The sequence below is a fragment of the Leucoraja erinacea genome, chromosome 4 (assembly GCF_028641065.1).
Source record: "Leucoraja erinacea ecotype New England chromosome 4, Leri_hhj_1, whole genome shotgun sequence".
NCBI classification, from domain to species: domain Eukaryota; kingdom Metazoa; phylum Chordata; class Chondrichthyes; order Rajiformes; family Rajidae; genus Leucoraja; species Leucoraja erinaceus.
Window position 1 is genome coordinate 64626237 of NC_073380.1, and position 288358 is coordinate 64914594.

At 43.3% G+C, this 288358-nt stretch overlaps 3 protein-coding genes across 4 annotated transcripts in view; 2 read left to right on the plus strand and 1 right to left on the minus strand.

The window, feature by feature from the left end:
- The first annotated feature begins 49222 nt into the window (after positions 1 to 49222).
- LOC129696056 (potassium voltage-gated channel subfamily B member 2-like) lies at positions 49223 to 198185 on the plus strand. The gene is made up of 2 exons (XM_055633463.1): positions 49223 to 49348; positions 192834 to 198185. Exons 1-2 carry the CDS (start codon positions 49223 to 49225, stop codon positions 194892 to 194894), a joined length of 2187 nt encoding a protein of 728 aa, XP_055489438.1. The 3' UTR covers positions 194895 to 198185.
- Positions 198186 to 228428: 30243 nt separating this feature from the next.
- terf1 (telomeric repeat binding factor (NIMA-interacting) 1) lies at positions 228429 to 259621 on the plus strand. 2 transcript variants are annotated; one of them, XM_055634479.1, is made up of 10 exons: positions 228429 to 228663; positions 232382 to 232477; positions 236194 to 236324; positions 236859 to 236954; positions 240345 to 240494; positions 242826 to 242920; positions 246349 to 246408; positions 246778 to 246884; positions 251029 to 251114; positions 258227 to 258414. In XM_055634479.1, the coding sequence occupies exons 1-10, from the start codon at positions 228477 to 228479 to the stop codon at positions 258272 to 258274; spliced, it is 1056 nt and encodes a 351-aa protein (XP_055490454.1). In that variant the 5' UTR covers positions 228429 to 228476; the 3' UTR covers positions 258275 to 258414. The 2 variants fall into 2 exon arrangements, with proteins under 2 accessions (XP_055490454.1, XP_055490453.1); XM_055634478.1 differs by having other exon boundaries at positions 228430 to 228663; positions 258244 to 259621.
- Positions 259622 to 272721: 13100 nt separating this feature from the next.
- Positions 272722 to 288358, minus strand: part of LOC129696505 (somatomedin-B and thrombospondin type-1 domain-containing protein) — a 20719-nt gene continuing 5082 nt past the window's right edge. The window contains exons 2-5 of the mRNA XM_055634480.1: positions 284262 to 284456; positions 282655 to 282733; positions 274907 to 275083; positions 272722 to 273041 (exon numbers count right to left, since the gene is read on the minus strand). Coding sequence (XP_055490455.1) covers positions 272924 to 273041; positions 274907 to 275083; positions 282655 to 282733; positions 284262 to 284456 — 569 coding nt within the window. The 3' untranslated portion in view covers positions 272722 to 272923. The remainder of the gene's footprint in view (positions 273042 to 274906; positions 275084 to 282654; positions 282734 to 284261; positions 284457 to 288358) is intronic.

A 288358-nucleotide genomic window follows, 5' to 3' on the forward strand; every position in this document is an offset into this window, starting at 1 on the left:
CGTTGCCGCAGCCGGAGATGTACAACCAACGCTGTTGGTGTTATTACCATCTCCGTAATGGTGTGGAAGCCCGAAGATGTCGAAGCCCCTGTTCATTTCAGGGAAATGCCTCTGCGATCGCCCATAGAGGCGAATGCGATCGGCCTGAACGAACGCCTCTACGTCCGTGATCGCCGCACCGGCCATCATTTCCTGGTCGACTCCGGTGCCATAGGCAGCATCCTGCCACCGACCACTCGAGATACCCACGTCAGTAAGGTAGGACCTGTCCACTCGGCTGTTAATGGGAGCGACATTCGCACTTACGGTGCGCGGACCCTGGACTTAAATTTCGACTCCCACCCATATGTGGAAGTTCACCATTGCTGACGTCGTCCAGCCGATATTGAGGGCCGATTTCTTGCGCGTGTTCTCCCTGGTAGTCAATGTGCGGAGCGGGCGAATGGTCCCGCTGTCGGACCGGTGCCCTGCCGAGCCGCATAAACTGTTAACATTCCCACAGCAACCCGACGAGGTCGCTGAGATCCAGCAACCTTTTGCAGCCCTCCTAGCCTAATTCCCAGGGTTGCTCACGCCCCGGTTCGACGGGGCTGCACCTTGTCATGGCGTGTTCCACACATTCCCACCGAGGGACCACCTGTTCATGCCCGTGCGCGCCGCCTCCCGCCCGATAAACTGCGCATCGCACAGACGAATTACAGCTTATGGAAGACATGGAGAATGTCCGGCTGTGGGTTTAAAGGCAGTAACCACAGCAGATCGACACCCAGTAACCACAGCACATCGATACCCAGTCCCGAACATCCAAGATTTCTTGGCTCATTTGGAGGGCGCCTCCTTCTTTTCAAAGGTCGACCTGGTCCGAGGGTATAATCAGATCCTGGTCCACCCCGATGACGTCCCTTAGACGACCACCATCGCCCCTTTCAGCCTTTTCGAGTGGCTAAGGATGCCTTTTGGCCTGAAGAACGCCGCTCAAGCGTTCCAAAGGTTAATGGATCAGGTCGGGCGGGGTTTGCCGTTCATATTCATCTACCAAGCACGGATTGGTGATCAACCCCGCGAAGTGCCAGTTCGGATTGCGCTCCATCTCCTTTTTAAGTCGCAGGGTTACCAACCAAGGCGCACAACGCCCGAGAAGGTCAACGCAATTCGTTGTTTCCCGAGGCCGCTATCCGTCAACGGCCTTCAGGAATTCATCGGTATGGTTAATTTCTACCACCGATTCATCCCGTCAGTGGCCGCCATCATGCGGCCGTTGTTTCAATGTCTGGCAGGCAAGCCCAAGGACTTGGTATGGTCCAAGGAGGCTGGTATAGCTTTCGAGGGGGCTGGCCAACGCCACCATGCCAATATACCCGAGGGCATCAGCCCCCACGGCTTTCACCGTGGACGCGTCGGACGTCGCGGTGGGTGCTGTCCTCAAGCAGTGGGTAGGTAACCGCTGGCAGCCACTGGCATTTTTCAGCAGGCAGCTACGAGCCCCGGAGATTAAGTACAGCGCTTTCAATCGGGAGCTCCTCGCGCTTTACCTAGCGATCAGGCATTTCCGTTATTTCCTCGAGGGCCGCGTGTTCACTGCATTCACGGACCACAAGCCGCTCTCGTTCGCATTGATTAAAGTAACAGACCCCTGGTCTTCCAGGCAACAGCGGCACCTCGCCTACATATCCAAATTCACGTCTGACATTCGGCATGTGGTGGGGAAGCTGAACATTGTGGCTGATGCGCTATCCTGTCCGGCGGTCCCTGAGGTTTCTGTTTTAAACGTAGGTGTGGATTATGCGGAGCTGGCAGCGGCTCAAAGGGCCAACGCTGGCATCGGGGATTACCGCAATGCTGAATCGGGACTTAAGCTGTCTGAAGTGCCTTGCGGCGCTGCGGGCGTGCGGGTCATTTGCCATGTTTCAACCGGTAAAGCCCGCCCAATTGTGCCAATTGCCTGGAGGTGTTGAATTTTTGACACCATCCACAGCCTAGCTCACCCGTCCATCCGCGCCACCTCCGCCCGGGTTGCTTCCAAGTTCATCTGGCACGGGTTACGAAAGCAGGTCGCAGCGTGGGCCCATGTATGCCCTGTCAGACTTCCAAGGTGCAGAGGCATGTGCGCCCGCTCGTGCAAGATTTCCCTGTTCCCGATGGCAGGTTCCTGCACATCCAAGTTGACCTGGTGAGTCCCTAACCCTGTTCGCGTGGGGCCACGCACTTGCTCACTATGTGGATAGGTTCACCGAGTGGGAAGAAGCAATACCGTTATCCGATACGTCCGCTGAGGCTAGTGCCCGTGCTACTGTAGCAATGTTACAAAATTTTGGGATATTAAATATCATCTGCAATTTATCCCATCAGATAAAGCATAAAAAGACATTTCATTTGACACCTAGTTCACTTTCATATCTTCAGTATTAAAAATGATATGGCCATTTTCATACTCAGAAATTAGCATCTTGTTTCCTATTGTTTTTCCATTGACTTAACACAAAAGCTGTGATTGAGGACAGTCAAAAGCCCATAACATTCTTAAAAATTAAGAGAACTGAATGAAATTTTAGTTATTATTGTCTCCAATTGGATCGCTCATTTCGGGGTCCCTTAAGATATCACTACCGATGGTGGGGCCCAGTTCACTTCCTCTCTGTGGTGTGGTATGGCGCAGCTGTACGGCGCGAAGCTGCGCCAGACCACTGCATTTTTGCAGTTGTATACAGCTCTGGTGAGACCACATTTGGAGTATTGTGTACAGTTTTGGTCTCCTAATTTGAGGAAGGACAACCTTGTGATTGAGACAGTGCAGCGTAGGTTCACGAGATTGATCCCTGGGATGGCGGGACTGTCATATGAGGAAAGATTGAAAAGACTAGGCTTGTATTCATTGGAGTTTAGAAGGATAAGGGGGATCTTATAGAAACATAAAATTATAAAAGGACTGGACAAGCTAGATGCAGGAAAATTGTTCCCAATGTTGGGCGTCCAGAACCAGGGGCCACAGTCTTAGAATAAAGGGGAGGTCATTTAAGACTGAGGTGAGAAAAAACTTTTTCACCCAGAGAGTTGTGAATTTATGGAGTTCCCTGCCACAGATGGCAGTGGCGGCCAAGTCACTGGATGGATTTAAGAGAGAGTTAGATAGAGCTCTAGGGGCTAGTGGAGTCAAGGGATATGGGGAGAAGGCAGGCACGGGATAGTGATAGGAGACGATCAGCCATGATCACAATGAATGGCAGTGCTGGGTTGAAGGGCCGAATGGCCTCCTCCTACACTTATTTTCTATGTTTCTATGTTTATCATCCCGAGGCAAACAGTTTGGTCGGCAGTTCCACAGACACCTTAAGTCAGCGTTGAAGGCCCGGCTCACCGGCCCCGATTGGGTTGACCAGTTGCCCTGGGTTCTACTAGGCATCAGAACTACACCTAAGGAGGACCTCAACGCCTCCTCAGCTGAGCTGGTCTATGGCTCGGTTTTGCGGGTTCCTGGGGATTTTTTACCCACCACCCATCAGGAGGTCCCAGCTTCGGCGGTGCTAGCTGACCTTCAGCGGGCGCGCGTGTTGGTCCCGGTTCCCACCTCCCTCCTAGTGTCGCCCGCGATGCATGTGCCTACTATGTTACGGGATTGTGCTTATGTTTTACTTCGTAGGGACGCTCACCGCTCGCCGTTATAGCGGGTGTACGAAGGACCGTACAGGGTGTTAGCGACTGGTACCTCGACGTTCACGTTTGGACATGGGTGGCAGGGAGGAGTTCATCTCTGTCAGCCGGCTTAAGCCAGCCTATGTCGATGAGGATAGCCCGGTGGCTGTGGGCACTCCGCGGCGTAGAGGGCGTCCGCCGGCCGTTTTGCCACCCTCTGCACCTGTTACCCCTGGTTTTGTTTCACCGGTACCCTTTGTTACGCCCTCGTTCGCGTTTGTTGCGCCCCTCCGGTTCTGCTTTGCAGGCCCCGAATGTTATGCTCGCCCCGCGACCTCGGACTAGGTGTTCCGGTCAAACCGTCCAGTTGCTCATGCGTTTCCGTATCGCGGATTCTGGGGGGGCCATGAAGCGGCGCCTGCTGACGCAGGCAGGTATCGAACCCGCCGTTCGGAAGCCACGGTCACATGACTTGGGAGGGGCTGCCATTTTCGCGCATTTTTGCTTTCACACGGCAGTTGTTTTGCTGACCACCGTTGTGATCAAACATGTGTACATAGACCTGTTGACTAAGGAGCAAGTGGTTAATAAAGATCGTTCAGAAAATGTAGTCGTCCTCTCTGCATCTAACATTATATAATGTTAGAATATGCCAGTGAAAGTCTGATTTACGTTTTGGAATTCTCCAATATAATGCGCCAATTTTTACTATAGCATATTTAAGCATTCATACGCTTTATGTGGAATGCTGGTAATGTGCAGGCTGGTCAGTGCATTGGGAAACAGGACAAGTCATCAAAGCAATACTACAGTGCATTCAGAAAGTATTCAGAACCCTTCACTTTTTCCACATTTTGTTACGTTACAGCCTTATTCTAAAATGGATTACATTTTTTTTTAATCATCAATCTACACACAATACCTCATAACAAAAAAGTGAAAACAGGTGTTTAGAAATTTTTTCAAAGTAATTAAAAAGAAATAACAGAAATATCACATTTACATAAGTATTCAGACCCTTTGTTGAGGCACCTTTGGCAGCGACTTGGCACAAAGCCATTCCTGCGTTGTCTTGGCTGTGTGCTTAGGGTCGTTGTCCTGTTGGAAGGTGAACCTCCGCCCCAGTCTGAGGTCCTGAACGCTCTGGAGCAAGTTTTCATCAAGGATCTCTCTGTACTTAGCTCCATTCATCTTTCCATCGATCCTGACTAGTCTCCCCAGTTCCTGCCACTGTAATACATCCCCACAGCATGATGCTGCCACCACCATGCTTCATCGTCGGTATGGTATTGGCCAGGTAATGAGCGGTGCCTGGTTTCCTCTAAACCTATTCTATTCATGTACCTGTCCAAATGTTTTGTAAAACGGTGTGATACCTGCCTCAACTACCTCCTTCGACAGATGATTCCAGATACCCACCATCAGTTGTGTAAAAAAAAAAGTTGCCATCAAGTTCGTATTATATCTTGTTCTAGAATAATGAATGAATGCATGAATGAATGAATTAATACGTTTATTGTCATTGCACAATACTGTGCAACGAAATTCCATTGCATCTCCTCCGGTTAAAAAATACAAACACGACAACCATTGACACATATGTACACTTATTAGTAAAAATAATAAATAAGTATCTGGGGGAAGAGCCATCTTGGGGGACGGCTGCTAACCAGCAGCCGTCCGTTTAATTCACTTTTTTTTGCAGTTTTAGTTAGTCCTGTGCCCTGTTTGTGGGAGAGATAGTCTTTTTAATGTGGGGGGGTAGGGGGTAATTATATTTCTAGGTCCCTACCTGGTTGGTGAGGCAGCTTTTTCTCCGGGCTGCCCCGTCGACTTGTCCTTGTGGCCTACCAGCGGGCTTGGAGCGCCGTTTCCTGGTGGGGACCGCCCAGCACCTTGGCTTCGGTGGCGGCACAGCGCTGGAGCGTTATCATGGAGCGGAGCGGGCGATGCCTTGCCTGGGTCGCCGCACTGGATCGACGCGCTGGAGCTCCGGTGAGCTGTGACCGCCGAGATCAACACCTCCGGGCTGCGGGTCTACGGAGCGGAGCGGGCGGCGCCGACTCTAACATCGGGAGCCTGGGAGCTCCAAACCGGCGCGGCCTTGTCGGCTTCGGAAGCCGCGGTCCCCAGTTAGGAAGCGGCCATTCCAGGTGGCCCAGCCGCTGAAAGGACTCTCCCGACGCCGGGGCAACACCACCCGGACAGAACGGCCAGGAACATCGGGCCTCCGTAGAGGCAATAGCGGGGGCCTCAATAGGCCTGACTTTGGGAGAACTGGGGATGGGGACATTGTGCCTTCCCCCACAGTGGTATCCATTGTGGGGGGATGATTTTTTGTGTGTAATGTGAATATGTTAGTCTGTGTCCAAGATGGCTGTCGGAAGGGAGAGTGGACGCTGGCGCGCTTTAGCTGCCGCTGCTCCCTCTTCACATTGTGTTTCTGATTTTTTGTCTTTGGAGCGAATTCTGTCTTTAATTTGTGTATTGGTGATGTCCTTATTATTTCTTTTATTTTACTCCGACTATATGTTTTTTCTCTCTTGTTAATTTTCTGTAAGGTGTCCTTGAGACTTTGAAAGGCGCCCGCAAATAACATTTATTATTATTATATTATTAAAAATAATTTTAAAAGAATGTTGCATTTCTTGGAATTACATTTTGCTTCCCCAGTGTTCTCTGTTGGAATTAAGCTCTTTGATCGCACATGGGTAGAAACTATTTTTTAGTCCACCAGTGCGAGCCTTCAGAGACCTGAATCGCCTCCCAGAGGGTAGCAGAGTGAAAAGGTGGTTGGCTGGGTGGGATGTGTCCTGCTTGATGTTTGTGGCCCGGCGCAAGCATCGGGCCCTATATATATCATCTAAGGAGGGCAGTTGAGTGTTTGTAATGCTCTGTGCAGTTTTTATAACTCTCTGCAGCGCCCTCCTCTCAGCCACAGTGCAGCTAGCAAACCACACCAGGATGCCATAGGAAAGGATACTTTCCACGGTGCATCGGTAGAAGGACAGCAGCAGCGGCTGTGAAACGTTTGCTCTCCACAGAGACCTCAGGAAATACAGCCGCTGCTGTGACTTCTTCACAAGAGTGACGGTGTTCATTTGCCATGTGAGGTCCTGGGAGATGTTTATTCCCAGGAACTTAAAGCCAGTGACTCTCCACCATGTCTCCTTTGATGGATAAAGGAGCAGGTTCCTCTCTCCTCTTCCTCCTGAAGTCAACGACCAGTTCTTTTGTCTTTGATGGGTTGAGTACCAGGTTGTTTTTGGTACACCAGACAGTCAGTTTTTGGACTTCATCTCTGTAGACAGACTCGTCATTGTTGTTTATCAGTCCCACCACAGTTGTGTCGTCCGCAAACTTGATGATCCTGTTTGTACTGTGTGTTGGTGTGCAGTCATAAGTGTATATTGTATACAAGATGGGACTCAGCACACAACCTTGTGGCGCTCCTGTGCTGAGCGTCAGGATTGGGGAGTAATTGGACCCCATCCTGACAGTCTGTGGGCGGTCTGTTAGGCAGTCCTTAATCCATCTGCATGTGTTTGCATTAACACCCAGATCAGACAGAATAAGAGGTAAGCCATTTAGAACGGAGATGAGGAAACACTTTTTCACACAGAGAGTTGTGAGTCTTGAATTCTCTGCCTCAGAGGGCAGTGGAGACCGGGTCTCTGGATACTTTCAAGAGAGAGCTAGATAGGGCTCTTAAAGATAGGGGAGTCAGGGGATATGGGGAGAAGGCAGGAACAGGGTACTGATTGGAGATGATCAGCCATGATCACATTGAACGGCGGTGCTGGCTCGAAGGACCGAATGGCCTACTCCTGCACCTATTGTCTATTGTCTATTATGTAGGAGAGAACTGCAGTTGCTGGTTTACATCAAAGGTAGATACAAAACACTGGAGTAACTCAGCGGGACACGCAGCATCTCTGGAGATAAGGAATGGGTGACATGTCAGGTGAGTGGGTGGGACAGAGATAGAATGCAGTCAGAGACAGTAAGACTGGTGGGAGAATTGGGAAGGGGGAGGAGATGGGGAGAGGGGGAAAACAACGGGTATTTGAAGTTATATTTTTCCCATCTTCACCTTAAACGCATGTCCTCTGGTTCTCGATTTCCCTACTCTGGGAAAAATCTGCATTTATCTGATCTATTCCTCTCATGATTTAGTACACCTCTATAAGATTGGCCTTCATTCTCCTGCACTACAAGGAACAAAGTCCTAACCTGCTCTACCTCTCCCAAAAGCTCAGGTCCTTGAGTCTTGGCCACATCCTCGTATATCTTCTCTGCATCCTTTCGAGGTTAACAACATCTTTACTATAGCAGGGCCACCAAAACTAAACACAATACTCCAAATGTGGCCTCACCAATGTCTTGTACAACTGTAACATAACCTCCCAACTTATATACTCAATACTCAAAAGCCGAAAGTCTTCTTGAACATCCTATCTACCTGTGACGCCACTCTCAAGGAATTATGTACCTGTACTCCTAGATCCCTCTGCTCTACAACATTCCCCAGAGCCCTGCCATTCACTGTGTAGGTACTGCCCTGGTTAGACTTCCCAAAATGCAAAACCTCGCACTTCTCTGTATTAAAATCCATTAACCATTCCTCAGCCCACCTGCCCAACCGATTAAGATCCTGCTGCGATTTTTGATAACCATCTTCACTATCAGCAACATCACCTACTTTAGTGTAATCTGCAAACTTAGTAATCTTTCTTGTACGTTCCTATCCAAATCATTGATATAGATGACTAACAGCAATGGGCCCAACAACGAACCCTGAGGCACACGACTAGTCACTGGCCTCTGGCCGGAAAAACATCACCCTCTGCTTCTTTCCATAAAGCCAATTTTGTATCCAGTTGGCTGGCTCTCCTTGGATCCTGTGCAATCTAATCTTCTAGAGCAGCCTACCAAGCAGTACCTTGTCAAATGCCTTGCTGAAATCCATAAATAGAATGTCTACACTTCTGCCATCATCAACCTTTTTGGTTACATCATTAGATTTATGAGACACAATCTCTCAAGCACAAAACATGCTGACTAACCCTAATCAGCCCTTGTCTATCTAAATGTATGTATATCTTAGCCCTCAGCATACTCTCTAGTCACTGTCCGATCACTGATGTTAGACTCCCTGGTCTATAGTTCCCAGGCTTTTCCTTGCAGTCCTTTTTAAATAGAGATACAATATTTGATACCCTCCAGGCTTTCGGCACCTCACCCATATGTAAATCATAAATCTTAGCTGGTGCACCTTGAAATTCCTTCTCTAGCTTCCCGCTGTCCTCAGATATATCTGATCAACCCCGGGAGATTTGTCCACCATGATATGCATTAGAACTTTCAGCACCTTCTCGACCATAATACTGACTACCCTCCATTGACTGCCCCCATGTTCCCCAGTCCTCAGACCTTTCTCCATGGTAAAAACAGATGAGAAATACTCATTGAGGACTTTGCCCATCTCCTGTGGCTCCACAAGATGACTGTTTTGATTTCCGAGGGGCCCTATCCTCTCCCTGGTTACCCTTTTTGCCTTAATATGCTTATAAAATACGTTTGGATTATCTATAATATTATTTCCCTAAGCTATCCCCTGCCCCCTTTTTACGCTCGTGATTATCTTCTTTAGCATGCTCCTCAGTTTCTGAAACTCCTCCAGGGATACACTTAATCCCAGCTGCCAACATCTGCCCCCTGCCTCCTTTTTATTCTTGACCAGAGCCTCAATTTCATATGCCCACCTGCCTTGCCCTTCACTCTAACAGAAACATGCATGCCCTGAATTATTGTCAGCACACTTAGAAACAACCAACTTTCCGGACTTGTCCTTTTCCTGCAAACATCCTGCTTCAACCAACTTGAGCGTGTTGCTGGCTAATACCTTCAAAGTTGGCCTTGCCCCCATTGAGAATTTTCACTCGTGGGCTCGTCCTGTCTGTATCCATAACTGTAATAGAACAGTGGTCGCTGGGCCCAAAAAGCTCATCCACAAACACGTCAGCTACTTGTCCCTCCAAATTTCTTAAGACTAGATCAAGCGTTGCCCTCTCCCATGTAAGGACCTCTACATACTGCCTGAGTAACAGCAACTTTCCTGAACACATTTCACAAATTCTGCAAACGTTTTGCACTATGACAGTCCTAGTCAATATTGGGAAAGTTAAAATCCCCTCCTATGGCAATCTTATTAGTTCTGCAGCTGCCTGCAATCTAGTAGCATATTTGCACTTAGAATTCCCGTTAACTATATTGGGGCCTATAGTACACTCCCAACAAGGTGATCATCCCTAAGATAGACGCAAAATGCTGGTGTAACTCAGTGGGTCTGGCAGCATATCTGAAGAAAATGGAAAGGTGACGTTTCGGGTCAGGACCCTTCTTCAGACTGATTGTCATATGGGGGGAGAGGGGGAGCAGCCCGAACTACTATCTACCTCATTGGTGACCCTCGAACTATCCTTGATTGAACTTTGCTGGCTTTATCTTGCACTAAACTTTATTCCCTTATCATGTATCTATACACTGTAAATGACTCAATAATAATCATGTATTGGCTTTCCGCTGACTAGATAGCACCCAACTGAAAGCTTTTCACTGTTCCTCAATACACGTGACAATAAACTAAACTGAACTGAACTGGAAACGAGAAAAAAATCAGGACAAATCGGGGCCGGCAAAACATAACCTCAGGCAAGGTTTATAAGTTCATAAATCAAAGGGGCAGAATTAGGCCATTGACAATTGAGTCTCCTCCACCATTCAATCCTTGCTGATTTATCTTTCTCATTCTCTCAAACCCATTTTCCTGCCTTCTCTCCATAAACCTTGACACCCTTACTAATCAAGAATCTGTCCATCTCTGCCTTAAAAATACCTAATAATGACTTCCAAAGTCTGTGGCAATGACTCCCACAAATTCACCACCCTCTGACTAAAGAAACTCCTCCTCATCTCCTTTCTAAAGGTGCATCCTTTTATCATGAGGCTGTGCCCTCTAGTCCTAGACTCTCCCACTAATGGAAACATCCTCTCCACATCCACTCAGGCCTTTCACTATTTGGTAAGTTTCAATGAAGTCTCCCCCCATGCTTCTAAACTCCAGCAAGTATAGGCCCAGTGCCGTCAAAAACTCATCACATGTTAATCTAATCAAATCCGGGATCATTCGCGTAAACCTCCTCTGACCCTCTCCAATGTCAACAGATCCTTCCTCAGATAAGGGGCCCATAACTGCTCACAGTTCTCCAAATTCAATCTGAGCAGTGCCTTATAAAAACTCAGCATTATATCCCTGTTTTTATATACTCCTCTCAAAATAAATGCTAACATTGTATTTGCCTTCCTTACTAGCAATTCAACTTGCAAGTTAATCTTTTGGGAATCCTGCACCAGCACTCCCAACTTTCTTTGCACCTCCAATTACTGAATCCTCTTCCCATTTAGAAAATAGTCTACACCTTTACTCCTACTACCGAAATGCATGAATCCACACTTTGCTATGCTGAATACCATCTGCCACTTCTTTGCCCACCCTTCCAACCTGTCTAAGTCCTTCTGCTTTCTCTACATGACTTGCTCCTAAATCTATCACCAATTCCCTCATCCAAATCATTGATATACAATGTGAAAAGTAGCGACCCTAGAACCGACCCGTACGGAACACCACTAGTCACTAGCAGCCAACCAGAAACACCCCCCTTTATTCACACTCTTTGCCGTCTACCATTCAGCTAAGCTCTATCCATTCTACTATCTTCCCTCTAATACCATGGGCTGCCATCCTCTTTAGCAGCCTCACATGTGGCACCATCTCAAAGGCCTTCTGAAAATCCAGGTAAACAACATCCACTGACTCTCCTTTGTCTATTCTCCTATTTACTTCCTGAAAGAATTCTTAGAGATACGTCAGGCAAGATCTCCCCTTCACAAAACCATACTGACTTTGGCCTATTTTATCATGTACTTCCCAGTATTCAAACACCTCATCCTTTATAATGGTCTCTAAAATCTTACCAACCACTGGTCAGGTCAACCAGCCAATAGTTTTCCCCTCTTTTGCTTCACTCCCTTCTTGAGCAACGGTGTAACATTTACAATTATTCAGTCCTCTGGATCACTCCTGATTCTCATGATTCTTGAAAGATCTTCATTAATGACTGCACAATCTCTAAAGCTCCCTCGTTCAGAACCTTGGGGTGTACTCCAGATGACTTATCCATCTTCAGACTTTCAGCTTCCCAAGCACTTTCTCCTTAGTAATAGCAACTTCTGCCCCCTGACTCTCTAATTTCAGGCATGTGTTTTCCTCTGTGAAGACTGATGCAAAAACACGTATTCAATTCATCTGCCACTTCTTTATTCCCCATTATTACTTCTCTAGCATAATTGTCCAGTGGTCCAATGTTCACTCTTGCATTTCTCTTAATCTTTATGTATCTGAAGAAGCTTTTGCTATCCTCTTTTATATTATTGGCTATCTTACCTTAACATTTCATCTTTATTGCCTTTTTAGTTACCTTCGTTTGGGTTTTAAAGGCTTCCCGATCCTCCATTTCCCCAAATATCTTTGCAATATTATATACCTTCTCTTTTAGTTTTATGCCGCCTTTGACTTCTTTTGTTATTGTCCCCTTAGAATCTTTCTTCCTCTTTGGCATGAAAAGAACCGTCCAAATTATTCCCAGAAACTCCTGCCATTACTGCTCCACCATCATTCTTGCAAGAATTCAATCAACTTTCAATCAACTTTCGCCAACTCCTCCCTCATGTCTCTGTAGTTACCTATACACAACAGTAATACTGACACATTTGATTTCACCTTCTCCCTCTCAGACTGCAGGTTGAATTTTTGCATTATGTAGATTTGACTAGGGAGCTTAAAGTAAAAGAATCCCCTAGGAGGTAGTGACCATTTTAGCACATTATGGTCACTTCCTTCCAGGAGTTCCTTTACTTTACGCTCCCTAGTCAAATCTGGCTCATTACACAATACAACATACAGAATTGGCATTTCTCTAGTAGGCTCAACGACAAGCTCAGAAGTCAACTCGTGACACTACAAATTATTTCTCTTGGGATCCAGTACAAACCTGATTTTCTCAGTCTCCCTGCATATTGAAATCCCCCATGATCACTGTAACATTGCCTTACTTCCATGCTAATTGTATCTCCAGATGTAATTTGTACGCTACATCCTGGTTACTGTTCAGAGGCCTGTATTCAACTCCTATCAGTGTCATTTTACCCTTGCAGTTTATTTGTTCTATCCACAAGGATTCTACATCTTTTGATCCCAAGTTATCGCTCGCTAAGGGCTGAATTTCATTGCCTACCAGCAGCTACCCCACCCTCTCTGCCCACCTGTCTTTTTGATAGAATACATAACCTGGTTATATTAAGCTCCCAGCCCCGATCCTCTTTCAGCCATGTCTCCATGATGCCCACAATGTCATACCTACCAATTTCTAACTGTGCTATAAGCTCATCCACTTTGTTCCATATACTGCGTGCATTCAAATATAATACATTTAGTTTGGTATTCATCACCACTCTTCTCACATTGTTCCCCTTTTTGTCTGACCTCATATTCTTATCTATATACAAGTTCAATTTATTGACAACAACCCACCTCCCACTCCCCAACTATTTATTTTAAACCCCATATCTAGGGTCCTAGTAATGCAGCTTGATTCAAGTGGATCCATCCCATTAGAACGGCCCCCTACTTCCCAAATACTCATGCCAATGTCCCACGAATTCAAACTCACTTTTCCCACCAATCTTTGAGCCACGTGTTCAACTCTTTAATTTCTGGACCATATGCCGAGGTGATCATCCCTTTCTCATTTCGCAGCTCCACCCATATAACCTCACTGAACTATTCCCCACATGACTTTATACACCTCTATAAAACAACCCCTCAGCCTCCTGCCCACCAAGGAATAGAGTCTGTCCAAAATCTCCTTATAGTCTCGGGTCCTGACAACATCCTCGTAAATCTCCTCTGTAATCTTCCCAGCTGAATGGCATTTTGCCTATAGCAGAGTGAACAAAACTGATTTCAATACTCCAATTACGGCCTCACCAATGTCTTGTACATCTACTAATGTCTTATCTCATAAAGCTTTCTCATTCAGTTATAGTCACCAATGATTTTCCCATTGAAGTAAAAAAATAAATGAAGCCATATATTTTGATTATACAGGTGCACAACCTTTTATCCGAAAGCCTTGGGACCAGACACTTGTCGGATTTCGGACATTTTCGGATTTCAGAATGGAAGATTTTTAGCGTAGATTAGGTAGGTAGCGCGGGCGGCTTGAAAAGTCTGGAGCAGCTGCCTCCTCCCCGGAGACCGGGAGAATCATTGCATAAATGTTAGTCAGTTAGTTTGGAGGGATTTTATGTGGTGGTGGTGGTGTAGGGGTGAAGGGGGAAACTTTAATTCTTAGTCCCCTACCTGGTCAGCGACTCCCAACCTCGCGGAGCTGGGGGCTCCGTCCGGCCGCGGGCGGCGCCTGTTGTAGCTCCGACCCCGGCAACTCTACCCCTGGCTGCGAGGCGCTCCAAATCCAGCGCGGCCCGCGGCCGGACGCCCCAGCTCCGCACCAGCGGGGTGCGGGCAATGCCTTACCGGGTCGCCGTGCGGCAAGCTCCGGAGCGCTGTGGCCGCCTTCTTCCAACATTCGCGGAGCGTCGCTGGATTTGGAGCCGCGGAGCTGGGGGCTCCGTCCGGCCGCGGGTGGCGCCGGTTGGAGCTCCGACCCCGGCAACTCTACCCCTGGCTGCGCGGCTCCAAATCCAGCGACGCTCCGCGATGTTGTGTGTCGGCGGCCACAGCGCTCCGGAGCTTGCCGCACGGTGACCCGGTAAGGCATTGCCCGCACCCCGCTGGTGCGGAGCTGGGGCGTCCGGCCGCGGGCCGCGTTGGTTTTGGAGCGCCTCGCAGCCAGGGGTAGAGTTGCCGGGGTCGGAGCTACAACTGGCGCCGCCCGCGGCCCCACCGGCCACAGCGCTGCGGAGCTTACTGCACGGCGACCCGGTAAGGCATTGACCGCTCCCCGCCTCTCCGACCAGGTAGGGGACTAAGAATTAAAGTTTACCCCTTCACCCCCCTTCACATAAAAGCCCTCCAAACTAACTGACTAACATTTAAGCAATGATTTACAGATGTTTAAGCGTCTCCCGGTCTCCGGGGAGGAGGCAGCCGCTACAGTAGTACAGACCTGGGTTGACCGTGGGTCGTTTTGGGTCAAGTTTGGCGCCAAACGCGAGCTTTGGTGCGCAGACGACATCTGGAAAAAATGGCCGGTTTTCGGAGCTTTTCGGTTTCTGGAACACCGGATAAAAGGTTGTGCACCTGTAAAACAATTATTATTTTTCTGCTTCATGGCATCCTTCTGTTCAGTCACACTTGGATTCACATTCTGAATAATTTCATTTGTCAAGGGGCTATACTGTGTTGTGTCAGAAATTGGTTGCAGTACTAAGAAATAAAGGTTTATTGAATGTTATTTAACTAGAATTCCTAACCTGCTTGCACTGTGCATGGTTAATAAGATAGAAAGGAAATTAAAACACTGAAGAAACACAATTTTCATGAATTAGGTTTAGTTTACCACTAATTACTCCACATAACAATTATAATATGTTACAGCCATTGAGTATGAAATATGGTATTAGCTCGGATATTGCCCATGTTGAAAGTGTGGCTCAGAGAGAACGGGTTTAATAAATTCTCACACCTTTAAACTCTTCACTGTGATATTTAAACAATAATATTGCCTGTAAATTGGAATACTAAGAATTTGTGGACCGATTTGCTGTACAGTTCGTATATGTTGAACTTATTAAGGATAATCATGTTCAATTGTTTATTTCATAAATTCCTTCAGTTCGTGAGAGTTGTTTTCAGTGCCAACAACATATTTGTGGTTCATTAGCACAGATCCATTAACTGTCTGAAGTTCCCACTGTAAAAACAGAGGTGAAATATTCATGGAGGATTTTCCATCTCCTGCATCTGCACACATAGATGACTTTGCTTAGCGAGTGATCCTGATGGATTCCTTTAATCCTAGCTGCAACAGCTATCTACAGCCCCATTTAGCCCTTTTGTTTTACTTCTTAAGTATGCCCCTTAGTCCCCTAAACTCTTCCAGGGATACACTTGACCAAAGCATGAACAAAAAGACTATGTGCTTCAGGTTGTTGTTCATCGGACTACAGCTCACCATTCAACACCATTATAAGGTCATAACTTATAAGGCCAGAATTAGGTAATTCGGCCAATCAAGTCTACTCGGTCATCCTTTCTGAACATCATCAAACTCATAGAACTGGGTCTCTGCTCACCCGTATGCAATTGGATCCTTGACTTCTTCATTGGCGAACCTGACCAAGTTGGGCATACTGCCTGCATTTGTCCCATTGTAAGTTATTGGGACAATTCCTCCAATATTATGGAAGAACTCGGATAAGGACATGGACATTTTTAAACCAGATTTGCTGGCTGCAACGGAAAACCCCCCAATACACAAAGGAATAACACGTTTCGAACCTGTCTGTGGGCCTGGGCATTACACGATTATGCGAATGCAGTGGGCAGGAAAGGCTGAGATGGAGATAACGAGATTATCTTGGACACACAAAGGAAGGAACCGAGCCTCAGCAGATGGGAATAAACAGCCCAACAGCAAAACATATCACCATTGTGGATGACCCATCCATCGGGACAATGGGAACCCATCTAGGCGATGGGATAACGATCAGGCTGAGGGATCATGACATCAGCAAACCCCTTATCATCGGAAGCCTATTGTTCATGCCAGATCGAAACTGGGAATCATCAAAAGACCCTTTTGTCCAGAGGACCACCTGGGGGGTTTCAAGGGAGAAACTCAGGTATAAAAAGCAGGAGTCAAGCCAGAACTCGCTCTCTTTCTGCTCTGCTGGACGGCTCGTGACCCTGCATCAATCTAACTGTAAGTACCCCAGTGACCTGGTGAAGTTCCCGAAATAGGATAGAGGTTGAGAGAAGAAGGAGTGCCCGATAGTTTTCCTTCCATAGTCTTAATTTAAAGCATAAGTTTAGCCACGTATTATGTAGTGTTGGTGAGATTCGATTTCTCATTGTTTAATAAAGCCTGTAAATTTTAGACATGCTTTGAGTCCGTCTTGGTTTCTGTTTTCTCTCATCAGCACACTCTGGTCAAGTCAACCTTTTATCATATCCCACCATAATTCCGAGGTCTAGAACCCAGGGGAATCCCTTTTGTTGTATTCTCTCTCTTGGGAACCGCTCGAGTGGAGTGGTGGCCGTTAGACCCTCCGACAAGGGAGAGAATAACTCGGGCAGTTGGGCCCGAAGTGGAGTAAAGGGAAACGAAACCCCTACAGAATGGCGACCATGGCAGGACCTCGGTGGTTTGGGATATGTGATTTGCCAGAGGGGGTGAGAGAACATAGCAAGATGGAGGAAAGAATCTCCTCGTATCTGTTTAAAAAGATCAATCTCACCAAACAATGGGTGATAGCACTTTTGAGAGCACAGCAGACCGCAGCAGCTGCGGCTCAATGGACGGAAAGCAAAGCTTATAATAAAGGGCAGGAAAAGGCAGTTTGGCTAGCGTGCCTAGCACAGCAGGTAGCCAAAATGGAGAGACAGGTAGATAGTTTGGAAGAGCAACTGAGAGAAACTAGGGCCAGCGCTGACGAAAGCGCTAGAGAAGGGGAAGGGCTATATGAGGAACTCAGTGGAGCCAGGCAGTGTATCTTGCAGGTGAGGGAGTCCCACAGAAATGCCCAGGAATTCCTCCAATGCCAGGTGGTAGAGGCAAAGGAGAGGGAACGGAACGCCCAGGAACTCCTGGCTCAGAGTACACAGAGGTACACGGAGCTGGAGGGAAAGTTCCAAGATATCCAAGCAGCATACAGGGTGGCCCATAGTGAGCTAGTGGATTGTGATCACGGGCCTTGCCAGGCAAGGATAGTGCAGTTGGAGGAGACCCTGTCCAAGACTAGGGGACGGGTTCACCTGGTAGGACAAGGGGGGTCCCCCGAGGCAGAGGGCTTCCCTCAGCAGATGATTCCCCAGGGGCAAAGGGGAATAGACCGCCTCCTGAGGCTCCAGGGATAGGTCCGGGTCGGCAGGTGGGGTTCGGGTTGTCCGGGGAGGGACAGGCCCAAGGAGGGGCGGGAGAGCACCCTCAGTTAGCGGCGTCTGCGCCATGTGTAGCACAGCACGAGATGGTGGGGTTACCGATCATGGTGGGAGAGCCGCGGGTAAAGGGGCAACAGCCCCGGGTAGGGCAGATGTGCCCGGTATGGCAAAGGAAACATGGTCCCCCAAAAGGGCAGGCAGATAGAGGGCCCATAGAGAGTGATATCATCATTCCCCATGGGGCACGCGTGCTCAGGGGGATGGTGGCTCACGTTCCCAGGTTAACCAGGGCGGGAGACCCGTCATTGCATTTTATGGAGATGCAGCAGATTGCGATGAGGTAGAACGGGTAAAGCTATTACTGATGACCCTGGATTCATACCTATGCAAGGCGGTGACCTCCAGGGAAGGGGAAGACCTGAAACATGGGTAGCAGCACAGACGGCGGTTCTGGAGGTCATGGGGTTTGAATCAGGGTAGTCCTTTCACCAGGGTGGGGGGAGACGAAGCAGCAGGTAGCTGAGTCCCCGGACATGTTCGCAGACAGGCTGTGGGCAGTGTATGCGGGAGCGTGCTGGAGCGTGTTAGATAGGCAGAATTTAAATGAGAGAACAGCTCACTGACTGAAGACTCTGGTGGCGAATTGCCTCCCGCGAGTAAGGGCAAAGGCCGAGCACTGGTTCGACCCTGCAGACCCAAACCTTAACGAGGCGGAGGTGATAAGGAAGCTCACCCTTGCGTATCGCAATAGGGAGAGAAGTGAGGAGAAGCCCTTTAAGGGCAAGGTGCACAAAATAGTACCGGCACCCCCCAAAAGGAGGCAGTGGAAACAGGAAGGCAGCTGGACCTCTTCCGAGATGAGGCCGGTGTGCTACGGGTGTGGGAAGCCCGGGCACTACAAGAGGGAGTGCAGAAACCCAAGTAGAGCAATGGGGGATAGGACCCCGATAACAGTCGACCCAGCCCCGAAGGAGGGAGCGGCAGTGCCGGTAACAATAACTGTAAGAGATCTAATTACCTTTTTGCAGTCAAAGGCGGGAGGGTCCGGACAGGTAGCCATGGCAACAGGCAAGGGCGCGCCCGTATCCGCACCCCAGGCACCTTTATGACTGCCAGCGAAACAGCCCACATTCCTATGCCCGTTAGAGTATGGCCCATGTGGGAGACCCTGGGTCAAGATGGAGGTCCAGGATGTGGTCGGGAGTTACCTGCTGGACACAGGTGCTTCCAGTACCATTGTCCACATGGACAATCCCCGTACATCCCCTCTATCTAGTGGGGTACCCTATAGTCTTGTCGGTTTTATGGGAAACGAGAAGACGTGGTTTTTCTCTGTTCCCTTGTCCATTCAATTAGAAGCACTCCAGGCGCAGTGGAAATGCATCCTGATGAGTTGGGAGCAGGAGGGAAAGGGGATACTAGGCGCCGACTTTATAGTGGCCCACCAGGTCCTGGTGGACCTGAGGAACCACTGTTTGTGGGAAATAGCAGGAGAAGGGGCTGAGAGAGAGAAGGAGGTAATGGTCATCGAGAGGGCACCAGAGAGAGGGGCTCTGTGTGTCATGAAGCCCAGAGAGGGGTACGATATAGAGGCCATAGTGAGGCAGACCCCGACAGAGTATCGAAGCCATGTTAAGCGTAATTTGGCCGCATTCGCTACTCATAAGCACGACTGTGGAAGGGTCACAGTAACAGAGGTCAGGATAGACGGGGATCCCGTGTCCCGACTGCAGAAACAGTATATGTTTCCCCGAGAAGTGGTGGCTGACTTAGAAAGCGTTTTGAGGCCCATAGCCACCCACGTGAACTCACCGCTCTGGCCCGTACGGAAGACAGACAATTCCTGGAGGGTCACAGTAGATTATAGGGTCCTGAATAAGAATATTCCGGCTTGCGCAACAACTGTGGCAGCTGCAGCAGACCTATTAGGGGAAATTCCGGCGTCTGCATCTGTATTTACGGTGCTAGATATCTCGAACGGTTTCTGGTCTATCCCGGTCAGGAAGGAAGACCAGTACAAATTTGCTTTCACATTTAAGGGGCAGCAGTACACGTGGAACTGTCTTCCCCAAGGGTTCCACAATAGCCCCAGTATTTTCCACCAATGTATGGCGGAATGTTTAAAGGAATTTAGTGAGCCCCACAAGATCGTCCAGTATGTGGACGATATTTTGCTATTCACGGACACCAGTGAGGAACATGGGCCCCTAGTAAACGAACTGCTGGAGCTGCTCTGCAAGAGCGGTTTAAAAGTAAATCCCAAGAAGGTACAGATAGGGTTACAAGAGGTAAAGTTCTTGGGACTGACCCTTAGATCCGGAGAAAGGGGTATCGATACAGCAAGAACTCCCAATCCCAACGGACGTGGGGGGGGGGTGGGGGGGTAAGGTCATTTCTGGTAGTCACGGGCTACTGCCAAGACTTTATAGAGGACTATGCCGCGACCGCAGCACCTCTGCTCCGGCTGTCTACGCAAAGGGGTAGAGTGGGAGTGGGATGAGCAGTGCGAGTCGGCATTCGTCCATTTGAAGCGGGACCTGCAAAAGGCCCCAGCTCTGGGAGCCATTGACTACAGGGAGGAATTTTTCCTGGATGTAGCCGCAAGCAGCGACGGCCTGAACGCAGTGCTCCTCCAGGAACGGCACGGCAAGTTAAGGCCAGTGGTGTATTCACAGTGTCCTCACAGAGGTAGAAAGGTCCTATTCAAACTGTGAGCGACACCTGCTAGCCACATACTGGGCAGTGAAGGAGGTACAGGTCTTCATAAGAATGTCCCCCATCACCCTCCTGACCCACCATACCCCAACCCAGATGCTACTGGATGGTCGGATTAAGGATGGGACTGTTAGCAGTGCGAGGATCACTCGCTGGACCCTTCTCCTTTCCCAAATGGCCTTACGGGTTGAGAGGTTATGTGAGCCCAAGCTCGCAGCCAATTTAGTGTATCCAGGGGAGCCACACTGTTGCTCGGTGGAAGGGGTATGGGAGGTGGACTTTGGGCTTAGAGCAGGGTTACATCCCACGGGTAGGGAAATATACGTGGACGGGTCCAGTTTCGTGTCCGAGGGCATAAGGCTCACGGGCTGTGGGATCTGGGACCCCGAGGTGGAGATAGCCCTAGCCCTTAAACTCCCGCATACGTTAAGCGCCCAGCAGGCTGAGCTGGCGGCGGTAATGTACGTGGTGACCCATCCTGAGCGTTTCCCCACTCCGTACACCATATGTTCGGACAGCATGTTCACATGCAATTCCTGCACGGAATATCTGGCCATCTGGTCCCGCCGAGAATACACCTCATTGGACGGGAAGCCCCTGGCCACTAAACCTCTATTAGAGAGGATTGTAGCAGCCGTAGGGAAGGACGGGGATAGATATATCCATAAGGTGAAGGCTCATTCCAAAACGGAGCCACGGGACGAGGGAAATCAGAAGGCGGATCGCTTGGCCAGGGAAGGAGCCAGGAGTGGGAAAGCATGGGACCCCTATGAGGAAGGACAGGTAGCTGCAGCCAGGGAGCAGCCTCGAGAAAAGGAGAGTGCGGGAGTGGTTTTGGCCCCGGACCTGAACACGGTCCAGGCACAAGACCCCATTTTAAAGGCTGCCTCAGCAACCATTTGCAGGCAGGAGAAGATAGAGGGACCGTATGGGGGTAAAGACATGTCAGTGAAGGAAGGCATGTTATTCAAGGGAGATAAGTGGGTAGTGCCTTCCCTGTACAGAAGGGAGTTTTTAAAACTAGCCCATGAGGGTCCAGGGGCAGGTCACCCCGGGCCAGAGACCACATGGCAGCGAGTAGAGATGGCAGGATGGTGGCCAGGGCTTAGGGAAGACGTTCGCGACTTTTGCGCAAGCTGTTTGGTTTACGCAGCAAACAACCCAGACTCCCAGAAAAGGAAGGTTTCTATGGGACACATCAGGAGGGTGGAGGGGCCATGGCAGTCGATTCAAATCGACTACATCGGACCCCTTCCAACCGCTCAAGTGGGTTACAAGTACTGCTTAGTCCTTGTGGATGTGTTCTCAAAATGGGTAGAGGCCTTCCCTTGCAGAGCAGCCACCGCTATGGGTATGGCAAAAATCCTGGTTAGGAAGGTGTTCACCAGGTGGGGACTCCCACAGTTCGTGGAATCAGATCAGGGGAGCCATTTCATGGGACAGGTCATGCAGTCCACCCTTAGAATACTGGGCATCAAGGCCAAGTGGCATGTGGCCTACCACCCCCAGTCCTCGGGTCCGGTAGAGCGGTTGAACCGGACAATAAAGGAAAGGGTAAGGAAGGAAACAGGGGACTCACCCAACCAGTGGGTGGAGGTTTTACCCCTGGTCCTTTTGGGGATTCTGGCCAGCCAGTCCAGGAGTACGGGGTACTCTCCCGATGAGCTTATGACGGGCCGGGTCATGAGAACGCCCATGCAAGTTATGGTCCCAGGCCTAACAGAGGGGCAGCTCAGGGAAGTGAACCGGGACAAGTTTGCCATGAGGCTATTTGAACAACTTAGGCAGGTTCACTAGCAGGCAGCCAGAAACATGGGGGCCCAGCACCAAAGAAACAAGCTACTGCTGGAGCCTCGCAGGCATTGCGAGTGGGCAGTGGGAGACCAGGTAATGGTCAGGAGATATGCTAGGGTAGGGGTATTTGAACCCTTGTATGCCGGCCCATACAACATAGTGAACAAAGCCAGTCCCATGGTGTATGCCATTCAGCTTCCCCCGTAGAGTCAAATGGTTCCACATCAACCAGTGTAAATTGTTCGACCACACAAGGGCAGGGAAAAGTAAGAACGGGGTACATGTCAGGGAACAGGATCAGGAACAGACCCGGGTTGATGTGGAAACCGTAGGGGAGCCAGGCGAGCCCACAGGTAGTCAGCCTGAAGTAGCCGGCTGTGTCCCAGGGCGAGGACTGGAAGCAGCGGGGAAGGATGCTGACCCCAGCCCTCCGCAGGCAGAGAGGCAGAACTAGCAGAAGCAGAGGAGATGGAGGTATCACCTCTGGTGTGGGAACCCCCGGTCAGACGTAGGAGTAACAGGGTCACTAAACGCCCAGTAAGGTGGTCCCCATCCCTAATTAAACCTAGGGCTAGGGCCGGCCACAGGAGGGCCGGGAAGGAGAGTGGCCGAAACAGAGCACTACGGGGTGTGGCTGGAGGGAGCCCAGTCTCTGCAGGGAATGTAGGGGTATCTCGAAACTCCGTAGTGCAAAGAGAGGTGAGGGGCAGTCAGGCCCCTCGACAGGAGGAGTTCTGGCCTGCACGGGTGGGCCCACCAGAGGGGTGGCCCCAGCGTGACGGGGACCAGTTATGAGTTGGCCACCCGGAGACGGGTGGCGTTGTATATAGCATTGGTTTGTGTGTGAGTAGATGTAGTTAGCGTTTGGTAACATATGTTGTGATCCCTGCATTTTCAGGGAATGGTCGTGATGGTACTGTATGGTTTGTGGGATTGATTTAAAGTAAAAGGTGTATAGTGTAAGTTAATGTGCTTCGAGGGCCTAGTTTAGCAATTAAGGGGTCTTTCGGTGTACATAATTTCACCATCTCGCCAGGAGTGTTTACAGTTCTTGAGGCTGGAGGAGTTGCCCACAAACTTTGTCAATCGATACGGTCTGTGCAAGCCTGGACGTATCGTAGGGGCATGTAAGTTATTGGGGCAATTCCTCCAAAATTATGGAAGAACTCGGATAAGGACATGGACATTTTTAAACCAGATTTGCTGGCAGCAACTGAAAAACCCCCAATCCACAAAGGGAGAACACGTTTCGAACCTGTCTGTGGGCCTGGGCATTACACGGCTATGCGAATGCAGTGGGCAGGAAAGGCTGAGACGGAGATAACGAGATTATCTTGAATACACGAAGGAAGGAACCGAGCCTCAGCAGACGGGAATAAACAGCCCAACAGCAAAACATATCACCATCGTGGATGACTCATCCATCGGGACAATGGGAGCCCATCTAGGCGATGGGTTAACGATCCGGCTGAGGGATCATGACATCAGCAAACCCCTTATCATCGGGAGCCTGATGTTCATGCCAGATCGAAACTGGGAATCATCAAAAGACCCTTTTGTCCAGAGGACCACCTGGGGGGTTTCAAGGGAGAAACTCAGGTATAAAAAGCAGGAGTCAAGCCAGAACTCGCTCTCTTTCTGCTCTGCTGGACGGCTCGTGACCCTGCATCAATCTAGCTGTAAGTACCCCAGTGACCTGGTGAAGTTCCCGAAATAGGATAGAGGTTGAGAGAAGAAGGGGAAAGGGGGTGAACTTGCAAGTAAAATTGTGTAAAGTAAGTTTTACGACGTGCCCGATAGTTTTCCTTCCATAGTCTTAATTTAAAGCATACGTTTAGCCAAGTATTATGTAGTGTTGGTGAGATTCGATTTCTCATTGTTTAATAAAGCCTGTAAATTCTACTTGCTTTGAGTCCGTCTTGGTTTCTGTTTTCTCTCATCAGCACACTCTGGTCAAGTCAACCTTTTATCATATCCCACCATAATTCCGAGGTCTAGAACCCAGGGGAATCCCTTTTGTTGTATTCTCTCTCTTGGGAACCACTCGAGTGGAGTGGTGGCCGTTTGACCCTCCGACAAGGGAGAGAATAACTCGGGCAGTTGGGCCCGAAGTGGAGTAAAGGGAAACGAAACCCCTACACCATATACCTCCAAATCGTTCCTATCCCTAGATTGGTCCAAATGTCTTAAAAGTCATAATTGTATCTACTTCTGGTTTCCTCTGGCAGTTCATTCCAGATATGAACTACCTTAGAGTAAAACAATTGTACTTGAGGGTTCTCTTAAATCTCTCCCCTCTTACCGTAAATCCTCCACCCTGGAAAAAAGATGGTGAGCGCTCACTTTGGGCATGCCCCTCACGATCTAGTACACCTCAATAAGATCACACCTCCACCTCCTGCCTTCTAAGAGAAAGGTACCAGTCAATTCAACATCTCCCTATAACACAAACATGCAAGCCCATTCCTGCTGAATCTCTTCTGCACCCTTTCCAACTTAATGATATCTTTCCTATATCTGGTTGACCAGACCTGCAAACAATACTCCAAGTACGGTCTCACCTATGACTTGTACAGCTGCATCATGATGTTCCAACTTTAGTTCTCAATACCCATCCCAATGAAGCCAAGTGTGTTAAAGGCCTTCTTCACCACACTGTACTTCAGTACTTTCAAGAAACCGTGCACCGGTACTCCCGGATCTCTATGTTCTACAACACTATCCATTTACTATGCAAGTCCTGGTGTAACATACTCATGTGCAACACCTCACACTTCGATAAGTTGCTATTCCTGCAGATTGATATCTGCATTGTTAACAACTCCTCTGTTGCGCTATACCTACATTGAGCTCAGTCACTCACTGCAAAGGGCACATGTAAATTTGTGCCCTTTCCAGTGAGGACTTGCTGCATAAATTCATAAAGCTGTTTTGCTGGGAAGTGGCTGAGGTATTTAGGCACATGTCCTGGTCAACAGTTAATAAAATTATGCCGGTATTCATGCCCATGTTTACAACACTTCCTCAGTTATTAGGGTGCTCCTATTATCCTCATCAGAAGTGTGATGGATAATATTCAGCATTGCCAATTCCACTCATATTATCCAATTTTAGCATTTGTGTAGTACCCCACAAGGAGTGTTTCATACCCTTACCTTATAACCTTGCATCTGAGACAAATGGATTACCAACTCTTCTGCCAGTAATATTGTTGTGCAATTTACGCTACCTCTGTCAACATGCCACTTTATAATGTCCTTAATTAGCAAAAGGACTCCCATAATTTCCAGGATAAACCTTCTAGCATTTTGCATACATGTGACTTGCAGCTTTCCAATCTTTGCATGTATGTGACCTGGTGGTTTCTTGCATAATCCACTTGTAGCATTGATATCATTCAGCCACAAAGAAGATCAAGCTATTCATATGAGCTTATATGCTACAGGAGGAATGTCATTAAGCTTGGACATGTATATGGATATGAAAGATTTAGAGGAATATAGGCCAATTACATGCAAATGGGCCTAGCTTAGACTGGGCTCCTTGGTCGGCATGGATGAGTTGGATTGAAGGGTCTAATTCTGGGGTGTACGTCAATAACCTTATGACCACAACTCTAAACATTGCTTGAACTTCAAACTAGTGCCCCAAATGAAAACTCTAACATTTGTAGGCACTATCTTGAATATCCCAAATAGTTTATCTTGTATTCTCTCATTCACCAGTCCACACAGTAACCAATCCCACAATGCGTAAACTAAGAGCTGGAAATTACGCTTCTTGCCATTATCTTCACCTTGACCATTTAGCTCCGCTAGCCTCTGGTTAAAAGTTAAAAAGTCTGTAGGAAGAAAGATATATTGCTACCTTGCTGAGCTACATTATCTGAATGAGTTATCCCACCGATTTTCCAGGTTACATAATCCATTTTCATCATAGTGCAATTTCCTTCAAGAGCAGTGCTTCCAATTTCCTGCACAAATCATGACAATGCATTTTTAGTGCAACTTTTAAGGCAAGCAGCAAATTTAGCCATGCGATTAGAGGTGCATTATGGGCCTGTCCCACTTAGGTGACTTATTAGGCGAGTGCAGGAGACTATGCAGACGCCACATGGTCGCCACATGTTCGCGGGTGGATGCCGGGGAGTAGCCTTCATGGTCATGAGGAGTTCCTGCATTCTTGAAACTAGTCGCGGCTTCATTATGGTCACCGTAAATTTTTCAACATGTTGAAAAATTAGCAGCGACCAGAATGAAGCAGCCATGGATAGTAGCGAGAATTCTTGTGCCGTAGGTGTGTCACCATGTGGTCCCAGTGGGTTGCCAGGAGGTCGAAGGTTCTCGTAGGTTCTCGTAGGTTGTAGCCGGTGCTGACCGGTGAATTTCATTGGCTCATTGGGAAAAAATACCTAAGCAGTAATTTTCAGAACCAAGGATGACTGACTGGTAATGTTAAATGTCCGCCGAGCTTCACAGCCGTGTATCTCTGGCTTCTTAAAAGTTGTCTCCACTCCTTCTCCCTCCTCCTTCTCCTCCGTCTCCCTCCTCCTTCTTCTCCCTCCTCCCTTCTCCCTCTTCTCCCTCCTCCTTCTTCTCCTTCTCCCTCCCACCATTTTTTTAAAGGACTTACCGTACACTGTGTTTTCACCGTCTTAATTACAGCGCCAACCTTCCTGTTCATCGCGGTGTGTGTCTGTATCACCTTGGCTTTACACCATGTGAATATCACTCAGACAGCGCTCCCCCCGCTTGTTCTGTCCCCCGCCTGCATAATGGGTTGGTGATGGAAGCGATGTGTGTGTGTCCCACTCTGACAGTCGCCGTTCCAGTTGCCGGATTTTCAGGCGACTGCCGGCAACTTGACAGTCACCGGCAGTCGGCTGAAAAATTGCCTAAGTGGGACAGGCTTTAATTGTATAGACAAGACACAAGCTTTAATTGTATAGACTTATACTGGGATGTAGGCAATTGTTTACATTCATCTTCATACATTATTGATACACTGGTTTAAGCAAATTTAACAAAGTTGAGCAGCAGGGAATCCTTCCCTGGCCTCTTCCCAAGGTCTCATCAATTACTTGCAAGTTTGTTAGGGATCGAATAAGGTTAATCTTTTGGACAGAAGCATTAATCTTGGTTGGTGAAATGTCAATAGTTTTAATTTGAGCCTTGAGCCATACCACATAGCAAGCATACAGTACGTGAGAGAGTTCTTCGAGCAGAACACTTGGTGGGAGGAGGAGGAAATGGAATGAAGCTGTTTGCAAAAAACTTCTACCAACTGGGATTTCTGGAAGACAATTTCCTTCGTGTACCTATATAGGGAGCAATGTTTGAGGAAATGTACCATGGAGAATGTGTTACATGCTACAGGTATAAGTGCAAGACCAGAATTGCTGAATTGGTGGCAATTACTTTGTTGTCTCAGAGTGAATCTAAACTACAGATGTGAATGTGTACAACATATTCACATTTGCTCTGCATTTTAACTTAAATGAAACATTTTGTTTAAATAAAGTATAACGCGCAGCCAATTCTACATGCATATCTGCAAGTAGCAGCATGACCCCTGAACAGTTGTAACACAAATAATAACCATTCCTGAAATGGATTGCACATTTTCTCTCTCAGTTCTGATGAAGTGTCTTTGATTTGGAATAGGAGCTCTTTTTGCACGAGAGCTGCCTGACTGGATGATGTCTTTCAGCATTTATTACAGATTCCAACATCACCAGTTTCATTTGTTTTCCATTTTTAATTCCCGTTGCTGATGCATTATGACTTTCTTTCATTAATGTGAAGAAAATGCACCATTTTACAGAAATGAGGGAAGCGCAGAGCTGGCCAGCATGATGGATTGAAAATATAATGCTGGTACAATTCACCAGAAATTTAGTGCCTCTGGTTCGATTTTTGATGTGTACAGGGCAATAACTCCTGTTCAGAGACCTACAGTACAGCACATCTATAAAATTAAGTGGTGTACAGGACTGAAGGTGGAGTTGTATGGGTCATAAACGAGGTTCAGGATTGAAAGGGGTGCTATTAAGTACATTTTTGTGCCTGATCTATATCTTGCTATGTATTTCAATAGCCCCCCACACTCTTGGCCAACACAGAGTTCTTGGTCTTCCAGACATTCTGAGTCATGGACCACCAACAGTACACACCTCAGAGCATTGGAGTAATGGTGTTTCTCTGAAAAATCTGACAGGATAAGCAAAACAACATCCCTCTTGGCAAATATTCCCAACAATGACATCCAAATCACTCAGTCAATTCATGCCACATGCCACAGAAGGCTGTGGAGGCCAAGTCAATGGATATTTTTAAGGCAGAGATAGATAGATTCTTGATTAGTACGGTTGTCAGGGATTATGGGGTGAAGGCAGAAAATGGGGTTGGAGGAAGAGATAGATCAGCCATGATTGAATGGTGGGGTAGAGGTCTAGAGAACTACCAATCTGCCTTGTTATGCACTTCCTATCCACCCTTGAAGGTATTGGCATGTTGAATATTGGCCCCATTACCTACCTTAGAATCCAGAGAACTGTAGTAGATGCAAATCATCATCAAACATGAGGAACTACAGGTGCACAACCTTTTATCCGGTGTTCCGGAAACCGAAAAACTCCGAAAACCGGCCATTTTTTCCAGATGTCGTCTGCGCACCAAAGCTCGCGTTTGGCGCCAAACTTGACCCGAAACGACCCACGGTCAACCCAGGTCTGTACTACTGTAGCGGCTGCCTCCTCCCCGGAGACCGGGGAGACACTTAAACATCTGTAAATCATTGCCTAAATGTTAGTCAGTTAGTTTGGAGGGCTTTTATGTGAAGGGGGGGTGAAGGGGTAAACTTTAATTCTTAGTCCCCTACCTGGTCGGAGAGGCGGGGAGCGGTCAATGCCTTACCGGGTCGCCGTGCAGTAAGCTCCGCAGCGCTGTGGCCGGTGGGGCTGCGGGCGGCGCCGGTTGTAGCTCCGACCCCGGCAACTCTACCCCTGGCTGCGAGGCGCTCCAAATCCAGCGCGGCCCGCGGCCGGACGCCCCAGCTCCGCGAATGTCGGGAGTCGGCGGCGTCGCAGCGCTGGGATAGCAATGCCTTACCGGGTCGCCGTCGGGCAAGCTCCGGAGCGCTGTGGCCGTCGCCTCCCAACGTTCGCGGAGCGTCGCTGGATTTGGAGCCGCGCAGCCAGGGGTAGAGTTGCCGGGGTCGGAGCTCCAACCGGCGCCGCCCGCGGCCGGACGGAGCCCCCAGCTCCGCGAGGTTGGGAGTCGCCGACCAGGTAGGGGACTAAGAATTAAAGTTTCCCCCTTCACCCCTACTCCACCACCACCACATAAAATCCCTCCAAACTAACTGACTAACATTTATGCAATGATTTACAATGATTCTCCCGGTCTCCGGGGAGGTGGCAGCTGCTCCAGACTTTTCAAGCCGCCCGCGCTACCTACCTAATCTACGCTAAAAATGTTCCATTCGGAAATCCGAAAATGTCCGAAATCCGACAAGTGTCTGGTCCCAAGGCTTTCGGATAAAAGGTTGTGCACCTGTATCTGAGTAGTCAACCAAAAGAAAAGTGAGTAAGTACTTAAAGTACCTACAGGCTTCCAACAGTGAGCTGGAGCAAGTTGTGCATGTCTTATGAGCATCTGTTTCTGCATGTTTTATTGCATGAAATGGGTTTAACTGGACTGACGTTAAGAAAGTAAGATTTCTTTTCCAGGATCTCTGTCTGATTTCCATCCATAGAGATGTGATGACACTCTCTCTAAAAAAGTACATAGACCTGAACTTTACACTGATCAGCTCAGAATATGTTGCTTAGATGGGAATACATTTTAAAAAAAGAACACATTTTTATGTAAAATCAATTGGATAAAAGCTTGAATAAATAGATTCAGTAATTTCAAATATTCTCATCCCCCCAAGATTTAAAAAAAAATCATTATCAGAATAGACATTGTAAACTATATTGCTATTACATTTTTTACATTGTAAAGAATTACAGATTGAGACATCAAAAGCCTTGCAGAAACCAGAAGTGCCTGCTCCATTTCTAAAAATGTGATATTGTTTCAAGAACACATTACCTTAATTAGAAATATAAAAGAGCAGCTCCATTTATTTATTGGTAGCAGAAAGAGCCCTTATAAATTCTTAACAGCAGATGGGTTATCATGCAGTGCATTAGCTGGAAATAATACATCACAGAATTATACTAAATTTAATATATTTGGTACTTCAATCCATGGGAAGAATGTATTATAATAATATCAATCATCAAGGTCTTTAGTTTTGTCAGTATTTAAAATTCACTATCAGATCAAAAATCATGCAATAATTGAATGTGCAATCTGGATGAAAAATATTTTACAAATATTTATATTCTTTATTACGGCAAGGAAAAAAATCAAAAGGTGCCTTTTATTACAGGAGGCTGATCATCTAAGCCACTGGACATCACTGTAGGACTTCCTAAGGGTAGTGTCCTGGGTTCAGCTATCTTCAAATATTTCATCAGTGACCGAAAGTGAAACGAATTGCTGATGTTTGTATGTTTAACTATTCAACAACAGAAGCTGTCTAAATCTGCATGCAGCAAGAACCAGATACAATGTCATTTAGCGGGGCAGACAGCTTTTTATGTCTATCTTCGGTTTAAACCAGCATCTGCAGTTCCCTCCTATACAATGTGGCTTTTCCCCTTTCGTAAACCAGCATCTGCAGTTCCTTGTTTCTATATTATAATGCAGCTTGATATGTGGCATTTAACATTCACACCTCCAAAAATGCCAGAAAATGACAAATTCCACCAAGAGCGAGTCTAACTATCAATCCCACCATGGTTATTCTTGGGGTTTGCCATTGAGGTAGTTTCAAAGTATAGTCACAGCATCTGATAACTTGTGTAGGAAAGAACTGCAAATGCTGGTATAATCCAAAGGTAGACACAAAATGCTGAAGTAACTCAGCAGGACAGGCAGCATCTCTGGAGAGAAGAAATGAGTGAAGTTTCGGGTCGAGACCATTCTTCAGACGTGACAACTTGTCTGATAACGTGCACTGCAAGATAAATGTGAGCGACATCAACGATAATTCAGTTTTCTTTAAAATAGTGTCCATCTGAGAGAGCAGATGTGGCTTCAACCATGAGGTTTCATCCAAAGATCAGTGTCTTCAACATTTATAGTGATCATGCTTTATTAAAATGTCAGCTAGATTTATGTGCTTAAGTCTCTGGAATCAAACTTAAAACAATTTCTGAAGTAGAATGTTTTATGGTACTCTCACTAAAGACTAATCTAAAATGTCTGCATTGTATTATTAAATATTGAGAGTAATCTATTTAAATAGCTATTTTGCATAAAATTCAAACTCTGTTAATTGTTTGTACATTTTGTTTCATAATGCTTCAAGTACTTTCATAGGCTTTGAATTGGGCAAAAACGGGTTTCAGAAGTTAGATGACAGATCAGCAATAATTTAATGGAATGCTGAGGAAGGTTTGAGAGCCTAAATGGACAATTCTTAAAGCTATGTTTAAAACTCAGGCAATATTCACCATGGAGATTAATTTCAATTTAGGAATTTTTCAGATCCAAAATGTAAGCTTGCAGGTACATTAGGCAGTGAAGAAAGATAATGGCATGTTGGCCTTCATAACAGGAGGAGTTGAGTAAAGGAGCAGAAGTACATGCTCCTGGTGAGACCACACCTGGAGTATTGTGTGCAGTTTTGTTCCCCAAATTTGAGGAAGGAAATTCTTGCTATTGGGGGAGTGCAGCATAGGTTCACGAGGTTCATTCCCAGGATGGCAGGACTGTCATATGTTGAAAGAATGGAGCAGCAGGACTTGTATACATTGGAACTTAGAAGGATGAGAGGGGATCTTATTGAAACATATAAGATTATTAAGGGATTGGACACGCTAGAGCAGGGATTGGCAACCTACAGCCCCCGTAACTCAAAATCATCCGGACTGCAGGCGTATGTTTTTTTCCATAGTCATCCGGCCCGCAGACTTCCTTCATCTCCGGTACCTCCCGGGCCCGAGGCGCCCAGGCGCGGTGATGCAAGGAGGCGAGGCCTGTGCTTGCCGTTGCAATTGCGGAGCCGCCAAGCGCCCGAGTGCCGAGCGCCGAGTTCTGGCTGTACCGCATCCTGCGCAAAGCTGCCGGCACAGCTGCGCACCTTATGTGTCTGGGCTTCCCTGTTGGGATCGGGGTTGTCAATATGCCGGGGACAAGTGAGTATGAGTGTTTGTGCCACGGCCTTCAGAACAGAGCCAAGGCAATGGTACGTAGGTGCGCCATGTTCGTGAGGGCCTGTAACTAGGGGCCTGTGCTCTGGGTGGTGTCCTCGAAGGGGCAGAATCCATGTGTACATGTGGTAGATGTGGCCTGCCATTCTCTCACAGACATGCATCCTGGCTAATATGCAGAACAAGGTTGCCGACCCTTGTGCTAAAGGCAGGAAACATGTTCCCGATGTTGGGGAAGTCAAGAACCAGGGGCCATAGTTTAAGAATAAGGGGTAGGCCATTTCGAGAGGCGATGAGGAAAAGCTTTTTCACCCAGAGAATTGGGAATCAATGGAATTATCTGCCTCAGAAGGCAGTGGCGGCCGATTCTCTGGATGCTTTCAAGAGGAGAGTTAGATGTAGCTCTTTAAGATATCAAGGGATATGGGGAAAAGGCAGGAACGGGGTGCTAATTGTGTATGATCAGCCATGATTATAGTGAATGGCGGTGCTGGCTTGAAGGGCCGAATGGCCTACTCCTGCACCCATTGTCTATTGTCTATAAAATGTGTAAGATAATATTGTTAAACTAAATTCAGTTGTTATCACTTTCACAGTAAAAAAGAAAAAATATATATCACAAAATCACAAAGAGGTAAAATAAACAGTAAGGAAAAAAAGTAATAGAAGAATTAACATTTATATTATATTAACTTTATAATTTCTGTGATTGTATGTCAGGTTATATTATGAAAAATACAAAATGTTGCACATTTGTCGATATGCCTAGAATTAAGTGTAACCATTGTTTCCATCCTTCTAAGAATGTGTTATTGGGATGGTGGGGTGGGGTGGGGGTGGGGGTTGGGAATCTGAGCATTAACTACTTTTTGCTTCATGTTGGGAAATTGCCCAATTTTACCAACACAATTACACAGATCTAGTTCAATTACTCATGGTAAGCATTTGGTCAAGGTTGAAAACTAACATGACATTTCCTAGAAATGTTTAAAGCATTGCTCATAAAGAAATATTGTAAACAGAGGGGAAAACCCTTACATGTGAAGAATAAGCATACTGAAGAGTATAAAGCTATTAGTCTCGTAATTAAAAACAAACAGTGCCATGACAATTAAAATAACAGATCTTAATAATATTCAAATTTGGGAAGTTTATCTGCTCAATCTAGAGGTTGATTTTAGAAACGGATCTTTGGATGATAAGTTATCAGAAAAGATGGTTGAGGTTAACACCGGTTTGCATTGTGTATTTTAACTTTCATAGAATATCTGGAAAAGTCACATACATTAAACATCGGCAGCGCGGATTAATGCATATTTTTTCAGACGTGAGAGACACAGACTACTCCTTGAGGTTCAGCACTGACACAAGATTTTTTTGATGTACAATAATGACAAGCTTAAAATTTAAGGACACAATGTTCGAAAAATATGAAAGTGTGGTAAGCATTGTGGGAGATAATAATAGTCTTTAATAAAGTGCAGGCAAACAGCTGGAATAGGCAGATGAAATTCATCAGGATCGTGGGATTTACCTATTATTACCTATTAGATGCTAATAAATAGGTAGCAATCGATGCTAAGCCTTAATACTTTCTCGATTATGATTATCGTAAACATTTGCTGACTCCACTGTCTCCATCTTTCCTGAATAACAGGTTTTAGGGTGATAGTGGTGCAGCTTGTAAAGCTGCTGCCTTACAGCACTAGAGACTAAGATTCAATCCTGGACTTTGGGAACTGTCTGTGTGGAGTTTGCATATTTTCCCTGTGACCGCTTGGATTTTGCACAGTGTAAAACATATTATAACATATTAAGAAGATGAGTTTATGTTGAGCTTTATTGGAATACATTGACAGAGAAAGACAGAGAACAGAGTGATAGTAGGATGGGAAATTAAAGAGCGGTACTCGTTCAGTATTGAATTGAAAATTTCTGCAAAACAATCACCTCATATTTTTCTGGTTAGCCCAAATGTGGAAGAGACCACATAGTGAGTATGGTATGCAGTGTGCTAAATTGAAAGATGTACAAGTATATTACTGCTCACCTGCGAAGAGTGATTGAGGTCCTGGCTGGTGGAAAGAGAAGAGGTATCAGAGCAGGTTCTACATCTCCTGTAGTTGCAAAGGAAGGTTATGTGAGAAGAGGAAATAATTTTCTGCTTGGCTATTCCCTGAAGTAGATCCAGCATCTGTTCTCACTGTTGCCTCAGACCTTTGTACAAATTTTCCTAACAAAATTTTCCTTATGCACCTATGTGTTTTTCAGTCATTTTCCACATGATACCACTAATGCAGCAATATTCTGGGGGCGAACATCACAGCTACACAGCCAAGTGTTGACGGTAGCGCAATATTCCTTGGATTTTTTAATTTAGTTTCAATTTAGTTTAGAGATACAGCATAGAAACAGGACCTTTGGCCCACCGAGCCCGCGCTGAGCAGCGATTCCCACACACTAACGTTATCCTACACACACTGGAGAGAATTAACAATTTTACCAAAGCCAATTAACCTACAAACCTGTACTTCTTTGGACTGTGGGAGGAAACCAAAGTACCAGGAGAAAACCCACGCAGGTCATGGGGAGAACATACAAACTCCATACAACCAGCACCCGTAGTCAGGATCGAACCCAGGTCTCTGGTGCTATAAGGCAGCAACTCTATCGCTGCGCCACTGTGCCTTCCTGACAGATACTAGTTGACATATAAGATATATTTTTTAAAGAAAAAATAGACTTGCACTATTGCATTGTGATCCTCTTGCAACGTTGATAACAAGGGAAATCAGGGATAGTATCAAAACAAAAGATGAAGCATACAAATTAGCCAGAAAAAGCAGCCTACCAGAGGACTGGGAGTCCGGCAAATGGGCCTAGTTAGGAAAGGGAAAATAGATTATGAAAGAAAACTGGCAGGTAATATAAAAACTGACTGCAAAAGGTTTTATAGATATGTGAAGAGAAAAAGATTAGTTAAAACACATGTAGGTCCCTTGCAGTCAGAAACAAGTGAATTGATCATGCGGAAGAAGGACATGCAAGATACAAGATACAAGATACATTTAATTGTCATTTGGACCCCTTGAGGTCCAAACGAAATGTCGTTTCTGCAGCCATACATTACAAACAAATACACCCAATACACCCAAGACACAACAACACAACATAATTTACATAAACATCCATCACATCATTGTGATGGAAGGCCAAAAACACTTATCTCTCCACTGCACTCTCCCCCCCCACGATGTCAGAGTCAAAGTCAAAGCCCCCGGCTGGCGATGGCGATTGTCCCGCGGCCATTAAAGCCATGCCGGGTGGTGCGAGGTCGCACACCGGGTCTTGCTGTTAGAGCCCCCGGTGTGCGCTCGCAGAGTCCCGAGGCCATTCCAAGCCTCGCGGGGTGGTGCTGTAAAGGCCCCGCTCCAGGAGCTCTTCAACCCCGCAACTCGAGCGGGGGAAGTCACCGTTGCGAGAGCCCTGAAAAGCGGTCTCCCTCCAGGGAGCCGCGGGCTCCCGGTGCCACCGTCCACAGACCTGCCGTTGGAGCCTCCGACTCTCCGGTAGCAGCAGCAGCAGCAGCAGCATCAGCGCTCCTCCACCGCTCCACCCGCTCCGGACTCGGCCAGCCCCGCGACGGCGACGGTGAGTCGTAGCACCCGAGTCCCCGGCTTCTTCCTGTTGGAGGCCGCTCCTCGTTGCGGCCCAAACGACAACTGAGACCCGACGACAAAAGGTCGGGTCTCCAGTGCAGGGAGAGATTTAAAAAGTTTCCCCCCCCCCCCTCCCACCCCACCCCCACCCCCCCACACACACACCCCAACAAAAAATAACAAAAACTACAATAAAACACAGCCGCAGACCAATTGAATAACTACTTTGGTTCTGTCTTCACTAAGGAAGACATAAATAATCTGCCGGAAATAGCAGGGGACCGGGGGTCAAATGAGATGGAGGAACTGAGTGAAATCTAGGTTAGCCGGGAAGTGGTATTAGGTAAATTGAATGGATTAAAGGCCGATAAATCCCTAGGGCCAGTTTGGCTGCATCCCAGAGTATTTAAGGAAGTAGCCCCAGAAATAGTGGATGCATTAGTGATAATTTTTCAAAACTCTTTAGATTCTGGAGTAGTTCCTGAGGATTGGAGGGTAGCTAATGTAACCCCACTTAAAAAGGGAGGGAGAGAGAAAACAGGGAATTACAGACCAGTTAGTCTAACATCAGTAGTGGGGAAACTGCTAGAGTCAGTTATTAAAGATGGGATAACAGCACATTTGGAAAGTGGTGAAATCATGGATTTATGAAAGGTAAATCATGTCTGACGAATCTTATAGAATTTTTCGAGGATGTAACTAGTAGAGTGGATAAGGGAGAACCAGTGGATGTGTTATATCTGGACTTTCAGAAGGCTTTCGACAAGGTCCCACATAAGAGATTAGTATGCAAACTTAAAGCACACGGCATTGGGGGTTCAGTATTGATGTGGATAGAGAACTGGCTGGCAGACAGGAAGCTAAGAGTAGGAGTAAATGGGTCCTTTTCAGAATGGCAGGCAGTGACTAGTGGGCAAGACTACTGGGACCCCAGCTATTTACAATATATATTAATGATTTTGATGAGGGAATTGAATGCAACATCTCCAAGTTTGCGGATGACACGAAGCTGGGGGACAGTGTTAGATGGGGAGGAGGATGCTAGGAGGCTGCAAGTTGACTAGGATAGGCTGGGTGAGTGGGCAAATGCATGGCAGATGCAGTATAATGTGGATAAATGTGAGGTTATCCACTTTGATGGCAAAAACAGGAAAGTAGACTATTATCTGAATGGTGGATGATTAGGAAAAGGGGAGATGCAACGAGACCCGGGTGTCATGGTACACCAGTCATTGAAAGTAGGCATGCAGGTGCAGCAGGCAGTGAGGAAAGCGAATGGTATGTTAGCATTCATAGCAAAAGGATTTGAGTAGATATAGATAGATATGCCATTTATTGTCACTATACATGTACAGTGAAACTGAAAGCTGCTCGTACTCAGTGCATACATACAATTTAGCACAAAAAACAAGAAACAGAAAAAAAACAAAAAACAGAAGGGAGATGGGGGGGGGGGGGGGGGGAATAGGTGCACAAATTCTGCGGCGCTACATTCATATATACATATATACAGATGGAAGTCCGTGTTGGGCGGTGTAGTCAGTGCATGTGTGAATTTGAATTTATAGTAGATATAATTCTCGGAAAGCAACTATTCCTGAGTCTGTTTGTCCTGGATTTGATGCACCTATAGCGCCTTCCAGAGGGCAGCAGGTCGAACAGTCCAAACACAGGATGGGAGCTGTCTTTGATGATCTTCTTTGCCCTGCTAAGGCAGCGGGAGGTGTAGATGTCCATCAGGGAGGGGTGAGGGCAGCCAATGATCCTCTGTGCTGTCCTGGTTACCCTCTGAAGCCTCTCCCTGTCTGCCATGGTGCAGCTGCCATACCATGCTGTAATGCAGTATGTCAGCAGGCTCTCGATGGACGAGCGGTAGAAGGTCAGCAGCAGGTTAGAGTCCAGGTTGTGCTTCCTGAGGACCCTCAGGAAGTGCAGCCGCTGCTGAGCCTTCTTGATGACCACTGTCATGTTGTCCGTCCAGGAGATGTCAGCAGCGATATGGACACCGAGAAACCGGAAGGTGTTGACCCTCTCCACACACTCGCCGTTGATGTGTAGGGGGGCTAAGTCGGTGCTGTGCCTCCTGAAGTCGACAATGAGCTCTTTTGTTTTCCTGGTGTTCAGAGCCAGATTGTTTTCTGAGCACCAGGTTGTCAACTTCAGGACTTCCTCTCTGTAGGCTGCCTCGTCTCCCTTCGAAATAAGTCCGACCACAGTAGTGTCGTCAGCAAATTTGACGATGCGGTTGTTGTTGTGGGCCGGACTACAGTCGTAGGTGTAGAGACAGTATAAGAGGGGGCTTAGCACACAGCCCTGTGGGGAACCGGTACTCAACCTGCGAGTGGAGGAGAGGTGGGGGCCGAGTCTCACAGTCTGGGGCCGGTTGGTGAGGAAATCCTTTATCCAGGCACATGTGACAGTGGGGAGGCCGAGAGTGACCAGTTTACCTATGAGAATGTCCGGAATGATTGTATTAAAGGCTGAACTAAAATCCACAAAGAGCATCCGGACGTAGCTCTGCCCCTGCTCCAGATGGCTCAGCACAGAGTGGAGAGCTACGGTGATGGCGTCTTCTGTGGATCTGTTTTGGCGATAGGCGAATTGGTGGGGGTCGAGGTCTGGTGGTAGATAGTCCTTGATGTGCTGGAGGACCAACCTCTCGAAGCACTTCGTGATTACCGGAGTGAGGGCCACAGGACGGTAGTCATTAAGGCTGGTGATGGTAGACTTCTTCGGCACAGGGACGATTGTGGCTGATTTTAGGCAGGACGGAATAACTGCCTGGGCCAGGGAGAGGTTGAAAATTCTGGTGAAGATGGCAGTGAGCTGGTGGGCGCACGCTTTGAGCACCTTACCAGGTACTCCATCTGGGCCGGTAGCCTTCTTGGGGTTCACTGCCAGGAGCACCCGTCTGACATCGTGCTCCGTTACAGTGAGTGGAGTAGTACAGGAGCTAGGTGAGGGTGGAAACAGGGCTGTAGCAGGTGAGTGCTGCTGTTGTGATGTTTCAAAGCGGGAGAAGAAGCAATTTAGCTTTTCTGCCAGCGGCGCACTCAGGTCTTCTGACTTTGTGGCACAGCCTCTGTAGTTGGTAATGTCTTGTATGCCCCGCCATACCTCCCGTGTATTATTGCTGGACAAGTGGGACTCTATGCTCCTCTTATGGTCCGCCTTGGCTTTTTTAATACCACTTTTCAGATCGGCTCGAGCAGCCCTGTACAGAGCTCTGTCACCTGACCTGAAGGCAGCATCGCGGGCTCTGAGGAGTGTGCGGACCTGGCTGGACATCCAGGGTTTCTGGTTTGGGAAAACCCGTATGTTTTTGTCTACAGTCACATTTCCGATGCAGAACTTGATATAGTCCAGCACCGATTCTGTGAGAGTTTCCAGATCCTGGTGTTCGAATATGTCCCAGTTTGTCTGTGTAAAGCAGTCCTGTAGATTGGAGAGTGCATTTTCAGGCCAGGTTGTAACAGATCTTATGGTGGGCCTGGCACTGCATCTGAGGGGGGTGTAGGCTGGTGAGAGCAGGAGGGAGAGATGATCTGACTGGCCGAGTTGGGGGAGGGGGATGGCTCTATACGCGTGCTTGATATTGGTGTAGACATGATCCAGCGTGTTCACCCCTCTAGTAGAACACTTGACATGTTGGTAGAATTTCGGCAGTACAGTCTTCAAGTTGGCCTTATTAAAGTCCCCTGCAATTATGTGAACACCTTCGGGGTGATCCCGCTGCTGTTCGTTAATGGTGTTCAGCAGGAGAGAGAGCGCCTTGTTTACATTGGCGTCAGGTGGAATATACACAGCCGTGCTAGGAGCAGGGAGGTTCTACTGCAGATGTACAGGGTCTTGATGAGACCACACCTGGAGTATTGCGTACATTTTTGGTCTCCTAATCTGAGGAAAGACACTCTTGCCATAGAGAGAGTACAGAGAAGGTTCACCAGACTTATTCCTGGGATGTCAGGACTTTCATATGAAGAAAGACTGGATAGACTCGGCTTGTACTCGCTAGAATTTAGAAGATCGAGGGGTAATTCTTATAGAAACTTACAAAATTCTTAAGGGGTTGGACAGGCTAGATGAAGGAAGATTGTTCCCGATGTTGGGGAAGTCCAGAACAAGGGGTCACAGTTTAAGGATAAGGGGGAAGTCTTTTAGGACCGAGATGAGAAAACATTTTTCACACAGAATCTCTGGAATTCTCTGCCACAGAAGGTCGTTGAGGCCAGTTCATTGGCTATATTTAAGAGGGAGTTAGATGTGGCCCTTGTGGCTAAGGGGATCAGGGGGTATGGAGAGAAGGCAGGTATGGGATACTGAGTTGGATGATCAGCCATGATCATATTGAATGGCGGTGCAGGCTTGAAGGGCCGAATGGCCTACTCCTGCACCCATTTTCTATGTTTCTATTGAAACAGTATTAGTACATGGTTGCACATGATAAATTATCACATGTGAAGGCTTTGGGCAATCCTTTTGCTCAGGTTTTAATGAACACCCTTTTTAATTCTGACCCAATAATGATGGGCCACCATTGGATCATCCAATTTAGGAAGGGGGACTGTGCAGCTGTTCTTAATATTAGGTGGTATTCTACTGCATTTAACCCATCTGGATTAAAATATTGATGTCTGCCTTAACAACCTCTCCTAATGACACACTGGCTAGCCATCCATTTTAAAAGCGTCAAGAGCATTTAAAGTTTCAGTTGCGCAAATCTTTTTTGAAATAATTCGCTTATTAGCCTGAGAGTGGTTCTTGAACTAAATTTAGAACTATCAGATTTATTATTAAAGGCACAACAGCAGGTCTCTCCATTAGCTGCCCAGTGAACACTTTGCGCTATGCAGTTTAGCAGTGTTTCCACCGTGATGGCTGATCTTATTCCCATATCACAATGGTCCATTATTCCATTAGCCCAACCCTTTCCCATGAAATATGTATTTGTGTTGAGCATTGGCATGGAAAATTTGGATAAGAAACTGTCTGTTGTAACTCATGGGGATTAGGTCAACTTTTGCATTAGGCAGCTAAGATCTGCTATTTTGACAGTAGAGACAGGTTGTCCATCCCCGTTTTGGAGGAGAGATTGCCCTTTGTATTGGGGAACAGTCTTTCATCAGAGCTTGGAGGAGACATCAGCAATTATGAAGGAGCAAAGGGAAAGAGATTTGCCACTGCAACAGGATGGGGAGATCAGCCATCATGGTAGAGAGACACCATTGGACTGGACAGCAAGAGAGAGAATTTAGCCTTTTAGCAGCAGGTATACAAAAGCTTCCATGACTGGAGGACATGATCAGGCTCCATGACAGTGCAATGGAGATTGTCCATCATGGCTTTGGGACAGCTTCATAGCAGAAGCGCATCTATGCTGCCAATCACAATGGCTGATCTCACCCTCTCTCACAATGGATGATCCTTTCTCCTGAGGTAATACTTCATCTCACCCCAATGCCGCAGTAGTCAGTCTTTCCACAAGCATCTATCTTCATAGCAAAGGATTGAGAAATTGATTACCATCATTGTAGAGAAAAAATTATCATCTTTGGTATTACCATCGAATAATTAATTGAGTATTGACCAAATATTAAGAAGGGACACCAATAATGTCAAACCTCATTTAATGCTAGTGCTGAAAATTAAATTTCTAGAGTTAGTAAGAATATTGATAGGTAATTTACCTCGGATTCTATTTGAACAGGCCATTTGACCATACTTAAAAGCACCTAGGATTATTTATTTTTATTTCAGATTTAACAGGAGGAAAGATTAACTATTTTAGCTGTTTGCATAATCCCTACATGTGTATCCAGCTAATCTTTTCTTTGCAGAAATTTACCATCTTTTTATTCTGTCAGAATTGCTTTGTTTACTCTTTGTGGTTTTTGAGCTATGTGTGTATAAGTCTTTCACCTAACTACAAATCTATTGTGCTAAACTCTCCTACTTTAGCTCAAATTTTCTAGGACCACAAAACTATTCTTCATTTCTTCTATATTCTTAACTTTCAAAGGCCACATTGGATATTTAAAAAATACTGGTTCCTAATCAATTAGGTCTTCACCTTTAATTTATGGCAGCATTTTTCGTGATAGTTTCACTTGAGTAGCTCAATCTTTTTAAACAATGTGTATTTTGCTAGTAATCTTCATAATCATTACAACTTGAAAGCACTGCACTGATGTGGTTTATGATTTGGTATGGAAGAACTGCAGATGCTGGTTTAAATCAAAGGGAGACACAAAATGCTGGAGTAACTCAGCGGGACAGACAGCATCTCTGGAGAGGAGGAATGGGTGACGATTCAGGTCGAGAACCTTCTTCAGGACTGAAGAGAACCCACATGCTAAATTAATGAAAAAGTGTCCATTTGCTGATGTAAGGATTGGACCATAATTATGGACATGATAGACCTTTAACTCATCCAGTTGCGTACTTTGGCATTTCAATTGTTTAGCAAATGATTCATGGCTTTCACTTTTGCTCATTAATCTGGAATTATAAAGAATTACTTCCATTTATATAGCACCATTCATAACCTTAGAAATCCCAAAGATCAATACAGCACATCGGATACTTTAGAAGCATGGTTATAGTATGGTAATCAACTTGCCGAAGAGCAGTCCAAAAAATAGCAACGTTACAGTGGTATCACATTCTGCTTTTAGCTAATAGTTGAGAGATAAATATTGGTCAGTAGTTGAGGATGGGTTTCCCTGTTCTTCATCAAAGTAACAGCATGCAATTTTTTATTTATTTCTGCAATGGGTCACTGAACTTCCATTTAACTTGTCATAAAAATTGCACATACCTCCAATGGCACAGTGCTTTTTTTAGTAATGCATTGGTAGTGTCACTGTGGATTTAGCACAGTAGCTAGAATTGATCTTACCGCATCTTTGTGACTCCAAATATTCAGGAGCTACCATTGAATGTTAATCTATATATTGATTTATTACTTTGCAATTAACTATTACAACTTTAAATTTGGACTCATATGCCCAGGTTTTTAGGATCTGATTAATAAGATTGGTGGTCCTGTGTGAGTTTACAGATAGTCTTGGTGAGTTAAAGATTAAGACCCGGTTTTGTCATTATTTTAGGTGATAATTAACATCCATATTAAAACATCCATAATTTGTGTATTAATTTTCATTGAACATTTTTCATTTATTAGTTAAATATTACAATGGGATCTTCCATCGCCTCCGCATCCAAGCTTTTTTTCCATGGGAAGGAATCCTCACCCCCTAGTGATGACCACTTCTTACGTCTCCAACGTATCCCTTCCTCTTGGACTCCACCTCATGGCCATCTACCTTCTTTAGACCTTTTCATTTTAAACTGCCGGCAGGACGTCAACCGCCTCAACCTTTCCACTCCCCTTACTCACTCTAACCTCTTCCCCTCTGAACGTATAGCCCTCCGCTCACTCTGCAACAACCACGACTGGGTGATCAAACCTGCTGACAAGGGAGATGCCATGGTAGCCAGGCGCCAACTCTCATACACCTCCTCCTACTTATCCTTGGACCATGACCCCACAGACGAGCACCAGGCCATTATCTCAGGCACCATCACTGGCTTCATCACTTCCGGCTCCCTGCCCTCCAAAGCCTCCAACCTCATCGTTTCCCAGCCCTGCACGGTCCGATTTTACCTTCTCAATAAAATCCACAAACCTAACTTTATTTGCAGACCCATTGTTTCTGCTTGTTCATGTCCCAGAGAACTTATTTCCACATACCTTGACTCCATCCTATCCCCCTGGTTAAATCCCTCCCCACCTATGTCCAACACGTCTCACACGCTCTTCGTCTCCTTCATGACTTCTGTTTTCCAGGCCCCCACTCCCTCATCTTCACCATGGATGTCCAGTCACTCTACACCTCCATCCCCCACCAGGAGGGTCTTAAAGCCCTCAGTTTCTTCCTCGACTGCAAAACCAACCAATCTCCATCTACTAATACTCTTCTCCGCCTAGCGGAGCTGGTCCTTACCCTCAACAACTTTTCCTTTTACTCCTCCCATTTCCTCCAAATCCAAGGCGTGGCTATGGGGACATGCATGGGCCCCAGCTACGCCTGTCTCTTTGTAGGGTATGTCGAACAATCCACGTTCGAGGCGTACCGTGGCCCTATCCCCAAACTCTACATCCGCTACATTGACGACTGCATTGATGCTAGCTCCTGCACCCATGCAGAACTAACTGACTTCGTCCATTTCACCACTAATTTCCATCCGGCACTCAAATTCACCTGGACCATTTCTGGCATCTCCCTACCGTTTCTAGATCGCACTATCTCCATCGCAGGTAACAGACTATTGACCGACATCTACAACAAACCCACTGACTCCCATAGCTATCTGGACTACACTTCTTCCCACCCTGCTTCCTGTAAGGACTCTATCCCCTACTCCCAATTCCTCCATCTACGCCGCATCTGCACCCAGGTTGAGGTGTTCCAGACCAGGGCATCGGAGATGTCCTCATTCTTTAGGGAACAGGGGTTCCCCTCTTCTATTATAGATGAGACACTCACCAGGGTCTCCTCTATATCCTGCAGCTCCGCTCTCACTCCCCATCCCCTCACGTAACAAGGACAGAGTCCCCCTTGACCTCACCTTCCACCCCATCAGCCGTCACATACAGCAGATAATCCTCCGACATTTACGCCACCTCCAATGGGGTCCTACCACTGGCCACATCTTCTCATCTCCTCCCCTTTCTGCTTTCCACAGAGACCGTTCCCTCCGTAACTCCCTGGTCAATTTGTCCCTTCCCATCCAAACTACTCCCTCCTCGGGTACTTTCCCTTGCAACCACAGCAAATGCGACACTTGTCGCTTTACCTCCCCCCCTTGACTCCATCCAAGGACCCGAGCCATCTTTCCAGGTGAGGCAGAGGTTCACCTGCATCTCCTCCAACCTCATCTACTGCATCCGTGGTTCCAGGTGACAACTTCTCTACATCAGCGAGACCAAGCGTAGGCTTGGCGATCGCTTCGTCCAATACCTCCACTCAGTTCGCACTAACAAACCTGATCTCCCAGTGGCTCAGCACTTCAACGCCCCCTCCCATTCCGAATCTGACCTTTCTGTTCTGCCAGAGTGAGGCCCAGCGCAAATTGGAGGAACAGCACATATTTTACTTAGGTAGTTTACACTCCAGCGGTATGAACATTGACTTCTCTAATTTCAGGTAGTCCATGCTTTCTCCCTCCTTCCCTCCCCCTTCCCAGCTCTTCCACAAGCCTACTGTCTCTGCCTCCTCCTTTCTTTTTACCGCACCTCCCACCCCCCGATATCAGTCTGAAGAAAGGTCTCGACCCGAAACGTCACCTATTCCTTCTCTCCATAGATGTTGCCTCCCCCTCTGAGTTTCTCTAGCATTTTTGTCTACCTTCGATTTTTCCAGCATCTGCAGTTCTTTCTTAAACATTATGTTATTCAATTTATTTTTTGTTATTATATTCATAGGCACAGCACCCTTAAATTCCTTATCAGTGTGTTGATGATTTCATGTTCTCTGGGAGTCTATATAATGCCATACATAGCAGTAGTTGGTGATAGTGATTATTTTGTTAGGAAAATGGTGTCAGGTTATAAAGTTGTGAGAAGTGTTCACAGTCTGTTCAACTGCAATGCAGGATGTCTGTTTTTTTCTTGTTTCTCTTCTTTAAGATCAAGAAGGAGGTGGTGTTAGGGGTTCTTGAAGAACATTGAAGTTGATAATTTGCATGGACCTGATGGGATTTATCCCAGGTTATTGAGAGAGGCAGGGGCCTTGACAGAGATTTTTGTATGCTCTTTAGCCATTGGTGAAGTCTAGGAGGACTATTTTGTTATTTTATTTAAAAAAGGGAAGTAGAGATAATCCAGGAAATTGTAGGCTGGTGAACCTCATATCAATGGTAGGGAAGCTACTGGAGAGGTTTCATTGGAATTTTCCACAACAGGCCATGCCTTACAAATTAGATTGAGATTTTTGAGGAGGTAGTGAAGGTGATCAAAGAGGGTAGGGCAGTAGATGCTCTCTGTATGGATTTGAGTAAGGCATTTGATAAAGTCCCTCATGGAAGGCAGATCCAGAAGAATAAGATGCATGGTGACTTGGTCATTTAGAGGCTGCACTGGCTACCAATGGTTGTGGTGGATGGTTGTTATTCTGGCAGGAGGTGGGTGAGCAGTCGAGTTCACAGGAAACTGTTGTGTTTATAAATGACTAGGACATAAATGTAGATGGGTTGGTTAGTATGTTTGCAAATAACACCAAAATGAGTCCTGTTGCGGACAGCGATGAAGGCTGTCAAAGTATTCAGTGGGATAAAGATAAGCAACAGAAATGGGTGGAGAAATGGCAATAGGGTTTAATCCGAGCAAGTATGACGTGTTGCATCTTGGGAGGTTGAATCCAATCCAATCCAATCCAACTTTATTTGTTAAGCACTTTAAGACAACCAATGTTGAACAAAGTGCTGTACAGTGGAATAAACAAGACATCATAAACAGACAACATAACAGAACATAACATAACAGCTCACATAAAGCGTAAAAATACAACAATAAATTAAAAGACATAAAACATGAGTAAAAATAATAACCACGCAATAAAGCAATCAAAAAAGAAATTAAATCAAGTAAATAAAGTCGACCTCTTACTGTGTATCAAAGGCCACGGAGAAGAGATGGGTTTTTAGAAGTGACTTAAAAACAGACAGTGAATAGGCCTGTTTAATATGGAGAGGCAGATCGTTCCATAATTTTGGTGCCGACACAGCAAAGGCACGGTCCCCTCTGAGCTTCCGCTTAGTTTTAGGCCCACTCAGGAGCAGCTGATTATCTGACCTGAGAGAGCGGGCGGGTGTATAAGGATGTAGAAGCTCAGATAGGTAGGGCGGGGCAAGACCATTTAGGGATTTAAAAGCAAATAAAATAATTTAAAAATGGATCCTAAACCGAATAGGCAACCAGTGAAATGAGGCTAAAATATGCGAAATGTGATCATATTTACATGTGCCAGTTAAAAGATGTACAGCTGCATTCTGTACCATCTGGAGACGGGCGATGGAGGACCCACTAACCCCCACATACAGTGCATTGCAGTAATCCAGCCGAGTGGTAACAAAGGCGTGGATTACCGTCTCAAAGTGCTGCCTTGACAGAATTGGCTTTATTTTGGCCAGCTGCCTCAAATGGAAAAAACTTGATTTAACAACAGCCTTGATCTGACTGTCAAATTTTAGCTCAGGGTCCACTTTAACCCCTAGGTTTGTGATGCTTGGTTTAATATACTGGGCCAGGGAGCCCAGATCTACAGGGGGGGCCCCAGTGGTGCCACCAAAAACCATTACTTCCGTCTTTTTATCATTAAATTTTAAAAAGTTCAGAGCCATCCAGGCCTTTATGTCGTTGAGACACTCAAGTAACAGTCCGACAGAGTGTTCATCCTTCTTTTTAAGAGGCACATAAATCTGACTGTCGTCTGCATAAAAGTGGAATGAAATTCCATGTTTCCTAAGTATGGAACCAAGTGGGAGCAAATAGAGAGAAAAGAGGAGAGGGCCAAGAACTGAGCCCTGTGGGACCCCACACGAGAGAGGAGCAGAGGAGGATACAGAGTCCCCAAGGCTGACACAGAAAGTTCGATCAGCCAGGTACGACCTGAACCACTCCAGTGCTATGCCCCTGATACCCACCCACTGCTTCAAACGTGAGATCAATATTTCATGATCCACTGTGTCAAAAGCAGCAGTCAAATCTAAAAGCACAAGGGTAACACAGTCACCATGGCAGTAGCTAAAAAAATATTAAACACTCTTAAAAGGGCTGATTCGGTGCTGTGCAGGGATTTAAAACCGGATTGGAAAACTTCTAAAATATTATGTTCTTCCAGAAAGGCCATTAATTGACTGTGCACGATCTTCTCCAGGATTTTTGATAGAAAGGGCAGTTTGGAGATAGGCCTGAAATTACCAAGAACTGCAGGGTCAAGAGCAGGTTTTTTAATCAGGGGTTGTACTACAGCATGTTTAAAATTTTCAGGGACAACACCTGAGGACAGACTGCTATTAATGACTGCAATAACAGATGGTCCTACAGTGGGGAAAACCTCTTTAAATAGTCGAGGAGGGACAGCATCGTTTGGAGAACCTGAGGGCTTCAAATGACCAACAATCTCCTGTAAAAAGGAAAGAGTCACAGGCTTAAACTGGTCAAATACAGCCGAGCAGGGGACAGAGATTGAGGGGTCATAAGCAGATGGTGGAATTAGAGCTCTAATAGAAGTGACCTTATCAATAAAAAAGTGAAGGAAGTTTTCACACACAGCAGAGGACGCCTCCATACAGATAGTCTGTGGGGCATTAAGAACAGTGTCAATGGTGTTAAACAAAACACGAGGCTTGTGACAGTTTGACAGGATAATATCCGAGAAATGTTTTCTTTTAGCATCTTTCACAGTTTTCTGATAATGACTCCAACACTCCCTTAACATTTGAAGAGACACGTGCAGTTCGTCCTTCTTCCACTTGCGCTCAGCTCTACGGCACTCACGTCTGACAGCATTGGTCGTGTCATTCAGCCAGGGCTCAAATTTAGTTTTAGGCTGCCTGGATTTTAATGGAGCCACAGTGTCCAAAACAGTTTGGCAGGTGGAGTGAAACCATGAGCTAAGCTCCTCTGTATTGCACACAGACTCAGGAATGATGGAGTTCCGATTGAAAGCAGCCGAGAACTGAACAGCAGTGGAAGGGTTAATAACGCGACAGCGCCGAACAGCAGCGCGAGGTTTAACTGTATTACAGGCAAGAACAGCCTCAAATAACACAGGCATATGGTCTGAAAACACTGTGTCACATATCTCTAGATTAGAAATGGGCAAACCATATGATAGGACAAGATCGAGTGTGTGACCGTGCTCTTGTGTGGGTCCAGACACAGATTGCACAAGATTAAAAGAATCAATGAGGTTTAATGTAAGAGGACAGTACACAGATGGTGGCAAGTCCCTGAAGAGCATTGATGTGCAGATGGATCTTGGAATCCAAATCCATAGCTCCAAGATTGTGCCAACACAAGTAGATAAGGTGGTAAATAAGGTGTATGGTATACTTGCCTTCATCGGTCAGGGCATTGAGTATAAGAGTCACAAAGTTATGTGGCAGCTTTATAGGATTTTAGTTAGGCCACATTTGGGAGTATGATTGCACCATAACAAGAAGGAAGTGGAGGCTTTGGAGACAGTGCTGACGAGGTTTACCAGAAGGCTACCTAGATTAGAGGGGATTAGCTATGGGGAGAGGTTGGACAGTTTCGGATTGTTTTCTCTGGAACATCAGAGGTTGAGGACAGTTATAAAGTGAAAGGGAGAAAGTTTAAAGGAGATTTGCTGGGCAATTTGTTTTACACAGTGTGGTGGGTGCCTGGAACATGCTGCCAGGGATGGTAGTAGAGGCAGATACAATAGGGGCATTTAAAAGGCTTTCAGATAGGTGCATGTACATGCAGGGAATGGGGGGGGGGATATAGATCACATGCAGGCAAAGGTGATTAGTGGCATCATGTTCAGTCTAAAGAAGGATCTCGACCCGAAACGTTGCCTATTCCTTCCCTCCATAGATGCTGCCTCACCCGCTGAGTTTCTCCAGCATTTTTTTGTCTACCTTCTTCCTTTTATCCTTTGCCATATATATTTTTTCACTGCCACATTGTTGCTGTTCCAGAATTAAAAAGTGCACACTCATTATTGTCACCATCAATCAAACCAAATGTGATTAAAAATATATATTATTGGTTTATCATTCATCACTTGAATCAGTCCCATGTTTTACATTAGATTGAACATACATCTAACCTTATTTAATCTTTTGAAAAGGGTAGAAGTATTGTTTTTATGTGTTAAGTGCATCAGTATATATCCTGTTTAAGAAGGAACTGCAGATGCTGGAAAATCAAAGGTACACAAAAATGCTGGAGAAACTCAGCGGGTGCAGCAGCTCCATAGATGCTGCTGCTGCACCCGCTGAGTTTCTCCAGCATTTTTGTGTACCTTCAGTATATATCCTCATGGTCTATGTTTAAATATTTGTTCCTGGTGATTTCATTTTGTAGGAAAAATGCTGTTTGGTTTATTTACTTGTTTTATTGATTGGGCTTTTTAAATTTTTTCGAAATCTTTTGGTATTTGGGAAATATTTCTCCAGCATAGTGCCATTAAATCAATGTGCAATTTCAAATTTATTGTAAATATTGACAGTTTATGCAACATTTTATGAATATGAATGAAGTTCTCATAGTTTATAGCAAAGAATGGAGATATTTTGCCTCTACAAAGCAAAGTAAGGAAGTTCCACACATCAAAATAATGGATTTCATGTGCAATTCCTTCAGAAACGGGTTAGTGCGATAAGGTCCAATCCATTCAGTCCAGTTTTGTTGCCAAGAACTTGTTTAAGATATTGAAGGCTGATTATTACTCACTTCTTAGTTCCATTTAAAAGCTTCTTCTTTGATAAATTGTTATATTACCAATTCTTTATCAGATGTGGCATTCATAATTTCAATCTCGGCCATCCGTAACAACATGACAGGGTTGGATAATCCGTTCATTTTACACTGTGCTCAGTTTTATTTTTCATTGATGTTAATGGAAAATGATATTCAGGTGGTATTGAACAGATGGCTGATTTGTTTTCCATCAGCTTCATCGGAACAGGTTATGTTGAATTATTCTTGACCATGCAAAAATCTGTTTAGCAAATACACTTTTTAAAATGTGAAATTAGATGAAATGAAATTAATATTAAATATAACAAGCAATGATTAAAGAAACAGTCATCACATTGCATGAAATGCAGATTGAAAATTGGACTATTCACACTGCTGCAACTACTTATAAGAAAGGATCGCTAAATTTACCCCAAAAATTGGAAACATTGCAGTCAGCATTCATTACAATGGATGCTGAACATTCAATTGATAGAGACATTGTGGATAGTTAGTTAGTTTGTTTAGTTTATTGTCACGTGTACCAAGGCACAGTGAAAGTATTTTGTTGTGTGCTAATCAGTCAGCAGAAAGACAATACATGATTACACTCGAGCCATTCACAGTGTACAGATACATTAGCTCTGATCACAACTGTCGATATGTAGGCCTCAGAACTTCAATCAGTCTCAGACGTTTGTAAATGCATTGCCAAACACACGTCTGAGTTTTACTCACAGATTTGGAAGGCTGGATCTGTCAGTTTGCACACTGCTAGTTTACAGATCAGACCGGGACTCCATTGAGTTTAATCAGGGCTGCCAACTCTCACGCTTTTGGCGTGAGACTCACGCCCTGGAGCAATGTCTCACGCCCTCACGCTCACGACCGAGTTCTCACGCTGAGTTCAGTCCCTGCGCAATTTGTCCCTTAGCGCCGCGTGCCAGGGATCTTTGCGGTCCGGGGAAACGCGTCAGTTGGTGGCTGTGAGTGACGTCGCGCCTCTTCTCTTTCTTGATTGGATGTGCAGCCGCCAACAACATGAAGCAGCCAGAGTTGGAACTAACCAGGTGAATCAGTTGTAAAACCTGGGGGGAGGTGTTTCGGAATGGCCATGGATTATTAATTAAGTATAAATACGAGGAGTCCTCAGTAGTGTGTTTAGATCTTTTGCAAACTGTTCCCAATATGCAATATACGGGTTTTCGGCCCATAACCCGAAAAACCGCGTTTTTATTTAAATTCGTTTTTGCGGGGTTTGGGCAGGCGAGCCGACCTGAGAACGGCGGCCAGTCCCTGGCACGCGAACTGATCTGGGAACGGCAGCCAGTCCCTGGGCACGCAGAATGCCAACTTAATCATCATGGACAAATTGTGCCAGCCATGTACATGTTGCATAACTGACTCTATACAGATCTGAATGGGCTTAAAATTACCATTTAAGCCAAATTACTCCCACTTTCCACATCTTGAATCTTGGATTTGCGCAGCTGGCGAGTCGCTCGCTGCAGCTTCTCCGGACAGTGTGAGTGTCCCGGGCCGTGTGAGGCGTAGGAAGCGCCGCTGCTGTGAGAGTCTCTGTGCCGAAGGGGAGACAGGGAGACATTGGGGAGAGAGAGGGGAGAGAGAGAGAGGGGGTGTGGAGAGAGGGGGGGGGGGGGGGGGGGGGGGGGGGGGGTTTGAATGGAGCGAGGGGAAAGAGGTAGGGGAGAGGGGGGGGGGAGAGAGAGAGGAGAGGGGTGAGAGGGACGGAAGAGAGACAGGGGGTGGAGAGGGTAGGAGAGAATGGGAGAGTGAAAATGTTCCCGATGTTTGGGGCGTTCAGAACCATGGGTCACAGTTTAAGAATAAAGGGGGGGGGGCAGTTAGGACTGAGATGAGAACAAACTTTCTTCACGCAGAGAGTTGTGAATGTGGAATTCTCTGCCACAGAAGGCAGTGCAGGCCAATTCACTGGATGTTTTCAAGAGAGAGTTACATTTAATTCTTGGGGCTAACAACATCAAGGGATATGGGGAAAAAACAGGAAAGAGGTACTGATTTTAGATGAATAGCCATGATCATATTGAATGGCAGTGCTGGCTCGAAGGGCCGATGGCCTATTCCTGCACCTATTTTCTATGTTTCTATGCTTGAGTATATGGCAATAAAACTCGATCACTTGATTTTGAATCATTCATGCATGGTGGAGGTATAATGTAGTCATAGAGTGATACAGTGTGAAAACAGGCCTTTCGGCGCAACTTGCCCACACCCGCCAACATGTCCCAGTTATGCTACCTGCTTTTGGTCTATACCTCCAAACCTGTCCTATCCATGTAGCAGTCTAACTTTTTCTTAAATGTTGGGATGGTCCCTGCCTCAACTACCTCCTCTGGCAGCTTGTTCCATACACCCATCACCCTTTGTGTGGATAAAGTTACCCCTTAAAAAGTTACCTCTTAAAAATACTTCATACAAAAAACATTGAAATCATACTTCTGCAGTGCACTAAAACTTGATTTTAATACATCAAATTTCAAAAAGTACCCTTGGAGGGGGGACATCCTTCTTCCACACCCTCTCCCCACTTGGTTGCTCCACACCCTCACCGGGTACCCTCAAGGCCAGTGATCAGTGATTGCACAGCCTCCCCCCTTTCAAAAACGCTCCAATCCAATTGAAAGCATATATATTGCATTCAAGTGTAAGTTAAAAGACTCGCTGCAGTATGCACCATATTGCACAATTCCAATGGGAAGGGGACACCCTCCTCTTCCTCCTCCCCCCCCCCCCCCCCCCCCCCCCCCCCCCCGGTCGCTATGGTCCCTCGGGCTTGGTCCCTCGCAATTTCTCTCACCCAACTCTCACCCAATGTTGGCAGCCCTGGTTTAATGCTGATTGTAGTTCAGCGAATTGGGAGGAAAAAGGAGTGTTACTTTATTTTTGTTTAATTTTAATAACTTGTTTTGCTTGAAAGGGTTCAGAAAATATTCACAGGAATGTTGCCTGCCCTGGAGGACATAAGTTGTAATGAGAGATTGGATAGAGTACTGCCCTTCTGCCAAATTTGTCCATGCTGACCAAATTGCCTAACTGAGCCAGTCTCACTTGCCTGTGCTTGTCCCATATTCTCCCAACCTTTATTGGACATACAACCTTTGTATTTGTCTGAGTGTCATAATTGTACCTGCCTCAGTCCCTCGGGCAGCTTGTTCCATATATGCACCACCTCTATGTGGGGAAAAACATGTTCCTCGGGTTCCCTCTTAAATCTTTCCCCTCACCTTAAACCTGTACATGTTTAAGAAGGAACTGCAGATGCTGGAAAAAATCAAAGGTAGATAAAACTGCTGGAGAAACTCATGGGTGAAGCAGTATCTATGGAGTGAAGGAATAGGTGATGTTTCGGGTCGAGACCTTTCTTCAGACTGATGTGGGGGTGGTGGGGGCGGGAAGAAGAAAGGAAGAGGCTGAGACAGTGGGCTGTGGGAGAGCTGGGAAGGGGAGGGGAAAGAGGGAGAAAGCATGGACTACCTGAAATTGGAAGTCAATGTTCATACCTATTTCTTCGCTCTATAGATGCTGCCTCACCCGCTGAGTTTCTCCAGCATTTTTATCTACGTTAAACCTGTACATGATAGTTTTAGATACCCCTGCAATGGAAACGACTATGCCAGTTGATCTTATCCATGCCTCTTATGATTTGATATAGTTCCATAAGGACACCCTCAGCCTCCTATGTTCCAGTGGAAAAATATACCCAGTCTATACAGTTTCTCCATATAACTCAAATGTTCCCAATCCGGTAATATCCTAATGAATTCTTTTTGGACCTTTTCCAATTTAATAACATCCCTCCTTTGGGCAACCAAAAATGTCCACAGTCCTCCTAATACCAATATCATGTACAGCTGTGACATGATGTCCCAACTCCAGTACTCAATACACAGATTAAAAAGACAAGAGTGCCAAACGCCTTCTTCACCACCCCACCAGAGGTGGTGGTAAAGACAGGTACAATTATAATGTTAAAAATACATTTTTACAGATACGTAGATAGTAAAGATTCAGAGAGTTCTGGGCCAAATGAAGTCAAATGGAATTAGTGTAGACATGCATCTTTCTTAGCATTGCTGAGTTGGACCGAAAGATCTCTTTCCATTGTAAAACTTTATGAATCTATGAGTTTTTTAAAATTTTAGACAGGATAGCCAAGTTTATCTTTTTTTTCCTTTTTTTTAACCACAATTTGTTTTTTATATCTCTTGTTATCTGCAGGTTTACATTGTACCTCTATTTGCGCAAAAGCGGTACACGATAGCACTACGATTTTTAGCCCACCTTACCATTGTCCTGTGCTGTAAATGAAACTACTTTTGTTCAGATTGATGCTGTATTTTAAAAGTTATTAAAGTTTAAAAAAAAGACTTAAAACAAAGCCTCCACCCGTGCATGAGCAGTTGGGGGAGAGTTCCTGTGCGCGCCTTTACAGGCATCACAAAGGTCAGCCAACGCCTGCGCAGTTGGGGTCTTTCCAGTATTTTTATTGCCATCTTTTTTCCACAAGGACGCTCGCCCCCCGACAGTACCCACCTCAAGCCCTCACCCAGCCCCAGGACACTCGCCCCCCTCCCCCCGACCGCTCAAGTCAAACACCACCTCAAGCCCGCAACCAGCCCCAGGACGCTCGCCCCCCTCCCCGACAGCCCCCGCCTCAAGCCCCAGGTCGCTCACCTCCACCAGCACCCAATAGCCACCACCTCAAGCCCTCCTCCGGCCCCAGGACGCTTGCACCCCCCCTCCCCCAACTGCCCCTGCCTCAAGCCCTTCCCAGCCGCAGGGCACTCGCCCCCCCCCCCCCTCCACCTGACAGCCCCTGCCTCAAGTACAACCACATCGCCGTCCTGGGGAGATGAGGTGGGAGATTGGGGGGATTGAGGGAGAGGAAGGGGTAGGGAGGGAGAGGGGGAGAAGTGGGGGAGGTGAGGAGGGAGAGTGGGGGAGGATGAGGAGGGATAATGGGGGAGGAATGGGGGAGGTGAGGAGTGGGGTGGGGGATAGAGGGATAGGAGGGTGGTAGGGAGGGGAGAGGAGTTATGGAGGGAGGGAGGGGAGGGAGGGGAGGGAGGGAGGGAGGGAGGGAGGGAGGGAGGGAGGGAGGGAGGGAGTGACTGAGGGTAATGGAAAGGAGAGGGAGGGAGAGGTGAGGGAGGGAGTAGGGGAGGGGATTTTGCTTGATTTAAACATGCACCTTTTATCCCAATTCAGTTTAATAGTTTCCATCAATTTTTATCCATATTATTTAATTGCCTCTAATTAGTGGATATTTTTGTGCAAAACCTTGTCAAATTCACCTGGCAATTCATGAATATGATACATTGTATAATTCTTGTCTTTGCTTTGAAGTACAGATGATTGCTAAACAGCCCATGATACCAGCATCAATGCTGTGCTGTGCTATTGACTTGAAACTAGTTTTCCTATCCATATAACTTTATATTCTAAGGTGGATCTTTCACAGGTCATAAATCTAGAGAGACCAATTTGAACTATTTATCAGAAACATTTCAGGCAAATTGCAGGTGTAAGGTACACAAAATTGCTGGAGAAACTCAGCGGATGCAGCAGCATCTATGGAGCGAAGGAAATAGGTGACGTTTCGGGCCGAAACTCTTCTTCAGACTGCAGACTTTTCAAATATGCATTCACTTTCATTATTATCTATATTAATAAAAGTCTGATCTTGACCACTTCCTGTTGTTCTGTAATTGATTTTAGAAAAAACTCTGCCCCACGGCTGTGATTTTTGGCCATCTTACTCAGTCCCCCTCCGTTGCGCAGGACGAGGATTTTTCCCATCGATGAAAAATAAAAGAGTTATCAGTGTTTAAAAATGGGTTGAGATTCTCTCTCCTGAAGGCCATGCCCCTTCCAGAGGGACTATAAAACCTGGACGTGTGGAGGTGCCTCATTTCTCTGCAAGATGAAGCAGCGAGAGGTCGCACTTCTCAGTCTGAGCTTTGAATAACACTGAACACACGTCTCCTAAACTGTGAGTGGTTTTACTGACCTGTCAGTGCCCTTAATGTGGTTTGAAAATGTAGTTTGAAAATGCAAAAGTGTGTTTTGGTTTGGAAGTGCTAAAGCTGTGTTGCCTTGGGTTTTGAAAGTGCTAAAGCTGTGTTGCCTTGGGTTTTGAAAGTGCTCAAGCTAGCTGCCTTGCCTTTGGTTTTGAAAATGCTAAAGCAAGCTGCCTTGCCTTTGCCTAATTAAAGAGCTGCCTTGCCTAATTAGAGCTGCCTTGCCATATAATTAAAAGTCTAATCTTGACCACTTCCTGTTTCCGCTTTATATTGATTTTTTTTTAAAACGCCAACTCGTACGGCTTTGGTTTTTGACCATGTTACTCAGAGTCCCCCTCCGCTCATCAGGTGCCGAGGATTTTCCCCATCAATGAAAAATAAAAGAGTTATTAGTGTTTAAAAATGTTGACAATCTCTTTCCTGTCAATCACGCCATCAAGGCCACGTCCCTTCTGGTGGAAGGTGGGGAGGGACTATAAAACCCGGAAGTGTAGGATTGGCTCAGTCTCTGGAAGATGGGGGAGGGAGAGGTCATGACACGCTGTCTTTAGTGGCCTTGTACCCTGCTTGAAATGGTATGAAACTGCACTTGAATTTGGTGCCCTTGCACCTTGCTTGAAATGGAATTTCAAGGAATAGCCGTGTCAACTGCGAGCCCACCAGCCATGTGAGTGAGCTGCCAGCACAACAGGCTTGAGTGACTGAGCCGCCTGCCCAAGAATCCATTCGGCCCACAATGTCCATACTAGCCCTCTGGAAACCAGTCCCTTCAGAGCACAACACCCATACTAGCACTCCAGAAAGCCCCCCCCACTGGCCACCAATATTGGAATTGGTGGAGGTTGAATATTGTGTTGGGGGACCAGCCCTCCCGTGTGATGCTGGGACCCAACGGGTCCCACTTAGTCTCGTGTATATTATAATATTTGTCCCAGTAGCTATTTCCGATACAACATCCCGTGAATAAAGTTTCTCTGCATGCATACTTACTCCATTGTTCTCATGATAGATATGTCAATGGCACCGTAGCAAATCTAAATCATGACTAACCAACCTTGTTTGATAGAAATATTGAGATAATCGTGAAGGACATTTAGGAGCTGAGAAACAAAGTCAAGCCAGGAAATACATCTGGAAACAAGGAATTGCAGATGCTGGTTTATGAAAAAAGACCCAAAATGCTGTTGTAGCTCTGTGGTTCAGGCAGCTTCTCTGTAGGACATGGGTAGGTGATGTTTTGGATCTGTGGAAGGGTCTCACCCCAAAACATCACCTATCCATGTTCTCACCAGATGCTGCCTGACTGGCTGAGCTACTCTAGCACTTTGTGTCAAGAAGTACATCTGCTGAGATTGATGCAGAATCTAATTCTATATTTAAATAATAATAATAATAATAATAATAAACTTTATTACGGACTCAAGGTCCAGACAAGGGGCAACATTACATTAAAAATGCATTGCATATCAAATATCATAAATATATATAAAATCATGGTATATCACATAAAAACATCATAATTTATATTTAACAAAAAACCCACAATACTTAAGTTAAAAAGTTAAATGTCTTATTAAATTAAATGTCTTATATTGCAATCATATTAAGATGGATTCTCCATTTGATTGACTGAGTCAAAGGGTTTTATGAAAGCCACGTATATTGGTTGATGCGGCTTCCTGTTTTATTCTTGGACTCACATAGTGATAGTCATGTATGTATTGTATGTCTCTGGCGATATGGAGACCACATTGCAATTCAGAGAACATCTCTTTGGCTACAAGGCGGGGACACTGGAGGAGGACCCTTGCAGTAATTATTACTGCAAACCACTTCATCTGTTTTCCTAATTTAACAAGTATGCCATCTCATAGCTCCCATGGCATGTTCTTTCCTTCCCAGATATGTGAGAAAAGATTATAAAGAGATTTTGATTGAGTTTACTCTCAGTTTAGTTTCTGAGTTAACTTTTAGTAATTAACTCAGTGGTTTTTTCCTGTTGATGGATGATTTTTAGCCTCTGGTTGACTCGTTGGTGGGAACACTGAACCAACAGGGAGATGGTGTCAAGGACATTGGCAGCAAGGTCAGAATTATGTTCAAGAAATTCTTTGAAGTGTTCCTCACAGAATGAACACTTCTGAGAACTGTTCTCAGAATGCCTCACTGTCTACAACAGTGTCTTTTCAATTCTTGTCTTTCAACAGAGTGGGCCCATGGGTGTTTCATGCGTGCATGTCATGGTTATGAGTAAGTTTCCAGTTCATCTGCATTTTTGGCAATACAAAGCCTTCCACAAAGGGGGGCTGTGGAATATCGTCAGAAACGTATCTCCATACTGCAAGGTCACATGCAAATGGTGATGTCCCTATCTTATCATATTGCAGACTGTGGCTATTCAAGGCTGAATACAGTTTCCAGCAACTGTATTTCAATCTTTCTCATCACATTATTGCGCCTCGGCTCTGACACGTCTTGTTGGAGTAGAGCAAATTCACAGGAATTGCAAACTGTTCAACCTTCATTCCAGCACCACGATCACACCATGGATCACTCCATTATTCATTAAGCTGCAATATGCTGATGATGTTAAGGAATGTACAAATTCAAGCATCAATTTTTGGTCACCCTGTTATAAGAACGAGGTTGTTAAGCTGGAATGAGAAGAGAGAACAGAGAAGATCCTCTTGTGTGAAGGTCAACATTACTTTGGCCTTCCTAATTACTTGCTGTACTTGCTTGCCAACTTTGCTTTTCAAGTATGAAGAGGCCCAGATCCCTCTGTAGCACAGTACCCCCTTAAGGGCATGTCCCACTTAGGCGATTTTTTTCGGCGACTGCCGATGACAGTCACAGTCGTAGCAGGTCGCCAAAAAAACTGCGACTGGAGCTCCCCCTACATCAATGTCTACAAATACCTACCACCTAGTCAACGTCAAGCTACGGCAAGCTATCGACAACCAGCGACTAATTAGGACTCCACCTACGACCACACCGACGAAAACCTACAACCACACAGGCGACAACCTATGACAACCGAAGTCAACCTACGTCCACCCGTGACAAGCTACGACCCTGTCGGTGACAACTGAAGACAACTGAAGATAATTCAGTCGCCGGTTCTCTCCAATTACAAAACATTTTACTTTTCTACTATTCCTGGTGAAGTGGATAACGTCACATTTCTCCATTATGTACTCCATCAAAGATGGGTTATCTTGGTCAAAATGGACGTTTGGACCTGTTTCCGTGCTGTATGACACTATGACTCTTTCTGGCAAAAGAGAAAATTATTGTATAAATGCAAGTTATTGTTGTTGATAAATGCACATTTTATTTTTGGAGTTGTGCTTTGTGTAATTTGGATTATTCAATGTTTAAATGTAATCATTCAGTATTTGCTGCAAATAATTGCTTGATGTAATCATTTACCAATTGCTGCAAATGATTGCTTTAATCAAGATAAAAGGAATGCAGCTAAGCACTGATTAATACTGCCAGTTGATGTCTAATATGTAACTTCGAGTAGGACTAGAAGCTGAATAATTAAAAATCATTAGAAATTAAATAAAATTAAATTCTTATATCTTTTTGTGTCAATATTTTGAAATTGAAGATAGATTGCTCCTATCATACTATACTTGAAATAATGAGTATTCCTGCGGCCCAAATACAGCTGGTTGTTTGCTTTTGATTAACAGTCTGTTCATTTCTCAGAAAAATCTGTTGGTTCTCCTTCATAAAAATGCAGAACCACCATTGCAACAATATTGTGATAGGAAGTAATTAAACTATATTACTCCATTTACATAAACCTTTACATTGGGAGGATATTTAAATATCCCATCACCAAAGTTTTAAATTAATTCAAATGTCTAAAATGTGATGGTACTTTATTAAAAACATTAATGTAATAGGAAAATAGCATATGCTTTTTTAAAGTTTCAGCAATTTCATGGAAAAAGAGGGAATTAGTAATGCGAAGACACAAAAGACTGGTGTAACTTAGCAGCTCAATCGATATCCCTGGAGAATATGGATAGGTAACATTTTGGGTTGGAACCCTACCGGCCTGGTTGCAGGGATTGGTGGGAGAGAAAGGCTGGAGAGGTTTGACAGACAGATGGTTGGACAAAGGTCAGAGATGAACACACACAACATGTGAGACAAAAGGATTATAGAGTTGCGAATTATGAGGTTAGAGGATTGATAAGGTGCAAATTGTATAGCTAGGGAAAGGAATGTTGGGGAAGGGGAGGGGAGAACAGCAATGGCAGGAATTTCTGGGCATAATCCGGGAGACGCAGGTAGGAAGAAAAGGAAGAAAGATTCTAAGGGGAGTAGGAGGCAACCGTGGCTGACAAGAGAAGTTAGGGATAGAATAAAACTAAAAGAAAAGATCTATGAAACAGTAAAGAGTAGCCGGAAGCCAGAGGATTGGGAAACTTTCATAGGACAACAGAAGGAAACAAAACGGGCAATACGGGCTGAAAAGATGAAGTACGAGGGGAAGCTTGCCAGGAATATAAAGAAGGACAGTAAAAGCTTCTTTAGACATGTTAAGGGAAAAAGAGTAGCAGTCAAATGTGGGTCCCTTGAAGGCAGACACGGGTGAAATTATTATGGGCAACAAGGAAATGGCAGAAGAGTTGAATAGCTACTTCGGATCTGTCTTCACTAAGGAAGACACAAACAATCTCCCAGATGTACTGGAGGACAGAGGATCTAAGGGGGTAGAGAAACTGAAAGAAATTTTCATTAGGCGAGAAATAGTATTGGGTAGGCTAATGGGACTGAAGGATGATAAATCCCCTGGGCCTGATGGCCTGCATCCCAGGGTCCTCAGGGAGGTGGCTCTAGAAATAGTGGACGCATTGGTGATTATTTTCCAATGTTCAATAGATTCAGGATCAGTTCCTGTGGATTGGAGGATAGCTAATGTGTTCCCACTTTTCAAGAAAGGAGCGAGAGAGAAAACTGGGAATTACAGACCAGTTAGCCTGACTTCGGTGGTGGGAAAGATTCTGGAGTCAATTATTAAAGAGGTGATAATGGGGCATTTGGATAGCAGTAAAAGGATTAGTCCAAGTCAACATGGATTTATGAAAGGGAAATCATGCTTGACTAATCTTCTGGAATTTTTTGAGGATGTGACAAGTAAAATGGATGAAGGGGTGCCAGTGGATGTAGTGTATCTAGACTTTCAGAAAGCCTTTGATAAGGTCCCGCATGGGAGACTGGTGACTAAAATTAGAGCACATGGTATTGGGGGTAGGGTGTTGACATGGATAGAAAATTGGTTGGCAGACCGGAAGCAAAGAGTAGGAGTGAACGGGTCCTTTTCAGAATGGCAGGCAGTGACGAGTGGAATGCCGCAAGGCTCGGTATTGGAGCCGCAACTGTTTACCATATACATTAATGATTTGGAAGAGGGAATTAGGAGCAACACTAGCAAGTTTGCAGATGACACAAAGCTGGGTGGCAGTGTGAACTGTGAAGAGGATGTTAGGAGGTTGCAGGGTGACCTGGACAGGTTGAGTGAGTGGGCAGATGCGTGGCAGATGCAGTATAATATAGATAAATGTGAGGTTATCCACTTTGGCGGCAAAAACAAGGTGGCAGATTATTATCTCAATGGGGTTAGGTTAGGTAAGGGGGAGGTACAGCAAGACCTGGGTGTCCTTGTACACCGGTCACTGAAAGTTGGAGTCAAGGGATATGGGGAGAAGGCAGGCACGGGTTATTGATAGGGGACAATCAGCCATGATCGCAATGAATGGTGGTGCTGGGTCAAAAGGCCGAATGGCCTCCTCCTGCACCTATTTTCTAGGCCCATGAGAAATGGGTTCAAGGTCAGCCAGACCTCAGGGTGGGAGGGGTGGTGGGGGGGGGGGGGGGGAGAAAAAAAGAGCAAGAGTTTTTGTGGGAGAGGGGAGAAAGGGAAGGAGGGTGTTTTGTAGAGGTTACCTAAAGTTGAAGAATTCATTGTTCACACCGTTGGTTCGTAAACTACTCAAGTGAAATATGAAGTGCTGTTCATACAGTTTGCATGTGACTTGACTCTCGAAATGGAGGAGGCCTAGCACAGAAAAATCAGTAATAGAATGGGAGGAGAGTTAAAATGGTTAGCAAATGGGAGTTCCCGCAGGACTAGGCAGACCGAGCATAAATGTTCAACGAAATCATCGATGAGTCTACGTTTGACCTCGCTGATATACAATAGGCCACATCGGGAACACCTGATGCAATAGATGACGTTAGAGGAAGTGCATATGAATCTTTGTCTCACCTGAAAGGATAGTTGGGGTCTCTGGATGTAGTTTTGTTGAGGGCAAAATTTGTTTTGTTTGCTCTAATTTTAGCAATGTTACAAAATTTTGAGATTTAAAAAATCAAGCCTGTAATTTCTCCCATCAGATAAAGCATAAAAAGAAGTTTAATTTGACACCTAATTCACTTTCATATCTCAAGTATTTAAAACGTTATGGCCATTTTCATACTCGGAAATCTTGTTCCCTATTGATTTTCTATGGACATGACAAAAAAGCTGTGATCGTGTGCTGTCAAAAGGCCATAAACTTCTTAAAAATTAAGAGAACTGAATTAAATTTTCAGTTACTGTAGATTGAACCATTCTGAAACAAATATAAAATAATCTTACTTGGATGACCTGAAATTAAAACATATAATTAGTTAGTTACCCAAGTGTAGCTAATTTCAAACTTCAATTACTAGATCTAAACATCTATCCATTTCTTAATAAATGATTAACATTTTTAAATAGCCCAAGTGTCCAAATAATATTCACAAATAATTCACTATAAAACATGATTTTGAAATCTCATTTACATTAATTTATAGGCCAAATGGAAGGAATTTAGTGTTCAATTGCTGTAAATTAAAGTCCATTTTAAATCAGCTTTCTAGTGGGTTCCTGTGGAACGCGCTGGTTTAGAACGTTCACATTGCGGTAGATTTGTGCCCTCAAATGCCCAGAAAAATACTGCGGGATATAATGGGGCCAAAATGAGCTACTCGCAATAGTTAACTTTATATACAGGGTTCTTAAGAAGCCCTTTTTAATGTAAAAATAGCCTACATACCTACTGTGGTTTACTTTATGCGAACCTGGAGCTGCGAGAGGTCGCGGGTTTAGAGAGTGATTTTTAAACTACTATAATTATTATTTAAAGCCTATAAAACTAATATTACCTTTTGCGACGGGGTCTTTCAGCAATTATTCGTTAATGATTTACTAGGCTGAACATCTTCGATTGGAACAGCCTAGTAAAAATCGCGTTTTAAACCCACCCCCCTCTAAATGGCGCCAAAATCGCGCACACCCGCAGCCCAGATTTTCAGCGACGCTTCAGGTAGGCTTTGCAACATACCTACTAATTTTGTAACATTCATTACTCTTGACTTCAGTGGGACTAAATATTCGGGCAAGTAGTCTAGCAGCCAAATAATGGGTGAGGATGAATTTCTGTCCCAAATCTAAAAGATGAAAACAGAACCTATTAGAATAGGAGGAAAAGTCATAAGGCAGCATTGCTTGTAAAGCTCCTCATGCTTTAAGGACTTTAGGTTTTTGATGATGGTTATTTTCATTAACACTAAAACTTGAAATATGTTGTGGGAACAAAAGCTATCAGTATTGATAAGTATATGGTGTGAAGTGAAAGCAGTTGGAACATTTTTTCAGGACTATGTTTCTGAAACAGTTGGGTTGTAAAATTAGACACAATAGTGTGTTTTTTCTCCCCTGTGCTTTGGTTGCAGATTTGCTTAGTCATGGAGTCATGGAGTCACAGAGTGATACATTGCGGATACAGTCCCTTCAGCCCAACTTGCCCACACCGACCAACATGTCCCAGCTACACTAATCCCACCCTGGTCCATATCCCTCCAAATCTGTCCTATCCATGTAACTGTTTCTTAAATGTTTGGATAGTCCCTGCCTCAACTACCTCCTCTGGCAGCTTGTTCCATACACCCAGCACTCTTTGTGTGAAAAAGTTACCCCTCAGATTCCTATTAAATCTTTTCCCCTTCACCATAAACCTATGTCCTTTGGTCCTCGATTCACCTATTCCTAAGAGACTCTGTGTGTCTACCTGATCTATTCCTCTCATGATTTTATACACCTCTAGTTTGCTGCATGAATCACGTGCCAGATTTTTAATGCATTTCATAACATCTGGCAGATTATGTAGCAGGATAAACTGGAGATCATTTGTGCTCATCAGTAATATACAGTGACAGCTCTGTCATAGCTGATAACAAGACTGCACCACTAATTTGGACCACAGTGATCCAGCTAGTGGCTTGTGTTAATCATCTACGGGAACCCTTATGTTCGGCTGGAGAAAAAAACACCCAGCCAACCATTGAAAATATTTAAATAAATCTTCAATGGCTTGCAGATTCATTGGTATTTAATTGACAGAAGAATTACCTGGTGTGGAGTACAGTGATTGTTCAGGCAGAAGAGACTAAGTCAATAGAGAGTGGTGAGGCTGGATTATATATTCAACTGATATCTTTAACCTTACTCTCTTTGTGCCAAAATGCATGGATGAATTACCATGATTCTGTACGCTGGCCATTATCAGGCGAGGTAGCTGATGTCCCACAGAGCCAGCAGAGGGAGCAGTTAGCGTGAATAGTCTCAGCTGAAGTGTCTATCATCTTCTTCTTGCGTATGGCATGCACAGCCTAATGTTATCTATCTGAAATATAACTTCAAAGACAGTTCTCTCATTAAGTGCAATGCATCAGCAAAGTGCTGGGAAAGGAAATATCCATATTCTGCAGCTATACCTTTGCCATAGGTATTTTCCAAACTAGGTTCAGAGGATGTCAGTGTTGCCTGTGAGATGAGCTGAGATGATCCAAATTCATCTGCTTCTCTTTAGGTAGAGAGTAGCAAACCATATATGGATTCACTGGCATTGCAGGCTTTCCGGAGGTACATAGTGGCATTGGGTGCTTCGACATCGTCTTGAGTACCTCCCCTCAAATTACAGAAATATAAGCAAATGCAGACCATTTAATTCCCTCAATTTATAGGTGGTCTAAGGTCACATGAACTAGTTCACACTTGCAGCAGCTCTTCTTGTTCGCTGTCTTTCAACCACCATGCCAGGCTAACTTTTGTTGTTTACGTCCCGGGGATTGTCCAAAACACTGTACTTCCAATTCAATGGTCAACTTTATGAACAAAGGTGCCCTTACACTGAGAGATATGATGCTCTGCAACATAATTGGACAGACTAAAGACTATGTTCAGTGGTACACTGAAGTATATTCCAGAGAGGTCTTGCAGTTTGTGATTGGCATGCTCTACCTTCTGTTATCTTGGTGGTGATTAAGTAGTCTCAACCTTTGCTAACAAGCGCAGAGGAAAAGAGGAGGGTATGACTGGAGGATGGTAATTTTGCCCAAAGCCCCTTTCTGGCTACATCATGATTTATTTATTTATTTATTTATTTTTATTAGAAGCAATTGTACAAAGATAAAACATTCGGCATCCAAAATTATACAATTATTGTACAGCTTCATTTTAACCTTATAACCTAAACTATGAAAATTAAAAAATTTAAGTATTCATTTTTTCGCCATTATCAGGTCATAGTTAAGGAAGCGTCTTTGAAATGTCGTTAGCTCAGAACAGGCCTCTGACATACCTAGTGTGATCAATTTTATGTTGGGATCCAAGTTTGTTTTAAGTATTTTAGAAAAGATATCAAAGATTCCCCTGCAGAAGTTTTGTAATTTTGTACAGCAAACAAAGGAATGGGATATGGTTGCTTCTTGGAGTAGACATTTCTCACAGATAGGAAAGACATTTGGGACGATCTTATTAAATTTAGACTTTGAATAATAGAGTCTATGCAGTATTTTAAATTGTATTAGTGAGTGCCTAACATTAAGAGAACAGTAGTGTATATATAGAAGACTTTCCTCCCAACTATCCTTTGAAATTGTTAAACCCAATTCGTCTTCCCAAGCTCGCCTAATTATTTCCGACGATGGGATATGTAAAGTATTATAGAAGTACGATATTAACTTATTTGAATCTGCCTTTCTATTCATGCATTCATCTAGTATATCTGCACCCATGGAGTGACAGTCTTGTGCGTGTATTTTCACATAATCTTGTATTTGAAGGTATCCGAAGTAATGACTACCTTTCAGATGATATTTCGACTGTAATTCTTGAAACGAGAGGAAGGTCCCCATCTTGTAAAGGTCTCCCAGCGTTTTAATTCCTAAGCTTTCCCATTGTACAAACGCTTTGCCTGAAGTGGACGGTTTAAACAAGGGATTCTTGGTGATTGGTAAGAGGAGAGATAGATTTCTCAATTTAAGGGTATATTTCAACTGTTTCCAGATTCGTAAGGGGCTATGGATTATCGGATTTTTCTCATATACGTTGATTTCTTCAGATGTATTGGAGAGAGAAGAATTGCACCTATATTGAAAGGCAAACAATCTTCCCTCTCCATTTTTAACCAGTTTACTTGTTGGCATGTATCGCCCATCCAATAGATTACATTTTTAATCTTAGTTGCCCAGTAATAAGAAGAAAATTAGGGAGAGCCAGTCCACCAATTTCTTTAGGTTTGCATGTGAGTTTTATAATCCCAGATAAAGTTGTAATCACAGTCGAGTTTTTTTTTAAAAAGTTTTTAGGGAGGAAAATCGGTATTGATTGAAATAGGTACAGGAATTGTGGAAGGAAAATCATCTTTATGGCATTTACTCTACCTATAAGGGAAATCGGAAGTGTTTTCCAAAATTGAATAAGGGCATTTAATTTTGTGATTAATGGTGGAAATTTGCTTGACATAAGGAAGGATATTTTCTAGTCACGTAGACTCCAAGATATTTAATTTTTTCCGTAGCAATTCTAAAGGGAAATTTTAGGAGGTGTGACGGATCTTGAGGTTTTATCGGTATAATTTCACTTTTATTCCAATTTATTCTATACCCTGGAAAGGAGCCGAATTGTTCTATAAGATTTAGTATATTTGGGATACTGGCTTGGGAATTGGTAATATATAATAGTACATCGTCTGCATATAACAAAATCTTCTTATTAGTATATTTAGTGTTATAGCCATGAATGCTCGGATGTACTCTTATACTTTCAGCTAAGGGTTCTATGGCAAGGGCAAATAACATTGGTGATAATGCACACCCTTGTATATTGCCCCTGGATAATTGAAATCTAGGTGAGTTTGATTAGTCAGTATTCTGGCAGTCGGATTATTATATAACAACTTTATCCATGAAATAAAATGTTCTCCTAGTTGGAATTTTTGCAATATTGTGAAGAGATATTTCCATTCTACTTGGTCAAATGCTTTTTCTGCATCTAATAATTGATAAGTCTGTTTATCATTCTGTGTGAGTACATTATTTAAACAAGCGTCTCAAGTTATTGGACGAATGTCTCTTGGGTATAAACCCAGTTTGATCAGAGTGTATTAATTTACTAACGTACTTACTTAGTCTTCTTGCCAAGGTTTTAGCTAATATTTTCTGATCTGTATTTAAAAGAGCTATTACTCTATATGCTCCTGGCTCTTCAAGATCTTTTTTGGGTATCTGTGTAATAGTTGATTCGGCTAAAGTTTGTGGTAACGTCTGTTCTTTAAATGCATGTATATAAAGGGCTTGTAAACGAGGAGAAATTAATTCATGAAATTGTTTATAAAATTTGTTACTGAACCCATCTGGGCCTGGCATTTTACCATTATTCAGTGATTTAATAGTCTCTTCAATATCTTTTACTATAATCTGCGCTCCTAGTTCTTCATGTTCTGCCACATTAAGTGACAGAAGGTTGCAATTGTCAAGGAAGTTTTTAATCTTTATCGTTTCTACTGAAGTTTTAGACGTGTATACATTTTGATAGAATTGTAAAAATCTTTCATTTATATCTTTAGGGAGTGTAAGCAGTTCACCTTTTTCTGATCTAATTTTTTGAATGGTAAGGTCTTTTTCCATTTTTCTCAGCTGACGTGCCAGAGGTTTGGCGGTTTGTCACCGAATTCAAAGTTTTTTTGCTTAGTATATTGGAATAACTTAATAACTCTTGCAGAAAGAATTTAATTGAACTTAAATTTTAATACTGCTATTTTATTGTGTTTGGCAATAGAGGGATCGGTAGCATTTTCTAAATCAAGCTGTCTAATCTGTTCTTCTAATTCCAATTGTTCCTACCTGTTTTTTTTATTTTGTTATGCTTGATATGAGATAATAGAACCTCTGATAAAGGCCTTAAAAGATTCCCATAATAAAGAGGCCAAAATACCAGGTGTGTCATTTGTCTCATAAAATAGTTCCATCTTTTGCTTCAAATATTCACAGCAACCTGGATCAGTTAATATTTGAGGATTAAATCTCCAGAACATTTTTTTTATTATGCATTCCTTCTAATTTTAAGGAGAATGTTAATGGACAATAATCGGAAATAATATTGTTATGATATTTGGGATTTATTGTAAAAGGGATTAATTTTGTGTCCACCAAAAAGTAATCAATATGTGTATATGTTTTGTGCATGGCTGAATAAAAAGAATATTCTCTTCCAGATGGATTCGCAATCCTCCATACATCGGCTATATTTGTATTTTTTTTATATAAGTGTTTAGAAGTTCGCTGGATTTTGAATTATATTTCCTTTGCTGTGAGGATTTATCCAGATATTGGTCCAGTACACAATTGAAGTCTCCTCCAATTATCAGATTTTGCTGGGTGAAGTCTGAGATAATATTAATTATTTTATTAATAGATTGTGGGATGTCAAAATTGGGGGCGTAGATATTCACCATAGTAAGTGGGGTTCAATATAACTCCCCAGATACTATAATGCACCTACCCTCCTTATCGGCTATGGTGGCTTTGTGTTTAAATGGTATGCCTTTACGAATTATGATTGCAGTACCTCTAGCTTTGCAATTAAAGTAGAATGATATAATTGACCAATCCAGTTAGCCTTCGCCTGTTATGAGCTTCATCCTTGAGATGCGTCTCCTGTAAAAATATCATATCAGTATTAATTGATTTTAGATGGGCTAAGACCTTACCCCTTTTAATTAGCTCATTAAGGCCCCTAACGTTCCAACTACAAAAGGTAATTCCTCCAGTTTTCCTAGAGGGATCGTCTTGCATTAAAGCTCACATGGTTTCCCTTGTTTCAGATGGAGTAACACAATATTTAAAATAAGACTTTTGGTTGCTGGGTGGGTGAGCCCAATTCGAAACCCCTGCAGGTATCTCCCAAGAAAAAGTGCCTTAGAAAGGATAGATAAAGAGTATAACAGACAGGATAAAAAAAAATAAAGAATTGTCAAACATCACAGCATATGGACATGCTGTGGTGTGACCCACCCCCTATATCATGATTTCAACAAGAAAGAATGTCAGCCTGTTCACAACTATTCATGTTGAAGTAGAAAACGTCATGCAGCAAGATCTGAATAATATTTGGGATTAGGTTTATGTGAGAAATAACATTTGCAGCACATAAGTGCAGGGCAGTGACCTACACCAACAAGAGAGTCCGAATACCTGCACTCAACACTGATGTCATTAACTTTGCTAAATCCCCCATATTCAACATGTTAGACTTATTATTAAGCAGAAAATTAACTGAACCAGCTGCATTATTACTGTGACCATAACCACATATCGAGGCTGTGTATTCTCCTGGGAGTGACCCAGTTCCTGACACCTATGGGCCACAAGTTGAGTGGGATAGAGTTCTCATTGATTGCCTGGAGGGGTCCACCTCCAAAAACATTCAAGAAAGTTGATCTCATCCAAGCCACCAGCGTGAATATCTATATATTACTAAAACTCTCATCTTGTTTGTTTTTATATTTGTTTGTATTTGTACCTATATTTGCGCAAAAAACGGTACACCATAGCGCTAGACTCTTTGCACCACCTTACTCACCATTGTCCTGTGATGTACGAAAAATAAGTTTCCTCCAGATTATGTCATATTTTACAAGTTATTCACGTTTAAAACTTAAAAAAAAAAACTTAAAAAATAATTCACTTGCCTTGCCTGTCACCAGCATTCCACCTCACAATGACGTCACAATCGGATCCCGAATTTAATTTACAAAAATAAAAACAGGGTCCCCACTTTCCCCGCCCCACCTGCCGTCTTTACTTGACTGGCGTCACAAAGGACACCCCACGGTAGAGGCGCAGGAACTGGGGCAAGCCTGCGGGGAGGGAGAAGTGCCACCCGGGGCTGCTGCTCTGGGCCCACGTGGAGGGAGAGGAGTGGCAACCAGGGCAAGGTAGGCCGCAGCCTCTCCCTCCCCCTCCCCCGGCTCTGCGCCGCTTGGCTAGTGCCCCCCCCGACAGCCCCCGCCCCGAGGAGTGGCACCGGCCTGCGGGAAGGAAGAGCGCAGAGAGGGAGAGAAGCAGGACCCTGGGCACATTTTCATTGTGGGGTGTGGGATAGGGGGGAGGTGAGGAGTGGGGGAGCAGGGTGGGAGAGGGGTTATGGAGGGAGGGAGTGACTGAGGGTAGTGGAAAGGAGAGGGAGGGAGAGGTAAAGAAGGGAGCGGGGGGGGGGAGGAGGAGAGAGAAAAGAAGAGGGAGGGTGAAGAGGAGCGAGTGAGAGTGCTGGGGATGAGGGGGAATGGAGGAGGATAGGGGTAGGAAGATGGATGGGGAGGTAATGGAGGAGGGTAGGGGAAGAGAAAGGAGGGGAGGGAGGGAGTGAGGGGAGGAAGCTGAGGAGGGTTGGTGGGGAGGGGGAGGATAATAGAGGAGGTGAATAGGGGACTGAAGAGGGAGAGTGAGATGTATTCACATTAATCATATTTTTTACAAGTTATTGCCACGTCAGCACAGTTGGGGGCTATGGGTGAGTGGTGGAATATTGCGTTGGGAGAACGGGGCCCAACGGGTCCCACTTGATCTAGTTTCAGATTAGATTATGGATGTATATCAGCGAAAGTCTTCAACAGTAACTGCTAAACCTGTAGAACCAGCCACCTAGAAGCAGTAGGTACACAAAAATGCTGGAGAAACTCAGCGGGTGCAGCAGCATCTATGGAGCGAAGGAAATAGGTAATGTTTCGGGCTGAAACCCTTCTTCAGTCTGAAGAAGGGTTTCGGCCCGAAACGTTACCTATTTCCTTCGCTCCATAGATGCTGCTGCACCGCTGAGTTTCTTCAGCATTTTTGTGTACCTTCGATATTTCTGTATCCATTGACAAAATCTAATAATCATTACGGGTGCTCCTTATACCTGGTTTTCCACCTCCCCCACCAGTCACAAAAGGGACAGAATCCACCTAATCCTCACTTTCACCTCATCAGCTGTCACATTTTTGCTACCTCCAACGGGATCCCACCACTAGCCACATCTTCCCATCTCCACCCCTTTCTGTTTTCCGTAGAGACCATTTTCTCCGCAGCTCCCTGGGTTAACATCCCTTCCCACCCAAACACCCCCTCTCCAGGTTCTTTCCTCTGCAACCACAGGAGAAGCAACACCTGTCCCTCTACCTCCTCCCTCAACCCCGTCCAAGGACCCCAGCAGTCCTTTCAGGTGAAGCAGAAGTTCACTTGCACCTCCTCCAACCTGATCTACCGTATCCGATGTTCTGGGTTGGACTCCTATATATCGGCAAGACCAAGTGTAGAATAGGCGATCATTTCTCTGAACACCTTCGCTCAGACCGCCTGGAACTACGCAATATACCAGTTGCTAAACACTCCCCTCCCATTCCTACACTGACCATTCTGTCATGGGCCTCTTCCACTGTCAGAGTGAGGTCAAACGCAAATTGGAGAAACGGCACCTCATATTTCGCTTGGGCAGCTTACAACCCAGCGGTATGATATTGATTTCTCTAACTTCAGGTACCCCTTGTTTCTCTCTCTCCCTCTATCCCTCCCCCACCCTAGTTCTCCTACTAGTTTTATCCTCCTCCTGATTCAAATGAACCATTGTACATTTCCTTGAGCATCATCTGCTTTGATCTTTTTTTCTCACACCTTAGATGTTGTTTGTACCCTTCTCTATCTCGTTTCCCTCTACCCTGACTATCAGTCCGAAGAATGATCTTGACCTGAAACATCACCCATTCCTTCCCTCCAGAGATGCTGCCTGAGTTACTCCAGCATTTTGTGTCTATCTTCGGTGTAAACCAGCTTCAGAAGTTCCTTCCTACAAATTCCATGTGCCTTTGTCTGTTTTAATGCCCTTCTGCAGTGCTTTCCACAGCCTTAGTATTGCTGGTGGAATGCTATATTTTTGATGTAGAGGAGATGGTAGATAGCCGCCCAAGATAACTTTAAGGTTGTTTAGGTGACATAAAATCTATGCTCCAATGGAATCACATATATCAATGATCTGATGCTATAGTGATGGTATTTTAAAAAATATCTTGTTTGACAGATTTACAGGAGCTCTACGAGGATGTATCAAGCAGGATGGATAAACAGGAACCAATAAATGCAGCAAATTTGCATTTTCAAACTGCGTTTGAAAAGCTGCCATTTAAAGGTTATTGCACAAGATACGAGCTTATTATAATTTTCAAGTTTTCCAAATCCATCGTATTTTCTGTAACCAATATATCCAGTGTCTTAATTAACAGTCGGCTTCATGTTAAGATGGAGAAGTCAGGAACCGAAGATGGGTTGCCTTGTCTTTTGGATTGTCTTGCTAGACTCTATCATCATTGAACAGGGTTGATCCTGGAAATGCCTCCTCCTCTTGGTTGCTTAATTGCATAATTATCTCTATCATCACTGTCAAAAAGGCAACATGGTAGTTGGGTTCTTCAGCTCTCAGTGAAGTGACCACTGTCAAACCCATCAGTGCTGTTGACTGCTGTCACCCTAATCTGGAGAACATCTCCAATTAAAGATAGCGGAGTCACGGGATATGGGGAGAAGGCAGGAACGGGGTACTGATTGTGGATGATCAGCCATGATCCCATTGAATGGCGGTGCTGGCTCGAAGGGCTGAATGGCCTACTCCTGCACCTATTGTCTATTGTCTTCCCTTTTCATTCCCTTCCTCAACTTCTCCATTTTTAGGAAGAAGCTAGGAAACAATATCTAAGCACATTGTCTCCAACAACTAATTTGATAACTTCCTCAGCTTCCCATAATGACTTTATTCCATTTTGTAATTTTAATTATCTCCATGGCATCTGTTTTGATATTACCACCTTCTAAATGAGCTCCTAGTCACTTGCCATTTCAATTCTTTATTCCACAAACCTTCTAAAACAGTGTAAGAAGTTGAGAACTGGTTTCAATATTTGAAACAAGGTTTCAGTCCGAAGAAGGGTTTTGGCCCAAAACGTTGCCCATTTCCTTCGCTCCATAGATGCTGCATCACCCGCTGAGTTTCTCCAGCATTTTTGTCTACCTTCAATATTTGAAACCAGTTCTCAACTTCTTACACTGTTCTAGAAGGATTCAACATAAGATTAGGAAATAGCACTTTACATTTAAGTTAGGTATTTAGTAGCTTTCTGATTTAAACTCTGAATTCAACAATTTCTAATCATAGTTAATGTTACCATTTACCTGATCATAGTTTGTTTTTCCATGTTACAAAGACGCTTGCATATCTTGGAGATCTCAAAAACAGCAGATGCATAAGCCGCCAGATTTAGAGAAAGTATCTTAGGCTGTTGGATTGACAAAGGTGGAATTGATATTGGGTAATTGGTTTGTCGTTGTCACGCGTACAGTGATACAATGAAAACCTTTTGTTCTTGTGCTATCCAGTCAAATCAAAAGTACAATCAATCCATTCACGAGTACAACAGATAGGGCAAAGAAAAAAATACCTGAGTTCAGAAAATAGTGTTACAGCATTGGAGAATATTGGTAGTATAGTTTGAAATTCTGATAGATTTACAATTGGAATGGAGACTTAAAAAGGGGGAACAATTGTAGTGGATGATAGTGGAACCTCATCTGGGACCAGAATACAAAGACTTGCCACGCTCCAAAGCCAGCTTTATACGTGCGATTTATATTCTTAGGATATAAGATGGGAGTGAAGATTTGGTTGGTGAGTGAACCGTAAATGGGTGGGTGGGTGGGTGGCGAAAATGTGGCACAGGGTGGCGAAAATGTGGCAATGAGTGCAAGGAGGGGGTGAAAATAAATAAAATTTTGAATTTTAACACAATACCAGATAACATATTAATCAGAACTTCAATCAGGTATTAGGATTTTAGTGCAAGGGTAAGTCTGCTGGGTAAGTACGGGAATCTGAGGAATAGATGTTATGCACTGAATGGTTGATATTTGGAACAGCATGCCAGAGAATGATGGGCCAGAGGTGTTTGTGGAGGCAGGAAAAACCTTTAAGGAGCATCTTCATTCTAGATATCTCTGTGTACCCTTCAGATCCCTTAAAACCTTGTTCCTCTCACCTATTTCCAGCATCACCTTGGGCATGCTGTTCCAAATATCAACCACTCAGTGCATCAAAGCTATTCCTCAGATTCCCACTTACTCAGCAGATCCCCTTTGCACTAAAATCTACATCCTATTCCTTGTTTATTCAAGTATCTGTCAAGGAATAGAAGGATATAGAATTAATACATGCAAGTGGGATTAGTACAGATGGACATGTCGGTTGACACAGAGGCAGTTGTCTGAAGGGCCTGTTTCGATGCTGCTCATTTCCATGGCTCGATGAGATTTAGTAACTATGGCCAAAAAGCTTAGGGTGGACATAGTGGGCCAAAATGTCAGATTTTGAACTGTACACCTCTATGATTCTTAAATTGTCCACCATTTGTAAGTCAGCACCTAGGATTTTTTTGTCATAATTTTTTACTTTTGGTCCACACTGCATAAAATCTGCATCCAAACCCAAACTCTCCAGTAGAATTATTTCCCAAGCTATATTAATAACTAGACTAAGTGGGATGGGTGGTCCCCCATTGCAATATTCCACCTCTCCACCAATTCCAATATTGGTTGCCAGTGTGGGGGGGGGGGGGGGCTTTCTGGAGCACTAGTATGGGTGTTGTGCGTTGAGGGGACTGGTTTCCAGAGGGCTAGTATGGGCATTGTGGGCCAAATGGATTCTTGGGCTGGTGGCTCAGTCACTCAAGCCTGTTGTGCTGGCAGCCCACTCACACGGCTGGTGGGCTGGCAGTTGACTCACGGCTATTCCTTGAAATTCCATTTCAAGCAGGGTGCAAGGCCACCAAATTCAAGTGCAGTTTCTTACCACTTCAAGCAGGGTGCAAGGCCACTAAAGACAGAGAGTCGTGACCCCTCCATCTTGCAGAGACTGAGCCACGCCCACACTTTTGGGTTTTATAGTCCCTCCAACCAGAAGGGGTGTGGCCTTCATGGTGTGATTGACAGGAGAGAGAATCTCAACATTTTTTAACACTAATAAATCTTTTATTTTGCATCGATGGGAAAACTCCTCTTGTCCTGCGCAGCGGAGGGGGACTCTGAGTAAGATGGCCAAATATCACAGCCATAAGTGGCAGCGTTATTTCTAAAACCAATATACAGTACAACAGGAAGTGGTCAAGATCACACTTTTAGTAATATAGATTGCACTATGGCAATGGACAGTGTTAAATTGAAAACTCACCAGGTAAATCTTTTATGAACTCCAAATCTTACCCTGAATCAGAAAAAAAAAGAATAATATGAAACTTATTAAGTTTCTTACTAAATACTTCGTTGTTTGATTTTTTTTTCTTGTTTAATGAAGATCTCAAGATTTAAATTTTTATGGGCCTGTCCACTTAGGCAATTTTTTGGGCAACTACAGGCGACTAGTTTGTCGTCACATGTTCGCCTGTGTTCGCCCGGTGTGGTCTCCTCAGTCGCGCGAAAAGTCGTAGAGTCTTTCTGGTCGCCGCTAAATTTTCGACATGTTGAACATTTTTCGGCGACAGTGGGTTTGACGCCAATGAGTGTAGCTTGACTTCTCCTGATGTAGGTGCTGTAGTAGGTTGTCGTCGAGATGACGTAGGTTGTCGGCGATTTTTCGGCGACCCGCTACGACTATGACAGTCGCCGGCAGTTGCCTAAAAAAAAAAAAAATCGGCTTGGGACATGCCCATAACTTTGACTCATTGATATCTGCATTTAAATTCATGAGCAAATCTTCAAATAAAAAATATATAATTACTGCTGTGCAGAGTTGTCCTTACGATTGTAATGATTTGTTATATGTAATCCAACAAATGGTTTGTTATAGAACATTATAAAAATAGCTGAAGGAGAATCTGGTAGCTGCGACCTGTTTCCCTGGTTACAGTTATCCTTGCAAAGATATTCCACAAATGCCTTGATTTTTTTTTTAACTTTCATCTGTAAAGGTCCATTTATTATGGTTTCAAAACTATTGTCCAAAATCCGCCCACTATCTTAAGCCAATTTGTTTAAGTGTTCAATAACGTTCTAGATATTTTTACCAACAATTTATAAATGGCTGTGCATTATTGAGAAATAACAAAATTTTGCTGCAGAATTAATTTTTCATCCTAATGTATGATTTGAACATAAATTATAATTTAAGGGGAGAGTAATAACCAGTCTTCTTCCTTGTTAATTATACTAAAGATCCTGATAACTCACACCCTGTCTCATCAGTTCCCACATATTATTGACCTCATCAACCAAAAGCCTTACTAAAAAAACATAGTAAATGCACAAAATTCTATCAAGATAGAGCACAATGTTCAATTGACATAAATCTTACAAGCGGGCTGAATTTCTTTCTTAGTTTAGTTTATTATTGTCATGTGTACCGTGGTACAGTGAAAGGCTTTTGTTTGTGTGCTATCCAGTCAAAGAAAAGGCTATACAGTGCATTCATAAAGTATTCAGCCGCCTTCACTTTTTACATATTTGTTACGTTACAGCCTTATTCGAAAATGGATTAAACTCACTTTTTTTTTTATCATCAATCTATACACAATACCCCATAATAAAAAAAGCAAAAACAGGTGTTTAGAAATTTTTGCAAAGTAATTAAAAATAAATGACTGAAATTTCACATTTAAATAAATACTCAGTACTTTGTTGAGGCACCTTCGGCAGTAATTACAGCCTCAAGTCTTCTTGGGTATGACGCGACAAGCTTGGCACACCTGTATTTGGTAATGTCTCCCATTCTTCTCTGTAGATCCTCTCAAGCTCTTTCAGGTGGATGGGGAGAGTCAATGCACAGCTATTTTCATGTTCTTCCAGGGACATTCGATCGGGGGAAGAGTGGATATAATTGGGAGAGAGAATCATCCGGTTTTGAGATTAGAGGAAAGTGAAGCAGTCAAAACTCACACAGAACTGACAGCTGATAAGCTTATTGTTTTCATTGCATATGTAATCAACTGTACTGATCAGGTTAAACACAAAACAGAAAAAATAAAAATCATTGTTAAGGGAGCAGAGAAGTTTTTGGGTTTAAAAGAAGTATCATGGGAGAGTATCAATAAAAAGCTTGAAGCAGATGGAAGGCAGGAAGGTTCTGGTGATGGGTCAAATTGATTATATTACAATGGAACGCAAGGAGCATAATAGCAAATGGACAAGAGTTTAAAGGATTCATTAAAGAGTTAAAGAAGAAACCAGAAGTCATATGTATTCAAGAAACCTGGCTTAAGCCTTCATTAGACTTTGTCATCAAAGGTTATGATAGTATCCGTAGAGATAGGGGGGAGGGGAGTGGAGTGGGGTGTGTAATATTTATAAGGCAAGGAATACATTATAGATTGTTGGTGAAAGGAACAGAATTAGAATATTTAGTGGTTGAAATTTGGACAAGAGAAGGTAAGGTTAAAATTGTTAATTTTTATAATCCGTGTAAAAGGCTTTCAATGGAGTTGATGGACGAACTTGCTGGGTATTTAGGGGGGAAAGTTATATGTTGTGGAGATTTTAATGCTCATAGCACGTTGTGGGATGATTCTAATGATGAAAATGGGATGGTGATTGAGGAGTTAATGGAGAATAAAAACCTTGTATGTCTTAATGATGGAAGTGGGAAACGAATCAACATCAGAACAGGGTCAGAATCAGCCATAGACCTCACACTAGTGTCAGACTCATTGGCGGGTGTTTGTTCATAGGAAGTAATTCGAAGAACAACGGTAGGAAGTGACCACTACCCGATAGAAATAGTAGTAGGAGTGAGTTTAGAGGAGTATAATACAGAGAGAATACAGAAGTGGTCTTTTAGTGGTGCTGATTGGGAGAAGTTTAAGATTATTAGTGATCAAGAAATGGAGAAAATTGATATTTATGAAGATGTGGATAATTTAAATATTTCTGTTTGTGAAGCCATTTTAGAGGCAGCAACGAAGTCCATTAAAAAGAAAGGAGGTAAGCACAACAAGAAGAGTGTACCATGGTGGATATAGGAGTGTGACAAAGCAATTAAGTGTCGAAATAAAGCTTTTAAAATTTTGAAAAGAAATCACAATTTTCAGAATCTTATTGAATACCAAAGGTTGCAAGCAAGTGTAAGAAGAGTAATAAAAAATGCAAAGAGGGAATTTTGGAGGACATTTTGTAACTCAGTGGGAAGGGAGACAAAAGTAGGTCAAGTTTGGGGAATGATAAGGAGAATGAAAGGAATTAAAAGAGAATACAAATATCCAATCCTAACTGACGGTGAAATTACAGCAGTGAAAGATGAAGAGAAAGCAGAGATGTTGGCAAAATCTTTTGCTAAAATTCACAGTTCAGACAATGTTAGTGAAGAAGGAAGAAAAGGAAAAGAAAATACTATAGCAGAGAATATACAGTTAATACGATATGAGGAAGACACTAACGATGTTCTTAACAAACCATTCACAAAGACAGAATTCAATCGAGCTCTTAGAAAAACCAAGATGTCAGCACCAGGTAAAGATAAGATTTGTTACACCATGTTAAACCATCTCAGTAAAACATCCAAGGATTTTTTGTTAGAATTTTATAATAAAGTGTGGGAGGGTGGTTCCTCCCACACTAGAATGGTTGGGGCGAGGGACTCAAATAGCGATAGGTAGTAGACAGAATGGGAGGCAGGAAGCAGTAATGGGAAGCACTCGGACACAAGAGGAGAAAGAAAAAAAAGGAAATAAACAGCGAATAAGAGACGGGGGTTTTCTTAAATGTGCATATTTTAATGCTAGGAGCATTGTAAGAAAGGTGGATGAGCTTAGAGTCTGGATAGACACCTGGAAGTATGATGTTGTGGCGATCAGTGAAACGTGGTTGCAGGAGGGCTGTGATTGGAAACTAAACATTCCAGGATTTCGTTGCTTCAGGTGTGATAGAATTGGAGGGGCAAGAGGTGGAGGTGTTGCATTGCTAGTCAGGGAAGATATTACAGCAGTGCTTTGGCAGGATAGATTGGAGGGCTCATCTAGGGAGGCTATTTGGGTGGAATTGAGAAGTGGGAAAGGTGTAGCAACACTTATAGGGGTGTATTATAGACCGCCAAATGGGGAACGAGAATTGGAAGAGCAAATATGTAAGGAGATAGCAGATATTAGTAGTAAGCACAAGGTAGTGATTGTGGGAGATTTCAACTTTCCACACATAGACTGGGAAACACATTCTGTAAATGGGCTGGATGGGTTGGAGTTTGTAAAATGTGTGCAGGATAGTTTTTTGCAGCAATACATAGAGGTACCTACTAGAGGAGGGGCAGTGCTGGACCTCCTGTTAGGAAATGAGACGGGACAGGTGGCAGAGGTATGCGTTGGGGAGCAGTTCGGGTCCAGTGATCACAATACCATTAGTTTCAATATAATTATGGAGAGGGTCAGAACTGGACCTAGGGTTGAGATTTTTGATTGGAGAAAGGCTAACTTTGATGCGATGCGAGATGATTTAAAAGGAGTGAACTGGGACATTTTGTTTTATGGGAAAGATGTAGAAGAGAAATGGAGGACATTTAAAGGGGAAATTTTAAGAGTACAGAATCTTTATGTTCCTGTTCGGTTGAAAGGAAACAGTAAAAATTGGAAAGAGCCCTGGTTTTCAAGGGAAATTGAACATCTTGTTCGGAAAAAGAGGGAGATCTACAATAATTATTATAGGCAGCATGAAGTAAATGAGGTGCTTGAGGAGTATAAGGAATGTAAAAAGAATCTTAAGAAAGAAATTAGAAAAGCTAAAAGAAGATATGAGGTTGCTTTGGCAAGTAAGGTGAAAGTAAATCCAAAGGGTTTCTACAGCTATATTAATAGCAAAAGGATAACGAGGGATAAAATTGGTCCATTGGAGAGACAGAGTGGACAGCTATCTGCAGAGCCAAAAGAGATGGGGGAGATATTGAACAATTTTTTTTCTTCGGTATTCACCAAGGAGAAGGATATTGAATTATGTGAGGTAAGGGAAACTAGTAGAGTAGCTATGGATACTATGAGGTTCAAAGTAAAAGAAGTACTGACACTTTTGAAAAATATAAAAGTGGATAAGTCTCCAGGTCCTGACAGGATATTCCCTAGGACATTGAGGGAAGTTAGTGTAGAAATAGCCGGGGCTATGACAGAAATATTTCAAATGTCATTAGAAACGGGAATAGTCCCCGAGGATTGGCGTACTGCGCATGTTGTTCCATTGTTTAAAAAGGGTTCTAAGAGTAAACCTAGCAATTATAGACCTGTTAGTTTGACTTCAGTGGTGGGCAAATTAATGGAAAAGATACTTAGAGACAATATATATAAGCATCTAGATAAACAGGGTCTGATTAGGAACAGTCAACATGGATTTGTGCCTGGAAGGTCATGTTTGACTAATCTTCTTGAATTTTTTGAAGAGGTTACTAGGGAAATTGACGAGGGTAAAGCAGTGGATGTTGTCTATATGGACTTTAGTAAGGCCTTTGACAAGGTTCCTCATGGAAGGTTGGTTAAGAAGGTTCAACTGTTGGGTATAAATGCAGGAATAGCAAGATGGATTCAACAGTGGCTGAATGGGAGAAGCCAGAGGGTAATGGTGGATGGCTGTTTATCGGGTTGGAGGCAGGTGACTAGTGGGGTGCCTCAGGGATCTGTGTTGGGTCCTTTGTTGTTTGTCATGTACATCAATGATCTGGATGAAGGTGTGGTAAATTGGATTAGTAAGTATGCAGATGATACCAAGATAGGGGGTGTTGTGGATAATGAAGAGGATTTCCAAAGTCTACAGAGTGATTTAGGCCATTTGGAAAAATGGGCTGAAAGATGGCAGATGGAGTTTAATGCTGATAAATGTGAGGTGCTACACCTTGGCAGGACAAATCAAAATAGGACGTACATGGTAAATGGTAGGGAATTGAAGAATACAGTTGAACAGAGGGATCTGGGTATAACCGTGCATAGTTCCTTGAAGGTGGAATCTCATATAGATAGGGTGGTAAAGAAAGCTTTTGGTATGCTAGCCTTTATAAATCAGAGCATTGAGTATAGAAGCTGGGATGTAATGTTAAAATTGTACAAGGCATTGGTGAGACCAAATCTGGAGTATGGTGTACAATTTTGGTCGCCCAATTATAGGAAGGATGTCAACAAAATAGAGAGAGTACAGAGGAGATTTACTAGAATGTTGCCTGGGTTTCAACAACTAAGTTACAGAGATAGGTTGAATAAGTTAGGTCTTTATTCTCTGGAGCGCAGAAGGTTAAGGGGGGACCTGATAGAGGTCTTTCAAAATGATGAGAGGGATAGACAGAGTTGATGTGGACAAGCTTTTCCCTTTGAGAATAGGGAAGATTCAAACAAGAGGACATGACTTCAGAATTAAGGGACAGAAGTTTAGGGGTAATATGAGGGGGAACTTCTTTACTCAGAGAGTGGTAGCGGTGTGGAATGTACTTCCAGTGGAAGTGGTGGAGGCAGGTTCATTGGTACCATTTAAAAATAAATTGGATAGGCATATGGATGAGAAGGGAATGGAGGGTTATGGTATGAGTGCAGGCAGGTGGGACTAAGGGGGAAAAAAAAAATTTGTTCGGCACGGACTTGTAGGGCCGAGATGGCCTGTTTCCGTGCTGTAATTGTTATATGTTATATGGTTATATGGTGGGAAATTACCGCAAAGCTGGAAGGAGGCAGTAGTAATCCCAATAGGAAAACCAGGTAAAGATCTGACAAACCCAGGGAATTATAGGCCTATTGCGTTAACATCCAACATATGTAAAGTAATGGAAAAAATGGTAAATGAAAGGTTAACATATTATGTAGAAAATAAAGGATATTTATCCAATTACCAGAGTGGTTTCAGGAAGGGGAGAAACACCATGGATCCAGCTATATGTTTAGAACATGAAATTAGGAGAGCACAAATTAACAGAGAAAGTGTAGTAGCTGTATTTTTTGATATTGAGAAAGCATATGATATGATGTGGGGAGAAGGGTTATTAGTGAAACTAGGTAAATTGGGGATTAAAGGTCGTATATTTAAATGGATTAAGGATTTTTTATTTGGGAGGTCAATACAAGTACGAGTTGGAAATCAATACTCAGGAATATTACATATTGAAAATGGAACACCTCAAGGGAGCATAATAAGTCCTTTACTATTTTTAGTAATGATAAATGATGTATATGAAGAAATTGTAAATGAAATGGGAGTTTCACTGTTTGCGGATGATGGGGCAATCTGGAAAAGGGGGAGAAATGTGAAGTTTATTGTGCAGAAACTACAGAGGGCTATAATAAAGGTACAAGAGTGGTCATATAAATGGGGATTCAAATTTTCTGTGGAAAAGACAAAGATAATGTTTTTTACTAGGAAGAAAATTGATAGTGAGGTAAAACTAAAATTATATAACCAGGAATTGGAGAGAGTAAAATACTATAAATGTTTAGGTTTATGGTTTGATGAGAGGATTACATGGATGGTTCATATTCAGAAAGTAGTGGACAAATGTAAGAAGATACTTAATGTAATGAGATGTTTAGTTGGATGTGATTGGGGGGCAGATAGAACAGCTTTGAAGGCTATATACACTGGGTTAATTAGATCTGTGTTAGATTATGGTTGTGTGGTGTATGGGTCCGCATCAAGTACTTCTCTTAAGAAAATAGACAACATTCAATACCAGGCATTGAGAATACGTACAGGTGCAATAAAAACAACTCCAACAGCAGTATTACAGGTTGAAATGGGGGAGATGCCTCTAGAGATGAGAAGGATACAGCTTTCATTGAATTACTGGATTAACCTACAGGGCCACAGTCAAGAACACCCAGTACAAGTTATTGTCAAACCATGCTGGGAAAAGGAGAGAAGGGAAACAAAAAGTTTTGGATGGACAGTGACCCAGAGAGCAATACAAATTAGCATAGCCCAATTAAATGTGGTTCCAACGGTTCCATTACCTTCAATTCCACCTTGGATACTTCCAGATGCAACAGTAGACTTTACAATATTAGAACAGAAAAACAAGGATAAACAGCATATGTATAATTCAGTCATCATACAGGAATACATTGACAGATACTACAGTTTTGTCCAAATTTATAGAGATGCATCAAAAGATTCAGTAGATAAAGTAGGAGTAGCATTTACTGTACCAGAATTTCACATCGAAGTAGGGAAGAGGATCAATAATGAGGTCTCAGTATACACAGGTGAAATGATTGCAATATTGTTAGCAGTACAGTGGGTCGAGGATACTAGGCCTTTAAGGACAGTTATTTATTCAGATTCAAGTTTAGCAATAAAGAGTTTACAGCACAGTCATTCAGACAATAGACCAGACATTTTGATAGAAATACAACAAACACTATTCAGAATTCAAATGATGGGGCTTACAGTCATATTTTTATGGGTACCAGCACACATTGGCATTAGAGGAAACAAAATGGCAGATAAGGTAGCAAAAGAGGTAACAAAAAGAAGTAAGATTGATTTAAGTATTAACATAGGTAAAACTGAAATCAAAGACATTATTAAGCAAAGACTGAAGGAAAGATGGCAAAAGCAATGGGAGGAAGAGCGGAAAGGACGGTGGTTCTACAGAGTCCAGAGGAAAGTGGGAGAGATGAGATGTGCAGGAAAGAACAGAGAAGAGGAGACAGTGATTTCAAGAATTAGATTTGGACACACTGGTCTGAACAGTACACTTTTTGTAATGGGCAAGCATAATACAGGCAGATGTGAATACTGTGGGCAAGAGGAAACGATAGAGCATGTCATTGTACATTGTGAGAGGTATGAGGAGGAGAGAGAACGGATGAGTGAGCAGTTCAGAAAAGAAGGAGTACACTTTGATTTGGTAGATATTTTGCAAGGGAGTTCAAATAAGTGCTATCAAATCCTGATGCTTTTTCTTAGGGTAACCAATTTGTTCGGAAGGATATAGGTTATTAGAATATGTAATGGTGTTGTTTGATCCACACTCCATGCCAGTTGGTGGCGGTAATGCACCAAAAAAGTTGTTTGCCAACCGCCAAAAAACACTATATAGAAGAAGAAGAAGACATTCGATCGGGTTCAAGTCCGGGTTCTGGCTGGGCCACTCAAGGACATTCATAGACTTGTCATGAAGCCACTCCTGCATTGTCTTTTGTTTGTGCTTAAGGTCGTTGTTCTGTTGGAAGGTGAACCTCTGCCCCAGTCTGAGGTCCAGAACACTCTGGAGCAGGTTTTCATCAAGGACCTCTCTGTACTTTGCTCCGTTCATCTTTTCCCTCCATCCTTCCCCAGATCTGTGTCTCGACACAATCCTGTCCCAGAGGTCTACGGACAATTCCTTCATCTCCTTGGCTTGGTTTTTGCTCTGACATGCACTGTCAACTGTGGGACCTTATATAGACAGGTATATGCCTTTCCAAATCATGTACAATTAATTTAATTTACCACTTGTGAACTCCAATCAAGCTGTAAAACAAACATCTCAAGGATAATCAATGGAAACAGGATGCACCCAAGCTCAATTCTGAGTGTCATAGCAAAGGGTCTCAATACTTATGTAAATGTGATCTTTCAGTTATTTTGTTTTAATTACTTTGCAAAAATTTCTAAACACCTGTTTTCACTATTATGAGGCATAGTGTGTAGATTGATGAAAAAAATAAGATTTGAATCCATTTTAGAATGCTGTAACGTAACAAAATGTGAAAAAAGTGAAGGGGTCTGAATACTTCCTGAATGCACTGTAAGTAGCTAATGAGAAGGTAGTTGTGAACAAAGCAATTTATGAGTCTGGAGTCACATATACGCCAAACCAGGGGAGAATGTCCAATTTCCTCCTGTGAAGGGCATTATGATCCAGGTGATACGTTCTAATGACAGTCTGGTAATTTCATGGTTATTGTACCTGAGCCTAGCTGTCTGTTTAGTTCAAGCTTTGGCTAATTACTTGAATTCCCAAGCTGCCAGAGGGGGGATTTGAACTTGTGTTGGTTGGTCATTGGTCCTGCTACTTGACCCACCATCTTGTTAAAACATAAACACATGGCAGTGGACAAATTGGAGAAAAATTATTACAATTTCATATCTCTGTCTTTACAGTGTTCCAGTTTTTCATCTGGAACCCGCTTACTTGCAGAGGCCTGCATGTCGTAGGATCCCCTTTTGTGAGAATTCACACACTTCTGAGATGATTTGATGTACTTACGTTGGAGCAGGAGGAAGATAATCCATTGCTTTGATTTGAGTCCAACTGTTGTCCTGTATTCATTGGGTGGGGATGTTCAGGGCAACTCTAAATGCTTTTTTCAGGTTAAGTGAGGGTAAAATGAGGAAATAAATTTGTATGTCTGGGCATTAATAATTGAGTTCTCAGTAATAAACATTAGATGGCCCATTAATTGATCATGGACGATAATTTAACACATTTAAGTAACATGTAAGTGAAGAAATAAAATACAACCAACAAATTTAATGTATAAAAATGATTAGTGAAGGAAGGTTATTGAATTGAATTTTAGATTTTGTTTACAAGTAATGCCATTGTTGTAAAATTCCTAACAATTTCACGATCGACTTAAATAGATAGCCTCCTCATTAAAAACAACATCTGTTTGTCAGTTCAGAGGCAGTTAGATTATAACCTCGAGGTCTGTCAGTTAAAACAAAATAAGTCTGTCCCTGATCTAGTTTACTGAAGGAGAAAATTCTGACACTTACCCAAAGTTTGAACAAATAAATAAGTTAAAATGAACAAAAATGGATGTTAGAGCAATAGAATTGCAACAAAATATGAAAAATATTTTTTTTAATTCATATGATGAGAAAGAAGCTATTTCTGCATAGTTAGGAAGTGCCATGCTTGCTATTATTATCCACATTACCAATTAGCTTATGAATCTTACCAATAAGGAGGGAGAAGTAACTTTGCAACATTCTCGTTGACATGGGACTCGTGTCCTGGTGAGTCGGAAAGGAATGCAGAACCATGGACTTTGGTGAGGTGGATTTTTGGAACTAAGGTGGAAAGGAGTACAGAAACAAAGGCCTGGCTGAGTGGAAGGAAGCGTTGGAATCAGAATCAGGGCCAGCCAAGTCAGAGGAAACATGGGAACCGAAGCCCACCCCTCCTTTCTGCAGAAAGTGGGGCTTGTCAGTTGAATGGAACCATATGAACTGAGGCCCAGAAAGTAGAAAGCGAGCAGGGGAATGGATGCCCCAGTGAATTGGATGACAGCATGCCCAAGATTACCTGGTGAGTCAGATGCTGAGCCATTATAATTTTCAAATGGTTAGATAGTGAATCATTGAGTCGTACTGCTTGGAAATTACGTGAGAGGATTGCAAATCTATGTTACCAAGGCAAATTAGGAGTTCGTGGATGTCTCGTAGCGGCTCGTACGAGTAAAAAGCAATCATTTTTTTCATCACGAGTATTTCTTTACTCGTGGACATTTTTCAGTGTTGAAAAAACGTCACGGGTTTACCAGATTTTCCGAGTACAAACTCCTACGGACCCGCTACAGACATTCTCTGAGTTAGTTCGAATCAGGGTAAAACTCGGGAGAACCTTTGATTTACCTCATACAGTGGGACAGGCCCTTTACTCAGCGGGACAGGCAGCATTTCTGGAGAGAAGGAATGGGTGACGTTTCGGGTCAAGACGTTGCTGGACTTTAGGAATAGCAATGTTCAGAGTACATCCATTTCAAAAACTCCTTCTGCATTGGATTGTTTTATAAATGCATTCAGTGCCAAGATTGAATATCAGTGCAGAGATTGAACATTATGTGGATTGAATATTGCCTATTATGTTTACAGCTGGCAGGAACTCACACAAATACTTTAAAGTAAACTAACAGTAAACATTAGCTAAATGCAATAATGGTACTTTGCATTGCATGATTATCCATCAAAAAGGTGCCAAATTGGAGAGTTTGAAGAGGGGTCTCGACCTGAATAGTCATCCATTCCTTCTCTCCAGAGATGCTGCCTGACTCACTGAGTTACTCCAGCATTTTGTGTCTACCATGAGAACAAGTTATTTGATGCATTTGATAGAATGCTGGAGGATTCATAATGGCAACAGTTTAATTCTGTAAACCAATGTTCTTTCATTGCAGAGTAGTACTAATGGACACTGTTATGTGGCTTTATTTTGTCTTTTCTAGATGAAGCACTTGTCATGTGGAGTTCTTGAGGGGCAAAGTGCTAACTGTGACAATTACCTTGGAACATTAGAAGTTTCTTATTGGAGGTTAGGGACATGGACTGCTTCACTGCCCGTCCTGCTGAGTTTCTTCAGCACTTTGTGTTTAACTTCGATGTAAAACAGCATCTGTAGTTCCTTCCTACATATAAGGAAAATGAATGCATGTGTGAAGAGCTGCAGGCAGGATAGCCACAGCTACGTGGACCATTATGATCTCTTCTGGGGCACTTAAATTATTCTGGTGAGAGGTGGGTCCAAATGAAGTAGATAATATTAAGGTTGAAGCAAGCAAGTCCAGTTGGCTGTCCAGATATATTTGAGTGTTCAGTGAGACTTAAAGTTCTCGGTAGCAATGCTTCCAGCGCGACAGAGACAGAGGTAAGAGAGGAAGGGACGTTTACTATTGATTAGTGAGAACTTCACGGCAGTATTGAGAAGATGGTGGTGAAGGTGGAGGAGTATCCAGCAAATCCATCCGGGGATAAATAAAAAGGAGTGATATTTTTGAAGGGTTTATACTAAATGTGTAGAGGATAGTTTCCTGAAGCAATGTGCGGATGGTGCTCCGAGAGAAGGGGCTACATTTAATCTGATTTTAGGAATGTGGTACGACAAGTATTTGATGTGTTGGTGTGGGATCATTTGAGGCCAAAATTGACCCATTGACCAAAATTCTATTAGTTTCAAGACAATTACAGAAAAAGATAGAATTGATGCTCAAGTTGAAGTCCCAAATTGAGGTCATGTGGCAAGGACAAATGGATGCAAAACTCCACCCTTAGTTACTATCTCCACCCTTTGGTACTCTCTCCACCCTTCTTATCCCTACCTGACTTATCTGACAATTCACCCTCCTTATCTAGATCCACCTGTCACTTGCCAACTCTTGTCCCACCCTTTTCCATCGCCTCTTTATCCCCCCTCTACTCCCATCAGACTGAAGAAAGGTCCAGAGCCAAAAGGTAATCTATTATTGTTCCTCCATGGATTCTGCCTGACCTGTTGAGTTCCTCCAGCCTTTTGATTTTTGGTTTCCAGAGTAATGCCTGGACCGAAGACAGTCTGCAAATGGTGGAAGATGTGAAAGATTCTGAATCTGATGAATATAAAATGCTATGAAGATGCAAAGGAGTTTTGGATCTTTATGTGGGGGTTACACCATTCCTACTGGAAAAGAGGGCATTGCGAGTTCAGAGGCAGCAATAATGGTTCGAGTTGAGTGTGGAATTAAAATCAACCTCCCTGATTGTAACAGACATGTGGGATTGAATATTCTTCAAGGTAAATTTACCGTGTGTATCTACACTTCAATTATTTCATTATTGTATTATGCCACGTGCCACGTATTAAAGGTAACAAATTTTGGCTTTCAGATAATCTTCAAAAAAACATGGCAGGTCTCAAGATCAATGCTTCTCTCTCCTTTCCTTATGTTGTGGTCAGATAATCAACAGCAATTCTCTTGAAATATTCATTAAAAAAGTACAAATAACGCCAAGAGAAATTGGTAATTTATTATTCTTTCCTAATAAGAATGTGCATTTATTAATTCATTTATATCCTAGAAAAATACCAGAAATATTACAAATATACCATTGAGGTTATTTTTAAATATTTCAAAAGCCCAAATCTAAAGCTGTTGGGCTAATAGATATTGTCACAGTTCAATTTTGTTTTCTAGTTTAAATCCATGATATACTCTTCTTCAATCAACATTTGATAATTCCCTGAATGTGTTAATTCCACTGCTCCTTTAGGCTATTTTAACTTCAAATTATTTCCAGCTTGTGTCATTTGATATCTGTAGATAAACTATCATAATTCTCAGATCTGAAGCTTTTCCCAAGACTTTTAAAATTACAAAATATTATTGGCTCTTACTTTTAGATAGACTGGTTGTATAGTAGCTCCACTTAAGATCCCAAGGATAGTATCCATTCTTTGTAAATTCTAAACACTCTCCCACCAAATAACACACCATTTTTTTCTCTGAAAAGAAAGCTTATTCCACTCAACAAAATCACATTTGTTGTATCAAAATACCATGGCAAATTATTCAATGGTTGTCTTTTATAATATGTGGGAGCATCGCCAGAATTAGAGATTTTTGTATAATTCTCGGCATTAACTAAAATGAAGCATGATTATGATGAACTTCACCTTTTTAGTTCTTCAACCAATCAACCCCCCTCAACTTTATCCACCTGTCACTTGTCTTGTATTGTCCCAACCCAACATCTTTTCCCGCTTTTCCCCCCCACTACAATCAATGTAAAGAAGGTTCTTGGTCCAACATCAAACAAAACTCGTAAACTGAATAGGTGGATATAAGTGTGGGGAAGTTTTTGATAGGCAGATGATTGAACAAAGGACAGTGATAGAAAGACAAAAGGTGTGAAATAAGATAGGAATAAAAGAGGCGTGAAATGTGAAGCTAGAGGAAGGAATATAGGAGGAAGGAGTCAGGAGGGAGGGGGAAAAATAAGACGGTGATAAAGAGGTAGTGTTTGTAGGTTAATTTTCTATAAATTGAGAATTTAATGTTCATACCACCAAGCTACCCAAATTGCAACTGTGAAACCAAATCAACTTTTTTTTAAATGAACGCTACAATAAAAGTTATGATTCAACGACATATCTTTTGTCTAAATCCCCTGAACTCTTCACAGGCACAATCCTTTTTTAAAAGAAACATTTGAATGTCACCAATTAATGTTTTAATCTTTAATCTGTCTCTTCAGTCAAAATTTCTTCCAAACTGAAAATGTTAACAAATTAATAAGACACATAATATCCTCGCACACAATGCAGAAAAGATAATCCTTATATTTATATGTCTGGAACCCAGAGATTTGCCAATTTTAAAAGAACAGTTTGAGGTCACAAGTCCATGAATCATTCATATAATTTAAAACATTTGCAAACCAAAACATAATTCATTAATCACAAAAGAGTACACACACAGAACTAAGTAGTTCTCAGAGCCAAGACAAGATTATAAATATTTAACAACTTTCAACTCTGACCAGATCAATCTGATGCACAAGACAAATAGCTGACATTTTTTATAAAGACATATCTTCACAGAAGGAATGCCCATGCAAACATGCTGAGACACTTTCACACCAGTCAAATCTAGATTGTTACTTCCATTGAGTGCTGCTTGAGTGACGTGAGTCAACCTATCAATAGACAATAGGTGCAGGAGTAGGCCATTTGGCCCTTTGAGACATTCAATGTGATCATGGCTGATCATCCCCAATCAGTACCCCGTTCCTGCCTTCTCCCCATATCCCCTGACTCTGCTATTTTTAAGAGCCCTATCTAGCTCTCTCTTGAAAGCATCTGGAGAACCTGCCTCCACCGCCTTCTGAGGTAGAGAATTCCACAGACTCATCGCTCTGTGAGAAAAAGTGTTTCCTTGTCTCCATTCTAAATGGCTTATCCTTATTCTTAAACTGTGGCCCCTGGTTCTGGACTCCCCCAACATCGGGGACATGTTTCCTGCCTCTAGCATCCAAACCCTTAACAATCTTATATGTTTCAATAAGATCTCCTCTCATCCTTCTAAACTCCAGAGTGTACAAGCCCAGCTGCTCCATTCTCTCAGCATATGACATCCTATATCCTGGGAATTAACCTTGTAAACCTACGCTGCACTCCCTCAATAGCAAGAACTTCCTTCCTCAAATTAGGGGACCAAAACTGCACACAATACTCCAGATGTGGTCTCACTAGGGCTCTGTACAACTGCAGAAGGACCTCTTTGCTCCTATATTCGATTCCTCTTGTTATAAAGGCCAACATGCCATTCGCTTTCTTCACTGCCTGCTGCACCTGCATGCTTACTTTCATAGGCTGATGTAAAAGGACCCGCAGATCTCGTTATACTTCCCCTTTTCTCAACTTGACGCCATTTAGATAGTAATCCTCTTTTTGCTACCAAAGTGGATAACCTCACATTTATCTGCATTAAACTTCATCTGCCATGCATCTGCCCACTCCCCCAACCTGTCCAAGTCACCCTGCATTCTCATAGCATCCTCCTCACAGTTCACACTGCCACCCAGCTTTGTGTCATCTGAAAATTTGCTAATGTTACTTTGAATCCTTTCATCCAAATCATTGACGTATATTGTAAATAGCTGCAGTCCCAGCACCGAGCCTTGCGGTATCCCACTAGTCACTGCCTGCCATTCTGAAAGGGACCCGTTAATCCCTACTCTCCGTTTCCTGTCTGCCAACCACTTCTCTATCCATGTCAGCACTCTACCCCCAATACCATGTGCCCTAATTTTGCCCACTAATCTCCTATGTGGGACCTTATCAAATGATTTCTGAAAGCCCAGGCACACTACATCCACTGACTCTTCCTTGTCCATTTTCCTTGTTACATTGTCAAAAAATTCCAGAAGATTAGTCAAGCATGATTTCCCCTTTATAAATCCATGCTGACTTGGACCGATCCTTCTGATAAGGTACACACCTCTTAGGTCATACACTTTCAAATCTTATTAAAGTTAATTCAGTCAACGTTTTCCAGTCATTGTGCCTTGTACAAAATGGTCACAACTACCATGCCTTCAGTCAGAATTCTCCTGAGCCATCTACTCCCAATGTAATTGGTGTTATAACCTGTCTGCTTGCTAATGCCTTTTTACACAATTTTTCAGTGCTTCAGTGCAACTTTGGCTTTGGGCCTACGGTGCAAAGCATGCACAAATGTTTCAAGTCTTCACTTATCTTGTCTTTTATTCGATTTAAATATATGCCTATGAACAACCCTGGCAAGTTTACAATGCATGCACAAAAAACTATCGTTACGTCTGTTAAGTATGCCTATTATTTTTGTTTTACCAATGTATCCTCCAAACTGTTGACCAGCTTTTCCTTGTGACATGCCAATGCCTTTGTCACTGGTTCACTTTAAAATTATGCACTGCCACTCTTCTCAGGACAAATTTTAAACTAAACAGTTCCATCCCTGGAGTTCCACTTAACTAATATGTGTCCTCCTACCTTCTCGAAAGCCATTTTCCATCCCAAAGTAGCAAAACCCACACATGCTCTTCTTCTTCTTCTTCTTCTTTTCCATCTTGTTACAAATGTTGGCCTCTCTGTCATCGTCCATCCTGAAAAGGACGCAAGCTTCCGGCGACAATCAGAGGAAGCCATCACTTGTCGCAATAGATGCTCTTTTTTATAAGGGTTACAGTGATGTCGTGTGGTCTCGACAAAAAAGGTCACAAATAGTTTTCTTGGTTTTCATCTTCTGCTTGTCCTTTAAAGTATCTTCTTCTTGCCTATGGCGTGCACAGCCTAAAGTTTTAAGACAACTTGTTCTGTTTGATCTTCTGTTTGTGCACGCCAGATTGATTGCATTTGTCGAAACAGGGAGGACCACGTGAAGGTTGCAATCTCCACCCCTTTTTAAGTTTCAACGTAGTTAACATGATAGACCCAGGCAAGACAAGCATAGCATTATTAGTTCCACCTCAAATAGTTATTCTTAAGATTTTTGTTGTGCCAGACATCCACCATGATCCTATTAAAATAGCAGAATAGACATGAGGGCCCAAAATGTCTATTCCAGCTTCTATTTCTTATATTCTTATCCGCTGCCTAATTATTTTGCTCTTTATTCAGAATTTGAACGCTGCAAATCTTCCCCATCACTATTCCAATAACCAGTTCTTCAGTCAAGAATTTAAAGAATGTCGTCTGAATATCCTTTTGTTCTTATTTACATAATTTCCTACTTCACCAAAATATTTTGACCATTGCTACATTATGTAGTTGATACTTCCATGCGATAAGTACAACTACACGGTTTACTATTCTCCTAACAAACAGTTGAAAACCTTTCCTCCTACATCAAACAAGGTTTTCAACTTATTAATGATATTACACCCAAGGCTCTGCATTAGGTATTATGATAGAATATTGCATCAATTTAAAACATTTGGTCATTATGCATCAAGCTTCACCATCTGTCACCTCTTCCAATATGCTGAAATGTTATTTTAATTAGTTTTTTTAAGTATTTGCTGTTAGCTCTCCAAACTGTTGACATAAGTAGTTACTGTATCTATGGAAACAAAATTTAAGTGAGACTTGCCTTCTCCATGAATATGTAATCTCATGATACCTATTCATAGAATTCTGTTTGAAATATGGCTAGAATTTTCCCTTCAATTAACATCACAACAGACAGATTGTCCAGCGATTATCTCATTATGTTCAAATTAGCTGCTATGTTTCCCCCATTCCTACGGAGATTACACATCAAATATCCATCATTAGCTATGAAATACTTTGCAATGTCCTGAGCTTTTGAAAGACACTGTATAATGTAAGCCTTTCTTTTCTCTTTTTGTATATGGAGAAATATTTTTTTCAAATTAGGCATTCAGCCTATTACATGAATATCCGTAAGCATGAATATTTCTGCAGCACTTTTGCTCTGGTCCATTTGCCTCACTCAGTCATGCTGCCAAAAGCAATTTGGCAACTCTTAAGATGCCCAGAAATTTGAAAGCTACACCCCTACACCTGGACACTAATATTCACTCAAGATCATGCAGAGAACAGATGAGAGCAGTTTCAAATAGGACACCAAGATGTGCAAATGACTCCTACATCAAGCCGAAATTTAACATACATCTTTTAATTTTTTTTCATGTCAGCTAATTAGTCCAAATGGTAGGTTAATTGCATGTAAGGTGATAAGCAGCTGTGGCATAGGCAGCAGCTAAGCAGAGGTTGATGTGGGAGGAACATGACGTTGCAGGTCCATAAATAGGCAACAAGAATTAGATGAACAAATATGTCGGGAGATTACAGACAGCTGCAAGGCTAATAGGGTTGTGATAGTAGGGGATTTCAACTTTCTGAATATAGACTGGGATTATCATAATGAATAGGCCTTGAATAGGATGTAATTTGTCAAGTGTGTTCAGGAAAAGTTTCTTCAAGCAATATATAGGTGGCCCTGCAAGGGAGAGGGCAAAGCTTGACCTAGTCTGAGGGAATTGGGTGGGACAAGTGATATAAGTGTCAGTAGGCAAGGTTTTTGGGACCAGAGACCACTGTTCTATTAGCTTTAAAATAGTTAAGGATAGGGTCAGGGGTGGTTGGCGAATTAAAATTGTAAATTACAGATGGCATTAAAATAGGTGGTTTTGTAGATGGTGAAGATTGGTATCAAGAGTTACAGCAGGATCTTGATCAGCTGGGGAATCGGGCCGAGCAATGGCAAATGGAGTTTAATTTAGATAAGTGTAGGGTGTTTTTGGGAAGTCAAGTCAGGGCAGGACCTCCACGGTGTAGGTCCCTGGGGAGTGTGGTAGAACACAGAGATCAAGGATACGAGAACATAGTTCCCTGAAGCTAGCATCACAGGTAGATAGGCAGGGCCGGATTTATGTATAAGCTTGACAAGCTTTAGCTTAGGGCCCCGAGATCTTGGGGGGGCCTCGAAGAGCCGGATTTACCACTAGGCTTCATAGGCATAAGCCTAGGGCCTCGAAATCTAGGCAGGCTCCGGCCAAGGCAGGACACCTGCCGTTCAACTCTGGGCGGGCCCCCCTCTCTATCTCTCTCTCTCTGTCTGTCCCTCTCCATCTACACCCGCCATCTGTATCCATGTCTGTGCCGCTGGTCTCCGCTCTCCGCCCAATCCTCATCTGCCAGCACGGCAGGCCGCCTTGCACATGCGCACAACCACGGCCAGCACATAATCGGCCGCCCTGCGCATGCGCACTGCCACGGCAAATGGTCGGCGCTGGGCACTTTCTCCCTCGCTTTGAATTGTGGGAGATCTGGCCGCCATTGCTGTCCCGTTGCCGCCTCGCCGCGACCGCTGAAAACCAACGCAGAATCACTCCCTGACCCTGGATCTGGAGTAACTCCCTGGAGTAACTCTTGCTTCTGGTTTCCTGGTCCTCCATAAATATTCTAAATGGAATTTAAACTGGAGGTAGTGGAGGGCTGAACAATAACAGCCTATTGCATTTTATCTGTTTATTTATTGTGTATATATATGGTCTATGGTATATAAACACACTGATCGTTTATCTCCTGTTCTGTATTATGTTTACATATTCTGTTGTGCTGCAGCAAGCAAGAATTTCATTGTCTTATCTGGGACATGACAATAAAACTCTCCTGACTCTTGACTTGGACTTAAGCAAAAAAGGGCTCTTGTGGAAAAAAGAGGTGCCTTAAATTTAGTTGCGTCTGGCTTTGGATCTGGATTTCTGGATCATTGGGACTTCTTTTGGGGAAGGTGGGACCTGTACAGAAAGGATGGGTTGCACTTGAACCCGAGGGGGACCAATATCCTGGCGGGGAAATTTGCAAAGGCTACTGGGAGACTGTAAACTAGAATGGTTGGGGCGAGGGACTCAAATAGAGAAAGCTAGTAGACAGAATGGGAGGCAGGAAGCAGAAAAGGGAAGCACTCAGGGCACAAGAGGAGAAAGAAAAAAAAGGAAATAAACAGAGAATAAGAGACGGGGGTGTCTTAAATGTGCATATTTTAATGCTAGGAGCATTGTAAGAAAGGTGGATGAGTCTGGATAGACACCTGGAAGTATGATGTTGTGGCGATCAGTGAAACATGGTTGCAGGAGGGCTGTGATTGGAAACTAAATATTCCAGGATTTTGTTGCTTCAGGTGTGATAGAATTGGAGGGGCAAGAGGTGGAGGTGTTGCATTACTAGTCAGGGAAGATATTACAGCAGTGCTTTGGCAGGATAGATTGGAAGGCTCATCTAGGGAGACTATTTGGGTGGAACTGAGAAGTGGGAAAGGGGTAGCAATACTTATAGGGGTGTATTATAGACCGCCAATTGGGGATCGAGAATTGGAAGAGCAAATATGTAAGGAGATTGCAGATATTAGTAGTAAGCACAAAGTAGTGATTGTGGGAGATTTCAACTTTCCACACATAGACTGGGAAACACATTCGGTAAATGGGCTGGATGGTTTGGAGTTTGTAAAATGTGTGCAGGATATTTTTTTGCAGCAATACATAGAGGTACCTACTAGAGGAGGGGCAGTGTTGGACCTCCTGTTAGGAAATGAGACGGGACAGGTGGCGAAGGTATGCGTTGGGGAGCATTTCGGGTCCAGTGATCACAATGCCATTAGTTTCAATATAATTATGGAGAGGGTCAGAACTGGACCTAGGGTTGAGATTTTTGATTGGAGAAAGGCTAACTTTGATGCGATGCGAGATGATTTAAAAGGAGTGAACTGGGACATTTTGTTTTATGGGAAAGATGTAGAAGAGAAATGGAGGACATTTAAAGGGGAAATTTTAAGAGTACAGAATCTTTATGTTCCTATTAGGTTGAAAGGAAACAGTAAAAAGTGGAAAGAGCCCTGGTTTTCAAGGGAAATTGGACATCTTGTTCGGAAAAAAGAGGGAGATCTACAATAATTATAGGCAGCATGAAGTAAATGAGGTGCTTGAGGAGTATAAGGAATGTAAAAAGAATCTTAAGAAAGAAATTAGAAAAGCTAAAAGAAGACATGAGGTTGCTTTGGCAAAGTAAGGTGAAAGTAAATCCAAAGGGTTTCTACATCTATATTAATAGCAAAAGGATAACGAGGGATAAAATTGGTCCATTGGAGAGACAGAGTGGACAGCTATCTGCAGAGCCAAAAGAGATAGGGGAGATATTGAACAATTTCTTTTCGTCGGTATTCACCAAGGAGAAGGATATTGAATTATGTGAGGTAATGGAAACTAGTAGAGTAGCTATGGATACTATGAGTTTCAAAGTAAAAGAAGTACTGACACTTTTGAAAAATATAAAAGTGGATAAGTCTCCAGGTCCTGACAGGATATTCCCTAGGACATTGAGGGAAGTTAGTGTAGAAATAGCCGGGGCTATGACAGAAATATTTCAAATGTCATTAGAAACGGGAATAGTCCCCGAGGATTGGCGTACTGCGCACGTTGTTCCATTGTTTAAAAAGGGTTCTAAGAGTAAATCTAGCAATTATAGGCCTGTTAGTTTGACTTCAGTGGTGGGCAAATTAATGGAAAAGATATTTAGAGATAATATATATAAGCATCTGGATAAACAGGGTCTGATTAGGAACAGTCAGCATGGATTTGTGCCTGGAAGGTCATGTTTGACTAATCTTCTTGAATTTTTTGAAGAGGTTACTGGGGAAATTGACAAGGGTAAAGCAGTGGATGTTATCTATATGGACTTTAGTAAGGCCTTTGACAAGGTTCATCATGGAAGGTTGGTTAAGAAGGTTCAACTGTTGGGTATAAATGCAGGAGTAGCAAAATGGATTCAACAGTGGCTGAATGGGAGAAACCAGAGGGTAATGGTGGATGGTTGTTTGTCGGGTTGGAGGCAGGTGACTAGTGGGGTGCCTCAGGGATCTGTGTTGGGTCCTTTGTTGTTTGTCATGTACATCAATGATCTGGATGAAGGGGTGGTAAATTGGATTAGTAAGTATGCAGATGATACCAAGATAGGGGGTGTTGTGGATAATGAAGAGGATTTCCAAAGTCTACAGAGTGTTGTAGGCCATTTGGAAAAATGGGTTGAAAGATGGCAGATGGAGTTTAATGCTGATAAATGTGAGGTGCTACACCTTGGCAGGACAAATCAAAATAGGACGTACATGGTAAATGGTAGGGAATTGAAGAATAGAGTTGAACCGAGGGATCTGGGAATAACCATGCATAGTTCCTTGAAGGTGGAATCTCATATGGATAGGGTGGTAAAGAAAGCTTTTTTGGTATGCTAGCCTTTATAAATCAGAGCATTGAGTATAGAAGCTGGGATGTAATGTTAAAATTGTACAAGGCATTGGTGAGACCAAATCTGGAGTATGGTGTACAATTTTGGTCGCCCAATTATAGGAAGGATGTCAACAAAATAGAGAGAGTACAGAGGAGATTTACTAGAATGTTGCCTGGGTTTCAACAACTAAGTTACAGAGATAGGTTGAATAAGTTAGGTCTTTATTCTCTGGAGCGCAGAAGGTTAAGGGGGGACTTGATAGAGGTCTTTAAAATGATGAGAGGGATAGACAGAGTTGATGTGGATTAGCTTTTCCCTTTGAGAATAGGGAAGATTCAAACAAGAGGACATGACTTCAGAATGAAGGGACAGAAGTTTAGGGGTAACATGAGGGGGAACTTCTTTACTCAGAGAGTGGTAGCGGTGTGGAATGAGCTTCCAGTGGAAGTGGTGGAAGCTGCTTCGTTGGTATCATTTAAAAATAAATTGGATAGGCATATGGATGAGAAGGGAATGGAGGGTTATGGTATGAATGCAGGCAGGTGGGACCAAGGGAAAAAAGTTGTTTGGCACAGACTTGTAGGGCCGAGATGGCCTGTTTCCATGCTGTAATTGTTATATGGTTATATGGCTGGGAATTCTATCTAAAAATTCTATCTAATTCTATCTAAAATTCTATCTAACTGTGGTAGGGTGAAGACTATTCCATGCTTTAATTGTGTGGGGGAACTCCATGGAGCAGCCAGCAACTCTGGATATAAGAAATTGGGTGATGTTTCGGGTAGAGACCCTTCTTTAGACCCCTCTGGTTTTAGTATTTTTAGTTTAAACATACTTCGGCCCACCGACTCCACGCCGACCACCGATCACCCTTACACTAGTCCTATCCCACACATTAGCGGAGTAAGTCAAGAGTCAAGAGTGTTTTATTCTCTCACGTCCCAGTTAGAACAATGAAATCCTTGCTTGCAGCAGCACAACAGAATATGTAAACATAGTACAGGGTCACAACCTTTTATCCGAAAGCCTTGGGACCAGACACTTTTCGTAATTCGGAAATTTTCGGCTTTCGGAATGGTAGATTTTTAGCGTAGATTTTAACGGCTGGCTCAGTGGTAGATTGCTCGGCTCATATCCGCAAGGTCGCGAGTTTGCGCCTCGATCCCGGCAGTTACTCGATCGCGAGTTTGAGTCTTCAATGTCGTTTTTTCTTGCAGAATAGGAGAGAATAGGGAGGGTTAGGTTGGGATCATTCTCTGCGACCAAGGATGGGAGCTGAACATCCAGGGATATTCAATATTCAGGAGGGATAGATGGAAAGGAAAAGGAGGTGGGGTAGCGTTACTGATTAGAAAGGGGATTAATGCAATGGAAAGGAAGGACATTAGTTTGGAGGATGTGGAATCGGTATGGGTTGAGCTGCGAAACACTAAGGGGCAGAAAACGCTGGTGGGTGTTGTGTACAGGCCACCTAACAGTAGTAGTGAAGTTGGAGATGGTATCAAACAGGAAATTAGAAATGCGTGCGACAAAGGCAAAACAGTTATAATGGGTGACTTCAATCTACATATAGATTGGGTGAATCAAATTGGCAGGGGTGCTGATGGAGAGGATTTCTTGGAATGTATGCGGGATAGTTATCTAAATCAACATGTAGAGGAACCATCGAGAGAGCAGGCTATTTTAGACTGGGTATTGAGTAATGAGGAAGGGTTAGTTAGCAATCTTGTTGTACGTGCCCCCTTGGGCAAGAGTGACCATAATATGGTTGAGTTCTTCATTAGGATGGAGAGTGACATTGTTAATTCAGAAACAATGGTTCTGAACTTAAAGAAAGGTAACTTTGAGGGTATGAGACGTCAATTGGCCAAGATTGGCTGGCAATTAATTCTAAAAGGGTTGACGGTGGATATGCAATGGAAGACATTTAAAGACTGCATGGATGAACTACAAAAATTGTTCATCCCAGTTTGGCAAAAGAATAAATCAGGGAAGGTAGTACATCCATGGATAACAAGGGAAATCAGGGATAGTATCAAAGCAAAGGATGATGCGTACAAATTAGCCAGAAAAAGCAGCATACCGGAGGACTGGGAGAAATTCAAAGACCAGCAGAGGAGGACAAAGGGCTTAATTAGGAAAGGGAAAATAGATTATGAAAGAAAACTGGCAGGGAACATAAAAACTGACTGCAAAAGTTTTTATAGATATGTGAAATGAAAGAGATTAGTTAAAACAAATGTAGGTCCCTTGCAGTCAGAAACAGGTGAGTTGATCATGGGGGACAAGGATATGGCGGACCAATTGAATAACTACTTTGGTTCCGTCTTCACTAAGGAAGACATAAATAATTTGCCGGAAATAGCAGGGGACCGCGGGTCAAAGGAGTTGGAGGAATTGAGTGAAATCCAGGTTAGCCGAGAAGTGGTGTTGGGTAAATTGAATGGATTAAAGGCCGATAAATCCCCAGGGCCAGATAGGCTGCATCCCAGAGTACTTAAGGAAGTAGCTCCAGAAATAGTGGATGCATTAGTAATAATCTTTCAAAACTCTTTAGATTCTGGAGTAGTTCCTGAAGATTGGCAGGTAGCAAACGTAACCCCACTTTTTAAGAAGGGAGGGAGAGAGAAAATGGGGAATTACAGACCAGTTAGTCTAACATCAGTAGTGGGAAAACTGCTAGAGTCAGTTATTAAAGATGGGATAGCAGCACATTTGGAAAGTGGTGAAATCATTGGAATTTTTCGAGGATGTAACTAGTAGCGTGGATAGGGGAGAACCAGTGGATGTGGTGTATCTGGACTTCCAGAAGGCTTTCGACAAGGTCCCACATAAGAGATTAGTATACAAACTTAAAGCACACGGCATTGGGGGTTCAGTATTGATGTGGATAGAGAACTGGCTGGCAAACAGGAAGCAAAGAGTAGGAGTAAACGGGTCCTTTTCACAATGGCAGGCAGTGACTAGTGGGATACCGCAAGGCTCAGTGCTGGGACCCCAGCTATTTACAATATATATTATATATTAATGATCTGGATGAGGGAATTGAAGGCAATATCTCCAAGTTTGCGGATGACACTAAGCTGGGGGGCAGTGTTAGCTGTGAGGAGGATGCTAGGAGACTGCAAGGTGACTTGGATAGGCTGGGTGAGTGGGCAAATGTTTGGCAGATGCAGTATAATGTGGATAAATGTGAGGTTATCCATTTTGGTGGCAAAAACGGGAAAGCAGACTATTATCTAAATGGTGGCCGATTGGGAAAGGAGGAGATGCAGCGAGACCTGGGTGTCATGGTACACCAGTCATTGAAGGTAGGCATGCAGGTGCAGCAGGCAGTAAAGAAAGCAAATGGTATGTTGGCTTTCATTGCAAAAGGATTTGAGTATAGGAGCAGGGAGGTTCTACTGCAGTTGTACAGGGTCTTGGTGAGACCACACCTGGAGTATTGCGTACAGTTTTGGTCTCCAAATCTGAGGAAGGACATTATTGCCATAGAGGGAGTGCAGAGAAGGTTCACCAGACTGATTCCTGGGATGTCAGGACTGTCTTATGAAGAAAGACTGGACAGACTTGGTTTATACTCTCTAGAATTTAGGAGATTGAGAGGGGATCTTATAGAAACTTACAAAATTCTTAAGGGGTTGGACAGGCTAGATGCAGAAAGATTGTTCCTGATGTTAGGAAAGTCCAGGACAAGAGGTCACAGCTTAAGGATAAGGGGGAAATCCTTTAAAACCGAGATGAGAGGAACTTTATTCACACAGAGAGTGGTGAATCTCTGGAACTCTCTGCCACAGAGGGTAGTTGAGGCCAGTTCATTGGCTATATTTAAGAGGGAGTTAGATGTGGCCCTTGTGGCTAAGGGGATCAGGGGGTATGGAGAGAAGGCAGGTACGGGATACTGAGTTGGATGATTAGCCATGATCATATTGAATGGCGGTACAGGGTCGAAGGGCCGAATGGCCTACTCCTGCACTTAATTTCTATGTTTCTATGCTGGTTACCAAACTCACAGAACTGGGTCTCCGTGCTTTCCTCTGTAATTGGATTCTCGACTTCTTCATTCACAGACCACAGTCTGTTTGTATTGGTGGAAATGCGTCAGCCTCATTAACAATCAGCATGGGAGCACCTCAAAGCTGCGTGCTCAGCCCCCTGCTGTACTCACTCTATACTCATGTCTGTATTCTTTTTTTGTGTGCTGCAAAATGGCAAAAAGCATTTCACTTCACTACACCTGGGTGTATGTGAATGTGACTAATAAAATACCTTTGATCCTTGACCTCCCACATACTGCAAGCATCACACTGAATCAGCTTGCCTGACATCTCGTTCTTTGGTCTCTACCTCTCAAGCGTATTGCGTGGTCTCCTCTCCTCAGCCTCCTCGCCGAAGACTCTCGAGCCAAAGACACACACTTTTCTCACAGGGCACTTCCCTCACTAGGCCGCTCACTCACTGCCGCTCGCAAAGAGCTGTCCTGCTTAAATTGACTGATAAATTGCCTGATTTACCAATTTACAAAGCAAATTCCTCAGTTTTCAACTGTTTTCACCCCTCTCCTCCAACTTGGGCTAGAGCCAATCAGTCGTATCTCTTGCTAATCTGTTGCTGCTGTTGTTCCTCCCAAATCTACAGCAGTTCTGATAAGCAGGGAGGGAAGGGGGTCACACACATGGCCGGGAAGCAGAGGGGTGTAGGTGGGGGTGAAACTGAAGGGAGCGACAATCTGCTGCTGCCTGCCCGCTGAGTTAAAAAGTTCCCACGCAAGACTCACGAAACACTGTGTATTGTGTGTCTAACGTGGGAACTTTTGAACTCAGCGGGCAGGCAGCAGCAGATTGTCAATTATTAACCCTCCCGTGCAATATAACCTCACCTTCTCTTTTATGAATGGGGATTTAGTTCTCCTTTCTTCGAGGACCGACCGGAGGTTCCGCTGTCACCTCTGCGGGCCGTCCTCGGTGAACATCTTCAAGGACCTTTCTTCAAGGACCGAAAAAATGTCCGCTATTCGGAGCTTTTCGTTATTTGGAATTTCGGATAAAAGGTTGTGCACCTGTACTCTGTCTACAATGTTATAAATGAGAAAACAAAATGGTGTATATTTATATATGAATATATAACTATATAAGTGTGTGTGTGTGTATGTATATAATATATATACCCACACACGCACACACACAATTTCCCTCCTGGGATTAATAAAGTTCAATCATATAGTATCGTGCGTTTAGGAAGGAACTGCAGTTGCTGGTTTAAACTGAAGATAAACACAAAACGCTGGAGTAACTCAACAGGTCAGACAGAATCTCTCAACAAAAGGAAAATATTAAGTTTTGGGTTATGTAGCAATGTTACAAAATTTTGAGATTAAAAAAATCAAGTCTGTAATTTATCCCATCAGATAAAGCATAAAAAGAAGTTTAATTTGACACCTAATTCACTTTCATATCTCAAATATTTAAAAAGTTATGGACATTTTCATACTCGGAAATTAGCATCTTGTTCCCTATTGATTTTCTATGGACATTACAAAAAAGCTGTGATCGTGGGCAGTCAAAAACCCATAACCTTCTTAAAAATTAAGAGAACTGAATGAAATTTTCAGTTATCGTAGATTGAAGCATTCTGAAACAAATATAAAATAATCTTACTTGGATGACCTGAAATTAAAACATATAATTAGTTAGTTACCCAAGTGTAGCAAATTTCAAACTTCAATTACTAGATCTAAACATCTATCCATTTCTTAATAAATGATTAACATTTTTAAATAGCCCAAGTGTCCAAATAATATTCATAAATAATTCACAATAAAACATGATTTTGAAATCTCATTTACATTAATTTATAGGCCAAATGGAAGGAATTTTGTGTTCAATTGCTGCAAATTAAAGTCCATTTTAAATCAGCTTTCTAGTGGGTTCCTGTGAACGCGCTGGTTTAGAACATTCACATTGCGGTAGATTTGTGCCCTCAAATGCCCAGAAAAATACTGCGGGATATAAAGAGCCCAAAATGAGCTACTCGCTATAGTAAACTTTGTATATAGGGTTCTTAAGAAGCCCTTTTTAATGTAAAAATAAGCTACATACCTTTAATTGTTTGCTTTATAAAACCCTGGGGCTGCGAGAGGTCGCGGGTTTAGAGAGTGATTTTTAAACTACTATAACTATTATACAAGGCCATAAAAACTAATATTACCTTTTGCGACGGGGTCTTTCAGCGATTTTTCATTAATGATTTACTAGGCTGAACATTTTCGATTGCAACAGCCTAGTAAAAATCCCGTTTTAAACCAGCCCCCTCAAAACAGCGCCAAAATCACACACACGGGCTGGGGCAGATTTTCAATGACGCTTCAGGTAGGCTTTGCAACATACCTAGGTTATGCCTGAAAAAGGTTCCTGCACACCTTTGGAATGTGGAATGAAACAAGAGCACCCGGAGAAAACCCATGCGATCAAAGGGAAAAGGAGCAGACTCTATACAGACAGCACTCATATTCAGGATCCATTCCAGGTCTCTGGCACTTTTACGCAGCAACTTTATGGCCAATGTACTGCCCCATAGTCTTGAACTTAATTAAAACATACAGTAGCTGTAAATGGGGACATAGCGTCACTTGGAGATTTAAAACTGAAAATTGATATTTTAATTTTTTAGTAACCAAAGTTATCAACGTATTATTTTTGGTGTGTTGGGAAACAAAATATAGTGGCACAGCTGGTGGACTTGCTGCCTCACACGCCAGAGATATGTGTTCGATCCTATCCTCGAGCATTGTCTGTGTTGAATTTGCACATTCTCCCTGCAAGCGTGTGGGTTTCCTCGCACATCCCAAAGAAGCAATGGCTTTGTAGGTTAACTTGTCTCTGTAAAATTGCCCCTAATGTGAGGAAAACGGGATTACAGAACGTGTGAATGTGTAGACGAAAATGCTGAAGAAACTCAGCGGGTGAGGGAGCATCTATGGAGTGAAGGAAATAAGCGACGTTTCGGGTCGAGACCCTTCTTCAGACTGATGTTAAGGTGCGGGGGACGGGAAGAAGAAAGGAAGAGGCAGAGATAGTGGGCTGAGGGAGAGCTGGGAAGGGGAGGAGAAAGCAGGGATTACCTGAAATTGGAGAAGCCAATGTTCATACCGCTGGGGTGGAAACTACCCAAGCAAATATGAGGTGCTGCTCCTACAATATGCGGTGGTCCTCACTCTGGCCATGGAGGAGGCCCGGGACAGAAAGGTCGGATTCGGAATGGGAGGGGGAGTTGAAGTGTTGAGCCACCGGGAGATCAGGTTGGTTATTGCGAACTGAGTGGAGGTGTTGTGCAAAGCGATCGCCAAGCCTGCGCTTGGTCTCACGCTGAATAATCCAACCACATTTTGTTTGGAAGTGGAAAGAAATAATAGAAATTGCATTCATTGCAATATGTAAGAGTTGAGATACTGTATTATAATTTTGCTGCATGTCATTGTGGTATATATCATGTCTTGATTGGTGAATACGTTTAGTTTGTGACTTTATTTGAAGCAGAAATAATATGTGAATGCTTCATTGAGCATAATTCCGACTATAACTACGCACTTCATCCGAGCACATTATCGCACGCATCACGCAAGCCGTCTTAAATGACCACCTAAACTGTCATTGGCAACTTAAAAAGCTGCCAAGGTTGCCCGGCTGACAACAGAGAAAGAAAATTGACACTGTCATAGGCCTTTCTTACATATGCTGGCACAACGCACTGTAGTCTCTAAACAACCCTTCAGTAATTTTCCATGCCCTCCATTTCAGAATAATAGTGCTTTAAGCCAATAACTCGATACGAGCACTGGCAATAAATAAATAAATAAACTCAGCTTTCCAGCCCCTTATCTCATTGGCCACGCTCGGCTGCAAATCGGTGTCAGTCTGGTGGACCATCTTCCTCTAGTCGTGGGGGTGGGGGATTGGGAGGGGCCTCGCAAGTGGAACAGCTTCATCTAAATCCGGCCCTGTACATAGGATGGTGAAGAAGAATTTTAACATGCTGGCTTCCATCAATCAGTGAATTGAGAATAGGTTAGGTCATTACGTTACAGTTTGTACAAAGCATTGGTGAGGCAGCACTTGGAGTATTGTGTTCAATTTTGATCAACCTGTTATATGAAATATGCCATTGAGCTGGAAAGAGTGCAAAGATTTCCGATGATGTTGACAGGATTCAATGGCCTGAGTAATGGGGAGAAGTTGGGCAGTCTAGGATTCTATTCCTTGGAGCACAGAAAGCTGAGGGGTGATCTTATACAGGTATATACAATCATATATACCTCTATAATAATCAGAATGCATCTAATATTAAGGACTATAGGGCATAGGTTTATGGTTAGAGGGGAATGATTTAATAAGAACCTGAGAGGCAATTTTTTCAAAAAGTTGACAATGAGCTGCCGGGGAAAGTAGTTGAGGAGGGTATATTAACAAGATATAAAGTACATTTCAATAGGTCCATGGACAGGAAAGTTTTAGACGGATATGGGCCAAATGCAGGCAAATGTGACTAGTTTAGATGGGTCATCTTAGTCAACATGGATGAGTTTGGTTGGAAGGCCTACTTCCATGCTGTGACTATTTATGCAAGGAATGTTTCCTGGAACATTAGACGAATTCTCCACTTCATGCATCCACTGGAAAGCAGGATATAATGCAATCTAAATTGATATTAAAAGTATTAAGATTGATTTGAAATCATTAAAATAATACACTATTACGTAAAAAAATAAGAATCGTAGTGTCTGCATTAATTTTACCTCAGGGCTTCAATTTAACTCTTCTTGACATTGGCAAGGAAAACTCGTTTTGTAATATGTAACAAAGCAAAAGCAGCATGTTGGCTGTGTTAGGATCACTGAACTTTTCATGCACCACAGAAATGTTACAGATTTAATGTGAACATGTTTTATTCACCACTATTCATAGTTCCAGAGATTTGTGGCAATTGTTCTTTTTTTTCAATTTGAAATAAAGTTGGCTACCTGTGGTGCAGTGATGCAGTGATGCAGTCAGTAGAGACACTACCTAAGAGCACCAAAGACTCAGATATAACCAAACCTCAGTTAAACCTCAAATAGGTTTTCGGTGGGGGAAAATATTTTATAGGAATCTTAGAGGTAGCTTAATCACACAAAGGTTGGTGGTTGTATGGAACCTGGAGGAGGTAGGTGAGGCAGGGACTATCGCAACATTTAAGAAGCGATTAGACAGGTGCATGGATAAGACAGATTTGGAGGGATATGGGCCGAATGCAGGCAAGTGGGACTCATGTAGATGGGACATGTTGGTTGGTGTTGGCAAATTGGGCCAAAGGGCCTGTTTCCACACTCTATGACTATGACATTTGCTGTGTGGAGTTTTACGCCTTCTTCCTGTGACCACCTAGCTCTCTCTGGTCCTTTGATTTCCTCCCACATCTCAGAGGTGCAGATTAGTAAATTAATTTCCCACAGTAAATTACCCCTGTGTGCTGGAGAATGGTGGAATCCGGGAGGAGTTACCAAGAATGCGGGAAGAATACAAAATAAGATTAGTATCAAGGGCTGGTTGATGGTTGCTGTGAACTTGATGGGTTGAAGGTCCTGTGTTGTGCTGCATCTCTTCATGACTGACTTTATTTGCTAACAAATTCTGTTTTGTAATGTTTACAATAGTTAGACCATATAGTTTTCTGATTGAGATATTAATTATGTTTCTGTATTATTAATGAAACTATTTGCTTGTAAAAAAAATATCTATTTATCCTACCTTGTCAACTCTCCTTATCAATTCGCATCCGCCCATAGCACTCACTTATTTTGTTACTTACTCCACGACCTTTCCCATCAGATTCCATCATCTGCAGCTCCTGATTACCTCCACCTAGCATTTTGCAGCCTCTTTTGTTCTCTCCAACCCTCTGTCCCCCACCTAGCACCCACCAATCTACCTCTCCTCACTTGGAGCTTGTGTTTGTTTCTAAGGTAGTCTTTGAAGAAACTATTCAGAAAAATATTTCAGGGATATGAAGAAAGTGTAGAGAAGGAAGATTAATTTAATTCCTATTTAAAATAACCTGTGCATATGTGTACTGTTATTTAAAGAGGAATTAAATATTAAAAGGAACAATTTGGAAGACCTTGAAGACCATGGGACTAATTGGCTGCTCTTTGTAAAAGTCAGGCAAGTTTGAATGTTCCTGTCTAACGTGCAAAGTGTCACCATGAATGATTGCTATGATCACCATAGTCCACGGTTAAAGTCATGACTCACATCTGGCGAGTCTGGTATACAGTGGTTTTCAGAATGCACAGCGTATTTGTACATTACATTCTGACTTTATACCAAGTGTTCATTTCACCAGCTTTACTTGACATGATACTGTGTTGTCTTGGGATTACTGAGAATAAAGGTGTAAATCCAGTCCAAAGCTGGACATAAAAAGCTGGAGTAACTCAGTGGGACAGGCAGCATCTCTGGAGAGAAGGAATGGGTGACATTTTGGGTCGAGACCCTTCTTCAGACCTTAACACCGTTTTTCATGTTTTGGTGTTGCGATGTTTTTGTTACATTTAATATATTTTTTAAGTTGTTAAATGTATTTGTTTTAATTACTCAAATCTATTTGAGTTGGTTCAAAAATCTCTGATTTCTAGAGACATTAAAACAAAGGCCTTTCACAGTGAGTGGTCAAAAGGGCTTCAGAGGTCCACGTCCAGATCTGAGGTGATTAAATTATAGAGCCGGCTCTGCCTTGTGAGTGCCTTTCCGATCATGAAGGTCAGTTTGGCAGACTCTATATTCAGAACAGGTTAATGCGGGCAGGCAAGTGATAGTGAAATTAAGTAGCGCAGTAGATTCAAAACATTCTGGCCTACTGAGGCACATAATCCTCCAGGCACTTTCTTTGGCCTAGCTATTTTCAATGAGCTGTCAAAAACAGAAGCGGGGATGATTTGTTTTGATTGTATGATGTTAAATCAATTCCCACCTTCTTGGATAGTGAAGTAGATTCCTGCTGTATGCAACAAGATTCAGACAAAGTTCAAGCATGTGTTAATAACTGTGACATACATTTGCAGGATACATGTGCCAGCACTGATCATCTCCAACTGGAGAGTGTCAACCATCTGCCTTTGACATTCAACAGAATTACATGACATGTTAAACTAAAATGGTATTGCCTTATATTTATAACTAACTAGACTAAGTGGGACCCATTGCTGGCCGTGGGGGGGGGGGGCTTTCTGGAGCGCTAGTATGCATGTTATTGGCTGAAGGGACTGGTTTTCAGAGGGCTAGTATGGACATTGTGGGCCAAATGGATTCTTGGGCTGGTGGCTCAGTCACTCAAGCCTGTTGTGCTGGCAGCTCACTCACTCATGGCTGGTGGGCTGGCAGTTGACATGGCTATTCTTTGAAATCCCATTTCAAGCAGGGTGCAGGGCCACCAAATTCAAGTGCAGTTTCATACCATTTCAAGCAGGATGCAAGGCCACTAAATACAGCGAGTCATGACCTCTTCCTCCTCCATCTTGCAGAGACTGAGCCACACCTACATTTCTAGGTTTTATAGTCCCTCTCCCCCTCCCACCAGAAGGGGCATGGCCTTCATGGCATGATTGACAGGAGAGAGAATCTTAATAATTTTTAAACACTAATAACTCTCTTATTTTTCATCGATGGGAAAAATCCTCAGCACCTGATGAGCGGAGGGGGCTCTGAGTAAGATGGCCAAAAATCACAGCCGTACATGGTAGTGTTTTTTCTAAAATCAATATAAAGCGCAAACAGGAAGTGGTCAAGATTAGACTTTTAATTATATAGAAGGCAAGGCAACTTTAATTACGTAAGGCAACTTTAAATAGGCAACGCAACTTTAAATAGGCACAGCAACTTCAATTAGGCAACACAGCTTTAGCATTTCCAAACCAAAGGCAACACAGCTTTAGCATTTCCAAACCAAAGGCAACACAGCTTTAGCATTTCCAAACCAAAGCATTTCCAAACCAAAGTCAACACAGCATTAGCATTTCCAAACCAAAGGCAATACAGCGTTAGCATTTCCAAACCAAAGGCAATACAACTTTAGCATTTCCAAACCAAAGACAACACAGCTTTAGCATTTCCAAACTTTATTTTCAAACCACATTAAGGGCAATGACAGGTCAGTAAAACCACTCACAGTTTAGTAGACATATTTTTAGTGTTATTCTCAGCTCAGACTGAGAGATGTGACCCTCTCACTCCCCCATCTTGCTGAGACTGACTGAGGCACTCAACAATTCTGGGTTTTATAGTCCCTCCGGAAGGGGCATGGCCTTCAGGTGAGAGAATATCAACATTTTTTAAACACTAATAACTTTTATTTTTCATCGATGGGAAAAATCCTCTTGTCCTGTGCAGCGGAGGGGGACTCTGAGTAAGATGGTCAAAAATCACAGCCGTAAGTGGCAGCGTTTTTTCTAAAATCAATATAGAGAACAACAGGAAGTGGTCAAGATCAGACTTTTAGTAATATAGATTAACTACGGGTACTATCTGTACAGAGTTTGTACATTCACCCTGTGACCACGAGATTTCTTCATGTGCTCCGGTTTCCTCCCACTCTCCAAAGTCACAGTTTTGTAGGTTAACTGGCTTTTATAAATTGCCCCTAGTGTGTGTAGGACAGTGTTGGTGTAAGGGGTGATCTTCGGTCGGCGCAGAATCGGTGGGCCGAAGGGCCTGCTTCCATGCTGTATCTCTAAAGTCTAAAATAAAGGTCGCAGAAATAAGTTGAATTAAATGCATCACCGTCAACATTTGGGAATGGAGTGGAGTGAAGGATGTCAATCATTAATTAGAAATCTAACTAGACTAGCCATAAAGTACCAGCAAATCATGACGTCGGTGTACACCACTGCAATTTGCAACAGCTTCTTCAACGACCCCTGTCAATCCCGCAACCTCTGCTGCCTGGAAGGGCAAGACCCGAACATGCATGTGGTCACCACAACTGAAAAATTACACTGGAAGTCACTCACAACCTGATGTGGAAATTTATCAATGCATCTTCATTGTTGGATGAAATTATTGAAACTTGCTACAAAGTTGAATTGTGAGAGAATCTACATGGCAGGGACTGTAACAAATCACATAACTGTTATCACTTCTCTCTTAAGGGAAATTAGGAAAAGTAATACATGTTGGGCATTCTGGCGATGTTCACACCTGTTAATGTTAATATACTGTATATGGAATCACAAGTGACAGTTAAATTGTATAATTGGGACTACACTTCTCTGCATTGGTCAGCAGAATCGCCTTTATTTTCCTTCAAATTCTGACCATTCTCTTTAAAAAGGCTGAAATTATTTGAAACCCGTTTCAGTCTTTCTAAAAAATTAAAAATGTTGACCTCAGGTTGAAAACAGGAATGAGAAATGGTTCAGAACAACATTCTAAACCACAAACAGTTTTCTATACAATCAGTCCGAATATAGCTGAATAATAGAAAAATATGAAGACCTAATAAAACTAAATAACGGAGACACATTATGAAGTTCTTGCATATTTGAAATTTTCATTTAGCATACAACATCTGAGATAATAATCATCTAACTAAATTCACATGAATCACAGGATGGTTGCTTGCTGTTATTATTTTTGGTGCATTAGGGGTGCTTGGCAAAGAGTGTCGAGGACAGTAATTGAAGTCTCTTCGCACGTATTCTCATGTATGGTAGTTGTTTGACCTATTCCAGTAAGGCTAAACCCTGATTTTATTTGAATGTATGAACTTTTCCTTGCAAGCTCAAGCTGCATCCTGCTGAGTTAATTGGCATTTGACTTACTTAAGTAACCCTCCTGAGACTTGCACTTTGTGCAGTTATATAAGAACAAGACACAAGTACGCCTGAAGCAAAGACGACCATTCATTTAATTAAGCACACTCCATCTGGAGGCATGGTATCATTATTCCATCTCTAATTAATTCATCCAAAACCACCTGTTACCTTCTGCTATAAGAAACAGTAACTGCTTTTACTTGTCTCCTGGTGGGGAAAATAGCAATGCTCCATGTCCAGAAACTTTGATCTTCTTTCTCAACTAATATTGATCTGGCTCCTTAGAGTAGCAATGTTACAAAATTTTGAGATTAAAAAAATCAAGTCTGTAATTTATCCCATCAGATAAAGCATAAAAAGAAGTTTAATTTGACACCTAATTCACTTTTATATCTCAAGTATTTAAAAAGGTATGGCCATTTTCATACTCGGAAATTAGCATCTTGTTCCCTATTGATTTTCTATGGACATAACAAAAAAGCTGTGATCGCGTGCTGTCAAAAGGCCATAACCTTCTTAAAAATTAAGAGAACTGAATGAAATTTTCAGTTATCGTAGATTGAACCATTCTGAAACAAACATAAAATAATCTAACTTGGATGACCTGAAATTAAAGCATATAATTAGTTAGTTACCCAAGTGTAGCTAATTTCAAACTTCAATTACTAGATCTAAACATCTATCCATTTCTTAATAAATGATTAATGTTTTTAAAAAGCCCAAGTGTTCCAAATAATATTCATAAATAATTCACCATAAAACATGATTTTAAAATCTCATTTACATTAATTTATAGGCCTAATGGAAGGCATTTAGTGTTCAATTGCTGTAAATTAAAGTCCATTTTAAATCGGCTTTCTAGTGGGATCCTGTGAACGCGCTGGTTTAGAACGTTCACATTGCAGTGGATTTGTGCCCTCAAATGCCCAGAAAAACACTGCGGGATATAAAGAGCCCAAAATAAGCTACTCGCTATAGAAAACTTTATATAAAAATAAGGTACATACCTTTAATTGTTTGCTTTATAAAACCCTGGGGCTGCGAGAGGTCGCGGGTTTAGAGAGTGATTTTTATATAAGGCCATAAAAGACTATTATACAAGGCCATAAAAACTAATAATACCTTTTGCGACGGGGTCTTTCAGCGATTTTTCGTTAATGATTTACTAGGCTGAACATTTTCGATTGCAACAGCATAGTGAAAATCGCATTTTAAACCCGCCCCTTCTAAACAGCGCCAAAATCACACACACGGGCTGGGACAGATTCTCAACGACGCTTCAGGTAAGCATTGCAACATACCTACTTAGAGTCATACAGCACGGAAACAGGCTCTTCGGCCTAACTTGTCCATGCTGAACAAGATCCCCTGTCTACACTAGTCCTACCTACCTTTCCTATCCATGTACCTGTCCAAGAGGCTTTTAAATATTGTTATAGTACCTGCCTCAACTATCTCTTCTGGTAGCTTGTTCCATATACCCACCACCCTCTGTGTGGAAAAAGTTGTCCCTCAGGTTCCTATTAAATCTTTCCCCTCTCACCTTAAACCTATGTCCCCTGGTCTTTGATTCTCAGACTCTTGGTAAAATATACTATGCATTTACCTTCTGTTCCCCCCATGATCTTATTTACCCCTATGAGATCTACTCTCAACATCCAGTGCTCCAAAAAATAAATTCCTAGCCTGCCCAACCTCTTCCTTTAGCTCATGCCTCAAGAGCTGGCGACATCCACATAAATCTTCGCTGCACTATTTCCAACATAGCAACATGCTTCCTATAGTAGACACAAAATGCTGGAGTAACCAGGCAGAATCTGGCTGGCGAGCGGCCATTAAAGCCACGCCGGGTGGTGCGAACCGGGTCTTGGGTGACGTCCGCGGCCATTCAGGTCGAGACCCTTCTTCAGACTGCGGGAGTGCCGTTGCAGAGGATGAAAACTCCCTCCAAATATGGATCCCGGCGGGTAAGACCTGTCGTTGCCTGACTCTCCAGTAAACACAGATCAGCAACCCGCTCCGGACTCGGATGGCAATGGATCAAGTCCCGGCTTCTTCCCGTTGGAGGCCGCTCCTCGTTGCGGTACCCGACAATGGTCCAGTGCAGGGAGAGATTGTTAGCTGAAGAAAATAATAAAAAGAAGGTGCAGAGGCCGCTGCTGGCCAGCCGCGCCGCCTGCCACCTCAAAGCATCCACATAAATCTGTACTATTTTAATCTATAGGAGGACAATGCTTAACCAAACTAGGAATGGGTGGAGAACTACTGGATGGGGAGAGGATGACAAAGGATGGGTAAGGAGATCAAAGGGGATGGCGATCAAGGATGTACACAATGGTACATTGTTAGCTGAAGAGAAGGTGACAACAAAGCATACAATCAGTAATATTTAATCAGGAGGACAATTAAACTAGTTGGAGAACTAGGATGGGGAGGGATGGAGGGAGACGGAATGCAACGGTTATTCGCTAGGTTGTAATCTGCCCAAGCGAAATATGAGGTGTTGTTCCTCCAATTTGCGTTGGGCCTCACTCTGACAGTGGAGGAGGCCCAGGACAGAAAGGTCAGTATGGTAGTGAGAGGGGGAGTTTAAGTATTTTGCAACTGGGAGATCGCTTAGGCCTAAGCGGACTGAGCAGAGGTGTTCAGCCAAGCCTGCGTTTAATCTCGTCGATATATAGTCATCCCCACCTGGAACAGCGGATACAGTAGATGAGGTTGGAGGACATGTGCATGTGAACCTCTGCCTCACCTGAAAAGACTGTCAGGATCCTTGGATGAAGTCGAGGGAGGAGGTATAGGGACAGATGTTGCATCTCCTGTGGTTGCAGGGGAAAGTACATGGCGAGGGGCTGGTTTGGGTGGGAAGGGATGAGTTAACCAGGGAGTTAGTGAGGGAACAATCTCTGCAGATAGCGGAAAGGGGTGGAGATGGGAAGATGTAGCTACTGGTGGGATCCCGTTAGAGGTGGCGAAAACGCCAGAGTATTATGTGCTGTATGCAATGGCTGATGGGGTTAAAGGTGAGGACCAGCGTGACTCTGTCCCTGTTGCAACTGGGGGGAGGGGGAGAAACAGCGGAGCTGCGGGATACCGGGGAGACCCGTGTGAGGGCTTCATCTATGATGGAAGAGGAGATTTGCAACAGGTCATTGCAGGAGGCAGGGTGAGAAGAAGCTGTGGGAGTCAGTAGGTTTATAATAGATGTCAGTTGATACCATCCTGTGATGGAGATGGTAAGATGAAGAAACGGAAGGGAGGTGTCGGAGATAGTCCATGGGCTTATTTCTGTTTGTGGTTTATATCAATGATTTGGATGAGAATGTATAAGGCATGATTAGTACGTTTGCAGATGACAGTAAAGTAGGTGGTATCGTTGACAGGGGAGATGGTTTAAAGCAGATACGTGTGAGGTGTTGAATTTTGGAATGTCAAACTAAGGCAGGACCTTCAAAGTAAATGTTAGGGCCCTGGAGAGTATAGAAGTTGAGACGTTATGTTACAGTTGTACAAGATGTTGGTGAGGTCACATTTGGAGTGTTGTGTTCAGATTTGGTCATGCTGCTATAGGAAAGATGTCACTAAGTTGAAAAGAGTGCAGAGAAGATTTACTAGGAGGTTGCCTAGACTCGAGGGCCTGAGCTACGGGGAAAGTTTGGACAGGTTAGGAATTTATTCCTCGGTGTGCAGGAATCTGAGAAGTGATCTTATAGCGGTGTATAAAATCATGAGGGGAATAGATAGGGTAAATGCATAGTGCTTTACCCAGGGTAGGGGAATCAAGAACCAGAGGACATAGATTTAAGGTGAGAAAGGAAAAAAAAATTATAGAAACCTGAGCGAAAACCTCTTTGTGTCAGCTGGTGGGTATGGAATGAGGTAGTTGAGGCAAGTACTATAACAGAATTTAAATGACAGGTTCATGGATAGGAAAGGTTGAGATGGATATGAGCCAAATGCAGGCAAATGGGACTAGCTTAGATGGGGCTTCATTGTTGGCAAGGACGAATCATGCTACATGACTCTATTACACGAACACATTCAATTAAAATCCGGGAATAGAAAATAAAATCTGGGTTCCATCTATTCCAAATAGAACAATAGGGCTTTTCACAAAGATCTGTAAATAGAAGGGGCTCCAAACTAGATTAATAGAGAGATCTCAGAATAATTTACAAAACATCAAGATGCAGAAATGGGATGCACTATTGTCTCTGCGTATCGATGGAATAAAATGGGTCAAATCGCCTTCCCCACTCATGATTATCTTGTGCTCATTCTTGTGCATTTGAATTACTTAATTACACACTTAACACTGTCAGTCATCTTTTGTAAATATGAACATCGAAAATCAGACTTGAAAAGACTTCAAAGAAACCCTGCCATAGGTCTGAAATTAAAATAAGAATTGCTGGCCAAGTGCTGTGGCTTCCAGTTCCAAAAAGGGAAAAAATATAGCCAACACCATTTTAGTTTAATGAATGCCATTAGTGTCTGTAAGAGATTGGTTGTTTAACTGCTTCTGGTGATGTTACATGTTTTAAAAAGGCAGGATGTGTTGTACAGTGATATTCGGTAGATTGAAAGGTATGAGTGCTTGTATTATTAGAAACACAGAGATGGAAATTGGGTTCTGACATCCCTGTATTTTGGATAGTACACAGCTTCCTAATGTTGAAAAATGGTGTCCAAGATCCATTTGTATATCTGATAGGTCACTCCGCAGACAGAATATTTCTCTATGCAGCAAGTATAGCACTCAACAACCATAATTGAGCATCTTACTGTAGATAAATATCTTGTCTGGAGAGGGCTGCACAGTCAAATAAATAATTGTGGTATTTTACAAACAAAAATATTCTGGATTTTCAGAATTTGAAATAAAACAAAACTGATACCGAAAGCAGAATGGATTATCTTTGAAGGTAGCCCTGAACTAAACGTGTTCCAAAAGAATTTATTTAATTACGGGCTAATAACGGGGAAAAAAGCTTATACTCAAATTCTGGAAAAACACTCCTATACCAACAATAAATATGTGGATTTCAAATATGTTCGAAACATTACACCTGGAAGATATGAGACTCCTCCTTGCAGGCAAAGCAGGCCACATCCAAAAGACGTGGTCTGCATTTATTGACTTACTACAAGTATAAGGTGCAACAGTAATTTAAAAAATAAATGGTGCCAGGATCTGGTAACGGGGGATGAAAAATATGGTTGGTATATCCCTTTTCGCGTGGTTTTTTATAATAGAGCAATTGTTTCTCTTTCTTTCTCTCTTTTCTAGGGTCTATTTCTTAACTTTCTTCTCTAACTCTTTTTCTAATGGGCTTTTTTTTTCAATACTTTCTCGCACTATCACGACTCTTTCTCACTTTCCTTACTTCCTTTATTTCTATCTTTCTTAAAGCTCAAAAAATGAAGGGGTACAACAAATGTAATAAGATATATGTGGTGTGTACTACTGTAACTTATTGTACTTCTAATAAATACATTTAAAAAGTATATATATATATATATATATATATATATTACCTGGTTCTCTCTCCACTGAAGCTGTCTGATCGAGTGAGTCTTCCTTGTATTTCATCTTTTTATTGCAAATATGGTGACCTAAGTAAACTGCAGTCTTTTAAAAACTCACCCTGGGTTCTATCATCTTTAAACTGTTAATTCCATTTCATCCCAATGTATATTTTGAGTGTAAGGATATTTTGATTCATTTTGGACAAGGGGAGAAACCAGATTTTAAAAGATAACAGAACAGAGATTAGTATACTCCAAAATAATTTATTTTGTAAGGTGTTTTGAATTATCTTGCAATAAAACGGTGTGGTTAGTTTGCCAGAATTTTGTAAGATGCTTTGAACCTCTGCTGTTGAAGAGTGGAAGACGTAAAAGATAATCATAGCTGCAACAGTTAATAAGAAAATAAATATTCCCCAGGATTTGTTGTTTTCTTCTGCAAATTATCCAGGACATTCACTCCTAACCACTGTCTGATGGACTTTTGGTCAAAGGTGTTTTCTATAAAGAAATAATGCTTTAGCTAGGTCCAGCTGAATGGAAAATTGCCTCACAATGATGCCAAGATCACATTTTGTTCAACGGGGATAAGTAAAACCTCAATACGCAGTGTCTCTTGTTGTTACATGAAACTTTGATCTGCTAAGCTTGACTCCACTGTTGCAGTTTTCCAGGTCAAAATCTTTGTAGATAAATTCCTTTATTATTTATCTTTAGCTTTCGTGATACAGTGTGGAAACAGGTCCTTCAGCCCATCGATTCCGCGCCGACCATCACCCGTACACTAGTTCTATCCTACACACTCGGAGCAATTTACAGAAGTCAATTAAGCTACAGATCTGTATGTCTCTGGTATTTGGGAGAAAACCAGAGCACCTGGAGGAAACCCACTTGGTCACAGGGAGAATGTACTAACTAAGTTCGGAGAGTACCTGTAGTTAGGATCAAACCCGAGTCCCTGGCACGTAAGGCAACAGCTCTACCGCTGTGCCACCCAATTATATGATATTTAAACCATACCCACGTTTCAAAAACATTAACCAATCAATACTTTCTAAGTTTTTGACATGAAGCTGCAGATGGGTAAATATTTATAATATTTTTAAAGTTGGTGGTTTTTAACTCCTGTGCTGGAAATGATTAAAGTCAGTTCTCATTAAATTAACATGTGGAATGTTATAACCAATCATACAAAATTGATCACATATAAAAAAACGTATTTTTCTCCATTCCCCATTCTACCTGTATAAATTTGTATATGTGGGATATTTCTGAAGATATATGTTTCTGATTATGAATTCAGTAACCCATAAGCTGTTTAAATGAAGAACAATCCAAAGCTTTCAATTAATCTTCTTACTGTGCAGTATAGCCAGATGTTGAGGTCTGCAAGGAAATGCAGGTCATGGCTCTTCAAATTGATATATAGATACTTATGAAGCTCCATAAAGCTGATACCAAATCCTTGTTTAAAAAAAGTTGATGTCAATTGAAAAATAATCCTGAATAAAGATCATTATGAAGGTTACTGCTTCAATACAATTCAATGAAGTTACATTTATTGTTTTGTATGAATGATTTATGTACTATAAGCAAGTCCTTACTTCAATAGATGAAGAAGTATATGAAAATAATTTCCATTATTGGCAATCTTTGATTACCAGTTAAATCTCCAGCACATATTAATTCCTTGAAACAATAAGGTAACAGTATCACAGGTGGCTTTAATGAGAGTATTTTGAGGGTGAAAAATAAAATTGAATGTCAACTAGGTGATGTGTGTTAATGCAGGACGATCCTCCTTTTGGATACAAACACTGGTACGTCCCCCTTGCACCAAACCAGGGAGAGAATGCTAAGAATTCAGAACATCGGAAGAGCAAAGAGGAGGATTAACCATGAAAAATGAGCTTTTACGCATGTTATCTGACAGTAATGCTGGAATGCATTTTGGGAGCAGATGTCAGATAAAGTTCAACACTATGTTGAACCAATGAGAGGAATCGGACTTGGCAGAAATTAAAAGGGTCAAGGAAGTTTGAACATCAGGGTGAGAATGGGCTAGTCGATCACAGTCTAAACAGATTGCGATAAGATTGATGACTGTGGGTAAAGCAATAGTATTTGAAGTCTCTTTATCAGAAATAGAAACTGGATGAGAAAGTCATTTTATAGGACTGAACAAACCAGATGGACTTTTATGCATTTACAAAATGCAAAGATTTATATCACATTTTGAGACTGTTTTATTTATTGTACACGTTATTCGTAGGAGCTGGGTAAAACCTTTAATCCTGCTTTAAAGTTTCAGCATGAGTAATCCCCCAATGAGCCACTCTCGTTACAAATCCAAACCATTTTCTCTAAATAGGCACTGGAATACAACCACATAAGCACCAAGGATGTAAAGAGCACATGTCATGTCACCAGACTGTCCTGTAAATAAATGGCACATTAGAAAGTACTATTTGATGTAATACTGAATCTAAATTTACATTCTCTTCGCATTGGAATGCTATTGAAAAAAATGGCCAAAAGCAGAACGTTAAAATACAAGTATAGTTTAGAAGCCTTCTTTGGAGCAAAGGAATCCAGTATAAAAGTGACTCAAATTTAGTAACATCAGAAAAAATATTATGCCAGAGTACTATTGTATTTTCTATATCTGAGAAGGGGCATAAATAATATCCAGGGAATTATGGATCTGTCACTTTAACATTGGTGTTAGGTAAATAATTGAATAATTACTATCAGAAAAAAAGAAGTGTCATCCAGGAAAGTATATTAAAGAAGGGGCATATGTTTCAATAAGGAAAATCTTGCTTGATGATTTTAGTGACATTTTGAAGAGCAAAAAGTAGACAAAGCTGTAATTTATCTGGATATCGAAAAGACTTTTGATAGTTACTGATAACAGACCAATGAGCTAGATCAGGTGACAAGCAGCATGATGAATTGCTATTTGACTTTAGCATAGAAACCAAACAAAATTGTTATGGGTAACTATTCATAGTGTGGTATTCCACAACGACCCATGCAGGGACCCACTGCTCTTCACAATGCACAATAACAATTCAGAGTTAAGAACTATAAATACAATTTCTAAATTTATAAGTGATACCAAATTGGGGTGGGTAGTTAGCACTGAGGCAGACTGTGACAAACTATTGGAGGACATTAATAAACTTCCAGAATTACCAAAGCGAAATTCAAATTTAAATGTTGATAAGAAACATAAGGAAGTCATTGTTTCAATTGTGCAAGTTTAGGTAGGTAGAGAAAAAAGCGGATTTCAAACAAATGTATTCTAGTTAGGTAGTTTATAAAAAGCAAATCAAAACATTATGTTTTATTTCTGCCAGAATAGAATTTGAAGCTGTAGAATTTATGCTCTACCTTTATCAAATAAAATTCAAGAGTATTGCATGGAGAGTGATCACCAGTTAATGAACTTATGATCACCATGGACGTAAAGGAACGGCATGGGATGACTGACTGACCTTTGAGTGCAAAAGGATAGCTTAATTTATAAATTGATTGTGGAATGCTAATATTATGGTGGCTGTATTTTTGCATAGTGACAATGTGCATGCTGTAATAGTCATTAAATTGGGAGCTTATAACACAAAATTATGAATATTAAACTCTTCAATTTTAGGTAACTGCTAACAACACCATGCTCCTCCCTTCTTTTTTTCTCTTTCCTATTCCCCCACCTGGATGAGCACCTCATTTCCCTACTAAGAGTCCACCCCCCCCATTTTTCCTTATCAGAAAGAAGGAGGGTGCCATATTGCTTTGTCGCTATTTTTAATTATGCCATATGCAGAAGCTGAAAGAGATTTCACTCCAACATCTGCCTGGTATGTAACTAGAGGCTGAGTACAATGAAGTTCAATGATCAACCTCCTGGAAACAGTCACGATGCCTTCACTCCATGACAGGTTACTGACAGCAACATGCAGCTCTTTTGCACATCAGTTATTTGGGAACAAAGATTATTCACAAAGATTTGGTTCATGACTCAAGTTCGCATACATTGGGAGCAATACTGCAACAATAAATAAGATCAAACAGTTTCCCACTCTCCCACTAGTGAAAACATCCTCTCTGTATCCACACTATCCAAGCCTTTCACTATACGGTAACAAGCATCAAGATTGATGGTACCCAATATAAATGTACTTCCCTTGCGACTACTTATCTGGCAAACAACTGGAGAGTGTGACATTGAGAGAGAAAGCAGTTCACTGGCAAAAAAGTTGAAGCTCCAACTTCAACATCACCTTTCTCCTCCTCGTATAAACTCAGGTGCTCATCCAGTGACAACATTGTTTCCTCATTCATTGGAAGTCGCAGAGCTTACCTTTCCTCTTTCATAGAACTTAGAAAGTTCTCGTACAGGACAGTTCTAGGTGGGATCTAGTGCAGGATGGAGGCACGTGAGAGGCTTGAAGTTGGTATGGAAACTTTTTGAATCTCTTCCTGCACTGGAGACCCGACCTTTTCTCGTCGGGTCTCAGGTGTCGTTGAGGCCGCAACGAGGAGCGGCCTCCAACAGGAAGAAGCCGGGGACTCAGGTGTCGACTCACCGTTGCCGTCGCGGAGCTGGCCGAGTCCGGAGCGGGTGGAGCGGTGGAGGAGCGCTGCTGCTGCTGCTGCTGCTGCTGCTGCTGCTGCTGCTACCGGAGAGTCGGAGGCTCCAACGACGGGTCTGTGGACGACGGCACCGGGAGCCCGCGGCTCCCTGGAGGGAGACCGCTTTTCGGGGCTACTGCAACGGCGACTTCTCCCGCCCGAGTTGCGGGGTTGAAGAGCTCCTGGAGCGGGGCCCGACATCACCGCCCCGCGCGGCTGGAATGGCCGCGGACTCTGCGAGCGCACACCGGGGGCTCCAACACCAAGACCAGGTGTGCGACCTCGCACCACCCGGCGTGGTTTTAATGGCCGCGGGACAATCGCCATCGCCAGCCGGGGGCTATGACTTTGACTCTGACATCGGGGGGGGGGAGAGTGCAGTGGAGAGATAAGTTTATTTGGCCTTCCATCACAGCTATGTGATGGATGTTTATGTTAAATGTAATTATGTTGTGTCTGGGGTCTATTTGTGTGTAATGTATGGCTGCAGAAACGGCATTTCGTTTGGACCTCCAGGGGTCCAAATGACAATTAAATTGACTCTGACTCTGACTCTGACAAGCAACTGGGACGTTGTAGCCATGACTGAAACCTGGTTAAGGGAGGACTGGAAGCTCAATGTTCTGGGGTACAGGAGCTTCAGGAGAGACAGGGGTGAGGAAAAAGAGGAGGGGTGGTTGCACTGTTGGTTAAGTAGGATGTCACGGCAGTGTTCAGAGGTGACATTACGGACAGTTCGTCTAGTGAGACTGTATGGGTGGAGCTGAGGAACAAGAAAGGGATGACCACCTTGTTGGGGGTGTACTACAGACCCCCGAGTAGTCAACGGGAATTAGAAGAACAAATGTGCCGGGAGATTGCAGACAGCTGCAGGTCAAATAAGGTTGTTTTAGTATGGGATTTTAACTTTCCCAATATAGACTGGGAAAATCATAGTGTGAAGGGTTTAGATGAATGAATGAATGAATGAATGAATGTTTATTGGCCAAGTATGTACACATACAAGGAATTTGCCTTGGTGCTCCGCTTGCAAGTAACAACATGACATACAGTAACAATTAAGCAGTATGTGGAGGCCCTAACAATGCAAGGGCAATGCTGGATCTAGCATTGGGATATTGGGAAGGGCAAGTTAATGATGTGTGTGTGGAGGAGACTTTTGAGACCAATGGCCACAGTTTGATTAGGTTTAAGATAGTTATGGATAGAGACGGAGAGGATCCATGTGTTAAACTGCTCAACTAGGGGAAGGCCAACTTTGAGGGTATGCGAGAAGGTCTCTGCCACAGTTCCCTGCCCTGAATTCCCTGCTACAGAGGGCAGTGGAGGCCAAATCACTGGATGGATTTAAGAGAGAGTTAGATAGAGCTCTAGGGGCTAGTGGAATCAAGGGATATGGCGAGAAGGCAGGCACGGGTTATTGATTGGGGATGATCAGCCATGATCGCAATGAATGGCGGCGCTGGCTCGAAGGGCTGAATGGCCTCCTCGAGGGCTGAATGGCCTCATCCTGCACCAATTTTCTATGTTTCTATGTCTCGCTCAAGTTGACTGGAGCAAGTTATTTGATGGGAAAGGAACGTCGGCCAAGTGGGATGTTTTTAAAAGTACACTGAAGAAATCTCAGATGTGTACATGCCCATTAGAGTGAAGGACAAAGCAAGCAAACGAAAGGAAGCTGGGCTGACGAACATACTTCTTGTTTTTTTAGTCAAAAACAAGAAGAATGCATAGGACTGGTATAGGCAGCTGGGATCAAGTGCATGCCTGGAGGAGTTTTGGGAACTAAGGACTAAGCTAAAAAATGAAATCAGATGGGCAGAGTGTTGCAGAGCAGAGGGATCTAGGAGTACAGGTGCATGGTTCCTTGAAGGGTGAGTCACGGGTAGATAAGGTGGTCAAAAAGGCTTTTAGCACATTGGTCTTCATCAGTCAGAGTATTGAGTATAAAAGTTGGGAGGTCATGTTGCAGTTGTATAAGACGTTGGTGAGACCGCATTTAGAATGTTGTGTTCAGTTCTGGGAACCATGTTATAGGAAAGATATTGTCAAGCTTGAAAGGGATCAGAAAATATTTATGAAGATGTTACCAGTACTAGAGGGTGTGGGCTGTAGGCAGAGGTTGAGTAGGCTGGGTCTCTATTCCATGGAGCGCAGGAAGATGAGGGGAGATCTTATAGAGATATATAAAATTAAGAGAGGAATAGATCAAGTAGATGCGCAGTGTCTTTTGCCCAGAGTAAGGGAATCAAGGACCAGAGGACACCGTCAAGACGAAGGGGAAAAGATTTAATAGGAATCTGAGGGGTAACTTTCACACAGAGGGTGGTGGGTGTATGGAACAAGCTGCCAGAGGAGGTAGTTGAAGCTGGGACCATCCCATCATTGAAGAAACAGTTAGACAGGTACATGGATAGGACAGGTTTGGAGGGATAAGGACCAAGCACAGGCAAGTGGTACTAGTGTAGCTGGGACATGTTGACCAGTGTGGGTGAGTTGGGTTGAAGGGCCTGTTTTCACACTGTATCACTCTATGACTTTATGACTCTGGAACTGTATAGCACAGGTTCATGTCCTTCTGTCAATGTTGTCTGTGTCGATCACGATGCCCAAATTATCTGCCTATACGTTATTCTCATCCCTCTATTCCCTGCATGCTCATGTGCCTATCTATATGCCTCTTAAACACCATGATCATATCCGCTTACACTTTCCTTATCACCGTGTATTTTTAATTGCAATGGGGAAAAAATGTAACAATGTAGACATCCCAACTAATTTTGTGAATTGAATCTTATGTACAAAAATCCTTCCACTCTCTGTCCTTTGTGACCTTTACTTTAACCCCTGTATTGTTTTGTTTGACTTGGTGCTCCTACAGAGTGTGAAATCACTGACTATACCAGGACTGGGGAGTACTTCTGAACTTCAATGGAGGAGAGTTAGTGGTCATTTAGGTCACACTTGGGAAGTTCAAGAAGTCCTAAATGACTCAACTGCACTGGCACCATTTTGGCACAGGCAACAGGGAGACTTGCTAAACAGCAAAAGCAAAGAAAGTGACAAAATGGCAGGAGTAACATCAAAATGCTGCCACACTGAGAAAGTATAACAGGTTTCTGTTCCATTGTGCCAGTGCCATTCCCCTTTCTCAGTGCCTCGGTACTCCAATGCTATTGGACAATAGTTGGTGAAAGCTTCTTGTGTTGCATTGAAAGGTGGATACTTACAGGCAGTGAGAAACTGTTTCATGATTGCATCCCCATGAATTTTAACAGAGATATCCATCAGTTTGTTGCTGTTAACAATTGCTTTCTCTCCGATGCTCTCCACAAAACCCATGCCATGTTGATACCAGTAGTTTGGTGCTCCTTTAAACTGAGTGCAGCCATTTGATTAGCTCTAGGTAATTTGGATTGTATTACCACTTATGTTTTCCTGCAGTCTAACACATCTCCAAGAGATGTCAACTGCATTCTCTTACTTGTAGTTCACTTTTACCCCATCTTTCTCCATGATAAGGTTAAAAGAAATGGACATTATCTGAAGCAGTGATTGCAAACATGAAATTAAATGATAGTACGTTCTCATCATCAATTTCTTCCTGGGTATCTGCTATTGAACCTGCTATTTTAAGAATAGAGGTAAGACATTTAGAACAGAGAGTTGTAAGTCTGTGAAATTCTCTGTCTCAGGTGGAGGCAGGTGGAGGCAGGTTCTCTGGATGCTTTTAAGAGAGAGCTAGATAGAGCTCTTAAAAATAGCGGAGTCAGGAGATATGGGGAGAAGGCAGGAACGGGGTACTGATTGGGGATGATCAGCCATGATCACATTGAATGGCTGTGCTGGCTCGAAGGGCCGAATGGCCTACTCCTGCACCTATTGTCTATTGTCTATTGTCTATTACTGGGCATACAGAGTAAGAAGAAAATATGGGTAAGAAGAAGAGAGTAAGAATTATGTCCAGAATACACTAGCTTGCTGATAGACAATTTGTAAGTTCAAAGAGCACATTTGATTGATACAAAAAAAATTGTATATCAAAATAGTTAGGGTAGATTATGTGTTTTGTTTAATATTGCTTTATTGTACATGAAGTAAAATTTTCTGCTAAGATTGTGGAATGGACATTTCAGGCAACATATTAGTAGAATTCTAAACACATGATAGAGCTTTATACTTTAACAAATGAAGAAATATATGCAATGTATTTATTCACTCTTTAAATGATGAACACGGCCAAAGGGAAAACATGCATTGGGATGAGAGATGGGGAAATGGTGTATAGAAGTCAGAAAATGAGTCATCTAGGTCAGTCTTCCAATGTGTAGTAACGATAGTTAAAAGCAATGTTCAGTGTCGTGGGAACAGGTTAAATGCCTTGAAAACCCACCTAGGTAACAATCAAAGAATTGAAGTGTGCAAATTGGGATATTTTTTACTCTTCATCCCTGACAAAATCCAATTACGTGCTTAAGTATTATCTTTCGTATACAAAATGATTTTTATCATATAAAAGTAAAATTCCATGTTTTAGCAATTACAACACTGTTTTCTTCTCATTGGTACAGTCAGTGCTATGATGTCACTGGAATGATTAGTCATCTAGTTAGAACAACAAATATGTTTTTGACACTAATTATTACCTTAGAGGAAACCACACAGCAAGACAAATGAGAGGTTGCCATTTGTTATCATCATAACCTCACATAATTTGAGCTACAGGCACAAACTAACAATTCCCTGCATCTGGAGCATTAAGTGAAAAAGACAATCTTAGCTCAGCTGCTCTTTACAGGTGATGGCTGATGTGTCATAATGTGACTGTGACCGAGATTAAAACAACTAGATATAGCTTCATGCAGTAAATCAGTAGAATTATAGACAGAAATACCCATGGTGTAATTCAATTGTACAAATATCCAATATTTCTTATTTAAACATATTGTACAACATCAGTATTTTCATTGATTCTTTTTGCTTGTTTCTAATTTAAGTTTATTGTGACAGATACATTCTTCTACAATGCTAATATCGTTCATCATTTACTTTACTTTAGTCCTTGGTTGCAAATTATATCATAATTTTTAGAATCTGAAACTGCAAGCATCGAATGAAAAATATTGGTACGTAAGGATTACATTTCATTTGAAATATATACTGTTTCTGAGCATTAAATGGATGATGGCTCCAAAAAAAGAAATTTGTAGAATCTTCATTTACTGTGCGAACAGCTAAATTTTTATATTCCTTTTTTTTGTTGCCCGAGTAAAAAAGCAAGGCTAAATTGAACTTGCTTTTTAAAATTCGTCATAGATATTTAAACTTCGAAAATGTGTCTGCATGCACTCAAAAGCTTGCATAGAATCCCATCTCAGTAAATAGTTTTGCATATATAATTGACCCTGCTTTCTCTTACATTTCCTCTCTATCCAGAGTATATTATCTTTTTTATAGAAGGAAAATATTGAATTTTACCAAAATATCTCCTTAATGCTATGGAACTCCAACAGATTGAGATGAAACAATTTTCATAAAAGAGTTTTGATAAAGCTTTCCTTCTTAGTCTCTAAATTTTGGAAATATCCATAATTTAACCAATCAAGTGATATTTATTTATGAATGGTTATTACAATGCTTGATGACCACTGTGCTTCCAGTAGCGACTAGGCTCCCATGGAGCACATCATTGTAACCATGACATAACCCAATCTGTAACACTGGGCTCTCTCTAAAAAAGAAATTGATTCTATAGAATATCAACATTAAGACAATTGCGGACACCCTGAAGATAAAGATGTGCTCCGAGGTTTGGTTATTGCGGACCGAGCGGAGGTGTTCGGCGAAACTCGCCCACCTCCGCTTGGTCTCACCGATATATTGTGTAAAAGCAAAATCAATAACAAATAAGCAAATTGACCTCTTGGCCAGTGCAAGTGTTTGCATCTCTTGCGGTTGCAAGGGAAAGTTGAAGAATTGACAAGGGAGTGGGATTCCTTGCGGAACACCATGAATATTCCCAGTGATGTAACTCATGTTGAATAAGCTGTCACAAGGATTGTTTAATTGTTTTCTGCACGGGTTATTTTCTATCTGCTCTTAGCTATATATTTCACTGAGCTAATTTCCTTGCCTCTCTTGCTGAAGTTGTTGGCTACTTGTACCAAACTTCTCCAAAGTCAATATTTATAGAGCCTTAACAATGAATAACACATAATATTAAGGAAGTTAAAGAATGCAGATTCATGTTCAGCACATTCACAGGGCTCAAAATTAACGGTTGCCCGGGTGCCAATGGCAAATTACAGTCCCACCGGGCAACCTAAAAGCCATGCCATTTTGCCCGGCTTGGTAAAAGCAACCGGGACAGCCAGCCGCCCGCCTTTCTGGGTCCCACCATGTCCTGATGACTCATGTTGCTAGCTGTCTCGGGTTTCTCCGCTCGGCTATATATTTCTAGCTCTCGGCTCTGGGTCTCTTGGCTCGGCGCTAGCTCTCATAATATTAAGGAAGCTCGGGTCTCGGCTCGGCGCTAGCTCTCGGCTCGGGTCTCGGCTCGGCGCCATCTGTGTCCAGGTCTCTCGCCGCTCGCTCTCGGCTATCCGCTCGGGTCTCCGCTCGGCGCTAGCTCTCGCGTTTCCGCTCGGCTCTAGCTCTTGGGTCTCCGCTCGGCTCTATCTCTCGGGTCTCCGCTCGGCGCTAGCTCTCAGCTCGGGTCTCGGCACGGCCGGCCGCTGAGCACATCATCGGCCGTGGTTGTGCGCATGTGCGGCCCTGCACATGCGCACTGCCACGGCAACTGGTCGGCGTCGGCCACTTTCTCCCTCCCTTTGCATTGCGGGAGCTCTGGCTGCCATTGCTGTCCGGTCGCTACCTCACCTGAAAAACAACGCAGATTCACTCCCTGGAGCTGCAGTAACTCCCTGGAGTAACTCGTACTTCTTGGTTTCCTGATCTTCCAAAAAATTTGAAATGGAATTTAAATTGGTGCACCAAACACTGAAAAATAACAGCATATTGCATTTTATCTGTTTATTTATTGTGTATATATATGGTCTATAGTATATAGACACACTGAAAAATAACAGCCTATTGCATTTTATCTGTTTATTTATTGTGTATATATATGGTCTATAGTATATAGTATATAGACACACTGAACCTTTATCTCCTGTTCTGTATTATGTTTACATATTCTGTGGTGCTGCAGCAAGCAAGAATTTCATTGCCCTATCTGGGACACATGACAATAAATGGACGAGCAAAAAAGGGTTCTTGGGGAAAAAAAGCTAACTTAAATTTAGTTCCGTCTGGTTGGTACCTATGGTAGGGTGAAGACTATTCCATGCTTTAATTGTGCGGGGGAACTCCATGGAGCAGCCAGCATCTCTGGATAGAAAAAATTGGGTGACGTTTCGGGTAGAAACCCTTCTTTACATTTCCTCTGGTTTTAGTGTTTTTAGTTTAATTTAAAGATACAGTTAGAACAATGAAATCCTTACTTGCAGCAGCACAACAGAATATGTAAACATAGTACTCTGTAAATAATGTTATAATCGAGAAAACAAAACTCCATACAGACTGCACCCATATTCAGGATCAATTCCAGGTCTCTGGCAATTTTAGACAGCAACTTTATGGCCAATGTACTGCCCCCATAGCCTTGAACTGAATTAAAACATACAGTAGCTGTAAAGGAGGACATAAAGTCACTTAGAGATTTAAGACTGAAAATGGATAGTTTCTTTTTTTATAGTAACCAAAGTTATCAACGCATAATTTTTTGTGTGTTGGAAAATAAAATATAGCTGGTGGACGTTGCCTCACACGCCAGAGATCTGTGTTCGATCCTGTTCTCAGGCACTGTCTGCGTTGAATTTGCACATTCTCCCTGCAAGCTTGTGGGTTTCCTCCCACATCCCAAAGATGCATTGGCTTTGCAGGTTAACTTGTCTCTGTAAAATTGCCCCTAATATGCAGGGAGTGGGTGAGGAAAGTGGGATAACAGAACCTGTGTGAATGGGTAGGCGAAAATGTTGGAGAAACTCAGCAGGTGAGGCAGCATCTATGGAGCGAAGGAAATAGGCGACGTTTCGGGTCGAGACCCTTCTTCAGACTGATGTCGGGAGGGGTGGGGGGGCGGGAAAAAGAAAGGAAGAGGCGGAGACAGTAGGCTGTGGGAGAGCTGGGAATGGGAGGGGGAGGAGGGAGAAAGCAAGGACTACCTGAAATTGGAGAAGCCAATGTTCATACCATTGGGGTGTAAACTACCCAAGCACAATATGAGGTGCTGTTCCTCCAATTTGCGGTGGGCCTCACTCTGGCCATGGAGGAGGCCCAGGACAGAAAGGTCAGATTCGGAATGGGAAGGGGAGTTGAAGTGCTGAGCCACCGGGAGATCAGGTTGGTTATTGCGAACTGAGTGGAGGTGTTGTGTGAAGCGATTGCCAAGCCTGCGCTTGGTCTCACCGAGGTTGATCATACGCTGAATAACCATATTTTGTTTGGAAGTGGAAAGAGATAATAGAAATTGCATTCATTGCAATGTGTAAAAAGAGATGAGTATTGTCATTTTGCTGCATGTCATTGTGGTATATATCATGTCTTGATTGGTGAATATGTTTAGTTTGTGACTTTATTTGAAGCAGAAATAATATGTGAATGCTTCATTGACCACAATTCCGACTGGTAACTACGCACTTCGTCCGAGCACATTATCGCACGCGTCATGCAAGCCGTCTTAAATGAACACCTAAACTGTCATTTGGCAACCTAAAAAGCAGCCGAGGTTGCTCAGCTGGCAACAGGGAAAAAAAGTTAAGCGAGAGCCCTGATTCAGCATAAGTTTGCACATTGGGTGAATGAGCAAGGATATGCAGTGTGATGTTGAAAAATGTGAATGTATCTATATTGGTAGGTAAAATAGAAATGTGCAGCATTTGAAAGTTATTAATATTCACAGGGAACCCGAGTGTCCTTATATACAAATCACTGCATGTGAACATCCAGGTCCAGCAGGCAATCATAAAGGCAAATGAGATGTTGGCTATTTGCAAGACATTTAGTTTAGTTTGGTTTAGTTTTGAGATACAATGTGGAAACTGGCCCTTCAGCCCACCGTCCGCGCTGACCAGCGATCCCCACACACTAACACTATCCTACACACACTTGGGACTATTTATTATTTTTACCAAGCCAATTAACCTATAAACTGTATGTCTTTGGAGTGTGGGAGGAAACCGGAACTCCCGGAGAAAACCCAAACAGGTCACAAGGAGAACTTACTAACTCCGTACAGACAGCACCCGTAGTCAGGATGAAACCCGGGTCTCTGGCACTGTAAAGCAGCAACTCTACCGCTGAGCCGCCATGCCTTTAGTACCAAGAGTTGAGACCTGGTATATTATGTATAGATCTGGTAAACTTATCAATGGAAAGATTTACTGAAGATTATGGATGCAGCAAAAGGTTAAGACTGATTCCTGCAATAGCGAGTTTAGTATTTATGTGAACGTTGAGAAGACTGGTCCTATACACTCTTGAGTTTAGAAGAATTACATAAAAGTTGTCAGTATTGTGAACTGTGAAGAGGATAGTGATACATTGCGTCAGGATATAAGCAGGCAGGAAGAGAGGGTATTCATGCAGCAGATGGAGATGAATGCAGAGAATTGAATTGAATTGAATTGAATACTTTGTTGTCACATGTGACAACATGTACTTGCAGACCCCTCCCTCACGGCGGTCCACCTACGCCGTGTTATCCATTGCTCTTCCCCCTCCCTCACGGAGGTCCCCCCATGCTGGGTCCTCCATTGCTCTTCCCCCTCCCTCACGGCAGTCCCCCCCCATGCCGGGTCCTGTTTGGTTCCTTCTCCCGGCAGTGATGTCCTCACTTCCACATGTTTGTCCTCGTACGTCAGTCGGAGCCATCATCGATCGTCACACCGATCTCTTCACTTTCGCCGCCGGGTCCTCTCCGGATGCATCCGGACGCGCTAACCCAGACCCCAGCCATGGGCTCCGCAGACCCAGGGGCTGTTGGCAACGGAGTTCATTGACTCGCAAGGCTCCACCTCGGACCTGCGAGGCTCTGGCCCACAAGGCACCGGCCTCGGCTTCTCAGCGGCACCTCCAGAAGACATCTGTGATGTGACGTGACGCATTTTGGTAGGAAGAATGAAGGCAATGTAGAATAAAGAAGAAAGGGATGAAAGAGCAAAGGGATGTTGGATATGGGTGCAGAAAGTATGGAAAGTGAAAGGACTGGTTGAGAAAACTTGAAAAATCCTGCAGAAGAGGCTGCAGTTGGGTGGAACTAATTAATTGCTCCAGTGGAGGACCATTTGGTACAATGGGATCCATGCTCTAGCCTTTCTATGATAATGATGAGCGATGATCTTATTAGAACATAGAACCGTACAGCACAGGACCGTTCCTTCAGCCCTATGTGCTGATCGTGATACCAGTCTAACTAATCCCGTCTGTCTACCTCTACTATTCCCTGCCTGTTCATAGTATGTTTAAATGCCTCCTGCCTGTTCATGGAGTGCATTCAGACACCTACGAGACTTAAAATTTCTGTCAACCCTTTCCCCCTCTTAAACATGCCCCTATGCTATTGTATCTATGCATCTCATAATTTGATGCAATTCTATCAAATCACCATTCACCCTCCAATATTCCATAGAAAACAATCCATGTTTGTCCAAACGTTCCTTATAGCTAATAGACTCCAGTCCAGGTACCATCTGCAGAATGTTCTCTGCACCCTCTCCAGAGCCTCCACATACTTCCTATAAGAGCCTCCACATACTTCCTATAAGTTTTATTCAGCTGCTGCTCGGTTCCCTACTTTTATACTCAATGCCTCAGCTGATGAAAGCAAGAGTTCCATATGCCTTCTTTACCACTTGTGTTACCATTCGTTAAACATTACATAGTTGATGCAGGCACGTTTTCCTTGGTGTATGTCTAGAAACAGAGATCACAATTTCAAAATAAGGGGTTGACATGCAGGGCAGAGATGAGAAGAAATGTCTTCACCCAGTTGACAGTCATCATTGGAATTTACTACCCAAAAGGATTCAATAAGATCAGTTGCTGAATGAACAATTGATTTTTAGACAATAAGGGAATCAAGGGATAAGTAGTTATTGTAGGAAAAGAGTAAGATCAGTCCAGGTCATATTGAACGGCAGAGTAGGCTCAAGGAGCTGAATGTTCCATTCTGCTTTTGTTGGTTTTATTCTTCTGTTCTTATTTCCTTCAGAGGTTAATTGATAATAATTGAGATTAAGAACCCTTGGCAATTATTTATTTTCCATCTTGCCATGCTGAAATCATACCAGCATGCGGAGTGAAGTTGTTAGGTAGATATCTCTGGGATTTTGTACCCTTGTGAGCTATGATTCTCAATCAATCTTTCAAAGCAATGATTAATATGTTATCCATACTAAGGTCATTAAGAGAAATGGAGATAAGAAAAATGAGTTGAACAGAAGATTAGGCACAGTTTTATTGAATGGTGGGGCAAGAAAAAAAGGCCAAAGTCCAAGCACCTGCTTGGAAGGATACTATTCTTAAGAATTAGTCTCAGCACATATCTAAGCTGCCATGAACGTAGTCCTATTTCAGAAATTCTGCGCCTGAGAACGTGCCACTTTGGAATAATACTTTAAATGTATTTCCTGTCTGCCTTGTCAGGTAATCATAAAGGATTCCCTAACATTACTTGAAGAGAAGGGGAGCTCACCAGTGTGGTGGCTGATATTTATCCCTCAACTATCAGCATGAAAAAAAAACAATTCCTTGCTCATTGTTTTTTGTTAGCATGCAAATCAACCTCTAGATTCACAAAGCTCTTATTGGAGTTTTAATTATTAAAGATATTAAACAGAATCCAAATGATGAATAGATTTGGACATCATTGCTCTTCAATAAAATTAAGCTGGAGCTGGAGAACACCGCGGAGCTGGAGACCGCCACCCGACCCGCTGGGCTGGAGAACGCCAGGTAAGCCCCGGGGCTGGAGACCATCAGCAGAGCCGCGGGGCTGAAGACCGCCTGCGGAGTAACGCAGACGCGGAGCAACGGAGCGGCAGAACACTAGCGCGCACCAAGCCAGCTCGGCCCACCAGAAGCACCAACAGACAGCGACGCGTACGAAAACACCGCCGGGGACGCAGAGGTGGGTTAAAGGCCAGGTTAGAGCTAGCCCCACACAGGGTAGCGATTCCTAGCCTTTTTCTCGCCAACGTGCGCTCACTGGCAAACAAAATGGATGAACTCCGGCTAAGGATCACCTCCCACAACTGGATCAAGGACTGCAACATCCTGATCTTCACGGAAACTTGGCTCAACACTGACGTTCCTGACAGCGCCATCCAGCTATCGGGGCGTCATTTACTCTGAGCGGACAGGACATCAGACTCCAGTAAGACCAGAGGTGGGGGCCTGTGTATTTATGTAAATAAAGCATGGTGCACGGACTCCACCATCATCGAGAGTCACTGCTCAGCTAACCTTGAGTTCCTCTTGGTTAGATGCAGACCGTTCTATCTGCCCAGAGAGTTCACCTCCACTGTTGTGACTGCAGCCTATATCCCTCCTGATGCTAATGCCAAGCTTGCAATGAAAGAGCTGCATACTGCCATTAGCAATCAACAGACGCACAACCCCGAGGCAGCCTTCATTGTTGCAGGTGACTTCAATCACTCTAACCTGAAGACTGTACTCCCCAAATTCCACCAACATGTCTCCTTCCCCACTATAGTAGACAAGACACTGGACAAAGTCTACACCAACATGGCTGAAGCTTACAAAGCCATCCCCCTCCCCCACCTTGGTCAGTCTGATCATGTCTCATTGTTCCTGCTCCCTAAGTACTCCCCACTCATCAGATGGGTTAAACCAACTGTGAGGATAGTTAAAGTCTGGTCAGAGGAAGCGGACTTCACACTTCAGCAGTGTTTTGGAAACACTGACTGGAAGGCGTTTGCAGCCCAGGCCACCCTTGACTCCCACACGGACATTGATTCCTACACATCCTCTGTTCTGGACTTTATAAACTCCACCATCAATAGTGTCACCTCCCTCAAACAGGTGACCATATTCCCGAATCAGAAGCCATGGATGAACAGCGAGGTCAGGCTACTGCTGAAAGCACGGGACACCGCTTTCAGGGCAGGCGATGCTCGAGCCTACAGTTCATCCAGGGCTAACCTGAAGAGGGGCATCAGGAAGGCCAAGCACTGCCATAAGCTCAGGATTGAGGAGCACTTCAACAACAACTCTGACCCCCGATGCATGTGGCAAGGCATCCAGGCCATCACGGACTACAGACCCTCCAACACCACCCCCACATCCAGCGACGCCTCCTTCCTTGAGGAGCTTAATCACTTCTATGGCCGCTTCGACAAGGACAATCTAGAGACAGCCATCAAGGCTGTGCTACCTGCCGATCACCAACCCCTCACACTCACCCCCTACGACGTATACGTGGCACTGAGTAGGACTAATGCACGTAAAGCTGCTGGCCCTGATGGCATCCCCGGGCGCGTGCTCAGGGCCTGTGCTGCGCAGCTGACAGACGTCTGGACTGACATCTTCAACCTGTCACTTGCCCAAGCAGTTGTCCCCACTTGCCTTAAAACCACCTCCATCGTGCCAGTGCCAAAACACTCCACTGCGGCAAGCCTCAACGACTTCCACCCAGTTGCACTTACCCCCATCATCACCAAGTGCTTCGAGAGGCTGGTCCTGGCACACCTCAAAAGCTGCCTACCCCCCACACTGGATCCCTATCAGTTTGCCTACCGCAAGAACAGGAGTACGGAGGATACCATCTCAACGGCACTTCACTCCGCCCTCTCCCACCTCGACAACAGAGACACTTACGTAAAAATGCTGTTCATCGATTACAGCTCAGCATTCAACACCATTATACCATCAAAACTGATCACCAAACTCGGTAACCTGGGCATCGACCCCTCCCTCTGCAACTGGATACTGGACTTTCTAACCAACAGACCCCAGTCTGTTAGGTTAGACAAGCACACCTCTTCAACCCTCACCCTGAACACCGGCGTTCCACAGGGCTGTGTGCTGAGCCCCCTCCTCTACTCCCTCTTCACCTATGACTGCACACCTGTACATGGTACTAACACCATCATCAAGTATGCAGATGATACAACGGTGATTGGCCTCATCAGCAACAACGATGAGTTGGCCTACAGGGAGGAGGTCCAGCACTTAGCAGCATGGTGCGCTGACAACAACCTGGCCCTTAACTCCAAGAAGACCAAGGAGCTCATTGTAGACTTCAGGAAGTCCAGAGGCGGCACGCACACCCCCATCCACATTAACGGGACGGAGGTGGAACGTGTTTCTAGCTTCAGGTTCCTGGGAGTCAACATCTCCGATGACCTCTTTTGGACCCACAATACCTCAACTCTGATCAAGAAGGCTCACCAGTGTCTCTTCTTCCTGAGGTGACTGAAGAAGGTCCATCTGTCTCCTCAGATCCTGGTGAACTTCTACCGTTGCATCATCGAGAGCATCCTTACCAACTGCATCACAGTATGGTATGGCAACTGCTCTGTCTCCGACCGGAAGGCATTGCAGAGGGTGGTGAAAATTGCCCAACGCATCACAGGTTCCTCGCTCCCCTCCATTGAGTCTGTCCAAAGCAAGCGCTGTCTGCGGAGGGCGCTCAGCATCGCCAAGGACTGCTCTCACCCCAACCATGGACTGTTTACCCCTACCATCCGGGAGGCGCTACAGGTCTCTCCGTTGCCGAACCAGCAGGTCGAGGAACAGCTTCTTCCCGGCGGCTGTCACTCTACTCAACAACGTACCTCGGTGACTGCCAATCACCATCCCCCCCCCCGGACACTTATTATTATTTATTCAAATCATATGCTATGTCGCTCTTCCAGGGAGATGCTAAATGCATTTCGTTGTCTCTGTACTGTACACTGACAATGACAATTAAAATTGAATCTGAATCTGAATCTGAAAATGGTAGTTCATTAATAGCAGGTTGGTGATGGAAATCCTGACTTTGGGCGGCACTGTAAAATTGGTGATAGTGATTCACCTTCACAGTTTCAATGTATTCTGTTGAAAATTGGGTGGGACATTTAATAGACAGCTGAATCAATTACGGTTTGCTGTGGTGTCACTCAAATTCTGAATTGTCACTAATCATTATATCATTGAAAATGATTGTAAAATGCTACAAAAAGGCAGCTAAAATTTGAAGCACCTGAAATTTAAAGGCCTATTGAAAATATCCATGCATTGAAAAAATTGGAATCTATTACAAAGTGTGATTAAAGTGCATTTAACTACATTAACATCATCAAATATAACCATGTGAATCTAACAGAAACAAATTATGTTTCACAAATTTCTGAGTTGATGGATAAAATATTTGAATTTAATATCATAAAGTCTTTCCGAATTATCACATGCATTAATCAGACCTGGGAATAAACTGAGACATTGTCCCTGATATTCATTCATGAGGCAGAGAAGGGGGCAGGAGAGCTAGGCAGCTGCCAGGAAGCACAAAAATACCCTGAACAACAGGATCTCATTAAAGTTCTTTTCTCCATTTCCCGCCTGGCAGTCGCGCAGATTGAAAGGTTGGCCGGCTGCCAGCCAGGAAAGCCTGCAGTACTGGGTAATAGCCAGAGACTTCTAAGGATGACAATGAGAAGGTTGGGGTTCAATAGTGTGCGGTAGAAGAATTAATAGGGATCCAAACTCTCAAGATGAGGAAGTGTTTGCTGGACTCTGAAATATCACACAGGGCTAACAGAAACCAATGCAATCTGATCCAGGTTCTTAGAGTTCATAGTATGGAAGACAATTGAAGATGTTAGGGATAAGATGACCACATGGTTCAAAGAGCTTGTGGAGGAATACAGAGGAAACAACTTTGGGGTTTAGCTGAAGGATACAGGGATAAGTTTGGAGATGTCCAAGAGAACGTGGACAAATGAGAAGATGGATTATTGGAAGAGTTTCTAGGGAGAGGAAGAAACTCGGGATGTGAGTTGTTAAGTAATCCCGGGTGGAAAATGTCAGCAGATTAGATCTTATTTTGAGTTTGTATAAGAGACCGAGGGCCTATGGAGATACCAACTTCCACCTTCTTGCAGCGGTAAGTTTGAATGGCTGCCAAAATCTGATCAATGGCAAATAAGCAAATGTTGTTATGTATTTAACAAATTGCTGAGATAAAAACCATGCATCACAATTTTAGGTGTAAACTCTTTGGAAAACTGAGCAGGAAAGTGTTCCGAGACATAGTCATTTATTGCCCTAGAAGTAATATTTCTAAACACAATATGTTTTGACCAGCAAAAGTGATGTTAAATAAAAGATACAAAGTGTGTAGAGATTTTACTAAATTGAAATACATGTTTGCACAAGGCATTAGTATCGGCTCAGTAAAAGCACTCACTTCTGAAACAGAACGTTGGTTCAAGCCCATTTCAGAGATTTCTGCTTATTTATTTATTGCAGTTCTGACTTTTGGCAAAGCCAGCATTTTAGTGCCCATCCGTAATTGCCATTAAGAAGTTGGTATTGAGTCAAGGTTTTGTACCTTTGCTGCCCTTCTGGTGGATGTGCTCCTAAATTATTGTTGGGCTGAGGGTTTCAGGATTTGGTTTCAACAAAGAGGGAGGACTGGCACTGTATTTTCATGTCAGGATGGTGTGTGACTTGGAGGGAAATCTGCAGCTTGTAGTATTCCCACATCCTTGTCACGTACCAATAGATGTTTTGGGATTAGAAATGCTGCCATTATAGTGAGTAGCTGCAGTGCATTTTGTAGATTGTACATACTGTACATTCATTTTCGGTGAACGGTAGGCGGTGCGACTCTCGTCAGCCGCGGCCTCTGCAGCCCGTCCGCGTTTTTATTATTTTTTGTCTATGTTTCTATGTAGTTTTTGTTATTTTTTGTTGGGGTGTGTGTGTGGGGGGGTGGGAGGGAGGGGGTAACTTTTAAATCTCTCCCTACACGGGAGACCCGACCTTTTCTTGTCGGGTCTCCGTTGTCGTTGGGGCTGCAACGAGGAGCGGCCTCCAACAGGAGAAGACTGGGGACTCTGGTGCCGACGACTCACCTCACCGTCGCGGAGCTGGCCGAGTCCAGAGCGGTGGAGCGGTGGTGGAGCGCTGCTGCTGCTGCGGCCCGACCTCCGGAGATTCGGAGGCTGCAACTGCGGGCCTGGCGGACGGTGGCACCGGGAGCCCGCGGGTCCCTGGAGGGAGACCGCTTTTCAGGGCTCTCACAACGGCGACTTCTCCCGCCCGAGTTGCGGGGTTGAAGAGCTCCTGGAGCGGGGCCTGACATCACCGCCCCGCGCGGCTTGGAATGGCCGCGGGACTCTGCGAGCGCACGCCGGGGGCTCTAACACCAAGACCCAGTGTGCGACCTTGCATCACCCGGCATGGCTTTAATGGCCTCCCATATCCCATATAACATTTTCCCATATCCCTTGATTCCACTAGCCCCTATTCCACCACGCTTTTGACTTGTAGATGCTGGAAGTGTTTTGAGGTGTCATTAAGTGACACTGTCACCTCAGGACAACTGTCCACCATGTCACCACACAGTGTATTCATGTAGCTGGTCCAGTTGAATATTATGTCTGTCAAACATCCACAGATGTTGATGGTAGACAGCCCAAAATGGTAATGTCAATGAATATAATGGTTGACTCTCTTGTTGGACATGGTAATTGCCCGACTCTGGCTTGCTAGCTTAAGTGTCTTGCTACACTGTGGATGTTACATGGAGTTGAACCTTGTTGCTCTGTTTTACCAGGGCTCTGTGATGCCACACTGATCTAGGCGAGTCATTCTCAATCAATTCAGCTGTTTTGTCCAGCTGTTTGGTCTTGGTGAAATGCAAACTAGACATCAGTGAGGAGAACAATGTAGAATCAAAGATAGACACAAAGTGCGAGAGTAACTCTCTGGAGAAATAGGATGGGTGACATTTCAGGTTGGAACCCTTCTTCAGATTGAAAATAGAGGGGGGATGGGTGAGGAGGGGCATTACTGGAGAAAGGAAAAGGTCAGAACAAACCAGGGCGGGAAACAGATGTCCAAGGAAAGATGGAGCCCATAAAGACCCAATGTTGACTGGGGAAGAGGTTATATTGAAGGGATACAGGGATGCAAACAGTAGAACTAGTAGGACAACTAGGGTGGGGGAAGGTGGAGAGAGGGATTGCAGGGGTGCTTTAAATTAGAGAAATCTACATTCATATCGCTGGGTTGTAAACTGCCCAAGCAAAATATGAGGTGCTGTTCCTCCAATTTGCGTCTAGCTGTAGACCAATGTTGCTCAATAACTCTGTAGACAACATCTTTCTTCACTTTGCTGGTGATTAAGGGAAAACTGATTAGGCAATAATTGGTGAAATTGCTGTTTTTTGTGAGCAATATATATGATTCCAATTCTCTACAGTTTTGTAACTGTACTAAAAAAATAAAATCAGTGAAAAAAGATCATACAGGTATATGCCCAATTTATTAATGCTATGCGTACAGCATAGTTATCCTACTTAAAAATTCTGTTGGAAGATTTAATGTGAAGCAATGTTGTCAACCTGATGCATTCAATTGATTAAAAATGTAAGACATGTTGAGATCAAAGTACAGTATTCTGCAATATAAAAACAAAATGCAGCCAATGTTTACTGTTATTGCTTGTAGAACATGGAACCTGGCTGCTAAATTAGCTTTCCAGGGATGTTTGTCGATTCAAATTTCTTCAATGACTGTAATGCTAACTGGAACAAATAGCACATTCTGAACTTGACACCAAAAATGAATCTACACAGCAGGTAGACAAAAATACTGAAGAAACTCAGCAGGTGAGGCAGCATCTATGGAACGAAGGAAATAGGCAATTTTTCGAGTCAAGTCCATTCTTCAGATTGATGTGGGGGGGGGGGGGGGGGGGGGGGGGGGGGGGGGAAGAAAGGAGGAGGTGGAGACAGTGGGCTGAGGGGAGAGCTGAGAAGGGAAGAAGAAAGTAGGGACTACCTGAAATTAGAGAAGTAAATGTTCATACCGCTCGGGGTGCTAACTGCCCAAATATGAAGGACTGATGCAGGGGGGGGAGCTGGGGGGGGCTGAGGGGTGCTGGGGGGGGGGGGTTTCATACCGGGGTGGGGCTAACTGGGGGGGGGGGGGGGGGGGGGGGGGGGGGGGGGGGGGGGGGGGGGGGGGGGGGGGGGGGGGGGGGGGGGGGAAGAGGAAAGGAAGTGGAGATCTAAATGAGAGATCCTTAGATGCTGCCTCACCCGCTGAGTTTCTCCAGCACTTTTGTCTATCTTCGATTTTCCAGCATCTGCTGTTCCTTCTTAAACATTCAATCTACACAGCAGTCTCTCCACATTACACATTTTTAGAACTGTGGAAATATTTTTAGAACTGAGCATACTCTGGATTAATAGGCATCTTTTTTGTAGTGACATTAACAACTGTGAATCACAAAATATGTTATTCTCACCTCGCCACTTGGAGACAACTGCTATAATGTCAGGTTTAAGCAATGTTGTAGAGAGCAGCTTGGTCTCTAGAAGCTTGGTTGAAGTGTCCAGACTCAGAACCCATCCAAAACTTCTCTGATGAGCCTGATGCCACTGATGTGATATATCTGGATTTCCAGAAAGCTTTTGATAAATTATCACATAACAGGATTATCATTAAAATTAAAACAAAATACATAAAAAAGGACATTGAAAGAATGGATATAAAGCTCTCCGAGTAACTGCCAGCAAAGGGGTCATAGTGAATTGTTATGTTTCACACTGAGAGGAGGTGACCAGTGTTGTTCCCATAGATCAGTATGATCTATGGTTACTGCTGGTTTTGATCTATATTAATGGCCTGAACTTGCCGATGAAAACCAACATTTATAAATCTGCAGATGACACAAAACATGGCAGTACAGGTAATGACAGACTTTGTTCTTGAGAACAGTTCATAATCCAAACAGTTTGCAACTTGAAAATGAAACTGCTCAGCAATATATTTAGATGCAAACATTGGCCAACAATGTGCAGTATGGAGTTAAACCAAGGCATTTAGCTCAACTATTCAGATATTGCCATGAATCAAGCTCTCACATGGTAGAAGATGCCTATCACCGGCAGCGGGCAAATCTAGCCTGCCGATGTCTCAAATGCACGCTTGTATGGCCAGGCTGTACATAATTCAAGCATTCATCACCTGGAGAAAACCTGTATTGTGAACTGCGAAGAGGGTAGTGATCATTTTTAACACGATACTAGACTAAATGGGACCCGTTGGGTCACATGTTCACTCAGGAGGGCTAGTCCCCCAACGCAACATTCCACCTCTCCACCAATTCCAATATTCATGGCCAGTGGGGACGAGGGGTTCTGGAGCGCTAGTATGGGTGTTGTGGGCTGAAGGGACTTGTTTCCAGAGGGCTTGTGTGGACATTGTGGACTGAATGGATTCTTGGGCTGGAAACTCAGTCACTCAGGCCTGGTGGGCTGGCAGCTCAGTCACTCAGGCCTGGTGGGCTGGCAGCTCAGTTACTCAGGACTGGTGAGCTGGCAGCTCAATCACCCAAGCCTGGTGGGCTGGCAGCTCAGTCACTCAGGCCTGGCGGGCTGGCAGCTCAGTCACTCAGGCCTGGTGGGCTGGCAGCTCAGTCACTCAGGCCTGCTAGGCTGGCACTCAGAAACTGCCAGAAATTCTGCCCAAAACAGGTGAAAGACGAAAGGAGAGGGAGGAGAATTAATTTTAGACATTTTTCATCTTTTTCTGCAGATCGCAGCAATGTAGGAGGAAAGTCTATCCTGATCTGGATCTCACAGGGAGCCAATGAATGGAGGGAGAAAAATACCGGGGTGAGGTTTAATACTTGCAAGGGGAATAGTTACTGATGGGCCAAAGGGACTCCTCTTGGGCTAGTACAGGCCTAGTGGGCAGAAAGGGCTTTTAAAAAGAAATCACAGTGAAAGGCACCTTTTCTGGACTTTCAAAGGTTCAAAGGTTCCATTTCTATTTCAAGCCCAGGGCAGACCAAATTTCGTTTTCATTCCATTTCCATTTCCATTTACATTGTTGTTTCAAGCACAGGGCAGGCCAAACGACTCATTGCATTTTCATTTAATTTCATTTCATTTCCATTTCCATTGCCGTTTCAAGCACAGGGCAGGCCAAAAAACTCATTGCATTTTCATTTCATTTCCATTTCCATTGCCGTTTCAAGCACAGGGCAGGCCAAACAGCTCATTGCATTTTCATTTCATTTCCATTTCCATTGCGGTTTCAAGCACAGGGCAGGCCAAACAGCTAATTGCATTTTCATTTCATTTCCATTTCCATTGCAGTTTCAAGCACAGGGCAGGCCAAACAGCTCATTACATTTTCATTTCATTTCCATTTCCATTGCAGTTTCAAGCACAGGGCAGGTCAAACAGCTCATTGCATTTTCATTTTATTTCCATTTCATTTCCACTGCAGTTCCATGCGCGGGGCAGGCCAAACAGCACATTGCATTTTCATTTCATTTCCATAGCAGTTTCAAGCACAGGGTAGGCCAAACAGCTCATTGCATTTTCATTAAGGGCTAACAAATCATTCATTGCAAGTACATTGCAGACTAACAGTTCAGTTGATTCACTGCTTAGAATCACAGTTGTGGCCTCTCCCTCGCGATCTTCCAGAGTGACTGACTCACGTCCAGGCATCCAGGGTTTTATAGTCCTGCCCCCCCACCCGGAAGGGGCTTTACCTTCATCATTGTGATTGACAGACGAGAGGACCAATCAGCTGATGTCAAGATTTTTTAAACACTCATAGCATTTTTATTTTTCATCGATCGGAAAAATTCTAGGGGCTGCCTCAGCAGAGGAGGACTGTAAGATGGCCAAAAATCATAGCGATAGAGGGTAGCGTATTTTCTAAAATCAATATACAGCGCAGACAGGAAGTGGTCAAGATGAGACTTTTAGTTACATAGATAAACTGGATGGTGGAATGAATGGGCAGACACATGGCAGATTGAGTTTAATTCAAGAATTGTGGTGTATTTCAACAGCACAAATGAGTAGAGATCATCTAGAATACTGTTCTGAAAATGACCTGAGAGTTTGTGTGCAGAAATCATTGAAAATGGCATGGCAGGTTAGGAAATAAACGCAACTCTCAGCTTTATCAATTGAGACATAAAATCAGGTATGTTATTCTGAACCTTTATAAAACACTGGCAAAGGTACAACTGGGGAATTGTGTTAATTTTTGATTGCCAATTATAATAAGAATGTGAAGACATTAAAGAGGACCTAGAAATGATTCATGAATTGTTCCTTGGTTGAGGGACTACTATTACAAGATAGGTTAGAGAATTGGGAATGTTTCCTTTGGAGAAGGCAAAGCTGAAAAGAGATTTGGTACATATATCAAATGATGCTGTGGTGGTGGGATTGGGGTTAGTCTGGACCGAGTGGATTGTGTGATGTAGTCCCTTTGCTGTTAGAGTTGAAGACCAGATATTCACAGGTATAAAAATAAAAGTCAAGAGCAACATGAGGAGGAACTTTTATAAGTAGTGTGTGGTTGGCTCCCTGCTGATGTAATGTGGATGGTTCCATTGAGTCCTTCAAGAGGGAATTTGATGGAGGAGAATGGTGGAGAAAATTTTCCAAGGCTGTTGAGTGGTTTTCAATTTATCCTATTATTTTTTCCTCTTTTGGATTATTTTCATTATTCATTATTTGTGATTATGAAACTTTGAAATAACAAATATTTACTTAGAATTTCCTCTCCCATCACAATGAAAAGACTCTTATGAAATTAAATGTGGGCTATCAGCCAGAATGAAAGATTTTTCTGTTGATGGGTAATCTGTTGTGGCTGAGAAGTTTACCTTAAAATATTGATCACAAATTCTGTGCAGTCCGCCATATATTATTAATTCATCTGTACTGAAGTAGCACAGATTTAAACCGCTGCTGTACTCTGTTGATAAATGAGTAGACCCATGCCCAGAAGTGAATTGCATAGCACTGCATCTTAGTACCCTGTGTAATTCTATTAGAATACAAAAATAATTTAAAAAGATTCATGGACTAACTGCATGTTCCACAATGGCAGCCATTTGCCTTCCCAGCTCCCCATGCAAATCACATGCTAATGCACAAGAACACTACCTGCAGCTCCTGCCATTACTTAAGGGGGTGAGAGGGGCTGGTTGAGCAGATCCCAGGCCAAGGAGTCTGCCTTGAAATGTCTGTTCAGATTGGACTCCTTAAGTGTAGGCAAAGCAGCAAGCCAAAGTTGGAAAAACAGAAAAATGCTGAGCAGGCAAATCCAGAGAAGTCTTGTCTAACCTATTTTTATATTGGATGAATGATTGAACTTAAAATACTAGCCATAAATAAATCTGTTTATTCATTAAAGGTTCATCATTATGGGAAGTTTAAATAATATGCATTTCTTTACATATTTTTGGTTAATAGGGTGGTGTGTGGAATATGTACAAACTTCTGATTCAAGAGATGTCTGTAGCATGTAAGACCCAAGGCATTGCACCGTGGTGAATAGGCCTTACATCCTTTCCTCCTTATACTTTACCCATGCAGAGGCGACCATGCAGCTTTGGGTTGTGGAGTCTCTGGACAGATAACATCAAAGGAGCCAGGAAGAGGATTGATTGTGGGAGACTGGATGGGGAATTAGGGTGAGGGTCAGCCATCGAAAAGTGCAGGGAGGTTAAAGCAAAGGTTAGCTGCCAGGAATTGAAAATGATCCAGAGATATGGGCCACCTGTAGATTGGAAATGAGGATGGCCCAGGGATTGGTTTGAGGTGGTGAGGGGAGTAGTGCATCATTGGCTGGTAGAGGATCATGAGGAACTTCAATGGGAGGGTTGTGCCAGAAGGTCATGGAGGATTAGGTTTGCAGAGTTGATCACAAGTGAATTGGGAGGGTCATACAGTGCCATGAGCCAAGCTTTGAGGTATGCTAGATAAATGCAGTGACAAACTGAGCAAGGTTTTTTTTCAAAAATAAACTATATTCATGAAAATATATACACAAAACTGCATGGCTCTCTTTACATTCACAGTACCATTCATAGTCTGGTTAATTGTATTCACTAACTATACATTCTGAGTACAGAAAACCATTGCAACACATGTGGCCTCCTGAGACAAGGAAAACCTAAAGTGTCTGAGAGACTTCTATAAAGGGCATATCCCCTCAATTTCTAGTAGCAGAAAGATTCTGGAATGCAGTCCTCCTCAATAAGCATTTTGCATTGTCTGCACCAATCTTCAGTGCATCCCTTAGCACATATTCCTGCATCCAGAAATGTGTCAGTTGGCAGCATTCACTGTTGGACATCTCATTGAACTAGAAGGCCAACAAGTTTGGGGCAGAGTAAAGCAAGTCTTTCACCAAGTTGATCTTCCAATAACATGTCCCAACTCTTGTACTGAGTGCTATGGCTGATGAAGGCAATATGTCACATGCCTTCTTCTCCACCATATACCTGTGATGTTATTTTCAAGCCCTTATATCCCAAGGTTTCTCTGTTTAATAGCAGTCACTGGACCCTGCCATTCTCTGTATATGCCCTGCCCAAGTTTAACTTTCCATCACACATAATTTAGCGTGTCTGACAAATTCCATCTGCCATTCGTCTGCCCACTTTCCCAGTTATCCATCCAGCTGTAGCCTTTGACAACCTTCTGCATCTGCAAATTATTGATCATGCTCTCGACATTCTCATCCATGTAATTAATATTTATAACAACAGTTGATCCAACATCGATCCCTGTGGCACGTCACTGGTCATAGGCCTTCAATGTGAAAGAAACCCCCATTACTGCTTTCTGACTCATTCCACTAAGCCAATTTTGCATAAAATTGATTAGCTCTTTCTGGATAATCTAACCTTAAGATTATTTTAGATTAGATGTGATCAAACCTTACGGTAGATGTGCCACTCAGCAAATTCTGAATAACATTAGGAGAAATAAGTTCAAATAAATGTGGATACATATTCTAAACAAACAACAAAGAAGGTAAAACAAAATAAGCATTTAACCAGATAATAGTGCAGTAAATCTCCAATAATCCAGCACATGCAGGACCTAGCTGGTGCCAGACTGGCAGTTTTTTTTCAAACTATAATATTTATATTATTTTTCTTTCTTCTAGTGAAGCAGTGACCACAAGTTTAGTGCTGCACGATACAATAACAGCAGCTCGTTGGATGTTTTTTCGATTAAAACCACAACATCTTTTTAATTTACTTATTTTAGAAGCTGCATAATATTATGATAACTTTCCAATAATCCAAGTAAGTTGAAAGGGAGCGTGGGAACCAGTGCCTTGGTGAGTAGAAGGGGAGCACAGGAACCCAGCCTCCAGTGAATGGAAATTGAACATAAGAATTAGGGTCACGGTGAATGGAAAGGTTGTACAGAAATCAGGGCTCCAGTCAGTGGAAGTGAGAATGCCAAACATTAACATGTGACCAAATATCAAGCCATCAGGGTTTCCAAATGGATTCATAACTTTTATTATATTTCTAGTCGTCAAAAAGCATTGTAGATTATTTTTAAATTTATAAGATTATTTTTTCTCCATTAATCTCTGAATAACAGCATTCTTGTTTTGATAATCACCTCCATAAAATCTGTCTAATACCCCTTTTCCATCAATGAATTTGCAGCACAGAACAATGGGTGCAAACACCGAGTTTAACATAATTAATCGCTTCGATAAATGTTCAGCATTTAATTTCTTGCAGAACTGATTTCAAAGCTTTAATCCCCAGCAATGTGTTACTGTCCTTGACCTGCACCCGCATCATTCACTCTTTCAAGCTCCTGAATCCTTGTGTGGGATGAAACTGCAGATACTGGTTTACACCGAAGATAGTCACAAAATGCTGAAGACTGAAGAAGCATCACGACCCGAAACGTCACCTATTCCTTCTCTCCTGAGTTCTGCCTGTCCCACTGAGTTACACCAGCATTTTATTTAACTGTCTATCCTGAATCTTTTTGTTGCTTTGTTTGTTCTACCACCAATGACATACTCTTTTGGAAGGTAGACAAAAATGCTGGACAAACCCAGTGGGTGAGGCAGCATCTATGGAGAGAAGGAATAGGCAATGTTTCGGGTCAAGACCCTTCTTCAGACTGCGGGGAAAAGGAAAGGAGGAGGCAGAGGCAGAGGCAGAGGCAGAGACAGTAGGCTTGGGGGAGAGCTGGGAAGGGGAGGGGAAGGAGGGAGAAAGCAAGGACTACCTGAAATTGGAGACGTCAATGTTCATACCACAAGGGTGTAAACTACCCAAGCGAAATATGAGGTGCAATTTCCTCCAATTTGCGCTGAGCCTCGCTCTGGCAATGGCAGAGGCCCAGGACAGAAAGGTCAGATTCAGAATGGGAGGGGGAGTTGAAGTGCTGAGCCACCGGAAGATCAGGTTGGTTATTGGGAACTGAGCGAAGTTGTTGGGCGAAGCGATCGCCAAGCCTGCGCTTGGTCTCACCGAAGTAGAGAAGTTATACTCTTTTGGGTAACTATATTAGGAAGTTTTCATTAGTGCTTTCAGCAACAACAAAAACACTTTACCAAGCCACGAAAAATGCTCTGCCCTTGATTTGCACAGTGCTTTTGTGAAATTCATCATGAGTTATGAATGAAGTGTCGCAACTAAAAAGCCAATACCAAACAAATGTGCAGTGCTGTCTATTCCACATGATTTGGCAAATGCAGCCAAGAGTTGCACCTCTGTTAGAAATATGGCTTTCAGTATTTCTAACTTTACTAAAAAGCAGAGATATGCTGATGTGGAATGTCTGAAATAAAATAATAATGCTGGATATTTTCAACATCCAATACCACCTGACCTGCAGACTATTTCCAGCCTGTTCTGATTTTATTTGTAAACTTTCTTGTTCAGCCAATGTTTTGTACATTAGGATATTTTAAATGGAATTATCATTTCATGTTGTACATTTTTCGCCAGTGAATGTTGTTTTTCATGATGAAAAGACGGAACAGAGTTCTTCCAGTATAATTTTCTCTGCAAGAGTTCTGACAGATCAAGAACTTGTGAATTACTGACCTCAAAATGGTTCAAAAAACAAGTTTTGCTGAATAAATGTAACACTACTATCAACGGCATACACAGACAATGAATTTTAGTTTGTTAACAATTTAAGATACATTGGTGTAGATTTACAACTTCCTGCCCAGATGGAATACTGGTGTAGAAACATAGAAAATAGGTGCAGGAGGAGGCCATCCGGCCCTTCGAGTCAGCACCGCCATTCATTGCGATCATGGCTGATCGTCCCCAATCAATAACCCGTGCCTGCCTTCTCCCCATATCCCTTGATTCCACTAGCCCTTAGAGCTCTATCTAACTCTCTCTTAAATCCATCCATTGATTTGGCCTCCACTGCCCTCTGTGGCAGGGAATTCCACAAATTCACAACTCTGGGTGAAAACGTTTTTTCTCACCTCAGTCTTAATTGGCCTCCTATAAATTCTAAGACTGTGGCCCCTGGTTCTCGACTCACCCAACATTGGGAACATTTTTCCTGCATCTAGCTTGTCCAGTCCTTTTATAATTGTACATGTTTCTATAAGATCCCCCTCATCCTTCTAATCTCCAGTGTATACAGGCCTAGTCTTTTCAATCTTTCCTGATATGACAGTCCCGCCATCCCAGGTATCATTGTGATATATTTGCAGCATGTGATATGTTTGCAGCCATTATCAAAACTATAGGTTTGTTATTCTGAATGCTGTAAAATAGTCTGAGTCTTTAGTGAGGAAAATTATCATTTAAAAAAATACCCAGCAGATTTCCAGTCAGAGACTTGTCAATTTGGCAATGTGAAGTCTTCATATTGTGATGGGCAGGGTGAATCAAATATCAGAATGTTTGTAAGTAGGAGTGGGAGAGGTATTTGAATTGAATTGAATTGAATTTCCTTTATTGTCATTCAGACCTTATGGTCTGAACGAAATTTCGTGCCTGCAGTCATACATACAATGATACAATAATAAACAATAATAAACACAAATTAACATCCACCACAGTGAGTCCTCCAAACACCTCCTCACTGTGGTGGAGGCAAAAATCTTAGGGCTGCAGTCTCTTCCCTCTTCTCCCTCTGCGCTGAGGCAATTCCCCACCGGGCGATGGTACAAACAGTCCCGCAGCTCACCGAACCCCGCGAACGGGCCGGTTCAAACACTGCGGCCCGGGGTGGTCGAAGCCGCCGCACCTCCAGTCCAGCACACGCAGCCGCCGGCCCGCGGCTGAACCCAGGACTCTGGACACCGCCGCCAGAACGTTGTCCCAGTCACCAGAGCACCGTCCCAGCCCCCGGACCGGATCGCCCTCACGTGAGTACCGTTCCATCCTCGGGCTGGGCCACTCCAGCGGGAGTGCCGTTCCTCCCTCGGGCTGGGCCACTCCGACGGGAGTGCCATTCCTCCCTCGGGCTGGGCCACTCCAGCAGGAGTGCCGTTCCTCCCTCGGGCTGGGCCACTCCAGCGGGAGTGCCGTTCCTCCCTCGGGCTGGGCCACTCCAGCGGGAGTGCTGTTCCTCCCTCGGGCTGGGCCACTCCAGCAGGAGTGCCGTTCCTCCCTCGGGCTGGGCCACTCCAACGGGAGTGCCATTCCTCCCTCGGGCTGGGCCACTCCAACGGGAGTGCCGTTCCTCCCTCGGGCTGGGCCACTCCAGCAGGAGTGCCGTTCCTCCCTCGGGCTGGGCCACTCCAACGGGAGTGCCATTCCTCCCTCGGGCTGGGCCACTCCGACGGGAGTGCCGTTCCTCCCTCGGGCTGGGCCACAATGTATTTGACATTGCAGGGTGGAAGGAGGGAAGGAAATCAACTTCAATCATCGGCTATATATTTGTAAGTGAAGTTATCCTGATCCTTCACATCTACTTTCATCCATTGTGAATCCCATAAGCTTTTGCTCTATCCAGTGCTTTCACCCATTCCCTGATATGATGTGAAGTAAATTGAGTTGACTGGAGACTGGCATCTTTGATGGCGGAGAACTCAAGAGAATAGAATAGAATAGAATGCAATTTATTGTCATTCAAACCTAGGCCCCGGCTCCATGCCCTTAAACCCGCGATTCCAGCGGGAGAAGTCGCCGTTGCGGAGCTCGGAAAAGCGGTCTCCCACCAGGGACCTGCGAGCGGCCGTGTGTCTCCGAACTCCAAATGTCGGGTCGCAGCCTGACGCCACCACAGCTCTTCCCGCTCCGAAGTTGGCCAGCTCCGCGATGTCGTTTCCGCAGGCTCTGCAAGCTGAAATGGATCATTGTTTTCCATTTCTGAATGTTTCAGCCTTTCGTTTAATAATCCCATGCTGGGGCCCACTGTGAATGAATTTGGGGATGTTGTTGGAACCTGCTCCTCTCCTTAGTGTTTTATTTTCCACCATCCTTGATAACTAGAAATGTGGGAGAGCAGAGCTTTGATCTGATCCATTAACCATATCTAGAGCATGATGTGTTATGTTCTTTAACACTCTAAGTAGTCCTACGGTGCAGCTTTGCTGGTTTGTCACATCATCATTTCAGATACTGCTTCGCATTCTTTATTAAATGATCTTGATAGTAAAAATAGATTGAGGGGTATTGATTAAAAGATACAGTATGGAAACAGGTCCTTTAGACACCTAAATCCCCGATTTTCTCCAGGTGCTCCGGTTTCCTTTCACACTCCAAAGACGTACAGGTTTGTAGGATAATTGGCTTTGGTAAAAATTGTAAATTGTCCCTAATGTGTAGGATAGTGTTAGTGAATGGGAATCACTGGTCGGCATGGAGTTGATAGGCCAAAGGGCCTGTTTCCACACTGTATTTCTAAACTAAACTAAATGAAACTAAAACTAAAAATGCAACTATTTTGGCAAAACAAGCCTATGTGACTCTATGGGCACAAATATCTACTTCTTGTCTTGTATCGGATAAAAGCCTGGCAGGGGAAAGATGAACTTCAGGACTGACTTTAACAGGCAGCCATCATAATAATCATTAAAGAAATGGTACCTGAAAATGGTTTTAGTATGCAGCAGGGCACACAGCTGGAACCCAGGGGTAGTGGTGGAGACAGAGAGAATCATTGCATTTAAGAGGCTTTTAGATAGGCACATGGATCACATGCAGGCAGAGGCTATTAGTTTAACTTGGTCAGCTCTGACATCATGGGCCAAAATGTCAGTTCCTGTACTATACTGTTCTATGTTCTATTTTTGGGATGAAAAATAAAATTAAAATAAAATAACATTCCAGGTTGATCTTTCAGCTGATTTCTGATTACAAATCATCAACCTTATTGGTCATTAACTATATTATCCTCTGCACAATTGCCGCCTGCCTGAGTATTTCAAGCTTTTTCAGATTTTAGTTCAGATTTCCAGCATCCACAGTAATTTACTTCAGTGTTGAGGAAAGGATACTGTGTTCTGTTTGAAGATGTTTCAGGATAATTGTAATAGGCACTACTTTCTATATTTAGAATAGAGATGATGAAGCTCTTATTATCTTTTTTTTGTTGAAGAATTGAAAACTAATCAGATTCATCTAAAGGAATCTTTAAAGATTTAAATATGGTTGCCATGCAGGTTATTTTAATAATTAATTTTACTTCGGAGTCACGTGAGTGATTCCGTGAAGAACCCGCTCAGCACGCATGCGTGGCCCCCTAGACCAAGGTACACCCATATATGGGATGTCAGTGTGGTCCTGACATACCTCAGGGGATGGCCACCAGCCAGAACCCTCAACCTGGAACCATCTATGCTCAAAACACTAATGTTGATGGCACTTGTATCTGCACAGAGGGTCCAGTCACTACACCTATTGCAACTGGACACCATGCTCACAGCTCCAGACCAGATCTCTGTCATTATCCAGAGACTGATCAAACAGAGCAGACCAGGAACACCTAATTCAGTCGTGGAATTCCGGGCTTACCCGTCAGAAACACGGTTATGTGCCATGACCCTACTATCCTACATAGACACAACCAAAATACTCAAGGGAGATGAAAAGCCTTGTGGGTCAGTCATAAAAAACCTTATGGTCGGGTGACGAGCCATTTCGAGATGGCTCAAGCAGGTGCTAAAAGCTGCTGGGATAAAAACTAACATGTACAAATTTCATTCCACCAGGGCAGCATCCACGTCAACGGCTAAAACAATGGACATGCCTATAAACCACATCCTGGCTACAGCAGGATGGTGGGGGGAAAGACCGTTCAGAAATTGTATAATAAGCCGTTGGCAAAACCTGTTTTATTTGCAGGAAAGGTTTTACAGACTGCAAATATTTAATTTAAGCCCAGGGGAGCAATTTAATTTCTTTGTTGTTATTGTTAAAAAATACCATTGTGTTTTTCTACAAACAGATTCATTGGTTGGTACGATAGCACACTTCCTCCCTCAAAGACTTCGGCAGTGATGTAGTAATAACTGTTACACGGTTTGAAATCACAGAGCTTTGAAATCTTCACGGAATCACTCACGTGACTCCGAAGTAAAATAGTAAGATTAAACGAGAACTTACCAGTTTGAAGTTTGATCTGTATTTTATGAGGAGTTACGATGAGGGATTACGTGCCCTCCGCTCACATACTCAATAATATGGGTCAAATTCATAAACTGATGTCTCCTTGTCTTTACTATGTTTACTTCAATAACTGTGTCTATCTGTGATTCCACACCGCTGCTTTGAAGTAATGCCGCGCATGCATGCTGAGCGGGTTCTTCACATAATCCCTCATCGTAACTCCTCATAAAATACAGATTTTTGCATCGTTGGAACATGGAACATGGCACGGTACAGCACAGGAACAGGCTCTTCGACACATGATGTCAATGCTAACCATGCAGCCAATTTAAAATAATTCCATCTGCCTATACTCTGGATATATCACTCCATTCCCTGCATGTTCATGCATCTGTCTGAAGTGCTTCTTAAATATTGCTATCATATCTTGCTTCATTAATCTCTTTTAAACTTTCTACCTCTCGTCTGAGTGTTATGCCCTCTAAACTGATAGCTCTAAGGTGATATTTCCACTTTGGGGTATTTCCACTTTATATATACATCCCTCAACACTCCAGCTAAAACAATCCAAGTTTATCCAACTTCTCTTTATAGCTAATACTCTCCAATCCAGGCAACATCATGGTGAATCTTTTCTGCATTCTCTACAAAGCCACCACATCCTTTCTGTTACGCGGCAAACAGAACTGCGCATAATAATCCAAATGTGGCTTAACCAAAGTTTTATACAGTTACAACATGACTTGTTGGCTTTTATACTCAATGCCCTGACTGATGAAGGCAAGTATGCCTTGTGCCTTGTTTACTCCCTTTCTAGATGTGTTGCCACATTCAGAAAGCCATGGACTTGCACCCAATATCCCTCTGTGTACTTTCCTATTGCATTTGACCTCAGTGACCTCGTGCAGGAATTTCTTTAGTCAGCAGATGGTAAATCTGTGGAATTCTTTGCCACAGGCGGCCAAGTCCATGGGTATTTTAAGGCAGAAATTGACAGATTCTTGATTAGTACAAGGTTATGGGGAGAAGGCAGGAGAATGGGTTTGGGAAGGAAAGATAGATCAGCTGTGTTTGAATGGCGGAGTAGACTTGATGGGCTGAATGTCCTAATTCTGCCGCTATAACTTTTGAATATAAATATTTGTCTAGATTGAATTCCGTGTACCATTTGTCCACCCATATTTGCAACTAATCTGTATCCTGCGATATCCTTTGACAGCCTTCCTCGCTATCCACAACTCTGTTATTCTTTCTGTCAACTGCAAAATTACAAATCAGCCCACCTGATTATTTATATATATCACAAACAACGAAGTCCCAACACTAATTCTTGTGGTCGCAGACCTGCAGTGAGAATAACACCACCCTTCCATTACCTTCTAACTTCTATGGCCAAAGCAGTTTTGAATCCAATCTACCAAGTCACCGTGGATCCTTTGTGGCTTTTGAATCAGCCTACCAGAAGGGATCTTGTCAACTGCTTTACTAAAGTCTGTGTATCGAATGTCCCCTGCCCAACTCTCATCAATCATTTTTGCCACGTCCTCAAAAAAAAACTTAATTAAGTTATGGAGAACGTTCAAATTCATATTGGTTGAGTGAATACAAGACGAACAAAACTTCAGATAAAGACCTGTTTAAAAGGAACCCAAAGCTCACAGTCTAGAAAAAAATAATATTGTAGAAGCAAATAGGATAGGCTTACTACATTACCCATTATGTTGTTATGTTCACCCTAATGGATAAGCATGGCAAAATAACAAGACACTTTTCAAGGTAACTTTGTCCCTTTAAAGACTAGTTTGTCTTTGTTATGATCAATTGCTATGGTTTTCCATTTTCAAAAATTAACCAGAGACCAATATTATCAAGTATATAAATTCTCCTGATATTTGAAAGAAGAATTTAAAATAATTAATTTGGTTGACATGCCAGATGAGTAATTAATGAGCATTCCTGTTGGAGTTCATTGTTGTTTACTGTTACATTCACAGAGTTACACACATAGTTTCCATTGGAGAAAGCAAATATAAAGTTTCCAATAGTACTTGTGAGTCTCCCTCCACTTGTTTGTGCACTCGTGCTGCAGTCCAGTCCCAAAAATAAGCAAAATGGAAAATTGTCAATGTGTTCATCTTGTAAAGAGTTTCAGGTTGCTACTATTACATATTTCTACCGACAGATGTAGACAGTTTATTTATATTTGAATTACATGGTAATAAAGAATACTGTCATATCTGATATAATTAAAGTCTTTGATTTATTTGTATATGTTCAGCTCATTACTCGAATACCAATATAAAATTCAGCATATTGGTGTGAGTCTTGGGTTTAAAGCAAGACGCTTCAAACGTAACCCTTGAAGAGAAATAAACTGCAATACTAGAAGGAAACACCATTTGAAGAAATGCTGGTCAAGAAATGGGTAGACCACATGTTATAAGGGAAGAAGTTACCACCCTGAAAAAATACAATGCCTTATCATGCTTAGCAAAGTGTCTAAGACCACATGGGGATTTTAGCAATGTAGGCATGAGGTGAATGAAAGGTCGGTATTTTGTTTTAATTTACTTTAGCTTAAAAGTTTTTAATTATTTCCAAGTTTAGGGTTTTATGTTTTAAATATCTTGTTAAATTGTAATCTTTTTTCAATCACTCACCAATTTTAATAGGTTTTAAATATTAAAATTCTCCTTGCCTTAGTCTCGAAACAAAGTTCTATCCACTATGAATTATCTCAAAGCATTCGAGGGAGCTCTGAGAGTGAGGCTTCATCTCTACACTTTTTTCTTCTTTTTTTAAAATTTTTATTTATTAGAAGCAGTGTACAAAAGTATAAACCGCGGCATATCACATAATACAGTTATTGTATAGCTTCAATTTTAATATTTAGCTAAAGATGAGAAAAAATAAGAGAGAAAAAGCAAGAGAGAGAGAAAGTGGATGTGCAAGAATAGAACCCCTAGACTACCAAATTGGTGTAGCCAAAGAGTGAGTAAGTAAAAGAAATAAGAAAAAGGTAGAGAAATAAAAAGACAAAAACAGAAAGAAAAACAAAAAGTGATGATATACCTGCTTCATATCTCTCCCCACCCATCACCCAACCCGTAATTCGATTTAATTCCAAAATTGTGTTGCACCATACTATCCTTGTAATGAATCAATGAATGGTGCCCATGTCTTCGAAAATTGTTCTGGTTTTTCTGCTAAGACAAGTCTCATATTTTCAAGATGTAGCGTCTCAGACATGTTTGTAATCCACATTTTAAGAGTAGGGGCAGATGTATTTTTCCAGAACTTAAGTATTAATTTTTTCACCGTTATCAGGACATAATTGAGGAAACGTCTTTGAAATATTGATAGCTCAGAGCAGGCTTCTGACGTTCCTAGAATAATCAGTTCCGTGTCGGGGTCCAGTTTTGTTTTTAATGTTTTTGAGAAAATTTCAAAAATTCCTTTCTAAAAGTTATGTAATTTTATGCAAGAGGCGAAGGAATGTGTTATAGTTCTTGAAGGAGACATTTGTCACAAATAGGAGATACATTTGGAAAGATCTTATTCAGTTTAGTCTTTGAATAGTAGAGTCTGTACAGTTTTTATATTGAATTAAAGTATGTCTAACATTAATCGAACAATTGTGTATATATAAAAGATTTTCTTCCCATCTGTCTTTTCTAATTTTTAGGCCTAGTTCCTCTTCCCAGTCTCTTCTAATTGCTTCTGACAATGGGATTTCTATATTTAGCAGGGTGTATACAAATATGATGTTAAGTTTTTGACTGAATTTCTATTCATACATTTGTCTAGTATATCTGGCAGCAGAGTTTGGTAGTCATGTGTATATGTTTACAAATAGTCTTGAATTTGAAGTTCTCTGAAATGTTGATTACATTTCAGGTGGTATTTCGACTAATTACTGAAACTCATTTCAGAAGGGTTCCCATCTCGTGGAGATCTCCAAGTTTTTTTAATTCCTAGACTTTCCCAATAAATAAACGTTTTATCTATTATAGATGGCTTGAACAAAGGGTTATTAGCTATTGGTGAGAGAAAAGATAAATTTCTTAGTTTAAAACTTGATTTTACTTGTCTCCAGATTCGTAAACTGCTGTGAATAATCGGATTTTTATCGTATAGTATGTTCTTCAACTTTGTTGGGCAGAGAAGAATCGCGCCTATATTAAAAGGCCAGCAATCCTTTCTCTCCATTATTAACCAGTCTACCTGTTGGCATGAGTTATCCAGCCAGTAAATTACATTTTTAATATTCGTTGCCCAATAATAGTATATGAAATTGGGGAGAGCCAATCCGCCTGTTTCTTTAGGTTTACATAGATGACGATTATGAATTCTATGTGTTTAACATCCCAGATAAAGTTTGTAATCAGAGAATAAAGATTTTGGAAAAAAAAATTAGGTAGGTATATCGGTATTGAATCTTTCAAAGGTCTTTGCGACTGAAATGTTGCCATCCAGCCTACACACAGAGGACCAATGAGCTGGGCCCTGCACTTCCAGACCTAGTGTGTGGGCATGTGCAAGGAGTGCAGGCAGCTGACTGGGACCAGCATGATCCGGCCTCTCAAATCTTCTTGTTATTCGAAACAGCTGCTTCAAAAGATTGAAAATTCCCAATTAAACAAATGGATTATTTACACACTCCAAAATGAGTCTGCAGCTGGTTGTTAGCAAAAAAACTACAGTTGGGATCTCACACAGTGTGCATGTGTGCACTTGATCAGGTAGTTCCTGTATTAACCTGCTACATCTCATATCCTGAGAAGACACTGTGGTAATGGAAATACAGGGTTCGAAATTAGCGGTTGCCCGGGTGCCAATGGCCACCTAAAATGCCACTGGGCAACCTAAATGCCGAGTCATTTTGCCCGGTTTTTACACTGCAGATACTGGTTTATACCAAAGATAGATCCAAACAACTGAAGTAACTCAGCGGGTCAGGCAGCATCTCTGGAGAAAAGGAACGTTACGTTTCGTGTCAGAGGCGACTGTAGTGCGGGGCAAAGATACTAGGTGCAGGGTGACGGAGGGTTGGAGCGAATGACGGGCCCTGCACAGTGGCAGCGGCTCCACCTCCCCCGCCCGCCCTGATAGCGGCCGCTGTGTGCCACTCCGCCAACAGCGATAAACGCTTTCAAAACAAGCCCTCTCGCACGGGGAGGGAGGAAGGGAGGAAGGGAGGAAGGGAGGAAGGAAGGAGAAAGAAAGAAAGAAAGAAAGGAAGGAAGGAAGGAAGGAAGGAAGGAAGGAAGGAAGGAAGGAAGGAAAGAAGGAAGGAAGACAGACAGACAGACAGACAGACCCTTTCTGTCATCTGAAGCAAAGATCTTATATCACCGGCCCCGCACCTTCCTGTTGGCTGGCAGAGGCAGTGGCGAGGAGATCCCAACTGCCTCCCCCTTTGGTGGCGGTACTTGACGGTGAACAGGGATGGCCAAGGCAGCGGGGCGATGATGCCGGTATGTCCGAGGAGCGCTGACCTTCCTTCCTCCCCACCTTCTCCTTCTCTCTCCCTCTCCTCTCCTCTCTCTCTCTCTCTCTCTCTCTCTCCCCTCTCTCTCTCCCCCCCTCTCTCCCCCTCTCTCTCTCTCCCCCTCTCTCCACCTCTCTCTCTCTCTCTCTCCCTCTCTCTCACCCTCTCCCTCTCTCTCTCCCCCTCCCCGCATTGCAGTGCAACCACCCCCACTCCCAAAAGCTAGCAATGGCAGCATTTTCACGAGAACGCCTCCATTTACAGGCACCCCTTCAACTAGTAAATCATCCTGATTTGGAAATATACCATCATTTCTTCATTATTACTGGCCAGCAACAATGCCAGTATCGCATATTTCCAAGTCAAGATTATTCTGGAACACTTTCCCAACAGTACTCAGGGATTACCTTCACCAGAAGGACAGCACTGGTTCAAGAAGGTGACTCACCATCACCTTCTTAAAAATGGATAATACATGATTGCCTTGCTGTCATAGCCCAATTCCCAAGAAATGAATACATTTTAAAAAACCTCAAGTGCCAACGTGCTTCCAATTTCCATTGGAAATCATGAGCTACATCGTTCGTTACATTTGTAATCCGCAAGGCAATTAAATGGTAGGGAAGTGAAACAACAGTAGAGAATGCAGATGTTTACATTAGTCTTGGTACAATGTTGACTTAACCTTGTTTGGGTGGAGGAGAGTCTATGGACCAGGACAGTTTACAAGAAAGAGGAGATAAAGATTAGTACTGGTCAGGAATGTTTATCGACTAAAGTCTGCAGAGAGCAAATATCATGCTGAATTGATCAAGGAGTAATGTGCTTGGATTTTCTTCAATTTTATTGGTGGTGATGATCTGCCACATAATGTAGCCATGGAGATGTACATGAACCTCACTTCTTGAGCTGTTTAGATCATGAGAGTACTTTGCAAACGCAAGTCAGTCCAAGTTCATGAAGGAAACACCTCCAACATCTCCATCTATGGTGCTCATGGCTGCAGGAAAGAGCTGATAGGTTTCCTAATGAGGTGAGATGAATTATCTTCTTTTTTCTAGTGTAAATAGCAGCAGGTATTGCAACTTCAGAGAGGTTGTAAATATTGAACTTCTCAAAGGTGCAGGGAATTAAGTGGTTTCATTCCCTTCGCTTGCTGGTTGTCCAAAACTACAAACAAAAATCCTTGTGGTAATTTGGCAATGTTAGATTAAAATTCTCATTGCGGTTTTCATAATGTTCTCATTTAAGATCTTCCCTGTGGTTTAAGGCACCCCCATACTCATCAACATCACATATGCCTTCGGCCCTATCACCAACAACAATATTGCTTTCCTACTCGTGTATCTCTGCATTTCCACTCATTCCTTACATAGTTTGGATGGTTGAGTCACCCTGAGCTCCTGGACATGTCAAACCCCTCCATTGTTTGCCATCATTGCTGGTCCTAGAGAAACCCATTCCCCATTTTTTTTTGACAAATCACAGTTCTGCTATTTTCTAATGCATCATCGATATGTGATATGTTCTGTGTTGCCGCTTGTATTAACAAGTAGAGTCAAGCTGTCAACAGAACATCTTTATTGAAGGCAGTAACCCTGAACTAACCAGCAATGTATCAACATTATACACTCTGTTTTTGAAGCTACTATTGTATAAACACAAATAAAGACCGTCGCTTCATTACCCAAAGTAGTGGTGTAGATGTAATGAGCTATGTTCGTTAGATGATGAAGCCTCAGGCAGCCAAACAGTTTACAGTAACATATTGAAACTTTCCATCAAGGTTTCGGTGTGTTATTCTATAGCAGAAGATGGTCAAGAAAGTAGCAACAGAAACCAAAGAGAAATGTGATCCACCTCCACCTATTATTTCCCTCAAATGGAAGACTAAGCTATTAAACCTTCAGGTAAGGTTCTGGTAGAAGCATTGGCAGTAGTGAGTTGGTACATGAAGGGTGTCAGCCCTTACTACCATTACAATTTCTATTCCCTCTCTCCTTCTTGCTTTAGGATTGTGAGGTATCATGTTGCTCTCTAGTGCTGATAGTCACCCTGTGTTACCTCAATAGCATTCTTGACCGAGCGTGTGTTGTTATCCTGGAGGCTATAAAACAAAAACCTGAGAGGAACAAAGTTTCCCCTACAAACATTCCCACTTGTTCTATCTTTTCCAAGCACCACCACGGGGATTTACACTTCTGATGAGATATAAGGATAGAAATAATTACATAAGGTGATTCATGCAAGACCTTTGAGCATACTGGGAAGCTGGTAAAAAGGGAAGCTGAGTGCACTGGAACTATTCATTCTTCCAACACTAGTCCCTTGTCCAAACCCACTTCTTGGCAAGGTCTCCAATTTTCTCTATAAATGTCCATGTGCCTCAATTTTTCTCTCATTTTTTTTAATACCTTCCTGAAAACCTACCTCTTTAACCAAACTTTTAGTCACCTGGCATGATGTCTATTTCAGCACTTTTGTATAAGTTTATCTGGTTACACTCCTTTGAAATCTACTGGAACATGTAGCACAACATGGAGATGATGCTCAACATGGCAGATGAGCTGCAAGAGAGCTGTCATCCACAGCCTCAAAGTGCACGGGCAGTCGTATACAAAATTAATGCAACAAATGAGAAATGCAGCCATTTTATGCATGTGACAAATCAAACCCTCCTTCCTGTATGAATGCGGTAAGTCAGATCAAGCAATGAACCCTTTCTTCACACCCTAATTGTGATACAAATTCAATAGAGATACCTTGAGATAAACTCCTTCCAAAAAGACTATAAAATGATTTACAAAATTCATGCAGAGTTTTCTAAATGTTGCTCCAGCTGTACAGATGAAGAAGATGATATTAAAATCACTATATGTGCATGTTGGTGAAGAACATTATTGTTATTATTACTATTAAATCATTGAAAACATTAGCAACGCAGTGGTGCTGGTTTCCGACAGGCATGGTGACGGAAGCACCATCCATCTCTGTCCTCCCTCCCTCTCATGCATAGTTCTAACCCTTCTCCAGCCAATCAAGACACAATATTTTACCTGTGTGTAAAGTGGGATTATACAAGTGTTATGTAAGCATAAGGGGACTCATATTGAAGAAAAAACATTGATTTGTTCAAGCACGTGAATCAGTCCCAGCACATAAATGGCAGACTTGATGAACCATGTGCCAACCATGGTTCTTTCACTCTCCATTTTTGACAATCAAGTAGGTGTAACATTTGTGGCGATCACAGGTAATCCTCATTGTCAGGAGCCATTCTTTCTACTTAATGCAATTGCTGTGGTTTTGCTGAGATGCTGCATTACAGAGAATTAATGATCATTGATGCTGTCAGTGTGTACCCATTACATTGAACCCACAATGCCCACACCATGCTCCACACATGCTCTGTGTCCTGTTTTGATGATTGGTGTAGTGCTTTCTAGATTTTACTATGAAATATTTGGTTCCATTGAATTCATTAGTATGCTATTTTCTTGAGAATAGTGGAGATTGCACTTTGTGCTGGGGGGGGAGGGGAGGAGACGGGAGTGTAAAATCAAAGAGACTCCATTTAGTTGCTCCCACTCTAAAGTTTGCAATGAGATTTAATAGGCAGCTTCACAGCAATTCCAATAATGTAACAAATGGGTCATCGACAAATGATTCCTGGCCTTAACTTCATTATACTTACCGGTAATTTTATTTTTATTTTTTGCTTCCATAACTTCCTTCTATATATGCACCAATATTATCAATAGTAATTTGTTAGTGGTGGAATTTTACTGCTAACTAATCCTCATTACAGAATTCTGAGATAGAGATACCTTGCAGGTCTGGATGTTGTGTATATGCCACCTAACCAGGGCAAAAGCACAACAGTCAGACCCACGAGAAATAAACATGCCTCATGTATTGAAATCAGGAAATGAAGCTTGTTTCACCATATTCAGTAAGAACCAACTTCTGAAACTTTTGGAAAAGCCACAGTGTGGACACATATAGCCTTGTTTTCTCTGTTCCTATTTTGTTAGTGTACTATGTAGTATTTTGTAATACTAAGATTTATCTGTTTTATCTATGTTGGCTTTTTTTAATATATCATTCTTTCATCGTTCCAGAATGGTATTTCAATCCAAAGTCTGTGTTTAAAATAACAAATATCGAAGCCCCAAATTTTCCGCTTCTTCTCGAACAGTCGTTTGGGTGGAGGGTGACATGTTTCCACACTGGTTCTCTTGGTTCTGAAATGATTGATGATTTCAACTGTTCCACAACTTGCAGTGTGTGTGCTCCTGAAATTTAACTGGACATCCATTGGTTTAAAATACACTTGCACAACTGATGCGATTTCTATGCCAGATGAGTATAACTAATGTGTATCCTGTTCAGCAATTCCTCTGAAATTTGCAGCTTTGGGCTCGAGCAAAATAATTGTTGGCACAATCATGAACAACGTAATGCACCTTAATGGGTTGCACAGCTTCTAGCTTCACAACAGTCTAGCTGTCATGGTATGGTAGGCTTGACGGAGCAGCAGGTCTTTTCCCTGCTAATTTTATATGTGCGAAACAGAAAGGAACACCAGACTGAGTGTATGGCAGGCAATTCATCAGACGTTGCCAGTTTTCTGCCCACAGGCATGGAGAAAATTATACCTTACATTTACAAAAAGCTAGATTGATAATTCTTCGTATAGAAATAAGCCCTCTGGATTTTACCGTGGCAACATGGGAAATATTTGAAGATAATGCTGCTGTAGGCAGCAAGCTGTTGTTATTATATCCATTGGATTTTAGACTGAAATTATTTTAACTGATTCACTGTTATATTTATATAAAGTAATATTTAATCAGAAAAATATCATTTGGCATTTTAAATTTCAAGAAAGCTGCCTTGAGCATTTTAATTTGTAGCGCAAATTAATATGAGAAGAAACATTAGGTAGTTAAGTCTTGGTGAACAGGGGCTATCCATTGCATCCATATACAATGATCGAACTGAGAAATCCAGCAAGCCACAATTCAAATGTATGTAGTTAATGGGCCCCAGGAATAGTTATTTGCAGAAAGATGCTAGGGAACTGATTAATTGTGCAAACTCTTTCCCGTGATCTCCCTCCACAAAGCCTGCACATGTGCTTTAACTAGAGGGTAATCCCATGCAGAGATCCTCTCTTTTAGATAGACACAAAATGCTGAAGTAACTCAGCGGAACAGGCAGCATCTCTGGAGGGAAGGAATGGGTGACGTTTTGGGTCGAGACCCTTCTTCAGACTGAGAGTCAGAGGAGAGGGAGACTAGAGTAAGGTGTGAGAACGACAGATCAAAGCAAATGATGATCAAGGAAATGTAGAACGGATCATTGTTAGCCAAGGGGAAGGTGACAATAAGATATACAGTCAGTAAAATTTAATCAGAGGGACAGCGAAACCAGTCAGTGAACTAGGGTGGGCGAGGGATGGAGAGAGAGGGAAAGCAAGTTTACTTGAAGTTCGATAAATCAATATTCATACCACTGGGTTGTAAGCTACCCAAGCAAAATATGAGGTGCTGTTCCTCCAATTTTACGTTGGGCCTCATTCTGACAGTGGAGGACGCCCAGGATAGAAAGGTTAGTATGGGAATGGAAATGGGAGTTAGTGTTTAGCAATCGGGAGATCACGTAAGCATATGCAACGGTTGAGTCTTGCTCAATTCCTTCCAAGCTCTCTTTGCTTACCAAGAGTTAAACAGGCATTATATTTTAATTATATATTGCAATATTCCAAAACTACAAACAGCTTTAAACTATTTGTTTAATTTGTTCCACATGATGGCTTATTTTATTAAGTACCAGTTTTGAACTGCTTCGATGCAACAATAATAACATTTTTAATCCAAGAATAGTTATCAAATAATTTACTTAGTTCGGTTCCAGAGCCTTCCTGCATTATCCGTTTTATTGGCACACAGTGGTCACGTGATAATGAAATGGCAATACACCCCTAGTCTGCTAATAACACCCCACCCGAGTCCCTAAAGCACCATGGAGTGCCAGAAACCTAAATAAAACAAATATAAAATGTATTCAAGAAGGAACTGCAAATGCTGGAAGATCGAAGGTAGACAAAAATGCTAGAGAAACTCAGCGGGTGCAGCAGCATCTATGGAGCGAAGGAAATAGGCGACGTTTCGGGCCGAAACCCCTCTTCAGACTGATGGGGGGTGGGGGGAGGGGGGAGAAGGAAGGAAAAAGGGAGGAGGAGGAGCCCGAGGGCGGGGGGATGGGAGGAGACAGCTCGAGGGTTAAGGAAGGGAAGGAGCCAGCAAGGGCTAGCAAAATTGGGAGAATTCAATGTTCATGCCACCCGGACACAAGCAACCCAGGCGGAATACGAGGTGCTATTCCTCCAATTTCCGGTATTGCTCACTCTGTCAATGGAGGAGACCCAGGACAGAGAGGTTGGATTGGGAATGGGAGGGGGAGTTGAAGTGCTGAGCCACCGGGAGTTCAGGTAGGTTATTGCGGACTGAGCGAAGGTGTTCGGCGAAACGATCGCCCAACCTCCGCTAAGTCTCACCGATGTAAATCAGCTGACATCTAGAGCAGCAGATGCAGTAGATGAGGTTGGAGGAGATACAGGTGAACCTTTGTCGCATCTGGAACGACTGCTTGGGTCCTTGAATGGAGTCGAGGGGGGAGGTGAAGGGACAGGTGTTGCATTTCTTGTGGTTACAACGGAAAGTGCCCGGGGAGGGGGTGGTACGGGAGGGAATGGAGGGAAGGGAGGAATTGACAAGGGAGTTGCGGAGGGAGCGGTCTTTGCGGAAGGCAGACATGGGGGGAGATGGGAAGATGTGGCGAGTGGTGGGGTCAAGTTGGAGGTGGCAGAAATGGCGGAGGATTATTTGTTGTATTTGCCGGCTGGTGGGGTGAAAGGTGAGGACTAGGGGGACTCTGCCCTTGTTGCGAGTGCGGGGATGGGGAGAGAGAGCAGTGATGGGAGGTATGGATGAGACCCTGGTGCAAGCCTCATCTATGGTGGTGGAGGGGAATCCCCGTTCCCTGAAGAGCGAGGAGATTTCCGATGCTCTGGTGTGGAACGTCTCATCCTGGGGAACAGATGCGGCGTAGGTGGAGGAATTGGGAGTAGGGGATGGAGTCTTTACAGGGGGCAGGGTGGGAAGACGTGTAGTCCAGACAGCCATGTGAGTCAGTTGGTTTGTAGTGTATGTCGGTCAGAAGTCTGTCCCCTGCGATGGAGTTGATGAGGTCAAGGAATGGTAGGGAAGTGTTGGAAATGGTCCAGGTGTATTGGAGTGCCGGATGGAAGTTGGTGGTGAAGTGGATGAAGTCAGTCAGTTGTGTGTGGGTGCAGGAAGTGGCCCCAAAGCAGTTGTCAATGTAACGGAGGTAGAGGTCGGGGATGGGGCCCTGGTACGTATTGAACAAGGATTGTTCAACGTACCCGACAAAGAGGCAGGCGTAGCTGGGGCCCATGCGTGTGCCCATAGCTACGCCTTGTGTTTGGAGGAAATGGGAGGAGTCAAATGTAAAGTTGTTGAATGTGAGGACCAACTCCGCTAGGCGGAGGAGAGTGTCAGTGGCTGGGTATAGGTTGCTCCGCTGGTCGAGGAAGAACCGGAGGGCTTTGAGGCCATCCTGGTGGGGGATGGAGATGTAGAGTGACTGGACATCCATGGTGAAGATGAGGGGGTGATGGCCTAGAGAGTGGAATGCGCGGAGGCGGCGGAGAGTGTCTGAGGTGTCTAGAACATAGGTAGGAAGGGATTGTATAAAATGTAAAATGTAAACTGAATGTGAATGGATTGACCTGCCGCCCATCCCCGGCTCCCACCATCTCCCCGCCCATTTAGAGCCCCGGCTTCCAACCACACTCCCGATTCGCAAGGTGCACCAGCGGGCCCCACCTGCCTCACCTCTATGGTCCATTTGCAATAAACTATCATTATAACGGTCCATAAGCAGAGAGAGAGGTGTCCGATGACTGCAAATGATGGTTAATAGATAAAATAACAAAAAGTGCTGGAGTAATTCAGTGGAACAGGATATCTGGAGAACATGAATAGGTGACATTGGGACCCTTCCTCAGACTGATTCAGTCGGCTGAGTTAATTGCTGGAGAAATGGTGTTTAACCTGTATAAGCAGTTTAGATAGGAAATATTCCCGTTTGTTTATGGAACTTAATTTAAACAGTGACTTGTCAGATGTTCAATTGAGGGGATACTGCAGTCTAAGCTTACATATGAAGTAATACACAGTGTAACCCTGCATAATGGCAATTCAGGTAATGGAAATCTGCCCTTTATGAAATATTTGAGCTATGGAATAAAATCGTACTCTTGTAGAATTTATGTGAGAAAAAAAAAGTGAAAGAAACATCAAAATTTGTCAATTTCTGTCAGAATAATCATGATGTAGAAAGTTTTTTAGGATATGCAACTTGCTCATAATGTGAGGGTGGACTGTGTCAAGATTCAAGTTAACATTTTGAAAGATCGTTTCACTAAATGTGGGATGGGATTTCCATAGAGTCAAAATTATAAATTATTTACAATTTTTGTAGGGAAATAAATAAATAGGGAATAGGATTGGTGGGATCACTCTGAAAGCCAGTACAAAATTAATGGGTCAAATGGCCCCTCCTGTATGTTATAATGGAATGTGGGAAATCATTTGCAGTTAGTTCTCATTAACTTTGAAATTAATGCAGAAATTTCCTGTGAAATTATTTAGGTCTCGCATAAGAGTTTTCTTAGCCTAATAATTCTATCATGTAGAATTGAATTTTTTTTTTTTTTTAACGCGTTAATCATAGAAACTAGGTCAGTCTGTGTGATTCATTCAATTCATAAAATTCAACGTGCTTGGTACCCACTAGAACACACTAAGATGCTTGTGTGGGTTGATCACTCAATTATGTCATTTGTTGTGCAAATCTGGAGTATTAGCAGTTGAAGTTGGGTCATTTTATCCACGCCACATTTAGAACAACATGGAACACTCACAGGGAGCCAGACTTTCATGCCAATTCCATTCTGTGCTGCTTAAAGGACAACTCATCTATTTGGATGGTGGTGAATCGTCAACAGCTTCAAGTTCCTGGGTGGCATATCTCTGAAGATCGGTCCCGGGTCCAGCATATTCATGCAATCACAAAGAAAGCTCATCACTGCTACTTCTTCCACAGATGTTTGAGCATATTCAATGCATCACTCAATCAAACTTCTACAGCTATATGGCAGAAGATATCACAGTGGCACAGCAGTACAGACCCGGGTTCAATTCTGACTACAGGTGCTGTCTGTACACTCTCCCAGTGACGCGTGTATCTTCTCCATGTGTTCCGGTTTTCTCTCACATTCCAAAGATGTGCAGGTTTGTATGTTAATTGACCTTTGTAAATTGGCCCTAGTGTGTATTACATAGAACTAGTATGAATGATCGATGATCAGCGTGGACTCGGTGAGCTGTGGGGCTTGTTTCCACACTGTATCTCTGAGCTAAGCTGGTATACTGTTGTATTACGTCTTGTTTGGTAACTCAAACACCCAATAACAGAGGCTGCAGAATATGGTGGACATTTCCTTGTCCATCATGAACATTGTTTCGCCATCAAAGGGGTCTGCATCTGCAGGAAGTATTACCTCAAAAAGGCAGCTAATGTAATCAATCATTTCATAATACCATCATTTCGTCATAATAGCACACCACATAGGCACACTCCCAACTTGCTGTTATCATCGGGTAGAAGGTAAGGGAGCCTGAGAACTGTGACTTCCAGGTTCAACAGCTTCTTCTCATCATCTATCAAACTCTTGAACCACACTGCATAACCCTAACCACAACTCTACCTCAGCTGTAACTGTAGAGGGGTTTCCTTTTGTTACACTTTGACTGCCATATTAGTTGGTTGAATGCAACTTACCAGCCCATGACCTGATGCTGTCTAACTTTAGCTATACTGCTTCATTTTATGAGGAGAAAATTGTACAAAAAAAACAACAATGAACATCCATAACAACAACCATGTTCCTTTGTGCAAGAAATGATTCCAGCATTTTAAATGTTTTACATATTGCTTTTACGATTTAACACACATTTGGTCCTATGAAGCAGTTTCATCAAGTTGGCTCTTTTTCAAGTACAACTGGTGCTACTCCTGACGTGCATCTGCACAATGTGGACTGTGGGGGACTTGCTCAAGGAGGTTTATCTCTCCTTTTAATTCCCTCTCATGATTCGGCTACTGCAGTCAGTGGTGGTACTTCAATCTGCCTTGGTGATGGACTCCACATAAGATGACTCATCCTTTGCGGGAAGATAGTACCTGGCAATCAGGAAGATGCCTTCCTGCCCATTTTTGACTTAATGCTGTAAGATTTCATTTGGCTCACAGTCAATGTGCAGAACTCCCAAGGCTATTTTTACCTGTGCATCTGATGGGTTGAAGGACAGAACATATCCATGTAATTGGATAGAAGGGTCTGGCACATTGTGTGCAAGGTATGATTCTGTGAGTTTGCCTATGTCAGAGGTTTGAGCGGTATGATAGGTTTCTAAGTATCAACACTCATCCTTAGTTGTCAATGAGGAGGACATTGCAAGGCCAACTGTCAACCTGCCCAGTGGTCTCATGTGTGTTATTCTCTTCCTGTTTTAATATTGCAGTTCAAGGCCATTGGCAAGGCAGTTAAGAGTTAATTGCATCACTATAGGTGTGGAGTTACAAATCAGCTAGACCAGGTAGATCAGCAGGTTTTCTCCCCAAAGGTCATTAGAGAACAAGATGGATTTTATACAAAATTTCAATAGTTTCATCCGCACCATTATCAAGACTTATATTTCACCCCCAGCTTAATTAACTGATATAAATGTAGCGCTTACATGGCAGGATTTGAAAGTATGGATTCGTTAATAAGCTTCTGTTTTACTACTTCAGTAATTTAACCACAGAGCACCCCTACATCATCCCCATCATCTCCCCCCCCCCCCCCCCCCCCCCCCGTCTCTTTTCTTCAAGTGTTTGAATGCCTGCTCAGTTTGGCAGACAGCCAAGACACCAGGTGGATGGTATATTTCACCCTTCTCCTTGGTACTTAAATGTTCCACTGCAGAGCTCAATCTTGAGCCCAGCAGCAGAGCAGAAATTAAAATGAGCCATCAGGTGTGCTGTCAGGCAGCCCGATCTGGCCCAGTAGGAATTGTGTAGGGAGGAACTGCAGATGCTGGTTTAAACCGGACAGACACAAAAAGCTAGATTAATTCAGCAGGTCAGGCAGCATATCTGGAGAAAATGAATAGGTGACATTTCGGGTCAAGACTCGTCTTCAGAGGGAGTCGGGGAAAGGGAATGAGAGATATAGATGGTAGGCAAAAATGCTGGAGTAACTCAGCGGGTGTAGCAGCATCTATGGAGCGAAGGAAATAGGCAACATTTCGGGCGGAACCTCTTCTTCAGAGAGATATAGACGGTACTTAGGAGAAATGAATGAAAGATATGCAAAGAGCACCAATAATCAAGGAAATGTGGAGCACTCAATAGGCCATTGTTGGGTGTGGAATAGGTGACAACAAGTAAGCAGAGGAACTCAACAGGACAACAGTAAAACTAGTACGACGACCAGGGTGGGGGAGGGGTGCAGAGGAAGGGGATGCGAGGGTTACTTGAAGTTAGAGAAATCTAAATTGTCACCTATCCTACACCCAACAATGTCCTATTATAGGTGCTTTTTGCACATCCTCTATTCATTTCTCTTAAGTACTGTCTAGATCTCTCGTTCTCCTTTCCCCTGACTCTCAGTCTGCAGAAGAGTCTCGACCCGAAACGTTATTGATTCATTTTCTCCAAATTGCTGCCAGACCTGCTGAGTTATTCCAGCTTTTTGTGTCTTTCTCCAGTAGGAATTATGATTCCTGAATGGAGCAGGAATCATAATCTCATATTTCCTAATGTCGATTAGTTCAAGGTTACAGTGAGCAGAAATATGAAACTCTAGGTATTACAAGTTGATTACAGCTCTACTTTATAATTTTAAGATAAAGTGGGTAAATGTATTACCAATGTTCTTTGATACTAAGTCTGCACAAGGTGGAATAGGGAATTTGTATTGTACATTTTGCCTTCCTGAGCTTCAGGATAATCTCTGTATAATTATGATATGTTGAAATTGATTACATTTAATATTACACACTATTGAAAATGTCATGATATAGGAATCTCAATTGTTTTATTCCACTGAGCAGAAGTTAATGGACTACTTTATCTGAAAAATTTAAATTACTTGAATTTATATAGCATATTTAATGTTGTAGTGCCCCAAACTGCTTAATATCTGCATAATGAAACAGAACTGGGTATGAAAAAGAAGGCAGCCAGTGGTGGGGATAAATAACTGGGAATTAGACATAGACCGGAAGAGTGTAGTACATGAGGAATTTGCCTTGGCCTTGGAGGCTAGTGGTGCTGAATACGCTATACGGCAATGGATGTCTGCTTCTGAAATTGTTTGGAGATGATTTTGATGAGTGCATGGACAGATTCTAGGGGTACTTCAGAGATAACAGTGTGGGTGCAGGACATGGCGGAGTAGATAAGAAAACATTATGCTATGGAATAAATGAAGGACGTTGATGGACAGAATTCCATCAGCTGCTATTTACAGATGAATCAATAAGGATGAGGACTAATAGTTCACCACAATCAAAATCCTGTCAAATAGAATACTACTTATGAGTATGTTTATGTCCTTTGGGGAGATTGAAACATAGAACATAAAGTGGGATAGATTTGGGAGGTGACAACACATTCGAAGATTCTAAAGGGAAAAGGCCTGCTGGAGGGGAGATTGCAAGGGACAATGGATTAACCTTGAACTATTTGACAATATACAATAGGTGCAGGAGTAGGCTATTCGTCCCTTCGAGCCAGCACCGCCATTCAACGTCTTCATAACCTTGTAAACCTACGCTGCACTCCCTCAATAGCAAGAATGTCCTTCCTGAAATTAGGGGACCAAAACTGCACACAATACTCCAGGTGCATTCTCACTAGAGCCCTGTACAACTGCAGAAGGACCTCTTTGCTCCTATGCTCGACTCCTCTTGTTATAAAGGCCAACATGCCTTTCGCTTTCTTCACTGCCTGCTGTACCTGCATGCTTACTTTCATAGACTGATGAACAACGACCCCCAGATCCCTTTGTACTTCCCCTTTTCCCAACTTGACGCCATTTAGATAGTAATCTGCCTTCCTGTTTTTGCTATCAAAGTGGATAACCTCACATTTTATCTGCATTAAACTTCATCTGCCATGCATCTGCCCACTCCCCCAACCTGTCCAAGACACCCTGCATTCTCATAGCATCCTCCTCACAGTTCACACTGCCACCCAGCTTTGTGTCATCTGCAAATTTGAACAGCAAGAAGGGCTATTCATGTTGCGAGAACAACGGCAGATCTTCAAGGTAGGGATAGTTTGTGCATGCACCAAAAATGAGTCTCAAAAGGATATGCAAAACCTTTGGATATGGGATGTGCAAAACCACAACTTCCTGGATGATAAAGACAAATATTAAAAATAAAACTGAAGTTAATGACATAAACCAGGTATAAAATATAATAAGAAACCAGGCTTATTATAGAGAGGGAAAGGGGAAATTGAAATAGGGAAAAGAAAGAATATGAGAACAACCTACGAAGTAACATCAATCGAAACACAGTAATCTAATTTAAAAGCAAAAAGCATGGTTTATGACCAAAAATTGAACATTTCACTGTGGAACCAGAAGGCATGACTGAGGTACTACTGAGTACCTTGGATATGCTTTCACGAATGATAGGAGTAAGGGGAAATCGATGCCTGTTGGGGAAGAGGGATGCTGGAGATTCTTGAATGAATCAATGTCGATGGAAAGGTGATGTTGGTATCACCCATGCCAATGCATCTGTTTGCTAATGGAAGCTGAGTCCGAAACAGCAGAATCATGGCATGGTTTTTCAATACTCTTTGGAGCTGTGCTGATTTGACTGAAGACTACAAAAAGCGACCAAACCTGGTACTGATATTTCCATCAGTGTACGTAATTGGATTAAACTGGATTGTCACCATTGTCAAGGACAAAATCAATTCTAATTAAAATAAGCATGGTGTAGCGGCGCCTACTGGTGCACGCAGGTATCGAACCCGACGTTCGGAAGCCGCGGTCACGTGACTCGGGAGGGGCTGCTTGTTTTCACGCGGTTTTGCTTTCGCGCGCCAGTTCAGCGCTGACCATCGTTGTGGCCAGACGTGTCTAGAGCACTTGCGTACTGAAAACCGAACTTTCAAATAAAGATCCTTTTAAGACTTCAGTTGTCCTTCTTGAGACTGCCAAAATGGACTAATAATCTGGACAGCCAGAAAGGATTAATTAAAGGAATTTCATGTGTGACTAATCTCATGGATTTCTTGATTAAAACTGAAAGGATTCATGACTGTAATACAACAGGTGTTGCATATGTTGCCTTTCAATATTCATTTGGTTAACTATCTGCCCAAGGACATTCAGAAAATATGCTGTATAAACTATTATAATGTGATATTTCATTCAAAAAGAAAAATTTGACATATAATTCAATTTATTTTGTAACAACTCCAATTTTATAAAATGCTAACCTATTTCTATGTAGTTAAAGCAAATTCATTTTACACGTTCTACATTAATGTATTAAACAACCTATTTATTTTACACTTAATAATGTTGCAATGTTGTGACAGCTAGTTTCAGTTTGGCCAGCATATAAGTTTAGTTCCTTCAGTACCCTTTATGGTGTTATAGCAGGAGTGCATTGAAAAATGTGCTGATTTTCTGCATGTGTTTATTTTATATTCAGGCAATGAATTTAAATGTTGTGGCATGTTTGCTTCCACGTCAGTAGATTGAGGATTCAAGGCCTATTCTGGACAACCCGATGAGTAGAGATGTAAGAAGTTAAATCTCCAGATACGGGTTGATCTTTGTGCGCCCAATGAGACCAGAATAGTTGCCTCCTCTCACACATAGCTTGTGCTTTTTTTTAGAAAGCTGACAATCTGCCCACGTAATATATTACAAAAACAACCAAGACCATGATCCTTGTAAATATCAGTACTAATAAAGCTTAGTGAACCGTACCATGAAACCAAGAAACGTGAAGATGTGATATTCACTCACTATTTTACGATGGATGTGATACTGAAATGGTTGAGAATCAGTTAAGTACTGATATTAATCCTTGCTGGATGACAGCTGAAGCTGCATTACTTCATGTTGTGCTTATTATCTGGTGGTGACATAACCATCTGGAAATGGTACACTATAGAAAATGTTCAGTTTGTCTGGAGATATTTAACCTATTAACCTGACATATAATCCTGTAGCATAATTACTATTACATATCCTATCAGTTCATCTACCTCTGTTGCAGTTGGCAGAATTTCACAGGTTGTGATAGATTACAATTATTTAATGTCTTCCATTTAAAAACAATAAGCCCTGAAGTTGATTTTAAAGTTATTTCTTCCTGCTGAGGAACATTCTGCTACCATTGCTGCCTCACGCTAACTCACACTTCCCAGTGGAAATATTACTGAAAGTCAAAATCATCTGGGCTTTGATGAGAGAAGGATAAATGCAGAAAAGAGGAAGCAAGGGAGTGAAATGGAAAGAAACAAAAGATAAAAAGGAAACATTAGTTCCAAATAGCTTCCCTTGTGGCCTATATAACAGGTGAAACTTTTTACGTTTAAACTGTTTATGTTTTTCATGTCACTCAAGGCATCAGGTAGCTACTGGAAATTGTACACCTGGGATATGTTTGGTGTTGATACCTCAGCATTTAGTAATACATCCAAAGAATCAACTTAAACTTCATTCCATCTGCTTATCCGGATGAAACTGTTCTAGCCCATATGAACACCACCAGCTATTTCCTATTCCACTTTAAGCCCCTCTCCTCTATTGGACAACCTGCATTGGCGCCTGTGAGTGTACACATGCACACAAAGCTAAGGGTGGTGCTTCCTGGATAGATTGGCATCCTGTCATACCAGCATTCATAGCTTCAGCCTTTCCGAGCATATACCCATGCTCGCCACAACTTGTAATACTTGTGCCTCATGTAGGTTACTCTGATAAATAATATCAATGAAGAAGGCTAAGCAGAAAATATGAAGAAAATATCGATGAATAAACTCCATGTTCTTAATATCTTAAATGTTTTAAAACATTATCTTCATAAACATATTCAAACGTGGGGTCAAATTTCAATGTACGATAACAGAAGTGATATGTCCCTATTTTTTCATCTGCTTAGAGCTTCTAATACAGTTGGCTACACTATCCCAATACATCCACATCTGTTGCTCAGCTAGGTGGTTGCATATATATGTGGTCCCAGTATTATTTACTCAGTTGCATCCTGAGAATGTTCTTCTCTCCCTACCTCTGCATTCTTATCTCTGGTACCCCAAGTTTCTACCCCCTCCAGGATATATCCTTTGCCCATCCTACTCGTATCCTACCTCAGGAACATTATTTGAGATAACAGCTGCAGTTTCCACATGTATGGTGCAGCATCTAGGACAAATGTATATTTTACCACTTTCAAACTCCCCGGCACCTCTGAATTGGCAGCCTTATTTTCAGACACACAGCAACAGAAGAACAGACATTTCTCCAAGCGACTATTGGGAAGTGTGATGTGGGCGAAGGAAAGGCAGATGGAATTTAACTTAAACTGAGGCGATGCATTCCGGAAAGTTAAATTAGGGCAGAACATACACTATGAATGGGAGGGTCCGTGAAGTGTTGAACAGAAAGACCTCGGGATGCAAGTACATTGTTCTCTGTAAGTGGCGATACAGGTAGTGGTGAAGAAGATGTATGGCATTTCAAGTGTTGGGGCATCATGTTACACCTGTTCATAGCATTGGTGAGAGCACCCCTGGCATATTGTGTGCAGTTCTGGTTTCCATTTAATAGGTAGGATAAGATTAAGGTAGAGTTGGTTCAGAAAAGATACATCAAGATGTTGCAGGGGGCTGGAGGGCTTGAGTGATAAGGAGATCCTGAATAGGCTGGGACTGTTTTCCCTGGAACAAAGGAAGGGGTGGCCTTATAGAGGTTTATAAAATCATAACAGCCATAAAAAAGATGAAAAATATTTTTCACCTGGGTAGGGTGGGGTATGAAACTAGAGGACATAGATTTAAGGTGAGAAGGGAAAGATTTAGACAGAACCGGAGGGGTAAGCCATTCACGCAGAGGGCGTTTCATAAATGGAATGAGCTGCAAGAGTTAGTAGTGGAGGCAGGTACAATTACAATGTTTAAAAGACATTTGGACAGGTAGATAGATAGGAAAGATTTAGAGGAATACGAGCCAAAATCAGGCAAGCTCAGGAAGTCACCTTGGTCTGCATAGACTAGTTTGTCCGAAGGGTCTATTTCAGTGCCTTCTAACTCTTTAACACCATGACATTGTTAAATCCCTCAAATTCCTGTGCCCCTGTGTGACATCATGAAGTGCTTCAGACTATTACGAGGACCATCTGTTTCATTTCTCCCCACATCTCCCGACCCTCAGTTCTCCTGTTGCTAAAATCTTAGTAGACAATGTTATGAGGAAACATTGCCATGAAGAGAATTAGAACATACGGTGATGGAGGAGGAAGTTGGCGTATCAGGCTTATGAATATCCATGCCCGCATTAGCCAGTATCTGTGACTACACCCTCCTCCATTCCCTGTTAAGAAGCCCTGGAAATCCTGGATCAATCTAAAGGGACAGACACAAGGCATCAATGTTCTATATTTTTAGAGATTGTAAGCATGTCATGAATTCTCCCAGGGTCAAAGCACAGAAAGGTGATATAATTTTGTTTTCTTTTAATAATAAATCTTATTCATTGCGTTCACTTTGTATTTGACCATTGTTTTTACCTGCTGCAATGCATATAGTTTGATAGTGGTGTTCTTTGTTTTATTGCAGAGGGCCAATTTTTAAATTGATTAATTACAATTATGATGTACATTTGTTGTCTTCTCCCATAGGCTGTATAACCTAGTAATGTAATAACTTTAGGTTTATTCTTAGTTATATTGACTTAGTTATATAACTTAGTTATATTCTAATACTTAAATGTGGACCTTGCTCTTCAGCAAAATGTATAATTAAACCGTAGTCAATTTGAACAAAGCCTGAAAGCACCAAGACTTCCCGCTCCAGGCTCTCCAATAATGCCAGATCAACCACCTTTTGCTGGCCTTGACAATTTTCATGGACTGGGCATAATCATCATTAATTCTGGCCCTGCTGCTCCTCAATGAAGGGAGAATGGAAAGAGAAAAGGACAGATCAGGTACAAGGAGCAGAACAAGAGTAAAGCAGAATGGTGAAGAGGAACTGTAATACAGAATGAGAGCGAGGAGAAAGATGGAAAGGGGAGGAAAAGGAGAGGCAGTGAATAGGAGAGGTGATGGAGAGTAAGGACGAGAGTAGTTACGCAATGAAAGAAAGGCACAGAAAAGCCAATAAATAGGATAATAGGAATAAATAGGAAAGAAAGGCAGGTGGCCAGAAAAGTACAAATAGGGTGGGGAATGCAGGAGGCAAATTCAAGTTGAGGGAAGGTAAAAGGGAGCTAATAATAGGATAAGACATTGAACAAGGGGGAACTGGGACGAGGAGGTGTGGCAGATTAAAAGAGCTAAAAGAGGAATGATGAGGTAAATTAGGGCAGAAAAGAGGTGAAGGGAATCGAGAACAGAAGAACAGTTGTTATAGGAAGTGGTGTAAGTGGATTCAAAGAAGGGCTCGGAGACGTTATGGGAAATTAGTCATGGGAAAAGAGCTCAATAGAAATGAGAAGAGATGATGACAGTTTGTTATCATGCTTAGACATGGATTATCAGTGAAACATTGCCTTGCGGAGTAGAGGTGCAGATATTAAAATAAATACTGTATTAGTTGCGGGCAGACCACTTCACTGAGGGAGATTACAGTTGGTAAACCATGTAATCTGGGATGTTAACAAGAATTGCAGCATGGACTCTAAGGTTTCCTCAAATAAATAGAAACATAGAAATTAGGTGCAGGAGTAGGCCATTCGGCCCTTCGAGCCTGCACCACCATTCAATATTATCATGGCTGATAATCCAACTCAGTATCCCGTACCTGCCTTCTCTCCATATCCCCTGATCCCTTTAGCCACAAGGGCCACATCTAACTCCCTCTTAAATATAGCCAATGAACTGGCCTCGACTACCCTCTGTGGCAGAGAGTTCCAGAGATTCACCACTCTCTGTGTGAAAAAAGTTCTTCTCATCTCGGTTTTAAAGGATTTCCTCCTTATCCTTAAGTTGTGACCCCTTGTCCTGGACTTCCCCAACATCGGGAGCAATCTTCCTGCATCTAGCCTGTCCAACCCCTTAAGAATTTTGTAAGTGTAAGTTTCTATAAGATCCCCTCTCAATCTCCTAAATTCTAGAGAGTATAAACCAAGTCTATCCAGTCTTTCTTCATAAGACAGTCCTGACATCCCAGGAATCAGTCTGGTGAACCTTCTCTGCACTCCCTCTATGGCAATAATGTCCTTCCTCAGATTTGGAGACCAAAACTGTACACAATACTCCAGGTGTGGTCTCACCAAGACCCTGTACAACTGCAGTAGAACCTCCCTGCTCCTATACTCAAATCCTTTTGCTATGAAAGCTAACATACCATTCGCTTTCTTCACTGCCTGCTGCACCTGCATGCCTACTTTCAATGACTGGTGTACCATGACACCCAGGTCTCGCTGCATCTCCCCTTTTCCTAGTCGGCCACCATTTAGATGATAGTCTGCTTTCCAGTTTTTACCACCAATATGGATAACCTCACATTTATCCACATTATACTGCATCTGCCAAACATTTGCCCACTCACCCAGCCTATCCAAGTCACCTTGCAGTCTCCTAGCATCCTCCTCACAGCTAACACTGCCCCCCAGCTTAGTGTCATCCGCAAACTTGGAGCTATTGCCTTCAATTCCCTCATCCAGATCATTAATATATATTGTAAATAGCTGGGGTCCCAGCACTGAGCCTTACGGCACCCCACTAGTCACTGCCTGTCATTGTGAAAAGGACCAGTTTACTCCTACTCTTTGCTTCCTGTTTGCCAGCCAGTTCTCTATCCACATCAATACTGAACCCCCAATGCCGTGTGCTTTAAGCTTGTATTCTAATCTCTTATGTGGGACCTTGTCGAAAGCCTTCTGGAAGTCCAGATACACCACATCCACTGGTTCTCCCCTATCCACGCTACTAGTTACATCTTCGAAAAATTCTATAAGATTCGTCAGACATGATTTACCTTTTGTAAATCCATGCTGACTTTGTCCAATGATTTCACCACTTTCCAAATGTGCTGCTATCCCATCTTTAATAACTGACTCCTGTTCAGCAATCACAAACCATGGAGACTTTCACTCAATCAAAATAAAGTTCAGAGAGAAGTGCAGGGAAACATGCCTGTGGCTTGGCAGCGACATCAAAAGCTGAGTACTAACCTTTAAGTGCCATTGGGTACAGTAGGAAAGGACTGATTTTGATGCATGTTGAAATATGAAACGTCAGTGGACAATAAGCAAGAAAACAATTCTCAGGATTGTCTGCAGTAATATGGTAGTGGATTAGGTTGTCGGTTTAGGAAAAGAGGCTGAATTGAAAAGGAATCAATAATGATGAACTGAAAAATATCCACATTTTTGATGGTCTTGAGAAAGAATTATAATTATTATTGCTGTCAAGGTATAAAGGTAGATTTGTGGGGGACCAATACAATTAATACATTTAATTTATTTTGAATGTTAAAATGCTGAATGATACTCAGCCTAGTTGAAAAGTTTTGGTAATTCAGTGGCAGCATTTCTGAACCAGTCAGCGACAGAAATATAATGCAAACTCTTAAAGATAGTTGTGGACCACTGCATGCATTTAAGATGTAATGTTACAGCCAACTAAATGTCACTACACCATCTATCTGCACAACAGATACTGCAAGAAATGTTGCGACTTATCTAGCCAATTATGGAAAATTCCTTTATGAATTTACGTTTAAGAAGGAACTGCAGATGTTGGAAAATCGCTGCTCTAGATGTCAGCTGCTCTACATCAGTGAGACCAAGCTGTGCGATTGCTTCGCCCAACACCTCAGCTCGGTTCGCAATAACCAACCTGATCTCCTGGTGGCTCAGCACTTCAACTCCCCCTTTCTGTCCTGCGCCTCCTCCATGGCCCAGTTTCTCCAGCATTTTTGCCTACCCTATGAATTTACGTGAATTTTTCATTCCATATATCTAGTTACAAAAAAATCTCTGTGACATTTCTTAGTCCTGCGGATTTTTTTTATATGAAGAAACAAAATGGAATATTACCTCATGCTCTCTCACTCCAAAGCTTTCTACCACCACTCCAATATGGCTTCTGGAGAAGAAAAGGCAATCAGCTGAAATCAGACAAAAATCCAGCCAAAACCTCCACTTCAATCTTGGAGGCGCCTGGGATAGATGTGTGATTAAATGCAGAAACCTAAAAGTTGCTATTCCAAAAGTGTCACTTGACATTAGTTTTGTGGAAAGATCTTTTGACATCTGGATCAACAATAAAATGTATGCCCCAATTCCCCTCAAACCACGATTCCTTCCAATTCCAATTCATTCCATGAAAACCAGACGTAAAAACACCGAGATTTTTACCATTTCGCTAGCGATTTTAGTTTTACATTCGCATATCCACTCCTCATTAAATTTGGTAATTTTTCTGTACACATTTTACATAGAAACATAGAAAATCGAGCCTACACCGCCATTCAATATGATCATGGCTGATCATCCAACTCAGTATCCTGTACCTGCCTTCTCTCCATACCCCCTGATCCCTTTAGCCACAAGGGCCACATCTAACCCCCCCTTAAATATAGCCAATGAACTGGCCTCAACTACCTTCTGTGGCAGAGAATTCCAGAGATTCACTACTCTCTGTGTAAAAAATGTTTTTTCTCATCTCAGTCCTAAAAGATTTCCCCTTTATCCTTAAACTGTGACCCCTTGTTCTGGACTTCCCCAACATCGGGAACAATCTTCCTGCATCTAGCCTGTCCAACCACTTAAGAATTTTGTAAGTCTCTATAAGATCCCCCCTCAATCTTCTAAATTCTAGCAAGTACAAGCCGAGTCTATCCAGTCTTTCTTCATATGAAAGTCCTGACATCCCAAGAATCAGTCTGGTGAAATTTCTCTGTACTCCCTCTATGGCAAGAATGTCCATCCTCAGATTAGGAGACCAAAACTGTACACAAAACTCCAGGTGTGGTCTCACCAAGACCCTGTACAGTTGCAGTAGAACCTCCCTGCTCCTATACTCAAAACCTTTGCTATGAATGCTTACATACCATTCGCTTTCTTCACTGCCTGCTGCACCTGCATGCCTACTTTCAATGACCATGACACCCAGGTCTCGTTGAATCTCCCCTTTTCCTAATCGGCCACCATTCAGGTAATAGTCTACTTTCCTGTTTGTGCCACCAAAGTGGATAACCTCACATTTATCCACATTATACTGCATCTGCCATGCATTTGCCCACTAACCCAGCCTATCCAAGTCATCTTGCAGCCTCCTAGCATCCTCCACACAGCTAACACTGCCCCCCAGCTTCGTGTCATCCGCAAACTTGGAGATGTTGCATTTAATTCCCTCATCCAAATCACTAATATATATTGTAAATAGCTGGAGTCCCAGCACTGAGCCTTGCGGTACCCCACTAGTCACTCCCTGCCATTCTGAAAAAGACCCGTTAACTCCTACTCTTTGCTTCCTGTCTGCCAGCCAGTTCTCTATCCACATCAATACTGAACCCCCAATACCGTGTGCTTTAAGTTTGTATACTAATCTCTTATGTGGGACCTTGTCGAAACCTTTCAATAAAATCCTTCACAAAACTTACTGTTTTCTTTAAATCAGCAGCTGCTGACATCACAATGCCCACATGCCGACCATTCCAGGCCCACCTGCCTCCAGTATACTTCCAAGTACGCTCGCGACACGCCTCCCGCAGCTGGCTTCCAACGCCCGCCCACCCGCTCACTCCAATAACCCCCCCCCCACTCCACCTCTCTCCCCCATCCTCCCCTTCCCTCTCCCCCCTCCCCTCCCCCCTTTCGCCCCCACTCCCCCTTCACCCTCACTCACCGCCCAGACAGAGCAGAATGCCGGCTTTTGCCAGAACCGCAGGCGCCGTTTTCCCGCTGCAATATTTAGTTTTCAGCTTCTGGCAACTGTGCCCGACCGACCTGCTTCAGGGGAGAAGAGATAACATATAACATATAACATATAACAATTACAGCACGGAAACAGGCCAACTCGGCCCTACAAGTCCGTGCCGAACAACTTTTTTCCCTTAGTCCCACCTGCCTGCACTCATAATTATTTTGCCTTTTTGAGGAGAGGGTAAAAGTATTGTGACAATATTATTAAATTATTGTGTTTTGGCTTATCCATGTTGTTCCCCTGTAGTGTGACTTCAGCGTGCTTCAAGAATAAAACAAACACGTTTTTGAAATGGCTACTTGGCATGACTTTGAGGCACTGCACTGTTCAACTGACATCAACTATGCTGAACAAAACACAAAGTGCTGGAGGAACTCAGCGTGTCGGGCAGCATCTGTGGAGGGAATGGACAAGCGGCATTTTAGGCCAGGATTCTTCTTCAGACAGGATCAGTCTTGAAGAATGGTCTTGACCCGAGTCGTCATCTATCCATTCCCTCCAGTGATGCTGCCTGACCTGCTGAGTTCCTCCAGCGCTTGTGTTCTGCTCAAGATATCAGCATCTGCAGTCTCTTGTGTCTCCATTACTACAATGCTTCTTCCAAGGCAATTGTTTGCAGCAATCTACTTGAAGATAATGCTGACTAAAATTAAACTGGATACATTATCAACAATTAATTTTCTTCATTAACTATCAGTTACTGAACTATTGCTTGAGTAGAAAAAGTTGAGAAAATGAAACCAATTCTAATTTGATTTTAAATTCTACAGTTTTAAGAACTGTAAACTTGATGCCGAATGTGACTATCTAATTGTTAATTACAAAATACAAAATGTATGAATCCTATTGGAACATTTAGAAAAAGTATACAATGTTATTTTAAAGTGAAACAAGCAATTCTAACATTTAAACTAATTCCTTGATTTTTTAAATAAAGCTACTGATTTTTAAGTATGAAGTGAAGTTGAGGAATCTCAACCTGGCTAAGTCCATCATGACAGAGTGAGGCCAAATGCAACTTGGAGGAACAACGTCTCATGTTTTGCTTGGGCAGCTTACAATCCAGCAGTATATTAATTTATTTAACCTCAAGTAACCCTTGTATCTCCTACCTCTCTATATCCATTCCCTGCCCGATGTACTAGCTTTAAAGTCTTCTTGTTGAGTCTCATTGTCTGTAACTGGTTTTCACCTAACAATGTCCTGTTTCCTTTTATCACCGTTACATTTTTGCATATCTTTCATTCATTTGTTCTATATCTTTCTGTATCATGGTCTATATCTCTCATATCTCTTTCCCCTGACTCTCAGTGTGAAGAAGAGTCTCGACCCAAAACGCCACCTATTCTTTTTCTCCAGAGATGCTCTTTGACCCGCTCAGTTTCTGCAGCTTTTTGTCTATCTTCAGTTTAAACCAGCATCTGTAGACCCTTCCTACACATGACATGTCATAATCTGGTGAAACCTTAGAAGGTTCTGACATTGTCAGGCCAGTGGACTCCTTCATAGCGGATTCATACGGTATCTGATGGCAGCAGCAGATTCTGGCTGGAATTCTAATTGAATCCTGATAAGGTGACGGGCGGGCGGGGTAAAGGGCGATAAGGGAATGAGCAGCCACCCACTACAATAGGCACAATGGTCTTTCCCATAGTGAACCCTGCTGCTGCTCATAGTCTCTGATGAGGCCGCTTTCACAGACTTAACTGTGAGTGGCCCCCGCATTTAACCAGGGCTCTGGGAACTCGGCATCTGATGGGGACGAGGGGGCTTCCAGAGGGAAGGCAGGGACAACTTAGAATCCAGCAGCAGAGTGGCTCCGTTAATGGATTCATTCCACAGTGAGTTTAGTTCGGTAACAACTACCCCCCTCTCCTCCCCCTCTCCCTCCCCCTCCTCCTCCCCCCCCCCCTCCTCCCCCCCCCCTCCCCCTCCCCGCCCCCCTTCCTCCCCCCCTCCCCCCTCCTCCCCCCCCCTCCCCCCCCCCCCCCCCCCCCCCCCTCCCCCCCCCCCCCCCCTCCCCTCCCCCCCCCCTCCCCCCCTCCCCCCCCCCCCCCCCTCCCCTCCCCCCTCCTCCCCCCTCCTCCCCCCCCCTACCCCCCCCCTCCCCCCCCCCCCCTCCCCCTCCTCCTCCTCCCCACCTCCACCCCCTCCTCCCCCCCCCGCCCCCTCCACTAGAGTCGGGCCCTGTACTAGAGCTCTCTTTCTCTTTTCCCCGGCCTCCCTCTCTCCGCTTTTCGCAGCCTGCTCGCTCGCTCGCCCGGCTCCCCTCCTATCCCGCTTCCTCTTTTCCCTCCCTCCTCCTCTTCCCCCTTCTCCTCCCTCCCCTCCTCCTCCCCTCCCCTTTCCTCCCCTCCCCCTCCTCCTCCTCTCTTCCTCTCGTCTATCCCCCCCCCTCTTCCCTCTACTCTCTCTCCTCCCTCCCGCCCCTCCTCTCCCCATCCCATCCTCCCCCCCCCTCTCTCTCTCTGCCTCCCCTCCACCCCTCTGCCCCACCTCCACACTACCCCCCCTCCCTCCTCCACCCCCCCTCCCCCTTCTCCCCTCCCTTCCCTCTCCTTTCTCCCCCCCTCCTCTCTCCCCCCCTCCTCCCCTCCCCCTCCTCCATCACCTCCCTCCTCTACCCCCCTCCTCCCCCCCCCTCTCTCCCCCTCCTCTCTTCCCCTCCTCTCTCCCCCTCCACCCCTCCCCCTCCCTCCTCCTCTCTCTCTCCTCCCTCTGCCGCCGCCACCCACCTCCCTCCCCCTCCTTCCACCCAGTCACCCCATCTCCCCACTCTTCCTCTCTCTCTCCACCATCCTCTCCCCCCCCCCTCCTCCACCCCTCCCCCTCTATCCCCCCTTTCCTCCTCTCCTCTCCTCTCTCTCCCCCTCCTCTCTCCTCCCTTCTCTTTCTCTTCCCCACTCTCCATCTCCCCCTCCCTCCCACAGATCAATAAATAATAAAGAGAAAGGTAAGCTAATGATTTGGCCATGTAAATCTTAATTTCAGGAGGGTTCAATCCTTGAACCCACTTATTCCTTTAAAACTAGCACATGCATCACATTTTCTATTTTTATTTAATATTTATTGTTGAAATAACTCAGTAATTGCAGTAACAGGGCAGACAAGAAGCATTAACACAATTTTGTACTGATAAGTGGTAAGAGAATATTGTAAAAGCTTTTCAATGCTTTAAAGGAAGGGAAGTACATTCTCTGTCAGTTGCCATAGTATTTATTTTCCACCACAAACTTAATATTTAATGGCATTTTCTAACAATATTAGTAAAACCCTACTTAAGAGCATTTTAATTGCTCGTATCACATTAAAACCAGTTAGAAATACAATGTAAAGTTTTTGTGAAGAGAGATTTGATGGCACAGTCAATTACCATTCTAGGGCATTGTGAACCTATACCATACAGCTTTGTATAAAAAGGTGACAATTTCTTTGCTCTGCCTGCTGTTTAACAGTTGTGAAGTTAGTTGAATATCAACAGTCTACAGGTTCCAACAGAGAATCTCACGTGGAATTCACAAGGATGGCTGGTGTGCGGAAAGGACATTTCCAGCCATTATAGGAGTACTTGCTCTGCAAAGGCACATAAGCAGGAGTAGTCTCCACTGTTTGGGCCAAAACATTTGCATGCTTCCTTTCTGAGTAATGGTCGTAGTGTGCACTGGTCAGCAAAGCCTCGGTGAGTCTGGCAAACATCTGAAATCTAGACTTCAAGACAAGTCATGCCTTTAGACTTTAGAGATACTGTGTGGAAACAGGCCCTTCAGCCCACCAGGTCCATGCAGATCAGCGATCACCCTGTACACCAACACTATCCAACACACTAGGGACAATTTACAATCTTACTGAAGCCATTAGCCTACTTACCCTGTATGGCTTTGGAGTGTGGGAGGATACTGGAGCACCCGGAGAAAAGCCCCTCGATGGAAGGGAGGTCAGAGCCGATGATGGACTGGGCAGTGTTTACTACTTTTTGTAGTCTCTTCCTCTCCAGGGCGCTCAAGTTGCCGAACTAAGCCACGATGCAACCGGTCAGCATGCTCTCTACTGTGCACCTGTAGAAGATAGAGAGAGTCCTCCTTGACAAACCGAATCTCCATAATCTTCTCAGGAAGTAGAGGCGCTGATGTGCTTTCTTGATAATTGCATCAGTGTTCTCGAACCAGGAAAGATCTTCAGAGATGTGCATGCCCAGGAATTTGAAGCTCTTGACCCTTTCAACCATTGATCCATTGATATAAACGGGACTGTGGGTCTCCATCCTACTCCTTCCAAAGTCCACAATCAGTTCCTTGGTTTTGCTGGTGTTGAGGGCCAGGTTATTTTGCTGGCACCATAAGGACAGTTGCTCAATCTCTCTTCTATACTCGGACTCATCCCCATCAGTGATACGTCCCACAACAGTGGTGTCGTCAGCGAACTTGATGATGGATTTCGCACTATGACCGGCTACGCAGTCATGAGTATAGAGTGAGTACAGCAGGGGGCTGAGCACGCAGCCTTGAGGTGCTCCCGTGCTGATTGTTATCGAGTCTGACACATTTCCACCAATACGAACAGACTGTGGTCTGTGGATGAGGAAGTCGAGGATCCAATTGCAGAGGGATGCCCAGTTCTACAATACAGTTTGGTAACCATTTTTTGTCATTTGAGCCCCATGAGGCTAAATTAAATGCTGTTTGTACAGCCATACAAACAATAACATTTCCCTGACATATGAGTTTTTGTTGTCCAAGTGGTCCCATCCATGAGTGGAGGGCCAGCAAGTCTTTTCTCACATCCACCATTGATCCTGTTGTGGCGGATATCCAAGCCCCAGTGGGGCCAGGTTTTTGTTGACGGCCATTTTTCGCCATGATCACATGAGTTTTGTTGTCCAAGTGGTCAAACACCAGTGGAACCTCAACCTCTCGACGCACTTCATCACCACAGGCGTTAGTGCCACTGGTCACAAAGTCATTGAGCCCCACGTCAGGCGCTTCTTCTTGGGCACTGGTATAATTGATGCTCTTTTGGCGATGTGGGAACCTCAGACCTCAGGGACAGGTTGAAAACCCGTAAACGGGCTGGAGCCAGTTGCGTCCGGGAGGTTTTTAGAACGGTCTCTCTATACCCCCAGACCCAGGTGCTTTCCCGATGGGGTTCACCGGACTCTGGAAGGATTTCCTGACGTCGGCCTCTGTGACTGAGACTGAGCAGCGAGTCACAGCGAATCCCCACGCTCGGGAAGGCCATCAGTATTCTCCCACAAAGCGTGAGTAGTCCGCAGCTGAGCTCATCAGGGAGCCCATGTTTCGTTTCAGGTTGGAGCTGCTTCCTGGTTTCGCATTGCCCCAGATTCTTCCAGGAGAGTGTAAAGCAAATATAAGGTTGCTTTAATGTGTACCATTTTAGAGCAGCAAGAATAAAGCTAGTCCCTCATCTCTCATAATGCCTTTTATATTTCCACCATTTATCACAAATAATTATTTTAATAATCCCAGGAAAAAATCTATATTAATAACATTGATGGTATTGATGAGTCTCATTAGTGTCTGGCCATGACATGGAGAGAATTGAAGACATTTTTTAATTTGTGTAACAATGGGAGCTTTACTACAATGTACTACAGGTGCACAACCTTTTTATCCGACAGCCTTGGGACCAGACACTTTTCGTAATTTGGAATTTGTCGGTCTTCGGAATGGAAATTTTTTAGCGTAGCAGAATGGCTGGCTCAGCGAGCCCGGCTCATATCCGCAAGATCTGTTTTGCGCCTTGATCCTGGCAGTTGGGTCGCGAGTTTGAGTCTTCAGTGTAGTTTTTTTCTTGCAGAATAAATGTCTGTATGAAGTCCTGAATTTGTAAATGTGCCCGCAGCATTGAATCACCTCTTGCACTCATGTCACCCTAGCGGGGCTACATGCCCTTAGGCGGCCTAAGGCGACATTTTCACACTCTTATATCCGTGTGCAGCAGAGACGTAAAAACTCCAGCTTTGTTGTGCCGACGACATCCTTTAGAAAAATGACCGGGTTTCTTCCAGGTAGGCCAGGTACCTTCCCGCGCAATATACCCTCCACTTCTTTTTTGAGTTCCCCTCTCTGACTGACCGATCCGAGGTTCCGCTGTCACTTCTGGGGCCACCCTCGGTGAACGCTCATCAACTTTGTCTTGGGATCTACTCTCCCGGTCAAAACCCTTGACCTCTCTTTTATGAATGGGGATTTTCGCCGACCCGAGCTTCCTCGTTTCGCATTGCAGGAGATTCTTCTGTCACCTCTGTAAAGCAAATATAACGTCCTGCTCCCTGTCCCTGGGATACCAGGGGGCGAGCAAACAGCACATACCCCCCCCCCCCTCCCCCTCCCCCCCACCCCCAACTCCAGAGGAATCCGCTCCCCGATAGGCCGCTATGGCGACAAGTGGCAGTTCGCCCCATAATCCCAGAACAAGACGCATCCTTGCGCACCAGCAGCATTGCTGCCCCTCTGGAGTTGGAGCATGACTGGGCTGGAGTTGCTGATTTGGGATCTCCGTGCTTGCAGTGGGAGCTGGGGGTACAATGTACGACAGGGGGCACACCTCGACAGCCTTGGGCGAACTGACACTTTTCGCCGTAGCGGCCCATCGGGGTCGGTTCTGGTGGTCCCGATGTTTCCCGCTAGTTTGCAGTTTTCCTCTGGAGCTCTGGCTGTGGGTCTCTGGGATCTCCGTGCTTGCAGTCCCGGGGGCCGGTGTCCCGTTGGTCCTGTACGTTCCGGTGACTGGCATTGCCGACGTGAATACAGTGCAAAGCCCCCACGCCGGTGCAATGGGTGGGGAGCTGGAGAGGGGAGGGAAGGGGTCACACACATGGCTGGGAAGCAGAGGGGTGTAGGTGGGGTGAAACTGAAGGGAGCGACAATCTGCAGCTCCCTGCCCGCTGAGATAAAAAAGTTCCCACGCAAGACTCACGATACACTGTGTATCGTGAGTCAAACGTGGGAATTTTTTTAACTCAGCGGGCAGACAGCAGCAGGTAGTCAAATATTAACCCTCCCGCGCAATATACCCTCACCTTCTCTTTTATGGATGGGGATTTAGTTCCCCTTTCTTCCAGGACCGACCTGAGGTTCCGCTGTCACCTCTGCGGGCCACCCTCGGTGAACGCTCACTCAACTTTGTCTTGGGATTCGTACTCTCCCGGTCAATGTACCCTCACCTTCTCTTTTATGAATGGGGATTTAGTTCCCCTTTCGTCGAGGACCGACCGGAGGTTCCGCTGTCACCTCTGCGGGCCGCCCTCGGTGAACGTCTTGTTTCCCTGTCCCTGGGATAGCAGGGGGCGATCAAACAGCACAATACCCCCCTCCCCCTCCCCCCCACCCCCAACTCCAGAGGAATCCGCTCCCCGATGGGCCGCTACGGCGACAAGTGGCAGTTCGCCCACAGCCCGAGCTGCGCGACCTCAAGAACAAGACGCACCTTGCGCACCATCAGTTTCTGCCCCTCTGGAGTTGGAGCGGGGCTGGGCTGGAGTTGCTGATCTGGGATCTCCGTGCTTGCAGTGGGCCTGGGGGTCGGTGTCCCGATGAGGGGGCACAGCTCGGGCTGTGGGCGAACTGCCACTTGTCGCCGTAGTGGCCCATCGGGGAGCGGCTCCTGGTGGTCCCGATGTCTCCCGCTAGTTTGCAGTTTTCCTCTGGAGTTGGAACGGGGCTGGGCTGCTGCTGGCTGTGGGTCTCTGGGATCTCCGTGCTTGCAGTGGGCCTGGGGGTCGGTGTCCCGTTGGTCCTGACGTCTCCGGTGACTGGCATTGCCGACGTGAAGACAGTGCAAAGCCCCCGCGCCGGTGCAATGGGCGGGGAGCTGGAGAGGGGAGGGAAGGGGTCACACACATGGCCGGGAAGCAGAGGGGTGTAGGTGGGGTGAAACTGAAGGGAGCGACAATCTGCAGCTCCCTGCCCGCTGAGTTAAAAAAGTTCCCACGCAAGACTCACGATACACTGTGTATCGTGAGTCTACCGTGGGAACTTTTTTAACTCAGCGGGCAGACAGCAGCATATTGTCAATTATTAACCCTCCCGCGCAATATACCCTCACCTTCTCTTTTATGGATGGGGATTTAGTTCCCCTTTCTTCGAGGACCGACCGGAGGTTCCTCTGTCACCTCTGCGGGCCGCCCTCCGTGAACGTTTTCAAGGACCTTTTTTCAAGGACTGAAAAAATGTCGCTATTCGGAGGTTTTCGTTATTTGGATCTTCGGATAAAAGGTTGTGCACCTGTATTCTGAATGTGTTTGCTCATTGTTCAGGGGGTTTAAACTTTTATTTACAAGTATGCAACATACTGTACATCTGAAACAAACACCCTATTTGCCTTCAGTGCAACTGTCATCCACCATCACATTCTCCATTACTAATGTAATTTGAAATACACAAGCCTTTTTCAAGAGAAAAATAAAATAAAGCAGTTGCATTCTACCATTAAGTGATCATTCATTTGTTACTTTATCGGTGAAGTGCTGTTGTGGTGTCTAATGTAACTGCCTGCTGAAAAATTCTGCGAAATATAATAACAGGCACCTTTCATCTTTCCTGGTTCTTGACATATTATTCCAGTCAATAACAATGTGTTTCAGTTAACACTAGTATTTGTCGTCTTTGAAGGTAAAATTGTGGGACCCATTTCACAAATGTGCACTCCTGACGAGGAATGTTCCTGACAGTATTCCATTCGTTAGTGAAGCCTGCTCATTAGTGCAGCCTTGATCATTAATTCCGTGACTTCACAATATGTGCATTTAAGCAGAGACATTTAATTTCTAGATTTACTCTTTTACATTATTAATAAATTACTCCGTGTGTATTCTTGTCATTGTTAAAATTTAAAGATAAAATGTTAAAATGTTAAAATTGTCAAAACAAGGAATGCTGGATTACAAAAAAAAGACTCAAAGTACTGGAGTAACTGTTAGCATGAGAACATGGATTGGTGACATCTTCAGACTGTTTTAAACAGCTGTTTTCCAGTTTTTTGGAAATCGATGTTATCTCAAATTATATTGTGATTGATTTATGTTTTTAAAAGCTTCCGTGCATTATGCTGCAAAAATTCAGCATTATTTCCTGTAAGAAGGTTAAAACCAATCTAGCCATTAAATATATTAGTGAGTTTTACTAAATAATTCTCTATGTGCTTTTGTATCTTGCAGATTTTGGCCATCATATCCATCTTGTTCATTGTGTTGTCAACTATTGCCTTGTCTCTCAACACTCTTCCTGAACTTCAGGGCACGGATGAGTTTGGACACGCCAATGACAATCCACAACTTGCCCACGTTGAAGCAGTCTGCATCGCATGGTTCACTATGGAGTACCTTTTACGTTTCTTATCATCGCCAAATAAATGGAAATTTTTTAAAGGCCCATTGAATGTAATTGATCTTTTGGCCATCTTGCCATATTATATCACTATTTTTCTCACAGAGTCAAACAAGAGTGTGCTCCAATTCCAAAATGTTAGACGAGTTGTTCAAATATTCCGTATTATGAGGATACTGAGAATTCTTAAACTAGCCCGACATTCAACAGGACTACAGTCACTGGGATTTACTCTCCGACGGAGCTATAATGAATTAGGTTTGCTCATATTGTTTTTGGCAATGGGCATTATGATATTTTCAAGCTTGGTGTTTTTTGCTGAAAAAGATGAAGACGCAACAAAGTTTACAAGTATTCCTGCATCTTTCTGGTGGGCGACTATCACTATGACAACAGTGGGATATGGGGACATTTATCCCAAAACACTATTAGGCAAAATAGTTGGAGGACTTTGTTGCATTGCTGGAGTGTTGGTAATAGCTCTGCCCATACCAATCATCGTAAACAATTTCTCAGAGTTTTACAAAGAACAGAAAAGGCAAGAGAAAGCAATTAAGAGAAGAGAAGCCCTTGAGAGAGCCAAAAGAAATGGAAGTATTGTTTCCATGAACTTGAAAGATGCATTTGCTCGCAACATGGAACTCATGGATGTTGTGGTTGATAAAGGGGTTGATAGTTTGATTAAACAAGAAAAACACGTGGACAATCATCTTTCACCAAGCAAATGGAAGTGGGCGATGTCTGAAACTAGCTCCAATAAATCTTATGAGTCTAAATACCAGGAACTAAGCCAGCATACATCAAGTGAGCGGTTGAATAACCCCACCCCCAGCCCACAACATCTGAATGCTCAAAAGCTGGAACAAATATACAATCAAATGACAAAGACACAATCTCAGCCAAATCTTACCAATGACAAGCCAGAACAATCTATTAAATCTCCTGCACGTGAAGAAGAACTTGAAATGGAAGTGGTTCCTAGCTCAACTGACCCATTGCTCACTGCTCCCACAGAACCAATTATGGACATGAGGAGCATATCTAGCATTGATAGCTTTGCTAGTTGTACCGCTGACTTCACTGAAGCGGATAGGTTTTCACACCCTTCAAAATTACCTGAACAAGCTCATCGGAGCTGGATTTCTGCCACTGGTCCTCTCAGTGAGTATCAGACTGGCGAAAACTCCAAGTTCAAAGATAGTTCTGGTGAAGACAACAAAAGTTTTTGCTTCGAGCAGCCAGTATCCTCCACCTTAAACAACACAGTGGAAAGTCCAAAGAGCTCACTGAAGGGCAGGAACCCTTTGAAATCTAGATCACTTAAAGTTAATTTTATGGAAATTAAAAGTGACGCTCCTCAAACACCACCGCCCGTGATAGTGACGGACGTATCAGTATCTGCACCTAAACATATTAGCATAATTCTGCTGGAAGAACACACTCCCCAGGATGACAGTCTCCCTATGATTACTGATATGGCATCTTTCCACCAGATGTCTAGTCAAGGATCACCACAAGTACTGGGTAAACAAAGACTTTTTGCATTCCAAACAACAGGGAGAAAGAGTTGCATTGACATAGACAGTGGTGAAGATGAAGGATTACTGGTGGAAGAAAAGACTCAGCTTTATAATCAGCAGGAATGTAGACAGAACTACTCTTCTGCAGAGCATGATAAGCACAGCCACAATGAAAACCACATTGAAGATATGTCTGTAGTGGGCGCTGTAACTCCAAAACATACCGGTCCAAACTGCACATCTAGTGTAGCAGGAGACAGCAAAGACAGTATTCAGGCTGGATACAAGCTGGAAAATCATATGTTTACACCAGAAATTCATGTTAAACCTGGGGAAGCAGGTTATTCATCCTCTTGTGAAACCAGCATGTGACTATGGAGAAAGTGAAAATAATTTTTCTGGTTCTTTAGAAATCTAATAAGAAAATGAAATGGCATAATTTATGCGTAAGGTATTTTTGCATGGCATGATGAATCTTTTAAACCAGCTGCTGTTTGACCCAAACAGTCAGAGAGTACATCTCTGTGGATGATGAATATGAGAATAACAGGAAAAACTAAGAGTTCCAAATGGAGCACATGTATTATATAGTTTGGAGATGTTATCACCTTTTCGCTAATGAGACTAGAATCCTTTTATGCTACCATAAATTAATTACACTAGAATATTTTAGGATTTTCACAAAGGGAGGGCAGGCTGTACATGCATGATTTAGGAACCAATGTAAAACAGAGGTGCTTAGAGCCTGTAAAATATAATTTGTTGTAAATAGTTGGGAATATGCCAAGAATTCATGAAATCAAGCAATTACAGATAAGTTATTCTGATGCACACGTTTCCCCTTCACGGCACACTGCCTGGAGGATGTTTATAAAGTCTTGTTGCAAAGTTGCAACCAGTAATGTGAAATAACAATTATATCAACCTGGAATTTCCTCCAGATTTGTGACTGGATACATGTGAAATCTGGGTACAAATAAAATGAATAGCAAAAAAGGTAACTTTTAACAAATAACCGATGCTTACAAATCCAATACGTCAAAGAGTCTGCAATCTTTTAAATGAATCTACTGAAACCACATCCTTCAGCAAGTTCTCCTCTATAAATCTGCTTGTGTGCCCAGCGCCAAGGAAGTAAGTTTCCTCCAGTTCAGGGGTAAGATGATTCATCACAAAATGGCCAGATTCTCAAATATGCACGCACCAATGGTCACATGAATCGAGCAAAACCATTGACCGGTATGGATTACATTCTTGGACATGCCCAACCAGTACAGATTTAATACACCTTTATGAAAATGTGAAGGATGACTCATTTTCTCTGCAAGGAGAGTATAGTTCAAAATATTTCATATTCTGCGAAGAAACCGACAGAGAACTAATTGCTGCTTGCTATGGAGTGTCCAAGGGGGAAAATCTCTTCCTCTTTTTACAGTATATCATCCAAGCCCATGTCACAAGACCATATTGGTTCTAAACTATATATTAGGTTAGAATGGTTGACAGTGCTGAATTTTTGAAAATTTACATTTGGGCTTAATTAGCTTCAGTCAACACTTAGGATCATTTACAGTTTGGTCTGATGGGGGAGCATGCGATCACTTTGGACTTACCGGTAATTACCCTTTTATATTCATGGAGGAAATTCCAGAACTAGATTTCATTCTATTCTGATTGTGTAAATGTTCATTAAAAATGGGGCAGAAACTATTTTACTTGGGCAATATTTATTTGTAATAAAAATATTAAGTTAAGATTTGCACAAATCTGTTAGTTACTATATTTTTGTTAAATCTTAGTTTTGAAAGAATGGGGAAGATTTAATGACCAGGAATCAAAATGTGCAGCATTGGACTCTCACAAATTTATCTTATATTAATACTTGCCAAATAGTCATTATAAATGGATAAACTGTATTTTTCTTGTCAGAATTCTATTTTTATGGGTTATTCAAATAATATATTTGTGTACTTTGGAGATCCCGAGACTACCATTAACAGACTACCATTAACAGTTTTCAAGGGAATGATCATGCTACGTTGCCCTTCTAAACCTAGCTGACTCCCGTTTTAATGTTACGTGTTGGTTTATGTACATTCTTATCCATCACTAGATAAATAATTTAACATATTTGCAATTCCTCAAAATTAATGACTTATCAGAATTCAAACTACCTACATGTGGAAAATTTCCAAAGGAGCCATCTGACAGTTTATTCTTGAGATTCCTGATATATGGTCATTAATTCTCATGAAAGGGAGAAATTTCCTCTCTGCCATATGTGTAACAAAGCTGTAAAACTGTTCATAATACTAAAGTTTACAATTTGTTTTTACATATAATGCGCAGAGTAAACTTCCCCACAGATTGTTTTCTTGTTGCTGTACACATACTATAACTGCTAATATGTAAAGTTTCACATATACCATTTGCACTTTAATGTCATCGTTTCATGGTGTACTGTGAATGATTTCTGTACTACAGGGTACTAATTCATTAACAAATAAGTACTGAAAGTATATCTGTAGGTTAGTTTTAATTGGTCAATTTTATTTTGAGCATTGATTTTCTGATGAACTAAACTAATCCCATTGTATATCTAAATTGTTAAATGATTTTCTGTACATGTAAGTATGTTCTAACATATTGGGACCATAATGGAATGTGTTTAACCTGTCTTTTGAGTTTGATATCTTATTTGTGGAAGTAATATCATGTTTCTTTTCACCAAGTAAATAATATCATTTTTGCTTCATTATTATTAAACAACATGGCAAAATATATTTTATAGGATCCAAAATAAATCTTTACATTTGACACCATCTTGATGCTGGCTATGCCAAGCAGATTGCTGTGAAGGCTTGAGTGCTATAGAAACATAGAAAATAGGTGCAGGAGTAGGCCATTCGGCCCTTCGAGCTTGCACCGCCATTCAATATGATCATGGCTGATCATCCAACTCAGTATCCTGTACCTGCCTTCTCTCCATACCCCCTGATCCCTTTAGCCACAAGGGCCACATCTAACTCCCTCTTAAATATAGCCAATGAACCGGCTTCAACTACCTTCTGTGGCAGAGAATTACAGAGATTCACCACTCTCTGTGTGAAAAATGTTTTCATCATCTCGGTGCTAAAAGATTTCCCCCTTATCCTTAAACTGTGACCCCTTGTTCTGCAAATAACAAAAACATATCTTGAAAATTAAACGGGGTTTTTGCAATTTAATGGCAAAATAGTTCAATATGAAATCAAGATAGCTTAGCACTGCAAATGGGAATGGCTCTAGACAACAGGGTATCACATGTAAAGGAAAAGTGACTGGGAAAGAAGCTAACGTCTCATATATCATTCTCGAGAGAATAAAGATTTTGAATGAAAATGGTGGGATTTTGTCGGTGTTTCTTTTAATCTACCAGGATCATTTTAAAGACAGGCAAATGTTAGCTTCTATTCAGATACTCATGCCGTTATTCAAAACTTAGTGAGGTAAATAGAAAATGTTAATAATGGAAAGCTGATGATATCATCATGAAAAACACCAATCAGGAAAAATTGAAATGTATTTTTCAAACTATCATATATGTAATCTCTAGCAAATATTCCTTTAATCTTGAAGAAATTACACTCTCATTTTACAATTATTATCCGTATATACAGTAACATCACAGACCCATGGCATATCTGTAACATATTAAAGGACTTAATTTAAGGTAAAATAAGGTAACCTATATATTGTGTAGGATAAACTCTTAGCGGAGTTAGAAACATAGAAATTAGGTGCAGGAGTAGGCCATTCGGCCCTTCGAGCCTGCACCGCCATTCAATATGATCACGGCTGATCGTCCAACTCAGTATCCCGTACCTGCCTTCTCTCCATACCCTCTGATCCCCTTAGCCACAAGGGCCACATCTAACTCCTTCTTAAATATAGCAGTTCTTTAAGCAGTCTGCCATGGCAGTCTGGAAACAGTCCATTCCTCACAACAGATCCCTGAGAGATATTAATCCAAGTACAGCTCCACCACCAACCTCCATCTCCTGTCACCAAAATCTTCTTTGTCCCTAACCACCATTAATATCTCCAACCACCTCTCAATACCTCAACATATCTTCCTATGTTCCTAAGATTCCCCAACCATTGCCTACCACCTCCACCAATGCAATTGGGATGTCCAGACTTCCCTGCCCTATACCTCTTTAAAGCTGGGACCTGTTCATCCAACAGTCCTCCATTTGATCAAGTTTTCAGCGTGAGAGAGAACCAAATACAATATGTGAAAGCACCTTAAAGTTAAAAACTGGCCGAAACAAGGAAATATGCCATGCAATATGTGATTAACCTGAGCCGTTTTAATGCAGTTAATGCACACTGATGAATCCAGAAAGCAGACAGTGTTAACTGTTCTGATTATTGCCACAACAAAATCATAACAAGGCCAAATGTCATTAGTGGCTAGTGGCTCATTGGTGGCTCGTGTAGGTTTGAGCTAACCCCTGCACCTCTAACATGGCTGGAACTGGCCACAAAAGTCATTCCTGGGGTCTCTAACAGTTGACTGGAAGCCATTGCTGAGCACAGGCAACTGGAGGCACTGGACGCCGTATCAGATGAAATACTGAGGAGGAAATGTTTTTTTTTTTTTTTTTACACATTGAGACCTGGTAAATCTCCAGTTAAAGTCCTCTGGTAAAAGCAGCAGTGTGAGGATGCCTCGTGAAAAACAATCTACATGGTCAAGCACACTTGCACGCTATTACTCCATGAATCACATCCACCTTTCACAGTTTGCACACTGCAAGCTTTTCAATCATGATAAGAATGTCACCAAACATGCTGTGCAGCAGTCATTAGCACACCTCTCCCTTGCAGGAAAAGGTAGCACTGGCATGGCTTCAGATGGCAAAGTTATTTGATACTCCAGCCATCTATTATTTGAAAAGGATTACTGAAGCAACATGAAATGGAGGAGGAAATACCTTTTTGAAGTACAAATCCACTGTTCTCTCAGAATGATAAATGTCATGTTAGCCAACAAGCCCAGACTGCTATTGTTCATCATCATGCTGCAGTCAGACCATCTAACACTCTGCGATGACAGCCACAGAGAGATGGCAAGATGAAAACCATATTGAAATGAAGTTAATCATTGAAATACAGCCTAATCGGCTTATCATAAACAACAAGATGACCTACGGTTGTCTCCTGTCCTCTTCTTACTCTGCCTCCCGTCGCTCCATCATCTGCTCCATAGCTCCAACCAAGAACCAAGGTGTTGAGGCTCGATGAAGAAGATGTAAATAGATCTAAAGACCTGCTCCGCAAAACCTCACCATCCTAACTGTTGCTGACACATCTATCTATGACAACTTTGGTAGAAGTAACCACCAGTCAGTGTGGACAAAGAGACCCATCCTCACAATGAGGTCACCCTGTATCATTTTACATGGAACTGCAATTGTGTTAAATGAGAGATTCAGAACAGATCTTAGTACCCCTTTGTTGTCTTGCAGACCAAGAGCAGCAGCAAAACATACACAATCTATAACCTTGTGGTGTTCAATTTCCTTTTCTCTATCATTATAATCAATCCAGAGAATCAACCAAGGTTCAATCAGAAGGATAAGCTGGGAACAGCACCAGGTCCTCCTGAAGATGAGATACCATGTTGGTGAAGTTGCAACATGGGACTACACGTATGCTAAACAGCAAAAACATCATGCAATGGACAAACCTACGCAATTCCTTAATCAGAGGACTAGATCAAAGAATCGCAGTCTTGTTGCATCTAATTGTTGGAAAAATAAACAGCTATGGTAAATATATGGGAGGTGGCTCCATGAAAATCCCCATCTTTTAGGATTAGCAGGACCTGGTGTTGTTCCCAGTTTGTCCTTCTCATTGAAACATTGCAACTGTTATCCATTCAGAATTATTGGGGGAATGTTCCATCGCAGCTTTCTACTGAGATCCTCACAATCACAAAGGCTAGACTTCAGCCAAATCAACCATTCATTCCAAGAAATTGGGGTAGCACTATGTAAAGCAAAGACAGTAGAACCAGATGACATCCCAACTGTAATACTGATGAACTTCAATTGAGAACTCCTTTGTGCATTGGCTGATAAGTCAGAAGAAACATTTGTGGCACTAGCCACCCAGGCAATGACTGTCTCCAACAAAAGAGAGATGGATCATCCACTTTTGATATTCATTGGTATCACCACTATTAAGTCACTTCCATAAAAATCCAGGGAATTATTATTGACCAGTGACTTAACTGGACCAGCTATATAAACACTGTTCACAACTGCAGGATATGCAGTGGTGAATGTCTCAACTCCTGACACTGCAATGCCTTTCTGCCATCTACATGACACAAGGCAAGCGCATAATGAAATATTCTCCCCTTGTCTGGATCAGCAATAACTCTCAAGAAGTGATATCCATGCCCAAGCAGTCTGCTTGATTGATACCCCCTCCATTACCCGAACATTTATTCTTTCAGCCGCTAGCACACAGGGCTGCAGTGAGAACCATCTACTAAATGTACTGCAGTTTCTCAGCATGGCTACTCTGACAGCACCTTCCAAATTTGCAACTTCTACCACTAAGAAGGACAAGAGCACCAGGCGCGTGAGGAAAGCATAACCTTCAGGTTCCCCTTCGAGTTGCATACTTTCCTCATTTGGGAAAATATCACCATTTCTTCATCTGAAGGAGTCCAGGTTGAAATCTCAATGTCAGTCTTGGAAGCATGTTCCTATTCCTGGGCCACAGAGAATCCCCAGAAAATGAACAGTACTTGCTTCCCACAATTTCTCTGGCCCCACTCATGCCTGAAGAATGCTCATGACCCAAAACGTCATGTCCATAACCTCTACAGATGCTGCCTGACCCAATGAGTTCCTTCACACTTTGTGTTTTACTCCAGATTCCAGCTTCTGCAGTTTCTTGCATCACCATTCCTTCATCATTGTCTGGTGTTTGCGCTGCTGCATGTGCTCTCTTCTCACCATCCTTGTGTTTCTGCACATCAAATGCCTACAGCAAACTCATGGCTGGAAACAAGAATATTCTGTTGAAGCTCACAGCCCACAGATACTCACTTACTAACAGATTATAAAAACTTCTATACATGAATAACCCATCACTTACTCCAACTAGTAACTCCTAAATGAATAACAAGACGGCATGTAGACGATGGGTCCTTTCTTCTTCTTGCGTATGGCGTGCACAGCCTAAAGTTGTAGGTCAACTTGTTCTATTTGATCTTATTTGATTGTGCATGCCAGGTTGATTGCGTTCGTTGAAACAGGGCGGTCCACGTGAAGGTTGCAATCTCCCACCCCAATGAATCCTTTGTATAGAGTAGATGAAGGATAGTGAAAAGGGTCTCGACTTTTGCTGCATCCTCCATGCCATTTGAACACATGGCAATAGCTGCATCTCTGTGGTTCAATTTGGCAGTGCAGGCAAAGCCTATTGTACAGCACGTTCAAAACCTTACAGAGTTAACTTTTTTTCCAGAATGACTAATCGTCTGCAAATGCGTGTCTACAAGCATTGCGGAGTAGAAAATCAGAATCTATAGTTCCCAAATGCCGAGAATTATGAGGCAAAATTGCACTGCAGAGGTCTTTAAGGAAACACTCGATTTCCCAACCATAAAGCAGCACTCTCCCAACATGGCATATGCCCTTGGGCTGGAGTCTAGGTTGATATTGCAATGTTGGTATCGGAAGCGTGCTCCTAATCCTGGGCCTCAAAACAAATCCGGATTTAAAATATATGCCTTTTCACAATTCCTCTGGCATCACTCATGTCAACACCAGTTGGTATTGTCAGGTCATAGAGAGAGTCATAGTCTCATAGCATGGATTCATGGCCTCGGCCCAACCCATCCATGCCGACCAAGATGTCCCATCTAAGCTAGTCCCTTGTAGTCCATATCCCTCTAAACCTTTCCTCTCTATGTACCTGTCCAAGTGTCTTTAAAATGCTGTTATAGTACCTGCCTTAACTTTCTCCTGTAGCAGCTTGTTCCATATACTTACCACCCTCTGAGTGAAAAAGTTGTCCCTTATATTCTGCTATGAAAACTTATATCAGCCCTACTTAGCCTCTGAAAAGACCAGGTTAAAAAGTGTTTGCATTAACTAGGGAAGGCATTGGACCATTGTTGTCCTAACTATCTTAACTGGTTGTCTAGCTAGTTTCAACAGGTAGGGATGGTTAAAGGCAGTGCTATAATTTCAGGGCTATTAATTACATTATTCCTCTTCCTGAGTAATAGAAGTAGAGGGTTTTTTTTGCACTTTGCCACTTTAAAATAACTTTCTAAGAAGGCAGTATGGTGTTCAGCTGACAGTGGTCTAGAGACACACTCAGGCTGATACTTTATCTAGCTTTTACGACCTCCCAGCTTACCAGAAGTTTGTCTTCACATGGGCATTGACTTATTAAATAGATTTTGAATGTACAAGGTATAAATTAATATTAACTAGTAAAATGATTTTGCTTAGCTTTTGCTCAAGCCAATAAATGATATGCATCAGCATGACAGTGAATAAAATCCAAAATCACTTAGGAACAGTCAGATTTAGTTCACCAGATATACAACGTGGCTACATGCTGTTATGAAGTTTTCTGATGAGTACAATTAATAGTTCTATTGTTTTGCTATAGCAATATCAGTGCACATCTTAGTTACGATATTACATCTCTTGTTCATAACTCAGTTATTAGCTGATTATGTGTTGGGAATAATGATGGTCATCTATAAGACAACATACATTTTCTTTAATAGGTGATTTTAGCAATTTAGTTCAATGTTTTATTAATAATAATTGCTAATGTGGAGAAACAACTTATTTATATTGACATTCATTGAACAAAGTGTTTAAATGTCTGCAGTCAATCACTCCATCGGAAAAGGACAGTCGGCAGCCTTGGAGAAGGGTTTAAAAACACTATAAAATTAGGACTGCATATGTCGATGTTTGGTTAACTTTATTTCATTGGCACTAACAAAATACATTTTGGAATAAAATTTGATTTCATTTCATTTGTTCGGTGATTATAATGTCCCAATTGTTTGGCATTCTATAAATGAAATGCATAACTAATACACAGCTGGTGTTTCTCACCCATCTCTTAACATGTTTATCAGAAAGCAGAATCAGATGAGATACGTTTGGTTTCAGTTTGGATTTCATTTTCATTGATCAGTCAATAAAATCTCCAATGTCCACATTGTTTTTAATGCCATTTTATTTATATAAATTATACATTAACTAACAGTTCCATCTTTCAAGATAAAAATGTTTACAAAAATCAATGAATATTTCAATCCAGTTGCCTAAATACCTAACTTTACAAGAAAGGGAAGGAGCCCTTTATTGATCATACACAAGAAATAATATTGTCAGTAAAGTGGAGATATTAATTCTTATTTGGTTGCTAACATTAAATGTGACTTGTTCTGGCAATTGTTTGGATTAATCCTTAAAAAATGTGCTTCCACATGGAATCAATTGTATGAAAATGAATACAACATCTGACCAGTACTCTCACATGTTTGGTTTCAATAACAAAAGAGAAATTCCTCACCCTAACCATTCAAAGCAAAATGTTTTCTCCACAGGATTAAGATTACATCTTATGATAAAGTCATTATTTGTAAAGGATATAAAGTAGAATTAGGCACGAGAACAAGGCAGCAACTGAGATTTTGATCATTTGGCTTTTGAATTAAAATAAACAGTATATGACCTTTTTTTGGTTTCGTGGAAAGGGTTAGCCGATTGATCAATGGTTCAATTGCGACAAAATCTTATTGGTCCCATTTAAAATAGATTCTTACCAAATATATCACAAAATGTTTGGTTCACCAGAGTGCATTAGGATTTGTTATACCTTGTTACATATACATTATAGCTTGTTACAGGATTATTTCTCTTAAGACAAGATTTTGTGAGCTTATTTTGCTTTTATCAGCATTCTGTCATCAAATCATACTCTTCTTCCCAATCAATTCATATGGATGTCTTCAATAATCTTTCATTTCAACTTGCTAAAATTTCTGTGTACTTTTGCACTACTAGATTATGCTGAACTACAAAGTGTTTCTGTACAAATCAACATATTTATGTGCATGTAGCCGTCTATAAAATCTACGTGACATCAGAATACTTGTTTAATTTAAGTCAAATGTATGTAAAGATTAACAGTATTGTTCTCCAATACAGTCTTTTAGCAAACCAAGATATCAAATAAATGTGTATAGAGATTAACTACATACTGCCTCTTTTGTACACTGTATGAACAAACATATTCATATTCAATTGTAGCTGTGCTACAAGTTAAAGGTCTTCTGTTTTTATGCAAGAAACGAATAGCTGTTTTCTTGTTTCATTTCATGACTTACGAAACAATCAAATTCCAACAACTAACACATCAAACTCTATGTTTCTATGGTCATGTTCTTTATATTTCAGTTAAACTGCTCCAAGAGAAATAGGAAAGATATTTAGGCAAAACCTTTCCTTTCCACACTTAGTTTTATTTTATAACCTGTAGTTGTACCATCAGAATTCCTGACGCAATGGGGGAAATTCAGACGTGGTGTAAGTGAGATCTACACCAGAAGTGGTGTAAGTGAGATGGGGCCCAGATATATGGGAATTCTGGAGATCAGATTAAGGGTCTTATCATAAGAGGTGAGATAAGAGTTGGTCTGAGCATCATGTTCGACACAGACACTGTGGGCCACAGGGCCTGTTCCCGTGCTGTACTATGTTCTATGTTCCAACTGCACAAACAGACAAGAGATGGCAGATGGGGTTTAATCTGAACAAGTGTGAGGTGTTGCACTTTAGGTCGAATGTAATTGGAAAGTATGCAGTTCATGGCAAGACCCTTAACAGCATTAATGAACAGAGGGAGTTTGGGCTACAAGTCCATTGCTTCCTGAAAGTTGCAACTCAAGTAGATACAGTTATAAAGAAGATGCGTGTTTTGTCCACCTCATCGGTCAGGGCATTGAGTATAAGAATCAGGAAGTCATATTTTAGCTTTAAAGGACTTTGGTTAGGCTGCATTTGGAGTATTGTGTATAGTTCCATTACAGGAAGAAATTAGAAACTTTGGAGTTGGTACAGAAGACGTTTACTGACATTAGGTATCGAGACCACAGCTAATGCCATTAGTAGCAATGTTACAAAATTTTGAGATTTAAAAAATCAAGTCTGCAATTTATCCCATCAGATAAAGCATAACAATAAGTTTAATTTGACACCTAATTCACTTTCATATCTCAAGTAATAAAAATGGTATGGCCATTTTCATACTCGGAAATTAGCATCTTGTTCCCTATTGATTTTCTATGGACATAACAAAAAAGCTGTGATCATGGACAGTCAAAAGCCCATAACCTTCTTAAAAATTAAGAGAACTGAATGAAATTTTCGGTTATCATAGATTGAAGCATTCTGAAACAAATATAAAATAATCTTACTTGGATGACCTGAAATTAAAGCATATAATTAGTTAGTTACCCAATTGTAGCTAATTTCAAACTTCAATTACTAGATCTAAACATCTATCCATTTCTTAATAAATGATTAACATTTTTAAATAGCCCAAGTGTCCAAATAATATTCACAAATAATTCACAATAAAACATGATTTTTAAATCTCATTTACATCAATTTATAGGCCAAATGGAAGGAATTTAGTGTTCAATTGCTGTAAATTAAAGTCAATTTAAATCAGCTTTCTAGTGGGTTCCTGTGAACGCGCTGGTTTAGAACGTTCACATTGCGCTGGATTTGTGCCCTCAAATGCCCAGAAAAATACTGCGGGATATAAAGAGCCCAAAATGAGCTACTCGCTATAGAAAACTTTATTTACAGGGTTCTTAAGAAGCCCCTTTTAATGTAAAAATAAGGTACATACCTTTAATTGTTTGCTTTATAAAACCCCGGGGCTGCGAGAGGTTGCGGGTTGAGAGAGTGATTTTTAAACTACTATAACTATTATACAAGGCCATAAAAACTAATAATACCTTTTGTGACGGGGTCTTTCAGCGATTTTCCGTTAATGATTTACTAGGCTGAACATTTTCGATTGCAACAGCCTAGTAAAAATCGCGTTTTAAACCCGCCCCCTCTAAACAGCGCCAAAATCGCGCACAAGGGGTGGGGCAGATTCTCAGCCACGATTCAGGTAGGTTTTGTAACATACCTACCATTAGCTATTAATGAGCGGAGGACATCGGCTGCACCTCTCTGACACACATATTACATGCCAACTACACCAGAATGCTGTCTATGTATCACTGCATGTACACGTAGGCTCCATCACCTCCCGTTCAGATGCAAAAGAATTGAACATTGTGCAGTCATCTGCAAACAATCCTATTTCTGATCCTATGATGGGAGGAAAGTTCTTGATGATGCAGATGGAATTAATTGGATCTAACTTATTACCCTGAGGAAGCTCTGCGATGAGTTGCTGGGATGGAAAATATTAATCACAGCCATCTTTCTTTGCATATGATATGTCAGTGATGTCGATAGCAAATCTTTGACCTATTAATTTAATAAAAGAAGCTTGCTTTGGTGTCAGAGTTTTTCACATGAAATAATTCCCTAAGGGGTTTATTCAAATGGAGCAATTGACATTTTCATGGCCATCTGCTGCAGAGTTTTAAAGTACAAACAGAAAAGGTGTGACATGGTTTCTCACTCAAGTACTGTGATGAAATCAACTGGATACTCACAAGATGTGTGATGTTGAGGAATTGTCTTCATCAGAGCTACTGCTTTCATTCAGTGTTCCTTTTCTGCTATGTCAATTAGTCATAGTCACACAGCACAGAAATAGACCCCGTAAAAATCTGAAGAAGGGTCTTGGCACGAAACGTCAATGCTGCAATCATTGTCACCTCCTTTTGTTCTTGCTACAGGTCACTCACTTTTCCTCATTTGTAAATAGTTCCTGCATCTTGATCTAGCATTTCCTCTTGGGTGACAATATTCTGCAGAGTGCAGCCCAGAAACTACCTGACAGTCCGGAATATGACCAATGGCTAATGAAAGCGAGGCTACCTGCTTCAGTGATTCAATCTTTCAAGGGTCAGTGCCAAAGTCCGATCCCTGCTTTGAATTAATATGTGTGATGGCCATCAGATTGTACTCCATGCCCCTATAATTCCTTCCCTGCAAACTTATGTGTCAGGCTATCAAACTGAAAAACAGGAAATCTGTTACAAATAACATCTGAACTAAACCCTGAACATAAATCTAAATGTGTTCACTCATTTCATAGACGCATTAGTTATTGAACAGTCAATTCTTGTCTAGAACAGAGATATCTTTATGAACGTTTAAGAAAGAACTGCAGATGCTGGAAAATCGAAGGTAGACAAAAATGCTGGAGAAACTCAGCAGATGAGGCAGCATCTATGGAGCGAAGGAAATAGGCAACGTTTCGGGCCGAAACATTGCCTATTTCCTTCGCTCCATAGATGCTGCCTCACCCGTTGAGTTTCTCCAGCATTTTTGTCTACCCTATCTTTATGAACAAACTTCTGCTGAAGACAACTTAACCACTGTGAAATTCCATACTTCTCTGGTCTTTCAGGTAAGAGTTGCTGTGGACTCCAGTGTAAATGCATGTTGTGAATAAAGATGTTAATGTGCAGTGTTATTTTTATATGCTCCAATATTACTTGGGCATGTATACAATGCAATTGCTTGCTGTTATAGAAAGCACTGGCATCAATTTGTTGCCCTATTCTGCACTATCAATAACACCTAGGATACTTGGGAGTTCCGCCCATCATCTAATAAGTGCATAGTGCACACTTCATAGAAAGCCACTTGTCTGAGTGAAGCCTGTTTACTTGACAAAACAAGGTATCAATCAGACAGATGATCACCACAGCCTGGTTTACCTACCTGCAATTTCATTAGTAATCTGAAAGTATCTGAATGCTATTGATGCCAAAGCAGTGGATAGGGCTTTCCCAATCCTCAAGGTTGCTTGTAGGTGAACATAGAGCAAATTAATTGATCATGATTCTTGCAGTGATGAAAAGCAATTAAACTAGTTTTCAGCTATAATTTATGTATAGGCTCCTTGGATATTAATGGGCATTATTGAGTGAAGTTGTAGCTTCCTAATTAAACTGCCGGTGTTTAATTAATGAAGCACAATTGGGTGATCAAGAAAGGATTTCCATTACAAAACTTTTAATAGCTGTATGAATCTGCTCTAACAGTACAGGTGCTGTGTGGAGGCAGTGGTTCCATGTGCTAAACAGATGAAATTCCTAGCTAAATTTCAAAATAGCTACATTTTCAAAACACCTACATTTACAATGAATGGTGCTTTCATTTACCAGTTTTTTTCGCAGATATGAATCTGACTAAGTCATAACAACTTCCTTTTGAATACACAGCATTTAAATTACTGGTCTAAGAGATAATATAGATGTTTTCTAATGATATATCTGTTGCTGTCATGTCAAAACAAGAAAAATTACATCTGTATCTATCTATATCTTCTATCTATTTATATCTATCTATCTATAGTTACTCCAGCTTTTTTGTCCCCACCTTTGGTTTAAACCAGCATCTGCGGTTCTTTCCTACATGTTTCAGCTGCTCAATCTGTCCCTGTCACTCGTGGAAATAGGTTGGAAAAAAAAAACCCTTCCCCGATGAACAGACACGCAGTTTACCTCATTGACCGCAAGCAACATTCAAATTCACCAGCTCTGGTGAAGTCCTGAGCGATCATACATATGGCTAGGTTTTTTAATTGCTTGCTGTGTGTGGTAGTTTTCTGAGTGTCGGTGTAACCCCAAGCTGCAAGTCACAAGGCCTCATACTACACATTGATTTACCAAACTTCTTAGAATGAATATATTTCTGCATGGGTGAAATTCCAGCTACATGGGGTGTGGTTTAGTTCAGCAAAGTTTAATTTATTGCCACGTGTACCGAGGTACAATGAAAAGCTTTTGTTATGTGCTATCCAGTCAGTAGAAAGACGATACATGATTACAATCGAACCATTTAGTGTACAGATACATGATAAGGGAATAATGTTTAGTGCAAGGCTAAGCCTGTAATGTCCGATCAAGGATAGTCCGAGGGGCTCCAATGAGGTAGATAGTAGTTCAGCACTGCTCACTGGTTGTGGTAGGATGATTCAGTTGCCTGATAACAGCTGGGAGGAGACTGTCCCTGAATCTGGTGGTGTGCGTTTTCACACTTCTATACCTTTTGCCTGATGGGAGAGGGGAGAAGAGGGGGTGGCCAAGGTGCAACTCGTCCTTGATTATGCTGCTGGCCTTGCCGAGCCAGCGTGTGATATAAATCAAGTCAATGGAAGGGAGGTTCCATTGGAACTTAGAATTCCATCTGGAATTTAGAAGGATGAGAGGGTATCTTATTGAAACATAAAATTATTAAGGGATTGGGCACGCTAGAGGCAGGAAACATGTTCCCAATGTTGGGGGAGTCCAGAACCAGGGGCCACAGTTTAAGAATAAGGGGTAAGCCATTTAGAACGGAGATGAAGAAACACTTTTTCACCCAGAGAGTTATGGATATGTGGAATTCTTTGCCTCACAAGACAGTGGAGGCCAATTCTCTGGATGCTTTCAAGCGAAAGTTAGATATAGCTCTAAAAGATGGCGGAGTTAGGGGATATGGGGAGAAGGCAGGAATGGGGTATTGATTGGGGATGATCAGCCATGATCACATTTAATGGCGATGCTGGCTCGAAGAGCCGAATGGCCTACTCCTGCACCTATGGTCTATTGTCTATCCATCTATCTATATATATATCCATCTTCTATTCTATTCTATATTCTATCTATCTATATCTATCGTCTACTGTTAGGCGCTCCCCCCTGGTGAATGCTATGTACTTACCGTTCTCTGTTTCTCTCCCGAGTACAGGCCTCGTGGCTGAGTCTGGAATCAAGGGGTTAAAAGGCTCCTGTACCCGATTGGCCAAGCTGCGTTAGGTGACGGGTGACTCATCTGAAGCTTAAATACCAGAGACTCCCAGGATTCTCTCTCTTCTTCGTAGACCCTGACTGATGAGCAGCCTGCTGGTGTGAGCTGAGGAAGGCCTGGCCACATGGCATAGAACTTTCACCATTACTTGTTAACAAATATTGAATTGGGACGGATAAGGGCTGACCTTAGTGTTTTTGTGTATTTTGTTTCAGGGTTATATCTCTTTAGGCAGGTTTTAGAGTCTCCGGTTCGACGGTCCATTACGTGGCTGGCTGGAGCATTGTTAAATTGTTTGTCAGTTCATCCATATCCCTGACTGGGTTGTTTGAATCAGGTTTGGGTTTTTGCGTTCCATTGAATAATTAAAACTATTTTTGAACTTGAACCTGGTTTTTGACTATGTTACGCGGCTCTGAAGTACCTGCATTCGGGAGTCATAACATCTACATCTATCTATCTATCTACCTACCTACCTACCTCTACCTATCTCTATCTTCTCAATGTTATTACTAACATTCTCATCTTGTCCTCTTCCGGTTTGCGTTGTTTTAACATTTGAGCAAAAACGGAACCTTATATCGCTAGGAATCTTTCGGCACCTTACTCACCGTTCTCCTCTGCACTGAGCACCAAGTTTTGTTCCGATCGGTGAAATATTACAAAAGTTATTGATCTGTTATTCGCCGGTACGGCGATGCCCCTCTTCTGACACCCGCCGAGTCAATCACTGGCTCCTTCAGGAGCGCAGTGTGGGCTGAGTTCGCAGGCGGGGGCGGGCTGTGGACGCGACAGGAACTGGGGACGGGAGCTGAGAGTGAGTCCGGAGCTGGTGAGCCCCACACCCCCCCCCCCCCCCCCCCCCCCCCCCCCCCACACTCCCTTCCCCTACACCCCCATCCCCCCCCCCCCCCCCCCCCCCACCTCCCTCCCCCTACCCCCCCCCCCCACACACACCCCCCTCCCATAACCCCCACCCCATGCCCCCCCTCCATAACACCCCCCCTCCCCCTTCCCCATGCACACCCCCCCAACGCACACACCCCCCCTCCCCCACACCCCCCCCCACCCCCTCCCTCACCCGCACCCACCCCCCCCCCCACACACACCCCCCCCTCCCCCACACACACCCCTCCTTCCCCCCACACACCCTCCTCCCCCCCACCCTCAACTCCCCTCCCCCCCACACACACCCCCCCCCCCTCGCCCCCCCCACCCACCCCCCCCCTCCCCCCCCCCCCACACCCCCCCCCGCCCCCCCCACCCCCCCCCCCACCCCCCCCCCCTCCCCCCCCCCCCCCCCCCCCCCCCCCCCCCCACCCACACCCTCTCCCCACACCCCCCCCCACCCCCCCTCTCCCCCACACACCCCCTTCCCACCCACCACACAACCCTCCTCCCCCACCAGCCGACAGGCCCCGCCTGAAGCCGTCGCCATCCCCCGGCTACAGAACGCTCCCGCTGTTGCGTTGGGGGAACAGGTGAGTGGTGGAATATTGCATTGGGGAATGGGTTGCGTTGGGGGAACCAGGCCTCCCATGTGACTGGGACCCAACGGGTCCCACTTAGTGTAATTAGGTACTAAAAATGGTTTCAAACTTACCATTTAATAGAAGTAATTTAACTATTGAGAATTGTTTAATTTAGCTGATCATAAGTTCCTATAAGATCATAAGTAGCTGTCAGCTGCAGCCACAAAATAAAACTACTTTTATTCTCAAGTTTTTAGATGACTTTGGTTAAATACAAATAAATCCTGGGCATGAAGCATCAGAAATTTTAGCAAAATTCACCGTCACAGAGCAAGGATATTGATTGCTGATAAATTTGCTTCTGAACACATAGTGAGATCAGCATCATGGATATTTCCATCAATTATATTTCTCTGTCTCAGTTCATCTGCTGCTAAAACCCTCACTCATATCTTGAAACTGGACAATTCTAGTGCAGTGCCGACTAACCCCACATGTTCCAGCCTGTGTAACCCAAGGCTAGTTCAAAACTATGCTGCTCTGATCTCAACCATCACCAAGTGCCATTCATGTATTAAACTTGTTTTTTTTTTACATTGAATTCCTTGAATCTGGCATTCTCATCCTTTATTATATCTTTCCAAGACCTCACTAACTATGAAATATCCTCCAACCCAACAAGCCTCTGAGACATCTGCAATAATTTACCCTTGTCTACTAAAATAATGTTTCTTCTTTTGGCAGCCTTGTTGACAGCTGCCTACATCCCTTGCTCTGAAGAACTCCCCATAGGCTTCTCTCAGTCTCATTCTTTCCCTTTTATCCTTTAAGGTACATTGTAAAATTGACTCCTTGGCTAAATACTTAGTCATTTGTCAGATATCTAACAAGTAGCTGAACATCAAACCCACTTCATTGGGAATTCCATTGTCACAGTATCGCACATGATAAGACTTTGTGGCTTCAAATCTATCCTGAGGTGATAAAGTCCAGGTTCATATTACAAAATGGCACTGCACATCAGCATCCCATGCGTGAATGGCCCTAGAAACAGTCTTGGGGATCTTAATGCATGATAAACTTGTGACTGTTTAGTGCTGTATGTTAATTGCAGTGGCACCACCCACACTGTTCATTGGCTGTGCATCTGCAATTATCCATTTCAATCAGGATCCATACACAGCATTCATATATTTCACCTCGCCCTCATGCATTTAACACTGCTGTAAGCCTCACGTCCAAATCTCAGAGCTGAAGCACAATTACTTGCTATTAAATCAGCACAGCCTGAACATCTGAACAGACTGCATAAAATTACTGTTACACTTCCCTCCCACTTGCAGGAGCTGGCACAGCCAGAAATAACAGAATCTAACGTAGTTCCAAATCCCACAAAGATCGTGGTGGCCATTATTAAAAGGCACATTGTCACATCCATGATATCCAGTGGCCGAACTGAATCAATTATGGTATCCTCATACTTAATCCTCTTCTTACATCACACAATCTCTTCAGCTTGACAAACTGTTCTCACATTCTAGTCTCCTCTTACCACATCATCCCTTCTCCATCACAACAACTCTAAAAGTAGCCAGACAGCAGAAAAAAAACAAGATGGTAATGAAGATGTCAACAATAAGCCATTCAAATTGAATTCTCTGCCACTGCATAAAATACTTGCAACTGTTTGACGTGGAAGTTGTTTCATTAATAATGTAGAAAAAAATTGTTTTACAGTAAAAAGCATGTACAATATCCTCTCAATATCCTGTGATTTATTTGACAGACGGAACAGTGCCCTCTACTGCTTACAGTCGTGCTGCTGTAGAACACATTGAAGAGTTCTGTGTGATTCACACCGGCAGAGGACGCTAGAGAAGAAAAAATATCTGGAGGGAGTGTTCTGTAAAACAGATATGAATTCTTGAATGGAAAATATTCCATCCACATTTACTTTCCCCGATTAAGTCTTCAGATGAAATTATAGCTAGAATAATTCAACTAGTGCCCGTAGTATGAATGTGGACTCGGCAACGCAGAATGGAGAAAAAGATTTGCTTTATTTTTATCAAAACAAGTCTAGAACTGCTTGGAGTTAGTATTAAAAAAGTGTGCTTGCCTTACAGTAGAAAAATTCGTAGTTTTTTTAACGTGTCAGCCCTGTGATTCTACAGCAAATATTCTGTGTATATTTAACACTAACTTTTACAAAAGCTGCATACTAATTCTACCAGTCTCTGTGAAAGAGAGGTCACCTCTTCCAAAGTCAATTATTTTCTGGCATCAGTTCAAAGAGATTCCTGATGTCCAGCATCTGTGATGTTATCTAAACAGTTGAATGGTCAATTGCTTTAAAGAGTTCTGGCACACGACAGGCAAGAGTGAAAAAACCTTATTTTCTAGTTAATAAGCTAAAAAGTCCAGGGGAAGTGAGTGGCTCTGGTGAGAAGAAATTGTGAAAATTAAAATGAAACCACAAAGCAACAGTGCAGGGAAAGAGTGAAAAATTAAAGGCCATCTGAATGCATGTAGCATTTATAAGAAGGTGGGTGAATTAATGGTGCAAATTGAAATAAATGGGTACAAACTAGTAGCCACAACAGAGGCATATTTGCCAAGTTTTTAAGTTTGGAATTTAAATATTCCAGAATACATGTCTTTCAGAAAAGCAAAGCAAAATGAACAGAGGGATGGCCGTTAATAAAGGGTTGGATAAAGATAGGAGGATTTGGACTGCGATAATTAAAAGAAAATGGAGATAAGAAATAGTAAGAGGCAGAAAACATCAGTGGGAGTTATATAATTGGTAACATCAGATATGTTATAAATCAGGAAATTAGAGGTGCTTGTAATGTAATAATCATGGGACATTAATATACATACAAATCAGGAAAACCAAATAAGCAGTAGTGTGGAGGATGAATTCAGAAATGTACAAGAGATAGTTTCCATATATCAGTATGTTGAGGAATTATTGAGAGTACCAACTTTTCTTAATGATTTAGTATTGTGTAGTGAAAAATACTTAATTGACAAATTAGTAGTTAAAGGGCATTAAGAGGGCAGCAATAGTAATATGGAATTGTATGTGAAAGAGATTTTGTTCAATCTGAAACCAGGATCTTAAATTTGAATAAAACAAACCAAAAAGGCCTAGGCATTATTTGGCTTTGACAGACTGTGAAACCACAGTCTATGCTTTGTTCCTTTGAGGCACACTACTCGCACCACCTCAGTAACTCAACTCCTTTCCCCTCCTCCTTTCACCTCCTTCGTACATTCATCTCCCAACCCCGACTCCCACATTCCTCTTGAAGGCTCAGTTGCGAGGTACATTTAAGATACAGATCAATGGATTTTTTTGTTACTTAGGGGATCAAAGGATTTGAAGTAGAGCAGAAAGGTGGTGCTGAGGTGTAAAAAAAAAACAGCCATGATCTTATTGAATAACAAAACAGTCACAATGGGCCCAATAACCCACTCTTGCTACTTGTTATGAAATCTGACAATCACAGAATGCTGAAGAACTAACTGAACACACAATATGTTAGAAATTCTTCTGCAGTGGTACATTTTTGGAAATTACACTAAGAAAGCTAATCAAATATCTTATTACCTTCCATGTTCAGTTCACACAGAGCACTACTTGTATTGTTGGTTCTGCATGTAAATGACACAACGAGCACAGAGTCATAACACAGATGCCTGCTTCAGTGAGACTTAATGGCAACAGTCTGACCTGGACCAAGGCAGTGGAATCCAGTGCAGGCATACTCTTCCAGGTTGCCGCCCCCCTTTGAGGTTGTAGTCATGTCTTCCTCCCACCCACAAATCTCTTTAGAGGTCCTCTGCACCACTGAAATATCCCAACATTTGTTACCCTCACAATTAGATTTTACTTCGGAGTCACGCGAGTGACTATGTGAAGAAGGCTGTCACCCGCATGCGCGTCATTACGTCTAACGCATGCCACACAACTGGCTGGCGGTGCGTTGCTCCTCCAGCGGTAAGATTCAAATCCTACAGGTACGTTTTCGTACATAATTTTCAGGTTGTCCTTTTGTTGCAGGAATCTCTCTTCGCAGAGTTTCCTGCTGGACATTGTTATACGCGGTGAAACCCGGACGGACCGCGGGGAAACCTATTATGGACCACGGGGATGCCGGCTACGGACCGCGGAAGTGCAGGTAGCCGGTGGCCGTCGGGTTCGCTGCCCGAGTCGCTGACAGTGCAGTCAGCGACTCCGACTTCGGCAGCCCCAAAAAGGTGGGCAACCTTACGGAGTCGGAGAGGCCTGGGCTGGACGAGCCCGGCCAGGAGGGTTTCCCTCCGACCCACAGGGTACGTCCTAGGATGTTTTACCCATCCTGATATGGTCCACAAAACAGGGCCATATCAGCACAGGTCCACGGGGGCCTACGGCAGCGCCTGTGCACAGGGCTGCTCACTACGGGAGTGCGAGGGGTCAGTGGGTGACTGACTCCAATCCCGGAAGTACGTCCATGGCAAATACTGCAATTCATCAATAAGATTCCAGAATACCCCGGGGGGGGCAGAGTTCCCCTCACGTTACTAGCGGCAATAAACACCCCTACACCTCCAATGGCAGTAGAAGGTATAGCGTATACTTTTTAATAGTATGGCTATACAGGGTGGGCACCATTATGCCGATATCCTCTGACTAATCGTATCAGTTCAGGGGTTTGTTCTTGGTATCATAATATGTATCATCATGCCAATTTAGTTGTGTTAATAGAGAGAAATTACAAGCTATATTATTTATTACTTACACTGTAGTGCGTGGGTCTCAAAATGAGGCAAGTAGTCTGAAGTTTGAGAAGCACTTTACTTTAATTCCTCCCGGTTCAGGGGAAGACGAAACCAGGAAAAGATGGCACCCAAACCCTGCCTTTTATACCCTCCGGCTAAGGACCGCCTCCGGACTGCGCCACTCCTGTGCCGAGGGGTTCGGCAGTATAATGGCACGACCCTTAGGAGCCGCCACAGGACCCCCCCCCCCAGAACCAGAGGCACAAAACGCACCGGCGGGCGCATGACCCGGCCGGCCCGCGTGCGGAAGTCAGCAGATCCCGGGGCTTGCGGGGGCGTAGGTGGAAGGACAGGTCGAGGGACCGGCGGGAGGACAGGTGGAGGGAGTCGTGAGGGGGGGCGCCCTCGGGGCCGAGGTTGTGCAACCAGCACCGGCTGGTCAATGTCCAGGTGCGCCGGCTTTAAACGGTCAATTTAAACCGGCCGGCCCCCCATGTCCAGGACAAAAGTCGACTGCCCGTGTTCCAGCACCCGGAACGGGCCCTCGTACGGCCTCTGGAGTGGCGTCCGGTGGGCATCACGGCGCAGGAAGACGTATGGGCAGTCCATGAGGGCCATAGGCACGTGTGGGCGAAATGTCCCATGGCGGGACGTTAGGACGGGTGCGAGCCTGCCAACTCGCTCGCGAAGGCGTTGAAGGGTGGAGGAGGGCGTTTCCTGCTGCTCCGGCGCCGACGGCACGAACTCCCCGGGCACTGTGAGTGTCGACCCGTACACCAGCTCCGCCGATGATGAGGCCAAGTCCTCTTTGGGAGCGGTCCGGATGCCCAGCATGACCCACGGCAACTCGTCCATCCAGTCCGGGCCGGTGAGCCATGCCTTCAATGCCGCCTTCAGCTGCCGGTGGAACCTCTCCACCAGACCGTTAGCCTGCGGGTGGTAAGCCGTGGTGTGGTGCAGCTGCACCCCCAGCAAGCGAGCCATGGCTGACCACAGCTTGGAGGTGAACTGTGGCTGCCGGTCGGAGGAGATGTGCGCCAGCACCCCGAAGCGAGCAATCCAGTGCGCGGACAACGCACGAGCACACGTAGCCGATGAGGTGTCAGCCAACGGAATGGCCTCCGGCCACCGCGTGAAGCGGTCCACCATGGTCAAAAGGTGGGTGATGCCCCGGGACGGTGGAAGGGGCCCCACAATGTCCACGTGGAGATGGTCGAACCGCCGGTGAGGTAGACCGAACTCCTGGAGAGGTGCGCGGACATGGCGCTGGATTTTTGCCGTCTGGCACGGGATGCTGTACCCCTCACTGCCGCTGGGGGTAATCGTGCTGGCCGTCGGGCTGGAGCTGTCACTCCTTCCACAGCTCCCCCGCCCCACCGGAGGAAATCGGGAGCTGCTGGGGTGACGTCATCGGTGTGCCTGCCGACAGCCAGCGCGTTGACGTCATCGGCGTGCCAACCACATGGCGTCGGTGCGCCTCCCGAGGGCCCGAAGGTCGGCAAACGAGGCGTCGGTGAGTTGCAATCGAATGTAGGCCGGCAGCAGATGCAGGTAAGTGTACTCGAACAACAGGCACGGCGTGTGCCCGTCTAATAACGCCACCATTTCCTTTAGGAGGGTAGATGGCCGCCGGTCGCCCAGGCCACCCATATGCAGGATCCTACCTGCCCGCTCCATCCTACTTAGTCCGTAAATTTGGAGCAGGAGCTGTTTCAGGCCGAGGTATTTATCATTGTCCGGCGGGGTCCTGTGGCGGCTCCTAAGGGTCGTGCCATTATACTGCCGAACCCCTCGGCACAGGAGTGGCGCAGTCCGGAGGCGGTCCTTAGCCGGAGGGTATAAAAGGCAGGGTTAGGGTGCCATCTTTTCCTGGTCGAGGGTTCCCACCAGGTAATAGAAACGGGTGGCATCGACCGTGATGCCCCGCAGGTTGAACTGGGCCTCCGCCTGCTGGAACCAGATGAGCGGCCGTGTGGTCCAGAAGCTGGGCAGTTTTCATGGAGACCGCGTCCAGAGACAGGGTCGGGCTGGCGTGTGAGGAGGTAGGGCTTTGTTCTGTCTCCATCATGATGCCAATGGAGCGTCGGGGGTCACCAATGTAGTGCGTGGGTCTCAAAATGAGGCAAGTAGTCTGAAGTTTGAGAAGCACTTTACTTTAATTCCTCCCGGTTCAGGGGAAGACGAAACCAGGAAAAGATGGCACCCAAACCCTGCCTTTTATACCCTCCGGCTAAGGACCGCCTCCGGACTGCGCCACTCCTGTGCCGAGGGGTTCGGCAGTATAATGGCACGACCCTTAGGAGCCGCCACAACACCAATAAATTGTGTAGTGGAATCGGACCTGCCATGGCGTTATAGATCCCTGGAAAGCCTTGTTGAGCTATACCTATCAGTCAACTGTGCGAGCACACATGGTGGCGTTATGGTTATTCCGCTCATTAAAGTGACGGAAGATTCTTCCCCTAGACGCCGATTTTATTCATATCAATAAAGTGATCTTATCTCCGATTTAATTGGGATGGGCGTCTTCATTCATGTAAACGTCTTTGCCCATGACAAATAACTGGCAGGTTTTTTCCAGCATTTCTCTCTCTATGTCTGGCGTACGAGAGCCAGAGGCGCTCCAGTCCTTCCCTGTAGACTGCATCGGAAATGGAAAGGAGCAGGACTCAGAGTCACTAGCACGTGCAGCCTGTTTGGTAAATTAAGATACCAACAGAGCATCGATTTGCACAGTTAGTCCTGGCGGCTGCTGAAGGAAGCAACCTGACAACCCCAACTCAGAGTGAGTGCCAAGTCTTGGGCATCTATGTCAGACAAGATTGCGACTTGTCACAGTCAAAGGACGCTCCATCCAAAGGCATGTCAGGCAGCAGCTCCAGGTTCAGAGTTGCAAATTTCCTCCCACTCAAATGAGCGTAGTGGTAAAGAGGGTGCTACAGAAATATGCACATGTGCCTGAAGCAACACCTGGTTCAGGGTTGCAATTCCTCCCACTTGGTTGAAAGGAGTGATGGAGATGGTGCTAAAATACATGCACACATGCCTGAGGCAGCTCCTGGTTCAGGTTGCATAAGTCCTCCCATTCGGATGTATGAAGGATGAAGATGGTTGAGGCAGCTGGTTCAGGTTGCATAAGTCCTCCCATTCGGATGTATGAAGATGGAGCCATATAAATTATGCCTCCTGTCACGGATGCATACACAGGCAGTTCAAGTCACATGCCTGCAGCTGCCTTGGTTCAAGGTTTGCATTGCCTCCTATCCAAAAGACTATGGGAGATGGTGTCACAAAACATGCTTGGTACAGAAGCATGCACAGACAATTTGAGGATATGGATGGTACACCTGGTTCAGGTGCAATTACTCCCACTCTAAAAGAGTGTCAAGGGTTAGTATGGATTACCTCCAAACAGGAACCCAAATATGACTATGTGCCAGGATCCCATGCTTAATGCATAATGTACGACAATCGCATGAGGGAAAGCGGTGTGCTTTGCCTCTAAAATTGCTGCTCCGTCGGGGACGGACTAGCCACTACAAAAGAAGTTGGCCAGCAGCATCAGCAATCTAATGGAAATGACAAACACATGGAAAGAGTCTGTGAATTAAATTTGATATGTAGGGAGCTTTTGCATTTTTCAGCTTGTATTGTGCAATATGGTGCATACTGTAGCTAGTCTTTTAACTTACATTTGAATGCAATATATATGCTTTAAATTGGATTAGCTATGAATAAGGTTAGACTAAATTACATTCCTAATTACATTCCACAGTAGAGCCAGGCTCTGATCAACACGTGCAGCACATGAATGATCCTAGTATATTTATGTATCAAAATCAGATTATAATCAAACACTTGGCCCATGTTGACCAACCTGGGTCTCACTACACACCTAGTACTACTCCTGACCCTGCCTCCAGTTGCATACCTTCTCTCATTCCTGACCACGAGTCCAGCCTTACATCTGGCCCCCTATTCAACCTGATCATAGCTGCTTACCTGCTTAGGTTCCCAGTGCTGAACACTCCCATTGTCCCAGCTTTGACTGCATACCTAGTACTATTCCAGACCTTGACTCTAGATGCACCTAGCCCCTCTGCACTGACAATATATCTGTCCCACACATAAAGCTCCATATCTGACCCCCTGGACTTAACCTATTACATTCAAGTCCACACGTGCTTATCTAATGGGGTACTTCACAGACCAAATTATGTATAACAAAATTTGCTACACCCATTGGCTTCCTTGTTATCTAACATACTTTGTCAAAGAAGTCATCAATTAGTTGAACACAATTTCTCATCCATAAAATTATACTCACTCAGCTGTATAAGTATTCTGTTACCATTTCTTTAATTTTCCTAACAAACTGTCCATAAGTCATTTTCACCCCCAATATTTTCAGTATTTGCTGTCTTCCTCTCAGCTGGGACTTTTCCAAAATGCAAAGTCCAATAACCATATATTTAAGCAATAATATTCTATTTAATGTGATCTTGAGATAACATAATATTTTCTGTGGTATTCATAACACAACAATGACAAAAAGATCTTTGTTTCGATTGCACCTATCATAGTACATGCATACATTATTATATTACAGTTAATATGTACCAAGGGCACATTTTTGTTCCAATGCTCCCCATTCCCAATTACTTTTACATTGAAGTGATTGAAATCCAAGGGAAGGTTAAATGGCATCAGAAAAATAAAACCTCCGGAATGGATGATGTTCATTACATGGTTGGTTAGAGTCAGTATCAGCACAATTACTATATTAAACTTTGAATCTTCAGATGTCCTGGTTCAAGCTAAAACTAAAGACAAATAATAACCTACTCACACTTTCCCGGCAAGTATCTCTCTCACTCCTTTAAAATATGCCCCTTCTTTGAACAAGCTCTTAAACATTGCATCCGAATCAGTTTCCATCTGATTACACTTCTTGAGGATGTTCATCTACGTGTGAAATTATAAAAACAACAAAATTGGGGACATTTCTATTCAACCTGTCAAAGGAATTTGGGGTAGAAATAGTCAGTGAGGTAAACAAACATAATAGTTGAGTGGCAAATGGCAATTGTGCTTTATATGGGGTTGTATGTTGTGACAGACAGCCTGACACCTTGCATGTCATTTAATATTACACTCATCCCATCCCCCTGGATATTCCGAATGAATAAATTAAGGTTTTCTCAACTAATTACAAATAAAGCAAATTACAAATCAATAACATTAGCCAACCCCAAAACATGAAGCGCTGAGCATTGGGATCCAGACATCACGGACAACTGGCCTCAGTTCCCTGCTCACATCTGGCAGGGTTCTCCATCTGAACCAGGGGTCATGGAGCGTTTTCGAAAGTGGGGGGGGGCTGCGCGATCACTGGCCTTGGGGGTACCCGGAGAAGGAGTGGAGCAACGGAGTGGGGAGAGGGAGTGGAAAGTGGTGTCCCCCCTCCCATGGTAGGGACCTTTTGAAATTTGATCTATTAAAATCATGTTTTAGTGCATTGTAGAAGTATGATTTCAATGTTTTTTATATGAAGTATTTCTAAGAGGTAACTTTTCAAGGGGTAACTTTTTCCACACAAATGGTGCAGGGTGTATGGAACAAGCTGCCAGAGGAGATATTTGAGGCAGGGACCATCCCAACATTTAAGAAACAGTTAGACTGATACATGGATAGGACAGGTTTGGAGGTATGGACCAAAAGCAGGTAGCGTAGCTGGGACATGTTGGCGGGTGTGGGCAAGTTGCGCCGAAGGGCCTGTTTTCACACTGTATCACTCCATGACTACATTATAGCTCCACCATGCATGGATGTTCAAGTTCAAGTTTATTGTCATGTGTCCCTGATAGGACAATGAAACTCTTGCTTTGCATCAGCACACAGAACATAATAGGCATTTACTACAAAACACATGAATAAATAAACTGATAAATTGCAAATAACAAATAATGGGTTATAATGTTCAGAGTTTTGTCCGAGCCAGGTTTAATAGCCTGATGGCTGTGGGGAAGTAGCTATTCCTGAACCTGGTCGTTGCAGTCTTCGGGCTCCTGTACCTTCTACCTGAAGGTAGCAGGGAGATGAGTGTGTGGCCAGGATGGTGTGGGTCTTTGATGATACTGCCAGCCTTTTTGAGACAGCGACTTCGATAACTCCCCTCGATAGAAGGAAGGTCAGAGCCGATGATGGACTGGGCAGTGTTTACTACTTTTTGTAGTCTCTTCCTCTCCAGGGCGCTCAAGTTGCCGAACCAAGCCACGATGCAACCGATCAGCATGTTCTCTACTGTGCATCTGTAGAAGTTAGAGAGAGTCCTCCTTGACAAACCGACTCTCCATAATCTTCTCAGGAAGTAGAGGCGCTGATGTGCTTTCTTGATAATTGCATCAGTGTTCTTGAACCAGGAAAGATCTTCAGAGATGTGCACGCCCAGGAATTTGAAGCTCTTGACCCTTTCAACCATTGACCCGTTGATATAAATGGGACTGCGGGTCCCCATCCTACTCCTTCCAAAGTCCACAATCAGTTCCTTGGTTTTGCTGGTGTTGAAGGCCAGGTTATTGTGCTGGCACCATATGGACAGTTGCTCAATCTCTCTTCTATACTCGGACTCATCCCCATCAGTGATACGTCCCACGACAGTGGTGTCGTCAGCGAACTTGATGATGGAGTTCGCACTATGACCGGCTACGCAGTCATGAGTATAGAGTGAGTACAGCAGGGGGCTGAGCACGCAGCCTTGAGGCGCTCCCGTGCTGATTGTTATCGAGTCTGACACATTTCCACCAATACGAACAGACTGTGGTCTGTGGATGAGGAAGTCGAGGATCCAATTGCAGAGGGATGTGCAGAGACCCAGATCTGCGATTTTGGTAACCAGCTTGGAGGGGATGATAGTATTAAAAGCCGAGCTGTAATCAATGAATAACAGCCTGCCATATGAGTTTTTGTTGTCCAAGTGGTCCAGAGCAGATTGGAGAGCCAGCGAGATCGCATCCACCGTTGATCTGTTGTGGCGGTAAGCAAACTGCAGTGGGTCCAGGTTTTTGTCGAGGTAGGAGTTGATTTTCGCCATAATCAACCTCTCGAAGCACTTCATCACCACAGGCATTAGTGCCACAGGTCGGTAGTCATGCTTCAAAATCAAGTGATCAAGTTTTATTGCCTTATACTCAAGCATAGAAACATAGAAAACTAGACTAAGTGGGACCCATTTGGTCCCATGTTCACACGTGGGCTGGTTCCCCGACACAATATTCCACCTCTCCACCAATTCCAATATTGGTGGCCAGTGGGGGGGCTTTCTGGAGCGCTGGTATGGGTTCTTGGGGTGGCAACACAGTCCCTCAAGCCTGATCTGCTGGCAGCTCACTCACAGCATGTGGGCTGGCAGTTGACTCATGGCTATTCCTTGAAATTCCATTTCAAGCAGGGTGCAAGGCCACCAAATTCAAATCCATTTTTCTACCATTTCAAGCAGGGTGCAAGGCCACCAAATTCAAGTGCAGTTTCATTCCACTTTGAGCAGGGTGCAAGGCCACCAAATTCAAGTGCAGTTTCCTACCACTTCAAGCAGGATGCAAGGCCGCCAAATTCAAGTGCAGTTTCATTCCACTTCAAGCAGGGTGCAAGTCCACCAAATTCAAGTCCAGTTTCATTCTATTTCAAGCAGGGTGCAAGGCCTCCAAATTGAAATGCAGCTTCATGCCATTTCATGCAGGGTGAAACCACCATATAAACCACACAAAACACCAGTTCAGTAGCCATTCAGTGTGCTCAGTTGATTCACAGCTCAGACAGAGTTGTGACCTCTCCCTCCCCCATCATGCAGAGACTGAGCCACACCCACACTTTCGAATTTTATAACCCCTCCCCCTCCCACCGGAAAAGGTGTTGCCTTCATGGCGTGATTGACAGGAGAGAGATTCTCAACATTTTTAAAACACTAATAACACTTTTATTTTTCATTGATTTTGAAGAATTCTCTGCACCTGCCGAGCGGAGGGGGACTAAGATGGCCAAAAATCACAGCCGTAAGTGGTAGCGTTTAATCTAAAATCAATATACAGTGCAAACAGGGAGTAAGTGCATTTGCAGTAGTGCCTTTCAACTTCAAGCCAAAGCACCCAAGCCACCATTTGCAGCAAGTAGTGCCTTTCAACTTCAAGCCAAAGCACCCAAGCTACCATTTGCAGTAATTTGTGCCTTTCAACTTCAAGCCAAAGCACCCAAGCCACCATTTGCAGTAAGTAGTGCCTTTCAACTTCAAGCCAAAGGACCCAAGCCACCATTTGCAGTAAGTAGCCCCCCTGCAGCCACCATTTGCAGTAAGAATCTCAGCCCCCTGCTGTGCTCACTCAGTACTCATGACTGCGTAGCCAGTCACAGTGCGAACTCATCAAGTTCGCTGACGACACCACTGTTGTGGGACGTATCACTGATGGGGATGAATCAAGAGTATAGGAGATCGAGCAACTGTCCATATGGTGCCAGCGCAATAACCTGGCCCTCAACACCAGCAAAACCAACGTACTGATTGTGGACTTTGGAAGGAGTAGGAGGGGGACCTACAGACCCGTTTATATCAACGGGTCGATGGTTGAAAGGGTCAAGAGCTTCAAATTCCTGGGCGTGCACATCTCTGAAGAACTTTCCTCGCTTGAGAACACTAATGCAATTATCAAGAAAGCTCATCAGCGCCTCTACATCCTGAGAAGATTACGGGGAATCGGTTTGTCAAGGACTCTCTCTAACTTCTACAGGTACACAGTAGAGAGCATGCTGACCGGTTGCATCGTGGCTTGGTTCAGCAACTTGAGCGCCCTGGAGAGGAAAAGATTACAAAAAGTAGTAAACACTGCCCAGCCTATCATCGGCTCTGACCTTCCTTCCATCGAGGGGATTTATCACAGTCGCTGCCTCAAAAAGGCTGGCAGTATCATCAAAGACCCACACCATTCTGGCCACACACTCATCTCCCTGCTACCTTCAGGTAGAAGGTACAGGAACCTGAAGACTGCAATAACCAGGTTCAGAAATAGCTACTTCCCCACAGCCATCAGGCTATTAAACCTGGCTCGGACAAAACTCTGATTATTAATAACCCATTATCTGTTATTTGCACTTTATCAGTTTAATTATTCATGTGTGTATATATTTACATTATGGTATATGGACGCACTGTTCTCTTTTGTAGTAAATGCCTACTATGTTCTGTGTGCTGAAGCAAAGCTAGAATTTCATTGTCCTATCAGGGACACATGACAATAAACTCACAAACTTGAACTTGTAGTGCGTTTCAACTTGAACTTGTAGTGCGTTTCAACTTCAAGCCAAAGCACCCAAACAACCATTTGCAGTCAGTGCCTTTTTATTTCAAACAAACCATATTTTCATTTTTAAACCACATTAAGGGGTCTCACCAGTTGAGTAGACATACGTTCAATGTTATTCAGAGCTCAGAGAGACGTGACCCTTTGGCTTCATCCATCTTGCAGAGATTGAGAGAGGAACACCACTTCCTGGTTTTATAGTCCCTCCCCCTCCCTCCAGCAGGGGCAGCAGAGGTAATGGTGAATTTATTAAAAACATTAATACCTCTCCGATTTGTCATAGATGGGAAAAATCCTCTGGTCCAGGAAGGCGGAGGGGGGCTCTCAGCGAGGTGGCCAAAAATGACGGTCGTAGGTGGCTGCGTTCCCCCAACGTGCGGGTGTGGGGGGAGGCGGCATGCAGCGTCACACACTAACTATCCCCCGCCCCCCCGCACTCACGCTAATTACCCCCCTTGATATCATATTAATATTATTAATTTGCTCCTTTTACCCCATAACCACCCTATCTACTGATGCATAGCCCCCAACTTGCAGTCACATCTAGAGAGGGGGGCGGGCGGGGGTAGAGAGTGAGGGCAGAGAGAGAAGGGGCAGAGACAGAGAGAGAGACAGAGACACAGAGAGAGGGGCAAGAGGGATAGGGCGGTGGAGAGGAGGATAAGAGGGAGGGTGGGTGAGGGGGGAAAAGTGGGGGAGGAGGGGAGGAAGAGAGGGTGAGAGTGAGGGGGAGAGAGAGGGGGAGAGAAAGGGGGAGAGAGAGGGGGAGCGAGAGGTGGAGAGAGAGAGGGGGAGAGAGACGGAGGGAGGGAGGAAGAGAGGGGGAGAGAGCGGGGGAGAGAGAGGGAGGGAGAGAGGGGGGGGGGGGGGGGGGGGGGATAGAGGGGGGGAGAGAGAGGGGGGAGGGGGGGGGGGAGGGGGGGGGGGGGGGGGGGAGGGGGGGGAGGGGGGGGGGGGGGGGGGGGGGGGGGGGGGGGGGGGGAGGGGGGGGGGGGGGAGGGGGGGGGAGGAGTGGGAGAGAGGGTACTCACAGTGCTGTAGACATTTGTTCAGTGTCATTCAGAGTGACAGAGACTAATTGACGGCGCTCCAGCTTGCAGAGACTAATTGAGGCACACCACTTCCTGGTTTTATAGTCCCTTCCCCAGCCTCCATCGTGGGCAGCAGAGAGAATGGGGAATTTTGTAAAAACATTAATATCTCTGTCATTTTCCATCGACAGGAAAAATCCTCGGCACACATACGGCGGAGGGGGGCTCTGAGCAAGGGTGGCCAAAAATGACGGCCGTAGGTGGCGGCATTCTCTCGGAAATCGTAGAACAGGTGGCCAAAACCGGTCAAGAACAGACTTTTAGTAATATAGATAGAAGATATATATATATATATATAGAGATAGAAGATAATAAGAAGATAGGTGCAGAAATAGGCCATTCAGCCCTTCGAGCCCTTCGAGCCAATCATGACTGTTCATCTAAAATCAGTATCTCTTTTCTGTTTTTTTCCCCATATCCCTTGATTTTGTTAGCCCCAAGAACTAAATGTAACTTTCTCTTGAAAACATCCAGTGAATTGGCCTGCACTGCCTTCTGGCAGAGAATTCCAGATTCACAACTCTCTGTGTGAAGAAAGTTTGTCCTCATCTCAGTCCTAACTGGCCTACCCTTTATTCTTAAACGGTGACCCCTGGTTCTGAACTCCCCCAACGTCGGGACATTTTTCCTGCAGTTACAGTAAGTGAATTGCAGTTACAGTAAGTGAAGTATATATATTTATATCTATGCATATATTTATATGTATATAATTATATATATAATTGCCTTTATGGGTAATGTACATCATCTGACAAATAAAATAGAGTAATAGTGATGCTTTAAATCAGAGTTGCTTCTGATCCATGAGAAGATAATGTACTTCTCTCCAACTTGCCTCTCACACACATTCATATAAATATATGTATTCAAGAAGGAACTGCAGATGCTGGAAGATCGAAGGTAGACAAACATGCTGGAGAAACTCAGCGGGTGCAGCAGCATCTGTGGAGCGATGGAAATAGGCAACGTTTCGGGCCTGGGTCTGATGAAGGGTTTCGGGCCGAAACGTCGCCCATTTCCTTCGCTCCATAGATGTTGCTGCACCCGCTGAGTTTCTCCTGCATTTTTGTGTACAGTACCTTCATATAAATATACATATGTTCAATTTAATGTTGTGCACAGTGTGTGTTAAAGCAATAGAAGGGGAACGGCACAATACAATGCGAGGGAAACGACGCAAGGAGGGGGCGGGCCGACGGCGGACGCTTTTGTGTGGGACGCACCGCGGGGTAAAATGGAGTCGTGCAGCAGGAAGAAGAGCCTGAATTCATCGCCCAACCAGTTGCCGCAAACTATTCCCTTTGGCCAAGTGTTGGACGTGGCGAGCGGCTGGATCTTGGATTTCATGTGTTACTGTCTGTGTCGCTATTTCGGTTCAAATATGTTTGAGGAGTTCCGGGTGATGAGAGATGCCATGAACGGTCAGTAAACTCTCTCTCTCTCTCTCTTTCTTTGTGAACCCTCTTTGCTCAGGGTCCATACACATACAGCAGGGAAACGGGCCCTTCGGCCCAATTCGCCTATGCTACCAACGCGGCAATCTGAGCTAGTCTCAATTACCTGCCTTTGGCCCATATCCCTCTAAACCTTTCTTATCCATGCATTGGTGCCACTGCGTCCGGCAGCTCGTTCAATAATATACCCATAACCATTCGTGTGGAAGAAAAATATGCCCCTCTAGTTTTAAACTCCCCAACCAAGGGAGCTTCTCTACACCACTAGTGAGTATTTACCACTACAAGATTACCCCTGAGCCTCTTGCGCTCCAGGGCAAAAATAGCCAATACAACCTCTCTATCTCAAGTCTTGCAGTCTGCTAATATTCTTGTGAATCCTTTCTGCTTTCAGCTCATTTACATGCTTCCAATATCAGTAAACAGAATTAAGCAAAATACTCCCAAATGTTGTTTTACCAAGAATTTGTGCAATGACGACACCATGCCTTCTCCATCCACACCCCCCGCTGTTTATCTGTGTTGCCACTTTAAGGGAACTGTGTTAGTTGAATAAGCAGCATGTATCCGTTGGTCTCTCTGTTCCAAGATGCTTTGCAGGACTATTCCATTTATTGTATGTCCTGCCCTGGTTTAACTTGCCAAAATGCAGCACCCCTCACTTTTCAGAAATAAATTCTATTTGCCATTCTTTAGCCCATTTTCTCAATGGTAGCAGTGAGATAAGTGTGTGGCCAGGGTGGTATGGGTCTTCGATATTAGGTGCTTACTATTGATTTCCTTCAATGTTAGGGTAGTCAATAAACTGGGGTGTGTCCATCACTTTCTGCGGCGTTTCTTGTTTTGGGGCGTTTAAGTTAGTGAACCAGGCTGTGATACAATTAGTCACTGTGCTGTCTAACTTGTAGAAGCTTAATAACGTATTCGGTGATGTGCCGAAGAAGGTAGAGGCAATAATGATCATGCTTTGCGATTGCTACACTGTGCTGGCTCCAGGACAAATCTGTAGAGATCTACATACCCAGAAACTCTGCTATTGACTCTCTCTACTGCTGTCCCATAGATGAAGGCAGGATCACAGATCCAAGGCTTTCGCTTCCCGAAGTCAATATTAGCTCCTTACTCTTGCTAATGTTAAGAACAAAGTTACTGTTATGACAACATTCAATCAAATTATAGTCCTCCTTCCTGTATTCTGATTCATCTGTACCCATTATTTGTCCAACAACAATGGTATCGTCAGTAAATATAAAGATTGCATCTGCGTGTGTCTGACTACAGTCATTGGTGGAGAAAGATTAGGGCAGGGATTAAGGCATTATGCGCACCCAACATGTGATGATGGTCAGCGAAGGAGAAGTATTGTTGTGATTCGTACTGATTGAGGTCTTCCGATGAGGACGTCGAGGATGTATTAGTGTCGGTGATTTTGATGATAAATTTAAAAGGGATGAGGATGTTGAATGCTGAGTTGTAGGTAATGTGCCCGAGCCTGATGTGTTCTTGTTTGAGTGATACCGCAAGAGCCAGTGAGATCGCATCCACTGTTGATTGATCAGTCATGGTGGAAGGCAAATTGTCATGGGTCCGGGTCCTTACTGAGGCCAGCGCTAATACGTGTTTTAGCCGACCTCTCATGCAACCGACGTGAGTGCCAGCATTGAGTCTTGTCACCTTGCTCTTTTCGGGCACCAGTGCTTTGGATGTCCTTTTAAAGCATGTTGGGACTTCACAATCAATCACAATCAGTTTTATTCGTCACTTGCACATAAAGTGTAAGTGAAATGAATTTGCCAGCAGCGGTACAATAAAAAACACACAAAAACACAATAAAAATTTAACATAAACATCCACCACAGCATTCATCACTGTGGTGAAAGACACAAAATTTGGCCAGGCCTCAACCATTTCCCCCCCGTGGTCGGAACCAAAGATACTAGAGAAGCAAGATAGACCACTCCTACGAAATCCAATGGACTGACGTGTAGTACGCAACGGAACATCACTTCCGCCATTTTAGGAATAAGACCCCGATCGCCGTTATGCCTCTCGCAGTTTAATCCACGTCAGTCCATTGAATTTTGCAGTTTATCTTGGTCTCTTAGCCTTCTATGTTAGACCATTATTATCTTTGTTTATAATAAATAAGGTGCTCTTTTTTTTTTTTTTAAAAAGGGGGAACTGCGTACAAAATGAGTGACAATGCGCAATGAAAGGCCTGGTGGCCCCGCCCACTGACCTCACAATGCCTTTGCAGCTGGCCCGGCCCTTGCCCCACCCCACCCAGCCAGAAATTGGTTTTCATTGAATTTAATTTAATTATTTGTCTCTTAACATTAACTTTTAATTTTGAAGACAGTTATTCAAAAATAAATTAGCTGTCTTCATTGACAGCTTAGATCGGACCGTGTATGTGCGCGTGTTTGTGTGTGCGCGTGTTTGTGTGCGCGCGTGTGTGAGTTTGCGCGTGTGTATGGTTAGTGTGTGTGTGTGACGCGGCAGGCTGCTCCCCTGAATTCCATAGAGTTGCCGACAGCTTTCGTGCATGAGGCGCGCACACTTCATTTCCAGAACATTCTGAACGTGTGACGCACGGTTGCATTTCTCTCCCCCTTCCCTCTCCCCCTCTCAGCCCCCTCTCCCTCTCTCTCCTCCCATCTCTCCTCCCCTCCACCCCTTCTCCTCCCCTCCACCCCTTCTCCTCCCCTCCACCCCTTCTCCACCCATCCACCCCTCTACTCCCCTCCACCCCCCTCTCTTTGTCTCTTGCCCTTTTGTCTTCCCCTTTCTCTCTGTCTCTCCCCATTCTCTCTCTGCTCTCACTCTCTATAACCCCTCCTCCCTCTCTAGACGTGCCTGCAATTTGGGGGCTATGCGTCAGTGGATAGGGCCGTTATGGGGTGATAGGAGCAAATTAATAATATTAATATAACATCAAGGGGTGTAGTTAGCGTGTGTGCGGGGGGGTAGTTAGTGTGTGTGATGCCGCATGCTGCCCCCTCCTCCGCAACACCACACTTTGGGGGAACAGACCCAACGGGTCTGCACTTGGTCTAGTATCTAGTGTGTGTGTGCACATGATATGACTGATCTTTTGCTGTGTCGCTGTTCAAAAACTGACAGCTAGTAATCGTTGCTCCCTCGCCAATGTCTTCTGTATGCTTGCTCCAATACTTTGTTAGTTCAAGCTATTTAAGTAATGGAATACCATCTTGGTTTACAGCTTCACCAATTTCTCTCTTTCATCTCTTCTATTTGTCTCAAAATTAGTCACCGCCATGCTACATGCTTCTCCCCCAACCTCCCAATGCCCAAACTCTATAATCTGTTTTCACTGTATCTAGTATGTGTCAATGGTGGGTGCTAAAATGGCACCCTCTTACACAGCTTAGTCCTGACACTTTCACTCTTTTCCAAAATTGTTTGCCTGCCTTTGGAGTCTCTCTAATCTCATATATTCTCTTCAGCTAATGGAAAATAGTCTTATTAATACAATATGACCATTAAGTGTTTTTTGTCCCTTTTCTGAACCTCCACACATTTGATCAGGTAAAGCACGACAAAGTATAGTTTCATTATTTCCAACACTATCGTTTGGGGGGAAAAACTGATTTTTCTTTCAAATTACTATGACATTTATACAAACCTATTAAACGGTAATAGTGACAATTTATTTTTCTCTCAGGTTTTGTTCAGCAGCCTTCCATTATAGACTCCATCCAGGAAAAGAAGGTGCATATCTGCCAAATCCTATCTCGTATAGTGGAAGGAAACAATCTTGGTAACTACATTTTTTATTGTTAAATGGTTTATCTCCCTCTCAATTCAAGGTTTAAATAAAATGAGATAATCATTTACATATTCTTACGAGCATTAATTACGGAAAATAGTAGTTTTCTCAAAAGGAATATACAAATTGTATATTTGTTTCCCTAATCGGATCACTTAATGAGTGATTTACAGACTATCAAAAACAATTTTGTTATTTTTGATCATTTTGTTTTTACTATTTACGTGATATTGTCATAGATAGCAACAGGAAAAGACTAGCATTAAACCATTTTTAATATAAGGTGACATAACACTCTAATTAAGTTAATGCAGAAGGAAAATGGCAAGTGCAAACTTTGGGGGAAAATGCAGGTTTTTTCCATTGCTTTATTATAAACAGTAAAAGTTAGGATAATAGGTAAGAAAGAACTGTAGATGCTGGTTTAAATTGATGGTAGACACATAATGCTGGAGTCACTCATCAGGTGCGGCAGCATCTCTGGAGAGAAGGAATTGAAGCCGCTTCGGGTCGAGACCCTTCTTCAGACTGATCAGATAATAGGTTGTGTATGACCTTGGGTAAAATTGCAAGGGTGTGAGAAAGAGCAGATGGTAGGGAAGGTATGGGAGGAAATGGTTGGCTGGGAATGAAACCTAAAGTAGAGATTGTCTGAGGATGTGGAAGACAGAGGAACTAATGGATTTCAATACTGGCAGAGATATAAATGACTTCCCAGAGTGAGGTTAAACCTATCCCCATCGAACATTAAAAAATGCGCTCGGACCCAACAGTCCATCTGCCACAGACCTGAAGACTGCATATTGCCAGTATCAGGCAGACTGCTGGCTAGGGCACTTTCACAAGTTTAGAGAGGGAAGAACCCCAGGCAAAATATTTGTCTCCGATAGTAGTACCATCAGAATTGGGCGCAGGTAGTGGTATTCTTCAAAGAGCATCTGAAGAAGGGTCTCGACCCCCGAAATGTCGCCTATTTCCTTCGCCCCATAGATGCTGCCTCGCCGCTGAGTTTCTTCAGAATTTTTGTCTACCAGCCAACAATCCTTTTCTGTGGTTTCCAGCAGCATCGAACAACCAGCTGATAACTCCCAAAATTTTGACAAACTACATTGCTCTGGCAACCAACTTCCCAAGATGTTTCATGGGACTGAAGTGTGGGGTAATGAGGGAGTTTTATCAGGAGGCGATAGGAAGCTGAGTGGAGAAAGGGCAGTTGGAAAGAGAGGGGGGATGAACCCCGGAAGAAGAGAATAAATTAGGTTTGGAGGTGATGACGATGGGAGCATATTTGGTCATGAGGGACGATGAAGGGAATTTAAATTCAGAAGGATTGAAGATGACAGGACCCCAAGGAAGATTGGTGGGGAGAGCAGATGAAGAAGAGCCAGTAGGCAAGAATGTAGTTGAATCTCAAGACGCACAGGTAAAAAAATGTCTTCTTCACTCAACGCACGGTCCGGTTGACGTGGTTGTTGTTGCGCCTCACCTGGTAGCCCCTGGAGAAAGCGTTTTCTGGCCGCCAGAACATACTCGGTCACTGCAGTGTTCCCTCCCCTCACACCTGCTACTGTTTTTTCCTGTCAGCCCGTCACTTTGTCTGCTATCCGCTTGACCGCTGGCGCTTCCTCCTTCTCCTGTTCTCTGTCCAATTGGTCTCTTACCCCCCCCCATCCCCCCCCCCTCCAATGCCTTTTCCTCCTCCTCCCGTTGATCTGGCAACTGGGCCATTTGTCCACCCCCATTCTTCCATCTCCCCCCTGTTGCTCCTCCCATCACACTGTTCACTCAGCCTCTTAAACCTTTCTCGCCGCCTCCTCCTCTCGCAGCAGCAGGAGAGAGGAGAGGGAGCCCCATAGTGACCGAGCGCGTCCTGTTGCTGGTGGCGGCCTGAAGAAAACGCTGTCCTCTGGGACTATGATGTGAGCTGCCACAACAGCCGCTTCACCGGATGGATGGCAGCTGTGAAGAAGAGATCGCTGGTGCGGATCAGCGGCATCAGCGCCGTGTTTTAAGGTGAAACGTGTAACTCAGCAGACTGCATCAATCTGAAGAAGGGTCCCGACGGCACCTATTCATGTTCTCCAGCGATGCCGCCTGACATGCTGAGTTACTCCAGCACTTTGTGTCCTTTTGTGTATTAACCATCATCTGCAGTTCTGTTTCAACTACATTCAATGATAATATCTTACTCGTTTATAACGAACAATTAGCAATAACGGACACTATTCCCCCCTCAATGGTCCATTATAACGAGGGTTTACTATATACCAGAAATATAGTAATGACCAATTTGTAAGGCTCTCGCTCATTATTTGGATTTGCTGGATGATTTGTAAACTAGGAAAATAGTGATACTTCAACCATTCAGAAATACTGATAGTTCGGCATCGAGCTCATCAGGTAATGTTCATCATCCTTTTAACTCACCAGGACCCCTGTTTCTGAAGCACCACCTTCCATAGAAACATTGAAAATAGGTGCAGGAGTATGCCATTCGGCCTTTCGAGCCAGCACTCATTCAATATAATCATGGCTGATCATCTTAACTGAGTGCCCCGTTCCTGCGTTCTCCCCATATCCCTTGATTCTGTTAGCCCTAAGACCTATATCTAACTCGCTTGAAAACATCCAATGAATTGGCCTCCACTGCCTTATGTGGCAGAGAATTCCAAAGATTTACAACTCTCTGGGTGAAAAAAAAAGTCCTTATCTCAGTTCTAAATGGTCTACCACTTATTCATAAACTGTGGCCACTGGTTCTGGATTCCCTAAAACATCAGGAACATTTTTCCTGCATCTAGCCTGTCCAATCCCTTAAGAATATTATATGTTTCCCTTCTCATCCTTCTAAATCCAGTGAATATAAGCCCAGTCGATCCATTCTTTCATCCTATGTCAGTCCCGCCATCCCGGGAATTAACCTGGTGAACCTACACTGCACTCCCTCAATAGCAAAATGTCCTTTCCAAATTGGGAGACTGAAACTGCACACAATACTCCAGGTCTGGTCTCACCAGGGCCCTGCACAACTGCAGTAGGATCTCTTTGCTCCTAAACTCAAATTCTCTCACTATGAAGGCCAACGTGCCATTTGCTTCCTTCACTGCATGCTGTACCTGCATGCTGACTTTCAGTGACTGATGAACAAGGATACCCAGGTCTCGTCACACCCCGCCTTTTCTTAATCTGACAACATTCAGATAATAATCTGCCTACTTGTTCTTGCCACCAAAATGGATAACCTGATATCCACATTATACTGCATCTGCCATGCATCTGCCCACTCACCTAACCTATCCATCATCACTGCGGGAGTCCTGTCTCCAGCGGACTACCTTCCGTCGTCATGGAGGGACGTAGCCCAGATTCCAGTGAGCCACCTTCTGTTGTCACTGAAGCCCCTGTTTCCTGCCCTCCCATTAAATCTACTGAGTTCACTGGGAAATTTATTGTGATACTGTGTAATATCTTAAAAAAAATTAGACGTGTAGGATTAGAAATGGGAATAACTCTCAACAGGCTAGGAAATCTAATTTCGTACCACCAAAGTTCTGCTTGCGTCATATTGTTGAACTTTCTCTGTAAGGTTCTGGTTAATTCACATATAGTGCACAAATAATTTAAATTAAAAATCCACTGATAAATATGCTAAATATATAATAATTTACTGCCATTTCCTAATCCAGTTTTGTTACTTTGTGCTTCAGATGTCCAGTTTGATAAAGATGAAAATATAACCCCATTGGAATCTGCATTAATGATTTTGATTGAAATGGTGGATAACAATGAGCTACCGGAAGATGCATGTACAGATTTGAAACAATTACTACAAGTGCAGGTTAGTTTTTCACCAAAGATTACTATTATTAAGTAAGATGTCCTTGAGAAAATATGATTTATATCAGATAAATCACGCTGTTGTAATTTAAATCTATATTAATTGCCATTTGCATTTTTATGATGTGTATAGAATTTACAAATTGATACACAGTCGGTGCTAAAATATATATATATATTTTTAAATATACACGAATCAAAGAGTGTATTTATATATCTCTGCATGGAGATTCTGACAGATTCGCTGCTATTGTAACAACTTGCTATATATTCATTCTGATGTATAAGCAGCAGCTTTTCACGATGTTTTATGAAATTGCCTAAGCCCCAAAATCAATGATTTTGGTTTTAATTGATGCTAATTTGGTCTCTGCTTTTTTGTCTGGTTTATTCTCTTAAACTTGCTCTGTTTTCTAATTGTCGCCTACTTTAGCCAGTCCATTTGTTTCTCAGCTGATTAATTTTGTGGTTATTGTGCATTCGGCACACTTCTCCCACCAGCTTCCTTATTTGTTTGCCTACTCTTCTTTTGCAGAGTGTTGCAGCCTGTATGAAGAAGGGAAACTTCAAGAAAGCTGCTGAAGTCTTGGAAAGGCAATTTCAGGAAAATACCACCTCTGAAACAGATCAGGTTATTGGTCTTTCAGATACTTTAAGCTTAAAGACGGCATGAGAAGACGGCAGCAGGCTCTGCCGAATACACTAAACCCTCCTCATTACGCACCATTTTATAACACGTTTTGGTTATCGTGGACAGGGATTCCCCAAAATAATATGACACCATTGTCTCTTTAAGAGCATGGGTTCTAGGAGGTCATTGACAAGCAATTGCTTCGATCAATACTTTGAAATGATGAAGGACACAAAGTGCTGGAGTAACTCAGTGCGTCATGCAGAGCAAGGATAGGTAACGTTTCGGTTGAGACCCACCACTGGATTGTGGCGCGTGTGTGACTGCCACATAGCCGAGACTGGCAGCGACACTGGGAGATGTAGCACCAACATTCACCGCCTCGCCAGTTTGTCTGAAGCCGGGACCACCAAAGCTAAGTACTCCAGAGATGCTGCCTGACCTGCTGAATTCCAGCACTTTGTATCCTTTTGTGTAATATCCAACATCTGCAGTTCATTGTTTCTACTACTTATAACTCAGTCATTCCTTAAGGGGCTGTCCCACTGCAGCGACCTAATCTGCGAGTTTAGAAGAGTTTGCCCTCGACGCAAACTCGCAGCATGGTCAACATGTGGCCTTAGGAGGTCCTATGAGGTCACTGGAACTCTCCTTCATGCTCGAGGGTCGCAGAAAATGTTTCAGCATGTTGAAAAAAGTTTCCGCGAGTAGAAATTGGTCAGCATGGTTCTTTTGAACTCATAGTGCAGTGGAGTGTGGTCGCTATGTAGTTACGTGCAATCAAGAGCAGCCGTAGGCAATCTCCTTCGCTGACCGGGAATTTTAATTGGCTGATTGGAGTTTTCAGGACCAAGGAAAAATGCCCGCTAAGCTTTATTATACTTCTAGTATTTTCTAGTCACGTGAACTCCGAGATATCTGAATTTTTCTGTATCAATTCCGAAGGGAAATTTTTGGAGTTGAGAAGGATCTTGAGCTTTTATTGGCATAATTTCACTTTTATTCGAATTTATTCTATAACCTGAAAAGGCACCAAATTGTTCTATAACGTTTAATACATTTGGGATACTAACTTGGGAGTTAGTGATGTATAAAAGTACATCGTCTATATATAACAAAATCTGATTTCTGGTATATTTAGTGTTATATCCGTGAATGCCCAAATGTAATCTGATAGTCTCTGCAAGGGTTTCTATGGCGAAAGCAAATAAAATTGGTGAAAGGGCGCATCCTTGTCTGTTACCCCTGGACAAGTGAAATTTAGGTGAAATAATTTGGTTTGAAAGTATTCTGACTGTAGGATTAGTATATAACAGCTTCACCCATGAAATGAAGTTTTCCCCTAATTGGAATTTTTCCAACACTGAAAAGATAAGCCCATTCCACGGTCAAAAGCTTTTTCTGCGTCTAGAGAAATAATTGTTAAATGTTTGTTTGTCGTTCTATGCAGGTATTATATTAAACAAACGTCTCAAATTATAAAACGAATGTCGATTAGGTATAAACCCAGTTTGATCTGGATGTATTAATTTACTAATAAGCAGGCTTGATCTACATGCCAAAGTCTTGACTATTATCTTCTGATCTGTATTTAAAAGGACTATTGCCCTATATGATCCATGCTCTTCAAGGTTTTTATCTTTTTTTGGAATCAATGTAATGGTTGATTCGGCAAGGGTTTGTGGTAAAGTCCATTCTTTAAATGCTTGAATATAAAGGGCTCCGTAATCATTGAATTTTTTGTAAAATTCATTACTTAAACCCATCCGGACCTGGCGTTTTTCCACTTTTCAGTGATTTAAAAGTCTCTACAATGTCTTTTGTTGTTATCTCAGCACTTACTTCATCCTTGCCTCCTCATTATGGGATGGGAGATTGCAATTCGCGAGAAAACTTTTCATCTTCGCAGGGTCGGCTGTTTTTGATGAGTATAGTGTTTGATAGAATTTTAAAAATCTTTCATTAATATCTTTAGGCAGTGTAAGCAACTCTCCTTTTTCTGATCTAATTTTTAGAATAGTGTAATCCTTCTCTGATTTGCGGAGCCAGAAGTTTGTGTGGTTTGCCACCAAATTCAACGTTTTTTTGCTTAGTATATTGAAATATCATAATAATTTTTGCAGAAAGGATCTGATTTAGTTTAAATTTTAATGCGGCTATCTTATTATGTTTTGCAGTGGTTGGGTCAATCGCATTTTCTAAGTCAAGCTGTTTAATCTTTTCTAGTTCCAATTGTTCCGTCCTGTTTTTCTTGTTTTGAAAAGCTTGGTAAGAGATAATGCAGCCTCTGATAAAGGCCTTGAAAGTTTCCCACAATAATGTTGCAGAAATACCAGGTGTTTCGTTTGTCTCAAAGAATATTTTCATCTGTAGCTTCAGATAGTCACAACAACTTGGCTCAGTTAGTATTTGTGGGTTGAATCTCCAGAACGCTTTTTTATTATACATTCCTTCTAATTTTAAGGAGAAAGCTAATAGACAATGGTCCGAAATGATATTATTGTCATATTTAGGGTTATAGGTAAAAGGGATACATTTTGCATCCACCAGGAAATAATCAATTTGTGTATACGTTTTGTGAACACCTGAATAAAAAGATTATTCTCTTCCAGATCTCCATACGTCGGTTATGTTTGTATTATTTATGTAGGTATTTAAAAGTTCACTCGATTTTGATTTTGAAGTACTTTTCCTGTGATGTGAAGATTTATCCAAATATTGATCTAGTACACAATTTAGGTCTCCTCCAATTATTAGATTCTGCTGGCAGGAGTCTGAGATTATATTAAATATTTTATTAAAGAATTGTGGATTATCGAAATTAGGAGCATAAATGTGCACCATAGTTAATGGGGTTAAGTGTAGTTCCCCGGATATTATAATGTGGCTGCCTTGCGTGTTGGCTATAGTGGATTTGTGTTTGAATGGTATACCTTTGCAAATTAAAATTGCAGTTCCTCTTGCTTTGGAAGAAAAAGTAGATGATATAATTTACCAATCCAGCTACTCTTCAGCCTGTTGTGAGCTCCATTGCGTGCGTGTGTGTGTGTGTGTGTGGTCAGTCGATCTAGCTGACGGTTTCATTGCTGACGGTCGATCCAGCTCGATGACAGTCGATCCAGCTCGAGGTTTTTCAGGTGAGTGCCCTTGAGCTTGAAGGCCGAAGACACTCTTCTGATCTCGCGGATTAGGTCGCCGCAGTGGGACAGCCCCTTCACTCTGTTACAACGGCCATTCGGTAATAATTACACCATTCCCTCCCCCCACCCCCCCATAGCGCGTTATAACATAATTTACTATATTTTGTGCAACAGTTTAGTTTCGTACCTTTCTAAGGTTAGTCCTTAAATGTTCAATGTTTTTCTAATTGTTTCATATTCTTTTTTCCAGTCTTTAAGAAGGAAGCTCTCATTAATTATCACCAAGAAAGATCCTTATCATAAATTTCTTAATAATTTTAACAACAAACGCTTGCTTGAGAGTGCTGAATCTCTTGCTAATAAAATACTAAGTGAGATAAACTCAAACTTCCTTTTACAAGTAAGTGTGACTTCTATCATCCAATTGATTGTTTTGTTCCTTTACCTCACTATTCAGAGATAATTTAATTATGTACAGCTGAAGATCATCTTTGCACCATTTTAGAATGTAAAAATCCTTAATTATCAGCAGTGATCTCCGAATCGCTGTACTTTGATTAATAATTCAGGCAGATAATAGTCCAGTATATTAGATTATTGTTTTGTACATTTGAAAGGCATATTAGTCTAATCTTCCGTAAAATTATATAGAAGGGTAGCACTGTATCGCTGCGGTAGAGTTGCGCCTTACGGCACCAGAGAACCGGGTTCAATCCTGACTATACTGTGGTGTTTGTACGGGGTTTGTACATTCTTCCTGTGGGTTTTCTCCAATTTCTCCCGTTTCCTCCCACACTTCAAAGACATACAGGTTTGTAGATTAATTGGCTTTGGTAATTGTAAAATTGCCCCGAGTGTGTAAAATAGAGTGAGTGTACGAGGCTAGTATAAGCTTGGACTCAGTGGGCTGAAGGGCCTATTTTTTCGCTGCATCTCTAAAACAAAACAAAAAATGAAAAAACGAAAATATTCACAACATACTAATTACAGCAAAACTCTTAATTGCCAGGCCTCCACGTTTTGTGGGCTTTTGTATGTTAATATTATTATTCCAACACATTAAAAAACATTTTTTAATGTTACATTTTACTATAATAAACAATCCAGTAAACCCAATGAGTTGGAAGGAAGTACAGGGACCAGGGCACCCATGAGCCAGAGGCCAAACCATCAGGATTTCTGAATGGTGGTATAATGGATTATCACTGTATTTTTGTGTTAATCTCAAATTGGACCCTATTGCATATGCTTTACCAGCTCGCATCTTTTCACAAGCCACGGTAAAGGCAGGTGGTCAATTTCTTTGGCCACATACAGCGTGGATACAGGCCATTCGGCCCAACTTGCCCATGCTGACCAACAGGTCCCACCTAGTCCCACCTTCCTGCATTTCGACCATATCCCTCTAAACCTATCCAATCCATGTATCAGCCTCAATGTTTCCTAAATGTTGCACAGTAGGTGCCTCAACTAACTCCTCTGTCAGCTCATTCCAAACACCCACCGCAGCTCATTCCAAACACCCACCACCTTTTGTATAAAAAATACATCCTATCAAATCTTTAAAGGTAAGTCTGGTTCTCAATTCCCCTACTCTGGTCAGAAGATTCTGTGCATTTACCCAATCTATTCCTCTCATCCTTCTGTACTTCAGGGAACAGAGTCCTAGCTACCTCTCCCTGTTGCTCAGTCCCTCAAGTCCTTGCAACACAACACATTTGTAAATCTTCTCTGCACCCCATCCTTGGAGTTTTATTATTTTTAATTTAGTTGGTATTGTTATATTTAAATATTTCCCTGTCTCTTGGTCTTCTGTGATTAGTGACTGAAGGAACTACTTCTCCATCAATGAGCCTTAGTTCAATGTGTCAATGTCCTCATCACTGATGATGGGGATTGGGGAAGTCCAGGACAAGGGGTCACAGCTTAAGGATAAGGGGGAAATCCTTTAGAACCGAGATGAGGAGAACTTTTTTCACACAGAGAGTGGTGAATCTCTGGAACTCTCTGCCACAGAGGGTAGTTGAGGCCAGTTCATTGGCTATATTTAAGAGGGAGTTAGATGTGGCCCTTGTGGCCAAGGGGATCAGAGGGTATGGAGAGAAGGCAGGTACGGGATACTGAGTTGGATGATCAGCCATGATCATATTGAATGGCGGTGCAGGCTCGAAGGGCCGAATGGCCTACTCCTGCACCTAATTTCTATGTTTCTATGATGTATCCCATATTCTATCTCTGATCCAACATTAATGACTAATATGACAATTGAAAAGATTCTCACATCATAGTTGTGTGGCAGGAAACTCAACAAATGTAAATGTCACCACTCGAAAGTATGATAAAAATGCATTGATTATACTAGTGATCATGCTCTTTGGAAGGAAGACATCCTGGAACTTTCTAAAAAGATTCAAATAGTAATCAACAACATACAAGTAGATGAAAATTAAGTTATCACTTTATTTCAAACGGAAATTACCTTTTAAAATATCAGTGAGAACTTAATTTTCATCTACTTGTATGTTGTTTATTACTATTTGAATCTTATTCAAAAGTTCTGGGATAACCAATGCAAACTTACTGCATATTTGAATCGAGGCTGGTGTTCAAATAGTCATTTTAACGTAAATATATAACGGTAACTTCTCTATGAAAGGACTCACGGGTTTTAGGAAAAGGGGAAACCCCATTTGACAGACAGAATGATAACATCGTTGTAATCTATTTCTAGGCAGCGCATAAAGTGGTGGAATCCAAAAAGAAAGGGAATGCAAACATGGATAATTCTGGAGATGGGAATAGTCATGAACATCAGCAAGACACATGGTAAACTAATCAAGCCTTTGTATTTGAAAAGTAGAGATGAAAAGTGATTTTATACTAAGATAAATAAGTAGGTAATTTAGACATTTGTCTTTAGTGTGTTTCCTCTCCTATTTTCCCCAGTGCCTTTTCCAATCATCATGTCAGAAACACAGTTTTCACTTCCTTGGTCATAATCTAATTAAATACTTAATTGCCCTTCCTGGCTGTTAAGATATTTGAACGATCTTGAAATTATGTATTTTTTCCTTTTCATTATTTTGTATAATTAATCTTAAGGAATTGCCTCCCTTTGACCTTTGCAAAATAATGCCTCACCTGCAACCTTAATTTCCCCTCTTCCCTCTAGTTTTCCCACATTTGTTTATCTTTCTCACAATTGATTTGAATATCCAAATAGATTTCCATACTTCATTCACTAAAACTGGCCTGTCAGACTTGCAAATGGGGAAAACCGAGTGTTCCCTTTGATCGTGACCATGCTGTATTTATCTATCTTTTATAATTGACCAAACATTCTGCTCCAATATGTGGGGAGGAACTGCAGATGCTGGTTTCAATTGAAGATAGACACAAAAAGCTGGAGTAACTCAGCAAGTCAGTCAGCGTATCGGGGGGGGGGGGGGGGGGGGGGGGGGGGGGTGGGCTCTGAAAGGACTGCTTCATTACGCCACACCCTCAGAATAAAAGGATGTACCTTTACAATGGAGATAAGGAGAGAATTCTTTAGCCAGATGAACCTGTGGAATTCATTGCTGCATACTGCCTCGGTCACTTCTCACCACCTACTGCTGCTTTCTGTTGGCCATCGCATTCTCCACTCAGCCTCTCGCCCCACAGTGACCGAGCATGTCCAGTTGGTTGGGACGACCTGAAGAAAGCATGCATGCCCTGGGGGGGGGGGGGGGGGGGGGGGGCTACAACATGAGCCACACCAACTGCTGTGTCACCCGGTGAAGAAGGGCTTGCTGGTGCAGACCACCAATATCAACACCTAGTTTTAAGGTGAAACTAGACTAAGTGGGACCCGTTGGGTCCCATGTTCACACGGTAAGTCCAATATTGGTGGCTAATTGGGGGGGGGGGGGGGTGTTTCTGGAGCGCTAGTATGGGTGTTGTGGGCCGCAGGGACTGGTTTCCAGAGGGCTAATATGGACATTGTGGGCCGAATGGATTCTTGGACTCGCAGTTCAGTCAGTCACGGCTGGTGGTCTGGCAGCTCAGTCACTCAGGCCTGGTGGGCTGGCAGCTCAGTCACTCGGGCCTGGTGGGCTGGCAGCTCAGTCACTCGGGCCTGGTGGGCTGGCAGCTCAGTCACTCGGGCCTGGTGGGCTGGCAGCTCAGTCACTCGGGCCTGGTGGGCTGGCAGCTCAATCACTCGGGTCTAGTGGACTGGCAGCTCAGTCACTCAGGCCTGGTGGGCTGGCAGCTCAGTCACTCCGGCCTGGTGGGCTGGCAGCTCAGTCACTCGGGCCTGGTGGGCTGGCAGCTCAGTCACTCGGGCCTGGTGGGCTGGCAGCTCAGTCACTCGGGCCTGGTGGGCTGGCAGCTCAGTCACTCAGGCACTCAGGCCTGGTGGGCTGGCAGCTCAGTCACTCGGGCCTGGTGGGCTGGCAGCTCAGTCACTCGGGCCTGGTGGGCTGGCAGCTCAGTCTCTCACTCGCGGCTGATGGGCTGGCAGTTCACTCACTCGCGCTGGTGGGCGCACAGGCAGGCAGACAGACAGACATCCACCCTCACCCTCCGTCTCACTCTCACACTCACTCATTCTCACTCATTCACACTCACTCGTTCACACTCACAACTTATATAAGACAGTAAAACTCTCTTGAATCTACTCACGCGGCTGAGCGCAGCCTCTCGACTGAGCGGGACTTCCGGAATGAGCGCAGCCTCTCCACTGAGTGAGACCGGAATGAGCGCGACCTTTGGACTTAGCACGGTGCGAACTAACAATTCATTTCAGTCACAGTGCATACTAACAATTCAGTTTACTCACAGTTCAGTTCACTCGCGGCCCAAACTCACAGTTCTGGATTCAACTCTCACTCACGGTCTTCCGGGGTGACTGACTCGCGTCCGGCCTCCATGGCTTTATTCTCCTGGCCTCCTAGAAGGGGCGTTACCTTAATATTTGTGACTAACAGGCGAGAGACCAATCTGCTGATCTCACAATTTTTTTAAAACATTCATAACTTTTTTATTAATTCACGAATTGGAAAAAACCTTGGGGTGCTTGGGGGAGAGGAGGACGGTGACTAAGATGGAGAAAAAATCATAGCAATTTAGGGTTGCGTTTTTTCTAAAATGTATTTACAACGTAGGCCGGAAGTGGTCAAGATGAGACATTTAGTAATAGTATATATAGATGGTTACTGAACCAACTCAATCAGGCTGAAGTAGGGTTCTGACGTTACCTATCTATGTTCTCCAGCTATGCTGCCTGACCCACTAAATTACTCCAGCACTTTGTGTCCTTTTATGTATTAACCATTATGGATTAATCATTCATGATTATTTTTTCTATTTATGTTTCCAAAGCAAACACTAAATGAAATGCTTCTTATTTGTTGCTTTCAATGGATTGTATAGTACATTAACATGGATTGTTTTGATTTTTATTGCATTGCCAATTGAAAGGAAGGCTCCGACATTATTATGTTATCAGGGTGAAAGATCTATTGTGGTCTTTTTTGTAACCTGCTACAGTTTATTTGCTGAATTTCCTCTGCAAGTAGTCAGGATTTGTTGTGAAGGGCAGTCACTATATATGAACATCTGTCAGCAGGTTTGAGATTTTTGTTCTCGCATCCAAAACTTGATGACTATTAATGGTGGTGTAAAGTTAGAAATTCTGTGCCAATTTTTACTTTGCAAAATCTAACCAGTTATATTTTATGTGCACTACACTTGGATCCCCCAGCTGAATAAATATTGAGCTGAGAAGGTGGCTACACGAGCCATTTTAAAATTTCTTGATTGACCTCTCATCCATTGTTGGCAGAGTTTAACTTGTAAAATTCTCATACCTTTTTTCTATCCTGCTGCAAGTGACATAACTCTGGGTGCAACATGATCATTTCAACATTCTTATCATCTTAAGATGTCTTTGGTGCCTGTCAGTTTCCCAATCCTGAGGCTTCCAACTGAATTCTATCTATTTTACCTTCTGTGTATCCTCATTTGCCTCATTGGTAACTATACATTCTGAAGTTCTCTCTCATCTGGTACATTTCTCCCCAATAGTTAATTTAATAAATATTGCAAGTGGGACTGTAATAATTTATTAAAGCACACTTTGAATGAATTACCATTTCCTGCACTGCCACAAAAAAAAGCGCAGCTTGAAAACATTCCTCTTTCATTTGAAATTACATTTCCTTTAAATTGGTTAAAGTCTCTTTATAACGCATTATTTTCTATTGTTGCAGTGAAGATTTATTACGAGTCGTTGGTGGAGATTTGAATAACACAGAATGTAATGCAAAAAGGTTTGTCGTGCGATTACAATTTTCCAATTGTATTTTCTAGTTTGAAATTCTAAATGGATTAGAAAATTGTACGTTATAGCATGTGACAAAAATAAGTTTAAAGTTACAGTCAAGATACGTTTGAAAATTCCTATTTTTAGAAAACGATTTTTAAAATGAATGGGGTTAGAGGGAGATCTTTTCTTTTCCCATGACAGTAGAACTAGAGCAATTCAATTTTTTACTGCATAAATCCCAAATTTATATTTTTTTAAATTTGTCCCTAGCTTGGTTTTGCTTTGCGCAAATGTGTATTTTATTGCCCTTTTCTCTAAATGTTAGCAAATGTAAATATTCTGACTAAGATTATACTATGACATTTTATTGCAGATCCAAAAAGCGGCTTTATAATAGTTCTATTCACAAAGTTTGGACACCAAGGAAATCTGGAGCAAACAAAGACAACTTGTGGGGGAAAAAACTATCATCTGGAAAGGGTGAGTGCATGAAAATGTCTTAATCAGTTCCTGGTATTTATTAATCTTTACATATAATAATTGCTGCCATGTTGATTTCAAGTTATATCTTCCAATTTGACCTGATTACCTAGAATAGACATTCAAAATTTACAGAAGTAATCTGTGACGAGGAGGAATGAATTGTTACATTATGGTCACTAGTTCATTATGATCAACGGGGCGACAGATAGCACAATGGGCTAAGAGTTCGGCTGGCGACCGGAAGGTAGCCGGTTCAAATCCCGCTTGGAGTGCATACTGTCGTTGTGTCCTTGGGCAAGACACTTCACCCACCTTTGCCTGTAATGGAATGTACGGCGGCAGGCGCGGGCACACCGCGACGCCCTGTGTCTCCCTTTCAAGGGAGATGCTAAAAATGCATTTCGTTGTCTCTGTACTGTACACTGACAATGACAATAAATTGAATCATTTCATTTCATTTCATTAGTTGTAGCCAGTCAATTTTCCGTGTGTCATCAGTGTTAAGTGATTTATTGCACTATGCATTATTGGGTATACTATCTGATCTGTTTTCATTGACTGGACATTATTAACTTCATATCATTGTGTTCGATTTTTATCTGTTCTCTGGAAAAAAATAACAACTGCACTTGTGTCAGGAAACTATTATTCCAGCTTCCAAAATGTAAGAGCAAAGCCTAACTGAACTCAAATTAATGGTTGTGCAGTTTCATTTTTATTTTTGCTTGCCCTGCAGAAAATACTTTGGCCTCTTGGCATCTGTCCACTATCACATGATTTAAATCAGTATTCTGTGAAAAAGGCAAACCTGGGCCTGTAGCTCAACAGGTTGAAATATTTCTAAAAGGTTTGAATTGCAGCTCCACCAAGATTTCAGTAAGGAGTTGCTTTCATGTTCTACGTTTGTGATCACATGATGTTGCAAATAGTAATAAAATGAAGGATTAGGTATTCGCTTTTGCAGTGTCAATTGACAAATAAATGGCAGCCTATCTGGTGAGTGAACTGCTCGTTAAAAACAATTATGAGGACTTCTGTATTCTCACAAGGGACCAGACAAAGGTCAAAGGATTAACATCTCATTTCAAACTCGGTAACTGTGCAAAGACAAGAGAGTTTTGAATTAAGAAAAATGCCACTCAAGTCCTGTAATCAGAACCTTAATAGTCATTGTCATGCAGCACAGAAACAGGCCCTTCAGCCCAACTTGCCCATGCTGACCAAGATGCCCCATCTGCATTAGGCCCGTGATCAGGTCAAAGCCCTCTGAGCCTTTCCTGTCCATGTACCTATCCAAATGTCTTTTAAACATTGCTATAGTACCTGCCTCAACTACCTCCTCTGGCAGCTCATTCCATATATCCACCACCCTATGTGTGGAAAAAGTTGCCCCTCGAATTACTATTAAATCTTCCCCCTCTTAGACCTATGTCCTCTGGGTTCTTGATTCCCCTACTCTGGGTAAAAGTCTCTACCTTTTCTATTTCCCTCATGGCCTTCTATACATTTATAAGATCACCCTCCATGGATCCAAGAAATAAACTCCTAGTCTGCTCAACCTTATCCTCAAGTCCTAGCAACATCCTTATAATTCTTCTCTTCCCTCTTTTCAGCTTAACAAGATCTTTCCTACAGCAAGGTAACCAAAACTGAATGCAATACTCCAAATGTGGCCTCACCAACGTTTTGTACAACTGTAACATAACTTCCCGACTTCTATACTCAGATACCCTGACTGATGATGGCCAATATGTCAAAAGCTGCCTTGAGTACACTCTTTACCTGTGATGCCATGTTCAAGGAATTGTGTACCTGCACTCCTGGATCCCTCTGCTCTGTAAACTTCCCAGAGCCCTGCAGTTCACTGTGAAGGTCCAGCCCTGGTTTAACTTCCCAAAATGCAACACCTCACACTTATCTACATTAAGCTCCATTAACCATTCCACAGCCCACTTACCTAATTGATCAAGATACTGTTGCAATCGGCTTTGCTAGCTACAATACCACCTATTTTAGTGTCATCTGCAAATTTAGTAATCCTGCCATGTACATTCTCATCCAAATTGTTCAGAAAAACCACAAACAGCAATGGGGCCAACACCAATCCCTGAGGCACACTAGTCACAAGCCCCCCCCCGTACGAAAATCAGCTTTCCACCAGCACCCTCTGCTTCGTTCCATTGTCAATTTTCTATCCCAGTCGGCTAGTTTTCCTTGGATCCCATGTGATCTAAGTTTCCAGCGCAGCCTACCATGCAGTACCTTGTCAAATGTCTTGCTGAAATCCATGAAGACAATGACTATGGTTCTGCCCTCATCATTGTTTTTGGTCAAAAGAGCCCAATCAGATTCGTGAGACACAATCTCCCATGTACAAAACCACTCTATCACTGGCTACTGTCTATGTAAATGTATATATTTTATCTTTCAGGATACTCTCCAGTAATGTTCCTACCATAAATGTTAGGCTCATTGGTCTATAGCTCCTAGACTTTTTGTTGCTGCCCCTCATAAATAGAGGCACAATATTAGCCACCCTCTGGTATTCCAGCACGTCACCCGTATCTAATAATGATTCGTATCTCCGCTAGAGTAATTTCTTTTCTAGCTTCCCACATTGTCCTCCAATATCTGATTAGGCCTGGGAGATTGGTCTACCTTCATATGCCTCAGGACGTTCAGCACCTCCTTGACCATAATAATGACTATCCTCAAAACACTTTCATTAACTGTCCCAAATTCCCCAGTCTTTGTGTCTTTCTTTATGGTAAAAACAGGGGAGAAATACTCATTGAGGATCTTTCCCATCTCCTGGGGCTCCACACAGAAATAACCACTTTGGTTTTTGCAAGGCTCTATTCTCTCTCTTGTTGCCTCTTTCACTTAATGCACTAATACAAATATATTTTGATTTTCCTTAATATTATCTGCCATAACTATTTTGTGCTTCCTTTTTGACCACCGAATTTCCTGAAGTATGTTCCTCAGTTCCCAAAACTCCTCCAGGGATACACTTGATCCCAGTTACCTATAGTTGGCCCATGCCTCAATTTCTCTCATCATCCAAGCTTCCTTCCACCCTCCTGCCTTGTCTTAAATGTATTTTTAGGGGGATAGAGGTATAGAATCATCCAGCAGAAGAAGCAGCCATTCAACCTTCGTACCTACACTGGTTCAGAATTTTTTTCCAATTTGCCCCACTCCTCAGACTTCCCCCTATTGTGTTGGAAATGTTTCCCTTCAAGTACATGGTTTAGTATGTGTAGGAAGGAACTGCAGATGCTGGTTTACACCAAAGATAAACAAAAATGCTAGAGTAACTCAGCGCATCAGGCAGCATCACTGGAGAAAAGGAAGAGGTGATGTTTTGGGTCGAGACCCTTCTCAGACTGAGAGTCGGGGGAAATGGAAATGAGAGATACAGAAAGTAAATAGAACAAATGAATGAAAGCAATACAAAAAATAACAATGATCAAGGAAAGGTGGAGCCCACAATTATGTATATTTTAGTATGCCTTTTGAGCTATTGTCAGACTTTGAACTAATGTCCAAACTATCCACTTGGCTGAGTGCATCATCCCAATTTCTCTTGTGTTTCTCAAGTTCTTTGAAATAATATCTGGAAATCTTCAGTTTTTACCTTAATAATAAAGTGGGATTTGAATTTCACTAATTTGTGATATGTTGAACTTGTTTCAAAAATAAATCTTGCTAGCTACTGCACTGTCACTGGGTCTAATCTATCCAGGGCTTTTGTGATTTCTGCCATGCCACTGAAAGCAAAATAGAGAAGAGGCTGGTCCACTCTCGGCAAGGAAGGCAGAGAACTTTGGAGAGTCAATTCCATGATCTAATAGTTGCAGTGGTAAAGTTCTGGACATAGTCACCTCAGCTTGGAAATGGAGAAGATTGCCAAAGCACTGAAGAAATGAGCAGTTGACCAAGTTTTGAAATACATATGCAATCTGTTTGATTGTCCATTTGGCCAAATCAGAGCACTGTTGCGGCATTCTATTTTAAAGCACGTTTCCATGCAGAAACATGGGTGATATGTTGGAATTAGCTTTGCAAGATTCACATAACATGAAAAAAGCAAAGGCTTTTCCAATTACTCATACATTGACTATTATACATTTTGCAGAAAAGAGAGTCACAACTAGTGGTCACCAGATGAAAATTAAAAGGGAAAAAACGTCAATTAATTCGCAGGTGCCAAGGAAGAAAAGAGTAAGTAATTTTTTTTAAATCTACTTCAAATGAAGTTGAACTTGCATAATTAAAACAAACACATCTCATCCTAACTGCAGTTTTTGGCGTAAAGGAGAGAAAGCTGATTATTTAATTATAAAGTTATACAGGCCCTTTGGCCCACCATGCCCATGCCGACCAAGTTGTCAGTGTGCATGAGTTCTATTTGCCTGCATTTGACCCCTATCCCTGTAAACCCTTCAGGGCCTGTCCCACTTGAATGCGATTGCACGCGAAGTTCGCGCTAAGTGCATGCATGACGTCATTTGCGTCATACTTACCAATCAGCTGGGCAGGAGGTGGGCCGACTGAATTTGGGCGTCTCATGGCGTCGGGCAGTGACGTCATCACGCAACAACACGCCGGGCAGTTATGTCATTTCGCAACGCCATGATGGCGTATGCCTAGTGCAAGACACTGTGTACGACCGCAATGCGCCTGCGTGCCGACAGGCCATTGGCGCGCAAAGATTTCGGACACTCAGATTTTCGGAGCCCCGCGTGATGTCGGGACCAGCCCCGCACAACTCCGCGCTTCTAAGTGGGACCGGCCCCGCGCGGCCATACAGTGCCCGTACACCTCAAGTGACCACGTTTGGTCGCGCCAAATGAATGCAATCGCATGCAAGTGGGACAGGCCCTTTCCTCTACATATATCTGTCCCAATGTCTTATGTCGTAATTGTAACCATTTCGATAGCTTCCTCTGAATCTATACTGTTTTCCGTTTCTATTAATTCATAGATGTCTTAAGTTGATACAAACTTGTTTGACATTGTTGTTTAAGATAAATGCAGATGAATGTCAGAATTTATAGATTTTTTTTCGTGCCGTTAAAAACTGATGTTAAATATTGCAGTTGTGATATTTAACCCACCGAATAACTCCTTAGAGCACTAATATTTGGAGAAAATTAGGATTTTTACCTCAAATGTGCATCATACATTTAATCATGCATAACTTTAATAAGAGATTATATTTTGAAAAGAAGCAGTAATTGTCTGTAAAAAATGCTGACTGTAATTAAAAGTAGTGAATGAAATTTAGAAACCTAGTTAGCAAGTTATTTTGTAAAAGCAATCTGAGGATTGATAAAAGGTTTGTGTGACCCCCATGCCAATTACATACTTGTGCTAAATTAGTTTAATGCTGGATTTTGCTTTCTAAAAGTATGTGATTAAATGATTTGATGCAGTGCACATATAGTTTTGTGCGTAATTTTGTTAAATGTTACTCTGGTTTTTATTTCTTTTACTACCATCTCTTTTTCTAAGACCAAGTGATTTTTTTTTTCATGCGAATAGCTTGGGAATCATAATAAACATACTAATTAGTTGTTACTATTTCTAGTACACAATATTCCATGTTTTTTCAGTAAATGTTTATAAAGAAAAAAAGTTATTTTCCCAAACTGCATGTGATGGCCTGCCCAAAATTTGTACAGTAAGTCGTTTGTCCTGCAGCAGTGTTTTATTAGATTACGCCTAGCCTGAATTACTTGTTGAGTGTTATATTTCTGACGTTAATTGAGGAACCCAGCCTAACTACTTTGTTAGATAAACAATAAATAAAGAATTGAAATGAAAGTGGGCCAAACTAAGTCCTCATTGATGTTCGTTGTTCAATTCCGACTTTAAACATGCAGTCTTTTAACAATTTAATAAACTCAACAGCTTTCTCTAGTTTCTCTCCGAATATATCCCATTTGGATTTAAAGACCCTCAACCCTATTCTTTAGACCCTCAACCCTATTCTCACCATCTACTTGCAGTTCAATTTCCTTATCGAGCCTTCACATTGCCGGAAATAATGGACTTGCCATTCCTCAACAGCTGATCATTTTCCTTTGCACCTACTTTCAACCAATCCAAGAAAGAAAATTCAACCTCTGTTTCACTGTCCTCAATTTTTAACTTTTCCTCACAATTTATTTTAAATCTGGGACCATTTTTAACACTTGATCAAAGTCCTTTTTAACACATTTGAATTCCTCTAATTGGATGTCTACTCTGCTGCAGACTTTAAACAGCCGTTACCAAAGTGTTGTGAGGAGAGAATGGTCAAGTTCACATTTATTGGTGGGTTATTAATGGGTGGACCCTAACATGATTTTCCCAGAGTTCAAAAGAATAAAACATTTAATAGTATTAGAACATAGAACAGTACAGAACAGGAACAGAACTTTTGGCCCACAATGTCTGCGCTGAACATGATGCGAAGAGCACCACTTATTAGCCTGCGTATCGTTCATATCCCTCCCATTACCTGCATTTCTATTGGCAGAACTATCTACCAGTTCCTGCCACTGAAAAACATCCCCACAGCATGATGCTGCCACCACTGTGCTTCAGTGTAGGTATGGTATTGACCAGGTGATGAGCGGTGCCTGGTTTCTTCCAGACGTAAGGCTTGGCATTCAGGTCAAAGAGTTCAATCTTGGTTTCATCAGACCAGAGAACCTTGTTTGTCATGCTTTTTGGCAAACTGCAAGCAGGCTGTCATGTGCCTTTTACTGGGGAGTGGCTTCCGTCTGGCCACTCTACCATAAAGGCCTGATTGGTGGAGTGCTGCAGATATAGTTGTCCTTCTGGAAGTTTCCCCCGTCTCCACGGAGGAACTCTGGGGCTCTGTCAGAGTACTTGGTCACCTCCCTGACCAAGGCCCTTCTCCCCCGATTTCTCAGTTGGGTCGGGCGGCCAGCTCTATGAAGAGTCCTGGTGGTTGCAAAGTTCTTCCATTTAAGAATGACGGAGGCCACTGTGCTCTTCGGGACCTGAAATGCTGCATAAATTGTTTTATACCGTTCCCCAGATCTGTGTCTCGACACAATCCTGTCTCGGAGGTCTACGGACATAGACATAGAAACATAGAAAATAGGTGCAGGAGTAGGCCATTCGGCCCTTCGAGCCAGCACCGCCATTAAATATGATCATGGCTGATCATCCAACTCGGTATCCTGTACCTGCTTTCTCTCCATACTGCTGATCCCTTTAGCCACATCTCCCTCTTAAATATAGCCAATGAACTGGCCTCAACTACATTCTGTGGCAGAGATTTCCAGAGATTCACCACTCTCTGTGTAAAAAATGTTTTTCTCATCTCAGTCCTAAAAGATTTCCCCTTTATCCTTAAACTGTGACCCCTTGTTCTGGACTTCCCCAACATCGGGAACAATCTTCCTGCATCTAGCCTGTCCAACCCCTTAAGAATTTTGTAAGTTTCTATAAGATCCCCCCTCAATCTTCTAGATTCTAGCGAGTACAAGCCGAGTCTATCCAGTCTTTCTTCATATGAAAGTCCTGACATCCCAGGAATCAGTTTGGTGAACCTTCTCCGTACTCCCTCTATGGCAAGAATGTCCTTCCTCAGATTAGGAGACCAAAACTGTACGCAATACTCCAGGTGTGGTCTCACCAAGACCCTGTACAACTGCAGTAGAACCTCCCTGCTCCTATACTCAAATCCTTTTGCTAAGAATGCTAACATACTATTCACTTTCTTCACTGCCTGCTGCACCTGCATGCCTACTTTCAATGACTGGTGTACCATGACACCCATCGTTGCATCTCCCCTTTTCCTAATCGGCCACCATTCAGGTAATAGTCTACTTTCCTGTTTTTGCCACCAAAGTGGATAACCTCACATTTCACTGGGTGCTGTACAGAATGTTATTAATCTTGTAGCAATCAGTAAGATATGACTAAAATTACCATTCCGGGAAACACATACCTGACATAACATTGCAAGACACCACAGTGATGTGAAAGAGGAACCCATAAGTTAATAGTTATTAACTTTTTTGTACAAGGGAGGAAGATAATAAGTTTTATGCTATTACAGAAACCCTCATTATAACAGACCATAGGAGGAAATAGTGTCTGCTATTGCTATTGTCCACTATAACCAACACAGTTGACTGTGCATGTCAGAGTAAAAACCATGCCATAAAGACGAAGGAATTGTAAGGAAGTAGCCCCAGAAGTAGTGGATGCATTAGTGATAATTTTTCAAAACTCTTTAGATTCTGGAGTAGTTTCTGAGGATTGGGGGGTAGCTAATGTAACCCCACTTTTTAAAAAGGGAGGGAGAGAGAAAACAGGGAAATACAGACCAGTTAGTCTAACATCGGTAGTGGGGAAACTGCTTGAGTCAGTTATTAAAGATGGGATAGCAGCACATTTGGAAAGTGGTGAAATCATTGGACAAAGTCAGCATGGATTTATGAAAGGTAAATCATGTCTGACGAATCTTATAGAATTTTACGAGAACTAGAGGAGTGGATAAGGGAAAACCAGTGGATGTGTTATATCTGGACTTTCAGGAGGCTTTCGACAAGGTTCCACATAAGAGATTAGTATACAAACTTAAAGCACACGGTATTGGGGGTTCAGTATTGATGTGGATAGAGAACTGGCTGGCAGACAGGAAGCAAAGAGTAGGAGTAAACGGGTCCTTTTCACAATGACAGGCAGTGACTAGTGGGGTACCGCAAGGCTCAGTGCTGGGACCCCAGCTATTTACAATATATATTAATGATCTGGATGAGGGAATTGAAGGCAATATCTCCAAGTTTGCGGATGACACTAAGCTGGGGGGCAGTGTTAGCTGTGAGGAGGATGCTAGGAGACTGCAAGGTGATTTGGATAGGCTGGGTGAGTGGGCAAATGTTTGGCAGATGCAGTATAATGTGGATAAATGTGAGGTTCTCCATTTTGGTGGCAAAAACAGGAAAGCAGACTATTATCTAAATGATGGCCGATTGGGAAAGGGGGAGATGCAGCGAGACCTGGGTGTCATGGTTCACCAGTCATTGAAGGTAGGCATGCAGGTGCAGCAGGCAGGAAAGAAAGCGAATGGTATGTTGGCTTTCATAGCAAAAGGATTTGAGTATAGGAGCAGGGAGGTTCTACTGCAGCTGTACAGGGTCTTGGTGAGACCACACCTGGAGTATTGCGTACAGTTTTGGTCTCCAAATCTGAGGAAGGACATTATTGCCATAGAGGGAGTGCAGAGAAGGTTCACCAGACTGATTCCTGGGATGTCAGGACTGTCTTATGAAGAAAGACTGGATAGACTTGGTTTATACTCTCTAGAATTTAGGAGATTGAGAGGGGATCTTATAGAAACTTACAAAATTCTTAAGGGGTTGGACAGGCTAGATGCAGGAAGATTGTTCCCGATGTTGGGGAAGTCCAGGACAAGGGGTCACAGCTTAAGGATAAGGGGGAAATCCTTTAAAACCGAGATGAGAAGAACTTTTTTCACACAGAGAGTGGTGAATCTCTAGAACTCTCTGCCACAGAGGGTAGTTGAGGCCAGTTCATTGGCTATATTTAAGAGGGAGTTAGATGTGGCCCTTGTGGCTGAGGGGATCAGAGGGTATGGAGAGAAGGCAGGTACGGGATACTGAGTTGGATGATCAGCCATGATCATATTGAATGGCGGTGCTGGCTCGAAGGGCCGAATGGCCTACTCCTGCACCTAATTTCTACCCTTGTCCAAGAGGACAATTGCAGTAGCAATAAGAACTGTAACTTAAATTAATTCAAGATGGCGGCGCTGGCTTAACAGCTGCGGCCCACCTGCAGTCCGTCTGTTTTTTTCTTTCGTTTTTGTTCCTTGTCATGTTTTAGTTAATTTTGTTTTATTAAGTTGTGTATGTGTGTGGGTGGGGTGGGAGAAACATACTTTGGCCTCTTCCTTCGGGGGATGCGACTTTTTCTTCGGTCGTGTCCCCCGTCTCCGTCTGCGCCGAGGCCTAGTGGCGGGGCTGGCGGCAGCGGAGCTGTGGCGGCGGCGGCGGCGGAGACCTGGCTCGGCCCTGAGGCTGTGGCGGCGGCAGCGGCGGCGGAGACCTGACCCGGCTGGAGCTGTGGCGGCAGCAGCAGCAGTGGCGGTGGAGACCTGACCCGGCTGGAGCTGTGGCGGCAGCAGCAGCAGCGGCGGCGGAGACCTGACCCGGCTGGAGCTGTGGCGGCAGCAGCAGCAGCGGCGGCGGAGACCTGACCCGGCTGGAGCAGCAGCAGCGGCGGCGGAGACCTGACCCGGCTGGAGCTGTGGTGGCGGCAGCGGCAGCAGCAGCGGAGACCTGGCTCAGCACCGAGGCTTTGGCGGCGCCGGCGGCAGCGGAGACCTGGCTCGGCCCTGGAGCTGTGGCGGCGGCAGCGGCGGCGGCAGCGGCAGCGGAGACCTGGCTCGGCCTCTGAGCTGTGGCGAGGCAGCGACCACCCGCGGAGTTCGAACCGTCGCCTCGGCGCAGAGGGAGAACAAAGAGGGAAGAGCCAGAGACATTAAGATTTTGCCTTCCACCACAGTGAGGAGGTGTTTGGTGAACTCACTGTGGTGGATGTTAAATTTGTGTTGACTATGTGTTTTGTCATTTTTTTTTTTTTTAATTATATGTATGACTGCAGGGAAACAGAATTTCGTTCAGACCGAATGGTCTGAATGACAATAAACGAATCTAATCTAATCTAATCTAATGAACTTCCTCTTCTTGCAAATTCTGCTTTTGACTCTCTACACCTCTTGTGTCTGTAAAGGTGTGAATGTTCTGCTAGGTCCTTCTCTATCCTTCCAACTTTAATTTGTCCTCATGTTTTCACCTTGAAAGAACATTTTTTTGTTTTTTTTGTCTTGTCTGATTTGCTTGGAGCTCAGAACCTTTCTTTCAAATATGCAAACTGAATATATTTGTTTCATGATTGAAGTATGGCATGAAGCACAAAATGCAACCTTTGGTAATATTTTGGAGATCTCTCGATCTCACCATGACGACATTGTTTTCCTTCAAATGCTCTGATTTCCTTTTAAGGATGTGCAATTTGGTAGATAATTGGCTACTGGGAATTGTCCCAAGTGTGTAGGTAAGTTTCGCGGGGGGGGGGGGGGGGGGGGGGAGAAGGGAAAGAGTTGGTGTAAATATGGGGGGAAAAGATTGGATTCGTGTAAAAGGATGCTTGTTGTCAAGTCGCCCTCAGTGGGCTGAGGAGTCTGTTTCCATCCTGCATAACTCTATGGTAAATCCTTGGGTTTAAAAAGTAATTTTAAAGTTTGTAAAAATAAGTAATTTGTCTTAAAATTATTTTGAAAGAAGCCCTTATTTTATAGCCTTGGTTGTGGGAAGAAGACACGCACCTAAAAGAAGGAGTAAGAAAATATGGATCTGGAAATTGGACCAAAATTCTGGAGCACTATGATTTCAACAATCGTACTAGTGTGATGCTGAAAGATAGATGGAGAACCATGAAAAGGCTTTGCATTGTCCACTCCGATGAAGAGAGCTGAAAACTAATAGCATCAATAATTCCATTGTCTGTGACTGCCTTCACAATGAAGAGATGGGTTGGTGATCTTCTAGGCCACTCTGAGATCAACCCATTTAACTTCTGGATCTGGAGCTTTGAAGGGAGTTGTAGTATGCAGCAAGTCTTATAGAGAACTTTGATGCATATGTCACATTTAATAACATTGCACATCATTTTGTCCTGCTTTTTGTCATGAGATATTTTTCTTGTGAAATCTGCCAAGTATCAGCAACATTTCTAGATAACACCAATGTTTCATCTGTATATTAACATCCTGAGAACAAGTGAAGCAAAACAAATATGGCTGGTGTGGAGGCTGCAAGTAAATAGGATGTTGTTTTATACCCCATAGCATTCTGACCTATGGTCAACTATATGTGTCAACTTGGTAACTTGTGCATTTTTCATTTGATTTAAAAGTTGAAATGTAAAGTTCACATCTAACATGGTTGAATGGTATTGTGGTACTAGTGTGTTCCCACAAAGTGAAAATGTAGTAATATACTGAAAAAATGTATTTTAGCAAATTTATAAAAATGATTGTTTGCTCTATTGTGTAAGTTGGAGTAAAAAAAAACATTCTGTTCTCAGCCTTGTGTTTCGATACAAATCTTGTTCTACAGATCACAATTTAAACCCTAATCTCAATTGTTTTTGTTGGGAACATGCCTAAGCTTGTTGAGTGGGTTTTACACCTTTTCGGTTGTATGGTGGAGGAACAAAAATCTTGAAATGGCAACGCATGTCATCGTATCTGAGAGCAGAGTAATCTCTGGCTATGTGTAACAAGCTCAAATGTTCTGCTTGAAACCAAAGCCTTGGATGTCTTTACAAAAATAACATTCAGAATGGCTGAAAGATGAAAAGTTCATTGGAATTTGAGAAATAAATTTAGTGTGATCTTTTTCAATATTATCCATATCCCATATTGGGGTATTTTTTTATTTGACTGCACATTACAAAATGTGCTCATGTGTACAAAGTGTAATGTTTTGGTGCACAGGTGTTAGTGATAAGGTAGTCACCTCCCTCCAGAGAGTGAAACCTCAGTTGGCCATTTTTGAATGATAAGGCCAACTAATTTTTAACATTTTATCGTTAGAATTACATTCTGGTAACAATGTGTACATTATTTCCATTACGTGGCCAAAATATAAATAAAAGTTATTTGAAATATCAAAGATACCAAAATGTTGTATTTGTCTCTTATTACAGGATATTTCAATATGACTTCAAAGCAGTTTCACACAACTGTGTTTTTACACCTTACTAACAGTGAGAATTGAGCATTCATCTTTCTCATTGCAGTTTTAATTTTGAAAATGTTATCGCTATGTTTCATAAAATTTCAAGTATATTGTACCCAAACTATATTTAAATTTGAAGTATCGAATATCTAAGGCTGCTAAATATGGCCTAACCCTATTATTTACATTTTTCATGAGGAATAGAAATTTTGCTTGAATAAGTACCCACTAAAAATCTTAAAGGACTATACACCTGTGCAAAGATACTATTGAGGCTATTTCTTACAATATCACTCTTTTGTTGAACCCTTCCACTCAAGTTATCTTAAAGCAAAGAAAAATGTAGTGAACTTTTGGTGTCTTTGTTGGGCAGACATTCTATTGCCTGCAAAAGTGGATAATTGGATTTGTTAGTACACAATTCCATGAGGATGAAATACACTAAGCAATTTGCAATCATTTCACTTCTAGAGAATAATGAATAAAACCAATTAATTACCTGAGTTGTAATGAAACAAAATGCAAATACATAGCTATTTCTCGTAGCCCTTCATTGTGTAAATTCACTGGCATGATTTGAGTTTAAATTAGAGGTCCAGATGCAAAAGAAAAGAAAGGCTTTAGAGGCAAAATCGGCAGGTTGCTACTGGTAATACCATCCATCTTGACTGAACACACATGAGCTTGTTTTTTTTTTTCAATCATCAGCTTGGTTGAAACTATTCACATTCACCTGCAGCTGGGATCTGAAAGTCTTGTTTGCATGTATCCATAGCAACCCAATTCAAATATCTTGTAAGATTTTTATCCGCTGAGTTTCACCAGCATTTTCGTCCCCCTCCCCTTCCCAGCTCTCCCACAGCCCACTGTCTCCGCCTCTTCCTTTCCTCTTCCCGCCCCCACCCCCACATCAGTCTGAAGAAGTCTCGACCTGAAACATCGCCTATTTGCTTTGCCCCATAGATGCTGCCTCACCCGCTGAGTTCTCCAGCATTTTTGTCTACCTTGTATTTTCCAGCATCTGCAGTTCCTTTTTAAACAATTCAAATAGCTTGCATTTTATGCATGATTCTATCAAATAGAAGTCAGATCACTCTAATCTATAAATATAATGGTGAATATATTAATATTAATTGGATAAATGCATGAATCTTTAGAATGTACATGGAAAAAAATGACCACAGATGTCAAATATTCAGGAATGTAATTAAAAAGGCAGAATAATCTACAGTCAAGTCAAGTTTATTCGTCACATACACATACGAGATGTGCAGTGAAATGAAAAGTGGCAATGCTCGTAGACTTTGTGCAAAAAGACAAACAAACAAACAACCAAACAAACTATAAACAAACACACACATATTCTTTTACATATTAAATATTGTGGGCGCTGTAAAGTTAGTCCCTGGTGAGATAGGAGTTAGCAGTCCGAATGGCCTCTGGGAAGAAACTTCTTCTCAACCTCTCTGTTCTCACAGTATGGCAACGGAGGCGTTTGCCTGACCGTAGCAGCTGAAACAGTCCGTTACAGGGATGGAAGGGGTCTCCCATGGATTTTATTGGCTCTGGAGTTGCACCTCCTGGTGTATAGTTCCTGCAGGGGGGCGAGTGAAGTTCCCATAGTGCGTTCGGCCGAACGCACTACTCTCTGCAGAGCCTTCTTGTCCTGGGCAGAGCAATTTCCAAACCAGATGGTAATATTTCCGGACAAGATGCTTTCCACAGCCGCTGAGTAGAAGCACTGGAGGATCCTCGGAGACACTCTGAATTTCCTCAATTGCCTGAGGTGGTAAAGGCGCTGCCTTGCCTTACTCACGAGTGCTGAGGCGTGTGATGCCCATGTCATATCCTCAGAGATGTGGACTCCCAGATATTTAAAACAGCTCGCCCTATCCACAGGATCCCCATTTATCCTCAATGGTGTAAGTAAGTAAGCTTTATTTATATAGCACGTTTTAAGTCAACTCGCATTGACACCAAAGTGCTTTACATAAAATAAATAATAAGTTTCCATACAGACCAGAGAAAAAGGTTAAAAAAAGTGTGTGTACGTCCTCGGATGATGTGCCCTCCTAAAGTCCACAATCAGCTCCTTAGTTTTTTTGATGTTCAAGAGGAGGCTGTTATCCTGGCACCAGAGTGCTAGATCAGCCACCTCCTCCCGGTAGGCCTTCTCATCGTTGTCTGAGATCAGGCCCACCACCACAGTGTCATCAGCAAACTTAATTATTGAGTTGGAGCTGAACCTAGCCACACAGTCATGTGTGTACAGGAAGTACAATAGGGGGCTGAGAACGCAACCTTGGGGCGATCCTGTGCTCAGGGTGAGGGACTTCGATGTATTCCCTCCCATCTTGACTACCTGGGGCCTGGCGGTGAGAAAGTCCAGGGCCCAGGCACACGGGGGTGTTGAGCCCTAATTCCAGTAGCTTCTCGGCCAGTCTCGTGGGGACTATTGTGTTGAAGGATGAACTGAAGTCTATGAACAGCATCCTGACATAGCCCCCCTTCTGGCTGTCAAGATGAGAGCGCGGTGTGCAAAACCTGGGAGACCACATCCTCCGTGGATCTGTTCGGACGGTATGCGAACGGCAACGGGTCCATGTTGCGAGGGAGGAAGGCAGCCTCTCAAAGCATTTCATGACTACCGAGGTAAGGGCCACCGGACGGTAGTCATTCAGACAGGCTGGGGAGGCATTTTTTGGTACCGGTACAATGATGGATTTTTTGAAGCAGGGTGGGAAGAAAGTAATAAGAGTACTTTTTCCATGTGGCAGAATATGTGTAAACATTTAATTTTTAACCTATATAAATGAAATGAACTAATCACATGTGCTATTTTATATTTGGTCTTAAACAATGGGACATAACTATAAGATAAGGGACCAGTCATTTAAAACTGAGGTTTGTAGAAATTTCTTCATGGAGTTAGTGATAAATTAGGGAATTCTCTGCCCTGGCGGTCAGTGGAAATATTTAAAGTGGAGATGGATTCATTATTGATAGATTGTGGAATAGACAAAGATAGAAAAAAGTCGTTGAAGCTACAATAGATCTGCATATTAAATGATGGAGCAGGCTTGAGGGCCCTAATTGTCTACTCCTGCTCCCATTTTCTTGGGTTGTAGAAAGATGCAAGTGAAGATTAAGTAGATACTGTTATAAGAATTCTGAAGTGTAGATTATTTTAATATATAGAAATGCTAAGATGTTGGAATAAATATCTTGCAACTATCTTCACTAAAGAGGAATAATAAGTAATACAGAAATTGTGGGGAGCTGGGTAGGTCTAATGGGGATGAGGAAACTAATTCATTATAAAAGATAAAATATTGGAAAATTATGAAGACTAAAAAGTGGCAAGATCCTCTGAGCCCATGTCCTAGTGATAATTTGAGAAAAGTTGCAATAATTGTGATCTTCAAAAATATGCTAGATTTAATCCTGTGGATTAGAAGACATTTAAAAAAACCCCATAGTAATTACATTTATGTCCTAAATTTAATAGCAATTAAAAACACTCATAATTTGACAATTGATACGGTTTAATGGAAGGGAAATCTTATTTGACAAACTAAATAAATATTTCTGAGAATATCTATCTACCTATCTACCTACCTACCTACCTACCTACCTACCTACCTACCTCTACCTACCTACCTATCTACCTACCTATCTACCTATCTACCTATCTACCTATCTACCAATATACTATCTATCAATATACTATCTATCTATCTATCCTATTCTATCTATCTAATATATAAAAGTCTGTGCCTGCCGTCTGTCCGGCTGCCTTTCTGCCTTTTGATTCGTTTCCATCGTGTGATGTCACAATGCCCAATGCTCGCAGATGTCCAATCGGAATGGATCCATTTACATGTACGGCTGCCGGCTGCATTTCTTCCTTTGATTCACTGCAACTCCGAAACCAGACGCAGAATCGCCGACATCTTTTCCATTTCGGTAGAGATTTCACTTTTCTTTCTAAGTATCCGCTCCTCATTACATTTCGTCGTGTTTAAGTACACGTTTTTAATCAAATTCTTCCCCACCCCCTAACCCCAATATTTAAAAAATAAACTGGCTTCTCACCCATAGAAGCAGCACCAGCCCCAGCCCCTGGTGAACGTTCCATCGTGTGATGTCACAATGCCCAATGTTCACATATGTCCAATCGGAACTTAAGAGGGAGTTAGATGTGGCCCTTGTGGCTAAAGGGGATCAGGGGGTGTGGAGAGAAGGCAGGTACATGATACTGAGTTGGATGATCAGCCATGATCATATTGAATGGTGGTGCAGGCTCAAAGGGCCGAATGGCCTACTCCTGCACTTAATTTCTGTTTCCCTCTCCTCAACCCTCTCCCTCTCCCACCCATCCCTCTCTCTCCCAACCCCTTCCCTCTCTACCTCACACCCTTCCCTCTCTCCCCGCCTCCTTCCCCATACCGCTCTGTCTCTCTTCCACCACTCCCCCTAACCCTCCCTCCACACTCTACCACTTCTCTCCCCTTACCCCACCCCTCTTCCTCCTCCACCCCTCTCTCTTCCCTTCCCTTCCCCTCCCTCCCCAACCCTTTTTCTACCCCTCTGTTCCTTTCCACCACTCCCCCGTCCCTCTTCCACCACTCCTGCTACCCCTCTACTCCTCCCTCCCTCCCTCCCTCCCCACTACTCTCCCCCTCCCTCTCCTCATCCCTCCCCCACCCCCCCCCTTCCCTCTCTCTCCCCCCCCCCCTTCCCTCTCTCTCGCTCGCCCCTTTCCCCCTACCCCTCTGTCCCTCTTCCATCACGCCCCCTACCCCTCTCCTCCTCCCCCCCCCCCACTACTCCTCTTCTCTCCCCCCTTCCCCCTCCTCTCTCCTCCCTCCTCCTTCCCCTCTCTCCCCCCACCCCTCTCCCCCCTCCCCCTCCCCCGCAAACGCCATTAGGGAAACAGACCCAATGGGTCTGCACTTGGTCTAGTTAATATATCAAAGTCTGTGCCTGCCGTCCGTCCGGCTGCCTTTCTGCCTTTTGATTCGTTTCCACCGTGTGATGTCACAATGCCCAATGGTCGCAGATGTCCAATCACAATGCCCGATGCTCGCAGATGTCCAATCGGAATGGATCATTTACATGTACGGCTGCCGGCTGCATTTCTTCCTTTGATTCACTGCAACTCCGAAACCAGACGCAGAATCGCCGACATCTTTTCCATTTCGGTAGAGATTTCACTTTTCTTTCTAAGTATCCGCTCCTCATTACATTTCGTCGTGTTTAAGTACAGGTTTTTAATCAAATCCTCCCCCCCCCCAATATTTCAAAAAATAAACTGGCTTCTCACCCATAGAAGCAGCACCAGCCCCAGCCTCTGGTGAACGATCCATCGTGTGATGTCACAATGCTCGATGCTCACAGATGTCCAATCGGAATGAATTCATTTACATATCCCTTTGCAGGAGCCCCAGCCCCTGGTGAACGTTCCATTGTGTGATGTCACAATGCCCAATGTTCACATATGTCCAATCGGAACTTAAGTGGGAGTTAGATGTGGCCCTTGTGGCTAAAGGGATCAGGAGGTATGGAGAGAAGGCAGGTACATGATACTGAGTTGGATGATCAGCCATGATCATATTGAATGGTGGTGCAGGCTCAAAGGGCCGAATGGCCTACTCCTGCACTTAATTTCTATGTTTCTATGTTTCACTCTCATCACCGCTCTCCCTCTCCCACCCATCCCTCTCTCCCCCACCCCCCTTCCCTCTCTACCCCACCCCTTTTCCCTCTCTCCCCCACCCCTTCCTCTTACCCCGCTGTTCCTCTTCCACCACTCCCCCGTCCCTCTTCCACCACTCCTGCTATCCCTCTACCCCTCCCTCCCTCCCCACTCTTCCACTTCTCTCCCCCCCTGCTCTCCTCCCCCCTCCCTCGCGCCTCACCCCTCTCTCATCCCTCTCTTCCCCACCCTTCGCTCTCTCTCCCCCCGCCCCTTTCCCCGTATCCTTCTGTCCGTCTTCCATCACTCCCCCTAACCCTCTCCTCCTCCCTCCCCACTCTTCCACTTCTCTCTCCCCCCACCCCTTCCACTCTCTCCCTCCCCACTCTTCCCCCTCTCTCTCCCCCCCCCCCTCTCCCACTCCCTCCCCGCTTCCCCTCCATCCCCATCCCCCCCCTCCCGCACATTTCTCTCCCCATCCCCTCTCTCACCCCCTACCCCGCTCTCCTTTCTCTCCCAAATCTGTCCCGTTTCCTCCTCTCCCCTCCCTCCCCTCCCTCCCCTCTTCTCACCCCACCTGTGTGTTTGAGGGGTGGTTAATGTGAGTGTGATGCCGCAGCCCACCCCCCCAATATTAAAAAATAATACTGGCTTCTCACCCATAGAATCAGCCCCAGGCCCTGGTGAACGTTTCCATCGTGTGATGTCACAATGCCCAATGCTCAAAGACATTCTTGCCATAGTGGGAGTACAGAGAAGGTTCACCAGACTGATTCCTGGGATGTCAGGACTTTCATATGAAGAAAGACTGGATAGACTCGGCTTGCACTCGCTAGATTTTAGAAGATTGAGGGGGTATCTTATAGAAACTTACAAATTTCTTAAGGGGTTGGACAGGCTAGATGCAGGAAGATTGTTCCAGATGTTGGGGAAGTCCAGAACTAGGGGTCACAGTTTAAGGATAAGGGGTAAATCTTTTAGGACCGAGATGAGAAAAACATTTTTCACTCAGAGAGTGGTGAATCTCTGGAATTCACTGGCACAGAAGGTAGTTGAGGCCAGTTCATTGGCTATATTTAAGAGGGAGTTAGATGTGGCCCTTGTGGCTAAAGGGATCAGGGGGTATGGAGAGAAGGCAGGTACAGGATACTGAGTTGGATGATCAGCCACGATCATATTGAAAGGTGGTGCAGGCTCGTAGGGCCGAATGGCCTACTTCTGCACTTAATTTCTATGTTTCCCCTCTCCCTCTCCCCCCCATCCCTCTCGCCCCCCACCCCCCTTCCTCTCTCTCCCCCGCCCCCTTCCCCAGAGGGAGTTAGATGTGGCCCGTGTGGCCAAGGGGATCAGAGGGTATGGAGAGAAGGCAGGTACGGGACACTGAGTTGGATGATCAGCCATGATCATATTGAATGGCGGTGCAGGCTCGAAGGGCCGAATGGCCTACTCCTGCACCTAATTTCTATGTTTCTATACTACTGCTCTGTCCCTCTCCCCACGCCCCCCACCCACTCCCCCCCTACCCCACCCTCCCCACTCTTCCACTTCTCTCCCCTTTACCCCCCCCTCTTCCTCCTCCACCCCTCTCTCTCTCCCTTCCCTTCCCTTCCCTCCCCCCCACCCCTTCCCCTCTGTTCCTCTTCCACCACTCCCCATCCCTCTTCCACCACTCCCGTTACCCCTCTACCTCTCCCTCCCTCCCTCCCTCCCCCCCACTCCTCTCCCCTCTCCCCATCCCTCCCCTACCCCTCTTCCCTCTCTCCCCCACCCCCCCCCTTTCCTCTCTACCCCACCCCCTTCCCTCTCTCCCCTGCCTCCCTTCCCCTAACCCTCTGTCCCTCTTCCTCCAGTACGCTGTTCTTCTTCTCACCCTCCTTCGCCCTCCTTCCCCCGCTCCCCCCCCCACTCCTTCCCCTCTCTCACCTCACCACTTCCCTCCCTCCTCCCCATCCCCCTCTCACCTCCTACCCCGCTCTCCTTTCCCTCCCAAATCCGTCCCGTTTCCTCCTCCTCCCCTCCCCTCCTCCCCTCCCCACCCGTGTATTTGGGGGGGTGGTTAATGTGAGTGTGATGCCGCAGCCCCCCCCCCCGCAAACGCCGTTAGGGAAACAGACCCAACGGGTCTGCACTTGGTCTAGTAAGAAATAAAACTCCAATTATCCAGTGCATTCAGGAGTTTGGTAGTGTTGAATTAACATTTTCTGGGTACCTAATATTTTAATTACTTTTTTTTTGATGTTGCATTGTATTAACCTTCCCATAATCAAGTAAATTTAAAGAGTATGATGGGAATTCAACTCTGGTCAATTTAAAGGGAGTGTGGGAACTGGTACATTGGTGGTTGGAAGGCTGCATGGGAACCAGGGCTTTGGCAAGCTGGAAGGAAGCACAATAAAGGCGGCCTCAACGAGTTGGAAAGAGACGTGGGATCTGGAGGCTTGGTGAGTGGAAAGGAACATGCAAACATGAACTGCTAAGTCAGATTCCAAACTGGGATTTTTGAATGGTTTGCCAGGGAATAATCTGAGTTTTACTGTGGTATAGATGGGGAGAACTGATAGGTCTAGGTCATGTGCATTTTCAAAAGAGTTATGATAAGGTACCACAGAATAAATAGCTACAAATCATTGCAGATTTATTGGATCAAGGTAGTACATTTATACAGATAAGAACATTGTTAAAGGGCAGAAAATACATATTTTTCATATATTGTTTTAATGGAGTGACATATGGATAGATTTTGGCCTTTAGAGTTCATAGATACAGCGTGGAAACAGGCCCTTTGTCCTACCGAGTCCGCGCTAACCAATGATCACCCTGCACACTAGCACTATCCCGCACACTCGGGACAATTTACAATTTTATTACCAAAGCCAATTAACCTACTTTAAGTAAGTCTTTAGAGTGTGGGATGAAACCGGACTTTCCGGAGATAACTCATGTGGTCACAAAACGTATAAAGACAGTACAGACAACACCTATAGTCAGGATCGAACCTGGGTCTCTGGCACTGTAAGGCAGCAGCGCAACCAATTTTCCTCTCTTAGATGTGAATATAAAAAGTCTTAACTGTTTTCAGCTAAGGTTAGGTGGGAAGGAAAGCTGTATGGAGGACACAAAGAAGCAACAAAAAGTAAAGACGGTTTAAGTTAGTGGGAAAAATATGCCAAAGATTTTTAATGCGTGAAAATGTTACATTACTGTTAATATTCAAAGTTATTTGAATATGATGATTAAAAGATGTTGATTTTTTTTTTATAGAGTCGTGCTGTGTTAGATCACAAAATGCAGAAAATTAGTGAAATATCATAGCCAATTTGAGAGAAAAATGGTACATTTTTTTTATATTCCTGGAATGTTGGGAGTACATTTGTAAATATATTTTACTGTACTTGTACAATCGGTTTACAAAAAAAGGTACAGAGGGAGCAAGAGGGCCGATGCCAGAATGAGAAATTCTTAAGGTACAAATAAACTTCCACTTTCACACATACAGGGGAAAGAGAAGAATTATGAGAGGCAGTTGTTTCTTTACAATGAGATTGAAAGTGAGACAAATGGACAAAAGAATAGTCTCTCATAGAAACATAGAAACATAGAAATTAGGTGCAGGAGTAGGCCATTCGGCCCTTCGAGCCTGCACCACCATTCAATATGATCATGGCTGATCATCCAACTCAGTATCCCGTACCTGCCTTCTCTCCATACCCTCTGATCCCCATGGCCACAAGGGCCACATCTAACTACCTCTTAAATATAGCCAATGGACTGGCCTCAACTACCCTCTGTGGCAGAGAGTTCCAGAGATTCACCACTCTCTGTGTGAAAAAAGTTCTCCTCATCTCGGTTTTAAAGGATTTCCCCCTTATCCTTAAGCTGTGACCCCTTGTCCTGGACTTCCCCAACATCGGGAACAATCTTCCTGCATCTAGCCTGTCCAACCCCTTAAGAATTTTGTAAGTTTCTATAAGATCCCCTCTCAATCTCCTAAATTCTAGAGAGTATAAACCAAATCTATCCAGTCTTTCTTCATAAGACAGTCCTGACATCCCAGGAATCAGTCTGGTGAACCTTCTCTGCACTCCCTCTATGGCAATAATGTCCTTCCTCAGATTTGGAGACCAAAACTGCACGCAATACTCCAGGTGTGGTCTCACCAAGACCCTGTACAACTGCAGTAGAACCTCCCTGCTCCTATACTCAAATCCTCTTGCTATGAAAGCCAACATACCATTCGCTTTCTTTACTGCCTGCTGCACCTGCATGCCTACCTTCAATGACTGGTGTACCATGACACCCAGGTCTCGCTGCATCTCCCCCTTTCCCAATCGGCCACCATTTAGATAATAGTCTGCTTTCCCGTTTTTGCCACCAAAATGGATAACCTCACATTTATCCACATTATACTGCACCTGCCAAACATTTGCCCACTCACCCAGCCTATCCAAGTCACCTTGCAGTCTCTTAGCATCCTCCTCACACCTAACACTGCCCCCCCAGCTTAGTGTCATCCGCAAACTTGGAGATATTGCCTTCAATTCCCTCATCCAGATCATTAATATATATTGTAAATAGCTGGGGTCCCAGTACTGAGCCTTGCGGTACCCCACTAGTCACTGCCTGCCATTGTGAAAAGGACCCGTTTACTCCTACTCTTTGCTTCCTGTTTGCCAGCCAGTTCTCTATCCACGTCAATACTGAACCCCCAATGCCATGTGCTTTAAGTTTGTATACTAATCTCTTATGTGGGACCTTGTCGAAAGCCTTCTGGAAGTCCAGATACACCACATCCACTGGTTCTCCCCTATCCACGCTACTAGTTACATTCTCGAAAAATTCTATGTGTACTTTCTATTGATAAGGAGTATTAAACAAAGTTTTATTGTCATAGATGTGCATCTGTGTAAAGGAGTGCAAGTTGACTATGTAATAAATATTAATTTATTTTAAATTAAATCTGACTATAAAATTATTCTGGTCATCTATTGAACTACAAAATTAAATATTTTTGTTTGCAATAATTGTGACATTCATTAGCCACAGCTATTTGTTCTTATTCCTTAATTGGCAATCTAATCAGACAAATCTGGTAAATAAAGTGAGTCCATCTATCAATATTGGCCACATTGTTTTAATCTTTATTTGCAAAATTTAACTGATTTATTTCCATGGTGATAAATTTACATTATAATCAAATTCAGTGCAACACTAATTTGAACAAAGCATGTGATCTCAATAGCAAAGACATATTCTTGCATTAAGCATGTGAGTTTCTACCTTACTAATAATTAGCAGTGTTTCGATGCATTCTTTCATTATAAACTGCTTTAAAAGTATGGTATTCTGTAGTTGGTTATTACTTAATCCCAAATTTTAACAACTTATCAAGGATCATGCAAAGTGTTCAGTTTTCTTTACATTTTTCATTCTCCCTCAATGTTAATAGCCGTTTGTTGCAGACTTTAACTGCATGAATCATAAACAAACTGATAAATATTTTTTCCATTAAATTGATTTTAACTTTCCCTTCCAACACACACACACACACACGCACGCACGCACACGCACACGCACACGCACACGCACGCGCGCGCGCGCGCACACACACACACACACACACACACACACACACACACACACACACACACACACAACAAATACTGATTGCCACCAGATATTGTGGGCCTAAAGGCCTCTTTCTGTGCTGTACTGTTCCATATTCTATCTATATCAGTTGATGTTTGTGAAGCTTTCAGTTGCTGATGAAGCCATATCACACACTGGATTTCTGCTGATGACTAACTGCTGCTTCTGAAAAGGTATAGTCAGCTGCAAGTGCCACAACTGGAAACGTCATTGGCTGCTAAAGTAACTTGATAACCCAGTTGGATTTGATTTATAATGCTGCCATCTAATATGGAACTATTGAAATCACTGATAGTCAAGATAACACATCACTAACCACAGCCAATATTTTAGTTGACCTCCGCCATCACCTGCTGTTCCCCTCTGGCCACTGTCAATGTTGAAGACTTTAATTTCCCTTTTACTGGCATTCTTAAATGAAGCTTTTAATTAATACTGAACCAACATCCCGAAACACAAAATTGATTTTGTGCTTCTAAAAAATTGCACAAACTGCCTGAAGAATTGGAACAATTTTGTTGTTGTCTTATTACACTATTATCTCATGGTCAAATAATGCTAGTCCAGATGCAATGCAGAATTCACCATAACAAATTCAGGGAACATGCTTGGAACCTTACTGCGCCTCCTGTCATATCTGCGCATTATGCTCTAATGTTAAGGTAATAACATTGTTCATCACTATTAATGTGTGGCATTTGGGTGTTTCAGATATTTCAGGAATTGGGTTTGCCTGAACTTTCCTCTAAATGTGTTCTTATTCATTTTAGTCTGGAGAAAATTATGCCAGTAAATTTCAAAGGATGCACCAAAAAGTGCAACCATTTTGTGGATGTTAAAAAGCGTGTGCGGACGCGGCGCCGACTGACAAGAAGCCGAAGCTAAAGAACCGAATAGAAACGAGGCCGAAACGCCAATGAACCAAAAGAGTCCAAAGACGAAAAGCCTACTAACCGAAAGGATGGGACGCCTAAATGCAAACTAACCGAAAGGGACTCCTAAATGGCAACGAACCGGTAGGCTGTGTTGCCTAAAAGCAAACTTACCGAATGGCTGCACAGTCAAAACGACACCTACCCGAAAGGCGGTGTCGCCTATAGGCCAAAGGACCGACTGCCGTTCAAGAGAAAAGTCCAATAACAGACTTGACGTTGCCGGGGGACGGAAGGTGTCAGCGATTGGTCCAGACCCCCGCGTCCATCACATCACTGGAGGCATGAACATTGTCCCAAACCTCCGCTCCACCCGACCCGCAGCCCGCGGAGGGTGGCCGTGGGAGAGTGGGGGCTGTCCCGAGGAATGCACACCTTCGGCCGCTTTCAACTTGGTGCTTGGGTTCAGATTGCCCAGTCAGCTATGGCTTGCATGGGAAAATGAACCCCACGCTCCCGTCTTGACCATTCTTGAGTGGCCATTCGATAGTTTGCTTTTAGGTAACACAGCCTTTCGGTTCGTTGCCGTTTTGGCGTCCCGCCCTTTCGGTTAATTTGCATTTAGGTGTCCCATCCTTTCGGTTAGTAGGCATTTCGTCTTCGGACTCTTTCGGTTCATTGGCGTTTCGGCCTCGTTTCTATTCGGTTCTTTGGCTTTGGCTTCTTTGCTTAGGGTACCGTTAAAAAGCATTTCAATTTTTCAACAAAAGACTTGACTGCAAATGTGTGTAATAAACATCACAAAAAATCACCAACTATGTTTTCAAATGGGTGGCACTTTAATTAAAGATTCAAACTGGTCTTTTTAAAGACCTTAATTCAAATTCAGAATGATACAATTCTGTTAGACAATAATAATCGCAAAGTAATATGAATGGTGTTTTTGTCTCTTGTCGCATGTAAAGTTAAGCTTAAATTTATAACTTAGTGTGGAATGTTTCTAAAATAATAAATGGATTCTCAAGTGAAAATAAAACTGTGGACCTCAGGACATGAACACGGTGCTCCATCGTGCACCTTTTTCCAAGTTCCTCTGCACCGAAAATTACCCACTGCTTGCCACTGTGAAATGCGAGTCCTGTCAACAATACAAACACAAGAGGTAGATAACTTATGAGTGTATGTGGAAAACTGTATACGAAAGAGATGCAGACATTATAATGTCTGGTTTTGAAGCAAGCAAAGTAAGTTGAACAAAACTTAACTGAAATTTAGAAATCACACCATTGAATTGAAAATAAACAGAAAAATCTGAAAACTGCAGGTAAGGCACCATCTATGGAAGTAAAGGTTACGTTCTGATGAAGGCTTTCCAAATGAAATGTTAACCCCGTTTCCCTTTCCACAGATGCTGCCTCACCGGCTTTGCAGCATTTTCTGCTTTTTTAAAATTTCAGATTTCCAAAATGTGCTCATTTTTAATTTTCATAAAATAAAACAATGGTAGAAATATATATATATTATGCTTTGCTTGCATTTGTAAAGAATACCTGAAACATTCATAGCTGCTGTGAATTGTTTGCAAAAGATACCAACAATGAAATTCACACCTGTTATGTGAATGTATTTTCAGATTCCCTGCAGCAATGATTTGCTGTCTCAAGTGAGTTTAGCTAAACAAGCGTTTTAGCCTTTTTAGGTGACTGTTCAATTATTCTTTGTAAATAAATGATCTCACTTGGTAAATGCAGATAAATGTAAGCTTCTGAAGCCATTTGAAACTGCTACCAATTTTCTAGTGTTTAAGAGGGAACTGCAGATGCTGGAGAATCGAAGGTTACACAAAAAAAGCTGGAGAAACTCAGCGGGTGCAGCAGCATCTATGGAGCGAAGGAAATAGGCAACGTTTCGGGCCGAAACGTTGCCTATTTCCTTCGCTCCATAGATGCTGCTGCACCCGCTGAGTTTCTCCAGCCTTTTTGTGTAACCACCAATTTTCTAGTTCCTGGTTACAAAAAAAAACATTTTAAAAAAACGTCTATATTTTGTAAAATTGCCTTGCATTTCAAACAGAATGCAGTATATTGAGTTGTGATATTTTATATTAGAATAAAAAATAACTTTCATTGTTAAGTGCCAGAAAAATATTTGAATCATTTCTCAGGGGCTTTCTTGGGAAAATACCAAGCTTCAAACTTTCTGGGATCTCCCTGCTGCTTCCAGTTTGAGCATGCTGAAAGTAGATTCCAATTGTGACTCCAGCCTGGAAATTAGCCAGTGAGTGCTAACTTCCAGCAATGTCAGAGCAAACATTTGCGAGTGGAAACCATGCCAGTTAAGATCTGATGCAGGATCAGGGCATCCATTCATTAAAAAGAAATGAATTAATCTAAGCGAGATTATGTTAATTAATTGTTCATTGTTTTAAAAAATCAATGTTTTAATTGTATTTTCATTGTGTTTTTTAAAGTTTCTGAATTGTTTTTACATTTTAAGTTTACAATCATTGATTTTATTATTTTTGAACAGTTTTCAATGTTTTGTTAATGTCAGATATTCATAGACATTAAAAAAAAATTGACAATATTTGACAGCTGGGAAGCCTGGTAGCTCTGACATTCAAAGTCTCCCTAAAGTCTTGTCTTTTCTGCAGAAAGCTATGAAGAGACTTGCCAATCAATTTGTTTCTGTAGATAAGTACAGTGAGGAAAGCAGAGTGCGACAACACCAAACCATAAATGCTCTGGGTCAGAGATACATGAATGGCACATGGTGTTTACATTTAAGGTGTTTGCATTAAATATATAGCAATTTGAAAACGTGTCCTAAAACATCTGCTGTTTCTAATTTGTCTCATACAATTATGCACAATAAACCCAATTTAAAGTTGCTAAGAAACAATTTTGTTCAATAATGGAGATGTATCAGTAAATGGGAAAAATCGTTATGGTAATTAATTTACTGTATTTGGTGTTCACATATCATATTTGAGTTCATAATTACCCATTAGCATTTGCCTCATCACCATGACAACGATGGTTGTGTGAATTCATGGCTGGTGGCTGACAGGTTACACAAACAGTGTATCCCTCTCGGAGATACTGCATCCATCTGGCAAATGGACGATTTTCGACAGTGCAGTGGAAGGACAGTGATTCAATTGTAAACTCTGCACAATATCTGGTTGATAACATAAGAAAAAGTAAATTAGAAACATGGGAGCAATCCAGCCCCAAGTATCATGGCTGATCTATCCACAAACTTTATCCACCTAGCCCAAATCCACATCACTTTATATTTTTGGCAATTATTCCAGGCACTGGATCTCAGATTTAAGATTATTGATTGAGCTGGCATGTACTGCATTGTGTGGAGGAGTATTCTTATCTTCTATGACCATTTGCATAAAGAGGTCTTTCCCAACTTCTTCCCTGAAAGGTGTCTCCCATTTGTTTAGTCTTCCTGTTATAAAAGTAGGCATTCCATTAACCTTCCAAATGTTTTATTTTGCAATCCAATTTTAATGTTTACTAGACCAAGTGCAGACCCGCTGGGTCTGTTCCCCACAACCGGTGGTGGGGGTGAGAATGTGGCTTCACACACACACTAACCACCCCCCACACACACAGGGGTGGGGAGGGGGTATGGGGGGGGGGGGGGGTGAGAGGGGGGTAGGGCGAGTCGGGTGGGGGAGAGGAGTGAGGGGAGACCGCTGGGTCCCGTTCCCTCAATGTGTGGTTGCGAGGGGGGGCTGCAGCTTCACATGCACACTAACCACCTCCCATACACACAGGAGGGGGTAGAGGGAGACGGGTGGGAGAGAGGGAGGGAGGGGTGAGGGAGAGGGGGGGGAAGGGGGGGAGAGAGGAGGAGGAGGAGAGAGAGATGGGAGAGAGAGGGGGCGGGGAGGAGGGGGCAAGAGAGTAGAGGGGAGAGATGAGGGGGGGGGGGGGGAGAAAAAGGGAGAAAGAGGGGGGTAGAGGGTAGGGGAGGGGGGGGTTGGTGGAGGGGAGAGGGGGGTTTGGAGGGGAGAGGAGGGAGAAGGGGGGTGGTAAAGGGTAGATGGGTGGGGGCGGAGAGAGAGAGGGGAGATGGAGGGGGGGGGAGTGGGGAGGAGAGGGGGGAAGGGAGGGTGGGGATGGGGAGGGGGGATAGAAAGGGAGGGAGGAGGAGGGGGATACAGGGGAGACGGAGGAAGGAGGAAAGGGGAGGGAGGAGGGAGAGAGAGGGGTGAGGAGAGAAGGAGGAGGAAGGGTGGAGATGGGGGAGAGATTGGGGGAGGAGAGGGGGAAGGGGAGAGAGTGGGGGAGGGGGAGGAGAGCGGGGTGGGGGGTAGGGGGAGAGAGGTCGAGGTGGGAGAGGTGGGGAGGGGATGTGGGAATGGTGGGGGAGGGGAGGAGGGGGAAGGGGAGAGAGGGATAGGGGGAAGGGAGAGGAGAGGGGGAAAGATGGGTGGGGGAGGGAAGAGCGATGGGTAGGGGGGGGATGGGTGGAAGGGGAGAGGGATGGGGAGAGAGGGGGGATGGAGTGGAGGAGGGAGAGAGGGAGGAGATGGGGGGAGAGGGGTGAGGAGAGAGGGGTGAGGAGAGGGAGGGGAGATCGCTGGGGTCCCGTTCTCTCTCAACGTGCGGTTGCTGGGAGGGGTGGCTGCAGCTTTCACACACACATTAACCACCTCCCACACACACACAGGGTGGGAGGGGGGTAGGGGGAGACGGGGAGGGGAGAGGAGAGGGAGGGGTGAGGGAGAAGAGGGGGGGAGGGTAGAGGAGGGGGCAAGAGAGTAGAGGGGAGTGAGGAGAGAGAGGGGTGAGGAGAATGGGTTGAGAGAGAGTGGGGTGATGAGAGTGGGGGAGTGAGTAGATGTGGGGGGTGAGAGGAAGAGGAGGAGGAAAATCCTCTGGGAATATGTAAAAATTTTGTTTCGATTTTTGCAAATTTTGCGGGAGGAGATTCACAAATGCCTAAAAACGAATATTCGCGAAATAGAATAGACGGGACCCTCTCCCCTCCGCCTCCCTCCCCTCCCTATTCCCCCTCCCTATTTTCCCCCTCCCCACACTCCCCCTTTCCCCCCTCCCCCCTCCCATCCCCCCTTCCCCCCTCCCCCCTCCCCACTCTATCTGCCCCCCTCTCCCTCTCTGCCCCCCATCCCTCTCCCCTCCTCCACTCCACCTCCACCCTCCTTCTCCCCTCCTCCAACCCCCCCTCCCCCCTCCTCCACCCCCTCTCTCCCCCCTCCCCCACCCACTCTCACCCCCCCCTCCCCCTCCCTCACACCCCTCTCTCTCCCTCCCACTCAATTTCCCTCTCTCCTCACCCATCTCCCTCGTCCCCTCCCAACTCCCCGCTACCCCTCTCCTCCTCATTCCCCACTCTTCACCTTTCTCCCCATAGGGGAATTAGAACCCGGCACCAACAAACAAGAGTTTTAATAGTTACTACTCAAACCCAAGTGTCTGTTCCCCCAATACTCGGGGGGGTGGGGGGGGGGGGGGGGGGGGGGCTGGGGCTTGTGTTGCACACTAACCACCCCACCCCACACACTCGGGGGGAGAGGGGAGGGGGGGTGAGAGGGAGGTAGGGGGAGACGTTGTGTGGGTAGAGCGGAGGGAGGGGAGACCGCTGTGTCCCGTCCCCTCACCATACGTTTGCGGGGGGCCTGCGGCTTCACTCGCACACTAACCACCTCCCACACACAGAGGGGGAGGGGGATGAGGGGGGGGGGTGGTAGGGAGAGACGGGGTAGGGAGAGGGGGAGGGAGGGGAGAGGATGGGGAACAGGGAGAGAGAGGAGGGGGAGAGAGAGTACCTTGTTTTTCATCGATTAAAATACTCAATTTTCTTTAATTGAAAATGGGTGACATTAAATTCACCAGCACTGAAGTTATTAATCACAGCTTTATTCATTATGAATCATCCAGTATTACTCGATATTTTGTGTTATTGGCAAACTTGGATATAATGCTATTATGTTTTTAGTGTATTGATAATGAATAATGGACGCCCCCGCACAGATACAGTACATCCTTATGAGACACCTCTATGTATGCATTACGCCTAATTTCTGACTTTTATCTCTGACTTTTGGAATGGAATGGAATGCTATTTATTGTCATTCAAACCTAGGTTTGAACGAAATTACATTTACTACAGTTTTTTACATTACAAAAAAACCCAAGACCACACTTAACACAGTTTACATAAACATCCATAACAGTGAGTCTCCAACACCTCCTCACTGTGATGGAAGGCAAAGTCTTATCTCTTCCCTTTGTTCTTCTCCCGCGGTCCAACTGCAGCATCGAGGCGAACTGGGGCTCCGATGTTAAAGCCCCCCGCTTGGTAAGATGGTAAGTCCCGTGGCCATTTAGCTACACGCCGGGTGATGTTAGGCCCCAGCTCCACGTCCTTTAAACCCCGCGGATCAAGCAGGCCAACCAGCGGTCCAGCAGTCCAACTGCAGCGTCTAGGCGAACTGGGGCTCCGATGTTAGAGCCCCCGGTAACGATGGAAGTCCCCCTGGCCACTAACCCGCACCGGGCGATGTTAGGCCATGCTCCGTGTCCTTTCAAGCCCGCTATTCCAGCGGGAGAAGCTGCTGTTGCGGGAGCTCCGAAAAGCCATCTCCCATCAGGGGCCTGCGAGCTCCCGATGTCCCTGTCCACCAGGCCTGCAGCTGGAGCTTCCGAAGCTCGAAAGTCGGGTCGCAGCCGAGCGCCACCACAACTCTTCCCGCTCCGTGATGCCAGCTCCGTGATGTCAGGTCTGCAGGCTCCACGATTGGAGCCCTCTGGTTAGTCCTGGATGGAGGCCGCCACCAGCTCCTCGATGTTAGGCCCACCGACACCGGAGACCCGACAGAGAAAATGTCGGGTCCCCATACAGGGAAGAGATTAAACGGTTTCCCCCACATCCCCCCCTCCACTCCCCACATATACACAGCTAAAAAATAATAAAAACTAAGCTCAAAACATACATTTAACAAGACAAAAATAAAAAAAAGACGAACGACTGTAGTCGAGCCGCTGCCATTTGGCGCCGCCACCAACCAACACCTTATATGCTACAGAAAGAATCCTATCCAAATGTATCACACATGGGTATGGTAACTGCTCTATTCAAGACTTCAAAAAATTGCAGAGTTCTGGACACAGCCCAGTATATCAAACGACCAGCCAGCCTCCTCCCATTGAATCCATACTTCAAGTTGCTTTGGAAAAGCAGCCAGCATTGTCAAAGACCACTCAAACCTCAAGGAACAAAAGATACAAAAGCTTGAAAGCACACTACAACTAATTTAGGAACAGCTTCTTTCCTCTGCGATCAGACTCTTGAAGGGACCTATCATATGCTATGAATGAATTCTGATCTTCCAATCTACCCCTTGCACGCTTTACAATCTGTACTTTCTTTGTAACTATGTTCTGTTCTGTGTTTATTTTCCCTTTTTCACGATGGTGTACTCATGGATGGCATGATTTGCCTGGATAGGATACAAAGCAAAGTTTTTCACTATATGTGTAACATGTAACAATATTAATAAATCAACCGATCCTTTTTATGATATGGCAGCCAGAATTGTAGGTAGTGTTCTTAAATGTGGTTTAAAAAAGATTTCAAATAGACTTAGCATTACTCCCAAACATTTCAATCCCATTCATTAAGAAATAAATCCTTGTACTTTGGTTTACTTTAATTATAGCCTTGTTAAATCAGTGGTAAAACTTTTGTGGTGGATTCTCTGAGATCATTTACACTAACTAGGCTTGCATCTTCTACATATCGTCAACCTCGCCATTTTCCCACCTAAGTGTACTATCTTGCATTTATCTGTTTTAAACTTAATTTGCTAGTTATTTGCCCATTCGACAAGGGTATAATGTTCCCCTCTAATTTCTAATCAATCCTCATGCCGGGTCCCAGCCCAAAGTGCTGATCATCCCTTTATCTCCAAAGATGCTGTTTGATCTGCTTAGTTCCTCCAGCAGTTTATTTTTGATCCAGATTCCAACTTCTACAGTATCTTGTGTTTCCTTATTCCTATAATTGATTGCAGTCTCCCTCAATATTAATTATATCAGCAATTTAGTGTCATTTGCAAACTTTAGAAATATATTTTAGATCCAAGAGTCTAAATCATGTCATTTAATAACTTGCACAACTGTACTTACTGGTTATACTTTATTGCCCATTAATGTGTCTTTAAAAAGGTGGTGATGAGCCAACTTCTTGAACCAGGGGTAATGACTCTGTTAGCTCAGAGGAAATCAATGTCATGGAATACCACAAAGTCAGTTTAACAGAAAGGTATGGAGTTCAGAGAGTGAGACAAAGCACAGAGATGACATGGGCACCCACTGCAATGCAGGAACTACCAGCTCTAACATCTATATGCTATTACCTCTGAGTTTTCATGACTGAGGGCATGTACAATGGCTTTCCCCTCAAAAGATTACCTGCAAAGGTTTCTTGTGTAATTCAACAGTTCAATTATGCTTTATTGTCACATGTACGAAGTGCAAATGCTTAGTTAAATTATTTTCTTATGAACAGTCCAGTGGAATATTGCCTTGCCATCCCAAATTAGCAATTGTCTACTGAGCGCGCATGCAAGAGATGCCATCTTTTGGCACCATTTTCCCAGTTCATTCCATGCTCCAGTTGTTATGAGCGTGGCCTGATACAGGCAAGCCTCAGGCTGCTGCGGGCGTCAAGCCAATGCCGCCCTCCTCCGCAACCGACATCGTCTACTCGCCCGTCCAACTTTATTCCCCGGCCTCCTGCAGCCGATCTTGAAGGCCCGGTAGGCTCGACCATGGTTCCCCCTCCTCTCCTACTGCCTCACTCCTCTCCTTCATGTCCGGTGTCATCATTGCCGGCTGCATCATCCTCGTCTCTGGTCTTCAGGGAATGAGCAGCGGTGGCTTGTCTGGCTCCACTTTCAGGCCGGGGTCCACCGGGTGTTGTGTTCCACTGCGGTCCGCCGGGTCTTGCGTTCGGCCGTGGTCCACCAGCTTGGCGGCTTCCCCTGTAGGCTGAGGAACCCTCTGGGAGCCTTCAGCCGCATACTCTTCGGTCCACTGAATCCGCACCAACCAGCAATTACCCCGTACACTATGGGACAATTTATAGTTTACAGAACCTAATTAACCAACAACCCTGTGCATCTTTGGAGTGTGGGAGAAAACACGAACACCCAGAGAAAACCTACGCGGTCACAGGACGAATGTACAAACTTCATGCAGACACCATCTGTAGTTGGGATTGAACCACAGTCTCTGGAGCTGTGAGGCAGCATCTCTACCACTGCGCCACTGTGGCAACTGTGGTCATATGGCACAGAAACAGTTTGGATTGTATCAAATGTTTCACCAGTTAGAAAGTACTCCATCGTCATTTTGGTCCAAAGTAAAAATCTTCACAATTCCATTCACTGATTTCCATGGCATAGCTCAACACTTCCTTTCAATGACTTTTTCCACGTCTCCATGTAAATAACGTCCACAGATATTCCCTTGTCCACTACTGTGGTCATCTTTCTTAAAAATCCAATCAGGTTCCTCAAGCATAGCCCTCTTTTTTCAAATCTAATGAATCGACCAAGTTAAAATCGGCTCCAAAATATCAGCGCTGTAGGTGGCTGCTATTTGTATACATTTGGTATGCAGCAAAGAATTTCACTGTGCCTAGTCACATGTGACAAAGTATTCCATTCCATTCCATCTTTCACATACATTAAAAGTGGATTCTTCATGACTACATTCCTGACAGTCATGTCTTCCATAAACATGATTTATAGTATAAAGAAAAATTGAAATGAATAAACATACTCTAGGAAGTAGGAAGCCTGCTTAACTAAAAATCTTTCAGAACACTTCTTGACAGATCACCATATATTCAATGTCAGAATTAATTACCTTTACAAAAGTTTACTAAACATGGTACTGTGCTGCTTTCCATTTTGTCCATGCTCCCTTTACTATCAGTTGCTCAGAAACATGGGATGATGAAACTGCAGGGGCGTCCACTGACAAAGTGCCATAAATTGGTTGTTGCCAGGTTGCAGGCCTGACTTGTCAAAAAAATGTATCTTCTGGCTCATCTTCCCTACTTCCTCTCACTGTCATGATCAAAGTTGGCAAAATGCCAGAGGAAATTCCTGAGGAGAGTGGCATGTTAACATTTTGCATTTATACTTTCAAAGTCTAATACATGCCTTTTTACATAAAAGATTCTAACTATATTATTGTCAGATTCCAGTCACTCCAGTGATGCATGAATTGCTACTCCATGCAGTACCATAAAAGGATCCTGCTTTTTTGGTTTCCCTCCCTGACAGATGATAGTCTGTTTTATTGCATTTATTCTTTGTCTTTTGCACATCTTATGTTGCTCTGTACTTACATTAATCCCTGCACTCTATGCTATTTATTCTCTATTTATATTCTGAATAAATTATGTATTCCTATCTTAGTAAAGATTTAAAGAAAATAATCAAGGTGTTGAAAATCTGCTTTAACTGAAACTGCTAAGTAAAAAGAGAAACGACGTCGAGGTTTCAGGCAGAAACCTGAATAAAAAATACCTTATTGATCATTGTCGAAGTTACAAATTTTAGGCACTTTAATGCGGATCGACAACCATTCAAATTAAGAACATGAACACATATACTATTTTATATGGAATTGATACCTAATTGAATTTGTTGAAATTAACAATCTGATTTGATAGTGACATTTGTTACTCACCCTGGCATCTTTTCATCCCCAAACAAAGTACGCTTCTTTCTCTCATTATTATATTTTGCTGTGCTTATAAAAGCAGGTACTAGGATATTAATAACAAAAGATAGAATTACAAGTGGAATAATATATCCAGTTGCTTAATTTATTTCTGGGTATAAAGACCAAACCAAATAAGATAATATACAATATAGTCTATGTATTAGGTTTCCCAGATAATCATGAGTATGAAGCATTTTTTTTGTCTATTATTACTATCTGTTGCATTTTCATTAATTTCCACATTTCAAAAATAATTCTCTACCCTTAGGCCATAAAAGGCACAATAAAATGAAAGCAGTTTCTTCATAATGAGTAATTTAATATTAATGAATAACATTCAGCTATATCTCCAACTAAACATGTTAACATCACAATGCCTCATTTGGTATTCTAGAATTACAATAGCAATGAAGAAACCAATTATATTTTGTGATAAATATCAGAATTCCTTGAATATTAATATCTATCTTCTATACAAACAAATATCTGTTCATCAAACTTTATGCATGGTAACAGTACATGCTCATTAATGCAAAGTTATAATAGAAAGCATATGCAGTAATAAACGTTCTCAGGATTAGAGGTGACAACCACATTTCAAAAAAATAGATACGTAGCATCACACTGAGTTAAATCACTGTTCTTTTACTGTGGAAATCTAAATACAAATTCAACCCTGACTAATGGAACAATACAATCTTCTCTCTGCTAACTCTAAGCATCCCAAGCAAAATGAAGGTTACACAGAAAAGCTGGAGAAACTCAGCGGGTGCAGCAGCATCTATGGAGCGAAGGAAATAGGCAACGTTTCGGGCCGAAACCCTTCTTCAGACTGATCGGGGGTGGGGGTGGGTCGGGACAAGAAAGGGAAAAGGAGGAGTAGCCAGAAGGCTGGAGGGTGGGAGGAGATAGTAGGGGAGCTGAGGAAGGGGAGGAGACAGCAAGGACTAACAGAATTGGGAGAATTCGATGTTCATGCCCCGGGGGTGTAGACTCCCCAAACGGAATATGAGGTGCTGTTCCTCCAATTTCCGGTGCTGCTCGCTGTGGCCAAGGAGGAGACCCAGGACAGAGAGGTCGGAGGCGGAGTGGGAGGGGGAGTTGAAGTGCTGAGCCACCAGGAGGTCAGCTTGGTTATTGCGGACCGAGCGGAGGTGTTCGGCGAAACGATCGCCCAACCTCCGCTTGGTCTCACCAAGCAAAATGAGATGCATTCAACTTCGTGAAATGGGCATGATTTGACATAACTGCCAGATCACTTTGAGACATGACAAGAGTTGGTGTAAAACATGAAAAAAATCATATTGTTATACCTTAAGTTTTTTTTTCTGATTTTAGGACAAAGGTACATCATACACTGAACATATTTCTACATACAAAACATACATTAACAAAGTTAGGGCTGCCAGATAATAATGCGGGTGAAAGAGAGGACAAAACAATGTTTTATTACTCAATACCTGTTATGATTCAATTTAACAAATTAAAATAAATTTCAAAATATCAATTTTCAGAACTTCTTTTTGGTTACTCGCTAGTACTGTAAATATGAAAAACTTGTAAAGAAGTACCATAATACTGTCCACAGTGGACACCCTGGTAATCCATGTAATCCAGGCAGCCTGCTCGTTCCTCCAGGGTAGGACAAGGATCTCCATTATTCTGAGGTTCTTGCTCAATGTGACGTCGTCGAATCCGGACAGTCGGTGCACATTGCTCAGCACAGCCACTCCAGTGACTCCATTCACTCACTACACATGGACTGGCTAGAATCAAGGGAACAGCATAAAGTTCAACATTTTACCCAAGATTGTTCTTCTTAAAGCCCTGTCCCATGGTACGAGTTCATTCCAAGAGCTCTCCCGAGTTTGCCCTGATTCGAACTCGGAGATTTACGGTAATGGCCACTCGTCGGTACTTGGGGCACTCGTGGGCATTTTTCAACGTTGAAAAATCTTCACGAGTCTTCCTGTGCTTACCTGTCGTTAGCGAGTCTTCCCGAGTACCTGCCGTTTGCATTATGAGCCACTAAGAGACGTCCCCGAGCTCCGACATACCCGCTACGTTCATTCTCTGTGCTAATCACAAGTTTGATTATTTTTAAACTGGGGAGAGCTCTTGGAATGTACTCGTACCGTGGGACAGGGCTATGCTCTCCTACAGAAGGGATTTTTAGGAGAAGGAACATTCCAGGTCAAAGGTCCTTAATCAAAATCTCCTTCATTGGAATCCTTCATCAGAACCTTCTTCAACCTGAAATGTTAATGGATGCGGCCTGATTTGCTGAATGTTTCCAGCACTTTCTGTTTTTAAGTCAGACTTCCACCATCCACAGTTTCTTGTTGGTTTTAAGTTACAGTTTGACTAGTTGATATCTTATACTTTACAACACAAATGTTTTTTAATTGATCCAAAATGCCAAATTATAAGTAAATTCCCATGGAAATTAGATTGCACTTAAATTAGGAGCAATCAATGTTGCCATGCAAGACCACAGAAAAGGAATCCATTTATTAATATTAAACTGCAGGTCACTGCCATTGTCCGAAGGTTTAGTGCCTAGTCCCAAAATACAATAAGATTGCTTGGTCATAAATCAGGTTTCATGTGGGATATAGGAGGGAATTAGAAATTAGTAACTATTTAATATTTCCCTAATTACAGATTGTTGCATTCATGTAATATTCTGATTCTGCATTGATTCTATAATGCAAGGATTATTTACAGATTGTGGCCAGAGACTCAGTTAATTCTCCCTCATTTCCATCAACAATCTATGATACATTGTGGCAGATTATAATCATAATTATATATTCTATAATCATAATTATTGTCCTATCCAATTCACAATCTTCTCTGTGTTTTCAATGTCAGTAGAGTTGACAGAAACATCAGCTTTGCCTACAAAATCAGAAGCTAGCTTATAAATTAGTAAGTGCTTCTATCACAATAGCAAAAGTGTTTGAAATTATCTTGTTGGACCCTGTGGGGTATCTCTTGGTAAAGTATAACCATTCTGTTGTGTTAGACGAAAGACAAAGCAGAAAATGATGTCGATAATCAGCAGGTCAGGCAGCATCTGAGGGGGCTGAAGTAGTATTAACATATCAAGTTCCATCAGAAGCTAGTTTAGGTTTGGTTAGGACCTACCCGACGTGTACTGCAGTGTTATCAGGGTCAGGTGATCAGTATGACACCAAATTAGATCTCAGGATTTTAAGAGGTCACGTGGTCAGTATGATACCAGATCTCAGGAATTTTTAGTTGAACAAGGAAATTACAGCTATGAGGACAGAGGAAATTGTGAGGGAATGAGAAATATTGGGAGAAAACTGTAACTAAATTATTTACAACTGAGCCCCCCTGTTAGACGATAGTTACTTTCAGGACTATAGACAGGACTTTCAGGAAGGTCCAACTTCTATTTACTAATGTTGAGGAGGCCTCAAACCTCCATGAAGGTGTGCTTCAGAACGAATATGCATGACAACATATGCATCACGCTGTATTTGATTCAAAACACATGAATGGAGTCTGTGCATGTTTAATAAATGCTTGGAAGACCAAGGGCAAATTTGTAGAAGTGTGCATCATGCAAATTAAGTACCTGGTCTGGTTCAACAATCCAATTTTAGGTAACATTTTCTTGTGTTACAAGGGAATTAAAGTATATGTTAATGGACTTTAATTATTATTTTTAGTAATGTTATAAGATTCAAGTTAAAACTTACAAAATAACAATCAATGGGAAGATATATTGCACGGGAGAGTAAAAATAAATGTAGGTGACAATTGCTACATGAGAGATAAATAACTGAAAAGGAAAGGATAATGCGGATAATCGGTGGGCTGCGCGACTCTCATCAGCAGCGGCCTCTGCAGTCCGTCTGTTTTTTTTATTATTTTCTGTTTCGTTTAAATGTAGTTTTTAATTATTTTTTTGTCGGGGTATGTATGTGTGTGGGGGGTGGGGGTGGGGGTGGGGGAAACTCTAAAATCTTTCCCCTGCACGGGAGATCTGACCTTTTCTTTGCCGGGTCTCTGTTGTCGTTGGGGCTGCTACGTGGAGCAGCCTCCAGCAGGAACGACCTGGGGCTCCAGTCGCGGAGCCGCGGACGACTCACCTTCACGGAGCTGGCCGAGTCCGGAGCGGGTGGAGCGGTGGTGGAGCGCTGCTGTGGCCCGACCCCCGGAGTTTCGGAAGCTCCTACCGCAGGTCTGGCGGACGGCAACACCGGGAGCCCGCGGGTCCCTGTTGGGAGACCGCTTTTCGGGGCTTCCGCAACGGCGACTTCTCCCGCCCGAGTTGCGGGGTTGAAGATTACCTGGAGCAGGGCCTTACATCACCGCCCCGCATGGCTTGGAATGGCTGCAGGACTTTGTGAGCGCCCGCCGGGGCTCCAACACCAAGACCCGGTGCTTGGCCTTGCATCACATGGCGTGGCTTTAATGGCTGCGGGACATTTAACATCGCCCGCTGGGGGCTTTGACTGTCTTTGACTCTGACATGGGGGGGAGAGGGGAGTGCAGGGGAGAGATATGTTTTTTTTTTGCCTTCCTTCACAGCGAGGAGAAGATGCGCTGTGAAGGATGTTTGTGTAAATTGTGTTGTGTCTTGGGTCTTTTTCGTTTTGTATGTATGACTGCAGAAACGACATTTTGTTTGGACCTCAACGGGGTCCAAACGACAAATAAATTGTATTGTATTGTATTGTATTGTATAACCAGTTTCGTTTAGAGATACAGCATGGAAACAGGCCCATCAGCGCACTGAGACCAAGCCAACCATTGATCATCCCATTCACATTAGTTTTATGTCCCACTTTCTCATCTACATTAAGGGCAATTTTTATAGAGGCCAATTAACCTACAAACTCATGTCTTTCAGATGTGAGAGAAATCTGGAGCAAACCCACACTGTCACAGGGAGAACGTGCAAACTCCAGACAGATAGCAGCCAAGGTCAGGATCTAGCCTAGGTCTCTGGAACAGAGAGCCAGCAACTCTATCAACTGTAACATTGTGCTGCCCTAAGGTGAGGCTGATCAGTTTAAAATGGCCAGTTTTGGTCATTTAGTATTTTAAGGATTTTTTTAAATATTTAATGTTATTTTGCAATTCATTTATTGGGTGAGGCCATCACTAACAAGGCCAATATATTTTGGTTATTCCTAACTGACCCAGAAAAGACGATCAGTCGATCTTTTAAAACACTGCAAAACATGTACTGAACGTGTCAGGGGTTATGGGGAGAAAGCAGGAGAATGGGGTTGAGAGGGAAAGTTAGATCAGCTATGTTTGAATGGTGGAGCAGACTTGATGAACCGAATGGCCAAATTCTGATCCTAGAACATGGATTTATGAAGGTGCTCATGCAATGTTGTCAGAGAGTTTCTGGATTATTATATCCAAAACAATATCCAAATTGTTTGGATATTGTTTTGGATATAATAATCCAATATTCAAATTGAATTATTATATCCAAAACATGGTACATGTAGTAGAGGGATGTGGAGAGATGGCAGTGAAGTGGACCAATTTGACACAACTGATGATAGCCTTCCTGGGTCTTGTTGTAGCAGCACAAATACTAACACGTGGAGAGTATTCCATCATACTCCTGACATGCTTCATACACAGTGTAAAGACTGGTGAGTCACTCGTCACC

Excerpts from the sequence above, each read along its gene's own strand:
- terf1 (XM_055634478.1), top strand. The coding sequence starts at position 228,477 with ATGGAGTCGTGCAGCAGGAAGAAGAGCCTGAATTCATCGCCCAACCAG. Across the intron at positions 246,885-251,028 it reads AAAACTATCATCTGGAAAGG|AAAAGAGAGTCACAACTAGT; the intron begins GTGAGTGCATGA and ends TACATTTTGCAG. Across the intron at positions 251,115-258,243 it reads AGGTGCCAAGGAAGAAAAGA|CCTTGGTTGTGGGAAGAAGA; the intron begins GTAAGTAATTTT and ends CTTATTTTATAG.
- LOC129696056 (XM_055633463.1), top strand. The coding sequence starts at position 49,223 with ATGAGGTTTAATGTAAGAGGACAGTACACAGATGGTGGCAAGTCCCTG. Across the intron at positions 49,349-192,833 it reads CAACACAAGTAGATAAGGTG|ATTTTGGCCATCATATCCAT; the intron begins GTAAATAAGGTG and ends TGTATCTTGCAG.